Source organism: Pseudorca crassidens, chromosome 19 (assembly GCF_039906515.1).
Source record: "Pseudorca crassidens isolate mPseCra1 chromosome 19, mPseCra1.hap1, whole genome shotgun sequence".
Classification (NCBI taxonomy): domain Eukaryota; kingdom Metazoa; phylum Chordata; class Mammalia; order Artiodactyla; family Delphinidae; genus Pseudorca; species Pseudorca crassidens.
Window position 1 is genome coordinate 47,413,435 of NC_090314.1, and position 286,956 is coordinate 47,700,390.

General features: G+C 45.3%; 8 protein-coding genes, 1 long non-coding RNA gene and 1 pseudogene across 24 annotated transcripts; 3 read left to right on the top strand and 7 right to left on the bottom strand.

Moving 5' to 3' along the window:
* Window positions 1-717: 717 nt before the first annotated feature.
* PLEKHM1 (pleckstrin homology and RUN domain containing M1) lies at window positions 718-50,541 on the bottom strand. Of its 3 annotated transcripts, XM_067716692.1 has the most exons (14): window positions 50,403-50,541; window positions 47,544-47,705; window positions 43,421-43,509; window positions 40,322-40,569; window positions 37,927-38,553; window positions 29,329-29,734; window positions 19,070-19,331; window positions 14,781-15,704; window positions 12,426-12,571; window positions 8,926-9,119; window positions 4,370-4,433; window positions 3,683-3,840; window positions 3,233-3,343; window positions 718-2,924 (listed from the first exon to the last, which is right to left on the bottom strand). In XM_067716692.1, the coding sequence occupies exons 3-14, from the start codon at window positions 43,466-43,468 to the stop codon at window positions 2,813-2,815; spliced, it is 3,300 nt and encodes a 1,099-aa protein (XP_067572793.1). In that variant the 5' UTR covers window positions 43,469-43,509; window positions 47,544-47,705; window positions 50,403-50,541; the 3' UTR covers window positions 718-2,812. The 3 variants fall into 3 exon arrangements, with proteins under 3 accessions (XP_067572793.1, XP_067572792.1, XP_067572791.1); XM_067716691.1 differs by lacking the exon at window positions 3,233-3,343; XM_067716690.1 differs by lacking the exons at window positions 718-2,924; window positions 47,544-47,705; window positions 50,403-50,541 and adding an exon at window positions 47,756-47,905 and having other exon boundaries at window positions 2,937-3,343.
* A 14,811-nt stretch (window positions 50,542-65,352) lies between these two features.
* On the top strand, window positions 65,353-85,861 carry LOC137211956 (RAD52 motif-containing protein 1-like). 4 transcript variants are annotated; one of them, XR_010937290.1, is made up of 8 exons: window positions 65,353-65,455; window positions 65,836-66,015; window positions 68,834-68,956; window positions 69,332-69,500; window positions 70,455-70,553; window positions 75,502-75,573; window positions 82,476-82,547; window positions 85,798-85,861. XR_010937290.1 is itself a non-coding variant. In XM_067714757.1 (8 exons), the coding sequence occupies exons 1-8, from the start codon at window positions 65,360-65,362 to the stop codon at window positions 73,844-73,846; spliced, it is 852 nt and encodes a 283-aa protein (XP_067570858.1). In that variant the 5' UTR covers window positions 65,353-65,359; the 3' UTR covers window positions 73,847-74,201. The 4 variants fall into 4 exon arrangements, 3 of the variants coding, with proteins under 3 accessions (XP_067570858.1, XP_067570859.1, XP_067570857.1); XM_067714757.1 differs by lacking the exons at window positions 75,502-75,573; window positions 82,476-82,547; window positions 85,798-85,861 and adding exons at window positions 72,204-72,293; window positions 73,478-73,491; window positions 73,766-74,201; XM_067714758.1 differs by lacking the exons at window positions 75,502-75,573; window positions 82,476-82,547; window positions 85,798-85,861 and adding exons at window positions 72,204-72,289; window positions 73,478-73,482; window positions 73,750-74,201.
* On the bottom strand, window positions 81,047-194,980 carry LOC137211954 (leucine-rich repeat-containing protein 37A3-like). Of its 9 annotated transcripts, XM_067714747.1 has the most exons (15): window positions 184,559-185,934; window positions 181,876-181,947; window positions 175,201-175,272; window positions 171,643-171,714; window positions 170,933-171,013; window positions 164,683-164,754; window positions 164,066-164,140; window positions 155,049-155,167; window positions 151,252-153,062; window positions 150,724-150,828; window positions 146,254-146,303; window positions 144,825-144,879; window positions 102,087-102,221; window positions 101,879-101,977; window positions 87,317-87,588 (listed from the first exon to the last, which is right to left on the bottom strand). In XM_067714747.1, the coding sequence occupies exons 1-14, from the start codon at window positions 185,932-185,934 to the stop codon at window positions 101,927-101,929; spliced, it is 4,146 nt and encodes a 1,381-aa protein (XP_067570848.1). In that variant the 3' UTR covers window positions 87,317-87,588; window positions 101,879-101,926. The 9 variants fall into 9 exon arrangements, 7 of the variants coding, with proteins under 7 accessions (XP_067570848.1, XP_067570853.1, XP_067570855.1 ...); XM_067714750.1 differs by lacking the exons at window positions 87,317-87,588; window positions 101,879-101,977; window positions 102,087-102,221 and adding exons at window positions 138,085-138,564; window positions 144,656-144,743; XR_010937289.1 differs by lacking the exons at window positions 87,317-87,588; window positions 101,879-101,977; window positions 102,087-102,221; window positions 146,254-146,303 and adding exons at window positions 143,611-143,748; window positions 144,656-144,743; window positions 194,852-194,980 and having other exon boundaries at window positions 184,559-185,516.
* On the bottom strand, window positions 122,178-130,922 carry LOC137211955 (RAD52 motif-containing protein 1-like). The gene is given in 7 exon segments (XM_067714755.1): window positions 122,178-123,604; window positions 125,473-125,571; window positions 126,531-126,617; window positions 126,620-126,698; window positions 127,074-127,196; window positions 130,236-130,415; window positions 130,796-130,922. Coding segments are annotated over 7 exon segments (792 nt in total). The 5' UTR covers window positions 130,892-130,922; the 3' UTR covers window positions 122,178-123,476.
* Window positions 185,846-186,763, top strand: LOC137211959 (uncharacterized). Its single transcript, XR_010937291.1, has 2 exons — window positions 185,846-185,982; window positions 186,381-186,763. It is a non-coding gene; the product is annotated as an uncharacterized lncRNA (long non-coding RNA).
* LOC137211958 (RAD52 motif-containing protein 1-like) lies at window positions 190,194-195,539 on the bottom strand. Its single transcript, XM_067714759.1, has 4 exons — window positions 195,412-195,539; window positions 194,852-195,031; window positions 191,694-191,816; window positions 190,194-191,319 (listed from the first exon to the last, which is right to left on the bottom strand). The coding sequence occupies exons 1-4, from the start codon at window positions 195,505-195,507 to the stop codon at window positions 191,080-191,082; spliced, it is 639 nt and encodes a 212-aa protein (XP_067570860.1). The 5' UTR covers window positions 195,508-195,539; the 3' UTR covers window positions 190,194-191,079.
* A 916-nt stretch (window positions 195,540-196,455) lies between these two features.
* On the bottom strand, window positions 196,456-214,001 carry LYZL6 (lysozyme like 6). Its single transcript, XM_067717327.1, has 5 exons — window positions 212,815-214,001; window positions 200,146-200,373; window positions 198,763-198,921; window positions 197,774-197,852; window positions 196,456-196,803 (listed from the first exon to the last, which is right to left on the bottom strand). Exons 1-5 carry the CDS (start codon window positions 212,867-212,869, stop codon window positions 196,734-196,736), a joined length of 591 nt encoding a protein of 196 aa, XP_067573428.1. The 5' UTR covers window positions 212,870-214,001; the 3' UTR covers window positions 196,456-196,733.
* Window positions 208,795-209,068, bottom strand: LOC137213024 (NADH dehydrogenase [ubiquinone] 1 beta subcomplex subunit 1 pseudogene; annotated as a pseudogene).
* An 11,073-nt stretch (window positions 214,002-225,074) lies between the features above and the next one.
* RPRML (reprimo like) lies at window positions 225,075-226,217 on the top strand. The gene has a single exon (XM_067715989.1). It carries the CDS (start codon window positions 225,344-225,346, stop codon window positions 225,707-225,709), a length of 366 nt encoding a protein of 121 aa, XP_067572090.1. The 5' UTR covers window positions 225,075-225,343; the 3' UTR covers window positions 225,710-226,217.
* Window positions 226,218-249,327: 23,110 nt separating this feature from the next.
* GOSR2 (golgi SNAP receptor complex member 2) lies at window positions 249,328-269,506 on the bottom strand. 3 transcript variants are annotated; one of them, XM_067715987.1, is made up of 6 exons: window positions 269,399-269,506; window positions 260,985-261,049; window positions 259,260-259,365; window positions 258,121-258,253; window positions 255,513-255,653; window positions 249,328-252,396 (listed from the first exon to the last, which is right to left on the bottom strand). In XM_067715987.1, exons 1-6 carry the CDS (start codon window positions 269,425-269,427, stop codon window positions 252,235-252,237), a joined length of 636 nt encoding a protein of 211 aa, XP_067572088.1. In that variant the 5' UTR covers window positions 269,428-269,506; the 3' UTR covers window positions 249,328-252,234. The 3 variants fall into 3 exon arrangements, with proteins under 3 accessions (XP_067572088.1, XP_067572087.1, XP_067572089.1); XM_067715986.1 differs by having other exon boundaries at window positions 259,260-259,368; XM_067715988.1 differs by lacking the exon at window positions 269,399-269,506 and adding an exon at window positions 268,350-269,260 and having other exon boundaries at window positions 259,260-259,368.
* Between the last annotated feature and the right edge of the window lie 17,450 nt (window positions 269,507-286,956).

Below are 286,956 nucleotides of genomic sequence, written 5' to 3' on the forward strand. Positions count from 1 at the left end.
GAACTTCAGAGGAAAGTTGGCAGCCAAGTAAAGGCCACATTGAGCCCTAAAACCATGAGCCCTGAATCGGGCCCTGCTCACAAACCTTTCCTTCCTGAGCCCCTTCTCTTGCCTTGGATAACCCTGTGGAAAATGGTTTCACATGTTCCAGTGTCAGGAGTCTGTGCTTTGACATTTAAGGAACAGGAAAGAAGCCATCACGGTGGGATTTCAGGCATCAGCTTCATTAGTTATATGAGTGTATGTAAGTAAAGCTCCCCAAAGGCCCTGAAATCCTACCCCACGGTGGGGGAGGGGGGCTGACTCCGGGGAGAGGCAAGGGTCGGGGGTAGACTGAAGAATTACTTCCCCTCTTCTCCATGCCCACTCCTGGCACACAAGCCCCCTGCTTGCAAATGTTTACCAATAACCACCCTCCTCCTGCCCTCCATTGCCTACGGTTTGACTGACAAGAGAGCAGAGGCGGCTATCAGATGGTAACTGAGGGCCTGTGGTCTCCCCCAGTCAGTGGCAGCATTAAGATTCAGAAACCAGGGACTTCCCTGGCGGTCCAGTGGTTAATACTCTGCGCTTCCACTGCAGGGGACCTGGGTTCGATCCCTGGTCTGGGGAACTAAGATCCTGCATGCCAGGTGGCACGGCCTAAATAAACAAACAAATAAATAAAATAACCGAATTACATATTAAAAAAAAAAGATTCAGAAACCAGACCACAGGTTAGAAAGATCAGGTCTTTACTGCAAAATCATTCAAAAAATCACACGCAGCAGTTCCTTCGGTACATTGCAAAGCACTTCTCAGGGCCAGGGCCCCTCACTAGAAACAGTTTATTGCATAAAATGAAATTTTAAAAATAGTGTGGGCACGACCGAGGTTCACATCAGCTTCCCATTGGAGGTGAGGGTGTTAAAAGTCAACTCATCTGAAAGCATCAGCAGCTTTTTGGTATGGGGGAGGGTCAGCTCTAATGCTACTGATCTCGGGGAGGGCGGGGAGCGGGGCGTGCCAGGCCCCGCCAGACCAAAGTGAGCGCCTCCAGGGCCTCCTGCTGCCTCCTAGGGACCTTCTGGAATACAGGATATACTCACAGGCCCGAGGAAACAGGGCTGGGCTCAGGCGGCGCTGCCCACCCCAGGCCCACTCAGCGATCTGGACCAATTACGGCTCTGATCAGGCTGTGTCTGTGGTGGAGCATTAATGCTGGCTATGGGGGGTGGGGATGGGGGTAAGGATCCACCTTCTTTGGTGCGCTGGGCACAGGTGTGCACCATCTTCCGTGATGGGGACAGAGCAGCTGTGTGACAGCCCCCTCCCCCATCCGCCTGCCACCTCCTCGATTCTATTGCACAATTTATCCAGCTCCACAGGGCCGGGCAGGTGACTCAGCAGTCAGATCAGCCCAAGGGAGAGGTGGGAGTAGGTTCGTATCTTGACAGTGAAGGCGGATCTCCACCTGAGGCCCCCAATCCAAGCTGAGTGCAGATAGGATGGCCAGAAGACCCCAGGGCTGAGGATCCAGGAGAGGTGGGGGGAGGCAACAGAGAAATCATGCCCAGATTTCACCCCCCAACCCCAAGGGTCTAAATATCACTTTGAAAACAGTTCCAGGCTCCACCCCAAGACCCCTTCAAAAGGCAGTCGTGCTCCAGCGAAATTTTCCAGTCTCTCGGCAGCGCCCCTCCTGGGCCAGTCCAGCAAAGCTCTGTGAACTCTCATGGCTTTGTAAACTGAGGCTGAGCATCCTTCCACGGGGGTGGCTTCTCCTGCGTGTCCCTACACATCTCAGCAGCAGGGCTGACACTCTTCGTGGAAGGACGAGGGTTCTGAGGGTTCCACAGTGGGGACCCAGCCTACCTCTGTCCTGGTGGGAGTCAGTCAGGCGGGGATGCATTCCTGCGTCTGCAGCAGTCCCCCGCCCGTCTGGCTGCTTGTCCGTGGTAGGAGTGAGGAGGGTAGGGGGCTGAGGGATGGGCTAGATGACGACCCTTCCCTGGACCAAGGAAGGCTCAAAGTGCTGACAGTGCTGGTTCCGAGTCATTCCCCTCCTCCTGCGGGACCAAGATCCCAGGCTATTGGAGAGCCAGGGGCTCCGACACGGAGGAAGTGAAGGGCTTTTCAGGTGAGGAGGGGGCGGGGAGCAGAGAGGAAACACATGGTCCTCAGGACTGAGCCTGCCTGGCCCCCCGGGGGTTTGGCACGTTGTACAGGAGCTGTCGGCAGCGAGCGCGCGGTAAGGGGGAAGGAAAGGCGCCCACCAGCTTGCAGGCTCTGTCCTAGGGGGCCTGTCCACCCAGCCGCCACCCGCCTACAGGCCTGGCCTGAGCGGTTCCTGCACATTTGCTCAGGGTGAGAGTGGCTGGATTTCTTGGGTGACTTGTGGAGGGTCAAGAATAAAAAAATATTTTCTGTTGAAATATGAAGGGAAAAAACCCACCTTAAAAAAACTAGGCCTTTTAATCAGGAATGTGGAATTGAAAATGCTTCCCAAGTCTTATTTCCACAGTGTGTGAACAGCCCTAATGGAGACGGTGCGTCAGTGAGGCGATCCAGGCCAATTAGTGCAAAGCCCCCTCTCCTCCCGCATCCTCGGACAGGGGCATTTGCTGGTGTCCTGGCCTCCAGACGGGTGGGGGGCAGGAGGTGTCATCAAGAGTTCCCAAGGCTCCCTCTCATAGGCTCATGCTCTGGTCACATCTGAGAGTCTTCCTGACAAGGGAGACATCTGTGACACCTTGAAAGTGTGACCCAGGCTGATGGCCAACCCAGCTGGGATGGCTGAGCCCTGGGTCCCGGGTGGGGACAGGAAATGGGGTTAGGCGAGAGTGCTCTGTTGCTGGTACTTGAGCCGGCGGGCACAGCGGGGGCAGCCCTTCTTCATCACGGCCTGACAGCTCTGGTGGAAGACGGTCTTGCATTCGCCACACCTGGGAGAGAGCAGCAAGCACTGCTGGGACCGACGGGCCTCCCGGGGCTCGAGGCTGGTCAGTGTTCCTGACGGGGGCCTGCCACCCACGGCACATGGCGCTGCCCCTCCGCTCCGGGACAAAAGGTTCTTGCCACAGTGCTGACTAAGCCCCGCAATGCACACTGATACTCTCTATTCTATTTCCCTTTTATAAATACTGCTGAGACTCACAAAACGATTTCTTGCCTATGTTTCAAACACTCTGCAGTTTAAAAAACTCAGCCCCAGGTCTGTTCAGAGGTCAAATGCGGGTCCGGGGACACCTACTGAAAATGAATGAATGCTCCCACCAGTTCCGTTTTCCACTCCCACATGGACTGGAATGGAGGTTTGGTGGATGAATTTTTCCATTTAGAGGCTTCTGATAATGAGCAATAACTGGGGACAAGAACAATTGTTACGGGGGCAGAGGCGGTGGCAGGTACCACCCACCAGGTGCCCGCTTTATGCCCGGCCTGTGCCAACACTCCAGGCCAGAAACTCATCCAGTTCCTCCTCCACCTGCTCATAGAGGACGAAACTGAGGTCCTCCCACCGCAATTCAAAGAGGCAGCAGCCACCTCTTCTCCAGAAACATGGATGGCTCGGTGGAGGCAGGGAGTCCTGTGAGGGCTTGTCTTGTCCCCCTCCCTGGGTACCGGGCCTGCCGCCCGGGGACGCCGTGGGGCCGGGTGGGAATGGGGGTGGGGCGGGGTGGCTGGCTGAGGGTCCGCATACCTGACTGTGGTGTCAAACTCAAAGGGGAAGATGATGTCATGGTGGTGGCAGATCTGGCAGATGAAGCCGCGCTGGGTGCACAGGTCGCAGTGGTAGACGTGCTGGGAGGCAAACTCGATCAGGGACTTGAGGAATCCTTCATACAGCCCGTCCGCGATCTGTGGAGGGCAAGCGTGGGCCACCAGGCCTTTTAAGCAGCTGTGCTGAGCCTGAGGCTGCCTGCAAGACGTGGTCTGCTGCTGCTCCTGGCACCCTGCCTGAAGAACTCCTACCCCAAGAGGAGTTTCCTTCCACTTGGGCAAGAAAACCTCCCGGAATCAGGCCGAGCACGTGCAGCCCTTGTGCACGGAGGAATCCACTGTACCCTCCCTTGAGGAAAGGAACGTCCCAAACCCTCACCCCTCCCCCTGCCCTCCCTGCTGGGGAGGAGTCCAGACGCAGGGAAGGGGCTGAGCCCTGTGAGCCTGGGCTTTGCTGCAGTGCCTGCTGGTCCCAGGGGCGCTGGGGGCTCAGTCACTGCCCAGGAAGCGTGGATGGCGGGACGCCCGTTCCGAGCTACCAAAGAGCTGAAGACGGCTGTCTTGCCTCAGTAAACTGCAGGCACTCTCCCCGCACCCCATCATCTCCCTTTCTGATTTCTCCAGGAATAAGGTCCCTCTAGAGAGGTCTGGGGGGTGGCATTCTCACCTGCTGGAGGTCCGCGACACTGTACTTGTGAGGAGACTCCAAGAGATAATTCCTGTGGTTGAGTCTTCAAAGAAAACACAAGAGATTCCTTAGAAGGAACCCGGGCCAACCTGGGTTTGGTTTCATTCCCTCAGCGCTGCTGACCAGGCATAAACAGCTCCCGCCTGGGCGGAGCAGTCAGCCGCCTGGGCTTGGGACCTGGGCTTCCAGGTGAAAAGCTGTTGGGACCTTGGGTAAGTTACTTAACCTCTCTGAACCTTAGGTTTCCTCACCTGAGAAAGAGCGCTGTTCTGAGGATGAAATAATTTATTTAAAGCATCCGGTACAGTGCCTCGTACATAGTAAACAAGGAATAATTGTTAACCGCAGTTGATAACACTGCACTGCATAATTGAAATTTGCTAAGAGTAGAACTCAAATGTTCTCTGTCTCTGTCTCTCTCTCTCAGACACACACACACACACACACACACACACACACAAACACCATGTATATATATATAAAAATATATAAAATATGTGAGGATGATGGATATGCTAATTGACCAGATGGGAGGAATCCTTTCACAATGTAATCATATGTCAAATCATCACAACATACACTTTAAATGTCTTACAATTTTGTCAAGTATACTCAATAAAGCTGCAAAAATTTTAATTTGAAGATATAAAAAATAAACATCTATTTAAAAACTAATAATGATGAGGATGATGAGGAAAGCGAACGCTTGGTACCGGGAACGGGACTAAGCTTTATATATATTAACTCACTTAATTTTCACAAGACTCCTGTGAGGTTGACACTATTATAACCCCCATTTTGCAAGAGGAAATGGAGGCCCAGAGAGGTTAAATAACTTGCCTGTGGTCACACAGCTAGTAAGTGGCGGAGCTGGAGTCTGAACAAACGCAGGAGTCTGGCTCCAGAACCTGCATCCTTTCCACCCAGTGAATGCCTGTAGGTGTTAACTGTTGTCATTATTGCCACTATTACATACCAGGGACAGGGCTGGGGACAGAAATGCACAGGACGTGGCCTCTGCCTTCCTGTAGCCCCTGGTCTAGTGGAGGGACAGACATTTAAGCATCTGGTTTCAGTGCTATGGGAGAGGAGCTGAGACACGTCCTGAGTGCAGCAGATCCCATTTCAGAGATGGGGGAGGGCGGGGGGTGGGGGAGGCAGAGGACGAGAGCTCAGCTGCCAACCCAGCTCTAGTTTCCACCTCACCAATGGCACAGATCCCAAGGGTCACATCCTGAGAGATGGAGAGGAAACACCTGCAGAAATTCCCCTGGTACAAAAACTTGTCTAGCCTTGCTGTGTGTCTGTGTTGGTACTGGGGTTGGGGGGAGAATTCTCCCAGTCTGAGGAAGCGTGGGAACCTGCCCCAGGATGCTCTGGACACCTGGAGGCGGGAAGGTGCCAGGCCCTGCGGCATCTGGAGTGGGTGCTTGCCTTTGCCCACCCCGTGGCCTCAGCTGTGGTCCAGGGGGGACCCCACCCGGGGCCGAGATGGCAAGTTCCACCAGGCAGGCAGGCAGGCCAGGCTGTGCTGCGTGGGGTGAGGATGCGGCCACTCAGCTCAACGTGCTGGTCTCCCCAGTAAACTTCCAGCTTTCTGGGAACAGGACGCTGCCGTTTATCACCAGGAAAATGCAGGCGGTGCGGGGTGCACAGGCTGCTGCTGCGCCAGCAGGAAGGGTGGGGCTGATTTGGATGGAGAGTCCCCTGCCCACAGTCGTGGAAGCCCAGGGGGCCAGCCAGGCCCAGGGCCTTCCCTACGAGCCACCTATCCTGGGTCTGTCATACCCTCAAGTGAGGCCGTACAACTGTTGGGGGAGATGAGGTCAGGGAGGAGACCCTTTGCCAGGGCAGCCCCCTGAGAGAAAGGGGATCCCACATCTAAAACCTGCCTGTTTCTCCTCAGCCCTTCCCGTCCTCTCACCCTTCACTCTGGCTGACTCAGTCCAGGCCTCCTCACCTCCTGGGCCAATTCCTACACCAGCACCCACGCTCCACTGCTGCTAAACTGGTCTTTCCTAAACTCCTGACTGAACGTGACCATCCCTTGCTCAAAACCCCTCAACAGCTCCCCAAGGCCAGCAGCATAAAATCCAGACGCCTTTGCTGTGGCACAGGGGACCTTCGAGGTCTGGCCCCTGACCCACCACCTGGCTGCCCTGAGTCCCCCGAAGGCCCTGGCGAGCCGTGCTCCTGTCCCGCCTCCATGCCGTGGGTTCCCTTAGCCAGGAAAGCGGGCCCTCCCTTCTGCTTTCTTCTCTGCTTCTTTTGCTGAACCCCAGTTCACTACACACGTGATGCCGTTTGTGTGGTGGCAACTCTGTTCTCCTGTGTGAGGACCAAGAGGGGTCTGGAGCATCTAACAGAACTGATGGTGGCCAGACTAGAGAAGGGGGATCCCAACTTTCTACTTGACTCTCTTTCATACTATTTGAATACTATCTTTGTAAAGAAGAAAAAGAAAAGCACTTTTTCTTTTTAAAAGAACAAAAGAAATGAACTTCACAAACCCTCAACTGATGCCACCTCCTCCGGGAGCTCCCCTGGCCCTTCCTTCCTTCTTCATGGCACACGCCGCCCTGACCCAGGGCCATTTGTCCACCTGTCCCTGTCCCACCCCAGACACTGATCCCCTCATGTGGCCCTCACCACAACTCTGGGAAGCCACGTCAACACAGGGATCACTGGCCCATTTTACAGACAAGAAAGCTGGAGCTCAGAGAAGTGAAGCAACTTCCCTGAGTCACACAGTGGATCTGGGGCCAGGCGGAGGCTGCGCCTGGACTCTTTCCCCCGCCCCACGCTGCTTCTGAAATGGGACTTCCACAGGCCTGGCCCTGGGCACCGTGTGCAGCGCTGCCGCCCAAGGATGGGAACAGCAGGGCCACAGAGAAAGAGGCAGGACTGTCCCCAGTGCCCAGGCAGGGCAGCCCGGACAGGCCAGTAAGGCTGCTGACCAAACAATCTCAGCACGGCAGGGATGGGTGAATGAGGCCGGCACCCAGGACCCACCCTACGGGCACCTGGTCTTCTCAGTCTGCAGAGAACCCTGGACCGGGGAGGGTGACAGGGTCCCACTTGACCTGGACAGAGGGGCAGGAGGGCAGACTCTGGAGCCCTGGGTCCTGGAATCTCAGGAAGGATGGGAGTGAGTAGGGACCCAGGCACTCAGCTGATTATGGAGACAGAAAGAGCCTTCCCAGAAGCAGCCTTTCAGGTCCCTCACGGTGGCCCCCAAAGGGCTTTCTGTCCTTCTGGGCCCTGTGGAGGAGACCAGGGCTCAGCCGGCTGCTCTGGGAGCCTGGGAGGGGCCAGCCTCTGCTCTCTGCCTAGGAGAGGGGCTCCCCGCAGCAGTCTCTCCCTGCGCCGCCCCGACGGGCACCAGGACTGAGCAGGGAGCCCGTCAGACAGGCGGTCTCTGGGCCAGCGCTGTCGGGAGGGGTGGCTGCAGGGGGAAAGTGGAGGGACTTGTGAGCCGCTCCAAGACCTCAGAAACCTAGCGGCGAAGCCCAACTGGGCACCCGGCAGCAGCTCATCGCCTGAGCTCTGCCCTCCTAGGGCCCCACAGAAGGTGTCACCCCTCAGCCCCGACTGAGCACTGAATGTCCCCTTCAGGCCCTGGGTACCAAGAAGCTTCTTGAAGGGCATCTTAAGGGTCCCACACAACCCTGTCCTCTTGCGAGGATTTGGGGACGGATGCTGCCACAGCAGCAAAGCCAAGCCGCATGGGGTGAACGGCTGGCGGCAACCAGAGGAGCCAGGGCGACACAGCCCTTCTCACCTCTCCAGCCTCCTCTCACCACATCCCTACTTCCCTCCTCACCCCCCGAAAGTTCTGCCTTCCACGCATGGGGCCTTCATTCACAGCCTGAGCACACCACTCCTTCTATCTGGAACAGTCTTTCCTGCGTCTCCTCGCTTTCCCACTCGTTTGGCAGGTCTCACCTTGGATGTCAGTTCCTCCAGGGAGCCTTCTCCACTCCGCCCTCCTCCAGTCTGGGTTAGATCCCCCGCCCCTCCAGTAGGACTTCCAGGGCGTCCGACTCCCTCCTCCAGCCCTCACTCAGCAGTAAGGTGCTGCCTTACTCACCTGCCATGCAGGACCCAGGTCCACCTTGCTCAGCACTGGGGCCCATGCCCCAAGCCCAGTGATGGACCCTGAGCACGTTCTCAGTAAATTTGTCAAACGAATGAATGAACAAATACAAGCACAAATAAAAGCCACTCCTAAATGCAAAGGGAAAGCGTTCTCCACCCAGCCCTGGCATTTCTTCCGAGAAGCTGCTTTTGCACTGACCCCGTGTGTATGTGTATTTGTGTGTGTGTGTGTGCGTGCGTGCGTGTGTATTTGTGTGTGCGTGTGTATGTGCATTTGTGTGTGCGCACGTGTGCGTGCGTGCGTGTGCGTATTTGTGTGCGTGCATATGTGCATTTGTGTGTGTGCGTGTGTATGTGCATGTGTGTGCGCGCGTATTTGTGTGTGTGCGCGTGTGTGTGCGTGCGTGTGCGCATCCATGCACGCCCAGGGTGCTCACCTCTTGCTCAACTCCTTCAGGGCTCCGCTTCGGCACAGGCCCAGGTAATCCCCCAGGAGCTTCAGCTGCTCCCGGCTCCTACCGATGAGGTGCATCCGCTCCACGTGCTCGTACAGAGACGCGTTCACCAGCTGCAGGTTGATGAGGGGCTGGGCCCGGATCCGCGTCAGGAACTTCAGGGCCTGCCTGCAGACCTGGGGACACCACCAGGCAGCGAGGGTGAGATAGGAGGGCCATCTGGTGAGCACCTGAGGGCCAGGCACTGTGTTACCTACTCACTCGCTCACGCCTCCCACCACCTGCCGAGGGAAGTGGTACCATCTTCATTTTACGGATGAGGAAACTGAGGTTCAGAGAGAGGAAGTGACTTGGCCAAGGTCCACAGCTCACACAAGTCATGATGTGAACCCAGTTTATCTGACTTCCAAACCCACTCTTCCCCCTTGACACCAGCTGCTGCCCCTCCTGACGGTGCTGGGACGGAGGAGGGGCTGCTCCGGTCAACACGCCTCTCCTCCTGGGCCTCACAGATCCTTCCCACTATTTCCTGTCGTCCCTGCCCCCACCTTCCTGCCGAAAGGAAACAGGCACTACCCCGGGCCGACTCAGGAACCAGGTGACGGGTGTGAGTCAGGCTCCAACCACAGTAAGCTACGGATCAGACACAGCTTAACTAGAGGTTTCCTGAGCTCCCTCCACCCCTGCCAGCAGCACCAACCAGGGCCCCCCAAGGCTCCATGTGGATTTGAGTGATCAATCTGGGCCTCTCCCACGTGATAGGACTTTGAAGGTTCTACCCTCAGCCCTGACCCTGATGCCAAAGCCAACTACTGAGCACCTACTATCTGCCAGACGCTGGGCTAAGGACCTCGACCACATCCTCACAACAACCCAGAAGGGAAGGTGTCATCATCCCCATTTTACACATGAGGAAACTGAGACTCAGAGAAGGTAGAGTGGCTTACCCAAGCCACCGGAAGAAAGCAGAGCCCGCGTCTAAACCGAGGTGTTGTCTCTGCATACTTGGCTGCCTCACGTGCTGAAGAGGAGCCCCTCTCCCCTGCAGTCTCCTCCTTGCCGTGATAAGGATGGAGGAGCTGAGATGTTCTCCACCGTCAACCACCCTGCAGTGCTCAGGAGTCGGGCTTTGGCTCCTGGTTCGCCCCTTCCCAGCTGTATGACCTTATGAAACTTACCTAACCTCTCTGTGACTCAGTTTCCTCATCTGTAAAATGGGGAAAATAAAAGCACCTAGCTCATGGGATAATTTTGAGCTTAGATGAAAAGAAAATCCATGTAAGCGTATCCTCTGTAAAGGGGAGCTGCCATCAGACTCTGTGAGTGCCTGTGGGTCCCGGTGTCTGTCCCCTGGCTCAGGGGGACGTAACAGGGCCCTCAGGAGACCGTTAGGCTGGGGGCTGCTCCACCAGCTTCACCAGCATCTCTCGCCTCCCGCAGCAGCTGACAACTCCATCTTTTCCCATTTCCCAGAGCCCTGAGGAACCAGCCCCCAGCCAATAGGCAGCCCACTGGCAAAAGCCTGGTGAGTCCGTGACTCGGGTCAAACTGCTGCTCCCCAGCCCTTCCCACGACTCAGCCCCAGGCTTCTGGCGAGGCTCAGATGAAATACCACGCAGGAATGTGCGCTGAAAACTGCCAAGTTCTGCCGACAGGCATGGGCTTCGAGCTCCCCAGGGACTGTCCCTTCCCCGTGGGTGTGGAGGAGACAGACAAAGAGAGAAGCCCCAGGCCTGGGCTGACATCCTGCCAAGTAGTGCCAGCCGGACCTTGCACAAGTGGGTCAGCCAGAGTGGTAACAGTGGACAAAGGGCCCTTAACCCGCTGATCAGCCACTTTCTAGTGTGAATTTTCATGTCCTTCCCAGGCCCGGGATCTTTGAGAGAGCTGGATATTTCCTGACCTCAGGCATGCCAAGGGAAGTGTTAGAATTCTCCAGTTGGAAAAAGGAAGTGGTACCAAAATTACAGCAGTGAAAAGAAGGTGGCTCAACAGAGGCACCTGGGTGTTGTAAGCAGGGAGGGTGTTTTATGGGCAGAGGGTTCTTCGCATCTGCGGTGATCTTGAGGCTTAGTTTTCTCCATGTAGTTAGTTAAATACTTAACATTGAGGGCAGGGGTGGGGATGAGGTAACCAATAAAAAAGCCAAAGTGAAGCTAATGTCTTTGGAAGGTTCTCACCCCCAGCGGGGTGGGGGTCAGAGAGGTACGGGCTCTGAGAACCATGTTCCCTGGACTCTGATGGGGACATGTGAAGACACCTCCACATAATGAGACAGCACGGCCGGCAGGCCTGGGTCTTGAGAGAAGCACCCAACCTCTTCCCGGTGTTTCTGTGTCTTGTCTTAGCAGAAATCTGTGCCTTTGGAAGAAAGCCAAGTTTGCGCCCCTTGAGGCAGACCCTCAAGCAAATTAGGGGCAGAAGGTGAGGCCTCAGGGCACTAATGTAAGGCACCAGCTAAGTGACTGTCTCTTTTGGTCCTCACACAGCCTGGGGACAGACGCTGTTATTAATCCCCCTTTACAGACGAGGGAAGTGAAGTTAAATAGTCTGCTCATGGTAACACAGCTACGTAAGTGGGTAAGCTCAGCTGAAGAGGAAAATCTGAAAGATCAGAGAATACATCTTATGCGGAAGCATTTGGTGAACATAAAAAAGTACCCAAGATGTAATACTAACTAAACAAAGCACGTTATAAAGCAGTATGAGTCCAGCATGATCCCAAACTTTACAAAAAGTAGATGCAGGAGCTTGTAATCTTGGGGGTGGGGAAGAAAGGCTAAACAACCGAATAAAGATGATTTTGAACGGTGAAAAAAAAAAGTAGATGTAAATGTAAAAAACAAAAATGCATGGAAAAATGCTCCCAGGGAAAGTGCAGCCAGCTGGCTAGCCCACCCATCCATCCACCCACCCACCCACCCACCCATCCACCCATCCATCCATCCATCCATCCACCCACCCACCCACCCATCCACCCACCCATCCATCCACCCACCCACCCACCCATCCATCCACCCACCCACCCACCCATCCATCCATCCACCCACTCATCCTTCCATCCACTCATCCACATCTATCCACCGATCTACCCATCCATCCATGCACGCATCTACCCACCTAACCCATCCACCCAACCATCTATATCTAATCTATCCTATCTGTCATTTCCATCTATGTATCTAGTTGTTGGTGCTTTAAACAGTTTTATCTGTAACCATGGGGAGCTGCAGCAAACCATCCTCAGATTCCCACCTGAGGACCAAGGTAGGCACTGACAGAGCTGTGTCCAGGGGCTGGAGACCAGCACCCAGTTACTTTCTTGGTCAACTCCCCCACATCATGGGGCCTGAACTAGTGACCCGGGCTTCCCTAGAGCCAAACTCCCCCAAACATACGAACAGCAGCCACAGAGAGGAGCGACCCCCGCTCTGTCGCTCGGCAGCCCCGCGCGGCCGTGGCAGGCTGGGCTGCAGACTCACCGGGCGCTTGGTGAGGTCCCAGTTGTGGATGATCCTGGCCGGGATCACTGAGGCATCGTCTTGATGGCAGATGTCACAGTAGTAGAGGCCAGAGAAGGCACAGAGCTTGGGCCGTACAAATGAGAAGCCGATTTGCCGGGAGCAGCCTGGGGAGAAGAACAGGGAGAGGGTGAGCAGCGGTGGGGACGGAGTCAGCTCCTGAGTGACCCGGAAGCGGCCAAGGCAGAAAGGGCCCGCTATCTAAGGAAAGTATCCATAGAAAGATTAAAAAGGAGAGTACGAAGATGAAAACCACCACCGCTCCTATGCCCACCAGTCAGAACCAACCCTATTAATTAATCTTTACGACAAAACACTGTTAAGGATTATCAGCGGCATTTCACAGCTGAAGAAGCTGATGCACAGAGGTCAGGAAACCTGCCCAGTCACACAACGATGGAGTGGCACAGCGGGAGTCAGATTTGGGTGGGGCTGGTGTAGAGCCCTCATTCTCTTATTCCCAGCTGCCTCTCTTCACTGCTTGCACAACAGTGCCAACCTCCTCTAGGTCCACTCCTCCATGGCGGCCCAGAAATGGAAGCCACGGAGTCAGGGTCTCGCCAAGCAGGGCGGGAGCTGGGGACATGGGGCTGGCCACAGGGAGTGGGTGGGGAAGCCAGCCAGAGGCAGGGCTGTCTGGACATGGCCTGGGGCCAGCTGGAAGCCACAGCTGCCTGATACCTCGGGACAGTGGTTCAGGGCCAGCTTCAGTCCCTCTGCTGGAGGACCCTCCACAGGGGGGCGGGGGAAGGTGGGGGGACCAGGAGTGGGGTGTACCCAGAGCACAACAAAGGCCTGGCTCGAATCCTGACACAGGCCCTGCCTCCTACAGGGCCAGGGAAAGAGTCCCTTCCACCTCCCGGGGACTAGAAGGACTGGTTCTTCTGCATGCTAGCTGTCTCATCCTGACCGAAGTTTTGCAAGGTTCCAATTCCCTGCTACTTGCTCTTCTGTGGGGTTATTACAAAGTTTAAATGGAGTTTTGAAAGCGCCCTGTAAACTATGAAATACAAGCCAGATGTCAGAGGTTGACGTCTGCCCGGCCACCGAGCTGCGCTCGCAGGCAGAGAGGAGGCCCGAGCTCCCCAGTTTCAGTTTGGCCGGCAGGCTGGCGGGCGGCAGGCGTCGGGAGAGCCACCCACCAGCACCCAAGTCCCCAGCGAGGGAGCCCTCCTCCCAGCCCCGGAGGCCTGGCCTCCTCCCTGAGACTGGCGCCCACGTGCTGAAGGGCAAAGTGTGAGTGCTAGGGTCTGGCTGGTGGGGGGCGAGGGGTGAGCAGCAGCTTGAAGATATTTTCTGCGGGAAGCTCTGCTCTGCTTAGCTACTCCATCCTCCAGGGGCACCAGCTGCAGACCACTCCTTTCTAGATGCCTGAAGCAGGCTTTTGCCTCCCGTCCCACAGGCTCCTCACACTTCACCCGGAGGGCCCAGGGTGATGGATGTGGGTGTCTGGGTTGGGGAGAAGAGCTAGAAATGGAACGTGAGCAGCAGAAGATCACGAAGCCTTGAAAGCAAGGGAGCGGAGAGGCCCTGTGAGGGCCTGGAAAAGAGCACAGGTTCTGGGACCATCAGGTCCTCTGCGGGCTCCACCATCACTCGCTGTGTGAGCGTGGGACAGGTACTTACCAGCCCTGTGACCCAGTTTCCTCAGTTACAAATAGAGACAAACCCCCACAGGGTTGTTGTGAGGATTAAACAAGGTTATCCAAATAAAGCCTCTGGCCCAGGGCCCAGCACAGGATTTGACGATGCTAATGACAGAGCAGACGTACTGACGTAGAAGAATACGCATAATATACTCCTAAGCAGAAAAAAGCCAAGTTGCAGAACAATAGTTATAGCTGCGCCGTCTAAAACGGTGGCCACGAGCCACAGGGGCCCATTTACGTTTAAATATATTTACATTAAAGCAAATTGAAAATTCAGTTCCTTCCACACTAGGAAGCCACATTTTAAGTACTCAGTAGGCACATGTGGCTTGTAGCAACCGTACTGGACAGCACAGATCTAGAACATTTTCATCATCACAGAAAGTTCTGTTGGACAGCTCTGAGTAATACGAGCCCATCTTTGTAATTTAAAAAAAAAAACTGTGTCCACTTGCAAAAGCATGCAAAAATGTTTTGGAAGGGTACCACGCCCCTGCTCCAAAAGAATACAATGTGATCATGGAACGGCCTCATTTGCTACAACTTCCCCGGGGCAGGATGGGGGCACTCGTGGGGAGCAGGAAGGGGTGCAGAGCCTAGAGTGGGAACCCCACCGCGGGCAGAGCGAGGCTAGCAGGCTGGGGGCAGCAGGACAGCGAGTCGGCACCTGCACAGAAGCAGCCCTGGGAGTCGAGGCCTTTCTCCGTGGGGATGGCCACCAGGTACTGCAGCAGGAAGCCGTTCTCCCGCGTGGCGAACTTCAGCACCTCCTGACAGTTTTCATCCAGACTCCCACCGAGTGTCACCGCCTCCTCAGCTGTCTCCAGGTAGGACGCCAGGACCTTGCGCACCAGGTCCCTCCACAGGGCGGCCTCCTCAGCGTTCCCGGCCTGCAGCTTCAGGACGGCCTTGGCCGTGATGATTTTGAAGAAGGATGGGCCCCCAAGGCTCGTGTCCGGCAGGATATCTCGGATGGTCTCGACTCCATGGCTGTCACTTAACATCTTCTCGTTGTTTCTCACGCGGAAGCACTTCAGAGACTCCAAGGACAGGGAGAAGATACAGGGCATCCAGGTCCGGTCTGTGTACAGGTACAGAAGGGATTCCTTAATAGCGTCTGGCTCGGGAACCTGGGAAGAAGACCAGTCAAACTGCGGGCCCTGGGGGGTTTCAGGCTCCGAGAGCAGGTCCGAGTGGGAGGGGCGGCCACCCTGGGGGGCCTCTGGAGGGTCCTCGGGCTGGTCTGGGTACTGGATGGTCACCCACTCCTCCTCCTGCTGGGGCCGCCGGCACTTCTGCAGCGCCTCGCGCACACGGTCCAGCCAGTCCTCGGCTTCATCGCGGCATGAGGAGCGCAGGGTCAGCTTCTTGCCCGAGAAGACCAGCTCGAAGCGGCCGTCGCTGTGGGCCGGGCCCACGGACTCACAGCGCAGCAGAGAGCAGTTCTCCACGCAGGTGCGCTCCTCGCCGCTCAGGTAGAGGCGCAACTCCAGCGGGGAGAGCTCGCAGAAGAGTTCCTTCCAGATGCCCATGGCCCCCCGCCGCTCCACCGTGCCCAGCTTCAGAAGCCCCCGGAATGGGTTAGACAGCCCTGGAGGCAGAAAGAGGTGCTTTAGACGACGGGCCTGACCCTTCACCACCCAGGAGAACGTCCGGGGCCTGAGTCCTGTCCTGCGTGCAGACGACGTGACCACCAGGAGAACACAGGCCCACCATGGGCCGGATGGGAACACTTTTTGAGAGCCTCCATTGCATCCTCACCCCAGCTGTTGACCTTGTTCTTGAATTTCACCGAGAGAATAAAAGCGCTCAATCACCTCCACATGCCCCCCACTACCCCTCTCCCTTCCAGCATCTGCACCCACACTCTGACTGCCCCCGTCGCCAGGGATGAGCTGACTACGCTTATGTCTGAGGCCAACCCTCCCATTTGTGCATCTGTGCAGGGGGTCCCACCGCCCCCCACATACTCAAGGACAAGGACGTCCCTCCAGCAATCCTCCCTCCCTCTCCTGCGCTGCCGTTTCCTCCCTTCTCTACTGGATCATTCCCACCAGCCCACAAACACGCTGTTATTTCTCCCAGCTTTAAAAATAACCTCTTGACTCCACTCGCATCTCTAATTACCACCCTGTGTCTCTGTCCCCTTTTCAGAAACCTCCCTGGGGAGGTGTGGGAACTGTCTCTAGTCCCCCTGCTCCCATTCCTGCTTGAAGCTGCTCCAGGCAGCCTTCTGTCCCCTCATTCCACAGAACCTGCCCTTGGGAAGGCTACCAGGCCCTCCTTGTCGCCAAGTCCAAAGGCCAATCCTTGGTCCCCATCTGGCCTAGCCCATCAGCATCACTGGACACAGCTGAGCCCCCCTTCCCTTGGCTCTTCTCAGCCGTCACTGTCCCCCCTCCTGTGTCCCAGGCTCCCCCTCCTCTTGCTGGCCTCGCAATGCTGGAGGCCCCGGGCTCAGCCCTGGATTCTCTTCTCTACTGACACCAGCTTCCTAGCTGATCTCCCCTGGTCTTGGGGTTTTATGTCAACCACTCCCCAGTTTTTATCTCCAGCCTGGACCTTGCCCTTGAACTTTAGATTCTGATCTTCAACTGCTCTGTGTATGTCTAATAGGCTTCTCCAAGTTGACATGTCCAAAAATGAATTCCTGATTCTCCCACTCCAAACCCGCTTCTCTCCTGAAGTTCCTCATCTCATAAAATGACTAACTTCATCCTTCCAGCTACTTGGGCTAAAAACCTTGGAGTTATCCTTGATTTTCCTTCTTTCACACTCCACATCTAATCCATCAGCCCATCCTCTTGGCATATCCAGAATCTTCCTCCACACCGCCTGCACCACTACCTCAGGGCTTCAATCCGCCGTCATCCCTGGCCTGTTATGGCCGTGGCCTCCTAACTGGTCTATGTCCCCTTGTAGCCCTTCAACAAATGAGCCAGTATGACTCCCCCTTTCAAGAGACAAGTCAGATCACGTCTCTCCGCCCCAAACCCTGCAAAGCTGCTGTCTCCCTCAGAGCAAAAGCCGACGTCCTTTCTGTGGCCCACGAGACCCTCCATCACTCTGACCTCATCTCTAACCACCCCCCTCCCCATCTCCTCTATTCCAGCTACTCTGGTCTCCACTCTTTTCCTGGACACGCCAAGTACGTTCCCATCGCAGGGCCTTTGCACATGTTCTCCCCGCTCGAAACACAAAGATCGTCTCGTGCTTTCCTCCTTCCCTCCCCGATTTACTATTCCCCACAGATTATTATTACCTGCCCACACTGTACGTTTACTTGTTTATTTGCTTATTTCCTGCCTCTCACACTAGAGTATAAGTCTCGTGAAGATAAGGACTTTGCTTTGTTTCCTGCTGTGTCCCCAGCACCTAGAACAGTGCCTGGCACATCACAGATGCTCAGTAAGTATCTGCTGAGTGAGTGAGTGCGTGTCTATGTACCACACACAGCCCAATGCTCCCTGCTCCCTGGGGGTCAACCATCCCCTGAACCAGGGGGTCCAAAGGACACACACGTCTCTCTCCCAGCCTGGACTAGCCTTAGAGATTTCAAACCATTGTGTAGGGTCTTCCCACCCTTCAGGGTACCTGATGATGCAGGCATAAAACACACCTTCTCTGGTACGGTTGCAACCATCACATGCGCTGGAAGAAAAACCTAAAAGGAGGCAGCATGGAGACCAGGGCTCTGCCCAGACTCCCCGAGCCAGGGCCCCAGGAACCTGGCCAGAATTCTCTGCTGGGTCATTGCAAACAGAAAATGAGGAGAGAAAGAAACTGACTCTAGAGCACATGTGTTTGTTTGTTTCTGAGGGTTACAGAAAAATTAGGTTATGGTTATTTAATGCTTTCTGGAATTTCACAGGGTGTGGAGATCAAGGTGGCCTCACTGTAAACTGCACATAGAGGACACTGAACAAACAGCAGATCTAATAAACCCCATCAGAGCTGTTAAATAAACTAAGAGAAAGGCCTTGGGAAGGAGCAGTTGAAACACCTGGGCCTTTAAGAGGCGGGGGTTTGCTCTGGGCTACAGACAGAATCACGATGTCTATATACTCATAAGATTATCTTATGTATCTTATGTATAATCATAAGATTTATAGGAGAGTTTCAGGGAAGATATTTTCCATTTCAATATATGAAACAGTATTTGTGTACTCTGTAGGCAGTCTTGAGCATTACTTTATTAACATTTTATGAGAGGGACTTCCTTGGTGGTCCAGTGGGTAAGACTCTGCACTCCCAATACAGGGGGCCCAGGTTTGATCCCTGGTCGGGGAACTAGATCCTGCACACATGCCGCAACTAAGAGTCTGTGTGCCACAACTAAGTGTCCCCATGCTGCAACTAAGAGTCCACGTGCCGCAACTAAGACCTGGCCCAGCATGCACGCATGCATGCACGCATGCATGCATGCATGCATGCATGAATGAATAAATAAATAAATAGGGCTTCCCTGGTGGTGCAGTCGTTAAGAATCTGCCTGCTAATGCAGGGGACACGGGTTCGAGCCCTGGTCCAAGAAGATCTCACATGCTGCGGAGCAACTAAGCCCGTGTGCCACAACTACTGAGCCTGCGTTCTAGAGCCTGCCAGCCACAACTACTGAAGCCCATGTGCCTAGAGCCCATGCTCCGCAACAAGAGAAGCCACCACAATGAGAAGCCCGCATGCAGCAACGAAGAACCAGTGCAGCCATAAATGAATGAATGAATGAATGAATGAATAAATAAATAAATAAAAGATTTTATGAGAAAATATAGTACTCTTCCTGAAATGCTTTTCTGAATTACTCAGCAAGGGTGCTCCTTATTACATTTTGGGACGAGGTTTTTCTTGGGAGAAGACACTGCCCAGTTGGTAACGGAAAAGGGGACTTTTGAACTGCTTTCTGAAAGGCACTGCCCGCGCGCAGTGCAGCGCCCGGAAGCCTGCAGAGTCGCTTACCCATCTGCCTGCGGTGCACCACCCTGAAGTTCTTATGCTCCGGCATCGGGGCGGCCTTGCTTCTCCTGCTTCCTAGGGAAGGCACACAAGCTTTGTCTAAGGTCTCCATGGAACAGCTTCTTCTTGGTCCTTGCGTGAGGAGACCAGGCCTCGGCTCTGGAGTCCCTCTGGGAGAAGCCACGGAAGCATGGGAAGGACTCTCTGCGGGCTGTTCCCGGGGAGGCCGGTAGAAGTCATCTTCTGAGATCCAGCTCGTGCTTTTCTATTGGGAAAGAAGTAAAGACAGGTTGTTTTTAAAAACATCTTTATTGAGACATGATTCACATACCATAAACTCAATGCATCGAAAGCATGTAATCCAGTTTTCGTGTCTTCACGGAGTTGTGCAACCATCACTACAATCTGAGTGTAGAACATTTTCACTGCTTCATAAGGAAACCTCGTCCTCATCAGCAGTCACTCCCTGTTTCCGCTCAACCCCCCCAGTTCTCGGCAACCAATAACCTACTTTCTGTTTCCAGAGGTTTGGCCATTTTGGACATGCATAAACGAAATTTTATAACATGCGGTCTTTTGAAACTGGCTTCTTTTCCTTAGCGTAATGTTTTCAGGGTTGATCTATGGTGTGGCATGTATCAGTACTTCATTCCTTTTTATTACCAAATAGTATTCCAACATATGGATGTACCACATTTTGCATATCCACTCATCAGCTGACGGATGTTTGGGTTGTTTCCACTTTTTGGCAATTATGAATAATGCTGCAGGGAACCTTGACATACAAGTTTTTCTGTGGACACTCGTCTTCTGTTCCCTTGGTACATACCTAGGAGTGGAACTGATGGGTCATATGATAACTATGTTGAACTTCTGAAGAATTTCCAAACTGTTTTCCTAAGTGGCTGCACCATTTTACATTCCCACCAGCAACATATGAGGGTTCCAATTTCTCCACCACCTCTCCATCATTTGTTATTATCTGTATTTTTGATTATAGCCATCCCATATGGCTGTAATAAGAAATGCAATCTTATGGTTTTGATTTGCATTTCTCTAACATCTAATGACACTGAGCATCTTTCCATGTGCTTATTGGTCATTTGTATATTTTCTTTGGAGAAAAGTCTATTCAAATCCTTTACCCATTTTTAAATTGGTTTACTTGTCCTTTTGTTCTTGTGTTATGGGTTGAACTGTGCTCCACCCCCAAAAAAAGATATGTTGAAATCCTAACCCTCAGTACCTCAGAATGTGACGTTAGGTGACAGAATGTGAAAACAGGGTTGCTGCAAATGCAGTTAGTTAAGATGAGGTCATACTGGGGTAGGGTGGGCCCTTCATCCAGCGTGACTGATGTCCTTATAAGAGGAGAAAAGACACACAGAGAGAGAACACCACGCGAAGACAGAGACACAGAGGGAGGCCACCATGGGATGACGGAGGGAGGGCCTGGAGTGATGCGTCTACAAGCCAGAGAATGCCCAAGATTGCTGGAGACACGACACGTTAAGAGAAAGGCGTGGAACAGATTGTGCTTCAGAATCTCCAGAAGGAACCAATCCTGCCTCCATTTGGATTTGGACTTCTAGCCTTCAGGATATCAGATACAGTAGTTCCCCTTTATCTGTGGTCTCACTTTCTGCGGTTTCAGTTACCCACAGTCAACTGTGGTCCAAAAATATTACGTGGAAAATTCCAGAAATAAACAATTCGCACTGCGTGCGAATTTCACACTGCGTGCATTCCGGGTAGTGTGATGAAGTCTTGCACCGTCCTTCTCCATCCCGCCTGGGCCGTGAATCATCCCTTTGTCCAGTGTATCTCACCCATTTGTCACTTACTTAGTAGCCCTCTTGGTTATCAGATCTCCTGTCGTGGTATCACAGTGCTTGTGTTCACGGAACCCTTATTTTACTTAATAATGACCCCAAAGCACAAGACTAGTGATGCTGGCAATTCGGATCTGCCAGACAAGCCGTAAAGTGCTTTCTTTAAGTGAAAAGGTGAAAGTTCTCAACTTAATAAGGAAAGAAAGAAATTATATTCTGAGGTTGCTAAGATCTACGGTAAGAATGAATCTTCTGTGAGACTGTGAAGAAGGAAAAGGAAATTTGTGCCAGCTTTGCTGTTGCACCGCAAACTGCAAAAGTTATGGCCACAGCATGTGATAAGTGCTTAAAGGCATTAAATTTGTACAATAAGATATTTTTTGGAGGGGGGCAGGCCACATTCACATAACTCTCATTACAGTATACTGTTATACTTGTTCTATTTTATTATTTGTTATTGTTGTTAATCTTTTACTGTGCCTAATTTATAAATTAAACTTTATCATTGGTATGTATGTATAGGAAAAAATACACTATATGTAGGGCTAGGTACTATCCATGGTTTCAGGCGTTTACTGGGGGTCTTGGAACGTATCCACTCAGATAAAGGGGAATTATTATAATACATTTCTGTAGTCTCAAGCCATCCATTTTATGGTCTTTTGTTATAGAAGCCCTAGGAAACAAACACAAGTTACAATGTTTTTTTTTTGTACTCTGGACACTAGGCCCTTGCCAGATACATGATTTGCAAATAACTTCTCCAATTCTGTGAGCTGTCTTTTTACTTTCTTGATGTTGTCCTTTAAGGCACAAAATTTTTAAATTTTGATGAAGTCCAATTTATCTATTTTTCCTTTTGTCTCTGTGCTTTTGGTATTGCACTTAAGAAACCATTGCCTAAGCCAAGGTTACAAAGACTTACTCCTATGTTTTCTGCAAAGAGGTTTACAGTTTTAGCTCTTACATTTAGGTCTACAATCAATTTTGAGTCAATTCGTTTTTAAAAAGAATTAATGAATTTTTGGCTGCGTTGGGTCTTCATTGCTGTGCACGGGCGTTCTCTAGTTGCGGCGAGCGGGGGCTACTCTTTGTTGTGGTGCGAGGGCTTCTCTTGCTGCAGAGCACGGGCTCTAGGCGCATGGGCTTCAGTAGTTGTGGCACGCAGGCTCAGCAGTTGTGGCTCGCGGGCTCTAGAGCGCAGGCTCAGTAGTTGTGGCGCACAGGCTTAGTTGCTCCGCGGCATGTGGAATCTTCCTGGACCAGGGCTCAAATCCATGTCCCCCGCATTGGCAGGCGGATTCTTAACCATTGCGCCACCAGGGAAGTCCTGAGTTAATTTTTGTGTAGGGCGTGAGGAAGGGATCCACCTTTATTCTTTTGCATGTGGATATCCAGTTGTCCCAGCACCATTTGTTGAAGGGATGTAGGGTTTTTCAGCACTGCTTGTAGGGTTTGAGATGAGGGAGGCGTGGGTGAGCAGGACCCAGAGACCTCACTAGCTCCCTCTGCCTCTGCTCCCCACTTCTGAACAGGCCCCTGCGGCTCCAGGCAGCCAGGCCCTAGCCCTTCCCTTCTGTTGCTGTCTCTCCGAGTCTGAAGTTGCTCACTGGCTGAGGAAAGTGGGTGGCTCTGGGGTCAGGAGGCTTGTAGGAATGGACTCTGCCTCCTTTTCTTCACTATTTCAAGTGCTCCCTGCCTTTCCGTGCCTAAGTGTGGAAGAGCAGAGGTGAGGAAGCTGGCTGGGCGCCTAAGTGGCTGTCTACACAGAGGAAATGAGTCACCTGAGGGGTGGGACAGCCCAGCTGTTTTGTTAAGTGCCACCGACCTCATCCTGATGTTGCTATTTCCACCCCCTAAATTAAGACTGCCCTCCCTGCTCCCGCAGACAGGGAATGGGGGAGCAGGGCTTGGAGCTACCCAGAATGCCCGGAAGGATTGGTTTGGACAGTTTAATCCATTAAGATGCTGCCAAATTTTCTGAGTCAGGAGCTTGGAGGTGGGCGGGGGGCGGGGGGGGGGGCTCACAGAGCTGGGCCTCCAGAGCTTCCTCCCCAAACCCTCAGATTGGCAGGTGCTTCCTTCTGCCAGTGACAGGACAACGTGTCAATCAGGGTGACTGCTAGGGACTATTTACAGCTCTGAACAAAGCCTGTCTAAGTCATCATGACCCAGGGGAACTCCCCAGGGAAAATGGGCTGGAGGAGCAATCACATGGCTGTCCAGGCCACCTCCTGGTGCCTGGCACACACACCTGGGAAACCCTGCAACGCTGCAGCCCCGGATAATGGCCCTAACGGGAGAGACCACTCTCCCTTGAGGCTCAGCTCAGGGGTCATCCATCGCCTTCTCCTGGAAGCTGTCCTTACTCACTCACCCCCAGCTGGGTTTGGGACCCCTTCTGGGCTCCCATGGCATTCTGTGTTCACCCCCATCCTAGCACCTACAAAGCTGTTTGGAATGGTCATCCTTCTTTGTGCCGGGCACAGAGCTATAAAAGATGAGGGGATACACCTTGACTATCCAACTATCTTTAACATAAAGTAACACGGATGGGGTGAGGAAACAAGGCAGGAGACAGATGTGGATTTTGAGATGGTGTAGGCTCACTGGTGAGGGCCTCTCTCTCCTTGGAGATGTTCACATCTGGTCCAGTGGCCCCAGGCCGGCCACCAGGAAGTGATACTCTAGGGAAAACCTTTTGTTCTCTTAAGCAATAGAGAAAAATAGCAGGAAAACTGGGTCCTTGGAGCTTCTGCACGTGGGCCTGGACTGAGCTCTGCGGCTGTGCCCCCCTCCAGGACCCCCAGTTATTACACGGAGCGGGGGAGAGGGCAGCACACCACTGTTTCCCCTCCCCCACTAAACCTTCCTGCCTCCTGCTCATTCAGGGCCCCATATCTGGCCCGTTCGCTGCCCCTTTAACAGTGGGGGGAAATCACCAATGACCAAGGATCTAAGCCAGAGCAGCACCTGCCACCAGGACCCAAGACAGAAGAATGCCCCTTGGAGTTACTACAGGGACCGGGACACTGTGTACAACAGCTAAATCCCAGAGAGGGGACTGGCAGAGGAGTGGGACGTCAGGTCTCCGGACCACTTTCAAAAAATCCCTTTAAAAAAAAAAAAATCCCTTTTGTTCAGTCTGTCCTCATTATGTCAGGCCAAGGGACTGCCTGTTCCCCCTCCTGGGGGAGGGGACCACATGCCAGAGGCCAGTGGTCCATGAGGGCAGTGATTAGGGCCAAGTCTTAGAATTCAGACTGTCCTCTGGGAGTTAAACTGAGAAACCAACTCACGACCTTCCGGATGCCACAGAGTCACCCTAGTTTCCCCACTTCTGTCCTTCCCAGCACTTATCACCAGTGTAATTATGATGCAGATAGTTATTTGTCTAACATAGTGTCTGTCCCCAAGGAGCAGAGCCTTTGTCCTGTTCCATCGCTGTACCAAGTGTAGTGCTTGGCCCATAGCTGGGGCTTTTAATTAAATTCATTAAAAACAAATTTTTAAAGAAAGACTGAATGGCTCTCAGGATTATAAAACTTGATAGTGACTCCCTCCCCCCCATAAAGTGTCAGATAAATAGCAGTGACTAAATGACAGAAGCATAGAAAGATGAGAATCGCAGGGGCAGCACAGTGACTATCTCCTGAGAAGGGAATGGACGGACCCACAGCTCCCCTCTAGAGACAGACTCTGGGAGGGGCGAGCATCCGAGGTTCTCACGCTGAACTCGGCACCCGGTGCTTCGATTCCACGGTCCCCAAGCAACCCTGCAGCAACCAGACTCCCCTGATGCCGGCCAGGAGGCGGAGGGTGACCTGGTCAGACCAACCTGCCCGCCGCAGGCACCTGGTGGAGCACTTCTCAGTGTAAACTTACAAGCTGGCATCTCGGGAGTCTCTGAACAATTTGAGAACTATTCACTGATACCTATGCTTTCCCAGGTACAGTGCTCAGACTGACAATATAGAAGTGGACGTGGGACTTCCCTGGTGGCGCAGTGGTTAAGACTCCACGCTCCCAATGTAGGGGCCCCGGGTTCGATCCCTGGTCGGGGAACTAGATCCCACATGCATGCCGCAACTAAGAGTTTGCATGCCACAACTAAGGATCTGGCAAGCCACAACTAAGGAGCCCGCCTGCCGCAACTAAGACCCGGTGCAACCAAATAAGTAAATAAAATAAATATTTAAAAAAACAAGTGAACAGACGTGGTCTTTCGTATCATGGAGCTAATATCCTGGACAGAAATACAGGAAATAAACACGTAAACAATGAAAGCGATAACAGAATCTAACCTAGTGATGAGTGTCATAAAATGAAGCAGGTAAATGGGAAAGACAGTCATCGGGGATGGTGCTTTTGAAACAGGGTGGTCAGGGAAGGCTGAAACGACAGTGAGGAAAAGCAGTGAGTTGGGAAAGGGTCCAGGCAGAGGGAACAGCAAATGTAGAAGCTGGGGCTGGAAGGAGCGGGCTCTGGAAGCAGGTGCACGGAGGCAGTGCGGGGGTGGAGGCGGTGGGGACCGTCAAAGCTTGGTGAGCAGAGGAGGAGCTTTGCTGACGAGGTAAGCTGTTCTGTCCATCAGCTCTAGGACCCTGGCAAGATAGGATGTCGGAGCCAGCAAAGCAGAAGCCAGACCCTCGACAGGAGTGAACTCACCACAGTCAAGGCCACGCTGGGGAGCCCTGTTGCGGCCCACAGCCACTGTCCACAAGGGACATCCCTTTCCTCTAGCTCGAGTGGGGGCTTCAGAGCCTTTCTCTTCAACCTTCGGTGTGTGCTGCTGGTTTTATAGTCACAACCTTCAGGGTCTTGCGACATTCTGGGCCTAAAGCCACCTTCAAGACAGCAAAAACTGGGGAACTCCCTGGTGGTCCAGTGGTTAGGACTCGGCGCTTTCACTACGGTGGCCCGGGTTCAATCCCTGGTCAGGGAACTAAGATCCCCTAAGCTGCAAGGCCCGGCCCCCCCCCCAAAAAAAAGAGAGCAAAAACTGAGAGTTTGACCCACACGTACACAGTTCCATGATTTACACAGTCATACTCGATAAATGGAACTAAGTCAATCAGATATCCATTTGGAAAACACCTACCTCACACCATATACAAAAACTAATCCCAGATGAACCATAAACCTAATTGTAAAAGGTAAAATATGAAAGCTTCTAGAAGAAAATACAGGGATTTCCACAGCCTTCATAGCCTTGGGGTAGACACAGATTTGAAAAATAGACACAAAACACATTGATCCAAAACAAAAAGACTGATAAATTGAAGTTCATTAAAATTAAGAACTTCTGGGACTTCCCTGGTGGTCCAGTGGGTAAGACTTTGAGCTCCCAATGCAGGAGGCCTGGGTTTGATCCCTGGTTGGGGAACTAGATCCTGCATGCATGCCACAACTAAAAAGTCCACATGCTGCAACTAAAAACCCCACATGCCACACTGAAGACCCCGCGTGCTGCAATTAAGACCCGGCGCAGCCAAAGTAAATAAATAAATAAATAAATTTTAAAAATTAAGAACTTCTGTTCAACAAAAGATATCATTAAGATATTTAAAAGGCCGGCCATAGACTGTAAGAAGATATTTGCTATAAACATATATTTCTCTCCAGTAAAAGACACGTCCACAGTATATAAAGAGCCCCTACAAATCAATAAGGAAAACACATACAACTCAATTTAAGAATGAGACAATTGTAGTGAGGTGGATGGACCTAGAGTCTGTCATACAGAGTGAAGTAAGTCAGAAAGAGAAAAAGAAATACCATATGCTAACACGTATATATGGAATCTTAAAAAAAAAGTGGTTCTGAAGAATCTAGGGGCAGGACAGGAACAAAGATGCAGACGTAGAGAATGGACTTGAGGACACGGGGAGGGGGAAGGGTAAGCTGGGACGAAGTGAGAGTGTCATGGACTTATAAATACTACCAAATGTAAAATAGATAGCTAGTGGGAAGCAGCCGCATAGCACAGGGAGATCAGCTCGGTGCTTTGTGACCACCTAGAGGGGTGGGATAGGGAGGGTGGGAGGGAGATGCAAGAGGGAGGAGATATGGGGATATATGTATATATATAGCTGATTCACTTTGTTATAAAGCAGAAACTAACACACCACTGTAAAGCAATTATACTCCAATAAAGATGTTAAAAAAAAAAAAAAGAATGAGACAATGACTTTAAAGGATGCTTCCACAAAGCATCCTTTGCTTTGTGGAAAGCGTGGATAAGACTCCACGCTCCCAGTGCAGGGGGCCCGGGTTTGATCCCTGGTGGGGGAACTAGATCCCACATGCACGCCGCAGCTAAGAGTTTGCATGCCACAACTAAGACCCAGCGCAACCAAATAAATAAATATAAAAAAAAAAAAGTCTGTGACAACTGTAATCTGTTAAAAAAAAAAAAGAATGGGCAGATGTTTTGAATGGACATTTCTCCAAAGAAAACACACAAGTGGCAATAAGCATTTAGATAAAAAGATGCTCACTATCATTAGTCATCAGGGAAATGCAAATCAAAACCATAATGAGATACCACTTGTCACCCACTAGGATGGCTATAATAAAAGCAAAACCAAGAAAAACAGACAGTAAGAACTGCTGGTGAGGATGTAGAGGAACGCACTGCTGGTTGAAATATAAAACAAGGCAGCTGCTCTTGGCAGTTCCTCAAAAGGTTATATATAGCTACCATATGAGCCCAAAATTCTGCTTCAAGGTATGCATTCAAAAAGGTTAAAAACATATGTCCAAGCAAAAAATTATACATGAATGTTCACAGTAGCATTATTCATAATAGCCAAAGGGTAGGAAAAACGCCAATGTTCATGAACTTATTAATGGATAAATAAAATGTGATACATCCATCTAATGAAATCTACAATGGGATACTGCTCAGCAATGAGAAGGAATGAAGCACTGATACAGGCCACAACATGGATGAAACATTTTGCAAACTGAAAGAAGCCAATCACAAGTGTCACATATTACATGATTCCATTTATGTAAAATGTCCAGAACAGGCAAATCTATAGACAAAGGAGATGAGTGGTTACCAGGGGTTGAGCGGGGTGAGGTAGGAGGGGAAAGGGACAGGAGTGATTGCTAATGGGTAGGGGGTTTCTTTTATGGGAGACGAAAATGTTTTAAAATTAGACTGTGGTGATGGTTGTACAAATCTGTGAATATACTAAAACAAATTGAATTATACACTTTAATTAGGTGAATTGTATGGTATGTGAATTATATCCCAATAAAGCTGTTAAAAAAAGAGAGTGGACATGCCTCTTCTATAGTCTATTTCATGGCGCTGGCCCATCCTGAGTTATAGGATCTGAAAGCTACAGGCCAAAGGAGAGATGTGTGTGGATGGAACTGAAAGAGCAAGGTTATATCCCCAACACAAGCCCCAGACAGCGGCTAGGATGAGCTCTGGGTTTTATGTGTCTGGGTCCACGTGCACTCCCATTCCTACTTCTGCTTTTCATGACCCAAGAACAAATGTGAAATGGCACAAGAGCTTGGGTTCACAGCTTGACGACTGCTTCCCGGGGCCCACAGTTCCAGCCTCTACCCTCGGGGCTCTCTCCAGGACAGTCCCAGAGCTGGCTTCCTCAGGTCATCAACACACTGGATTGGCTTATTCTAGAACAGCGCTGTCCCACAGAAATACAATGCAAGCCACACAGGTCACCTTAAACGTTCTAGTGGCCACATTTTTAAAAGTTTAAAAAAACAGGTGAAATTAATTTTAATAATATATTTTATTTAAAATACATATTTTAAATGTTTTCATTTTAACATGATCAATAATCAAATTACGAATGACACATTTTACATTCTTTTTTTTCCTACTAAGTCCTCAGAATCTAGTGTGTATCTTACTCAGCTTATCTCAGTTCGGACGAGCCACGTTTTAAGTGCTCCAGAGCCACACGTGGCTAGTGGCTGCCCAAGTGGACAGTGCAGCCCGACATCTGCTTCGTGTTGCAAAATGAGTATTTTCAAAGCCTGGTGCTTTACGAAAATGTTAATAATAACAAGTACTGAGGAGGAAACCAAAGCTCAGTGAGGTGAAGGGCCTCGCCTAAGGCATAAGGGCATAACCCCTGAGTGGCAGGGGTTAAGGGAAGAGAGTCTGAGGTTGGGTGAGAATTCCCTGCTCCACAGGGTCCATGTGCAGATGACAGGAGACACCCATGGGAAGAGATGGGCGCACAGCCCGGCTCACATCCACCACTCACACCCCAAGGAACATGAGCTCCATCACCACAATGCTGTTAATACCAAACCATGCAGGGCGAGAGGCTCAGGGGGAAAAGGCAGAGACCACTCGGGGTCACTAGCTGGAGAAACCCCGCACCGCCTCTGAGACATTCACCAGCCCCCCCCCCCCCAAACCCAGCTTGTACCACTCACCGGACTGGTGGGCGAGGGGACCACAAGGCTCAGTCGAGGTCCATCCTCCTCCGGAGGCTTCCGCTGGCCACTTCCTTGGCCGACTACTCTGGTCGCCTCCCTCACCGGACTAGGAGGCTGCTGGCCTGAAGTGCTCCCCCAAGGGACAGCTTGGGCACTGCCCGGCTGTGGCCAGCCCAGGGCGCCAGGTGCCTGGGAAAGCGGCTCCTGCTTGCGGTCCCCATCTCGAGTCCCCGGGGATGCTTGGGCGGGGCGGGGCTCTGCAGGTACCTCAAGGCGCAGGGGTGTGATGGTGTCCAGGCCGCGGAGGGCGAGCAAGGCCTGCAGCGTGGGAACCTCCGCTTCGTGGCTCAGTCTGTCGGTTGGCACAGAGTTCACCTGGGCTTTGCTGAATTCCGACAACACCCTGGAAGTTTTTAAACAAAGAAACCTGTGTGACGGGCTTGTCAGCTAGAATGCCCAAGGCTAAGTGGAGAACTGCTGTTTTGTGATTGAACAAAAAACAAAACAAAACAACCCCCAACCCCTTAATCATCGCTGCGCTCCCAGCTCACACACACAGACGCTCCCACCAAAGTTGCTCCCCGGCTGGGACTTGGGCAGGTTGGGTAGCCAGGTGAGTTGTGCGGCCCAGGATCTCAGCTGACAGAGCCCACAAAGCAGAGGACAGGACTAGAGGTGAATGGGAACTGACCGCCTTTCAGCCTCTGAACAGGCTAACGGTGGGCCTGAAGAGCCGGCTCAGCCAGACAGCTGTGTGGCCGGTCCCTGCCCCAAGGCGACCTCAGCAGTGCCTCGGTGAACAGCATGTCTCAGAGCTGGGCTCCAAGACTCCGCTCCCTGGGACACGGGCTTGGGCGAAGTGAGGACCCGCTTTGCTCCTGGAACAGTAACTGGGCAGCAGGGTCGGGGTGAGGGGCTGGGTGTGGATCCACAGAAGCCTCAAATCCCCAGACGCTGCTGCTGGAGCACAGTGCATACAAGCTGTGCAGTGCGTGTGCCCGTGTACACGGGGATGTGTTCCTGATGGGACTGGCACGTTCTGCCCCTCAGTGGTATGTCTGGGGCCGGGGGAGCCAATGTCACTGACTTTGTGTACACACACACACACACACACGCACACACACACACACAGTTCTGGGACTTCTGGAATGTGCACTGGCTAGTGGCTGCTTCTCCCTCCCTCTCCTGAGGCTTCTGAGAATCCAAGTTCTGTTTCTGAAGTAAACCTATTTGCTGTCTCCACCTCTGCTTATGAATCCAGTGAGGACATCATGGGCAAATACAGGTTCTGGTGGCAAGAAAGCTGTCTGGAGCCCAAGAGATCTCACCATCGCACGTATCTGCCCTAATGGCTTAGACTGGGTGCAGAAGACACATCAAACTCCCCTTAATGCGGTTACGGAAAAGAGGATTTTAGAACTCAAGTTTTCATCTGATTGTCTTCTAGGTGAGCTCTGCTCTTATTTACACCATCATAACCCCAAACAACATAGACATTTTGGACAAGAAGAGGTGACCAACCCATGCATTTCTGGGCAACTGATTTTCAACAGAGGTACTGAGACATTTCAGTGGGGAAAGAACAGTCTTTCAACAAATGGTGCTGGGCTAAGTGAATAGTTCCATGCAAAAGAATAAAGTTGGACTCATCTCACACCATATAAAAAAATTAACCCCAAATGGATCAAAGACCTAAAGGTAAGAGCTAAAACTATAAAACTCTTAGAAGGAAAGAGGTGTAAAGCTTCATATCTTTGGATCAGGCAATGGTTTCTTAGATATGACATATAAAATGTGCAAATATTATTATATATCTGATAAGAGTCTAGTACCCAGAATATACAGAGCTCTTACAACTCAACAATAAATAACCCAATTTAAAAACAGGCAAAGGACGGGACTTGCCTGCTGGTCCAGTGGTTAAGAATCCGCCTTAAAATGCAGGGGACGCGGGTTTGATCCCTGGTCAGGGAACTAAGATCCCACATGGCACAGGGCAACTAAGCCCACGTGCTGCAAGTAGAGAGAAACCCGTGGGCCGCAACGAAGAGCCCATGTGCCACAACTAAGACCCGATGCAGCCAAAAATAAATAAATAGTACAGATGAACTGGTGTGCAGGGCAGAAATAGAGACACAGATGTAGAGAACAAACGTATGGACACCAAGGGGGGAAAGTGGTGGTGGTGGTGGTGGTGGGGTGGTGGGATGATTTGGGAGATTGGGATTGACATGTATACACTGATATGTATAAAATGGATAACTAATAACCTGCTGTATAAAAAAAAAATAAAATTCAAACAAAAATAAATATTTTTAAAAAGAAAAAAAGCACAATGCTTTCAAAGAATAAATAAATTAAAAATAGGCAAAGGAAAAAAAATAGGCAAAGGATTTGAATAGACATTACTCCAAAGAAGATATATAAATGGCCAATGAAGACATGAAAAAGTGCTCAGAATCATTAGACAATAGTGAAATACAAATCAAAACCACAGGATGGCTATAATAAAAGAGACAGAGAGGGCTTCCCTGGTGGCGCACTGGTTGAGAGTCCGCCTGCTGATGCAAGGGACACGGGTTCGTGCCCCGGTCCGGGAAGATCCCACATGCCGCGGAGCAGCTGGGCCTGTGAGCCATGGCTGCTGAGGGTACGCGTCCGGAGCCTGTGCTCCGCAACGGGAGAGGCCACAACAGTGAGAGGCCCGTGTGGAGAAATTGGAACACATGTATACTATCAGTGGAAATGTGAAATGGTGCAGCCCCTGTGGAAAACATTTGGTAGCTGCTCAGAAACTTAAATAAAGAGTTATCATGGGACTCAGTAATTCTACTCTTAGGTACTTACCCAAAAGAATTCAAAACATATGTCCACACAAAATACTTGTAAATGAATGTTCACAGCAACATTATTCATAATAGCCAAAAAGTGGGAAAAAAATGTTCATTAATTGATGAATAAATAAATTGTAATATATCCATACAATGGAATATTATTTGCCCATGATATGTGCTATATAACGTGGTTGAACCTTGAAAACATTGCACTAAGTGAAAGAAGGCAGTCACAAAAGGCCACATATTGTATGACTCGACTGATATTAAATGTCCAGAAAAGGTAAATTCATAGCTAATGGGTAAGGGACTTCCTTACGGGTAATGAAAATGCTCTTGAAGTAGACAGCAGTAGATGTTGAATTCACAACCTTGTGAATATACTGAAAACCACTGAACAGTACCCTTTACAATGGTGAATGTTATGATATGTGAATCATATCTTGATAAACAAACAGATGACCTCTCAGAGAAAGCTGTAAATGTGTTTGTGGAATAGTTACAGAGGGGACGCAGGTGGGGACTCGCTCTTGCTCTAAAAGCCACACTCTAAAAACAGACCCACAAAAAATCCAAGAGTGCAATTTGCAGTGAGTAGGCAATGATGAGTTCTGGAAAGAAAGGGGTAGTTTCCATAGGCAGAGGAGGAGGGGCATTTGCTAACCACTTATATGTGTCCAAACCACGAGGCGCCCTTCTGAAATGAACTAGGGTGTCAGACTTTTTACAAGGTCCTCTGTGAGGTCCCGGCTCCTCATGGGCTCCCAGGAGGTGGTGTGGTGAGTGATTAAAAGCAGGGGCTCCCGAGTCCACCTGGCCTTGCTTAACACACGGCTGTGGGCCCCACAATGTGAACATTATGTTCATGGACTTAATTCCCTTACCTGGAAAATGGATGTGGTATCAGCACCCATCTTTTATGACTGTGACAAAGATTAAATGACATAATACAGGTAAAGTGCTTAGCACAGTGTCTGGCACAAAGTGATCAATAAATGTTAACCTCATTATCATTGATAAGACTGCTTAGCCTCTGTATACACAAACATAAACGTGTAAGGAAAGGAACAGATTTACTGAAATACTCACTAGCATTACCAAAACAGTTACCAATTAGAAGTGAATCCTAACCTATAAGAAAGATTTTAATGACAAGCGTAGACTGGGTGTTAGAATAAGTCAGTGACTTAATGCTTAGAGAAATGTCACCAAACAGCAGGAAGCTTGTGTGATCAATTAGAGCTTCTGTCAAATCAAAACCAAGATCAAGGGGAATTCCTTGGCAGTCCAGTGGTTAGGACTCTGCACTTCCATTGAAGGGGGCACGGGTTCAATCCCTGGTCAGGGAACTAAGATCCTTCAAGCTGCAGGGCACGGTCAAAAAACCCCCCAAAAACAAAAAACCCAGGTCAAGGTGAAATGAAGCTCACAGAGCTTCATCAGAATTGGTGAAGGATCCAGTGAGAATAAGAGAGACACGTACATCAAGTGGAAAAAAGGGCTAGAGATGAGATTTTGAAGGAAAGGCAAAAGAAAGAACATTTTTAAAAATTTTGAGGAAAATGAAACATAGAAATGAAACTGGGGGGAAAAAAAAAGGAAAAGAAATGAAACTGAAACCACTACAGTCCTTCCACTTTGGTCTGGTTCAGGGCCGTGTTTCCCAAAACCTTTCTGTTCGAAAATTGTTTTTTTTTTTTTTGGCTGCGCCGCCCGGCATGTGAGATCTTAGTTCCCCAACCAGGGACTGAACCCAGGCACCCCCTGCATTGGAAGCGCAGAGTCTTAACCACCGGACTGCCAGGGAAGTCCACTATTCGAAAATTTTTAAACTTTGTGCTTTCATTTAGAGAACATCTGGAAAAAAGGTATATGTATTATAAATACTTATGTATGAAGTAAATTAAAAGCATGGCCTGGAGAATCTAAATGGCCACCTTATAAAGTACCCCTGAGAAGTGATCCTGAGCCTGCGGTTTTCCTGAACATGCGGACTATTGTGTTGGTGATACACAGTATTATTTGGCAGTCAAGAGCCACTAATAAAAGCAAAGAGGGCTTCCCTGGTGGCGCAGTGGTTGAGAGTCTGCCTGCCGATGCAGGGGACACAGGTTCATGCCCCGGTCCGGGAAGATACCACGTGCTGCAGAGCGGCTGGGCCCGTGAGCCATGGCCGCTGAGCCTGCGCGTCCAGAGCCTGTGCTCTGCAACGGGAGAGGCCACAACAGTGAGAGGCCCGCGTACCGCAAAAAAAAAAAAAAAAAAGCAAAGAGGTAGGTTGCACATGCTAAGAATCATTTCCCCCAAGGGAAGGCCTCATGACAATAACCTCTGACAAATATTACTAACCAAGGTTTTGCAGCAGTGTATGTGAGGGCAAGCAGCAGGAGAACGGATGTCACAGGTACACCAGTAAAATGACACCACCACCCAGTGAGCATGCATGCTGTGTCAGACACTGCTCTAAGCATTTGACAGACCTAAATTCATTTCATCTCCCCAGCATTCCTTTGAAGCATTCTTATCCCCATTTTACAGATGAGGACATCAAGGTCAGAAAGGTTGAGTAACTTGCCCGAGATGGCAAAGCTGGTTGATGGAGGGCTCAGGCAGTCCGGCTCCTGAGTCCACACTTTTTACCATTAGACTGTACCTATGCATGATATAATTATAATTATAATTCAGGATATAATTATAATTCAGACCCAATGAGCACAAAAGAAGCTATGTGGGACAGTCGATCCTCTCTTCACAAGGCAAACTGTAATTTGGCTTCTGCAAAACATTAATAAGTTTCATTTGGAATGTTATGGGTTTTGCGCTTCATGTTTAATTTGTAGATTTTTTCTTTTTTTTTTTTGGCCACACAGAGAGGCTTGTGGGATCTTAGTTCTCCGACCAGGGATTGAACCTGGGCCCTGGCAGTGAAAGCGCAGAGTTCTAACCACTGGACCACCAGGGAATTCCCAGTTTGTAGATGTTTTGACTTTATAGCTGTAAGAGTTTTAAGCACAACGTGTTTATGCCTAATTTTAAGTTATATACATTTAAGCAAACTCTTACGTGTTGGTGAGCATCTTTACCATTAAAACATATACTCTAAGAAATGCTGGTCTCTGTGAATGCTCCAAGACAAACTTCCAGCCCAGCTCTAAGAATGATGGCGCTGGCTGCGTGCTTGTGTGTGTGTGTGTGTGTACGTGTGTGTGTGTGTGTGTGTGTGTGTGTGTGTGTGTGTGTGTGTGGTGTCTGCCGCTTCCTCACATCACTGTCCAGTGTTGGTCTGTACATCCTGACCCTCTTCCCTTGAGTTCCCCTGGAATACCCAGGACAACACTTCCCATGCAGGGTGGATGGTCACTGATTCAGTGGCCTTAAGCTGGAATTTTCCAATCACAAGACTCATGAAAGATAAAGGCGAGGCACATGACAAAGAGAAGGCTGGCTGGTCTGCGGGAGGAGGGAGAGACAACCAAGGGCTAAGACAGGTGACTGAGCCCCAGTCACGCCACGGGCCCAGCATCTCTGGGGTGGGGGCTGCTCCTTCCCAGCACGTTATATCCAATCCTTCCGTTTGACATGTGAAAATTCTATCTGATGTGCTCAATGTTCGGAGGCCATTTCTGGGACCTACCAGACATTCTTATGTGTGCATCTCACTCATGGGTATCTCACTTGATTCTCAAACAGCCCTATGAGGGAATTTCCATTTTAAAGATGAAGAAACAATAAAATAGGTAACTAATAAGGACCTACTGTATAGCACAGGGAACTCTACTCAATATTCTGTAATGACCTATATGGGAAAAGAATCTAAAAAAGAGTGGATATAAGCATATGTATAACTGAATCACTTTGCTGTACAGCAGAAACTGAAACAACATTGTAAATCAACTCTACTCCAATAAAAATTAAAAAAAAAAAAAAAGAAAAAGATGAAGAAACAGAACCTCAAAAAGAGTTAGCCGTGTACGAGACATTACTGGGCTTGTAGGTGGTGGAACGGGGCTTGAAACTAGATCTGCTCCAGGGCCAGTCCCTGACACCCAATCCTGGCGTGATTCCCACACCGGGTGGGAGCCCTGTGAAGACCTGAACCAAGGTGGGGGGAAGGGTGGGAACAGCAGGAGTGGAAAGGTCCTAAACACAGCTGATGTAACACAGGTCCTACTAGAGGAAATGCTTCAGAGACGGCTACCATGTTTCACCTATGAGACGAGCAAATTTTCAAAAGTTTGATGATACCTTCTGTTGACAAGCCTGAGAGGACACAAGCACAACCCTGATGGAGTGCAAATAGGCAACATCTGTGAAAATTACAAATTAATTTATTCCTTGGCTCAGCAATTTTGCTTCTGGGAATTTACTGAACAGAGCTAGCTTGCGTAGGCCTAAAGGACCACATACACAGGTTATTGATAGAAACACTGAACTCCAATGTCCATTAAACTCAGGGCTGATTCAATAAACTAAGGTACATTCATACAATGGAAAAATCTGTAACAGGAAAAAAAAAAAAAAAAAAGAAGCTCTGATATGAAAAGATCTCCCAAACAAGGTATAGAATAATTTATACTAGCTTTCGTGGAAAGAAAGGAATAAGAAATAAGAAAGATAATAACCTATAAGGGAAAAGAATCTGAAAAACAATATATTTTATATATATATATAACAATGTTATATATATTATATATATATAACATATTTATATATATGTATAAATAACTGAATTACTGTGCTGTACACCTGAAACTAACACAACATTGTAAATCAACTATACTTCAATTTAAAAAAAAAAGAAAGGGCTCCCCTGGTGGCACAGTGGTTGAGAGTCCGCCTGCCGATGCAGGGGACGTGGGTTCGTGCCCCAGTCCGGGAAGATCCCACATGCCGCGGAGCAGCTGGGCCCGTGAGCCATGGCCGCTGGGCCTGCGCATCCGGAGCCTGTGCTCCGCAACGGGAGAGGCCATGGCAGTGAGAGGCCCGCGTACCGCAAAAAAAAAAAAAGAAAGAAAAGAAAAATTTAAAATTTGTACATTCATATTTGTTATAGATGCATTTAGAAATTGGAAAAATATGCAAGAAATTAATAATTATGGTTACATAAATACAGTGGGAAAGTCTTTTCACTGTATATATTTTAGATTTTTTTAAACTATAAAAATATATTATCTATTCAAAAATTAATGTTGAAAAGCCTGAAGGAAGGAAGGCTCTGGCCAGGCTCCCTTCTCCAGTCCAGTTCGTCATTGCATGTCCTCCTCCTCCACACACTTGCTCGTCCCCACTTGTCTGCCACCCCCGTCCTGGCATCACTCAGGTTTTCTGTCCCCCAGAAGGTCTTCTGTGAGGTCCCAGAAGATCACCCTTATGCACTGTGCTTCACTGCACTTTTTTGGAAGTTGTACATAGAGCTCTGAACTATAAGTTTCCTTCTCTCTAGATGAAGACGACAATAATATTTCACACTAAATCTCAGAGATTAAATAACTTGTTACAGGTCACCAGGACAGAGATGGGGCTGGAACCAACTCTGAGCCCCATCTAAATGCATTCTCCCCACTGGCCCCAGTCTGCCTGAAGGTACAGCTCCCAGCAATTCCAGTCTCTGGGGGAGAGTCCCTGCCCCCTTCGTCTGTCTTTACGCCCTAACAGAGTTCCGTGCTCAGTGACAGGCAATCACATGCCCCAGGGAGGGAGGGCAAGAGGAAGAGAAGAAGGAAGGAGAAAGAGAGGGAAGGGGTGGGGGAGGGGTACTCACTCTTGCAGAGACAGGTCCGAATCGTCAGCATTTGCCATCCCCAGGTCTGAGTCGCAGGACATGGGCTCCTCGGAACGGTCTGGACTCTTGGAGCCATTCTCTTGGAGCAGGCAGCTGTCAGAGTTGAGGCTGCAAGAGAGCTGGGATGAACTGGCCGTGTCCAGACTGAGGGAGGAGGCCGTGAGCCCCCTGTTCCGTCGGATCTTATGGCCCGAGTGCTGGACCTCGATGTCCTCCGAGCCTGAGGAATGGGAGATGGAATCCAGAGACTCCTTCCGCTGTAGTTCCGCTCCGGAGGTAGTGAGGGGGTCGAGCTCCGAGAGCGGGCAGAGCCCGGAGAGGGCCAGCGGGGTGAGCGTCCACTCGTTTAGGATGGCAGACTTGTAGGAGAGCTCAAAGGACAGGGACGTCAGGCCCTGCAGGAAGCTCAGGAGGAACTCGCCCTCCTCGGCGTCACGGAGCAGGGCCGTGGGCTGGTAGTACTCGCACAGGCGGGCCTGCTCCTGCAGCAGCAGCTTCAGGTAGCACTCCATCAGGCCGTCATTGAGGGCCAGCCGCAGCCAGGCCCGGCAGCGGCCCACGTCCGTGCTCACGAAGATCAGGTGCTCCAATTCCGAGATGATGTGTCTGGGAAGGTGGAGAACACACGTGTTTTCAAGAAACAACTCCAAATCATGAACATGTCATTTTATCCACTGGTTAGCAAGAGCCAGTAACAACGACCACAAATATACATAGGCATGAAAAGCTCCTGGATAGCAGTGTTCAAAGGGGAATTTAGAAAGGTTCAGCTCTAAACCCCCAACTTTTTTACATTTAGTGTCATGAAGGATTGTTGCCATTTTCATGACAACTACCCGTCTGGCCCCTGACATCATCTGCTCATCCAGGACATGTCTGCTAAGCCCCTAAATTTTAGGTTGAGGTCCTTGGAGCTGCGAAGACACAGGGTAAAGTCATGGTCCCTACCCTCGGTCCAGGAAACCGCCTTTCAAGGGCATATTGAGGTGAGCCCTGTTGTTAGCAGAGCTGGGGTGAGGGCTGGGTAATCACCTCTGGGTTGGAGTAAGAAAAACACCACAGAAGAGGGTAGTATCTGAGCTGGGCCTTGAGAGACTACAAGAGGCAAAGATGGATGGAGAAACTTTGAGGCACAAGGGACTGACGGAGAAAAAAGCATAAAGGGTAGGAAAGCAACAGACTGTAACAAGAGTGGGGAGCGCTCCAGTTACAGCACACGGACGAAGAGTGGGTGATTGGGTTGCAAAGTCAGGTAATGCAGGGCCTTGAGTATCAAACGGGGGAGGCAAAGCGGGGCGATGCTCCCCACACCTGGCTGTGCACCCGAATCACCTGGGGAACTAGGTTAGGATACAGGTTCCGGGGCCCCAGCCAAGTGAAGCAGACCCCAGGCTGGCGTTTGGGAGCCTGTGGGCTACGGGTTTTTGCTCAGGAAAGTGACGTGCTCGCAGCTACGCAGACTTCAGGGTGGGGTGTTCCTACCCAACCCGACCCCACGTGTACCAAACTCAGCTCCTGAATGCCTCGGTCTGATGTAAATGCCCCTCCTCTGACTACCGCCAACCCCTGTGCACGTCTCCTCCACGGGAGTGCGGACCATACTCTGCAGAACCCAGTGATGGAGCTCCAGTCAGCTTAAGCTCAGTAAATGTTGGCTGACTGACCAAAGGAAAGACAGAATGAGATAAGGGGGACAATTAGAAAGGCACTGCCACCCAGGAGTCAGGTAAGAGCCTGAGATAGGGCAGCGGCAGTAGCACGGGAAGGAAGATTAGAGACTGACAAAGGCACCTTCGGGCAGGAGGTGGCATTTAATAGCCCCGAGAGGCACAGTGTCAGCTGCCTGCTCTGAAGCCCAGGCGGTTCAGGGCAGGGCCAGCAAGACAAGTGTCTCAGAGCACACATTCAGAGGCTCTAGCTGGATGCCACTCTTCTTAAGAAAAAAGAAGCAAACCCTACCTTGTTACAAGTATGATACGTAGCACACAGATGTGCAAACATCCTAAGGCAGGGTCAGCAAACTTCTGGAAAGGGCCAGACAGTAAAGATTTCAGGCTCTGCAGGCCGCACAACCTCTGTTGCAACTACCGAATTTGCCAGAGGGTGGTACAAAGAAGGCTCCTGCTCTTGCTTAGGGCACCCAGCCCAGGGGCTCGACGCTGCCCCAGGCCATGGCCTGAGGGGCTCACTGAGCCCTGGTCTAACATCCCCCCACCCCCACCCCACTTAGTCCACCATCTCCTCTCCGGGACACAGGGCTCTCTGTGCCTCTCCCGCATGGCTGGAGGAAAGAGCCCAGCATCCCACACTCTGAAGCTCTTCGCCGACGTGAACCGCCTCCACCCCCCGCCCCGCCGCCCCCAGCAGCTCTCACTTGTGGGTGACAGCTTTCAGGAGGGGCCAGAAGACGGGCTGAGGCAGAGGCTTCTGGTGGGCACTTTTCTTCCTTTTCCCTCCGGCCTCGGCTCGGATGTGCTTGGTGTGCAGGCCGTGGATGAAGACAGCTTCCAGGGCACTGCACATGCTGTTGGCATCTCCGTCTTCACTTGTGACTGCTGTGTCCAAGGACACGTACTGCTTCTGCAGTGCCTTCACGGAGCCCACTAGCTTCTTCTTGATGACCTGGGTAGCGCCAGACATAACACAGGCCTTTAGAGGCTCCTGTGGCGACCCCTGCAATGTGACTCTTCCTGTGGCCAAACACATGGGTCCACATGCATGCACAAATCTACATACCTGTGTAGCACAACGAGTGCAGGCTAACAGTAGAAAATAAAGAGAAAGCAGAGAGAAGTAAAGGAAAATCGCCCCAAGATGTGTTAGTTTTTGCAAAGATACGTGTGTTTTTAAAATTTCTTTGTTTTCTATTTTTTATTTACTTATTTATTGGCCGCACGGAGAGGCTTGCGGGATCTTAGTTCCCCGACCAGGGACTGAACCCGGCCCACGGCAGTGACAGCGCTGGGTCCTAAGCACTGGACTGCCAGGGAAATCCCTGTTTGTTTTTTAAACCAAACTTCAGTGAGCTGAGAGCCATATACACCTTGTGTTTAAATACTGGCTCCATCAGAGTTACAGCTATGGGAGCTTGGGTAATCCATTTAGGGCAGGGGTGAGGCTTTCCACCTTAATCACATGACCAACATTCCACTGAGAGTCAACAGGTTAAGAGTCAAAAAGTGCTGCTTTAGAACAATAAAAACACCCAGAAACAGGAGCATGGTTTACATGAAGAAAGATCCTAGACCTGGCAGTCAGAGCCTGGGTTTAGTCTCAGCTCTGTCAGTCACCAGTTGGGTCAGATATTTCACTTAACCTCTCTAAGCCTCAACTTTCTCATCTGTTAAATGGAAATAATACTTGGTGATTTGCAGCTGGGGGTATTACTCTTTGAAAGTAGGACTAGTTTTTTGGGTTTTTTTGCGGTACATGGGCCTTTCACTGTTGTGGCCTCTCCTGTTGCGGAGCACAGGCTCCGGATGCGCAGGCTCAGAGGCCATGGCTCACGGGCCCAGCCGCTCCGCGGCATGTGCGATCCTCCTGGACCAGGGCACGAACCTGTGTCCCCTGCATCGGCAGGCGGACTCTCAACCACTGCGCCACCAGGGAAGCCCAGGACTAGTTTTTTATTCATCCTCGTGCCCTCAACAATGGGCCTGGTTCTTGGCACATGTACTCAGTAAATGTTTGCTAAATGAATAAATTATAAAATATACCTAAAGTCCTTTGAAAATACATAGTTAAGATCGTTCTATCATAATATAAGTACATATGTCAAAATTACCTAAGGGTTTGGAAAAGGACTGGAAGGGATTGCAGAAAAACTGGTTTGAATTATTAGGTGATAGGATTATGGACAAATATTTCACTGTTTCACTTTTATTTTAGCCAACACAATTAATGTTAATGTTCTTTGAAAAGTTAAATGTTCCTTTTTTAGAACAGCTTTAATGGGACATAATTTACATATCATAAAATTCACTCATTGAAATACACAGCTCAGTGGTTTTTAGTACATTCACAGAATTGTGCAACCATTTCCGCTATCTAATTCTGGAACATTTTTATGACCCCCAGAAGAAACCCTGTACCTATCAGCAGTCACTCACTATTCCCTCTCCCCCAACCCCTGGCAACCACTGATCTACTTTCTGTCTCTATGGATTTGCCTATTCTGGACATTTCTTATACATGGAATCACATGATATGCAGCCTTTTGTGTCTGACTTCACTTAGCGCGTTTTCAAGTTTGTCTGTGTGGTAGCATATATCAGTCCTTCATTCCTTTTTATTGCCAAATAATATTCCATTGCATGGATATATCACATTATATTTATCCATTCATCAATTAATAGATATTTGGGTTGTTTCCACTTTTTGGCTACAACACTGCTATGAACATTCATGTTCATAGTTTTTTGTGTAAATATATATTTTCAATTCTCTTGGGTGTATACCTAGGAGTGGAATTGCTGAGTCACATGCAACTCTATGTTTCACTTTTTGAGGAACTATCAAACTGTTTTCCACAATGGCTGTACCATTTTACACTCCCACCAGGAAGGTATGAGAGTTCCACCTTCTCCACAACCCCACCAATACTTATTATTGTCTGCCATTTCGATTACAGTCATCCTAGTGGATATGAAGAAGTATCTCATTATGTTGTTTTTTTTTTTTCTGGCCACGCCGCACGGCGTGTGGGATCTTAGTTCCCCAACCAGGGGCTGAACCCATACCTCCCCACCCTGGAAGCACGGAGTCTTAACCACTGAACCACTGGGTAAGTCCCTCATTATGATTATTTTTTCTTACTATTTTACTTTTAAAATAAAATTTGTATTGGAGTATAGTTGCCGTACAATGTTGTGTTAGTTTCAGGTGTAGAGCAAAGTCAATCAGTTATACATAGACATATATCCACCTTTTTTTTTTTTAGATTCTTTTCCTATACAGGCCATTACAGAGTACTGAGTGGAGTCCCTGTGCTATACAGCAGGTTCTTATTGGTTATCTATTTTATATATAGTAGTGTGTATACGTCAGTCCCAATCTCCCAATTTATCCCTCCCACACCTTGTCCCCGGTAACCATGAGTTTGTTTTCTAGGTCCGTAGTGACTCTATTTCTGTTTTCCTCATTATGGTTTTGATTTGCCGTTGTCTAATGTCTAATGATGTGGAGCGTATTTTTATGTACTTATTGGTCATTTGTATATCTTCTTTGGAAAAATCCTTGGTCCTCAGGTAACCTACATGCAATCTCCATTGTTTTTTGTAAATCTCCATTTTATCACCAATAAGATGATCTAGAAAGGGCAGGCTCTCCTCGGAGCCTGCTTCTGCTATCACTTTTTCTTAACTCCAGGCCTCTCTTTCTGAACAGTGCAAATGCATTTCAAAGTGAGAAAAAACAATGAAATGGCTGTCCCAGGCACCCCTTCCCCCACCCTTGATTCTCCCTTGTTGCCTACCGGGATGGCAGCCCGGGGGTCCAGTCCATTCTCCACCGCTGAGAGCATTTCCACTCAAGCAGCAGCTCCCCAGAAGAATCACATGACACCTACAGGGACAGACACGGCCGGATGAACAATCACTGTGCCCAAACGATCTCCTCCCCACGCCCCACCCCCATCTTACTCAACCTGCAACTGCAAGGACTTTCAATACAAAAGTAAAAACTGAGAGTGGATTTTAAGGATGGAAACAAGGAAGGAAAAAAGATTTCGTCGGGTGTGCCATGGGCGGGTCTATCCCAAAGGGTGGGTAGAAAGGGCTCTTGACGCCACTCCAAATGCTGGCACAAAAAAGCAGGGAATAAAAGGCTAATTTAGGGACCTCCCTGGTGGCGCAGTGGTTAAGAATCCGCCTGCCAATGCAGGGTACATGGGTTCAAGCCCTGGTCTGGGAAGATCCCACATGCCGCGAAGCAACTAAGCCCGTGTGCCACAACTACTGAGCCCGTGTGCCACAACTACTGAAGCCCGCGCGCCTAGAGCCCGTGCTCCGCAACAAGAGAAGCCACAGCAATGAGAAGCCCGCACACCGCAACGAGGAGTAGCCCCTGCCTGCTGCAAATAGAGAAAGCCCGCGTGCAGCAATGAAGACCAAACACAGACAAAAATAAATAAATAAATAAATTTATTTAAAAAAAAAAAAAGGCTAACTTAGATACAGATCTGAGGCTGCAAGGGGGGATGCTGCAGCTGAAGGTGCCAAGAACCCACAGGGGCCGGGAAGCAGGGGCTCACAATTCACATTCAGGGCCTGGGCTCTGCAACTGTCCCGACTCCCGTCCCATCCCAGGGTCGGCCAGCTCAGTGGGGAAAAGTACAACTGAAACGCCTTCAAAAGGAAGGGCTCTCTCGCCACACAGCTGCTTCTCCTTTGGGCTGCAAAGGTCTAGCTTGAGCAGCACAGGGACATGTCTGAAGGGGAACAACACGGGTTCTGATCTCAATTTGCCACTAACCAGCTAGGCACACTGGGGCATGTATCAGACCTCTTAAGGGGAGACTATGAGTATGGAAAACGCTGAGCGCAGGGCCTGATATTTACCGAGGATAAATGGTATCTCTAACCCCAGTGGATGCGGCCGCCCAAATCTACAGGCGAAGAATGCCACTACCTAACTAAGCGTGTGCTAGCAGCTGAAGTCAGTACGCAGAGAAATCTCTCGGGGCAGCTGGCTCTCTCCCGGGGTGGCTGAGGCCAAGGGTGGGGTGGGGGCGAGGACTGCGGCCTGAGCATGAAGGGGCTGCTGCCTGGCCTGCCCCACCCCGGGAACTTGCACAGGGCAGGACTGGACAGGCACACTCACATCTAAACAAATCTCTAGTGGCCACACAGCTAAGCATGAGGGGACACCACCACCACCAACAAAAAATAATAAAGAGAGAGAAAATCAGGTTACTGCTTTCTCTGCTCTCAAGAACCCATGGCCCAAAGAAGTTAGTAAAACCAAGACCTGTTAAATGGGTTTTGTGCCCTTTACGTGTGTTACCCCATTCATTCCTGATAACCATCCTAGGAGTGTCTTATCATCTCAGTCTGACAGATAAGAAGTAGAAGCTGGGCTTCCCTGGTGGCGCAGTGGTTGAGAGTCTGCCTGCCAATGCAGGGGACACGGGTTCGGGCCCTGGTCTGGGAAGATCCCACATGCCGCGGAGCAACTAAGCCCGTGAGCCACAATTACTGAGCCTGCGCGTCTGGAGCCTGTGCTCTGCAACAAGAGAGGCCGCGACAGTGAGAGGCCCACACACCGCGATGAAGAGTGGCCCCCACTAGCCGCAACTAGAGAAAGCCCTCGCACAGAAACGAAGACCCAACACATCCAAAATTAAATAAATAACTAAATTTTTAAAAAAAGAAATAGAAGCTTGGGAAATTCCCAAGATCCCAGGGCTGGTAAGTGGCCAACTCTACCAGCCGCCGCCAGGACAACAGCAACCCAAGCCCAAGAGAAACCCCCAGATTCCAGGAGGAGTGCGACCACCTCCCTTCTGGAAGAGGCGGGTGTGGGCTGGGGCTAAGGGGGCGACTGGCGAGGGGGCAGGGGAGGCCTGGGAGGAGGGCTCTTCAGCCGGGGGCCCCGGTGAGAGGCCACAGTGGAACACTGAGGTCAGTCTGGCAGGAGAGGTTTACAGGGGGACACGAACATGATGCTTGGAGATGAGAGAGGCAGAGTGGCCCTAAATGGTAGGAGCTGCTCTGATTCAATCCCTGGCCTGTGGAGTGGGCAGTGGGTAAACAGGACCCAGAACCAACCTCTCCAAGTAAGGACATGCAGAGGGAGGGAGGTGTGTGGAGGGTGGCCCCCGCAGAGCCAACTCTGGTCAGGGTGTGAGAGACCCCAGAACACGGGCCCCCGGCCTCAGGCCTTGTCTGACTTACCTCACCCTCACCTCACCCCCCTCCCACCTACCAGGGATTCTTCAGGGCTCTCCTCCACACTCCAGCCACCAGCGCCCCAGACAAGGGGACATGTGCTGCAGACAGTCCCTCTGGACAATGTTCCTTCCAGGCCACCCTTGTGCAGCCCAGGAGGCCAAATCCAGGTTCTCTGGCTCCAAGACCCTGGGTTCCAATCGCCTTCAGCAATTCCAGCAGCCGAAGGCCTCCCCTCCGGCCTGCCCTTCTAGAGCCTCAAGCTGCGAAACTGCCCTTCCCTCAGCCAGCCACGGGCCAGGCCAGGAAGGGCTCAGGCCTCAACAATCTGAAGAACAGCCCGGATCCGTTAAAGCCTCATTGACTAATTAACTGAAAATAGTATTCATGGGACGGAGGGAGGCCTGTTAGTAAGTGGGTCCTCCAGCCCAGTAAGGGTCTGCTAAAAACCCAAAGCAAACTGATGCTGAGAGGTCAGAGCAGGGGAAGACATGTAATCACCCCCTAAAACCAAGAGTCAGAAAAGCCACAAAATGACTGACGACGGTGCAGAGGAGTCCAGAAGGAGAATGGCCACTTGACAATTCACAAAACAGGACTGAGGCTTTGGGGTTCGGGCCACAATCCAGGGCACAACTTCCTTTGCAAGAAGCCAAAGCACCCCACCTATGTGGGTCTGCTCCATCATGCCTCAGGGCGCAGGAGACACGAGAACTTGCTGACGGAACCATAAGGGGGCTTTGGGTCTCCTGACTGCTGGGTCAGCACTCCATCATTCTCCAGACCCCCAGTCCACCTTCCTATGGGACTGGTTTCACTTCCTGTCCCCAGAACAGTCTTCATTGACACCAAAAGCCAAAGCAAAGAGAGGCGTGGCTGCAAGGAGACCTAGGCTAAAAATAGTTAAGGAGAGAACGTGGGCAACATTACCAAAGAGCTCTTCAAACATTACTGGTGGAGTTTAGCAGAAAAGGTGACTTCTGTCTGCCTTTTAGGCAACTCCTAACCACAAGAAGTCTACCTCTCCCCGTAAGTATTGATTCATCCTGACATGGCTCTCCTAGCTTCTCTAATCTCATTTAATTCTTAAAACAATCCTGGGGACTTCCCTGGTGGTGCAGTGGTTAAGAATCTGCCTGCCAATGCAGGGGACACGGGTTCGAGCCCTGGTCTGGGAATATCCCACATGCCACGGAGCAACTAAGCCCGTGTGCCACAACTACTGAGCCTGCACTCTAGAGCCCGAGAGCCACAACTACTGAAGCCCATGTGCCTAGAGCCCATGGTTTGCAACAAGAGAAGCCACCACAACAAGAAGCCCATGCACCACAACAAAGAGTAGCCCCTGCTCTCTGCAACTAAAGAAAGCCTGCGCACAGCAATGAAGACCCAACGCAGCCAAAAATAAATAAATAAATTAATTAATTAAAAAAAACAAAAAACAATCCTGTGAGAGAAGGATGATTATCCCCGTTTTACAGAGGAGAAGACTAAGGCTCAGCAGAAAAGAGCCCCAGGTAAGGGACAAAACTGTCTGGTTTCCTCATTCTAAGTCTTGTGTCAGACTTCACCAGACCAAACTGTCTCAGGTCTCTGGTTCCAAGAGTTTCAGGCAAACTGATTACTTATAGACTAGGTAATAATTAACTTAGTACTCAGAAAGCTCCATTTTTATCAAATAAGGCTAAAATCAACAAGAAACAATCTTACCCATCAGGTCTGTAGTCCCAACCAGCTGAGGCCACATCCTTTCCATGGTACACAGGTTTCACAGCTGTCCTTTCTTAAATGTTCCAACACACAGGAAGGAATTGTTCTGGTTGCTTTTCTTTATTATATTGCCTGGGCTTCTGCAAACATCCAATTTCACTTCTTTCAGAGACCAAGGAAGAAAGAAAAAAAATGGCTTATATGAGACTTACATTAAAAGAAGAAATGGATGGCTTGGCTTCCCCGCTTCTGAAACACTCCATCCATAGGTAAACAGCAACCTCTCCTCCTTAGAGACTTCTCAGCCATTCTCAACAGCCTCCTCTCTACAGCCTGAATCCAATCCTGTACCGGGCTGTTCAGAACAAACAGCCTGACGTTTAAGCCATCCAGCTGCTGTACCAGTTGATGAGTCATGATTTTCAGTTGGAAAAGAATGACAAAGTTATCAGTTGGAAAAGAATGACAAAGTTATCTTCTGATTCAGAAAGGCAGCTGATCTTTCAGACATGTTAGTGCTGAGTAAACTGCACCTCCTCCCACCTGTAAAAGGCTGGATTTCTGGACAAGTGTCCTGGAGGGCGGGGGATGCAGAGAGTGTGCTGGGGAACTGCATCTTTGAAGCAATTGGATACCAGCTGGAGGGCAAGAAACGTCTAGCCTGTGATTCCCAAACCAAAGGCTAGTGAGTGAGCCCAGAAATGTGAATCAGTGAACAGGGGGTAACTTTCTTTCCCCCCTCCTTCCTTCCATTCAATAATACCCATCTCCCCCATATTTCTGTCCCATCCTTAGGATTCCAGCAAGGATCAAACTCTGAATGACTAAAAACAGGAACTTTGCTCAACTCATTCACCATTACATTTCTAGTGCCTAGAACAACACAGAGCACGCAGTGGTGCTCAGAAAATACCTGCTGAATGAACAGAAGAATAAAACAAAAATAAGGCTCAGGGGCAGGTTATCTCCATTTCACAGACCGAGGAAAGCTGAGGTATAGAATTCTCAGCCACGATGCAACTCCTTTCATTAAATCACCCTGCCAGCAGGCTGAGACCACTCTGATATATTGCACCTTAATAGGGGGTGGGGTGGGGGGACACTGAAGGGAGAGCTTCAACTTTCAAAGGAACAAGACTATAAACGGCAAAAGCAAAGACAGCGGGTCCTGTCTGGGGCCCTTTAAAATTGCTGCCAGACGGCCAACCCTCTGAAGCCAGGTCACTAGAATTCGGAGAGAATGTGTGCCCTAAAAGCCCAGGAGATGATAAATGCTGAGCTTGGGGCCCGGGTGCCTCAAGAATGTCCCTCTGCCTCAGCTACTCAGATATCTCAACTCCCCACGTTCATGGGTAACCAAATGGCCAAAACTCAAAGATTCAGCACCTGCAAAAAGAGGAAGTGATTCGACAGCCTCTGTACTCGCCTTCGCCTCCTGGGAACCCTCTCAGCTACACTCTTCACAACGTGTAACATCATCTCTGGCGTCCACTGTGTTCCCTGTGTTAAGCGTTGGGACAGGTCTGCTGTCAGCTCCAGCCGGGAGGAACACTGGGTGAGGAGGGTCCTTTACAAGCGCCAGGACAACACACATGGACGTGGTTCTGTGGCCACAGTCACACAGTGGTGCTCCCTGAGTTTCTCCTGGGCCAGAAAACCAGCCAAAAGGAAGTGATGGCTTCCATTGGCCCAGGCTGTGAGTGAGCTAGGTGAGGGGCCATTCCTCACCTTCCAGGTATGTGGGCGACACCCACCATTCCAGCAGTAGCACAAGTCATTTAATATGAATGCTAGATCCATAATCCCTGGGAGCAGGTACAGGGGACAAGACACCCGGGAAAAAAAATCCCTGACCCTGACCTGAGGGCGGATCTCTACTTCTCCACACTTAGTTACCACCTGAGGCCCTGCATGCACCCATCAAGGTGCTCAGTCTCTAACCGCTGGGCTCCCAGGAAGCACCTAAATTTGGCTGTTGAGGGGCAGCCAGTGGGGTTGGCAGGGGACTCTGCACTAAATTCTCAGATTGAATGGGGACGGGGGTCAAGAGAAAAATGGGTGTAGAGCTGAGGTGGGGACAGCAGAGGTGAAAGGGCAGGAGATCTCATTTTTAATAAGATTGGCTGAGGGTGGTAGTAACTGGGGCACCAAGAGTTGGGGGTGGTTTAGCAAAGACTTAGGGATGGAGGTGTCCTCTGATGGCTGGAGATGGAAAGGAAGTGTATGGTGGGCTAGGAAGTTAGGGTTTGAGTCTGTGAGGACAAGATACGTGTAAGACTTGGGATAGGGCTGAGATCAGAGTTATCAAAAAGAAAAGGGTGTGCTCAACAGGGCATCTACTTTAGTGGTGGGTCTTAAATGAGAGTGGGACAGAGGTGGGGAGCTGACCAGCGGGGTGTGGGAGATTCGGATAAGAAAGCTGATCCCGAAAAGGGCAAACCGGAATGGTGGGTCCCGAGGAGGCCTGTGTGCAGCATTAGCACGGCCAAAGGGGTTGACAGGTGAAGACGAGCTGTGTTAGAGGGAGGCGGAGGGATGTGGCCAAGGTCGGGGTTGGAAGGGGGCTACAGGGCGGCTGCATTTCCGCAAGACCGGCGGTGAGAGGGTGGGGGTAAGGGCTGGGGTCAGGTCACGAGCGGCAAATAGAGGGGAGAGGCCAGCAGCGGCAGTGCGGGCCGAAGGCTAGTTGGAGTGGGGCGCGGGGCTTGGGCTGGGAAGGGTGAGGACTCTGAAGCAGGACAGTCTCAAGGTAACCAGGGGTTTGGGATCACGGAGAGGGCTGCTGTTCCCTGTTTGCCTGTTCCCGTCCCGGCCTCGCCGCCCCTCTGCTGCCCGCCTCGCCCCCGATCCCTAACTCACCAAAAGGAGTGGGGAGGGGGGCGGGGGCACTCCCGGTCGCTGCAGCCCCTAAGACTCCGACCGGACGCTGCGGCCTCCGGACTACTGACAACAGGAAGCGGTTCCCGCGGCGCCTGACGCCGTCCATCACGTCGGCTGGGCGTCCGGCCCCGCCCTGGCCCTCGGAGCCAATCGTGGGGCGCGGAGGAACCGCGGGGCGGGGCCAGCGCGCTTGGACGCCCCAGGGTTCCCAGGCCGGGAGCAGAGACGTGATCTGGGAGACTCGCGATTCTCGCATTCCTGTTGGGCGCAGAGAGGCAACGCCACAGACACCGGGCGGAGTGCGTTCTCACTGCCTGCCTCTCGCAGGGTCTGCGTCAGACGAGATCCTGGCTTCTGGGTTCCTGACCTTATCTGGCCGCAGCACTATCTGCGTAGAATTGGGGCCGACACATGGCCTCCTTCAGCGAAGATTGCCCACTTGTAAAATGGGACCAACGCCTACCCCGTTTTTGCCTCCCCCAGGGCATCAGAGTAGCCCGGTGGGCAGAGCCCAGGCGCAACTTAGAACTTCCCTCCTGCTCTCGGGAAAAACGTAGATGTTTTGAGCACAGCTTATACCAAGTGAGCTCCTTGAGGTCCTCTGGGCATTGTCCTGTAACGCGCGCCATCATCCCCGCGCCGCACATGCTCAAGCAATTCTCATACAGCCTTGTTTGCTTTACATCGTATAAGTGCTATTTCTCTTTCAAATGGAATCAGAGCAAAAGGTCAAAAGTAGCAGGGGTGTCCTGCCATACTTCAGACATTTAACACATGCAGGCTTTGATCGACTGAGAGCCTAGGGTCTGAGCGTGGGCAAGGGGCGGAGAGGTACCACTACATGCAGGTCCAGGGGACCCTGGAGTGGCTTACAGGGCTGGGAGAGGAGGGGACAGGCCAGTTCTTAGGAGCAAGCTCCACTGATCTCTGCTGGATTCCTGTGCTCCATCCGCCTCTCCAGGGAAGGTGTTCCTCATATCTCTGGGAAGACTGAGGTCCCAGTGTAAGCAGTTGTGTGTGTGTGTGTGTGTGTGTGTGTGTGTGTGTGTGTGTGTGGGTGTTCCCAGGAGGAAAAGAACCCGATATAGCTTTTTGACATAAGAGAAGCCATTTTCAGCCTAAGCCATTTTGTGATCTAAGCCTGACCACAATGCTTGCCTTTGAACAGGTCTCAGTAATTAATGATCTTAAAGGAAAAAAGGAATGGAGGAAAGCCATCAAGAAACAATAATTCCGCGATAAAACAGGAGTCCTAGTTCCTCCTTAAGGGATAGACTTAATCTGATACATATCTTTGAGTTGTACTACAGGAACTAAGGACCCCCACCCAGGTGGAGGGTGGTAACTATATGCTAAGACCACAGACTGGTGGAAAATTAAGGAATGATGATGTTGACCTTTTCTGACCCTGGTGACTTCAATCAACTAAAGCTTGGACTCTGTCAACCTTTGCCCCTATTCTATGTTGAATTCCCCTCTGCTCAAGCCCCTTCATGAATGTGCATACACCACCCAAGCCCCTTCATGAAGTATGCATGTGCCCTTAGTTTAAAACTGCCCCAATTTTGCTGTTTGGGGAGATGCTACTTAGGGAAAGATCCTCCATGTTCTCTTGCTGCAAGTAATAAATCCTTCCTTCTGGTCTTTGGCTTGGTTGTGATATTGAATTGGTCGACTGGACCTGTGCCAGGGTCCTGGCCAGCTGAGACCCCTGGTCTCTGCCAAGGAGGTTTTTTCTGCTTGGATTCGCACAGCCAATAATGAAACCGATGCTGAGACTGGAACAGACAAGCTTTATTCAATGGCTAAAGAATGGAGAAGAGGGGCTTCCCTGGTGGCACAGTGGTTAAGAATCTGCCTGCCAATGCAGGGACCCGGGTTCAAGCCCTGGTCCGGGAAGTTCCTACATGCCGCAGAGCAATGAAGCCAGTGCGCCACAACTACTGAGCGCTTGAGAGCCCACAAGCCACAACTACAGAAGCCCGTGTGCCTAGAGCCCATGCTCCGCAACAAGAAAAGCCACTGCAATGAGAAGCCGCGCACCGCAACGAACAGTGGCTTCCGCTCGCCACAACTAGAGAAAGCCCACGTGCAGCAACGTAGACCCAACGCAGCCAAAAATAAATAAATAAAATAAATAAATGAATAAAAAAAGAGAAAGAATGGAGAAGAGGAACTTTTCTCAAATCAACTTCTCAACCCAACTCAGGTGGAGACATCATATATATAGGAGAGGTAAAAGAGAGTGAATTGGAAAGAGAGAATGACTATTCGTGAGTTATCCAACAACAGGGGTGTGGTTTGGACGCGGAATTGATGCAATACTCCTTTTCAGTCCTTGTCCGGGCTCTTCCAGTTGTCATGGCAATTGTCAACTGTCATGGCGCTAGTGGGTGTGTCATTCAGCATGGTAATTCATTACAGTGAGGCTTAAGGTCTACTGGAAGTCAAATCTTCCACCATCTTGGGCCTAGTTGGTTCTAACCACTTCTTGTTTTTCTCTTTGCAGCTTCCTCCTGAAACTTAAATAAGAGACTTAGTTTCCATTCGAGGGAGGGGTAGGTGGATGATTCTGGAGAAACAGCCTTGGTAATAACAGTTGTGTCTTTTAGGGACTTCCCTGGTGGTCCAGTGGTAAAGAATCCGCCTTCCAATGCAGGGGGCACGGGTTCAATCCCTGGTCAGGGAACTAAGATCCCACACGCTGAGGGGCATCTAAGCCCGCATGCCTCAACTAGAGAGCCTGCGTGCTGCAAACTACAGAGCCCCACGTGCCCTGGAGCCTGCACACCACAACTAGAGAAGAGAAAACCCACACGCCACAACTAGAGAGAAGACCGGCACCACAGCGAAGGGCTCGCGCACCACAGCAAAAAACCCCGCGTGCCACAACGAAGATCCCGCGTGCTGCAACTAAGACCCAACGCGGCCAAAAATAAACAAATAATAAATCTTTTAAAAAAAGTTATATCTTTTGGCTTGACAGCCAACAAGAGGTGAACCCAGCTTTCAGGTGACACCAATGACAGTTTCCAGTTATAAAAGCGTCTGCTGGGGCTGTGGTCGGCCCCTCTGTAATTCTCCAGCAGTGAGAACCACCGCATCTTCAGCTTTAGGCTAGATGCATCTGACTGCTGAGCGCCTTCACTGGAGTTAACGGTTGAGCGGAAAGATTAGAAATAAGGACATAGAGGCAAAGTGTTCTCTCAGGGCCGAACTCATTGTAAACAAGGTGGAAAGTAAGAGATTTACTAGGGAAATCCGGTTACCTTGGCAGAAGGACAGTGTTTCTGGTCATGATTGGCACAGCAAGAGCCTCACTGGCTTGGCACAAGCATGCCCTCCCCACAAATGGAACATGCAACGTCCCTCGGTTATTCTTTTTTTTTTTTTAATTTATTTTATTTATTTTTGGCTGCGTTGGGTCTTCGTTGCTGTGTGCCAGCTTTCTCTAGTTGTGGTGAGCGAGGGCTACTGTTCGTTGCGGTGCGCGGGCTTCTCATGGCGGTGGCTTCTCTTGTTGCGGAGCACCGGCTCTAGGCGCATGGGCTTCAGTAGTTGTGGCACGTGGGCTTCCGTAGTTGTGGCTCGCGGGCTCTAGAGTGCAGGCTCAGTAGTTGTGGCGCACGGGCTGAGTTGCTCCGCGGCATGTGGGATCTTCGTGGACCAGGGCTCGAACCTGTGTCCCCTGCATTGGCAGGGGGATTCTTAACCACTGCACCACCAGGAAAGTCCTCCCTCAGTTATTCTGATAGGGGCAGAGTAAAGTAGGTGATTAAATAGTTAATCCCACTAGGGGATTGTAAGCAAAAAAAAAAAAAGTATGGGAAACCCCTGTAAGTTAACGATTACTCAAGAAAGCAGGTTTGCTTAACCACAAAGTCAAGCAGGCTTGCTTAGCAACAAAACCATGCAACAGAAGCAAGAGACATGCCCCCAAACTATAAAACAATGGTGGCATGAGACCCACATCCTGCCCAGTGAGCTCAGTAAGTTAATGACCCCTAGGACATGCTCTCTGTACACATAAAAAACAATAATTTATGGAAAGGTGATATTTCAAAGTGAAAGACCTTCATTGTACTGAGACCTGGAATAATTTTTCCATAGTCCCATGACAGAGAAAACCCCTCCGCCCGACCTAGAGGAGGACTAATGATGGCAGCATGACGTCTACTCAAGAATGAGGAAGACGGTGGTCTTTCCCCCCGCCTCACTTTTCCTTTGATTATACAACTGTAGCCCACTGAGTTCTCAGGGCGGGGCACCCTCTCACCCACCCGCTTGTAAGCCTCACAAGCGTCCTCTTCTAATAAATCACTTCTTATCTAACACTTTGCCTCACTGAATTCTTTCTGTGCTGAGACATAAAGAACCAGAGCTCTTTGGAGCCCCCTGAAACGCCACCTAGCGGTTTCAATTGGGATGAATGTTTGCACAGCTGCCATCTGCAAAAGCTGTGGGAGTCCCCTGGATTAATGCTGTCTGACTTTTCAGCAGCACCCCCATCTCCCGGTCTTCTCTTATTTCCCAGGCTTCTCAGCCTCTGTGAAAAATCTGTGGGCTTGTCTTCCTCCTTCATCTTGCTCTACAAAACTTTGTGAAGCTGAATAAAGCCTTGGATCCTGGCAGGCGGCTGGGGGTGGGACGGCTGGAGAATGAAGGGGCATTCCACGAAAGGTTTTACACATGGACCAAGAGTCCACCAGGTAGACTCCAGCTAGAAAAAGAATCTCACATTACCACACAATTTGAACAATAATAAAAGTACTTGCAAACTGCTAGACAAGAGAGCTTGAAATGCATCCTGGAGGAGGTGACTTTTGATGGATTTAAATTTTAGGGACTTCCCTAGTAGCGTAGTGGTTAAGAATCCGCCTGCCAATGCAGGGGACACGGGTTCAAGCCCTGGTCTGGGAAGATTCCACATGCTGCCGAACAGAGCCTCCTCTGCTCCCTGTGATTCAGTGGGCACTGAAGTACTGGTTTAAGACCCCGCCCAGCATATGCACATGACCATGACTGGCCAATCAGGGTCTCCTCCTCCTGGACACATGGTCCAAAGGTGTGGAGTGGGAATGACTAATGACCATCTTTGCTGTCAGGGTGCAGGAGTCCTCTGGAGGCTGAATCCATGAGAGAGGAAAGCAGAGTCAAGGGACAGATGGGGAGAGGATGATGTTGTTTGAGTCCTGGAAGCAGCCAGCTCTAAGCCCGTAGGCTTCCTGGTTATGTGAGCTGATATACTGTATGCCATTTGTGGTTTAAGCATCTTTTAGTTGGATTGCTTTCACTTGGAACGTAAAGAGCAGTGACTAATATATTATCTTTGTGAACTTGGGTGAGTTATTTACTCCCCCCCACCCCAAGTCTCAGTTTCCTTATCTGTTAATTGGGGAGAATAAGATCTACCTCACAGGTCGCTGTAAGATGAGATAACATACACCCTCAATATGTGATAGCTGTTAGTGATACAATAATTCTATTTGTGGAGACACAGGATTTATTGGCTCTGCAAACAGGGCTTGGTGGACACGTGTGTTACGAGGCCCCCTGCTGTAACTCGTCTTCCCAGGACTTACGGCCACATCTTGGAAACCCACTGCTCCACGTGTTGCCTCTTGAGCAGAGCAACGTCTAATCTCCTGTCCCCTTTTGGTCTATGCTTATTCCTTCTCTAAAAGCATCATGTGGTGTTGCATATTCCCCCTACCCCCGTTGCGGGAAAGAGAGTGGGGCCCGAGTGGATGGTCACGTTCCAGGTCTCAGGCGAGTCCCTGGGATGGCTGCCGAGTGTGGGTTCTTGCCTTCTCGCAGCAAAGAATTCAAGAGTGAGCTATAGTAAAGTGAAAGAAGGTTTATTCAGGGAGATACACACTCCACAGACAGAGTGAGCCATCTCGGAAGGTGAGAGGCCCCAAGGTATGGGGCTGTCAGTTTTCATAGGGGTGGATAATTTCATAGGCTAATGAGTGGGAGGAGTATTCCAGCTATTTTGGGGAAGGGGTGGGGGTGTCCAGGGTTTGGGCTACGCCCACTTTTTGACCATTTATGATCAGCCTTGGAACTGTCATGGCGCCTGTGGGTGTGTCATTAAGCGTGCTGATATGTTACGAGTGTGTACTGAGGTTCAAGGTCTAGTGGAAGTCGACTCGTCCGCCATCTTGGACCTAGTTGGTTCTAACGTTTATGTCGCCTGCTCTGGCTATGTCATTCTTTTTTTTTTTTTCTTTTTTTTTTGCGGTACACGGGCCTCTCACTGTTGTGGCCTCCCCCGTTGCAGAGCACAGGCTCCGGACGCGCAGGCTCAGCGGCCATGGCTCACGAGCCCAGCCGCTCCGCGGCATGTGGGATCTTCCCGGACCGGGGCACGAACCCGTGTCCCCTGCATCAGCAGGCGGACTCTCAACCACTGCGCCACCAGGGAAGCCCCTATGTCATTCTTTAGAGGTTGTGCCTGCCCACTTCCTCTTCTTTCACTTGGAAGGTATGCATTCTGCAGAACACTTCTTTCTGTTACACAACTAGGAATATCCTTACCAACAGGTCCCATGGCTGCTGTTATTGATGCAGAATAAAATCACAGTCATCTGCATACATTTCTCAAGAGAAAAAAAAATGCCGTCAACCAGTGCTTGACAGTAGGTTGTTTTTCCTTTTTTTAAAAAAAAATAGGGCTTCCCTGGTGGCACAGTGGTTGAGAATCTGCCTGCCAGTGCAGGGGACACGGGTTCGAGCCCTGGTCTGGGAGGATCCCACATGCCGCAGAGCAACTGGGCCTGTGAGCCACAAGTACTGAGCCTGGGCGTCTGGAGCCTGTGCTCCGCAACAAGAGAGGCCGCGACAGTGAAAGGCCCACATACCGCGATGAAGAGTGGCCCCCGCTCTCTGCAACTAGAGAAAGCCCTCGTGCAGAAATGAAGACCCAACATAGCCAAAAATAAATTAATTAATTTTAAAAAAAGAATAATGAATTTAAAAAATAAAATAAAAAATAATTTATTTATTTTTGGCTGCATTACGTCTTCGTTACTGCACGTGGGCTTTCTTTAGTTGTGTCGAGCAGGGGCTACTCTTTGTTGCGGTGCGCAGGCTTCTCATTGCGGTGGCTTCTCTTGCTGTGGAGCACGGGCTCTAGGTGTGCAGGCTTCAGTACCTGTGGCTCGCGGGCTCTAGAGTGCAGGCTCAGTAGTTGTGGCGCACGGGTGTAGTTGCTCTGCGGCATGTGGGGTCTTCCCGGACCAGGAATGGAACCAGTGTCCCCTGCATTGGAAGGCAGATTCTTAACCACTGCGCCACCGGGAAAGCCCTGTTTTTCCTTTAACATCCCCTTGCTACTTCACATTGTTGTCTGTGAGCTCACAAGAGCAGAGAGATGGTGGCAGGAGCTAAAAGTTCACACTGTGAAAAAAAATTAAATGTGAAATCATAATATCTATTAACTTATTTTGTTTTAGGCTGATTGCAAAGTCATCTCCTGGGAATCACTGTCCTGGTACAGTGACCCTACATGGAGATTTCTATTTATTTGTTTATTTATTTATGGCCGAACCGGGTCTTAGTTGCGGCATGCAGGATCTTTAGTTGCGGCATGTGGGCTTCTTTAGCTGCAGCATGAGAACTGTTAGTTGTAGCATGCATGCAGGATCTAGTTCCCCGACCAGGGATCGAACCCGGGCTTCCTGCATTGGGAACACGGAGTCTTACCCACTGGACCACCAGGGAAGTCCCCCTATATGGGGATTTCTAATTCCCAGTTTGTTTTTTAAAATTTAATTACTTAATACAAATACATGATATAAAATTCAAAAGGTACAAAACGGAATATGGTGCTGTAGTCTCTCAGTTTTCTTCCCTGAGAGCAACTACCGTTATGAGTTTGTGTGCCCTTCCGGAGATATTCTGTACCAGCATCATCCAATAGAACCATAGTGATGAAACAGTCTATCTGCATATTGTCCAATATGGTAGCCGTTAGCCACATGTGACTACTGAGCACTTGAAATGTGGCTAGTGTGACTTAGGAGCTGACTTTTAAAATTTATTTAATTTGCATTAATTTAAATTGGGATTTACATAGCTACATGCAGTAGTGGCTACTGTATTGGACTGTGCAGTTCTCTACTGTACATCTAACACAAAATGTATAGTAGCATCTTGCTTTGTTCACTTAACAACACACACATCTTGGAGATAGATTGTTCCAGTCTGCCTTATTTTTAAAACCTGCTGTCGTAATCCAGTAAGGCAATCCCTTACCCAGCCTAGAGAATTCATCACTTTTAATAAAAAGCTCTAAAATCTTTTACATGCGTCATAACCAACACATCTCTCAAGAATGCTGCGTTCCCCACCCCTCCACTTATACCGGCCTGGGCCTGAGTAGTTTGACATTGAATAGTCCCTTTTAGGGACTGGAAGCTACGACTTACCATGAGTCACTGCCCTAAAATACGCTTTCCACCCTCATGCCCTGTGCCTGGAATTCAGTGGTGATGGTGGCATTCTTTAGGGTTAATCATGGCTCCCTTTAAGTGGTTCTCCTTTAGGGCAAAAAGTCTGAAGGGCAAGGCAACAATGAACGGAGAGCATCTGGGGCCAGTTTTGCTTCTGCCCCGATGACAGGGACAAAGACATGATGAGAGGGGCCAAGGGGCTTTGTGGAGCCGTGCGGGCTCTGATGGTGAATCTCACTGTTCTTAAAGTTGTCTTTAAGTCCACGTGGATCCCTAACTAGGATTGTGGTTTTATTTAAGATTTATTTTTATTTTTTATTTTTATTTTTGGTCGCACCACACAGCACATGGGATCTTAGTTCTCCGACCAGGGATCGAACCTGGGCCCTAGGTAGTGAAAGTGCCTAGTCCTAACAACTGGACCGCCAGGGAACTCCCTAGGATTGTGCTTTTAGACAGCCTTCCTCTTAGGATATTTCAGGCAATGAGTCTCTTTCCAGTGTCAAATGGAGTCTAGAGAAAGACATTTCACTAACCTGTTTTGATGTTTACCCTGTACAAACCTTTTCTTCTGTGAGGTCCCTACGTGAGGCTGATGTGGGTAAAAAACTCAGCTCCAAATGGCATAGTTCCTTTGCAGCTTATGGGGCCAACACATAGCATCTTGTGCTGACCTCTAGGAGGTCGGTCTGTATTTCACAAGGAATCATATGGGGAGAATGAAGAAATGGTCTAAAATTCACTGAAGAATACTCCTGAGTCATCACTGGGGGCAGGGCCTGCTACTAGACATCGGGGAGAGGAAGGAGATATGATTCTTGCCTTGTCAGCGTTCCTGACCTAATAGAGAACAGTGTCTGGGTCTGCGCACTGATGGACACTGTCTTTCACAATGTTCCATTTAGAGGTGACACCTGAAAGCGTGGAAGGTGTGCATTCTGCGGAACACTTACTTCTGTTACAGAACCAGGAATAGCCGTGCCAACAGGTCCTGTGGCTGCTGTTTATTGATGCGGAATAAAATCCCAGTCATCTGCCCACATCCCCAGCCAAGACTCAGCCACATCCTGGGACAGATAGAATTCTTAGTCCCGATTCCTCATCCCTCCCTGCATCCAGACTCTTTGCCATGTCTCACTGTGGGCAGAGTGTACTGTCCAGTCCCCTGGCTTGGGTCTTGGCCATGTGACGTGCTTTGGCCCATGGAATGGGCAGAAATGAGAGCGTGCCAGTTCCGTGCCCAGCTGGAGGAAGCCTGATGCTGCTTGCCCCCGTGTGCTTCTCTTGGGTAGCTGCTGCCTCTTCAGCCCGGGCCCCTGAATGAACACACATGGAAAAGAGCTACCTTGGCTGATCTGCAGACCAGCAATGAGAAGCAGAGCAGACCCAGCCAGCAGAGCATTAAACCATAGCTGTACCAGCCAAACGGCAGACTGATGGGAATCGTTATTCCAACCCACTGAATTTCTGGATGGGTTTATTACATAGCATTATTGTGGCAGTAATTAACCAGTACATGTACCCACTCTTTTATTAGGTTATAAGTTCAGCTGCTGCAATAGAGACCCTAAACAACAGTGGGTTAACTAAGAAAGACATTTATTGATCTCTCGTGTAAGAATCTGGTTAAGTAGTCCAGGGTTAGTTTGGTGGCTCGTGTGTCAGGGAGCCAGGCTCCACCATTCTCCGTGTGGCCCTCTTCCACCCGAAGCCTTCATATTGTTCACAGATCGAAGTCTTACCGAAATATTACACAGGGTGGCGCCAAACCCTCGTTCCAACATCACCGTCCAGCACCTAAGGCCTCACCTTGAACCATGATTCCGCTTCTCTTTCAGGCCTGGGGACTTGTCCTCTTCTTGAATGGGCTTGCTCCCCCCCACGTCCCCAAACTGGTGCTCTGCTACCATCCTCCAGGTGTCAACGCATCTCACTCTCACCAGGACCCCAGGGGCCAGAACTGGCCAGGGCCTGGTGCTCCCCAGGAGTGAGAGGCCCTCACCTCCATGGGGAGCGGGGGGAGCCGTCCAGTGTCCAAGGCAAGAGTCCAGTCTCCCTCCCAGTCATCCTCGCACCTGGCCTCTCCCACCCTCAAATCCCTGCTCACCTCCGACCCCGAAGAAGCCAGAGAACCTCGGCAGCCCCTACTTCCCTGCCCCCCTTCCTTCCACACCTCAGCAGTTCAGTGAGCGTAACAAGGCTTGTTAAAATGGGTCCCTCTGCTTCTGAGGTTGACTCAGGATGGGTGGGCACGTGGGTTTGGAGGGTGACAGGCTCTCTGCTGGACCAAACTCTAGCCAGACTCCTCTGAGCCTTCCTCTAGATCCAACCTTGGCCACTAAAGACGTCAACAAACACTAACAGAGTTTCTAACAGCTCGAGACCACATGTCTAGGATGACCCTAGCCCTCCTTAAAGTGGCTGCCTGAAAAAAGCTCAAGGCTGCCTAAAGGATTTGCTGTTTGTCCTAGCCAACACCTAAAGATAGGGCCCTTGTCTCCCAGCTTCTGGGACAGGGTAGGAGCCTAACTTTGAGAAGCGTCAGTTAGCCAGCACAGATGGGTTTCATGTGACCACCCCCCCCTCCCCTTCTCACTTCTCTGACTAGACAGACCCTCCCCCCTCCTCATCCCCTCATCCTCCCTTTAAAAGCCCTGTACCAGTCGCAGTTGAGTTCAGTTCATGATGGTCTCTTTCCCTCTACCACTGCAATTGTACATTATTGATTGAACTCTGATTTTACCACTTTAAGTAGCACGTGGCTTTGTTTATTTTTGATAAGGGGGGGCGTGTGTGTGTCCAGGACTAGACTTTTATTTTTATTTACTTATTTAGGATCAGCGTTTTATTTTTAAATTTTTATTTATTTATTTTCTTTACTTTTTGGCTGCGTCAGGTCTTAGTTGCAGCATGCGGGATCCTTTTGTTGCAGCGCGCAGGATCTTCATTGTAGGGCTCGGGCTTCTCTCTAGTTGTGGCGAGTAGGTTCTCTCTCTCTAGTTGTGGCACGGGTTCCAGAACGCGTGGGCTCTGTAGTTTGTGACGCGCGGGCTCTCTCGTTGAGGCGTGCGAACTCAGTAGTTGTGACGCGCGGGCTTAGTTGCCCTGTGGCATGTGGGATCCTAGTTCCCCGAACAGGGATTGAACCCACATCCTCTGCATTGGAAGGCAGATTATTTATTTATTTATATTATTATTATTTTTTAAATTTATTTTTGTCTGCGCTGTGTCTTCATTGCTGCACGCAGGCTTTCTCTAGTTGCAGTGAGATGGAGCTACTCTTTGTTGTGATGCGTGGGCTTCTCATTGCGGTGGCTTTTCTTGTTGTGGAGCACGGGCTCTACGCAAGTGAGCTTCAGTAGTTGCGGCACGTGGGCTCAATAGTTGTGGCTCGCGGGCTCTAGAGCACAGGCTCAGTAGTTGTGGCACACAGCCTTAGCTGCTCCGTGGCAGGTGGGATCTTCCCGGACCAGGGCTCGAACTCATGTCTCCTGCATTGGCAGGTGGATTCTTAACTACTGCGCCACCAGGGAAGTCTGGAAGGCAGATTCTTTACCACTGGACCATCAGGGAAGTCCCAGGATCAGCCTTTTAAAGAAGCATCCCAGAGATGTTTGAGTGCAGAGCTCCAGAGACCATATTTTGAGAAATGATATTTCCCTATGGACACCTTTCCTCTGGCAGCCCTTTTGAATGGCAGCTATGTTCTCTCCAGTGCTGCACTGCCTGCAGTCTACCCAGCTTTCATCCCAGTGAGAACATTCCAGAGACCAACTAAGGATCAACTCCAGGTGTTTCTCCAGTCACCTCTGGGGCTGACTGCATGTCACCAGCAACCAGTACCTCACCTGCTGCCCAACTACAGTGACAGCTTCCAGATTTGTGACTCAGCTAGCTCTCCACCATGTTATTCTATGTAGACACCACCCGCCTTTTACAAAGCCTTGGACACCCATAAGCCTATAAAAATAAAAGAAAAAAGGAGTAGGTTTCCAGGACTTCTCCAAGTACAGGTGGTGCCTCCTCACCATACCTGTATATGGACGCATGTTGGTTAGTGTTGGCTTACAGGGAGAGCCAGTCTTCGGGACTGTCCCCTGTGCTCTGACGGGTATTCTCTTTCTCCCTTTCAGAATTGCTGAGCCTCAATCTTCTTTCAAACATCAACTGTGTGAAAAAAATTGTGTCCGGAACAGGGGGGATGAAGAACTGGTAAGGAGGCCATGGTGGGATGAAGTTAGTGGGCGGAGCCTTAAGAAAGACATAGTGACAGAGAAAGGGACAGTAGGCCAGGACCTGACCTTTTCTACAGCCTAGAAAAATGTGGGATGTGGCAGGGCTTGGAACTCCGGCTTAGAAGACCTGGGATCTGGCTCTTCCTCTGACACCGTATTAAACAAAACTCTTTTGGTTGCAGGAACAGAGCAACTTGAGCTAGCTGGGGGAGATTTATTCTGAGAGGACAAGGTGTCTTGCTGAGCCCACACGAGGGGTGCAGCTGGGCCTCAGGAAGAGGGTGGAAGCAGGGCTGGAAACTTTCCTTTGCAGGTTTCTGCTTCTCTTTGTGCATTGGCTTCACTACTCCCTCTGCAGACCAGCATTCTCTGCTCTACAGTCCACCAGACAGACTATGTCCGCCCTGAATCTATGGGCTAATGTCCTAAGCGACCATAGAGACTAGCTAGGCTCAGTCCCAGTCCAAGTGCCTGGCAGGGAGGATCTGATGGGTTCAGGTTGGACCCTGTGTCCCAGCTCCATTCATTCAGCTACAGGCATGGAAGAAATTAAGCAACATAAACATGGCTGCCACGGGCCCTCTCTACATAATTGGCAGCAACATTTTCTATAAAAAGTGTTGCTGGGCTTCCCTGGTGGCTCATTGGTTAAGAATCCGCCTGCTAATGCAGGGGACACGGGTTCGAACCCTGGTCCGGGAAGATCCCACATGCCGTGGAGCAACAAAGCCCATGTGCCACAACTACTGAGCGCACACGCCTGGAGCCCGTGCTCTGCAACAAGAGAAGCCACCGCAATAAGAAGCCCGCGCACCGCAACAAAGAGTAGTCCCCGCTCGTCGCAACTAGAGAAAGCCCGTGTGCAGCAACGAAGACCCAACGCAACCAAAAATAAATAAAATTGATTCTTAATTAAAACAAAAGAACCAATCTTCCTTCTCTCCACAGGGTAAAATAGAGGTTGCACTGTGCAGGCCGGCCACTGTCCTACTGGATGACAGGATGCCACCTGGCATGAGACAGGGAGCAGGCCTGTGGTGGAGTCATTCCAGAACTCCTCTCCTCACTTGGGAATTCTTCATTTCTTCTTCCTCTTGCCTCCACCTCATGTTATTTTCTTCCTTTCCCATTTACAAATAAAACTGACCAGAGCCCCAGGAGTAAATGGTTTTCTAGGACTTACTCCTTGTTCCTATCCAGGCCCAGGCCCCTGGTTCCTGACTGTCATTTGCAAACCAAGAAGACCACGATGAAGAATTTTCTATATTTTTGGAATTATTAAAGCATTCCTTGTGCAAAGAGTCTGTTAATTTAGTCATGATTAATCCCAAGTGTATTTGAGTACCTAATAGAGTATGAGTGTGCTAAGTACTAGAAAAAGGGTAATAAATCTGTAAATATTGTTCATGAGGTGTTCATAATCTATCTGGAGAAGATTATGGGGATCTTCTCCATGCACAGATAATGGATACAATGAATAAATGGATACATACAATGAACGCAATGGATAATGATATGGATAATAAATCTATAGTTATTGGTTTGAAACAGTATCAAGATCTAAGTAATTCCTCCAAAGTCACCAATTCTTGAAGTAAAAGAGCTCAGAAGTAGGTAATGGGTGGGGCTAAGTGTCTGCTATATTGAGGTGGAGAAAGTCGTGGTGGGGATGCAGAAATGTGCTGGATGATTTGGCGGTACTTTAGGAAAATGGGCTAGAAACCAGCTTTTTAAGAATTTCATACTAGACTGTTGATGGCTTTAATGTTATGCCTTGATTTGCCTATTTAAGACTCATGCAAACACTCAAGTCGAAGGATTGCATCTTTGGTGGTCATTTCTCACACAGAGTCGGGAAATCTAAGTTTTTAAAGTTCAGTGGATAGTTAGCGCTAACTACTTAGTACTCTAGTCTTCTCTGGGAGCTTGGAGATGAAGCCAGCTGCTATAAACATGTCCGCACCATTCGATCCTGTAAACTCACACTTTGGACTCTACGCTAAAAATACACTTGAATAGAAACGCTAAACTTCAAAACTTCTGGGCGCGCGGGTTGCGGAAGGGGAACTAGAGGCAGAGGCAAGCCCGGAGTGGGGGGGTCGAGGGAGAAGTTCGAGCACCGCCCCCGTCCCACTCCCACCGAGCTGGCTCCGCCCCTCAGGCTCCATTTTTTAAAAAGCGCGGGCGCGCGTGCGCAGGCGCAGTCCGCTTGCGCCACGAGCCGCGCACGCGCGGTAACGGTAGAATGATAGAGTTGGTACCTTTTGCGGTTCCCGTCGCGGGTGACAAAACCTTGCTGGTGTGGGAGCTGAGCTCTGGACCCACGGCCGAGGCCTTGCAAGTGAGCCGAGCCGGGGCGGAGGGAGGGGTGGAGGAAGCCGCCCCGCGCCCCAGTAACTGGGCGCCCCGGGGTACTGCTTCAGCACCTCATCTGCCTGTGGTCTCCGCTGAGAGGAATCTTAGTTCTAGAGCCGACCTGAGCAGTCAGCTCGCTCCCAGAGATTTTTGAGAGATAGTTCCCAACAGACGGCATTGCCTCCTAATGCTTCTCGAAGCTTAGGATTTCAGAGGGAAACTTGTTCATAAAATGAGAAGTGTTTGGAGTTGCCGGCTCACCACAGTTGCCTGTGGCGAAGGGCTGGGGGAATATAAGGGAATGGGCGGTTTGTTTTCCTGGGCGTGAAATTTCCTGCACTTACTTAGCATGGGACCACCCTACAGCATTCTGTGTTCACAGTCTTCTCCCAGATTGGCCTTCTGTATTCGGTCCGAGTCTTCCCAAACGCAGCAGTGGCCGGTCCTGGGTTCTATGGCATCATCAAGTTTTATTCAGCAAGGGATGCCCACAGAGCCCAAAAGGCATGCGACCAGAAGCAGCTTTTCCGGACATCTCCAGTGAAGGTGGGTCCAAATGTGGAATTCCTCGCTCTACCGGGATGAAGTGCTGAATTTAAAACTAATGGGCCATCGGGAATTCCCTGGCGGTCCAGTGTTAGGACTCTGCACTTTCACTGCTGAGGGCCCGGGTTCAACCCCTGGTCGGGGAACTAAGATCCCAGCGGCGGGGGCGGGGTGGGGGGGGGGAAGGCCAACGTTTGTACAGCACTGTGGTGTACAGAATGCTCTCAGATTCACTGCTCCAGTGATCCCCCAGTTCCCCAGATCTTTCTTTCTTTTTTTTAGATGAAGAAACTCGAACTCAGGATGGTTAAGTGACTTACTTAAGGTTCATGACAGTAAAGGTGGAAACTAGAGGCCAAACCCAACTTAACTGATGTTAAACTCCATGTCATTTTATGCTGCCCCTTAATTTAAGAAATCTTCACAAGAGTCTTCCTTATATATACTTTTATGTGATTTTCAAATGTGTGAGGTTGACAAACTTTTTCATGAATTAATTAATTAATTAATTTATTTTTGGCTGCGTTCGGTCTTGTTGCTGCGCGCTGGCTTTCTCTAGTTGTGGCGAGCGGGGATTCCTCTTCCTTGTGGTGTGTGGGCTTCTCATCGCGAGGGCTTCTCTTGTTGCGGAGCACGGGTTCTAGGCACGCAGGCTTTAGTAGTTGTGGCTTACGGGCTTAGTTGCTCTGCGGCATGTGGGATCTTCCCGCACGAGGGATCGAACCCGTGTCCTCTGCATTGGCAGGTGGACTCTTAACCACTGTGCCACCAGGGAAGTCCGGAGCTTGAGGAACTTTTGTCAGATGTAACATAAAGGAGGCTTCATCACCACTCTCAAACTGTGTGTCTTCTCTGATTGGCTTCTCGCTCTGGCTACTTCCTACTGACCTTGCTGCCTATTCTCACCCATATTTCTTTACTCACTGAGTTCACCTTTATTGAATCTGAGAACTCTCCTCAGATGTGACTCCAGGTACACTACCTCCCACTTCTGTACCCTGTTTAACACCCTCTTCAATCCTGTACTCCCTGGGATTGAAATGATTTTGTGCCAGGCATTCTTTTGTTTGCACACCCTGCGACCATTTCACATAACCACTCAGATATTACAGATGGTCCTGGAAAGATTATGAAACAGTTACTTGGTGTCAGTTGTGAGTAATGAGTTCTTTTCTTATATTGGACATTAAGACCATTCCATAAGGTTAGGTTCTGAGATTTTCACAGCATAAAGCTCGGCACTGATAGAATGTTCTACAAGTCACTATACAGTTGAGAGGAAAGGGCATTCGTATTAGATTTCCTTATTTAATGCAGAGCCTTAGTTTACTGCTCACACGCCCGAAATTGTTACCCACTTTAATTATGCGTTCTTTTAAAATTTTATTTATTTATTTATTTGGTTGCACCGGGTCTTAGTTGCAGCAGGCAGGCTCCTTAGTTGTGGCTCGCAGGCTCCTTAACTGTGGTGTGTGAACTCTTAGTTGCAGCATGCATGTGAGAGACATAATTCACTGACCAGGGATCGAACCAAGGCCCCCTGCATTGCGAGCATGGAGTCTTAACCACTACACCAGCAGGGAAGTTCCAATTATGTGTTCTTTTATTCATTGGCAGGTATACATACTTCTTATCTTTTTTCCCCTGTATTTTTTATAAATACAGAAAAGATAATAACATCTTAAAATGCAGGAAAGGCCTAATGTATCTGAGTTTTTCTCAGTAGCATGAAGGGATATGTTTGCCAACAAGAACTGTGGCAAGGTTATCCCAGATGTCAACTGTCTCTACTACCCAGGGGCTCAGAGCCCTTCTGAAGGTTCCTAATTGTCCAGGACAGCTCCATTATGACTCATCGTACAGGGCCTAGCCTCCCATGTGACACTCAACATTTAAAAATTAGTCTTCATTTCTCCTTCCCAGCAGGCAGCTTCAGTTGGAGAAAATAATTTCATTTCCTTATGTACTCATTCATTCACTCAGTCAACAGACCATCACTCCCCTATTATATGCCAAGACCTATGCTTGTTTCTGGTAACAAGGAAAGAATAATATACGGTTCCTTCAAGCACTTAAGGAGCTCGTAAACTAGTGACGGGGAAGATGCACAAACAAATCAAAGAATTAACAATGCTTTGACTTTCTTTGTATTATTTGAATTTTTATGACTGTATTTATATACTACACGCTGTTCAAAATGGAAATAGACATTTAAGAAAGAACTAGTGATGTAAAAACTCCACAGTAATATGTAAGTTATTGAGAGAGTTAAGACTGGAAATATTTGCACTCTCAAAGAAGCTTGTTAATGCAGATGAACCTCTAATTCTTTTGGTTGCTTTATTTACATTTAGAGAGGTATATGTATTCCCTCTTCTAACAGGGGTTAGTAACTTGGGGAGGGGGTGCTACAGATTAAGGTCCTAATTCAGTGGCAGGTCCATCTTATCTCCTCTTCAGCTCGTATTCTCGAGCAGGAGCTACAGGATGAGACGACTGAAACAGTTCACTTCCTTTGCTTACCCCCAGCCCCATAATAGGCTTCTGCTGGGCTTCCTTGGTTGCTTTCATCATCACTTTCACCACCAGAGGTCAGGGAACCTTCCGGTTAATCAGGGGCCCTGGAAATGATGCAGAAAAGTACTGACCTAAAAATAATAAATAACATTTATTTAGGGCTCACTGTGAACTCATTGCTTAAAATGTGCTACTTAATCTGCACAGCCCCTCTATGAAATTGGTATTGATAAATCTCAGGTATATCCAAAATAAGCCTCTATGTAGGGTTGTGATATTTTTAGGTCTTTTATGTCTTTAGGTTCGTCTCGGCACCAGTCATAAGGCGGTTCAACATAATACGCCTGCCCTAAACAGCTCCAGATGCCAAGAATTGGCAAATTACTACATTGGTTTCAATGGGTGGTCAAAAAGGATCATCAAGGTAAACTCTGTAGACTTTGTTTTACTAACCAGACTCCTTTCAACACTGAACTCCTAGACTTTAGAGAGAAGAATAGAACAGGGCTATGGGGAGGAGATGTGAGAGGCTTCCACATGGAAGTATCTGAGCATTGGCCTGCCACCTAGAATTAGTGATAATCTCAATGACATAGATGGTGGTGTCCATAATTTTCTCCAGTATTTGCATGCTGTATAATAAAAAATAGTTGACCATATCTAATCATTCATTTGCAAGTCTCACTTGATTTTGAAGCTATAGCATACCTAAACTATTACCTGGGGTTGCTGGAGTTTAGTTTTTATTTCTAACAACAGAATATTTTGAAGTCTAGCCTTTAATTCAAAATCCTAACAGCTTCAGGATCTTTCTAACCTTGAAGAAAGGGAAAAGGAAGATATTGTGACACCACTTCAGAAGCAAAGCCTCAAGTTCTTCTGTGCTTTAGAGGTGGTGTTGCCCTCCCACGAGTGCAGGAGTCCTGGAGTTTGCATGGCTGAGGAACCTTTGGATAAGTTGGAGGAAGGTCTGTTTTCCAATATGTGTGTGTATGGGGAGGTGAGGGAGTGGGATTTCTCTTTTTTCCTTTCTTTCTGAAACTCAACTTTTCAGATACATCATCACCATAGCTAAGCAACTAAAGCCCTGGGCAGAATTTTTCTGCCTGACAATGTAGGTTTTTATCTTAGGCAATACCTGACAGGACCTTAAACTTTAGAATTTTAGAACTGACTGCCTGCCAGGAAGCTTAGGAGGAGGGAAAATTAGTTAGTTTTTGTGGTTTTTTTGGTTAATAATTTGTTATGTGCTAAAATAGTCCTTCAAATACAGATGTCTTCTGGCCTCCAGTTATCCCAACAAAACCATTGTCTAAAGATTGAAATAAACTCTTGTGTAAATGTTCAGTCCTTTGCCTCCTATAGAAGGGCCTACGCGGAAAACGTAAATATAGATCCCTAGAAAGGGGATTCCGATTGGTGCTGAGTTTTTTCCTAGAGTCCATGGCACTTGGGCTTAGGGTTTTAAGTCAGAGGCAGGGCTGTTAGTGAACGGAGTGGAGGAGGCTCCACCATCCACCTGAGTGGGTGATGGTTGAGGAGAGGCCAGATCATCTGCACTACCACCAAATCTATCTCACTGTATGAATCCAGCCCTTCACGCACAGGAGAGCAGCGTCTGTAGCAGTGTAGCCTCAGCTTGTCCACTTGAAATCTGTGTGTCATATGCGATTAGTGCCACGTTCTTGGTTTGCATTTCCCATCGAGTATTTTAGGAACTTCCAGAATAGATCTGAGCAGTAAAAATGTGCCAAGCCAGGGTATACCTACAGCAGAGTCATTCAACCGCACCCCACTGTAGTGCCTGCCCTTGATCACTAAGGTAATGATCTAAGAATCACAGATGCATTTTTAGTTTTAAACACATTACCTAGAAATCAGTTATTCAGCATTTTAAATTCATCTGTTTTGGTTGGATTTAGGGTCATTATCATTCCTTATGAAAAGGAAGGTAACCCAGAAGCTTGCTATTCAGAAGGCTATGACAGATGCATTCCAGAAACTGCTGATTGTGGTTTTAGGTAAGACCTTTTTGACTGTCCTTGAAGTACTTCTGTTTCAGTGAGCAAATAAACTTAATTGAAAAGTTAATTGGATGAAAATAATGGTTATCTAAAACATTACCTATTCTTTCATTCACCAGATGCTTTCACAGCAGCAGTCTTAAATTTGTTCTTTGTGGCATTTATGAGAAAAACGACAGGAAATATTATTATCCCCAGTGTTTAGATGTAGAATGACTTGCCTCAGTTCATACAAAAAGTGTTTGATCCAGTTCTTCCTCAATTGCTTGCTTATTGTACAGAATAGTGTAGTGATTATAAGCCTTGGACACCTGTGTTTGAGTCCTAACTTTGTCTCTTAGATTTTGTTGTTGTTGTTGTTGTTGCAATTTTAGGTTTTTCTAGCCAGAGACATTTGAAGGTATTTAATATCTCTAAGGTGCAATTTCTTTATCTGCAAATAGGGTTAGTAATTCAGCTTACCACCTAATGGGGGATATTGTAAGAGTAAATGAGATGATGAATGTAAAAAGCTTAGAACTATGCCTGAAACATAGTAAGCAGACAAAATATATGGACTATTTTGAGTATCGTTGTTTTCTTGTTGAAAAGTTTATTAGATTATGTTTTTGGAATCAGTTTAATTTCAGTTTTCATTTCTGATATATTGGGTGAATATGATTCTTATATAATAATCGGCTACGTTTTTGTGAGCCTTGAAAGTGGTCATGGTATTGAATAGCGTTGATTGTGTTCCCTATCGAGTTATACAACGGTGAGAATGTCGCAGGCTATGCCCGAAGGAAACTTTATGATTAGTAGATTCCCGGAACAGAATTGCTCCCCTGCTTCACAGCCCTGCAGGCTTAGAGACTGAGAAATCCTAGCTAAGTTGTCAGAGAGCTTATTTGCTTGTAAGAGTTGACCCTGCATTGGTCTTGGCCTTTCCGCCTGGGCAGTCCTTCCAGTGAAGTTTAACTTCCCTGGTCATCAGGCTGAATCTCCACCAGCTGTCAACTCTGGGTAACAACCTTTAAGAACCAAACTAAATGTCTGGGTTGTTTGTCCCTAATTTGCCAAGGTATTCCTTATATGTACTCAAAACTCCTTAGACCAAAAAGCCTGGTGGCTCTAGCTTGCCTTGAGGAAAGCAGTATTGTCCAAAGGGTACATGGGCCAGTTTCCGCCAGTAGAGTGTTCAAATGCTCTCTGTCTCTGTCTCCAAAGCTTTGTTCACTGTATCTGGTAGAATTTTGGTCCCAAGGAGTAGGCACTTGCCTTGCTTCTAACATGAAGTATCTATTATAGTCCAGTGGTATCTATCCCAGGTTTGAACTCACTTTGACCCCCACCTAATGCCTTCCTATTTCGTTGTATTGTGATTGAACATTTTTGTTTCCACAGCTTTTAATTCCTATGTCATTATTCCTTAGTTCTTATTTCTAAGATCATAAAGGTTTTTGAACCAAAGTTGATACTTGTTATATATTTTTTCACAAGTAATTATGATAAAAACGGAAGTGTCAGATGAGGGAACTTCTAGGAAAAAGCTCTTATTTTCTGCTTTTAGAAATCAAAAGAATGTCTAATTATTGGGTGCTACCATTGCATACAGGAAGTTTTAGAACAAGAAACCTTGTGAATTGATCCTTGTTAGCTTTATGTCAGAAAGTGGTAAAGTAGCTGTGGCATATAGACCCTGTGAAGAGGCCACAGATGCTAGAACCGAAGAGGAGCTACAGGATTTCATTCAAGTATGTGGAGATAAAAACTCAAGGGGTACACAGCCAGTGTAGCCGTAATTCAAAGCACCCAGCAGGATTTGGAAGACTTTGGCATGTCTACTCAGCTCTGTCATCCTCAGGAAAAGGTGAAACTCTGAAACTGCTTTAGAGGCAGGGAATTTCTAGGACTTTTCCAAGTCCCGAGCCTTGTCTCTGGCCCCTTATTTGAAGTTTGGAGAGCAGGATTGAGGGCCATCAGTGTATGTCTATAGTTGTGGACACAGGAGAAGACACAGGCCTTTTAGAACTCCCCTCAAATAGAATTGCAAGGATATGGGAACAAAGTAACTATGGCCTTCAGTGTGATTATGCTACAGTGTTTTAAAACTATTCATGCCTTTCAAGTAAGGTATATTACCCAGATCTCAGCATCTCATATATATCTTGTGTTAAATATTTTGCCAAAGAACCTTTTTGTAAACCAATTATATGGATGCCTCGAATTAGGGATTAAGTTGTCAACGTAATTTCTAAAAGAAAACATTAATGTACTGCATATAGGATTTTTATTAAAAAGGAGCAAAAAATGTGTTTCATGTCATTGAGAGCTGAATTTGGGGCTAGATTTCTGATGATTTAACTCACCCCAATGTTGCAAAGTTTGTTCTGAAGGGAAGAAAGTAGAGAAAGAAAAGGTGGTTATGTTCTGAAAAATGTAAAAATTTTGAAAGTTTTTCCTGTACAAAACAATTATTTTAATTCAATTTAAATCAGTCAAGGAAACTTCAGACGTATCCATGTTTGGGCTTTAAGAAGTCTAGCTTCCTGTGAAATGTGAGAGGAAAGGATTCCGTATTGATACTAAAGATTTCGGAAACCTGATTATAACAACAGATCCATTCCTAAATGAGGCCAATCTTGGAATCAGTTCCATTTAGAAACCATTATGTGCTAGGCACTGGAAATAAGATGAAGCTCCTTCTCTCTTGGAGTTTAGGTGTTAAAGGTGTACCAGACAATTAAAAAGGACTAAAATTAAATAGATTATGAAAAGGACTGTGAAGAAAGTAAATAGGGTGCTAGTTACAGTAGTTCAAGAAAATTACTTAACATGCTGACTTTAACATTCTAAGTGTCTTCTCCATGTGTGCACACAGGGTAGACCTCTGAAAAGTGACACTGTAGTTTTTTCTAGATTAATGGCTCTGTTGAGACAAGGTGGGGTGTGGGAAGTTTGCCCATTCTAATGTAAAGGGCCATTCACTTGGTTTTAGACTCTCTTTCCCAGAATGAATTGCTCACCTGCCCCAAACCCCTCCTACAGAAGTTCTGGAGTCATCACTGATTCAGTGGTAACCCCTAATAACAGAGTGGTGAATGAATAATGAGACGTGAATACTGAGAGTTTGGAGGAAATGGCAACATTGTAGAATAATTGTAAGGAGTGTTCGCCTCCCGACACCGGAACTGGTGCTCATTTTGAAAATCAGCTACTTTTGTTCTCAGCCGTGTGGCCAAAGGGAGGAAGAATGTCTCTCAGACTTCAGCTCTGAGGAGGAAGAGTTCAGATTGCCAGAATTGGATTAGCACTTTTGAATTTCCTAGAATGCCACGTCCTGTGGTTTCCTCGGGAAGCTCTGCATCCTTTCCAATCCCCCTCGGCCCCTGGGCTGCTGGAGTTTGGGGCCACTGGGGACTGCAGCCCAAATCCCGCCTCATTGTTTGGGGCCAGGGAGGGCAGGGAGGGGTTGGGAAGAGGGCCCGGCAGGAGGTAACTGTCGCCTTTGCAAGGGGAAGGATGGCTTGCGCCCTGGGGACTCTGGGAAAAGGCCCACTCTGGTGGCGGGGATTGAATCTCCGCACGAGCCTAATAAAGGTGGCGTAACTGCAGGTGTCGTAAATAACGGGTGGGCCGTTAGGCGGGGGAGGGACGCGCGGTTGTTAACGGTGAGCCCTCGCGTCGCGGCGCTGGCATAACGGTTCGGTTCGGCTCTGAAGGAGGTTGTGGCTCCGGCTCCTCCCTGGCCTGGGCCGCTGCGTCTTGAGCCGCCGCATGTCATGTCGTGGCTGCGCCTCTGTGTCACGGCTGCGCCCCACGGCTCCTCCTCACATGGCAACGACTGTGGCTTCTAATCTAGGCAGTTCAGCCTCCGGAGTGGGCCCTGGGCCCCGTCCAGGTGACCCCCAACCCCCCGCGGCTGACAGAGGCTTGGGCAGAATGATGGTGGTATAACATGTGGAAATACAGCAGTTGGGAAGCAGAGTCAGTTTGAGGGAGATGAGTTCAGTCTTAGGCATCTTTTATTGGTGAGCATAAAGCAACCAGAAGGCTCTGTTTGAGTGGAAATGTCCCTCAGGCAGATGGGCAGGCAGGTATCCGTTTTGACTTATTTCTGACTCCCGTGAAAAATGTGCATATAAACTGAATAGTTCCATTGTTGCTGAGGGAAGAGGGCAAAGCTAAAGCTAAAGATTCAGTCACCCACTGAGTTAGTGGTGCAAACCGAACCTCAGGCATTTAACAGCTTCTTTTAAACACGTCTAATTCATGGATACATTCTCACTGTTTAAAAAAAGAAATGCCACAGAAGTATATAGGGTAAAATGTGAAAATTCCACCCCACCTTCCCTACCACCAATAAGGTAACTCCTGTTACTGTTTTGATGTGTGTCCTTCCTTCCGATCTCTTTCCTTTGCATTTTGTTCCCCTAATGAGGTAATAACTTTACTCCTTGTTCAGTGACTTGTGCTTTTCCCTAGGCAATATGTTTAAGAGATATTTTCGTATTAGTCCCTCTGATTTCTAATTGCCTTGCCCGTATCCTTCTAACACCTGGAGAGGTTCTGAGGGCACTGAGCCAAAGCTTTGGTGTTGCCTGCCATAGGATTTCTTAATATTTATTTGCTGATATTGATAAATGTTTGCCATTTTTCTCATTGATTTGTAGGAGTCATTTTAGACACATAAGTGATTTTGGAAAAAAAGTAATTGGCATTATGTATCCAAGAATTTGGACAGATAGGAAGTTCAGGTTCTGAGGAGATGCCTCATTGTTTGTGCCAGTGGCCTCACAGTATGTTTTTATTAATTGTGCACACTGGGAAGCTGGGAAGCTGTGGGAATTAAAAAGCTGGTCTTTTCTGCATTTGAATATTCCCTACATGGTGGCCATGATTCTTTTCCTTATTCTCTACATTCTTTTTCTACCTATTCAAGCATATGAACTGTGTTTCTTCACAGAAATTTCCAAGGAAACTCTATTTCTTACCTTGATGAAAGTATATGGAAGGCATACCGCTGGGCTGAGAAGCTGTGAGTTACTCTCCCCAAATATGAATACAAAAAGCTAACTGCATTGTAAGATCCTTCTTGGTCCAGAATTTTGAGGTCAATACCTGTGAGCAAAGGTACTTCCCCTTCCATATCCCAAAGCAACCTAATGATTGAAATTCTATGTTTATTTAAAAAATTAAATTTGGCAGGACCTCTTGAAAATCAGTAAGAGACAACTTAAACTTATTTTCCATTGTACAAGTAATACATGATTATATTCTCAATATATAACAATGAAATAACAGGGATAGTGAAAACCCTTCTTGTGCCCTAGTCCCACACCCACTACTTTGAGTTTAGTATTAATCCTTCCAGACTCTTTTCCATACGTTTGAGTACATACATATTTACAGATAGCAAAATAGGTTTGTGTGTTTTTCTTATCTTTTATTACATAAGTAACATCCTGCAACTTGATTCCTTCATTTCCTGATATGTCTTAGATTTCTTTCCTTCCCAGTTCATAGAGGGTTACCCCATTCCTTTAAACTCCTGCATAGTATTCCGTAGTATGAATGTATCACAGTCTACTAATGCCCCTATTGAAGTATGTTTAGATTATGACCAGTTTTCTTGTTACTTGCATTGCTGCAATGAATATCCTTGTACGTGCATTTTTGTGAGCCTGGTCATTTATTTCTATAGAATAGTTATCTAGAAATGGGATTGTTGGGGTGAAGACTATTTAGATATAAAATTTTAATTGCCCTCAAAAAAGTTGTGCCAGCTTACCCTCCAGTCATCATGCTGTGATGACATTCATTTCCCCACACCCTTCCACCACTGATATTCTCCCTTTTTTTTTTTTTTTTGCTAATCTGATGGGTGAATAAAAGGGGTCCCATCTGAATTTGAATTTTTCTTATTACTTGTAAACTTAAATATCTTTATATGTTTACTGAACATTTATATTTTATCTCTGAATTGTCTGTCCTTTGCCCATTTTTCTGTTACTATATTTTTTATTGATTTGTAGAAAAAGTCAGTTTAGATATATAAGTGATTTTGGAAAAAAACATTCACAGTAAGTTTTCATGACAGTCTGTGGTCATATCCTTAGTTCAGCTTGAATAGACAAGTCATAAATGACTTCTGGATTAATAATAAAAGACATAACAGTCAATCTAAAAATAGGTATTATGACCACCTTAAAGAGATGTCCCCTTAGTCTGATATCTTATTGGTATGGAAAAAAATGCTAGAACCAGGTAATTTTTTTAATTTACATATTTCCTAAATACTATATGTAGTTTATATTTTCTGTGATAGTATCTAACTTGGAGATTTTATTTCCCAATCTTGTAAGAAAAATGAAAGTCATTTGGCACAAGAAATAGATAACTTAATTTCCTCTGGGAGTGGAGGGGGGTGGTAGACTGAGGGACAGAGGTAAGAGAAAAAGTTTGAATTGTGTGCTACATATTTTTGGAATTTTGAGATGTGAATATATATTACATATTTTTTAAAAATAAATTGAAATTAAAAATTAATTTTTGAAAAGCATGTGTTTGGGAGGCAGTATACTATAACATGAGTCTGGTAAGGTTTGAAGATTTCTAAGTCAGCTTGAGGTTTATACCTTATAAGCAGAGGTTCCTAACTTGAGGTCAGTGGTTCCCCAAAGCAGAATTTCTTAACCTCCCTCCTGCTTCCCCGTGTATAACTCTTTGGCAAGCTGCAGAAGCTTATGTCCTTGGGATAATGTTTTAAAATGTATAGTAAGTCAAAATATATAGAAAAACAAAGGAAACCAACTATATTGAAATAGTTTTCAGAATATTTTTAAAATTAGTGAAATAGTAATAAATATGCTTCTCTTAACACATTAAATAAGAAGGTATAGTGGTAGGTCTAATAAATGTTATAACTCCAGGGTAGTGATGAGAATAAATGATATTTCGAGGCATCTGCAGCATATACGTGATATGGAGTGACCTGTGATTTCTATTGGGGACCGAATTAACTATACTGCTGATCTACTGTGGTTTGTTGCCTACATTCATAATGGAAGGAAGTGCTGGTTTTAGTTAGAGATTTGTGAAAACTGAGGTATAATTTTATTTCCCATCCAAGTTTGGCACTCTGGATTCAGTCCTCTCTATTCACAGACCTCTGCCCTAAAAGGAAGATCCACAAGTCGAAATTGTGTGCACACTTTTGCGTGTGTTCAAGAAAGTACAGATTTTTAGGGAAAAGAACCATTGCTTTTATGAAATTCTCAAAGGATTCTTGTCTCAAAAGATTGAGTCACAAATGTAGGGGAGAAAAAAGACATTTCTTTTCCTATACTTATCTTCCTGAGTGACAATAAATGGATAATTTATTTTAAATAAAAGTATCTGATAGTTGATAATTTGTCACTTTCTGAATTCACTCAATAAATATTTTTCGAGTATGTACTATATGCCACGAACTGTTTTACATGCTAGGGTTTCAGGCCCAAGAATGAAACAGCCCAAGTATCCCAGTTCTCAGGGGGTTTACAAATAAATAGAAATAAGTATATAAGTGTAATAAATAGATAGGTATAATTTCAAGCATTGCTAAGTACTTTGGAGAGAAAGAAAGCAGGGGAACGAGAGTAAATCAGTTCCAGAAAGGCCTATTGTTTGCATTATATATATAGTTAAATCAATCAAACCAACCAACCCTGAGCCCTCTCAATTTCCTAGAAGTTTCAGAGGTGGAGGGAAGGGTAATTGTCAGTATTACAGAATCAAGAATGAATGTGAAGTTCAGAAGATTGCCTTAGACCTGAACCCTGGTCTTTCTTAAATGTTACTTCATGCCTAGTTTTGATATTTTCATGGTGTGAGAAAGTTTTAGATCTGGCTTTAACTCTGATTCCCCATAGTTTTAAAATTTCTTCTGCAGTCAAAATGAATATTTGAAGTTCTACAGATTAATGTATTTTATTTCAGTTATTGCTTATTGGAAGCTCCTTTTTGGGTAATTTTCTGGTGACTGACTCATTCTCAGTCTAAACTTTACTTCTAGGCTGAATTTAGCGTTGTTATTTTTAAAATTTCTACTCTCCTGTCATCCAAACAACTTCACAGAAAGAAGCCCCATTAATTTGAAATACACACTGTTTGGTTACCCGCTGTTCGACCATGATATTCAAACTCTAACCAGTCTGAGATGGGCATCAGCCAATCAGAGAAGACAGTGTCATAAAGAGTTGAGGATCGGCCCCATCTCTTTGCTGTACTTACTGAATCCTTGTCAACTTTCAAAGTTATAATTAGTATATATGAGTTCCACTTTTGTGTAGCTTTTTTTCATATACCATCATTTCCTGTGACATTTGTATATCATTTATGATATATATATGTATATCATTTATGATATATACGATATATATAACAAAACATACAGTTTTGTTATGTGATATGGGGAGGTAGAGTTTTTTCCTACCTTTGATGGTATGAAAAGTGTTACCGTACATGTCGTTGGACAAATTGATTTGGTTTTCCTCTTTTTGGATCATTTCCATGGAAATATGAAACCACTACTTAGAGGTGAGAAAACAATCAATCTTAGCACCATCTGTTGACCATTCCCCCTAACATGTATTCTGACAATCACTGCGATTCCTCCTAAAATGGTGAATTTCAAATTGAGGTCAGGGTCTTTGAATCATGCTCAGGGCTCCAAGAGTTCTTTGTGGGAATTGAAATCTTTTGTGTTTTTGTTTTAGTGATCTTTTAAAAATGTGTGTGACTATATTCTGTATAATATGAACCACCTTAATAACTGAGTTGCAGAGTTTCCAGGTAGTAATATTTTAATTCTCATAAGCTATGAGTAAAGAATTAACTTATGAGCTGGAATTAAGCTATGAGATGGAATTAATATAAATATGTGACCAAGAGACACTGTGAGTGAAAAGCAGAACGTTTTAAATGCAGAATTCAGTGGAAATAGTTTCACAAGGCAACATAGCCTGTGCTCAGATCCCCAAGGCTCCTGAAGGATGTACCACTGTTAATATTACCTGCAAGGAAGGGGATTCTTCCAGGCAAGAGAAACCTACCTTTGACATCTTATAGAGTTTCTTCTATACTGGCTCTCTCTACCACTCCTTCACTCCACTCTTGGGATACAGGCTATGTGCCTTCCTGCTTATCAGATATAAGAAACTGGTGCAAAACACCACCCCCTCCTCCCCGCAGCATGTTCCTAGTCTTTAGTGTGAGACCAGCGGAAGCAAAGGGCTTAACATTCCTCGGGCAGACCCAGGGGTCAGGCCTGACAGTGAATCGTTCCTGCTCCCTTCATTCTGCATTCTGGAGCAGTCATTGGCCGGATCTCTCAGTTTCCTGATTTATTCTTTAACTTTCATTTCTGCTGCTCATATACTGAGTTTTTTTTTTTATTATTGCTAACACTTTTCATTTGTATATATACATTTTTTTTTTTTTCCGGTATGCGGGCTTCTCACTGTTGTGACCTCTCCCGTTGCGGAGCACAGGCTCCGAACGCGCAGGCACAGCGGCCATGGCTTACGGGCCCAGCCGCTCCGCGGCATGTGGGATCTTCCCAGACCGGGGCACGAACCCGTGTCCGCTGCATCGGCAGGCGGACTCTCAACCACTGCGCCACCAGGGAAGCCCATTCGTATATCCTGAGTTGATTAATGGATGCACTATCTGCTTACATCTGTCTGAGGGTAATAATTGTGCTGTCCTATGGTCCTCTTGTGCTTTGTTAACTCTGATTCATTGGCTATAAGCTCTTTTGTTTGTTTTTGTTTTCTGTCCTTAATGGAGTTGGCTTTGTCACATTGTTTGGTCATTCCTGAGTGTAATTCATCTTTGTAGTTGAGATTCTACTGCGTTTGTTTCCCAGCTTTAGGGGAGAAGTGAAATGAGCTCTTGGGGCTTATTACTCCCAATGGGTTCCCCTGAGAATAAGGCAGAGGTGGAAGGTGCCTTCTAGTGGCTAGTCAGGGAGTGCATACCTTTCTTCCAGGGTTCTGGGACCTTGCCCCCTTGCTAACACCAATTGCTCCTGCCTAGAGGAAGACACTTTTTCTGCCTGGATCAAGGAGGGAAGATGTGGGGTTGATGTGTGCTGTAGGCTGCTCCTACCACACTATTCCAATGGATCACCCTGTAGGTAGCTCCGGGACGTTTCTGGTAGGGGAGCATTTGTGCAGCTGCTCCCACACATTGAGCTAAGCTTGTGAATTTTAAGTTATATCTTTTCTATCATTCTTAGGGATTTTGTTGGAAGTTGAAGGGGTGGAGACTTGACATGTTTCAATCTGCCAACTTGAAATAGCACAACTTCTTAGGAAACAATTTTGTATCCCTATTACATCCGAGAGAAACTCAGTCAAATATGTATCAGGATACAAATACAAGAATGTTCAAAGCAGTATTGCTCTTAATAAATAAAAACTAGAAAAATCTCAGTCTACACCAACAGTTGAATGAATAATGTATAATCATACTTAGAAGTCATATACTTCATCAGAAACATAATGCAAGCCACATAAGTAATCTTAAATTTTCTGGTAGCCACTTAAAAATAAAAGTAAAATGAAACAGATGAAATAAATGTTAATATCTTTTACTTAACCCTTATATCCAAAATACTATGATTTTAACATGTAATCATTATATGCATTATTAATAAGATATTCTACGTTTTTTTCATACTAAGTATTTTAAAATATCCAGAGTATTATCATACCTACATGTAATCAATATAAAAATTAATGAGAGAATCTACATTTTTTTCCCATACTAACTCTTTGAAATCACAATTTGGTTGCTAAATTTTATTACAAATACTTGATCGGTATTTAGATTTCATAAAATTTACACTCGAAAAAGTAGTATCACATATGCAAATTGTTGCTAACATAAACATTTTCCAATAATTACATTGAGTATCAGTTTTTTTAATTTTGAAATAATTGAAAGTAATTAAATTAAAAATTCAACTCCTTAGTCACATTAGCCACTTTCAAATACTCAGAAGCCTCATGTAGTTGGACATGCAACACTACATACTACAGGCAAAAATAAAATAATTTTACAAAATAATGTTGAATGAAAGAAGCAATGTGGAAAATAATACATATAATATGATTCCACTTATATAAAGTTCAAGAACAAGCAAGACGAAACTGTGTTGTTTATGGCTGATAGAGAAAAGGCAAAACTACATTTAAAAAGCAAGGAAATTATTCTTAAAGTCAGGATAGTGGTTCCCTCTAGGAAGTCAGAGAGAGGGTTGTGATTGGAAAAGGGCACACGGGGGGCTTCTGGAATGCTGGCAGGATTCTTTCTTGACATGAATCGTGTTACGTGGGGATCTGTTTTGTAATTATTAAACAGTTGAACAGTTGTTCAATTGAATTATTAACAGTTAGGTATATTTTATGCACATTTTAGTTTTCCAAACAATTTTAATGGGGGAAAAAATCAGATGGCTTCATTTGCCCTGATACAGTTCTGGGTGGGGCTTCCCAATAAGGTTTGGGGCAAGAGAGGAGGGAAGGGCAGCTCTGCAACGTTGCTGCCACCCAGAGCTGGGTTCTAACAGAGACTTCGTGATCTAGACAGTAGGCATTAACTATATGATTCGGTGGGAAGAGTGGGTGGGGTGTGTGTGTGTGTGTGTGTGTGTGTGTGTGTGTGTGCGCGCGCGCACATGCGTGATGGAGAGAGATGGACACAAAAGACGACATGTAAAGAAGGTGTAAATGAAAACAGAGCAGAAATCACCATCCCTAAATTAAATAAGAATTCGGTTGTTTAGGAGGCACCATTACCCAGCTTTCCTGCACATATAGGACTTAGTCCTATGTAGTATATAGTTGTAGTTATTTTGCATTTTGATCCAGAAATAACCTTTTCATTTTTCAGAAATCTCAGTGAAAATGATTTGACTGAATTACATAAGGACTCATTTGAAGGCTTGCTATCCCTCCGATATTTGTAAGTTAATCATATTTATTTATGAGTTCTTATCTATAAAGTAGATTATCTATAAAGTAAGTAAGGGGTTCAAGTTAGGTAATCTCTTCAATTTCTTCTAGCAATAAACTTCTACAGCTCTGTAAGTCTGTGTAGGGCCCCAGCCCATCACTAGCCCTAAATATCTCCTATTCATTTTTAATTTTTTAATTATATAGGCAAGGTATAGATAGAAAAATACCCTTTAGTTGTAGAGGAAAAGTGGTAATGAGGTCTGAGCAATTATAGACTCCCATATGAACATTGTTATATAAGTGTTCATATACTTTCCCTCTGTATTTATATTTTGTTTATGACCTATGGATCAAATCTGACCCACAGTCCGTTTTTATACAGCCCATAAGTTAAAAGTGATTTTTAACGGGCTGTAAATGAGAAGAAAAGAAACGAAGAAAAATAAGTGACACACACTGTATGTGGCCTGCAAAGCCTAAAATATTGACTTATCTGGCCTTTACAGAAAAGGTTGAAAATGTTGGTTGAGTGAAATGAGAGGAATTAATGTTAACCTCAAATTGTAACCTACAGGACAAAAAAGTATAGAACACTTACATTAATATGAATGCCATTAACTCATAACTTTGATAATTTAATCTAAATTAAATTCACATTTAAATATTAAATATTTAAGCAGATGAATTATGTAAACAGTATTGTCAAGGGACTTCCCTGGTGGTCTAGTGGTTAAGACTTTGCCTTCCAATGCAGGGTGTGTGGGTTCGATCCCTGGTCTGGGAGCTAAGATCCCACATGCCTCATGGATAAAAACCAAAACATAAAAAAAAAGAAGCAGTATTGTAACAAATTCAATAAAGACTTTAAAAACGGTGCACATAAAAAAAAAAATCTTAAAAAAAAATCAGTATTGTCAAGAACACATTAAGTTACCAAAAGAACAAACTGTTGTTAAGGATTTCAATGCAGGAATTGTGATACCAATATTAAGAATGTTTAAGATGATGGTTAAGTGGTATATTTAGAAATGTTTACACTAAATCAGCATATCAGAAATGCCCCTAACAAAAATCTCTACAGCCTTTTTTTTTCTGGTTCTTTTGTTTGTTTGTTTTGGTTTTGGGGCCACACCACAGGACTTCTGGGATCTTAGTTCCCTGACCAGGGATTGAACCCAGGTCCCCAGCAGTCGAAGCGCCGAGTCCTAACCCCTGGACAGCCAGGGAATTCCCTCTCCAGCTTCTTTATCAAAGAGGAACTGCTTGCCTAGTATTTCTTTTTATTTAGGGATAAGGAGATAACAGTGTTTTTCGCTATAAAAGCTCAGTTTTTGTCCTTTGTCCATGGCATCCAAAGCTGTGTATGTCATTAATCCTTATTAAGCCAATTAATGATCCTCTTTAGCAAATAGATTCTTCTTGCAAACATAAAAGGCTTAAGGGAAGTGGGTATAAAGAGACTCACATGACCCTAAAAATAGTTGTTTTAATTATCAAACCTTCCAAGCCTTAAGGGGCCAACACCTTTATATTAGTCCCTTCCATGCCTTCTGGGCTCCAAACCTTACCAACACAGTTTGGAGAAAAACCAATAAGATAAGTGCTCAGTGGACTAGGCCCTTCATTACTTCTACTATGAAATACTTTATAATCTGATTATTTCATGTTAGCATAAGTATTCTGATTCTTAAAAAAAATGCCAATCAATAAAAAAGCGAAAAAAGAGTATGCTAACAAGCACTATGCCTGGTGTTGTAACACGACGGCGGGTAAGACAGGTTTCCTTTTAGCAGCTCATGATCTCACAGGGAAAATAAACATATAACTCAAACCATACTGACAAAGTGCTGTGGAGGCACCATGAAGTAATAAAATCACATTTCTTTTAAAACAGTCATTTCCTCCTTCTATCCACTCCCCAGCTACTTGTTGATTTTATAAATATTTGAGTTTGCTTTATGTCCACACGTAGGCTTTAAACATGATAGATGGTGCACATAAGCAGTATCTAGTCCATAATTTGAAGGAGTTTATGCTCAGAGGAAATGGGTTGCAAAAATAGCTATATTTAAAGAAATAAATGAATATGGGCAATGAGAGCTATAAGTTGGTATTGGAGCACAAAAGAGGGAAAGAAGACTTCAAATTGGATCAGGGAAGATGTTACCAGAGCAATGCTGTTTAAATGGGACCTCGAAGGGCCATTGGGTATCAATGACAGACATCCTGGGAAGAATAAGCTTGCAAAAGGCAAGTGGGAGAAAGGCAGAACACAGGAAAAATACTCTGAGTACCTGTAGAGTACAAGTGGGAAGAGTAGGAGATGAGAGCCAGATCATCTAGGGCTTTGGAGGCCAAGCCAAGGATAACACGCCAAGTTACCATGTTACCACAGCAGGGCTTTAGGACAAGCTTTAGTCTGCAATGGAACCAACCACTGGGAGGGCTTGTGAAAACACAAGCTCCACCCTCATAGTTACTGATTCAAGAGGTCCCCAGTAGGGCTGAGTATTTGTATCTTCAATAAGTTCACAAGTGATGCTGGTATTTCAGAAGCACTTCCGGAGATTTAATCTGGTGACTGCGTGGAGCATGGCTTAGAAAGGCAGAGGGTAGAGATGGAAACACCAGTCAGAAGACAGTTATACCAATCCAGGTGAAACGAGAGACTAACCTGGGATCAATGGAAATAAGACAGTCAGCTATAGTCAAGAGTAGGTATTTTCGAATAAAAGTCAATATGATAGAAAGTGTAATACTGAATTAAAGTTACATATTAATGAGAGGAGTAACTTCCTTTCAAGTTGTGTGAAAGGGTCTTTTATTTCTTCTGGTAATGAATTGGCCTAGAAAAACAGAACTATACTGGGAAGTGTGTAAATATAAGAATATTCCTTTGAATATTAGAAATTATAATGATATATAGAGATAAAAACTTTGAGCTCATAATCTAGAATTTGGTAAGACCACAAAAGGTGGAATCTAATCAATGCTTCTGCTCTCAGGAAAGATTACCTCCAAAATCTATCAAGATCTATAGTTGTATATTTAATTTATGAAGATCCTGAAGGTGAGACTCTTAAGAGAGGTGAAGGCAGGGTTAGGGGCTCTGGAAGGTTCAAATAATAATTCCTAAGGTTTGGAGTTTAGACCAAAACTTCTTATTTATTATTATCATGCTAACCTCTACTAGTTATTCCTACTAATTAGATATCTAAAAGCTAATTGAGGCAATATTTTCCTTTTCCTTTTCGTAGAGATTTATCCTGCAATAAAATACAGTCTATCGAAAGACGTACATTTGAACCACTACCTTTTTTGCAGTTTATGTAAGTTACAAATATAATTTCATTATATTTGGAATCTTTATAAAGCTTAATTTTTTCTAAAATTAATTTGTTACTCATTTTGAAATATGATTAAAATTACTACTAAAATTTAGTAGCAAATCCCTTTAGTCTCTGGCAAAGATTAGTGTGAGAATTATTAAACGGATCAGAGTGAATCATTGTAGAGCAGTGGTTCTCAACCAGGGTGATTTTGCACGCAGGTGACATTTGATAGTGTCTGGAGACATTTTTGTTTGTCAGAACTGTATATGCTCCTGGCATCTAGTGGACAGAGGCCACAGATGCTACTAAACACCCAACAGTACAGGAGAGCCTCCCACAGCAAAGAATTATCCAGCCCAAAATGTCAATAGTGCTGCCTTTCTAGAGAAATAAAGATCACTTAACACACGTATTTAATGAGCATTTACTGTTTTGTATTTAATGCACCACATAAAATCATGAAAGTATAAATCATAATATCTTCCCCAGTGAGATTTCTTTAGTGTATGGAGGGAGTTAGTGATGTTATGTTTCATCATATATAAATTAGAATTATTGCCAAACGATAACTGTTCTGAAAGAATATATATTTTTCTTCTTCTTTTGCTTGTGTCTTGTTTTGTAGAAATCTTGGTTGCAGTTTACTCACAGAACTGAGCTTTGGAACGTTTCAGGCCTGGCATGGAATACAGTTTTTACACAAGTCGTAAGTGAAACAGAAAATGAATGCATGTAAAAAACTGTGTGTAAAAACATCATTCAGTTATTGGTTAGCTGGGTGTAAGTAAGCCCAGTATGAATTCTGGAAAGTATGTCTTGAGAGCCATTTATTTCTTTTACAAATGAGGAAACTAAGGTACAAAGAGGCCAAGAGACTTGTTTAACTCACATATATATGAAACGCTCTGCTTTCCATAGTTCTGATCTTTGTCACGGCAATAAAAGGCACCAAGCAAAAACGCTCAGATAAACACTGTCATGGAATCCCACTGATGCCTCTCCACTATGCGAGTGGTCCATGAAGTTCCGCTTTTGAATTTAACTTTGATTCCTGCTCATGTGCAAAGTTCCTAACTGCTTAAAATGTATGCAACACAGAGCTGCAAAGAACTAAGTTTAGCACTGAATTCTTCAGGAGCATAAGGTGTGGGTGCTGCCCCAACCATTATTAGCTCTTTTAAATGGCAAAGCAGAAAGAATTCCTGAACACCGATCACAGGGCTCTCCCCAGCCACCCAGAACATTATTTTTCAAAAAGCATATATCTCTGAAGTGAATTATCTGTGGCCAGTAGGAACCTTTGCGGTATGGAAAAAGACGTTTGTGTTCAGCTGTAGTGTGAAAAACATAAAGAAAATACATTGCTGTAGCCTAATTCAATATACTTTCTTTGCTGACTACTCTTCAATAAGAAGTGTGGGTTTTACACCCCTTCAGCTCAAAAATTCTGTGATTTCTCATGACACAAGGAAATGATAGTGGGTACGTTCAGTGGCCCGAAGGCGATTTTAGACTCAAGGTAAAGAGCTCTTCTACACCTGGCTTTGGAAAAGACTGTCTTACCTGTCTTGTGGTTCAGAAATCCAGTTTCACACAGTTCACACACTTTGGTTAATGAAGGTGTTGAGGCTGTGTCTGGACCTGGATTAGCAATTCCTGCACATGCCTATCTTTAGCGGCCTCCTTCCTTTCCCTTGTTAGTTTGCTGATGCCTGTCTTGGGGAGAGAGCACCAGGGTCAGTTTTTCTTTTGCCAGCACAAGGGAGAGCAGGCTCATGACATCCCTTCACCAGGAGGTTTTAGTAGCATCAATACAATGTCTTAAACTCACTTAAACTTGCTACATATAGTAAGTCTTTGCTTTGGGCTAAGTCTTTCTAATAGACAAAGCTAATTTGCTTCAGGAAACATTTGCCATGGTGAGATATAAACTTTATTGCATCTCTTTCCAAAGGGAAGCCACCAAGGGAAGATGCCACCCTCGAGTTAGGTCATTTTACTACCTATAATGACATATTACTGGGGTGTTTATAAGTTGCCTGCATTAAATAAGTTTGGAAAAGGGCCCCAGCTGAGGTCAATTTATCATGAATTCAATGAAGCTTAGGTTTCAGGGCTCCTCACTTGCATAGCTCCCTTGCAAGGTCTTGAGAGGGGTCCTGGCGATTTTTGTATTCATAACTTTGCATGTTTTTATTAGATATGATTTCCCAAAGTAGATGAGGTTCAGGCCCCACAAAACCTTGATTCATCACTGGGTTTCAGGTAATTATAAGACAGTGGGTTTCTTGAATGACGCCTCGATGTTATTGACAAGCATAAGGTGAAGTAGTTAGCAGTGTGGTAGTCTATTTTAAATCTGAAATCTACCTCAAAGATGAGCCAAGAGCTTATTAATTAATAAAGTACCACTCTTTGAATGGTGGTAGTAATCATATCTCTTTCAGATAAAATCAGGAATGAAATATATTATGGAAAACCAGCAGTGGTTGATAATCCTAAATGTTAAGTATACTTTTTTTTTCTGACTTTAAAGTGTTTCTCCTTCATTCACCTATGCAGGTGCAGACTGATGGCTTATTTTTAAAAATTCTTTTAGTCACTTCATTGGTTCTAACAATACAAGCTCCATGATTTTAGGAACTGAAGAACTCTACAATGTGGAAAGTCGATGTAACTTAACCAGTCAGAGCACATTCACATGCTGGCTTGTCTGTGGTACATCAATATTGTACCAAGAACATAAGCCCTAAGAGAGAATAAGAGGAAAATCAAAGCCTTATCCCTATTGAATTATTTACCCCATTGTTGAGAATATCAATGAGGGAGGTGAGGCCACACTATGAAGGCAAATTGAGCTGCGGACACAGAGCCGCCCTAATGCTCCCCCATTCAGCTAGCATTGTTTCCTTTAGATAGCTATGTACACACCAAAGCTTACACACTTCAGGGTGCTGTCATCACTATTTGCTATGTACTAGAATCCTGGCTGTTTCTCAGATTTACAAAGGCATAAACATTAAAACAAAAATAACTTGGGTCTGCCCTTTGGGGTGATTCAGGATGGCTGTTTTATTTGTAATACTTCAAAATTTTGAGATTGTCACACCTAGCAAGTAGTATACTTTTCTTCTCCCAACTGCATCTTATTCTTCCCACCTGTAGTATTTTCTCCCATGCTATATGTTTTCTCACTTTCTTGATAGTGTCCTTGGAAGCACAACGTTTTTAATTTTTATGGAGTCCAACTCATCTATTTTTCCTTTGGTTGTTTCTGCTTCTGGTGTCATATCTAACAACTGTTGTCTAATGCAAGGTCATAAAGATTTACTCCTGTGTTTTCTTCTAGGAGTTTTATAGCCTTAGCTCTTACATTTGGATATTTGATCCATTTGGAGTTAATTTTCATATACGGTGTGAAGTGTAGGAGTCCAGCTTCATTATTTTGTGTGTGGATGTACAGCTGTCCCAGCATCATTTGAAAAGACTGTTCTTTCCACATTGAATTGTTTTGGCACCCTTGCTGAAAATCAACAGACCATAAATAGGAGGGTTTATTTCTATACTGTCACTTCTGTTCCATTGATTTACATGTCTGTTCTTATTCCAGTACCACACTGTGATTGCAGTAGCTTTGAACTGAGTTTTGAAACCAGGATGTGTGAGTGCTCCCACTTTGTACTTTACCAGCACTGTTTTGGTTTATTCTGTTTCCTTAAATTGCTATATGAATTTTAGAATTAGCTTGGCAATTTCTGGAAAGAAGTCAGCTGGGATTTTGATAGGAATTGCAATGGAACCATAGGTCGATTTGGGAAGTAGTGAAATTTTAATAAGATTATCTTCCAGTCCATGAATCCAGCATGTCTTTATATTTAGATCTTCTTCAATTTCTTTCAACAGTTTTGTACTTTTCACTGTGAATCTTGCACTTACTTGGTTAAATTTTTCCATAAGCATTTTATTTGTTTTGATGCTGTTACACGTGGAATTGTTTTCTTAATTTCATTTTTGGATTACTCATTGCTGGTGTGTAGAAATAATATTGATCTTATATCCTACAACCTTGCTGAACTCATTTATTAATGCTAACAGTTATCTTCCTAGATTCCCAGGAATATGTCTTGTGGTCTTCCAGTTTCCCAGGAATACATTGGAACATTTCAAAGTCTCTGTGGACATCTTATTCCTCAGCTTTTCTTTTTAAGCTTTTCGGTTGGGCTGTTTTTTGCCCCCAACTGTTATCCATTGCCTCATGCAGCCGCCATGTTAAAATATTTGCTTGAAAATGTTTTCCAGAAATGCCACCTGAGGAGAGTCTTTTCTCACTAGACAGCTCTGAGTCAGCTCAATGGCAAGCCTTTCAAGTGAGGTCTTCCAGGGGACCACCAGACATGTAAAACAATGACAGTTCTTTGGGGTTGAGGCTTTGAAGGCCCTCCCAGTCCATGCTGCTCCTTCTGGTACCAGGGATGTGGGCTGTTTTGCAAGGCTACCACTGGCATGGAGAGCAAAGTTCAAGGACAGGTTAAAGCAACACAGATCTCATTGTTCTTACAGAAGTTAATTTGTTTTCCTTGAATAAATTGCTCCCCAATTTGCTTCAAGCCTGTTGGTTAAATTTCCAGAGTTCAGAAAAAGTTGATTCTGACCATTTTTGCCAGTTTTGTTGTTGTAGTTATTGTTATTGTTGCTTCTATGGAGGGATGAATTTTCAGATGTCCTTCCTCCATCATTTTTACTGATTTTCCTGCAATATTTTTTAAAAATCTCTAAAGTCTCAATGACCATAGGCTACTTAAATATTTATCATGGGAGATGATTAAGGAAAAAATAAATTAAAAGAGAAATAAATAAATAAAAGAGAAAATATAATTCTTATAGAGGCTTTCCCAGATGGGTAGATAAAGTTTGAAAAGTTATTTCTATATTTAGTGCTCTCAAAATTAAGGTTAAAGTAACAGATGTTTTAACCCCCCCACCCTTTTTTTTTCATTCAGGTTAAACACAGGCTTTAGAGTCAGAACTGAGTTCGAATTCCAGCTCTGCTTCCTGCTAGCTTGATGACTTAGGACAAGTTATAGAACTTCTCCGTGCCTCAATTTCCTCATTTGTACAATGGGGTAATATATCTATCACACAAGGTTACTGTGAGGATTAAATGTTAAATGCTGATCACAGATGCCTGACAACCCAAAAGATATTAGTTTTGATAATTATCTTTCAATATTCTGCAAAAATACGCCAATAATTCTTGAGTACAGTTAACCTAAAGTCATATATTCTTTTCTCTCTTCCTGTTTCTTTTGGGGTTTTTTTTCCCCTTATTTGTTTTAAAGAACTAATGAAAAGAAAGAAATAACTAAGAAGAAAATCTATTCTAGCATTTTGGAATAAAATTTTGTTCCCCAAAATTTATTTGTTTATTTTATAGATATATATACAAAATGTTTTTTATTTATTCAGCCAACATTTATTAAATACCTAGTAAATATTAGGCACTATGTCAGGCACAGGTATAATAATGACAATAAAGTGTGGTCCCTGCTCTCAAGTTGCTGACATTCTAGGAGACTGACAAGTAAACAGGTGATTACATACACAGTAACAAAGGCTATGATACAAGAATACACATGGGACTATGTGATGGGAGTATGGCTTTCACCAGTTCCTCTTGGATTTATCTCTTCTTTGGCTCCAGAACCAAGGAATTAGCCCTATTTTTGTCTTTAGCTGGGTAGTGTAAATCATGAAATTTTAAAAAATTGGTAGAGATGAAAGACAAACACCTTGAATTATGGAGGACACTAGAAATAGTACTTTTTTACAGAGCAAGGGCTTCCTATCAGCATAGTCACTTCGAGGGTTTTTAACCTGAAGAGTCCTTTGGCATATTTTTTCTTTGCTAGCCACTTTTTTTCTATTTTATTGTTTGTTTGTTTGTTTCTCTTCTCCACTTTATCATCTAGAGACCTGGGTAGTTCCCAGTGAAAGAGTGTTTTACAGATTCTAAGGGTGATTTATACGTAAAGGCAGAAAATGACTTTTTTTTTTAACCTTCCAGTTCCATACCAAAAAAAAATGAATATAAGCTTTCATGGAAGTAATTGAAAATGCAGATAATTTTAATTCCATTCCATTTTTCAGAATTCTCAGTCATAATCCTTCGACAACAGTTGAAGATTCTCATCTTTTTAAATTGCCAGCATTAAAATATTTGTAAGTATTGTAACAGTTTCATGGCTCATGAAATAATTTCTGCTCTTTTTTACTTTCGTCAAAGATTGAGTACTTTGGCTAAAAAGTAATAATTTAGATTTTAACTGGGTTATTGAAAGTAAGTGTTATTGGCAAAGAAACGGATTAAGAAAGAATATATTTGGGTAAGACAGCCAGCAGAGAATGAGAACAGTGTTGAAGAACACATATAGATATGGAACATGTAGATGCATGTAGGAATATTATTTATCCCAGAAAGAAAAAAGGAATAAGGGATACATTATTTTTTTTAAAAAAGAGTGATCAAAAGAGGTAGATGCAAATGAAAATGAGAAGTAAGGATAATAAAAAATGATTGTACTGTTCAGCACCAAGGTCATTAATTTGATGATGCAAATTTAAATTTCTTCAATAAGAGCTCTTTGGAATTATCATCTATGGCAAGTAAGAAGCCAGAATTGAAGTAATCACATGTTAAGTATCTTTTTAAGTTTAGAACTTTTGTCTTTGGGTTTTCTATCACGCATGTTTGGGCTTCTCCTTCAGAGACATGGGAACAACACAAGTGTCACTTACAACAGTTGAAAGCATCCTCATGATGACCCTTGAATTGGAAAAACTGTAAGTTGATTTTCCTTACGTTTATTTTCACTCAATTGTTTTTTTAGGTTTACTATTTTCTTAAGTCAGGTTTATTTATATATAATTTTCATTTAACAAAATTCACTATTTTTAAATATACAGTGTGATGTGTTTTGACAAACGTATAGTTCTGTAGCCACCACCACATCTGAAGTAAAGAAAACGTCTGCACTCCCAAAAGACCCCTCGTGTCCCTCTGTAGTCAATCCATACTCCTCCCACTACCAGTCCCTGGCAACCACCAATCTGATTTTTATCCGTATAATGTTGCCTTTTCCAGAATACCTTATAAATGAAATCATGTGGTATGTAGCCTTTGTTTTTGGCTTCTTTCACTTAGCCAGTCTCTTTGGAGATTCATCTGTTTTGTTGCCCCTGTCAGTAGTTCATTCCTTTTTATTGCTGAGCAGTATTCTAGTTGACTGGATATACAATTTGTTTACGGATTCATCGTTTGATGAACATTTGAGTTTTTTCTCGTTTTTTGCCATTATGAACAAAGCCCCTGAAAACAGTCACATGAGTGTCTGAACATATGTTTTGTGCGAGCATATGTTTTCATTTCTTTGGGGTAGCTTCATCATATGCTAAGTGCATATTTAACTTTTTAAGAAACTGCTCAACTGTTTTCTAAAGTGCCTGTGCCAGTTTGCTTCCCCACGGGCAGTCTATGAGAGTTGCGGTTGCTCCACATCTTCACCTGATCCTTATATTTGTTTTTAAGAATACTTTAGCCTTTCTAGTAGGTGTGTAGTTGCACCTCGTGGTTTTTGCCACATTTTGCATTTCTGTAATAGCTGATGATGTTGAGTGTCTATTCATGTGCAAATATCTTTTTAAATGAAGTGTCTGTTCAAATCCATTTTTCATTGGATACTGATATTGTGTTTTAAGAGTGCTTTATATAAAAAGCAGTGGAAAAAGTCCTTTCTCTCAGATATGTGTTTAGTAAATATCTTCTCACAGATTGTGACTTTTCTTCATTGTATTAAAGTGTCTCTGAAGACCAGAAGTTTTAAATTTTTGATGAACTCTAATTTAGCAATTTTTCTTTTTTTTCATATTTATTTATTTATTTTGTTGTGTGGGTCTTCGTGGCGGCTCATGGGCTTCTTAGTTGTGGCATGCGAACTCTTAGTTGTGGCATGCATGTGGGATCTACTTCCCTGACCAGGGATCGAACCCGGGCCCCCTGCATTGGGAACTCGGAGTCTTAACCACAAGGGAATCCCTTAGCAATTTTTCTTAGATGGTTTGTGCTTTTTTGTGTCTTACCTAAGAAGTCTTTGTCTGAGACCCCATTGTTTAACCCAAAATCACAAACATTTTCTCCTCTGTTTTCTTCCAGAAGTTGTATAGTTACATTTAGGTCTATGATTCATTTTGAGTTAATTTTCATATATGTTGTGAGAGAAGGTTCAAGTTTCATTTTTTTGCAGTTTCAAAAACTATTTCTGTAGGACCCTATTGTGACAGTTTATTACACAACTCACTGCACCTTAAACTGTGCCATCCCCCCACCAATATGGGAAGCTAATAGAAACCTTCTGTTATGCCAAGGCTAGTTGAGGGGATTGCATGAGATTAGTATGCGGAAAGTGCCCTGCATTTAGCAGTCTGTTCCAACCGTCTTTGTCAGGTCAGCTGACAAATGACCGTCTTCACCATGCCGTCACACATTGGTCACTGCTGTAGCCTCATCTTCCTCAGCTCCCCAAAGCATCTGCCACAATTGCGATCCCTGTCTTGTCAGCTAGATGCCCTCCTCTCTGGATATTAAAAATTATTTCCCTATGTAACTATAATACTGTTAACACACAGTATTTAAGAAATTGAATTCCTACACAATAATATTACCTAATAAATAGTTGCTATTCAAATTTCCTCAATTGTCTCTCTTATATAATATCGTTTCTTTTAACAGCTTTTTGAGGTCCAATTGACATACAGTAATCTTTGTTCACCCACACACATACATACGCACCATGAAGACATCACCAAAATCAAAATGTCCATCACCTCAGAAAGTTTCTTAATGTCTCTTTGTAATTCTTCCTTCCCATCTTTCCTCGCCCTTCCCAGTTGCCATGCAACCATTGATCTGCTTTCTGTCTGCATTTTCTAGAATTTTATGTAAATGGAATCATACAGGGTATACTTTTTTCTAACTGGCTTCTAACTCAGCATGATTATTTTAATCTTCATCCATATTGTTCAATATATCAGTAATTCATTTCTGTTTATTGCTGAATAGTATTCCATTATATGGATGTACCACAATTTATCTACTCACCAATGATGGACATTTGAGTTGTTTCAGTCTTTGTCTATTACAGATAAAGTTGCAATATAATAGTTGTACACAGTATAATAGTTGTGTACAAGTCTTTGTGTGGATGTGTACTTCCATTTCTCTTGGGTAAATACCTGCAAGTAGAATGGCTGGATCATTGGTAAGTGTATGTTTAAGTTTTTTAAAAATACCTATTTTCCATAGTGGTTTGATCATTTTCATCTCTACCAGCAGTATATGAGAGTTGCATCTTCTTCACGTTGCGGCCAACACTTGCTATGCTTAGTATTTTTAATTTTAGATAGTTTAATAGGTGTGTAGTTGTATCTCACTGTAGCATCCCTAATGATTAATCATGTCAAACATCTTTTCATATGCTTATTTTCCATCCATATATCTTTGAATCTCTTATCTAAGTATAAGAGATTGCTAAGTATTTTCTCCCATTCTGTGACTCATCTTTTCATTCTCTCAGGAGTGTCTTATGCAGGGCAGAAATTCTTAATTTTGATGGTGTCTAATTTATCTATATTTTTCTTTTATGGATTATGCTTTTGGTGTTGTATCTAAGAAATCTTGCTGAACTCACGGTCATAAAATTTTTCACCTGCTTTCTTCTAGAAGTTTTATAGTTTTATGTTTTACATTTAGATCTTTGAACCAATTTGAGTTCATTTCTGTATATGGTTTGGATGGAACTTCTTTCTGTTTTTTTTTTTTGCAGCTGGATATTCAATTGCTCCAGCATCATTTGTTGCAAAGACTATCGTTTCTCCACTTAAATGCCTTTGAACCTGAAAGTCAGTTGTCCACATCTCTCTCCTTCTGAACTTTCTATTCTGTTCCTTTGATCTTTTTCTCTGTCCTTACACTACTATCACAGTGTCTTGAAGGTGTAGCTTCATAAGCCTTGAAATCAGTTACTGTTAATTCTCCAACTCTGTTCTTTTTCAAAGTTGTTTTAGTTATTCTAAATCTTATTTCCATATGAATTTTAGAATTAGCTTGTCAATTTCTATAGAAAAGCCTACTGGGATTTTGATCTATAAATCGATTCGGGGAGAATTGATGTCTCAACAATACTGAATCTTCTGATCCATGAATACTTTATATCTCTCCATTTATTTAGGTCTTCCTTAATTTCTCCCAGCAATATTTTACAGTTTTCAGTGTGTAAGTCTTTTACATCTTTTGTCAGATTTATTCTAAGTATTTTATCTGTTTGATCCTATTATAAGTAGTGTTTTAAAACTTTGATCTCTGATTGTTTGTTGAGATAAATTAATCTTTTTGTATGTTGATCTCGTATCCTGCAAACTTGATAAACTCATTTATTAGTTCCAGTAGCATTTTTGTAGATTCTGTCAGGTTTTCTACATAATCATGTTATCTGTAAATAAAGATAGATTTACTTCTTCCTTTCCATTCTGAATATCTCTTTTCTTTTTGTTGCTCTATTGCACTGGCTAGAACCTTCAGTGCAATGTCAAATAGAAGTAATGAGAACAGACATCCTTGCCTTTGTCCTGATCCTGGAGAGAAAGTACTTTGTCCTTCACCATTAAATATGATGTTAGGTATTTTGTAGAAGTCATTTATCAAGTTGAGGAAGTCTCCTTCCATTCCTAGTCTACTGAGGGCTGTGTTTTTCTTTAATCAGGAATGGATGTTAGATTCTCTCATTCTTTTCCTCCATCTATTGCAATGACTATGTGATTTTTCCCTTTTTTTCTTTTCTTAATTTGTTTATTTATTTTTGGCCGCATTGGGTCTTCATTGTTGCACACAGGCTTTCTCTAGTTGTGGCGAGCCGGGACTACTCTTCATTGCAGTATGCAGGCTTCTCATTGCGGTGGCTTCTCTTGTTGCAGAGCACGGGCTCTATGGTCACGGGTTTCACTAGTTGCGGCACATGGTCTCAGTAGTTGTGGCTCACAGGCTCTAGAGTGCAGACTCAGTAGTTGTGGTTCACGGGCCTAGTTGCTCCGTGGCATGTGGGATCCTCCCAGACCAGGGCTCGAACCTGTGTCCCCTTCATTAGCAGGCAGATTCTCAACCACTCTGCCACCAGGGAAGCACTTAAGTATTTTTTTTAATGTATTTTTTTGCTGCGTTGTGTCTTTGCTGCTTTGCCTGGGGTTTCTCCAGTTGTGGCTAGCAGAGGCTACTCTTTGTTGTGGTGCACCGGCTACTCATTGGATGGCTTCTGTTGTTGCAGAGCACAGGCTCTAGGTGCATGGGCTTCAGTAGTTGTGGCACACAGGCTCTAGAGTGCAGGCTCAGTAGTTGTGGCATACGGGCTTAGTTGCTCCACGGCATGTGGGATCTTCCTGGACCAGGGATCGAACCCGTGTCACCTGCATTGACAAGCAGATTTTTAACCAATGAACCACCAGGGAACTCCCAATTCCAGTATTTTTAATCTTTTTTGTAGATCATTATTCCAATCTGGTGTCATTTTCCTTCTACTTAAAAATACTTCTTTTAACATTTCTTATAGGGAAAGTCTATTAGTAATGAATTCTTTCAGCTTTTGTATGTCTGAGATAGTCTTTATTTTGCTTTTGTTTTGACAGATCTGGGTATAGAATTCTAGGTTGATAGAATTCAATTCACTACTTTAAAGATGTTATTCCACTGAGTTCTCGTTTACATTGTTTCCAACAAGAATTCTGCTGTCATTGTTATCTTTGTTCCTCTGTATGTAGTGTATAGTTTTTTCCTCTGGCTGCTTTTAAATTTTTCCCTTTATTGCTGGTTTTGAGCAATTTGATTACTTTTTGTGCCTTGGTGTAGTTTAGTCCATGTTTCTTATGCTTAAAGTTTATTGATCTTCTTGACTTTGTGGGTTTACAGTGTTTACCAGTTTGGAAACATTTTGGCAATTATTTCTTCAATGTATTTCTCCTCTCCTTCATGGACTCTAAGTACACATGGAATAGGCCACTTGAAGTTGTTGCACAACTCACTGATGCTCTATTCATTTTTGTTGTTGTTTTGTTTTGTTACTCTTTTTGTTTAATCTTGGATAGTTTCTATTACTATGGTTTAATGTTCACTGACCCTGTCTTCTGCGGTGTCTCTTCTGCCATTAACCTCGTTCAATGTCTTTTTCATTTAGACATTGTTTTTAATCTCTAGAAGCTCAGTTTGGGTCTGTTTTGCATTTTCCATGCCTCTACTTAAGATTTTCAGTATTTAGTCTGGGTTTTTTTTTTTTTTTTTTTTTTTTTTTTGCGGTACATGGGCCTCTCACTGTTGTGGCCTCTCCCATTGCGGAGCACAGGCTCTGAACGCGCAGGCTCAGTGGCCATGTCGCACGGGCCAAACCGCTCCGCGGCATGTGGGATCTTCCCGGACTGGGGCACGAACCCGTGTCCCGTGCATCGGCAGGCGGACTCTCAACCCCTGCGCCACCAGGGAAGCCCTAGTCCGGGTTTTTTAACATATGAAATAGTTATAATAACTTTTCTTCGTGTATAATAACTTTTTAAATATTCTTTTCTGCCAGTTCTAACATCTGCATAGATTATGGGTTAGTTTTGATTGGTTGCCTTTTCTCCTCAGTATGGGTCATATTTTCCTAATTCTTTGCATGTTTGGCAATTTTTCATATGATAACAGATGTTGTGAGTTTAGTTTATTGTGTGCTATATATATTTATATTCCTGTAAAATCCTTGGGCTTTGCTTTTGTGAAATTAAGTTACTCAAAACAGTTTTATTCTTTTAAGTCTAGCTGTTAAGATTCGTTGGGTAGGAGTCCACGTAGCCTTTAGTCTGGAGCTCATTATTTGCAACTACTGAGACAAGTCCTTTCTGAGTATCATGAGGTTTTCCAGTCTGACTTGTAGGAACAGGTACTATTCCTACAACCCTGTGTGATATCCAGTTATTCTTCTTATTAATCCTTTCTTGTGGTTCTTTTCCTGGCATCAGGTAATTCCTCACACAAATGTACTGACCAATACTGTGTTGAATTCTCAAGAGATCCCTCTGCATATCCCCAGAGTTCGTTGTCTGTGCACTTCTTTTCTCTCTCATACTCTGCTTTGTGAACTCTAGTTACCTTGGTTTTCCCAGACTCTCAGCTCCATTTCCTCAGTCAGGGAGTCCACCAGTCTCAGCCTGGACATCTCTTCCCCATACCATGACCTGGAAACTCTCTCAGAGAAGTAAGTTAGGGCTATTATAGGTATCACTTCATTTATTTTCCATCTCCTAGGGATCACTGAACTGTATTGCCTGAGGTGCAGTTTCTTGAAAACTGTTGTTTCATATGTTCTGCCTGATGCTTTCATTGTTTCAGGTGGGAGGTTAAATTGGTCCTTGTTACTTCATCTTGGCCAGTAGCCAATAACATTCTTTAAGTCTGTTTTATTTTCATACAGGGTCCAGTTAAAGATTAGTCATTGCATGTCATATCTTTGTTTCCTTTAATCTAGAATATTTCCCTACTATTTTTTTTTTGGGTCTTTTATGACATTGGCATTTTTGAAGAGTCTAAGCCAGTTGTCTTGTAAATTGCCCCACAGTCTGGATTTGTCTGTTTCCTCATTTGATTCAAAGTAAATATTTTGGGGAAGAATACTATATAGGTGATGTATTCTTCATACTTCATCACTTCAGGTGGCCCAGTGCTAAGTCTGATCCCTTGATTAAGGTGGTTTCTTCCATATCTCTCCATTGTGAAGTTATTTTTCCCCTTGGTAATTGATAAATAATATGAGGTCCCATACTTTGGGATCAGTGCAGATCCTACTTTCAAACAACTCTTCACCCAACTGTGCATCAATGATAAGCCTTGTCTGAATCGATTATTACATTGATAGTTGTAAAATGACACTTTCCTGATCTATCATTCCTTTTGCATTTATTAGCTGACATGATTCTATAAAGAAGAGCTCCGCCACTTTTCATTTTGAGTATCATTATGAACTCATGTGCTTTTTTTCTGAATTAACTATGTTATACCTTATAATGATCATGTTATTCTTTGGAATGTTCCATTTGTCCAGATTTGGCCAATGCGATCTCTATTATTGTTTAACCACATGATGCTTTTTTATTACCAGAATAATTTCTAATATATTACTACTGACATATAGGAACTGAGAAAGGGACTCCAGAAGGTGAGGTCTTATTCAGACTCTTCTTAGAAGTCTGCCTTCTTCCTGTGTACTCTCAACCCAAAGTGAGGCTTTGGAGTTGGTACGAGATACTTCTGAATTAAATTACAGATCAATGTCCCCCAATTCTAATCCCTATTCCCTTTTTTCTAGGCATACCATACCTACTGCCATCCTAATCCTTCTGTTGGGCACCTCTCTCCTCCACTATATTTATTTACAACAGTCAAGAGCAGCAATTGGCCAACCGGCCCCTATCCTGTTCTCCAGCCCATGAGCCCCAAGAACTCCTTTTTGCACTGGTCTGTGGGGGCCTTGGACTCCCCCTTCTACCTACTCAAGTAACTGTTTTATCACAACTTTAATGACCAGTGTTTCCATTTATAGGATCTTACCTAGCCGTATGGGCTGCTGCTTCTGCCAATTTAAAGATAGTATTGAGGTTGCCTGTAAGACAGTCAAGCTGCGTTGTGACAGTGAATGCCTGACAGACGTGACACCTTGTGGTGAGTCTCAATGGCGGGATAATAAATTGTTAATTTAATTTTTTAATGTTTATTTTTAATCAATGATGATAAATTTTAAAATTAGTGGTGTAATTGCATTGTTTTAATTCATTCATTCAGAGTTCCAGCTCCCTAAGATTCTAAGAGCTACCCCCTTGCTAAAAATCAGATGCTTGGTTACATTATTAAGCTATATAACTGATGCATACATAATGGAACAAGATAAAGGAATGGAAGGGGGAAGGGAATTAACATTAATGGCCACTTTTCCTATGCTGTGCTCTCTGCAAATGAGAACTTATTCACATAGTGAATCACTTGGAATCATGCAGCCCGGGTCCTGTGCTGGCTGAGGCAGGAGGTGGCTAGGTTTGGTGCTGGGCTGAGCTGGAGGGAGCCGAGCGGCACACAGCTGACCCGCAGCGGGGTCAGGAGAGGCCAGGGCCTGAGGAGGGCCGTCTTTGGCAATGGCTGCTCTCGCATGTTCTTCTTTACCCTGTCTTTCTGGCACCTCCCTGCTAGTTATCCAAGGGTTGGGATCTTTTTTTAAAGAAAAAAAAACAACCCAATGGGAATTTCCACCAGCTTGAAATGGTGGAGAAGCCCCTACCAAGACAGGGTACACATTTGTCATGAGTTTGAGAACCTGGAAGAAAAGTCAGGCCTTGGCTCCACAGTGGAGGGAGGCCCAGTGATGCAAGCATTCTCGCAACCCCAATGACCGTACGTGACGGGCCAGAGGTAGATGATCCTCTATGGGCAGGAGGTCGAGCATGTTGTAAATAACTGGTACTTGATGAACCAGGAGAGAGGGCACCAGGATGAATTGTTATTTGATTGAATGACCTACGCCCCTTGCGGATGGTATGTTTTCCAGTTCCCAGGGACGGATGATGCTGGGGAAGCAAGGGAGGGAAGCCCCTCTTCATCCTTCTACTCATCCTCCTTTGCCCACATTTCCCCTTGTGGAAGTACTGGCTGCATGAGGGATTCTAGTTTCAGCCCTGCTTCTTCTTGCAGGCCCTTGATATTGGTATATAAATATTCAACTATTTACATTTTAATTCCTTACCACATGGTTAGACTTGGTTATGAATTTATACATTTTAATATCAGAAAAATAAGTATTTTTACAGGCTATGCTGAGAAGCCAATATGAGAAGCCATTTTAAGAAGAAAATAACATTTGCAGGTGGCTTGAGGCAGAACAGGGCTCACTCTGTGGCAGTCTCGTGTGCTGTCTCACTTTCCTCACCCGCCTCTTCATCAATCCAATAGGCAGCCAGAAGCTTCTCTGCTGGGGCTTTGATGACTTCCCTGGGGTAAGAAGAGTAATGCCAAGGCTTTTAATTTTGAAAAGAACAATTATAATTTTCATTATTTCCTCATTTTAGATGAGAATTTTAAATTGTCCCCTATCATTTACCTTATAGAATATCTCATCCTCATCAGAAGACTCCCTGTCGTGTAGCTTTTGTGCCATGTTTTCCATGCATGTGGCGTTGAGGGGCCTATAGGTATCCTTAAGCCAAAGTGGCCGCCTTCTCCCGAAATCGCCCTCCTAGAACACAGAAAGGGAAGTATTAATTCTGCATCTCCCCTGCTTTCTCTGGCCACAGTACTTTACCCTCCTCAAATTTACCTGACTCTCACTTTCCCCTGAGCTTCTCTTACGCCGCAGAAATCTAAAAAAGCCCCTCGGAGGAAAACACACACAGTTAGTGTTACACGTCATTTTTCATCTCTCGCACAATGTGTTATCTCTGGTCTTATTAGGACTAAACGGGTACCTCAGTCCATAATCACAATGAGCAAAAATCACCACAGACCCGGGATCTTGAAATTCATTCCATGCACGCTGGCCTTCCAGAAGTTCTCTGTGTCTGTCCAAAGTGGACCCCCAGTGTCTCTGGGGAGACCACTTCACCACAGACCCGGGATCTTGAAATTCATTCCATGCACGCTGGCCTTCCAGAAGTTCTCTGTGTCTGTCCAAAGTGGACCCCCAGTGTCTCCGGGGAGACCACTGCATGTGGCTTAGCATGGAGTATAGGCAGGATTTTCAGCCCCGTTCACCTTTCCTGGCCCTTGGCCAAGTGCCCTCGTGCGGTGAAAACACTGCACGACGGCGCTGGGCAGAAACACGTTACTCTCTAGATGCGCTTCACACCAGTCCGCTTCGCACTTAGTCGCACATGCAGCATTTGCTGGGGGTGTGGGTGTGGGGAGAAGGTGCTTTTATTTTCCTGGCTGCCCTATCCTATAAGTTGAATCACACCAAGTAAACACGTGAACCCAACAAGCAAAGTTATCTATAGCTCTCTGACTTTCATACTGCAGGGTAGCACTGAGGTGTCAGTGAATTGTGAAATCGGTTTAAAGGCCATGACCAGCAGGGAAACACAAAATACTCTTTCTGAATACAAATAGAACAGAAAAAAAAATCTGAGTGCACAGTAAGTTTGTTTCAGAAACTACTTTTGTCCATATAGTATGTGTCTACTGAATTGTGACAGAAAACCTAGCTCACAAAACAAACAAACAAACAAACAAAAAAACCTAGCTCACAGCCCAAGCACAGTGTGATCAGTAGAGAAGTCCTCAGTGGACAGGGACCATCTTCTTTTTCATAATCACTAGCAGTATGACCATGGGGCAAGATATTTTCCCTTTCTTTTTCTCCAGTTCCTTATTCTAAAAGGATGAGACAAACTACAGTCTAAAGTTTCTCCCGGTTAAAATTCTATGAGGTTGGGATAAAGGGAATAGAGAGTAGGGGCCTGAAAAACAGTAGGATGAGAAGGGAAGTTTTCTTGCCACTTTACAGAAGGGGCTCATATGTTCTACCTTTCGTCAGCTTTGAGTGAGGCCAGCCCCTAAATCCCCAACCATGTGGCTCTCCCGACCCCAGAGCCTCCTAGAAGGCGTCTGGTCTGGCCTGATGCCTAGGAACCAGGCGTCAGGCCAGCAGGAACAGGTACAACCAAAACCCCTCCCCGTCCACCCTCTTTCCTTAAAGGCTAATGAAAGCAGATGAATCTGTGCCAGTCCTGTTCTAACTCAGCTTGGGCTGGGGAGCTAATTCTGCTGATTTCTAAATTAGGTTAAACCATTAGGGTAATTAAACATTCTTCCTGCCTTTGGTGAGGAAATTGAAATAGATGAGTTCTATGTTTTCCTCTAGTTGTAAAATTCTGCTTTCAGAGACCAATATTTACCTTCTGCTTCTTTTTTTATCCTCCTCATTTGCAATTCTATGAGAATAAATCTGTTTTGAAAGAAAACATGATCATGATTAGCCATTACAACTATTTCCAAATCCTTATTCATTCCTTTTTACTTTAAATCTTATCTACCCAGTGAGAATGATAACTTTTTTAAGGAAAGGAATTCTACCCTGTTTAAAATTCCTTTGACTCTTCCACAGTACCTAACTTAGGGTCTTGCATGCAGCCAGCGATATATTTCATTGACTGTTTTAGATAACGTTCAACAGATAATTCCTAATAAAAACTCTTAGAAGTAGGAAAAGAAAATAAAAGTATCTGGCAGAAACCTAAGCATTGTTTTAAAGTCAAGAACAAGAGTAGGATGCCCAATAATTACTGCTACTATTGATCATTGTGGAGGAGGTCTTAATCAGTACGATAAGAAAAACCAAGTATTGGAAATGAAGTATTGGAAAGCAAGAAACAAACGTATTTGCATATGAAACGAGGGACCTAAAAAGACCAAAAGAATCAACAGAAATTTTATTGGAAGTAACATGAGTAAGATAACTCCATACAAAATCAAGAGATCAACATATAAGCCTCAATAGCTTTCCCATATAACACAAATAACTAACGAAACAACAGAAGAAACATCCCATTTACTATATCCATAAAAATGCATAAAGTACCTAGGAATAAACTTAACCACAAATTTGTAAGACCTATGTGATGAAAATATTAAAACTTCTCAGAAGGACATGAAGAAGAAGTACTTACATGGCATGAGATACCATCCTCCTAGAATGTTGTAAAGAGGTCAGTTCTCCTCAAATGAAACTACAAATTCAATGCAATCCACTTATAGCCAAAATAATTTTTAAATGAAACCTGGCCAGCTGACATTTGGGAGAGAATATATGTAAGAATAGTTATGAAATGTATGCAAAAGAAGGTCAAAGAGTAGGACCTTGCCCTACCAGATATAAAATATGTTATAGAGCAACTAGAATTAAGCAGTGTGATACTGGTACTGGTACAGGACAAGATAACTGGATCACAGAATACAGTCCAGATGAAGAGAGTATATTACGCCAGGGAAGAAAGAATAAACCATTCAGTGAAAGATTTGAAGAGAATTAGATCTTCATGTAGGGGGAAAAAGTTACATCCCCTACCTCAACCACACTAAAAAACAAATACAACAAATTCTAGACAGATTATAAAAGTACTTGAAGAAAATATTAGAGATGATTTTTTTTTTTTCGGTACGCGCGCCTCTCACTGTTGTGGCCTCTCCCGTTGCAGAGCACAGGCTCCGGACACCCAGGCTCAGGGGCCATGGCTCACAGGCCCAGCCGCTCCTCGGCATGTGGGATCCTCGGGGCACGAACCCGTGTCCCCTGCATCGGCAGGCGGACTCTCAACCAGTGCGCCACCAGGGAAGCCCTAGAGATGATTTTTACGTCATGAGGTGACAAAGGCCTGGCTAACAAAACCCACCCCACCTGAGCCATGAGGAGAGGACGGGCAGATACGGTGGCAGACTGTCAACACACCTCCTACTCTTCACAGCCCTTGCCCCACTTTCCCCTGGACTGTTTGTCTTCTTCTTGTTGACTCATGAAACTCTTGGGAGTTCCCTGGTGGTCCAGTGGTTAGGGCTTGGCTCTTTCACTGCTGTGGCCCGAGGTTCAATCCCTGGTCAGGGAACTAAGATCCCGCAAGCTGCACAGCATGGCCAAACCCCACCACCTCCAAACAAACAAACAAACAAACAACTCTTCATAGTAAAGAAATACTGGCTTTCATTGAATTTCAGGGTTTCGAATCTTTCCAGTGTTTTTGTCTCTAAGGAGACACGACAAAAGAGTGGAGTAGGGAGCACAAGCTTTGCAGTCGGGTGAAACTGGCTTCTGCTTTTGGTTTGGCCCCTGGGCCCTCACACTGATCTCCTTCATCGATGAAGGAGGGATAGTAATATCATCCTCACAGGACTGTGGGCATTAAATCAGACAATATATGGAAAACTCTTCATCTTACGCTTGGCATGAATCAGTGCTAAGCTGGTGTCACAGACAAGATGGTGGAATGTATCAAAGGCTCTGCTTGTGGCATCAGGCTCTGAAGGCTCTTTCCCACCATAAGATTATAAAAATATTGCTTTTATTTTCCTCTAATACCTTTATGTGGTCTTTCTTCACATTTATGGAAATACGTTTATTTAAGATGAAAAATGGGGATCTGCTATTATTTACCCCCAAGGAGTTAGGCAGCTATTCTATCACCATTTATTCATTTTCTTCCACTGATTGGAATATTGAAACATGACATTTCAAAAGTCTTAACAACACATGGGTCTACTGCTGGACTCTATGCTACTTCAAATAAATATTCGGCTGCATTATTCCTCACTGTGGAATTGACATAATGCCTCATCTCTGTTCCGTTGAACCCCATTATTGTCTACCATAGGAAGAACACTGCATGGCCCCTGTCCTCAAAAAGCTTATCACATAAGTGGGGAGAGGAAATAATGGTTAGGACTCCTCGCTTTCACTGCCGAGGGTACAGGTTCAATTCCTACTTGGGGAACGAAGATCCTGCAGGCCAAAACAAAACAAAACAAAACAAATGTAAGGTTAAACTACCTAGAAGTTAAAAACAATAAAAAGGGGACTTTCCAGAAATTCTAAAAAGGCAAGAGGCCATATGCCACCTGGAGATATAGAGGGTACAGTCTGGGCAATGGCCAATGACTAGCAAGCTGACCCCATGCCAGTCCCCAGCCTCCTGGCTCAGAAATCATACTCTTCCTCACCAAGAGAGAACTCACGTCTTCCTGTTGTGGCGGTCGCACTTTATCAATATCACAGGATTGATCAAAAATCAGAATGCCAAATTATTACTTGACAATGAGAAATACATCTCTTCTACACACAGGGCATCCGTGTCTGCACAATGAGAGAATTGCCTTCTGTGGAGACAGGCCTCCGCGGCACACTAAAGCACAATCACACGATCGGAGGCTACTTGGTGAGAACAGAATTAGAAAAGGAATCAGCTGAATCGAGAATTTAATGGGAAGGCCTGAGGTAGCTGGATCCGTTCATCTCCTCCACAGGCACAGCCTGGCTAGGGGGCCTGACTCGTCAGTTATGCTGCCTAAGGTGCCATCTCTACTCTCGGGCAATGTGAGGATGGGCACTGCCCATGCTGGTCTCTCCTCACCTTTTCTATGCTTTCACTACTGACCAACCCTCCTGCAGATAGACACATTTCTCGTTAGAAGTTAGTACATCATGCCAGGTTGTATTCAAGTCTGATAGGCCCGCAAGCCATTGGTCCTTACGCATCTCTGCTCAGCTCCATGATGTGCTAACTTTGGTGTTTCTCTCTTGGGGGGCTGCCTTTTAAAAAACTGCTTACCACTTTTGTGAGTTCTGAGGGGAGGGACCGCTTTGCTATGGGCCCTAAGAAATGGTGACAAACCTCACAGGACTAGGATCAGGAGGGCTGCAGTATTCAGGGAAGGCTTTACGAGGACAGATATCTGAACTTGAGTTGGCTTTTCAGAGATTCATAGGACTTCCACAGGCAAAGCAAAATAAAGGAATTTTAGATGGGCAAAGGCACAGACCAAAGTAGGAATGGGTATGGTGTAACGAGCGTATAGTGAGGAGCCGCTTTGGCTGGAATGGAGGGAGGCCATTACAAGAGAAAAGGTAAATAAAGTAGGTTGGATTCGAAGGGTAGAATCAAGATTCTCAGCTTATTAAAACCACTCTTTTAATGTTAGCAACTGCCTGTGGGGAAAAGTAATAAACCATTGTGTAACCGAACAAAAGGTAAACAGGCTACCTCCAGGAATAGGCTACTATAAATATGACATACTTTAGGGTAGCCTGCTGCAGGATTTTACTTGCAGTGGTTTAATGGAACCTATCTACACAATTCCTAATACACCGGAGAAGAAAGATGCTAAGTAAACCTAAGGAATTGAAAAGATCACACTTTTATCGTTTAGGCATGTCCTTTTACCTCTCCCAGGGTGACTGATAGCTCCATGACTTTGGAGATCGTATATCTCTCATCATTTCAGCCAACAAGGAAAGAAATCAAAAGTAGAATGAGAGTGACTGCTGAGTACATCAAATCAGCATCGTTTTCTGAGTTGAAGGAATTTTACTATCATGTCAGCTCTGGCCTTCCTATAAACTTAACTTGTCAAAATAGTCCAGTGGCTTGTTATCATGGATCCAATTCCATAGAGATTTCCTGGGAGTGGAGTTCCTTTAAAAATCCTGTGGGGACTTACCTGGTGGCGCAGTGATTAAGAATCCGCCTGCCATGGGGCTTCCCTGGTGGCGCAGTGGTTGAGAGTCCGCCTGCCGATGCAGGGGACGCGGGTTCGTGCCCCGGTCCGGGAGGATCCCGCATGCCGCGGAGCGGCTGGGCCCGTGGGCCATGGCCGCTGAGCCTGCGCGTCCGGAGCCTGTGCTCCGCGGCGGGAGGGGCCACGGCAGTGAGAGGCCCGCGTACCGCAAAAAAAAAAAAAAAAAAAAATCCACCTGCCAGTGCAGGGGACACGGGTTCGATCCTTGGTCTGGGAAGGTCCCACATGCTACGGAGCAACTAAGTCCGTGCGCCACAACTCCTGAGCCTACGTGCCAAGAGCCCATACTCGACAACAAGAGAAGCCACCTCAGTGAGAAGCCCATGAACTGCAATGAAGCCCCAACGCAGCCCCCCAGAGAAAAAACAAAAACAAAACAAAAATACAAAAAATCATCCTAGGAATATACTTTTCAAGAAAAGAACAAAGTGTATGTCAGTCCTTATGACTAAAGAGAAGAATCAAGTAGTAGTAGGTGGAAAGGTGGATTTCATTCTCAGCTTGTGAGTTCTGAATCTGAATTAAGTATTGTCCTTACCTCAACGAGACAGAGAATTGTAACCCAAGTAGTCACTACTGCAGATATGGATATTGCCAAGATGAGTCTGTTGTTATAGCCATATGCTGGAACTTCTTTTGTGAGCTAAAAAAACAAGTAACAACTTTTTAAAAACAAGGAGATAAAAGGGATGAAAACTGACTATTCTTAAACCTATTCTAAACGCTAGCTAACTATTCTTAAACTACTATAAAACCCAATCCTTTCAGGCGAGTAGCTTCTATAAGAACAAGCCAATTGTAATGTTAATCTTATCATTAGCATTTTCTTCTACAATTTATTTATCTACACCTTATTTATCTTGTGTTATGCATTTTCTCGTCTTCCTTAGGAAGAGTGGCACACTGTTTAAATGAGCAAAGTGGGAGATCACTGTCTTAGCCCGTTTCATGGCTGAAGATAAGATAGAGACTAGGAGCCCGTGGCATTCCTGCTTGGGCACGTTAATGGCGTGTCCTAAACTGAGTAAAAGTCCAGGTCCCATGTGTCAGGGGTTACCATCACCTCACTTGACTCCTGCCCTTTCTGCTCACTCTGGGCTTCTGTGCTCTCACTGATATAGTTGTCAGCTTTCCACTGGTCCGTATCCCCCTCCGCTTCGGACACATTTACTTCTTGCTGCTTGCTGAGAAGCTTCATCAGGAGGCCTGTTCTAGAGATGAGGTTGGCACAGGCCAGCTGCACGTGGGTCTCCAAGCAGTTCATTTTTAAAGTCTGGATAACACGAGAAATGAGCCTTCGCACGTCATTGTTGGGGATGAGGGACCGTAGCTGCTGGTTTAGCTGAGTTTCAACTTGATCACCCGGGGATGTGAGCCCTGGGAAAGCGAAGCCTGTGGGCTTAGAGGATAATTCAGTGCCCGTGTTGTGGTACTCCCATCGTGTTTGGTTGGTGTGTTGAACAGTTGGCATACTGTTGTCTGCAGCAACAGTAGAATGTGCAGTGGACACGTTCCTATGGGTAGTGTTTCCAGGGCCGTTTCCTCCTGGCAGAGTAGAGTTTCCTGTAGAAATAATTTCTTCAGAAACATTTTGTGCAGTATTGTTTCCTGAAGTAGTATTTTCTGTAGAAGGGTCTGAAGGAGAAAATAATTCTGGAAAAGGCTTTTCCTGAGAAGTCACTTCTCCTGAAGATGAAACAGCCTCTCGTGGAGGGGAATTTATGAGACTCCTCAGTACAGAGAACGGAGGGCTTGCAAGCATCATTCTAGTGAGTGAACTTTTCTTTCTGAACTTTCCACTCCTTTTGGCTTTGGGTTTTCTGTGGACCCGATGAGACCTAATTTTATGGAAGATGTATTTTTTTCCAGAATGTGAGATTAGTTCGAAGTCCTTAATGTTTCTAGTTCTAGCCTTTGCATCCTCTAAAACATGAAGAGTGTTGGATAAGTCTTTTGATGTGCTTTTAACGTCAGATGGGGATTTTGGAGGGATGGAGGCAGAAGGCCTGCCCTTGAAGTACTGTTTCCGGGAAGAGGAGCCTGCTGCCTTGTGTTCCTTTATGAATGCAGACTCTGCGTTGGAGGACTTTCCCACCAGCTTCCTGGGACTCTGAACCATGAGAAGCTGTTTCAGCTTTCTTGGGGATGGCCTCCTGAGCCTTCTTTCTTCAGCAGTGTTCGCCTCAGATGGCTGGGCATTCTGTTTCCCCCTGACGCTCTCATCTCCCACTGCTTTGAGGTGCATTTTCTGTATGCCCCTTGGGCCCTTGAGGACCCTGTTCACTCTCAGCAGCCTTTCCTCTGTACTCTCAGTGTTTGCGAGGCTGTCTTTCTGTGGTTGGGCAGTTTGCAATTTCTTTTGAAAGATGTAGCTTTTAAACGTGGCACTTGAAATGTTGGAACGCGTACGCGTGGCAGGTTTTTCTTCCTTTTTAACCTCATCAATTTTTTCTTGAGTTTCTGCATCTAACAAATTTTCCGCAAAACGGAGTTTCCTCAATTTGTTTTTATTAGTTGAAGTGTTGGGTACAGGTGTAACAGAAGGGCTCCTTGTACTGTTTTTCAAAAGGCCCTGCGGCATATCTCCATCTTTTGTATTCGAAAACAGAAGCTGAATGAATGGTAATAATGTTGCTTCCACATCTCCGAGATTTCCCTCTGAGGTATAAGGCAGTATGTCATTTAGTGTACTGATAATATCACTTTTATTATTAAAGTCCAGCTGCTCATTCATGAAGCCTGACAAGGTGACAGCACTTTTATCTGATGACGCCCTCTCTGACTCAATAGTCAGCTCAGTGGTGGTGTTCTTCTTGCGGGCTTGTAACACCTTCATCAACGATCCTTCTGCATTCTGTATAGATGTTTCTTCATCTGTCAAAAAAGAAGGGACTGTTTTTGATCATTGAACACTGATGGGACAGCTTTTTGTCAGTCCACAGCCAAATAAATTAGGAATCAGTCAAAGTTTGAGTGCCACTGAGGAGTAAAAGAAACCCACACTTAAGCCTATGACTGGCAACAACAAAATGTGAAAAAGATATCTCTTGAAAAAGTGGCTATCTACTCAGAAAATTCTGTAGCGTGAAATATAGTAACTATGTTCAGGATTACTCCACTGGTTCCCAGGGGCCAGTACTCAAGAAAAGGCAAGGCTGGAAGACAAATACTCCCCTACTCAGCTGGACTCTCTGCAGGTCTACTGTGACTCCTCACATTCATATACCCCATCCTGTCCTGCCTCAGAGGCAGAGGAGTGTGAGGCTTCCTCTCTCCACCTCTTCAGTGTGCTTGTGTTCTTGCTGCTATCACATGACCACGACAACAACCGCCGCTAACAGGTCGTCATCTGGACATGTCCTTCTCCACCCGCCCACCGAGTCCTTTGCTCAGTCCCTGCTTCCATATATCCCAGCGCCCATAACACAAGGATCTATACAGAAAAAACCACTATGTCCACCCTGGCTCTTTGCTAAAATTTGGGCAGGGATCTGGGGTATAAATTCAGAGATTTGCCAGATTATATGCCAATGTGGAATGTTCAACAAATCAATGGAATAATACTTGAGGTCTTCAACTGCAGAAGGGAACAAGCAACTTCTGTCAGATGGCTACTTTGCTTTCATTTCATTTTACTTCTAATATTTCCAGCTTTACTTGGGGAACCGTCCAAAGCTTCTGACTGTGTGAAGGCAATGTGTACCATTGTGCAGGTGGGCTTCTCTTCCAAAAGGATTAAAAGTAGTTTTGGTGAGGGTCAGAGGAGGAGGGGAGGGTCATGAGAAAGGAGGAGCATGGGCTTGCAGAGAGCCCCAAACTGGGGACAGGAGATCGGGGCACTAGGGTCATAGCACTTAACACCTCTGATCTTGTTTTTTCTCACCTGTAAAAGGAGAGTAAAAATGCCTTTTCTGCCCACATCTGGGGGAGAAGGGAGTAATATAATTAGTAAAGTGTCTGGGGGAGTTCCCTGGTGGTCTGGTGGTTAGGACCCGGCACTTTCCCTGCTGTGGCCCGGGTTCAATCCCTGGTTGGGGAACTAAGATCCCACAAGCTGTGTGGCACGGCCAGAAAAAAAAAAACCGTGTTGAAAAATCAGCAATATTGCCTTTATATAAGGTGCAAAGTGTTGTTTGTAGGATGTGCTCTAGATCACTGAAAGAGGCTTGTATTCAAGCTACCTGGGCATGAAAGTACATTTTGGAAGTCATCAACTTAGTACCAATAAAGCTAATATATAGAAAAATAGTTGAAACCCCCTGAGTGTTTTGTGGATAGAAAAGCTTGAGATTCAGAGCAAGCTCAGAGCTAGACAGTCTAAGAATAAACTAGCTCTCCCGTCCATTAGAAGGGCTAGGTAGCAGCTTCTGGTTATGGAACCAGAAAATCTCAGGCTCCAAATAGGACATAAAACAGCATCACTTGTACTGTTTAAAAAATTGCAGAAACACACAAAATAAACAAAAATATATTTACACCTCTCCTATGAGACAAAGAGTACCTGAGACTTAATGTATATAAAATCAGTTTACAAAATGTGATGCGCTATATGAATAAGTTCTCATTTGCAGAGAGCACAGCATAGGATATGTGGTCATTAATGTGAATTCCCTTCCCCCTTCCATTCCTTTCTCTTGTTCCTTTATGTATGCGGATCAGCTACATTACTAAGCTAACAATGTACCTGAGCTATTATTAGCTTAATAATGTAACCAAGAATCTGATTTTTAGCAAGGGGGTAGCTCTTAGAATCTTAGGGAGCTGGAACTCTGAATGAATGAATTAAAACAATGCAATTACACCACTAATTTTAAAATTTATCATCATTGATTAAAAATAAACATTAAAAAATTAAATTAACAATTTATTATCCCACCATTGAGACTCACCACAAGGTGTCACATCTGTCAGGCATTCACTGTCACAACGCAGCTTGAGTGTCTTACAGACAACCTCAATACTATCTTTAAATTGGCAGAGGCAGCAGCCCATACGGCTAGGTAAGATCCTATAAATGGAAACACTGGTCATTAAAGTTGTGATAAAAGAGTTACTTGAGTAGGTAGAAGGGGGAGTCCAAGGCCCCCACAGACCACTGCAAAAAGGAGTTCTTGGGGCTCATGGGCTGGAGAACAGGATAGGGGCCAGTTGGCCAATTGCTGCTCTTGACTGTTGTAAATAAATATAGTGGAGGAGAGAGGTGCCCAACAGAAGGATTAGGATGGCAGTAGGTATGGTATGCCTAGAAAAAAGGGAATAGGGATTAGAATTGGGGGACATTGATCTGTAATTTAATTCAGAAGTATCTCGTACCAACTCCAAAGCCTCACTTTGGGTTGAGAGTACACAGGAAGAAGGCAGACTTCTAAGAAGAGTCTGAATAAGGCCGCACTTTCTGGAGTCCCTTTCTCAGTTCCTACTTGTCAGTAGTAATATATCAGAAGTTATTCTAGTAATAAAAAAGCATCGTGTGGTTAAACAATAACAGATATCACATTGGCCAAATCTAGACAAATGGAACATTCCAAAGAATAACATGATCATTATAATAAGGTATAACATAGTTAATTTAGAAAAAAGCACATGAGTTCATAATGATACTCAAAATGAAAAGTGGGGAGCTCTTCTCTATAGAATCATGTCAGCTAATAAATGCAAAAGGAATGATAGATTAGGAAAGTGTCATTTTGCAAGTATCAATGTAATAATCGATTCAGACAAGGCTTATCATTGATGCACAGTTGGGTGAAGAGTTGTTTGAAAGTAGGATCTCCACTGATCCCAAAGTATGGGACCTCATATTATTTATCAATTACCAAGGGGAAAAATAACTTCACAATGGAGAGATATGGAAGAAACCACCTTAATCAAGGGATCAGACTTAGCACTGGGCCACCTGAAGTGATGAAGTATGAAGAATACATCACCTATATAGTATTCTTCCCCAAAATATTTACTTTGAATCAAATGAGGAAACAGACAAATCCAGATTGTGGGGCAGTTTACAAGACAACTGGCTTAGACTCTTCAAAAATGCCAATGTCATAAAAGACCAAAAAAAAAAAAAAATAGAATAGCAGGGAAATATTCTAGATTAAAGAAAACAAAGACATGACATGCAATGCCTAATCTTTAATTGGATCCTGTATAAAAATAAAACAGACTTAAAAAACATTATTGGCTACTGGCCAAGATGAAGTAACAAGGACCAATTTAACCTCCCACCTGAAACAATGAAAGCATCAGGCAGAACATATGAAACAACAGTTTTCAAGAAACTGGACCTCAGGCAATACAGTTCAGTGATCCCCAGGAGATGGAAAATAAATGAAGTGATACCTATAATAGCCCTAACTTACTTCTCTGAGAGTTTCCAGGTCATGGTACAGGGAAGAGAAGTCCAGGCTGAGACTGGTGGACTCTCTGACTGAGGAAATGGAGCTGAGAGTCTGGGAAAACCAAGGTAACTAGAGTTCACAAAGCAGAGTATGAGAGAGAAAAGAAGTGCACAGACAACGAACTCTGGGGATATGCAGAGGGATCTCTTGAGAATTCAACACAGTATTGGTCAGTACATTTGTGTGAGGAATTACTTGATGCCAGGAAAAGAACCACATGAAAGCATTAATAATAAGAATAACTGGTTATCACACAGGGTTGTAGGAATAGTACCTGTTCCTACAAGTCAGACTGGAAAACCTCATGATACTCAGAAAGGACTTGTCTCAGTAGTTGCAAATAATGAGCTCCAGACTAAAGGCTACGTGAACTGCTACCCAACGAATCTTAACAGCTAGACTTAAAAGAATAAAATTGTTCTGAGTAACTTAATTTCAGACAAAACAAAGCCCAAGCATTTTACAGGAATATAAATATATATAGCACACAATAAACTAAACTCACAACATCTGTTATCATATGAAAAATTGCCAAGCATGCAAAGAAGTAGGAAAATATGACCCATACTGAGGAGAAAAGGCAACCAATCAAAACTAACCCATAGCCTATACAGATGTTAGAATTGGTAGAAAAGAACATTTAAAAAGGTGTTATACATGGGGCTCTCTTGAGCCTGCGCATCCGGAGTCTGTGGTCCGCCACGAGAAAGGCCACAACAGTGAGCGGCCCGCGTACCAGAAAAAAAAAAAAAAGTTATTATACATGAAGAAAAGTTATTAGAACTGTATTTCAGTTGTTAAGAAACCCAGACTAAACACTGAAAATGTTAAGTAGAGGCATGGAAAATGTAAAACAGACCCAAATTGAGCTTCTAGAGATTACAAACAAAGTCTAAATGAAAAAGACATTGAATGAGGTTAATGGCAGATTAGACACTGCAGAAGAAAGGGTCAGTGAACATTAAGGCACAGTAATAGAAACTATCCAAAATGAAACAAAACGTGTAACAAAACAAAACAACAACAAAAATGAATAGAGCATCAGCGAATTGTGCAACAACTTCAAGTGGTCTAATACATGTGTACTTAGAGTCCATGAAGGAGAGGAGAAATACAAAAAATTGAAGAAATAATACCCCAAATTTTTCTACATTGGTAAACACTATAAACCCACAAAGTCAAGAAGATCAATGAACGTTAAGCATAAGAAACATGGACAAAACTACACCAAGGCACAAAAAATAATCAAATTGCTCAAAACCAGCAATAAAGAAAAAAGTTAAAAGCAGCCAGAGGAAAAACCTATACAGTACATACAGAGGAACAAAGATAACAATGACAGGAGAATTCTTTTTGGAAACAATGTAAACGAGAACTCAGTGGAATAACATCTTTAAAATAGTGAATTGAATTCTGTCAAGCTAGAATTTGTACCCACATCTGTCAAAACAAAAGCAAAATAAAGACTATCTCAGACATACAAAAGCTGAAAGAATTCATTACTAGTAGACTTTCCCTATAAGAAATGTTAAAAGAAGTATTTTTAAGCAGAAGGAAAATGTCACCAGATTGCAATATGTATCTACACAAAAGATTAAGAATACTGGAATTGGGACTTCCCTGGTGGTTCAGTGGTTAAGAATCTGCCTGCCAATGCAGGGGACACGGCTTCGATTCCTTGTCAGGGAAGATCCCACATGCCGCAGAGCAGCTAAGCCCGTACACCACAACTACTGAGCCTGCACTCTAGAGCCTGTGTGCCACAACTGCTGAACTAAGGATATGACCACAGACTGTCATGAAAATTACTTGGAATGTTTTTTTTCCAAAATAACTTACGTATCTAAACTGACTTTTTCTACAAATCAATAAAAAAAAATAGTAACAGAAAAATGGGCAAAGGACAGACAATTCAGGGATAAAATACAAATGTTCAGTAAACTTATAAAGATATTTAATTTCACAAATAATAAGAAAAATTCAAATTCAGACGGGACCCCTTGTATTCATCTGTCAGATTAGCAAAAAAAAAAGTGAGAATCTCCAGTGGTGGAAGGGTGTGGGGAAATGAATGTCATCACAGCATGGTGACTGGAGGATAAGCTGGTACAACAATTTTTTTTTTTCTAGCACAACTCTTTTGAGGGCAAATAAAATTTTATATCTAAATAGTCTTCACCCCAACAATCCCATTTCTAGATAACTATTCTATAGAAATAAACGACCAGGCTCACAAAAATGCATGTACGAGGATATTCATTGCAGCAATGCAAGTAACAAGAAAACTGGACATAATCTAAACATCCTTCAATAGGGGCATTATTAAACTGTAACACATTCATACTATGGAATATTATGCAGGAGTTTAAAGGAATGGGGTAACCCTCTATGTACTGGGAAGGAAAGAAATCTAAGACATATCAGGAAATGAAGGAATCAAGTTTCAGGATGTTAATTATGTAAAAAATGATAAGAAAAACACACAAACCTCTTTTGCTATCTGTAAATATGTATGTACTCAAACGTATGGAAAAGAGTCTGGAAGGATTAATACTAAACTCAAAGTAGTGGGTGTGGGATTAGGGCAAAAGGAGGGTTTTCACTATACCTGTTATTTCATTGTTATATATTGAGAATATAATCATGTATTACTTGTACAATGGAAAATAAGTTTAAATTGTCTCTTACTGATTTTCAAGAGGTCCTGCCAAATTTAATTTTTTAAATAAACATAGAATTTCAATCATTAGGTTGCTTTGGGATATGGAAGGGGAAATACCTTTGCTCACAGGTATTGACCTCAAAATTCTGGACCAAGAAGGATCTTGTAATGCAGTTAGCTTTTTGTATTCATATTTGGGGAGAGTAACTCACAGCTCCTCAGCCCAGTGGTATGCCTTCCATATACTTTCATCAATGTAAGAAATAGAGTTTCCTTGGAAATTTCTGTGAAGAAACACAGTTCATATGCTTGAATAGGTAGGAAAAGAATGTAGAGAATAAGGAAAAGAATCATGGCCGCCATGTAGGGAATATTCAAATGCAGAAAAGACCAGCTTTTTAATTCCCACAGCTTCCCAGCTTCCCAGTGTGCACAATTAATAAAAACATACTGTGAGGCCACTGGCACAAACAATGAGGCATCCCCTGAGAACCTGACTTCCTATCTGTCCAAATTCTTGGATACATAATGCCAATTACTTTTTTCCCAAAATCACTTATGTGTCTAAAATGACTCCTACAAATCAATGAGAAAAATGGCAAACATTTATCAATATCAGCAAATAAATATTAAGAAATCCTATGGCAGGCAACACCAAAGCTTTGGCTTAGTGCCCTCAGAACCTCTCCAGGTGTTAGAAGGATATGGCAAGGCAATTAGAAATTAGAGGGACTAATACGAAAATATCTCTTAAACATATTGCCTAGGGAAAAGCACAAGTCACTGAACAAGGAGTAAAGTTATTACCTCATTAGGGGAACAAAATGCAAAGGAAAGAGATCGGAAGGAAGGACACACATCAAAACAGTAACAGGAGTTACCTTATTGGTGGTAGGGAAGGTGGGGTGGAATTTTCACATTTTATCCTATATACTTCTGTGGCATTTCTTTTTTTAAACAGTGAGAATGTATCCATGAATTAGACGTGTTTAAAAGAAGCTGTTAAATGCCTGAGGTTCGGTTTGCACCACTAACTCAGTGGGTGACTGAATCTTTAGCTTTAGCTTTGCCCTCTTCCCTCAGCAACAATGGAACTATTCAGTTTATATGCACATTTTTCACGGGAGTCAGAAATAAGTCAAAACGGATACCTGCCTGCCCATCTGCCTGAGGGACATTTCCACTCAAACAGAGCCTTCTGGTTGCTTTATGCTCACCAATAAAAGATGCCTAAGACTGAACTCATCTCCCTCAAACTGACTCTGCTTCCCAACTGCTGTATTTCCACCTATTATACCACCATCATTCTGCCCCTCAACACATGTGATTTTTCTCTTTCCTGTACTACAATCCCCCAACTCTAGTCAATTACTACGTCTTGTCAGGTTTTCCTCTGTAGTACTCTCAGGATTTTCTTTCTACTTCCATCACAACCACTCTAATTCGGCCCCTTCTCACTTTACTCCTAGATTTTGCTAAAGCATTCTATTTGGTCTCCCGGAACCAAGCTTTCCTCTCTAGGTCGCTCTACATATGAAATCTAAAATCAGCCTCTTGCTTTAATCATTTGTCTCTCTTGCTTGAATACTTGCAGCGGCTCCCCATATCTCACAGCATAACTTTCAAACCCCCGTTGCCGATAGTCAAGATATTTTATAATCTTATCTTTCATTGTTGCCTAACCCAATTCTTCACAGCCAGACTAATCTAATACATTCTGATCATCCCTGCAGTCACACCTTTGCCTAGACTGTACTGCCTGTTATTTTTCTGACAAATCACAGCCAATCTTGAAGTCGCAGCTAAAGATTTAGCGTATCCATGCAGCCTTCTGTCACCTCCACACCCCTGTGATTACAGGTTCTGGTGAATTACAGCACGTATCTGTATTTCTCTTAATACTTAATTATATATTACCTCCCTTTTAAGGCATGTCCCCTTTCTTCCCACTTGTCATTGTCATGTTCTGGAGACAATGACATGTACTTCTGTGGCTCCCACAGTACTTAGCCCTGGGTTGGGCACAAAATGGGTGCTACACATAGAAAGCCAGGGGACAAAGATGAGTTCTAGATATAACTGAGGGACTGAATAATAATAATAGCTAACACTAAAATATATGCTAGGCACTGATAGAAGAGCTTTACCAATATTAACTCATCTAAATCTCCCAATGAGATTGGAGTCATTGGGAGATTTAGCAGCCATAGGAGTCATCCTGTGAGACGATGACTACCATAATCCCCATTTTACAGATGAGGAAGTTGAGTCATAAAGCTAATAAATGACAGACCTGGGTTCAAACCCAGGTAGTCTGGCTCCGGAATCTCTACTCTTAACCACATTGTTGTATTACCACCAAAGAGATGGGGAGAGGGACATGTTGCTGTAAAGAGGATGGAGTAAAGATGGGAGAAGAGTAGATGTTAAGGAATTAAATAATGGGGTAAAAAACGGAGACGGAAAAAATAAGGGCAATTACAAGACTGGAGGAGAGGGAAAAATAGTAAGAAGAATGAAGATAAGGAATCATTGACAAACAAAAGGTGGAAACACAAAGTCAGTCAATGTGGATTGGGGAGATAAGGAGGGCCCAGGAAGACCTGAAGAAAGGCTGCATTGTCAGGCAGGATGCAGAGAACAAATGAGGAAAGGCCGATTCTTACAGGATGGTGAAGGTGCCGTTGTAGGCGTCAGGCTCTGGCTCAGGCACTCTGTGGAGCTTCTGCTTTGGGCTGAGACCAACACACGACAGCGTCTCATTTTTGCAGGTACAGAGCTCACATATGCTGATGTTTGTGGTGGCATTCTGCCCTGGCTGCTTCTTTTCTGGGGTATATCTTACACCAGGAAGACCTGTGGATACTGAATACTGAGTCGAAGGAAAAAGAACCGTCTCAGATGGCCTTGGTTGCTGAGATACGTTAACTCCCAGGTCCACAGGTGAAACTGTGACTTGAGACAGGTTTGGTTGTGCAAGCGTCACCTCAGGGTGTTTTGGAGGGGGAGCTGTAGTCTGCTGCCGGGCTGTAGAATGTTCAGACTCTGTAGTAGGTTCTGGAGTTGTGGTCAGCTCCAGGTTCAAAGGTTTAACTGTGATACTGGGTGATGTTGGAGGCTCAGTGTGATCCTGATGCGGTGTTGGAACTATTGGATTGTGATATACTGGAGGCTGAGCTACAAAAACCTCCTTAGGTGGTTCTGCAGGCTGGGTTAAGGTCTCCTGCATGACTGGAGAAGGTTCACCCTCCTTAGTGGGTTCTGGCCTTCTGGTCAGTCCAAGGTCCAATGGTTGAATTGTGACCTCAATCAAAGTTGGGTGGCGAGCCTGAACTTGCTCTGGATTTGGAAATGTCACCTCGGGGTACGGTGGTTGAATTGGGGCTCCTTGGTGAACTGGAAAAAGTTCAACATTTTCAGAGGGGATTGGATGCTGCTCTGAAAATTCCTGCCAGACTGACAAAGGTTCCAACTGCTCAGAGGACACTGTAGACTGAGCCGAGGTTTCTTGTTGGGGTGGAGGAGTTTCAAGCTCATTAGTGAACGCTGCAGTTACGATAAGTGCAAGACCCACAGGTTTAACAGAGACATCGGGCCGCTGCAGAAGCTGAGCTTGATCCTGACCTAGAGGAGAAACTGTCGGCACAGGATGCTCTGGAGAGAAAACTACACTCGCGGAATCCGTGTCAGGGTATGGAGCCTCAGTCTCAGTCAACTCCCGATGAGGCGGGGCCAACATCTCGAATGGAGACCAGGACGTCAAGTAATTAAAGCCCCCGGCTTCTGCCAGGGGTGTAAGGGCATGGGGCAATTTGGGAGGGGGGTCTGAGGCGTATGAAGACCAAGCCTCTGTCAGCCGCGGGGGGTTGGGGGTCACCTGGACGGGGCCCAGGGCCCACTCCGGAGGCTGAACTGCCTGGACTTGAAGCCACAGTTGTAGCCACGTGAGGAAGAGCCGTGGCAACCAAAGGCGTAGCCGGGACATAACGTGCAGCGGGTCGCAGGCACAGTGACCCAGGCCAGTGAGGAGCCGGAGCCACATCCTGTGTCCGAGCTGAACCGCTATGCCAGCGCCGACGCGAGCGCTCAGGTTAGCAACCGCGCGCCCCTCCCCCGCCTAACGTTCCACCCGTTATTTATGACATCTTTAGTTACGCCACCTTTATTAGGTTAGTGCGGAGATCCAATCCGCGCCACCAGAGTGGGCCTTTTGCCCAGAGTCCCCAGGGCCCAAGCCATCCTTCCCCTTGCAAAGGCGACACTTACCTCCTGCCGGGCCCTCTTCCCAACCCCCTCCCTGCCCTCCCTGGCCGCAAACAATGAGGCGGGATTTGGGCTGCAGACCCGAGTGGCCCCAAACTCCAGCAGCCCAGGGGTGGAGAGAGGTTGGGAAGGATGCAGAGCTTCCCAAGGAAACCACAGGACGTAGCATTCTGGGAAATTCAAAAGTGCTAATCCAATTCTGGCAATCTGAACTCTTCCTCCTCAGAGCTGAAGTCTGAGACACATTCTTCCTCCCTTTGGCCACAAGGCTGACAAGAAGAGTTGCTGACCAGGAAATGAGCACCAGTTGGGTGGCGGGAGGGGAACACACCTTACAATTATTCGAAAATGTTGCGTATATATGTCCATGCCACTCTCTCACTTTGTCACAGCAGCTCGGTGGTTTGTGACCACCTAGAGGGGTTGGATAGGGAGGATGCGAGGGAGGGAGACGCAAGAGGGAAGGGATAGGGGAACATATGTATAACTGATCTAACACACCATTGTAAAGCAAATGTATTCCAATAAAGATGCTAAAAAAATAAAAAACAATAAAATAAAATGTTTGCCATTTCCTCCAAACTCTCAGTATTCACTCACCTCTCTGTTATTAGGGGTTACCACTGAATCAGTGATGACTCCAGAACTTCTGTAGGAGGGGTTTGGGGCAGGTGGGAAAGAGAGTCTAAAACCAAGTGAGTGGCCCTTTACATTAGCATGGGGAAACTTCCCACATCCCACCTTGTCTCAACAGAGCCATTAATCTAGAAAAAAACTACAGTGTCACTTTTCAGACGTCTACCCTGTGTGCACACATGGAGAAGACACTTCGAATGTTAAAGTCAGCATGTTAAGTAATTTTCTTGAACTACTGTAACTAGCACCCTATTTACTTTCTTCACAGTCCTTTTCATAATCTATTTGATTTTAGTCCTTTTTAATTGTCTGGTACACCTTTAACACCTAAACTCCAAGAGAGAAGGAGCTTCATCTTATTTCCAGTGCCTAGCACATAATGGTTTCTAAATGGAACTGATTCCAAGATTGGCCTCATTTAGGAATGGATCTGTTGTTATAATCAGGTTTCCGAAATCTTTAGTATCAATATGGAATCCTTTCCTCTCACATTTCACTGGAAGCTAGACTTCTTAAAGCCCAAACATGGATACGTCTGAAGTTTCCTTGACTGATTTAAATCGAATTAAAATAATTATATTGTACAGGAAAAACTTTCAATATTTTTACATTTTTCAGAACATAACCACCTTTTCTTTCTCTACTTTCTTCCCTTCAGAACAAACTTGGCAACATTGAGGTGAGTTAAATCATCAGAAATCTAGCCCCAAATTCAGCTCTCAATGACATGAAACACATTTTTTGCTCCTTTTTAATAAAAATCCTATATGCAGTACATTAATGTTTTCTTTTAGAAATTACGTTGACAACTTAATCCCTAATTCGAGGCATCCATATAATTGGTTTACAAAAAGGTTCTTTGGCAAAATATTTAACACAAGATATATATGAGATGCTGAGAGCTGGGTAATATACCTTACTTGAAAGGCATGAATAGTTTTAAAACACTGTAGCATAATCACACTTAAGGCCATAGTTACTTTGTTCCCATATCCTTGCAATTCTATTTGAGGGGAGTTCTAAAAGGCCTGTGTCTTCTCCTGTGTCCACAACTGTAGACGTACACTGATGGCCCTCAATCCTGCTCTCCAAACTTCAAATAAGGGGCCAGAGACAAGGCTCGGGACTTGGAAAAGTCCTAGAAATTCCCTGCCTCTAAAGCAGTTTCAGAGTTTCACCTTTTCCTGAGGATGACAGAGCTGAGTAGACATGCCAAAGCCTTCCAAATCCTGCTGGGTGTTTTGAATTACGGCTACACTGGCTGTGTACCCCTTGAGTTTTTATCTCCACATACTTGAATGAAATCCTGTAGTTCCTCTTCGGTTCTAGCATCTGTGGCCTCTTCACAGGGTCTATATGCCACAGCTACTTTACCACTTTCTGACATAAAGTTAACAAGGATCAATTCACAAGGTTTCTTGTTCTAAAACTTCCTGTATACAATGGTAGCACCCAATAATTAGACATTCTTTTGACTTCCAAAAGCAGAAAATAAGAGCATTTTCCTAGAAGTTCCCTCATCTGACACTTCCGTTTTTATCATAATTACTTGTGAAAAAATATATAACAAGTATCAACTTTGGTTCAAAAACCTTTATGATCTTAGAAATAAGAACTAAGGAATAATGACATAGGAATTAAAAGCTGTGGAAACAAAAATGTTCAATCACAATACAACGAAATAGGAAGGCATTAGGTGGGGGTCAAAGTGAGTTCAAACCTGGGATAGATACCACTGGACTATAATAGATACTTCATGTTAGAAGCAAGGCAAGTGCCTACTCCTTGGGACCAAAATACTACCAGATACAGTGAACAAAGCTTTGGAGACAGAGACAGAGAGCATTTGAACACTCTACTGGCAGAAACTGGCCCATGTACCCTTTGGACAACACCGCTTTCCTCAAGGCAAGCTAGAGCCACCAGGCTTTTTGGTCTAAGGAGTTTTGAGTACATATAAGGAATACCTTGGCAAATTAGGGACAAACAACCCAGACATTTAGTTTGGTTCTTAAAGGTTGTTACCCAGAGTTGACAGCTGGTGGAGATTCTGCCTGATGACCAGGGAAGTCAAACTTCACTGGAAGGACTGCCCAGGCTGGAAGGCCAAGACCAATGCAGGGTCAACTCTTACAAGCAAATAAGGTCTCTGAAACTTAGCTAGGATTTCTCAGTCTCTAAGCCTGCAGCGCTGTGAAGCAGGGGAGCAATTCTGTTCCGGGAATCTACTAATCATAAAGTTTCCTTTGGGCACAGCCTGTGACATTCTCACCGCTGTATAACTCGATAGGGAACACAATCAACGGTATTTAGTAGCATGACCACTTTTAAGGCTCACACAAACGTATCCGATAATTATATAAGAGACATATTCACCCAATATATCAGAAATGAAAACTGAAATTAAACTGATTCCAAAAGCATAATCTAATAAACTCTTCAACAAGAAAACAACAATGATAATAGTCCATATATTTTGTCTGCTTACTATGTTTCAGGCATAGTTCTAAGCTTTTTACATTCATCATCTCATTTACTCTTACAATATCCCCCATTAGGTGGTAAGCTGAATTACTAACCCTATTTGCAGATAAAGAAATTGCAGCTTAGAGATATTAAACACCTTCAAATGTCTCTGGCTAGAAAAACCTAAAATTGCAACAACAACAACAAATAAATCTAAGAGACAAAGTTAGGACTCAAACACAGGTGTCCAAGGCTTATAATCACTACACTATTCTGTATGATAAGCAACCAGTTGAGGAAGAACTGGATCAAACACTTTCTGTATGAACTGAGGCAAGTCATTCTACATCTAAACACTGGGGACAATAATATTCACTGTCATTTTTCTCATAAATGCCACAAAGAACAAATTTAAGACTGCTGCTGTGAAAGCATCTGGTGAATGAAAGAATAGGTAATGTTTTAGAGAACCATTATTTTCATCCAATTCACTTTTTTTTTTTTTTTTTTTTTGCAGTATGCGGGCCTCTCACTGTTCTGGCCTCTCCCATTGCGGAGCACAGGCTCCGGACGCACAGGCTCAGCAGCCATGGCTCATGGGCCCAGCCGCTCCACGGCATGTGGGATCTTCCCGGACCGGGGCACGAACCCGCGTCCCCTACATCGGCAGGCGGACTCTCAACCACTGCGCCACCAGGGAAGCCCCATCTAACTAACTTTTCAAATAAGTTTATTTGCTCACTGAAATTGAAGTACTTCAAGGACAATCAGAAAGGTCTTACCTAAAACCACAATCAGCAGTTTCTGGAATGCATCTGTCATAGCCTTCTGAATAGCAAGCTTCTGGGTTACCTTCCTTTTCATAAGGAATGATAATGACCCTAAATCCAACCAAAACAGATGAATTTAAAATGCCTGTCTGAATAACTGATGTCTAGGTTATGTGTTTAAAACTAAAAATGCATCTGTGATTCTTAGATCATTACCTTAGTGATCAAGGGCAGGCACTACAGTGGGGTGCGGTTGAATGACTCTGCTGTAGGTGTACCCTGGCTTGGCACATTTTTACTGCTCAGATCTATTCTGGAAGTTCCTAAAATACTCGATGGGAAATGAAAACCAAGAACGTGGCACAAATTGCATATGACACACAGATTTCAAGTGGACAAGCTGAGGCTACACTGCTACAGACGCTGCTCTCCTGTGCGTGAAGGGCTGGATTCATACAGTGAGATAGATTTGGTGGTAGTGCAGATGATCTGGCCTCTCCTCAACCATCACCCACTCAGGTGGAGGGTGGAGCCTCCTCCACTCCGTTCGCTAACAGCCCTGCCTCTGACTTAAAACCCTAAGCCCAAGTGCCATGGACTCTAGGAAGAAACTCAGCACCAATCGGAATCCCCTTTCTAGGGATCTATATTTACGTTTTCCGCGCAGGCCCTTCTATAGGAGGCAAAGGACTGAACATTTACACAAGAGTTTATTTCAATCTTTAGACAATGGTTTTGTTGGGATAACTGGAGGCCAGAAGACATCTGTATTTGAAGGACTATTTTAGCACATAACAAATTATTAACCAAAAAAACCACAAAAACTAACTAATTTTCCCTCCTCCTAAGCTTCCTGGCAGGCAGTCAGTTCTAAAATTCTAAAGTTTAAGGTGCTGTCAGGTATTGCCTAAGATAAAAACCTACATTGTCAGGCAGAAAAATTCTGCCCAGGGCTTTAGTTGCTTAGAAAAGGTGATGATGTATCTGAAAAGTTGAGTTTCAGAAAGAAAGGAAAAAAGAGAAATCCCACTCCCTCACCTCCCCATACACACACATATTGGAAAACAGACCTTCCTCCAAGTTATCCAAAGGTTCCTCAGCCATGCAAACTCCAGGACTCCTGCACTCGTGGGAGGGCAACACCACCTCTAAAGCCAGAAGAACTTGAGGCTTTGCTTCTGAAGTGGTGTCACAATATCTTCCTTTTCCCTTTCTTCAAGGTTAGAAAGATCCTGAAGCTGTTAGGATTTTGAATTAAAGGCTAGACTTCAAAATATCCTGTTGTTAGAAATAAAAACTAAACTCCAGCAACCCCAGGTAATAGTTTAGGCATGCTATAGCTTCATAATCAAGTGAGACTTGCAAATGAATGATTAGATATGGTCAACTATTTTTTATTATACACCATGCAAATACTGGAGAAAATTATGGACACCACCATCCAAGTCATTGAGATTATCACTAATTCTAGGTGGCAGGCCAATGCTCAGATACTTCCATGTGGAAGCCTCTCACATCTCCTCCCCATAGCCCTGTTCTATTCTTCCCTCTAAAGTCTAGGAGTTCAGTGTTGAAAGGAGTCTGGTTAGTCAAAGAAAATCTACAGAGTTTACCCTGATGATCCTTTTTGACCACCCATGGAAACCAAAGTAGTAATTTGCCAATTCTTGGCATCTGGAGCTGTTTAGGGCAGGCGTATTATGTTGAGCCGCCTTATGACTGGTGCCGAGACGAACCTAAAGACATAAAAGACCTAAAAATATCACAACCCTACATAGAGGCTTATTTTGGATATACCTGAGATTTATCAATACCAATTTCATAGAGGGGCTGTGCAGATTAAGTAGCACATTTTAAGCAATGAGTTCACAGTGAGCCCTAGATAAATGTTATTTATTATTTTTAGGTCAGTACTTTTCTGCATCATTTCCAGGGCCCCCGATTAACCGGGAAGGTTCCCTGACCGCTGGTGGTGAAAGTGATGATGAAAGCAACCAAGGAAGCCCAGCAGAAGCCTATTATGGGGCTGGGGGTAAGCAAAGGAAGTGAACTGTTTCAGTCGTCTCATCCTGTAGCTCCTGCTCGAGAATACGAGCTGAAGAGGAGATAAGATGGACCTGCCACTGAATTAGGACCTTAATCTGTAGCACCCCCTCCCCAAGTTACTAACCCGTTAGAAGAGGGAATACGTATACCTCTCTAAATGTAAATAAAGCAACCAAAAGAATTAGAGGTTCATCTGCATTAACAAGCTTCTTTGAGAGTGCAAATATTTCCAGTCTTAACTCTCTCAATAACTTACATATTACTGTGGAGTTTTTACATCACTAGTTCTTTCTTAAATGTCTATTTCCATTTTGAACAGCGTGTAGTATATAAATACAGTCATAAAAATTCAAATAATACAAAGAAAGTCAAAGCATTGTTAATTCTTTGATTTGTTTGTGCATCTTCCCCGTCACTAGTTTACGAGCTCCTTAAGTGCTTGAAGGAACCGTATATTATTCTTTCCTTGTTACCAGAAACAAGCATAGGTCTTGGCATATAATAGGGGAGTGATGGTCTGTTGACTGAGTGAATGAATGAGTACATAAGGAAATGAAATTATTTCCTCCAACTGAAGCTGCCTGCTGGGAAGGAGAAATGAAGACTAATTTTTAAATGTTGAGTGTCGCATGGGCGGCTAGGCCCTGTACGGTGAGTCATAATGGAGCTGTCCTGGACAATTAGGAACCTTCAGAAGGGCTCTGAGCCCCTGGGTAGTAGAGACAGCTGACATCTGGGATAACCTTGCCACAGTTCTTGTTGGCAAACATATCCCTTCGTGCTACTGAGAAAAACTCAGATACATTAGGCCTTTCCTTCATTTTATTTTAAGATGTTATTATCTTTTCTGTATTTATAAAAACTACAGGGGAAAAAAGATAAGATGTATACCTGCCAATGAATAAAAGAACACATAATTGGAACTTCCCTGCTGGTGCAGCGGTTAAGACTCCATGCTCCCAATGCAGGGGGCCTTGGTTCGATCCCTGGTCAGTGAATTATGTCTCACATGCATGCTGCAACTAAGAGTTCGCACACCACAGTTAAGGAGACTGCGAGACACAACTAAGGAGCCTGCCTGCTGCAACTAAGACCCGGTGCAACCAAGTAAATAAATAAATAAAATTTTAAAGGAACGCATAATTAAAGTAGGTAACAATTTCGGGCGTGTGGGCAGTAAACTAAGGCTCTGCATTAAATAAGGAAATCTAATACGAATGCCCTTTCCTCTCAACTCTATAGTGACTTGTAGAACATTCTATCAGTGCCTAGCTTTATGCTGTGAAAATCTCAGAACCTAAGCTTATGCAATAGTCTTAATGTCCAATATAAGAAAAGAACACATTACACATTACTCACAACTGACACCAAGTAACCGTTTCATAATCTTTCCAGGACCATCTGTAATATCTGAGTGGTTATGTGAAATGGTCGCAGGGTGTGCAAACAAAAGAATGCCTGACACAAAATCATTTCAATCCCAGGGAGTACAGGATTGAAGAGGGTGTTAAACAGGGTACAGAAGTGGGAGGTAGTGTACCTGGAGTCACATCTGAGGAGAGTTCTCAGATTCAATAAAGGTGAACTCAGTGAGTAAAGAAATATGGGTGAGAATAGGCAGCAAGATCAGTAGGAAGTGGCCAGAGCAAGAAGCCAATCAGAGAAGACACACAATTATAAAGGGAAAGGTCTGGAAATCTAAGCCTCACTCACTTATTCAGAGGAATTGAAAAGGTCCTTGAAAAAGGAATGGTGGCTGAATGGAGGCACATAATGAAATGTTAATTCTGGGCAAGTAAGATTGGATGGCATGTTAATATGGAATAAGGTTTCTACAATGCAGGAAAGAATATTTTAACCATTTTCTGGAATGTGAAGGGAGTTCGGAATAGGCAGTTTGAGAGTGATGATGAAGCCTCCTTTATGTTACATCTGACAAAAGTTCCTCAAGCTCCCTGGTGGCACAGTGGTTAAGAGTCCGCCTGCCACTGCAGGGGACACGGGTTCGATCCCTAGTCTGGGAAGATCCCACATGCTGCAGAGCAACTGAGCCCGTAAGCCACAACTACTAAAGCCTGCGTGCCTAGAACCCATGCTCCGCAACAAGAGAAGCCATCGCGATGAGAAGCCCACACACCACAAGGAAGAGGAATCCCCGCTCGCCGCAACTAGAGAAAGCCAGCGCGCAGCAACAAGACCGAACGCAGCCAAAAATAAATAAATTAATTAATTAATTCATGAAAAACGTTTGTCAACCTCATACATTTGAAATCCACGTAAAAGTAAATATAAGGAAGACTCTTGTGAAGATTTCTTAAATTAAGGGGCAGCATAAAATGACATGGGGTTTAACATCAGTTAAGTTTGGGTTTGGCCTCTAGTTTCCACCTTTACTGTCATGAACCTTAAGTAAGTCACTTAACCATCCTGAGTTCGAGTTTCTTCATCTAAAAAAAAGAAAGAAAGATCTGGGGAACTGGGGGATCACTGGAGCAGTGAATCTGAGAGCATTCTGTACACCACAGTGCTGTACAAACGTTGGCCTTCCCCCCCCCCACCCCGCCCCCGCCGCTGGGATCTTAGTTCCCCGACCAGGGGTTGAACCCGGGCCCTCAGCAGTGAAAGTGCAGAGTCCTAACACTGGACCGCCAGGGAATTCCCGATGGCCTATTACTTTTAAATTCAGCACTTCATCCCGGTAGAGCGAGGAATTCCACATTTGGACCCACCTTCACTGGAGATGTCTGGAAAAGCTGCTTCTGGTCGCATGCCTTTTGGGCTCTGTGGGCATCCCTTGCTGAATAAAACTTGATGATGCCATAGAATCCAGGACCGGCCACTGCTGCGTTTGGGAAGACTCGGACCGAATACAGAAGGCCAAACTGGGAGAAGACTGTGAACACAGAATGCTGTAGGGTGGTCCCATGCTAAGTAAGTGCAGGAAATTTCACGCCCAGGAAAACAAACCGCCCATTCCCTTATATTCCCCCAGCCCTTCGCCACAGGCAACTGTGGTGAGCCGGCAACTCCAAACACTTCTCATTTTATGAACAAGTTTCCCTCTGAAATCCTAAGCTTCGAGAAGCATTAGGAGGCAATGCCGTCTGTTGGGAACTATCTCTCAAAAATCTCTGGGAGCGAGCTGACTGCTCAGGTCGGCTCTAGAACTAAGATTCCTCTCAGCGGAGACCACAGGCAGATGAGGTGCTGAAGCAGTACCCCGGGGCGCCCAGTTACTGGGGCGCGGGGCGGCTTCCTCCACCCCTCCCTCCGCCCCGGCTCGGCTCACTTGCAAGGCCTCGGCCGTGGGTCCAGAGCTCAGCTCCCACACCAGCAAGGTTTTGTCACCCGCGACGGGAACCGCAAAAGGTACCAACTCTACCATTCTACCGTTACCGCGCGTGCGCGGCTCATGGCGCAAGCGGACTGCGCCTGCGCCCGCGCGCCCGCGCTTTTTTAAAAATGGAGCCTGAGGGGCGGAGCCAGCTCGGTGGGAGTGGGACGGGGGCGGTGCTCGGACCTCTCCCTCGCCCCTCCCACTCCGGGCTTGCCTCTGCCTCTAGTTCCCCTTCTGCAACCCGCGCGCCCAGAAGTTTTGAAGTTTAGCGTTTCTATTCAAGTGTATTTTTAGCGTAGAGTCCAAAGTGTGAGTTTACAGGATCGAATGGTGCGGACATGTTTATAGCAGCTGGCTTCATCTTCAAACTCCCAGAGAAGACTAGAGTACTAAGTAGTTAGCGCTAACTATCCACTGAACTTTAAAAATTTAGATTTCCTGACTCTGTGTGAGAAATGACCACCAAAGATGCAATCCTTCGACTTGAGTGTTTTCATGAGTCTTAAATAGGCAAATCAAGGTATAACATTAAAGCCATCAACAGTCTAGTATGAAATTCTTAAAAAGCTGGTTTCTAGCCCATTTTCCTAAAGTACTCCCAAATCACCCAGCACATTTCTCCATCCCCACCATGACTTTCTCCACCTCAATATATCAGACCCTTAGCCCCACCCATTACCTACTTCTGAGCTCTTTTACTTCAAAAATTGTTGACTTTGCAGGAATTACTTGGATCTTGATACTGTTTCAAACCAATAACTATAGATTTATTATCTATATCATTATCCATTGCATTCATTGTATGTATCCATTTATTCATTGTATCCATTATCTGTGTATGGAGAAGATCCCCATAATCTTCTCCAGATAGATTATGAACACCTCATGAACAATATTTACAGATTTATCACCTTTTTTCTAGTACTTAGCACACTCATACTCTATTAGGTACTCAAATATATTTGGATTAATCCGTTTCGGAGCACTGGCTCTAGGCAAGCGGGCTTCAGTAGTTGCACCACAAGGGCTCAGTAGCTGTGGCTCACAGACTCTAGAGCACAGGCTCAGTAGTTGTGGCACACAGGCTTAGTTGTTCGGCGACAGGTGGGATCTTCCCGGACCAGGGCTCGAACTCATGTCTCCTGCATTGGCAGGTGGATTCTTAACTACTGCGCCACCAGGGAAGTCTGGAAGGCAGATTCTTTACCACTGGACCATCAGGGAAGTCCCAGAATCAGCCTTTTAAAGAAGCATCCCAGAGATGTTTGAGTGCAGAGCTCCAGAGACCATATTTTGAGAAATGATATTTCCCTATGGACACCTTTCCTCTGGCAGCCCTTTTGAATGGCAGCTATGTTCTCTCCAGTGCTGCACTGCCTGCAGTCTACCCAGCTTTCATCCCAGTGAGAACATTCCAGAGACCAACTAAGGATCAACTCCAGGTGTTTCTCCAGTCACCTCTGGGGCTGACTGCATGTCACCAGCAACCAGTATCTCACCTGCTGCCCAACTACAGTGACAGCTTCCAGATTTGTGACTCAGCTAGCTCTCCACCATGTTATTCTATGTAGACACCACCCGCCTTTTACAAAGCCTTGGACACCCATAAGCCTATAAAAATAAAAGAAAAAAAGGAGTAGGTCTCCAGGACTTCTCCAAGTACAGGTGGTGCCTCCTCACCATACCTGTATATGGACGCATGTTGGATAGTGTTGGTTGGCTCTTGACACCCATTTCTACCCCCTTCTCCGCAGGTGCTAGAAGCCTGGGAACCATATTTCACAAATCCCCTCGACAGCAGGGTTCTGCCAATAAAATGTACTTGTGTGAAATCTGGAAGGTGGAAAGCAGATTGAAATCTTTCTTTCCTCCTCTGCAGCAGACTCCATATACCCCATCTAGTCACCACCCGTGGGGCTTTGGGGCTTAAACGATCTCATCAGTGGTTTCCCAAAGTTTCCTGACTTCTGAGTGGCAGCAGCAGTTTTGAGTCTATGGAAAGCAGCTGTGGTGGAGTAACCTGAAGGCTAGTGCTACAATGCCCCCATCCCCAACTTTCACCACCATTAGCCCCCTCAATGATAAGCACCAACTGTTTGGATATAATCTTTCTCCCTTTCTGGCTTTTTTTTTTTTTTTTTTTTTGCTTGAAGTATCTAGAGTGCCTTCTATTTTCTGGTCTATGTTAGTTTTAAAATATATCCGCAGATTCTTTGACTCTTCTTTCCTCAAAAGGTGGAGTCTAAATCCCCTCCTCTTGAATGTGAGCTGGAACGAGTGACTGACTTCTAACCACGCTACGTGGCAGAAGTGGTGCTATGTGCCTCCTGAGGCCAGGCCATAAGAGGAATAACCTCTGTCTCTCTCTTGGACAGCTCCCTCTGGAGGAAGCCAGCCATCATGTAGTGAGGATATTCAATCAAGTAGCAGGTGGACACACAGGCTCATGCAGGGAGGAAATGAGGCCTCCCTCTAACAACCAGTGAGCCATCTTGGAAGTGGACCCTGCAGCCTCAGTTTAGCCGTCAGATGACTGCAGCCCTGGCCGACATCTTGAGGACCTCACGAGAGACCCAGAGCCGGAACTGCCCAAGATATTCCTAAAGGCTTGACTCAGAAATTGTGAGCAATAAATGTTGATTGTTGTTTTCAGCCACTACTTTGGAGTGATGTGTTACATACCACCAGATAATCAATACACTGTCTGATTCAGGGTTTGAACCAGACAGACTTGAGACCCTCAATATATTGAACTGGCATATTAATGAATGATGCCCTCGTAACCGTTGGGGACTTCGGTCCTGGGCTCCAAGACTTTTCCTCTACCACAATACTTGCCATGCCAACAACCCACAGATTTTCCTGGGCACGAAATTCTTCAAATCCCTACTGTGAAAATACACATTAGGGTTTTATTGTTCGGGGGGAACTTATAAGCAGAACAATAACAGAGTGCACTCAATCCCCCACGCTTTCAGAGAAGGGGATTAGACCAGATTCAGCTGCATTGTGTGTCCCATGAACTGTAGAGTGTCCGTAAATGAGGAACCAGCCTGGAGTGCGTCACAGTTACAGGGATGGTGAGGCAGGGAACGTCTATACTACTAACAGTGGCAACTGCTTGGTGACAGAAATGGTCGCAGTAGGAGGGGGAGCCTATTTTTTCCATTGAGCTCGCTGGTACCTGCTGAGCTAGCTTTTTGCTGAGCTACTGAAAGGGGAAAGGAATGAGTGTCCAGGACTATCTGAATTATTTCTCATCACCTCCTGGATTCCCATCACCTCACTGATCTCCATTCCCAGGTTACATTTGGACTTTATCACCATCTGGAACTTGTCATAAAAAATCTTAAAAGTACCATCTTTCATTCTCTGAACATAAGCTCTTGTCCTTTCAGTTCTCACTCATGTGTATCCACTGTACATGCTCTTCAGTTGCAACAAAACCTCTGGTCTGGTGCCCCATTTTCTCCCAGTTCCTACTTGGTCTAAACACCCAAGTTGACCTCTCAGCCTCTCCACTTTTAGGCCACCATCAAAGTACTCTTTGTAAAACTCGAACTTGGTCATGTCTTTTCTCTGTTTAAAACGTTGTAGTTTGTGCTCTGTTCGCTCGAGGCCATGTGCCTTGACCAGGCCCTTTGGGATCGGTTCTCTGCTCGCCTGCTCAGCCTCACCTGCTGCCCTTTCCTCCTTGTGCTTCATGCTTGGGAACACCAGACTGCACAGGCTTCAAGCCCACCCAAGGTTTCATGCCTCTTGCCTCTGTACTGTCCTCCGTCTAGAATCCTGTCCTTCATCTCGTCCTCCCAAGAAACTTCTCTTTGGCTTTCTTCTTCTTCCCCTCCTCTAAGCCATCCCTCACATTGACTCCTTTCCAGCCAACCAAGAGCTGAACCACTTCTTGGTACACTGCCATTGTCATGTCAACACACTGTCTTCTATGTATAATATGTCTTCAGGTTCTGTGCCTCCTCTCAGTCTTAGGGCCCCGCAAGAGCAGGGACTTTGTCCTGATCATCTCTTTCCCCAGCACCAGGCACAGTGTCTGGCATATAATCCAGGCCCAGATCAACTTCTACCTTTTTCATGGACCCTCCCTAGTTTCCTAACCTTCCTTCCTCTGAACCTACAATTTTCTTCTCTGTATCACTTTTGCCCTAATCATATATTGTGTCATTTCATTATCTTTTAAAAAGTGGCTCATTTCTCTGACAGATTTCATTGGAATCAGAATTTTCATTCATTTAGTAGCTGTTGGCTTTGTATCTCCCTCTCCCCTTCTATCTCTCAGGTCTCAGCAAGGAGTTGGGCTCTGAGCTAGTTTGTCCATCATAAGATGGTGACAGAGGCAGCCCCAGGCGGCCATGTTTTGTACCACCTGACCCTGGGCACCCCTCCTGCTTCTGGGCCACAGCCAGGGATGAGTCCCTGATCCAAGGAGAGACAGCTCACTCACAGGCTGGCCACGTGAAGTCTCTGGCTCTGGCAAAAACACTGCCCAATCCAGGTCAAGCTGGGCAAAGCAGAATCTTACTCTTGGGAATTTTAATTTAGAAATATGGTAGGGTAGCATTTGAGACTAATAAAAAATTGTGCAAATCTGAGGTAGTAAGATACCCAAAATATTATCTAAGCCTCATTTATGTACCAACTTTGAAATAATGGAAATCTCCTAAAATAGGAACCTGGAGCTACCTGGAATGCTGGTCCACACTTTGGTAAGCCCAGCAGTACAAGGATCTCTACCCCTGGCTTCTCGTCAGCTCCCTGTCTTTGTGACCACCTCTCTTATTGAAATCAGACCCCCACTCATTACAGAGTTTGAGCGGGCAGGGGGACCTTCCGCTCTTGTGACCTAATAGTGTAACCAAAGTGCCTAGTACTGTACCTGGCCCATAGCAGGTGCTCGATACACAGCAGCTGCCTCCTTCTCCTCATTATTACCGTTGTTATCAACTCTTTGGTGGCAAACACAGCTTATACTTCTCTGCATTCCTGTTGGAGTCTAACAGTTCTGGGCTCCAACCTTAACTGACACTTTTGGACGTGGGGCCTTGGGCCCTTGAGCACGTTACCTACATTCTTTAAACCCTGTTTCCTATCTGTCAAACGAGGATAACAAGATATGCTTCCACGGACTGTTGGCGTAAATTAGACCATAAGATGCCTAACCCAGGGCTTGGCACCAAGCAAGCAAGTGGGAAATGTTAGCTGCTGCTGCTTCCTATTGTTACTAGTATGAGTCATGCGCCTTAAACACAATAAATACTTGTTGCCTCACTAAAGTCACCGCCTAGAGAAAAACACTTGTATTTCATTCTCAGTAAGAAACTTTGGGAGGTGACTTGGGCAGGCACTGAGAGAACAGATGTCTCTCATGCAGCATCAGCAAACTAATAAATCAGAAGAACCGATGGGCCGTTCACTTTGCTTGGAACCCCACCCAACCGGCAGAACCTTCTGGGCTGTCTCCCAGGCCCACTGATCCTCTGGGGACCGTGTGCTATCACCCCATGGCTTGCACCGTTCTTCACCTCACATTACTAAACCGCCAGCACTCTCTGTGGTCATTTAGGTACATTATCATATCTTGTTCATCCAGAATTTCTTTTACTCATTACCGTATTTAACTCTCACTGACTTAATAAATGTGATTAATGACTTAATAAATGTGATTAATGACTTTCTTGGCAGGAGTGGAAGAGCCTTTGCACCTTCTGCAGGTGGCACTGTCATTATAGAATCACTTGGAATCGTGCAGCCCGGGGCCTGTGCTGGCTGAGGCAGGAGGTGGCTAGGTTTGGTGCTGGGCTGAGCTGCAGGGAGCCGAGCGGCACACAGCTGACCCGCAGCGGGGTCAGGAGAGGCCAGGGCCTGAGGAGGGCCGTCTTTGGCAATGGCTGCTCTCGCACGTTCTTCTTTACCCTGTCTTTCTGGCACCTCCCTGCTAGTTACCCAAGGGTTGGGATCTTTTTTTAAAGAAAAAAAACAACCCAATGGGAATTTCCACCAGCTTGAAATGGTGGAGAAGCCCCTACCAAGACAGGGTACACATTTGTCATGAGTTTGAGAACCTGGAAGAAAAGTCAGGCCTTGGCTCCACAGTGGAGGGAGGCCCAGTGATGCAAGCATTCTCGCAACCCCAATGACCGTACGTGACGGGCCAGAGGTAGATGATCCTCTATGGGCAGGAGGTCGAGCATGTTGTAAATAACTGGTACTTGATGAACCAGGAGAGAGGGCACCAGGATGAATTGTTATTTGATTGAATGACCTACGCCCCTTGCGGATGGTATGTTTTCCAGTTCCCAGGGACGGATGATGCTGGGGAAGCAAGGGAGGGAAGCCCCTCTTCATCCTTCTACTCATCCTCCTTTGCCCACATTTCCCCTTGTGGAAGTACTGGCTGCATGAGGGATTCTAGTTTCAGCCCTGCTTCTTCTTGCAGGCCCTTGATATTGGTATATAAATATTCAACTATTTACATTTTAATTCCTTACCACATGGTTAGACTTGGTTATGAATTTATATATTTTAATATCAGAAAAATAAGTATTTTACAAGCAATGCTGAGAAGCCAATATTAGAAAATAACATTTGCAGGTGGCTTGAGGCAGAACAGGGCTCACTCTGTGGCAGTCTCGTGTGCTGTCTCACTTTCCTCACCCGCCTCTGCATCAATCCAATAGGCAGCCAGAAGCTTCTCTGCTGGGGCTTTGATGACTTCCCTGGGGTAAGAAGACTAATGCCAAGGCTTTTACTTTTGAAAGGAACAATTATAGTTTCATTATTTCCTCATTTTAGATGAGAATTTTAAATTGTACCCTATCATTTACGTTGCATCCTTATAGAATATCTCATCCTCATCAGAAGACTCCCTGTCCTGTAGCTTTTGTGCCATGCTTTCCTTGCGTGTGGCGTTGAGAGGCCTATACATAACCCTAAGCCAAAGTTGTGGGAAACGTTCAGCCTTGAGAGCCAGCTGCGGACATGCCAGGCATGCCGCCGCTGCTCGAAGGGACCGTGCCTACTTGTTCCCCTCCTTGTTCCGTTCCACGGGAGATAAACCACCAGGGCCCAGGGATCAGAAAGAATGGAAACTGAGACGAGCAAAGCTGTCTCCCCCCTGCACACGCAGGTTATTCTGCATGATTCTGGGCTTATGGGTTTCCTCCCAGGGAAGTTAACCTTGAAGCCGAGACAGTCTCTAGATGATGTAAACCACCATCTCACAACCAACCTCCTTTTTCTAGCCTATATAATCTGCAACTGTAGCGCAATAAAATTTGCCTTGCCACCATCAGTTGTCTTGGTCCTTCTGACCCCATTCGTCGGTGCTACTTCAGTTCCTTACCCCTTCCCTTCTGACCCTGGGCGGTGAAACCCTCTTTCTCCAGCTGGTCCGTGGCAAGCGGCGCCTGAACAGGGACCTGAAGCATGAAGGCAATTAAAAGAAAGTGCAGGTAAGAGAATCCTTATGCAAAGTATGTGTGGCCACGAGTAAAAGTGAAACTAATAGAGGCGTAAGGCAATAGTCAGAAGTAAAAGAAGATGGGACAAAAGTGCTCAAAGGAGCGTGAATTATTTGCTCAGGTTTTACTTTCGATGCTTAAAGCTCGGGGTAGTAAGGTTTCTACCTCACAGTTGACTGAAGTTTTGCAGCATATCCATGATGTATCTCCCTGGTTTCCTGATGGCGGCTCTGTTGTTATAGAAATCTGGCAGAAAGTTGAAGAAGATTTAAAAAATTATTATGAGTCTCAAGGGCCTACTCATACTCCTGTTGTTACATTTAGTTTGTGGAATCTGATAAAAGAATGTTTAAATTCTGCTCATGATAGTGGTGATTTGAATGTAAAGTCAGAAGAGCCAAAGCCTTCTTCAGGAGATAAAACTGCCTTAATGGCTTCTACACCACCACTTCCTAAATCTAGGGAACTTATTAATTTTGACCTATCAGATGAAGAGGAACATTTCGATTTAACAGATGAGGCTTTTAAACACGAAAGAGAAAAATACCTTGAGGATGATTTTCTAATGGCTGTGATAGGTAAGTCAGCGAAAAAGCTGCAGGTTAATAAGAACTGTCTTCCTCAAAAATCTGCATCTGTGAAAACGCTCAGTCCCTTGCAGCGCGCTGTACAAGGAGCAATAAAGCGAGGAGAAAGATCCTATTTTCTGTTGTCCCGTCATAGAAAGACCTGATCCTAATAATCCTCAACAGGCTATTAGGGAGCATCGGGCTCTTCCTTTTAAAGTTTTGAAAGATTGAAAATCTGCCTGTGCTCGATATGGGCCCACTGCTCCTTTTACTACTGTTACGGTTGACACTATTGCAGGAGAAGCTCTTTCCCCCGCTGACTGGAAGTCTATTGCACGAGCTTGTTTAAATGGTAGCGATTATTTGATATGGAAGTCTGATTTTTATGAACGGGCTGCTGAACAAGCAGAAAAGAATGCTGCCCATAATATTCCAGTTGATTATCATATGCTGGTTGGGGAAGGAAAATATATTTATTTACAAGATCAATTAACTTCTCCCTTTGTTGCTTATCCTCAAATAAATCATTTGGCATTACAAGCCTGGAGGAAATGACCTTCTACACACACAACTGAGGATCTTTCAACAATTAGACACGGACCTGATGAACCATATGCTGATTTTGTAGATGGACTGTTACAGGCGGTGGGGAGACTCATTGTGGACGGACCCACTGGTACAGTTGTAGTTAAGCAACTTGCTTTTGAAAACGCTAATAATGCGTGTCAGGCTGCGATTCGACCTTGGAGAAAACGGGGAACATTGGAGGACCATATTCGCCTTTGTGCAGACATTGGACCTGCTTATATACAGGGTGCTGCTATGGCTGCAGCATTAACTAAAGTGGGATTTAGAAGCAATCAAAAGAAACAAAGACTTGTTTTAAATGAGGAAAGGCAGGTCATTTTGCTAGAGAATGTAGATCTTTTAATCCTAACCCTAGTCCTTCCTTCCCTACTCAAAAACCTCCAGATGGTCGAAAAATCCCTGGTTTATGCCCTAGATGCAATAGGGGAAAACATTGGGCACGAGACTGTCGCTCACTGGCCCACAAGGATGGGATACCACTGTCGGGAAACTCCTCCCGGGGCCTTCCCCGGCCCCAACAAACAACAGGGGCAATGTTTGTGTATCCTCCTCAAATTATCAATCAGACATTAACCAAAAACAAAAACATACAATATCCTTGCTCTCCAGAGCAACACCAGGAAGCGCAGGACTGGAGCTCAGTACCTCCGCCCGATATGTATTACCTCCTGAAATGGGTCCTCAGGCCCTCTCTACGGGCATCTGTGGATCTTTACCCAAGGGTTTGATGGGACTATTATTGGGAAAAAGTAGTGTCACCATGAAGGGTTTAACTATTATGCCAGGAGTCATAGATTCTGACTACGAAAGAGAAATAAAAATCATGGCACAAACTATTAAAAATGTAATAACTATTTCTCCTGATGATAAAATTGCATAATTGCTACTTTTGCCCTTTGTACCTCGTGGACAAATTTTACAACATCAAAAGAGAGGAACAAAGGCTTTTGGATCATCTAATGCTGCCTACTGGATTCAGAAGATAGGGAAAGAACATCCAGAAATGAAATTAACCATTAATGAAAAGGTTTTTTCAGGTTTGTTAGACACTGGAGCTGATGTCTCTGTTATGATGCAGATGCACTGGCCTAAACATTGGCCCGTTAGTCCTACTATTACAGAACTTCAAGGAATAGGACAAAGTTCTTCTCCTGTGCAAAGTAGTCAGTTATTATTATGGCAAAATAGTGAGGGCCATTCAGGATACTTCCAGCCTTATGTTTTGCCTGGGCTGCCTTTAAACCTCTGGGGCCGAGATAAATTAAAAGAAATCGGAGTACTGCTTTATAGTCCAAATTCTCAAGTCTCTGATATGATGTTGGATCAAGGATTTCTTCCCACAAAAGGGCTGGGAACAAATCAACAAGGAACTGTCTATCCTATTGATGTGAAAATAAAAAATGATAGACAAGGTTTGGGTTTTTCTTAGGGGCCTTGGATTCTCCTCCACTCACTGCTGATCCAATTACTTGGCTGACTGATGACCCTGTATGGGTGGACCAATGGCCCCTCACTAAGGACAAATTAGAGGCTGCAGAGTAGGTAGTTATAGAACAATTAAAGTTAGGACACTTAGAGTCTTCCAACAGTCCTTGGAATACTCCTATTTTTATTATCAAGAAAAAATCTGGAAAATATAGGTTATTACAGGATCTAAGAGCTGTTAATAAAACTATGCTAATAATGGGAGCTCTTCAACCAGGCCTACCCTCTCCAACAGCCATACCACACAATTACCATCTTTTAACTGTAGATTTAAAAGATTGTCTTTTCACTATTCCTTTGTTTCCTGAAGATAGAAAACATTTTGCTTTTAGCTTGCCTTCCTTACATTTTAAGGAATGCATGAGGAGATTTCAATGGAAAGTATTGCCTCAGGGCATGGCAAACAGTCCTACATTATGCCAAAAATATGTGGCTCAGGCCTTGACTCCTGTGAGAAAAAGGTTTCCAACGTTATATCTCATACATTATATGGATGATATACTTTTAGCCACTGATAATATTTCTTTATTAGAGACTGCTTTTCAATTTTTACAACAATCCTTACAATCATTTGGCTTGGTCATTGCCTCAGAAAAAATTCAAAGACAATCTCCAGTTTTATATTTGCGAAAATATATTGATACCACTACTATTAGGCCTCAAAAACTGCAAATTCGAGTTGATAATTTAAAAACATTAAATGATTTTCAAAAACGACTTGGAGATATTAATTGGCTAAGGCCTTCCTTAAAACTTACTACTGCTCAATTACAGCCTTTGTTAGATATTCTTTCTTTCTTTATTTATTCATTCATTTATTTGGCTGTGCCAGGTCTTAGTGGCTGCATGTGGGCTCCTTAATTGTGGCATGTGAACTGTTAGTTGCAGCATGCATATGGGATCTAGTTCCCTGGCCAGGGATCGAACCCGGGCCCCCGGCGTTGGGGGCACGGAGTCTTAGCCACTGCGCCACCAGGGAAGTCCTGTTAGATATTCTTAAAGGTGACTCAGATCCTTCTTCTTCACGCTCTATGACTCCAGAAGGATTTCAAGCTTTACAAATAGTTAATAGAGCTATCAGCTCTGTACAATTAACTCGAATACATACTCACCTGCCAATTTCTTTAATTGTTTGTCCAACACCTCATGTACCTACAGCTGTTTTATGACAAACTGTTGGGATTATTGAATGGATTCATATGAAAACTACACCCTCTAAAGTTATTAACCCTTATTATGAACTTATTAGTAATTTAATAATGCAAGGGAGAACTAGATGCTTACAACATATAGGAATAGAACCTTCTCAAATTATTATCCCTTATTCAGTTAGTCAGCAAAATTGGCGTTTTCAACATAGTAATGAATGGGGACTTGCTCTTGCAGGATTTCCAGGAAACCTAGAATGTCATTATCCTGCTGATAATTCAATTTAGTAAAAATAATCTTTACATTTTTCCTTCTATAATCCAACGACACCCTATTCCACATGTACCTTTGGTTTTTCCCAGCGGGTCCTCCTCAGGAATGGCTATTGTACTCATTGACGACGGGACAAAATTGATTGAACAAATTCCATTGACTTCAGCTCAGCGTGTTGAACTACATGCTGTTATTATGGCTTTTGAGCATTTTCCTTCTGTGTCTCTTAATCTGTTTTCTGATAGTAAATACCTTATTGATCTATTACTTCTTTTGGAAACTGCTACCGTAGGACATACTAATGACCCTGAATTATCATCCTCTTTTCATTTGCTTCAACAGCTTACTCGTTCCCACGATGGTCCTGTCGCAGCTCTACCTATCCGTGCTCATTCTAACTTGCCTGGTCCATTGTCTAAACTTAATGCGACTGCAGGTGTTTTAACTTGATCTAAACGTAATCTTTATCCTGTGCATTTTCCTCCCAAAAATAAAGTTAAAGTTACTCTTCCTCCTCAATCTCTTTTCCCTAAAGCAGGACATATCCCAATTTACCGTACGCCTCCTTTCCGTTCGTCAGGCTATCAAGCATGGCTAATGTATTGCATTCGCTACTTGCGTACTGTAAATAAACATGGTTTATATCCAGGACGCCCTTGCGTTATGGTGAGTTATGATCAAACTCCTTTACAAGCAGCACAACACTCACACGCTTTACATCATCAATCAGCTGCCACCTTACGCAAACAATTTTCCCTTACTCGTGAAGCCGTCCGACAAATTGTGAAGCAATGCCCACAATGCTTACCTCACCTTCCTGTTCCACATTATGGTGTTAATCCTCGTGGATTATTACCTAGTCATTTATGGCAAATGGATGTTACTCACATCCCCTCTTTTGGAAATCACAGTTTGTTCATGTCACTATTGATACTTATTCTGGTTTTCTCTGTGCTACAGCACAGACCGGAGAGGCTACCAAACATGTTATTACTCGTTTATTACATTGTTTTGCATTTATGAATATTCCTAAAATTATTAAAACAGATAATGGGCCCGCTTACACTAGTGCTGCTTTTGCAACATTTTGTAGTTCATTACAAATTACCCATATTACAGGCATTCCATATAACCCTCAAGGACAAGGTATTATAGAACGTGCAAATAGATCTTTAAAGCTAACTATTGAAAAAATAAAAAAGGGGGAATCATACAGAACACCACCACATAACCTTAAAAATCATGCTTTGTTTATTTTAAATTTTCTCACTGTTGATAAATTTGGCCATTCTGCAGGGGAGAGGTTGATGGCTAGCAAATAGATGGCTCGCCACAGCTCACAACAAGTGTAGAAGTTGAAGAAGCTCTGCAACTCTCACGAAAATTTGACAGTGTTGATTCAGAAAAAGAAGAAGAAGGAGAGGAGATCAGATGGCAGCGTTAAAATTGAGGATGCGTTTAGCTTGTCATGCAAAGTATACATGGATTTGTGTTACTCCTTATAAGTATAATGACTCTATTTGGGAATGAGAGAAAGTAACAATGCATCTGCTGAGTGTTTGGTCAGATAATAATATTAGTCTTGATCTTAAAAAGTTAAATGCTGAAATTCAGGATATGCAAAATGCACATCTTGACATTTCGCCAGAAGATGTAATTCAAACTTTACTGGATCATTTAAAGTGGTTAAACCCTCAGTCTTGGATTACTGGAGGGTTGTCAGGATTTATTACCCTGGCCATAATTTGCCTATTATTGATAATAATCTTCTCATGTCTGTTTCGTATCCTCATGCAACAATATACTACTCTCGGCACTAAGCTTCATGGAATTATTTTGCAACAAAAATTAAAAAATAAAAAAGGGGGACCTGTGGGAAACGTTCAGCCTTGAGAGCCAGCTGCGGACATGCCAGGCATGCCGCCGCTGCTCGAAGGGACCGTGCCTACTTGTTCCCCTCCTTGTTCCGTTCCACGGGAGATAAACCACCAGGGCCCAGGGATCAGAAAGAATGGAAACTGAGACGAGCAAAGCTGTCTCCCCCCTGCACACGCAGGTTATTCTGCATGATTCTGGGCTTATGGGTTTCCTCCCAGGGAAGTTAACCTTGAAGCCAAGACAGTCCCTAGATGATGTAAACCACCATCTGGCAACCAACCTCCCTTTTTCTAGCCTATATAATCTGCAACTGTAGCATAATAAAATTTGTCTTGCCACCATCAGTTGTCTTGGTCCTTCTGACCCCATTCGTCGGTGCTACTTCAGTTCCTTACCCCGTCCCTTCTGACCCTTGGCGGTGAAATCCTCTTTCTACGGCAGGTCCGTGGCATAAAGTGGCCCCCTTGTCGCGAAAACGCCCTCCTAGAACACAGAAAGGGAAATATTAATTCTGCATCTCCCCTGCTTTCTCTGGCCACAGTACTTTACCCTCCTCAAATTTACCTGACTCTCACTTTCCCCTGAGCTTCTCTTACGCCGCAGAAATCGAAAAAAGCCCCTCGGAGGAAAACACACACAGTTAGTGTTACACGTCATTTTTCATCTCTCGCACAATGTGTTATCTCTGGTCTTATCAGGACTAAACGGGTACCTCAGTCCATAATCACAATGAGCAAAATCACCAAAGCCCCGGGATCTTGAAATTCATTCCATGCACGCTGGCCTTCCAGAAGTTCTCTGTGTCCGTCCAAAATGGACCCCCAGTGTCTCCGGGGAGACCACTGCATGTGGCTTAGCATGGAGTATAGGCAGGATTTTCAGCCCTGTTCACCTTTCCTGGCCCTTGGCCAAGTGCCCTCGTGCGGTGAAAACACTGCACAACGGCCCTGGGCAGAAACACGTTACTCTCTAGATGCGCTTCACACCAGTCCGCTTCGCACTTAGTCGCACATGCAGCATTTGCTGGGGGTGTGGGTGTGGGGAGAAGGTGCTTTTATTTTCCTGGCTGCTCTATCCTATAAGTTGAATCACACCAAGTAAACACGTGAACCCAACAAGCAAAGTTATCTATAGCTCTCTGACTTTCATACTGCAGGGTAGCATTGAGGTGTCAGTGTAAAGTGGAATCAGTTTAAAGGCCATGACCAGCAGGGAAGCACAAAATACTCTTTTTGAATACAAATAGAATAGATCAAAAATCAGTGCACAATAAGTGTGTTTCAGAAACTACTTCTGTCCATATAGTATGTGTCTACTGAATTGTGACATAAAACCTAGCTCACAGCCCAAGCACAGTGTGATCAGTAGAGAAGTCCTCAGTGGAAAGGGACCATCTTCTTTTTGATAATCACTAGCAGTATGACCATGGGACAAGATATTTTCCCTTTCTCTTTCTCCAGTTCCTTATTATAAAAGGAAGAGACAAACTACTGTCTAAAGTTTCTCCCAGTTAAAATTCCATGAGGTTGGGATAAAGGGAATAGAGAGTAGGGGCCTGAAAAACAGTAGGATGAGAAGGGAAGTTTTCTTGCCACTTTACAGAAGGGGCTCATATGTTCTACCTTTCGTCAGCTTTGAGTGAGGCCAGCCCCTAAATCCCCAACCATGTGGCTCTCCCGACCCCAGAGCCTCCTAGAAGGCGTCTGGTCTGGCCTGATGCCTAGGAACCAGGCGTCAGGCCAGCAGGAACAGGTACAACCAAAACCCCTCCCCGTCCACCCTCTTTCCTTAAAGGCTAATGAAAGCAGATGAATCTGTGCCAGTCCTGTTCTAACTCAGCTTGGGCTGGGGAGCTAATTCTGCTGATACATAAATTAGGGTAAACCATTAGGGTAATTAAACTTTCTTGCGGCTTTTGGTGAGGAAATGGAAACAGATGAGTTCTAAGTTCTCCTCTAGTTGAAAAATTCTGCTTTCAGAGACCAATATTTACCTTCTGCTGCTTTTTCTATCTTCGTCTTTTGCGATTCTGTGAGAATAAGTCTGTTTTGAAAGAAAACATGATCATGATTAGCCATTACAACTATTTCCAAATCCTTATTCAATCCTTTTTACTTTATATCTTATCTACCCAGTGAGATGATAACTTTTTAAGGCAAGGAATTCTACCCTGTTTCAAAATCCTTTGACTCTTCCACAGTACCTAACTTAGGGTCTTGCATGCAGCCGGCGATATATTTTATTGACTGTTTTAGATAACGTTCAACAGATAATTCCTAATACAAACTCTTAGAAGTAGGAAAAGAAAATAAAAGTATCTAGCAGAAACCTAAGCTTTGTTTTAAAGTCAAGAACAAGAGTAGGATGCCCATGATCACTGCTACTATTGATCATTGTGGAGGAGGTCTTAATCAGTACGGTAAGAAAAACAAAGTATTGGAAAGGAAGAGACAAACATATTTGCATATGAAACGAGGGACCTAAAAAGACCAAAAGAATCAACCAAAATTCTACTGGAAGTAACATGAGGAAGATGGCTCCATACAAAATCAAGAGATCAACATATAAGCCTCAATAGCTTTCCCATATAACACAAATAACTAACGAAACAACAGAAGAAACATCCCATTTACTATATCCATAAAAATGCATAAAGTACCTAGGAATAAACTTAACCACAAATTTGTAAGACCTATGTGATGAAAATATTAAAACTTTTCTGAAGGACATTAAGAAGAAGTACTTACATGGCATGAGATACCATCCTCCTAGAATGCTGTAAAGAGGTCAATTCTCCGCAAATTAACCTACAAATTCAATGCAATCCATTTATATCTAAAATAATTTTTAAATAAAACCTAGCCAGCTGACACTTGGTAGAGAATATATGTAAGAATAGTTATGAAATGTATGAAAAAGAAGGTCAAAGATTAGGACTTTGCCCTACCAGATATAAAATATGTTATAGAGCAACTAGAATTAAGCAGTGTGATATTGGTACTGGTGGTACAGGACAAGATAACTGGATCACAGAATAGAGTCCAGATGAAGAGAAAATATTAGACCAGGGAAGAAAGAATAAACTATTCAGTGAAAGATTTGAAAACAACTAGATCTTCATGTAGGGGGAAAAAGTTACATCCCTTACCTCAACCACACTAAAAAAGAAATACAACAAATTCTAGACAGATTATAAAAGTACTTGAAGAAAATATTAGAGATGATTTTTACGTCATGAGGTGACAAAGACCTCGCTAACAAAACCCACCCCACCTGAGCCATGAGGAGAGGACGGGCAGATACGGTGGCAGACTGTCAACACACCTCCTACTCTTCACAGCCCTTGCCCCACTTTCCCCTGGACTGTTTGTCTTCTTCTTGTTGACTCATGAAACTCTTGGGAGTTCCCTGGTGGTCCAGTGGTTAGGGCTTGGCTCTTTCACTGCTGTGGCCCGAGGTTCAATCCCTGGTCAGGGAACTAAGATCCCGCAAGCTGCACAGCATGGCCAAACCCCACCACCTCCAAACAAACAAACAAACAAACAACTCTTCATAGTAAAGAAATACTGGCTTTCATTGAATTTCAGGGTTTCGAATCTTTCCAGTGTTTTTGTCTCTAAGGAGACACGACAAAAGAGTGGAGTAGGGAGCACAAGCTTTGCAGTCGGGTGAAACTGGCTTCTGCTTTTGGTTTGGCCCCTGGGCCCTCACACTGATCTCCTTCATCGATGAAGGAGGGATAGTAATATCATCCTCACAGGACTGTGGGCATTAAATCAGACAATATATGGAAAACTCTTCATCTTACACTTGGCATGAATCAGTGCTAAGCTGGTGTCACAGACAAGATGGTGGAATGTATCAAAGGCTCTGCTTGTGGCATCAGGCTCTGAAGGCTCTTTCCCACCATAAGATTATAAAAATATTGCTTTTATTCTCCTCTAATACCTTTATGTGGTCTTTCTTCACATTTATGGAAATACGTTTATTTAAGATGAAAAATGGGGATCTGCTATTATTTACCCCCAAGGAGTTAGGCAGCTATTCTATCACCATTTATTCATTTTCTTCCACTGATTGGAATATTGAAACATGACATTTCAAAAGTCTTAACAACACATGGGTCTACTGCTGGACTCTATGCTACTTCAAGTAAATATTCGGCTGCATTATTCCTCACTGTGGAATTGACATAATGCCTCATCTCTGTTCCGTTGAACCCCATTATTGTCTACCATAGGAAGAACACTGCATGGCCCCTGTCCTCAAAAAGCTTATCACATAAGTGGGGAGAGGAAATAACGGTTAGGACTCCTCGCTTTCACTGCCGAGGGTACAGGTTCAATTCCTACTTGGGGAACGAAGATCCTGCAGGCCAAAACAAAACAAAACAAAACAAATGTAAGGTTAAACTACCTAGAAGTTAAAAACAATAAAAAGGGGACTTTCCCGAAATTCTAAAAAGGCAAAAGGCCATATGCCACCTGGAGATATAGAGGGTACAGTCTGGGCAATGGCCAATGACTAGCAAGCTGACCCCATGCCAGTCCCCAGCCTCTTGGCTCAGAAATCATACTCTTCCTCACCAAGAGAGAACTCACGTCTTCCTGTTGTGGCGGTCGCACTTTATCAATATCACAGGATTGATCAAAAATCAGAATGCCAAATTATTACTTGACAATGAGAAATACATCTCTTCTACACACAGGGCATCCGTGTCTGCACAATGAGAGAATTGCCTTCTGTGGAGACAGGCCTCCGTGGCACACTAAAGCACAATCACACGATCGGAGGCTACTTGGTGAGAACAGAATTAGAAAAGGAATCAGCTGAATCGAGAATTTAATGGGAAGGCCTGAGGTAGCTGGATCCGTCCATCTCCTCCACAGGCACAGCCTGGCTAGGGGCCCTGACTCGTCAGTTATGCTGCCTAAGGTGCCATCTCTACTCTCGGGCAATGTGAGGATGGGCACTGCCCATGCTGGTCTCTCCTCACCTTTTCTATGCTTTCACTACTGACCAACCCTCCTGCAGATAGACACATTTCTCGTTAGAAGTTAGTACATCATGTCAGGTTGTATTCAAGTCTGATAGGGCTGCAAGCCATTGGTCCTTACGGACTTCTGCTCAGCTCCATGATGTGCTAACTTTGGTGTTTCTCTCTTGGGGGGCTGCCTTTTAAAAAACTGCTTACCACTTTTGTGAGTTCTGAGGGGAGGGACCGCTTTGCTATGGCCCCTAAGAAATGGTGACAAACCTCACAGGACTAGGATCAGGAGGGCTGCAGTATTCAGGGAAGGCTTTACGAAGACAGATATCTGAACTTGAGTTGGCTTTTCAGAGATTCATAGGACTTCCACAGGCAAAGCAAAATAAAGGAAGTTTAGATGGGCAAAGGCACAGACCAAAGTAGGAATGGGTATGGTGTAACGAGCGTATAGTGAGGAGCCGCTTTGGCTGGAATGGAGGGAGGCCATTACAAGAGAAAAGGTAAATAAAGTAGGTTGGATTCGAAGGGTAGAATCAAGATTCTCAGCTTATTAAAACCACTCTTTTAATGTTAGCAACTGCCTGTGGGGAAAAGTAATAAACCATTGTGTAACCGAACAAAAGGTAAACAGGCTACCTCCAGGAATAGGCTACTATAAATATGACATACTTTAGGGTAGCCTGCTGCAGGATTTTACTTGCAGTGGTTTAATGGAACCTATCTACACAATTCCTAACACACCGGAGAAGAAAGATGCTAAGTAAACCTAAGGAATTGAAAAGATCACACTTTTATCGTTTAGGCATGTCCTTTTACCTCTCCCAGGGTGACTGATAGCTCCATGACTTTGGAGATCGTATATCTCTCATCATTTCAGCCAACAAGGAAAGAAATCAAAAGTAGAATGAGAGTGACTGCTGAGTACATCAAATCAGCATCGTTTTCTGAGTTGAAGGAATTTTACTATCATGTCAACTCTGGCCTTCCTATAAACTTAACTTGTCAAAATAGTCCAATGGCTTGTTATCATGGATCCAATTCCATAGAGATTTCCTGGGAGTGGAGTTCCTTTAAAAATCCTGTGGGGACTTCCCTGGTGGCGCAGTGATTAAGAATCCGCCTGTCAGTACAGGGGGCACGGGTTCGATCCCTGGTCTCGGAAGGTCCCACATGCTGCAGAGCAACTAAGTCCCTGCGCCACAACTCCTGAGCCTACACGCCAAGAGCCCGTACTCCATAACAAGAGAAGCCACCTCAGTGAGAAGCGCGTGCACCACAATGAAGCCCCAACGCAGCCAAAACAAACAAAAAAAGAAAACACAAGAAAACATCCTAGGAATATACTTTTCAGTAAAAGAACAAAGTGTATGTCAGTCCTTATGACTAAAGAGAAGAATCAAGTAGTAGTAGGTGGAAAGGTGGATTTCATTCTCAGCTTGTGAGTTCTGAATCTGAATTAAGTATTGTCCTTACCTCAATGAGACAGAGAATTGTAACCCAAATCGTCACTACTGCAGATATGGATATTGCCAAGATGAGTCTGTTCTTATAGCCATATGCTGGAACTTCTTTTGTGAGCTAAAAAAACAAATAACAACTTTTTAAAAACAAGGAGATAGAAGGGATAAAAACTGACTATTCTTAAACCTATTCTAAACGCTAGCTAACTATTCTTAAACTACTATAAAACCCAATCCTTTCAGGCGAGTAGCTTCTATAAGAACAAGCCAAATTTAATGTTGTTAATCTTATCATTAGCATTTTCTTCTACAATTTATTTATCTACAATTTATTTATCTTGTGTTATGTCCTTTTCTCGTCTGCCCCAGGAATAGTGCCACCTGTCTAAATGAGCAAAGTGAGAGATCACTGTCCTAGCCCGTTTCATGGCTGAAGATAAGATAGAGACTAGGAGCCCGTGGCATTCCTGCTTGGGCACGTTAATGGCGTGTCCTAAACTGAGTAAAAGTCCAGCTCCCGTGTGTCAGGGGTTACCCTCACCTCACTTGACTCCTGCCCTTTCTGCTCACTCTGGGCTTCTGTGCTCTCACTGATATAGTTGTCAGCGTTCCACTGGTCCGTATCCCCCTCCGCTTCGGACACATTTACTTCTTGCTGCTTGCTGAGAAGCTTCATCAGGAGGCCTGTTCTAGAGATGAGGTTGGCACAGGCCAGCTGCACGTGGGTCTCCGAGCAGTTCATTTTTAAAGTCTGGATAACATGAGAAATGAGCCTTCGCATGTCATTGTTGGGGATGAGGGACCGTAGCTGCTGGTTTAGCTGAGTTTCAACTTGATCACCCGGGGATGTGAGCCCTGGGAAAGTGAAGCCTGTGGGCTTAGAGGATAATTCAGTGCCCGTGTTGTGGTACTCCCATCGTGTTTGGTTGGTGTGTTGAACAGTTGGCATACTGTTGTCTGCAGCAACAGTAGAATGTGCAGTGGACACGTTCCTATGGGTAGTGTTTCCAGGGCCGTTTCCTCCTGGCAGAGTAGAGTTTCCTGTAGAAATAATTTCTTCAGAAACATTTTGTGCAGTATTGTTTCCTGAAGTAGTGTTTTCTGTAGAAGGGTCTGAAGGAGAAAATAATTCTGGAAAAGGCTTTTCCTGAGAAGTCACTTCTCCTGAAGATGAAACAGCCTCTCGTGGAGGGGAATTTATGAGACTCCTCAGTACAGAGAACGGAGGGCTTGCAAGCATCATTCTAGTGAGTGAACTTTTCTTTCTGAACTTTCCACTCCTTTTGCCTTTGGGTTTTCTGTGGACCCGATGAGACCTAATTTTATGGAAGATGTATTTTTTTCCAGAATGTGAGATTAGTTCGAAGTCCTTAATGTTTCTAGTTCTAGCCTTTGCATCCTCTAAAACATGAAGAGTGTTGGATAAGTCTTTTGATGTGCTTTTAACGTCAGATGGGGATTTTGGAGGGATGGAGGCAGAAGGCCTGCCCTTGAAGTACTGTTTCCGGGAAGAGGAGCCTGCTGCCTTGTGTTCCTTTATGAATGAAGACTCTGCATTGGAGGACTTTCCCACCAGCTTCCTGGGACTCTGAACCATGAGAAGCTGTTTCAGCTTTCTTGGGGATGGCCTCCTGAGCCTTCTTTCTTCAGCAGTGTTCGCCTCAGATGGCTGGGCATTCTGTTTCCCCCTGACGCTCTCATCTCCCACTGCTTTGAGGTGCATTTTCTGTATGCCCCTTGGGCCCTTGAGGACCCTGTTCACTCTCAGCAGCCTTTCCTCTGTACTCTCAGTGTTTGCGAGGCTGTCTTTCTGTGGTTGGGCAGTTTGCAATTTCTTTTGAAAGATGTAGCTTTTAAACGTGGCACTTGAAATGTTGGAACGCGTACGCGTGGCAGGTTTTTCTTCCTTTTTAACCTCATCAATTTTTTCTTGAGTTTCTGCATCTAACAAATGTTCCACAAAATGGAGTTTCCTCAATTTGTTTTTATGAGTTGAATTCTTGGGTACAGGTGTAACAGAAGGGCTCCTTGTATTGCCTTTCAAAAGGCCCTGCGGCATATCTCCATCTGGTGTATTTGAGAAAAGAAGTTGAATGAATGGGAATAATGTTGATTCCACATCTCCTAGATTTCCCTCTGAGGTATAAGGCAGTATGTCATTTAGTGTACTGATAATATCACTTTTATTCTTAAAGTCCAGCTGCTCATTCATGAAGCCTGACAAGCTGACAGCACTTTTATCTGACGACGCCCTCTCGGACTCAATAGTCAGCTCAGTGGTGGTGTTCTTTTTCCGGGCTTGTAACACCTTCATCAACGATCCTTCTGCATTCCCTATAGATGTTTCTTCATCTGTCAAAAAAGAAGGGACTGTTTTTGATCATTGAACACTGATGGGACAGCTTTTTGTCAGTCCACAGCCAAATAAATTAGGAATCAGTCAAAGTTTGAGTGCCACTGAGGAGTAAAAGAAACCCACACTTAAGCCTATGACTGGCAACAACAAAATGTGAAAAAGATATCTCTTGAAAAAGTGGCTATCTACTCAGAAAATTCTGTAGCGTGAAATATAGTAACTATGTTCAGGATTACTCCACTGGTTCCCAGGGGCCAGTACTCAAGAAAATGCAAGGCTGGAAGACAAATATTCCCCTACTCAGCTGGACTCTCTGCAGATCTACTGTGACTCCTCCCATTCATATACACCATCCTGTCCTGCCTCAGAGGCAGAGGAGTGTGAGGCTTCCTCTCTCCACCTCTTCAGTGTGCTTGTGTTCTTGCTGCTATCACAGATGACCACGACAACAACCGCCGCTAACAGGTCGTCATCTGGACATGTCCTTCTCCACCCGCCCACCGAGTCCTTTGCTCAGTCCCTGCTTCCATATATCCCAGAGCCCATAACACAAGGATCTATACAGAAAAAAACACTATGTCCACCCTGGCTCTTTGCTAAAATTTGGGCAGGGATCTGGGGTATAAATTCAGAGATTTGCCAGATTATATGCCAATGTGGAATGTTCAACAAATCAATGGAATAATACTTGAGGTCTTCAACTGCAGAAGGGAACAAGCAACTTCTGTCAGATGGCTACTTTGCTTTCATTTCATTTTACTTCTAATATTTCCAGCTTTACTTGGGGAACCATCCAAAGCTTCTGACTGTGTGAAGGCAATGTGTACCATTGTGCAGGTGGGCTTCTCTTCCAAAAGGATTAAAAGTAGTTTTGGTGAGGGTCAGAGGAGGAGGGGAGGGTCATGAGAAAGGAGGAGCATGGGCTTGCAGAGAGCCCCAAACTTGGGACAGGAGATCGGGGCACTAGGGTCACAGCACTTAACACCTCTGATCTTGTTTTTTCTCACCTGTAAAAGGAGAGTAAAAATGCCTTTTCTGCCCACATCTGGGGGAGAAGGGAGTAATAATAATTAGTAAAGTGTCTGGGGGAGTTCCCTGGTGGTCTGTTGGTTAGGACCCGGCACTTTCCCTGCTGTGGCCCGGGTTCAATCCCTGGTTGGGGAACTAAGATCCCACAAGCTGTGTGGCACGGCCAGAAAAAAAAAACCGTGTTGAAAAATCAGCAATATTGCCTTTATATAAGGTGCAAAGTGTTGTTTGTAGGATGTGCTCTAGATCACTGAAAGAGGCTTGTATTCAAGCTACCTGGGCATGAAAGTACATTTTGGAAGTCATCAAGTTAGTACCAATAAATCTAATATATAGAAAAATAGTTGAAACCCCCTGAGTGTTTTGTGGATAGAAAAGCTTGAGATTCAGAGCAAGCTCAGAGCTAGACAGTCTAAGAATAAACTAGCTCTCCCGTCCATTAGAAGGGCTAGGTAGCAGCTTCTGGTTATGGAACCAGAAAATCTCAGGCTCCAAATAGGACATAAAACAGCATCACTTGTACTGTTTAAAAAATTGCAGAAACACACAAAATAAACAAAAATATATTTACACCTCTCCTATGAGACAAAGAGTACCTGAGACTTAATGTATATAAAATCAGTTTACAAAATGTGATGCGCTATATGAATAAGTTCTCATTTGCAGAGAGCACAGCATAGGATATGTGGTCATTAATGTGAATTCCCTTCCCCCTTCCATTCCTTTCTCTTGTTCCATTATGTATGCAGATCAGTTATATTAGCTTAATAATGTAACCAAGCATCTGATTTTTAGCAAGGGGGTAGTTCTTAGAAACTTAGGGAGCTGGAACTCTGAATGAATGAATTAAAACAATGCAATTACACCACTAATTTTAAAATTTATCATCATTGATTAAAAATAAACATTAAAAAATTAAATTAACAATTTATTATCCCGCAACTGAGACTCACCACAAGGTGTCACGTCTGTCAGGCATTCACTGTCACAACGCAGCTTGACTGTCTTACAGGCAACCTCAATACTATCTTTAAATTGGCAGAGGCAGCAGCCCATACGGCTAGGTAAGATCCTATAAATGGAAACACTGGTCATTAAAGTTGTGATAAAACAGTTACTTGAGTAGGTAGAAGGGGGAGTCCAAGGCCCCCACAGACCAGTGCAAAAAGGAGTTCTTGGGGCTCATGGGCTGGAGAACAGGATAGGGGCCGGTTGGCCAATTGCTGCTCTTGACTGTTGTAAATAAATATAGAGGAGGAGAGAGGTGCCCAACAGAAGGATTAGGATGGCAGTAGGTATGGTATGCCTAGAAAAAAGGGAATAGGGATTAGAATTGGGGGACATTGATCTGTAATTTGATTCAGAAATATCTCCTTCCAACCCGAAAGCCTTTGGGTTGAGAGTACACAGGAAGAAGGCAGACTTCTAAGAAGAGTCTGAATAAGGCCGCACTTTCTGGAGTCCCTTTCTCAGTTCCTACTTGTCAGTAGTAATATATCAGAAGTTATTCTAGTAATAAAAAAGCATCGTGTGGTTAAACAATAACAGATATCACATTGGCCAAATCTAGACAAATGGAACATTCCAAAGAATAACATGATCATTATAATAAGGTATAACATAGTTAATTTAGAAAAAAGCACATGAGTTCATAATGATACTCAAAATGAAAAGTGGGGAGCTCTTCTCTATAGAATCATGTCAGCTAATAAATGCAAAAGGAATGATAGATTAGGAAAGTGTCATTTTGCAAGTATCAATGTAATAATCGATTCAGACAAGGATTATCATTGATGCACAGTTGGGTGAAGAGTTATTTGAAAGTAGGATCTCCACTGATCCCAAAGTATGGGACCTCATATTATTTATCAATTACCAAGGGGAAAAATAACTTCACAATGGAGAGATATGGAAGAAACCACCTTAATCAAGGGATCAGACTTAGCACTGGGCCACCTGAAGTGATGAAGTATGAAGAATACATCACCTATATAGTATTCTTCCCCAAAATATTTACTTTGAATCAAATGAGGAAACAGACAAATCCAGATTGTGGGGCAGTTTACAAGACAACTGGCTTAGACTCTTCAAAAATGCCAATGTCATAAAAGACAAAAAAAAAAAAAAAAAGAATAGCAGGGAAATATTCTAGATTAAAGGAAACAAAGACATGACATGCAATGCCTAATCTTTAATTGGACCCTGTATAAAAATAAAACAGACTTAAAGAACATTATTGGCTACTGGCCAAGATGAAGTAACAAGGACCAATTTAACCTCCCACCTGAAACAATGAAAGCATCAGGCAGAACATATGAAACAAAACAGTTTTCAAGAAACTGCACGTCAGGCAATACAGTTCAGTGATCCCCAGAAGATGGAAAATAAATGAACTGATACCTATAATAGCCCTAACTTACTTCTCTGAGTGAGTTTCCAGGTCATGGTACAGGGAAGAGAAGTCCAGGCTGAGACTGGTGGACTCCCTGACTGAGGAAATGGAGCTGAGAGTCTGGGAAAACCAAGGTAACTAGAGTTCACAAAGCAGAGTATGAGAGAGAAAAGAAGTGCACAGACAACGAACTCTGGGGATATGCAGAGGGATCTCTTGAGAATTCAACACAGTATTGGTCAGTACATTTGTGTGAGGAATTACTTGATGCCAGGAAAAGAACCACATTAATAATAAGAATAACTGGTTATCACACAGGGTTGTAGGAATAGTACCTGTTCCTACAAGTCAGACTGGAAAACCTCATGATACTCAGAAAGGACTTGTCTCAGTAGTTGCAAATAATGAGCTCCAGACTAAAGGCTACGTGGACTCCTACCCAACGAATCTTAACAGCTAGATGTAAAAGAATAAAACTGTTTTGAGTAACTTAATTTCACAAAAGCAAAGCCCAAGCATTTTACAGGAATATAAATATATATAGCACACAATAAACTAAACTCACAACATCTGTTATCATATGAAAAATTGCCAAGCATGCAAAGAAGTAGGAAAATATGACCCATACTGAGGAGAAAAGGCAACCAATCAAAACTAACCCATAATCTACACAGATGTTAGACTTGGTAGAAAAGAACATTTAAAAAGGTATTACACATGGGGCTCTCCTGAGCCTGCGCATCCGGACTCTGTGGTCTGCCACGAGAAAGGCCACAACAGTGAGAGGCCCGCGTACCAGAAAAAAAAAAAAAAGTTATTATACATGAAGAAAAGTTATTAGAACTGTATTTCAGTTGTTAAGAAACCCAGGCTAAACACTGAAAATGTTAAGTAGAGGCATGGAAAATGCAAAACAGACCCAAATTGAGCTTCTAGAGATTACAAACAAAGTCTAAATGAAAAAGACATTGAATGAGGTTAATGGGAGATTAGACACTGCAGAAGAAAGGGTCAGTGAACATTAAGGCACAGTAATAGAAACTATCCAAAATGAAACAAAACGTGTAACAAAACAAAACAACAACAAAAATGAATAGAGCATCAGCGAATTGTGCAACAACTTCAAGTGGTCTAATACATGTGTACTTAGAGTCCATGAAGGAGAGGAGAAATACAAAAAATTGAAGAAATAATACCCAAAATTTGTCCACACTGGTGAACACTATAAACCCACAAAGTCAAGAAGATCAATAAACGTTAAGCATAAGAAACATGGACAAAACTACACCAAGGCACAAAAAATAATCAAATTGCTCAAAACCAGCAATAAAGAAAAAAGTTAAAAGCAGCCAGAGGAAAAACCTATACAGTACATACAGAGGAACAAAGATAACAATGACAGGAGAATTCTTGTTGGAAACAATGTAAACGAGAACTCAGTGGAATAACATCTTTAAAGTAGTGAATTGAATTCTATCAACCTAGAATTCTACACCCACAACTGTCAAAACAAAAGCAAAATAAAGACTATCTCAGACATACAAAACCTGAAAGAATTCATTACTAGTAGACTTTCCCTATAAGAAATGTTAAAAGAAGTATTTTTAAGCAGAAGGAAAATGTCACCAGATTGCAATATGTATCTACACAAAAGATTAAGAATACTGGAATTGGGACTTCCCTGGTGGTTCAGTGGTTAAGAATCTGCCTGCCAATGCAGGGGACACGGGTTCGATCCCTGGTCAGGGAAGATCCCACATGCCGCAGAACAACTAAGCCCGTACGCCACAACTACTGAGCCTGTGCTCTAGAGCCTGTGTGCCACAACTACTGAAGCCCATGCACCTAGAGACTGTGCTCTGCAACAAGAGAAGCCATCCAATGAGAAGCCGGTACACCACAATGAAGGGTAGCCCCTGCTCGCCGCAACTAGAGAAAGCCCAGGCAAAGCAAAAAAGACCCAACAGAGCAAAGAAATAAATTTAAAAAATACTTTAAAAATTTTTTTAAAGGATTTTAGGCAATCAATATATGTCTCTGACCACAATGGAATTAAATTAGAAATTTAAAATGCTGAAAAAGCTCCAAATATTTGGAAACTAAACAACACACTTCTGAGTAACTTTGTGGTCAAAGAAGAAATCAAAAGGGAAATCAAAAACTATTTTGAACTCACTGAAACTGAAAACATATTATGTCAACATGTGGGATATTGCTAATGCTGTACTCAGCTTCCTCAACTTCCACCTTAAACTGGAAAAACGAGAGCAAATTAAGCACAGAGTAAGAGAAGAAAGAACACAATAAAGGTCAAAGTAGAAATAAATAAACTGCAAAATAGAAAAGTACTATAGATATTAAAAGGATAATAAGAGAATATTATAGAATACTTTATACCAATAAATTCAATATGAAATGGACAAATTCTTTGAAAGACATGCACTACTAAAGTTTATTCAAGAATAAGGATATTAAAGAAATTGGATGTGCAGTTTAAAACCTTCCAACAAAGAAAGCTTCAAGTCCAAATGGCTTAACTGATAAATTCTATGGAACATTTAAGGAATAAAATAATGCCAATTCTACACAAACTCTACCAGAAAGTTGAAGAGAAGGGAATACTTCCCAACTTATTTATAAGGCCAACTTTCACTATACCAAGATTAGACAATGACATTACAAAAAAACTATAGACCAATCTCTCTCATGAACTCAGAGGCAAAAATTCTTAACAAAATTTTAGCATATCAAATCCAATAATATATAAAAAGATGATACATCATGACCAAGTGGGGTTTATCTCAAGAATGAAAGGTTGCTTTAATATTTGAAAATCAACTTACCCAACTTACTACACTAAAAAAGAAAAATCAGGACATCTCTGGTGGGGCAGTGGTTAAGAATCCACCTGCCGGTGCAGGGGACATGGGTTTGAGCCCTGGTCTGGGAAGATCCCACATGCCATGGAGCAACTAAGCCTGTGCACCACAACTACTGAGCCTGCGCTCTAGAGCACGTGACCCACAACTACTGAGCCCATGTGCCACAACTAGTGAAGCCCGTGCACCTAGAGCCCGTGCTCTGCAACAAGAGAAGCCACCGCAATGACAAGCCTGCATACTGCAATGAAGAGTAGTCCCTGCTCGCCACAACTAGAGAAAGCCTGCGTGCAGCAAAGAAGACCCAATGCAGCCAAAAAATAAATAAACAAATTAAGAAGAAAAGAAGGGGAAAATCACATAGTCATTGCAATAGATGCAGGAAAAGAATGAAAGAATCTAACACCCATTCCACATTAAAGAAAAGAACAGCCCTCAGTAGACTAGGAATGGAAGGAGACTTCCTCAACTTGATAAATGACTTCTACAAAATACCTAACATCATATTTAATGGTGAAGGACAAAGTACTTTCTCTCCAGGATCAGGACAAAGGCAAGGCTGTCTGCTCCCATTACTTCTATTTGACATTGCACTGAAGGTTCTAGCCAGTGCCATAGGGCAAAAGAAAGAAAAGAGATATTCAGAATGGAAAGGAAGAAGTAAATCTATCTTTATTTGCAGATAACATGATTATGTAGAAAACCTGATAGAATCTACAAAAATGCTACTGGAACTAATAAATGAGTTTATCAAGTTTGCAGGGTACACGATCAACATACAAAAAGATTAATTGATCTCAACAAACAATCAGAGATCAAAGTTTTAAAATACTACTTATAATAGAATCAAACATATAAAATACTTAGAATGAATCTGACAAAAGATGTAAAAGACTGGCACACTGAAAACTGTAAAATGTTGCAGGGGGAAATTAAGGAAGACCTAAATAAATGGAGAGATATAAAGTATTCATGGATCAGAAGATTCAATATTGTTGAGACATCAATTGTCCCCAAATCGATTTATAGATCAAAATTCCAGTAGGCTTTTCTATAGAAATTGACAAGCTAATTCTAAAATTCATATGGAAATAAAGTTTAGAATAACTAAAACAACTTTGAGAAAGAACAAAGTTGAAGAACTAACAGTAACTGATTTCAAGGCTTATGAAACTACACCTTCAAGACACTGTGATAGTAGTGTAAAGATAGACAAAAAGGTCAAAGGAACAGAATAGAAAGTTCTGAAGAAGAAAGATGTGGAGAACTGACTTTCAGGTTCAAAAGTTTTTAAGTGGAGAAACGATAGTCTTTTCAACAAATGATGCTGGAAAAATTGAATATCCAGGTGCAAAAAGAAAAAAAAAAAAGAAGTTCCATCCAAACCATATACAGAAATGAACTCAAATTGGTTCAAAGATCTAAATGTAAAACATAAAACTATAAAACTTCTAGAACAAAACAGGTGAGGGCTTCCCTGTTGGTGCAGTGGTTGAGAGTCGGCCTGCTGATGCATGGCACACAGGTTCGTGCCCCGGTCCGGGAAGATCCCACATGTCGCGGAGCGGCTGGGCCCGTGAGCCATGGTCGCTGAGCCTGCGCGTCCGGAGCCTGTGCTCCGCGGCGGGAGAGGCCAAAACAGTGAGAGGCTGGCGTACCGCAAAAAAAAAAAAAAAAAAAAAAAAACAGGTGAAAAATTTTATGACCTTGCGTTAGACAAGATTTCTTAGATACAACACCAAAAGCATAATCCATAAAAGAATAAAATAGATAAATTAAACAGCATCAAAATTAAGAACTTCTGCCCTGCAAAAGACACTCCTGAGAGAACAAAAAGATGAGTCACAGAATGGGAGAAAATACTTAGCAACTTACATATTGGATAAAGGACCAATTTCCAGAATATATAAAGAACTCTCAAAACTCGAGAAAAATATAGATAAAAGATTCAAAGATATACAGATGGAAAATAAGCATATGAAAAGATGTTTGACATGATTAATCATTAGGGATGCCACAGTGAGATACAGCTACACACCTATTAAAATATGTAAAATTAAAAATATTGAGCATAGCAAATGTTGGCCGCAACGTGAAGAAAATGCACCTCTCATACACTGCTGGTAGAGATGTAAAATGATCAAACCACTATGGAAAATAGGTATTTTTTAAAAACTTAAACATACACTTACCAATGATCCAGCCATTCTACTTGCAGGTATTTACCCAAGAGAAATGGAAGTACACATCCACACAAAGACTTGTACACAAATATTCATAGCAACTTTATCTGTAATAGACAAAGACTGAAACAACTCAAATGTCCATCAATGGTGAATAGATAAATGGTGGTACATACATATAATGGAATACTATTCAGCAATAAACAGAAATGAATTACTGATATATGCAACAATATGGATGAAGATTAAAATAATCATGCTGAGTTAGAAGCCAGTTAGAAAAAAGTATACCCTGTATGATTCCATTTCCATAAAATTCTAGAAAATGCAGACAGAAAGCAGATCAATGGTTGCATAGCAACTGGGAAGGGCGAGGAAAGATGGGAAGGAAGAATTACAAAGAGACATTAAGAAACTTTCTGAGGTGATGGACATTTTGATTTTGGTGATGTCTTCATGGTGTGTGAATGTGTGTGTGTGAACACAGATTACTGTATGTCAGTTATACCTCAAAAAGCTTAAAAGAAATGATATTATATGAGAGAGCCAATTGGGGAAATTTGAATAGCAAATCTTTATTAAGTAATATTATTGTGTAGGAATTTAATTTATTTAGTACTGTGTGTTAGCAGTATTGTCGTTACATAGGGAAATACTTTTTAATATCGAGAGAGAAGGGCATCTAGCTTACAAAAGGGGGATCGCAATTGTGGCAGATGCTGTGGGAGGCTGAGGAAGATGAGGCTAGAGCAGTGACCAATGTGTGACGGCATGGTGAAGACAGTCATTGGTCAGCTGACCTGACAAAGACGGTTGGAACAGACTGCTAAATGCAGGGCCCTTTCCACATACTAATTCATGCAATCCCCTCAACTAGCCTTGGCATAACAGAAGGTTTCTATTAGCTTCCCATGTTGTAAGGGGGATGGCACAATTTAAGGTGCAGTAAGTTGTGTAATAAACTGTCGCAATAGGGTCCTACAGAAATAGTTATTTAAACTGCAAAAAAAAAAAAGAAACTTGACCCTTCCCTCACAACATATATGAAAATTAACACAGAATGAATCATAGACCTAAATGTAACTATACAACTTCTGGAAGGAAACACAGGAGAAAACCTTTGTCATTATGGGTTAGACAATGGGGTCTCAGAGAAAGATTTCTTAGATAAGACAGAAAAAAGCACAAACCATCTAAGAAAAGTTGCTAAGGGACTTCCCTGGTGGTTAAGACTCTGAGTTCCCAATGCAGAGGGCCCAGGTTAGATCCCTGGTCAGGGAGCTAGATCCCACATGCATGCCACAACTAAGAGTTCGCGTGCCACAACTAAGAAGCCCATGAGCCACAACTAAGGAGCCCATCTGCCGCAACTAAGACCCAGCACAACCAAATAAATAAATTAAATAAATATGAAAAAAAAGAAAAATTGCTAAATTAGAGTTCATCAAAAATTTAACACTTCTAGTCTTCAGAGACACTTTAATATAATGAAGATAAGTCACAATCTGGGAGAAGATATTTACTAAACACTTATTTGAGAGAAAGGACTTTTTCCATTGCTTTTTATATAAAGCACTCCTAAATCTCAATAACAATATCCAATTAAAAATGAATTTGAACAGACACTTCATTTTAAAAGATATTTGCACATGAATAGACACTCAACATCACTCACCTATTACAGAAATGCAAAATGTGGCAAAACCACGAGATGCAGCTACACACCTACTAGAAAGGTTGAAATTTTTTTTTTTTTTTTAATATAAGAATCAGGTGAAGATGTGGAGCAACTGCAACACTCATAGACTGCCAGTGGGGAAGCAAAATGGCACAGGCACTTTAGAAAACAGTCTAGCAGTTTCTTAAAAAGTTAAATATGCAGTTAGCATATGATAAAGCAATCCCACCCTTAGGGATTTTACCCCAAAGAAATGAAAACATATGCTCGCACAAAACATATGTTCAGACACACATGTGACTGTTTTCAGAGGCTTTGTTCATAATAGCCAAAAAATGAGAAAAAACGCAAATGTTCATCAAACGATGAATGCGTAAACAAACTGTGTATCCACACAACTAGAATACTGCTCAGCAATAAAAAGGAATGAACTACTGACAGGTGCAACAAAACAGATGAATCTCCAAAGAGACTGGCTAAGTGAAAGAAGCCAAAAACAAAAAGCTACATACCACATGATTTCATTTATAAAATATTCTGGAAAAGGCAACGTTATACGGACAAAACTCAGATTGGTGGTTGCCAGGGGCTGGTAGAGAGAGGAGGATGGATTGACTACAGAGGGACACGAGGGGTCTTTTGGGAGTGCAGACGTTTTCTTTACTTCAGATGTGGTGGTGGCTACAGAACTATACGTTTGTCAAAACACATCACACTGTATATTTAAAAATAGTGAATTTTGTTAAATGAAAATTATACATAAATAAACCTGACTTAAGAAAATAGTAAACCTAAAAAAACAATTGAGTGAAAATAAACGTAAGGAAAATCAACTTACAGTTTTTCCAATTCAAGGGTCATCATGAGGATGCTTTTAACTGTTGTAAGTGACACTTGTGTTGTTCCCATGTCTCTGAAGGAGAAGCCCAAACATGCGTGATAGAAAACCCAAAGACAAAAGTTCTAAACTTAAAAAGATACTTAACATGTGATTACTTCAATGCTGGCTTCTTACTTGCCATAGATGATAATCCAAAACAGCTCTTACTGAAGAAATTTAAATTTGCATCATCAAATTAATGACCTTGGTGCTGAACAGTACAATCATTTTCTATTATCCTGATTTCTCATTTTCAATTGCATCTACCTCTTTTGATCACTCTTTTTTAAAAAAATAATGTACCCCTTATTCCTTTTTTCTTTCTGGGATAAATAATATTCCTACATGCATCTACATGTTCCATATCTATATGTGTTCTTCAACACTGTTCTCATTCTCTGCTGGCTGTCTTATCCATATATATTCTTTCTTAATCCTTTTCTTTGCCAATAACGCTTATTTTCAATAACCCAGTTAAAATCTAAATTATGTCTTTTTAGCTAAAGTACTCAATCTTTGACGAAAGTAAAAAGGAGAAATTATCTCATGAGCCATGAAACTGTTGCAATACTTACAAATATTTTAATGCTGGCAATTTAAAAAGATGAGAATCTTCAACTGTTGTCAAAGGATTACGATTGAGAATTCTGAAAAATGGAATGGAATTAAAATTATCTGCATTTTCAATTACTTCCATGAAAGCTTATATTCATTTTTTTTTGGTATGGAACTGGAAGGTTAAAAAAAAAAGTCATTTTCTGCCTTTACGTATAAATCACCCTTAGAATCTGTAAAACACTCTTTCACTGGGAACTACCCAGGTCTCTAGATGATAAAGTGGAGAAGAGAAACAAACAAACAAACAATAAAATAGAAAAAAAGTGGCTAGCAAAGAAAAAATATGCCAAAGGACTCTTCAGGTTAAAAACCCTCGAAGTGACTATGCTGGTAGGAAGCCCTTGCTCTGTAAAAAAGTACTATTTCTAGTGTCTTCCATAATTCAAGGTGTTTTTCTTTCATCTCTACCAATTTTTAAAAATTTCATGATTTAAACTACCCAGCTAAAGACAAAAATAGGGCTAATTCCTTGGTTCTGGAGCCAAAGAAGAAGAGATAAATCCAAGAGGAACTGGTGAAAGCCATACTCCCATCACATAGTCCCATGTGTATTCTTGTATCATAGCCTTTGTTACTGTGTATGTAATCACCTGTTTACTTGTCAGTCTCCTAGATTGTCAGCAACTTGAGAGCAGAGACCACACTTATTGTCATTATTATTCCTGTGCCTGACATAGTGCCTAATATTTGCTAGGTATTTAATAAATGTTTGCTGAATAAATAAATAACATTTTGTTTATATATCAATAAAACAAACAAATTAATTTTGGGGAACAAAATTTTATTCCAAAATCCTGGAATAGATTTTCTTATTAGTTCTTTCTTCCTTTCTTTCTTTCTTTTTTCTTAGTTCTTTAAAACAAATAAGGGGGGCTTCCCTGGTGGCGCAGTGGTTGAGAGTCCGCCTGCCGATGCAGGGGACGCGGGTTCATGCCCCGGTCTGGGAAGATCCCACATGCCGCGGAGCGGGTGGGCCCGTGAGCCATGGCTGCTGGGCCTGCGTGTCCGGAGCCTGTGCTCCGCAAGGGGAGAGGCCACAACAGTCAGAGGCCCGCGTACCACACACACACACAAAAAAAAAACAAATAAGGGGGGGAAAAACCCAAAAAGAAACAGGAAGAAAGAAAAGAATACCTGACTTTAAGTTAACTCTACTCAAGAATTATTAGCTTATTTTTGCAAAATATTATAAAGATAATCATCAAAAGTAATATCTTTTGGGTTGCCAGGCATCTGTGATCAGCATTTAACATTTAATCCTCACAGTAACCTTATATGATATATATATTACACCATTGTACAAATGAGGAAACTGAGGCACAGAGAAGTTACATAACTTGTCGTAAGTCATCAAGCTAGTAAGAAGCAGAGCTAGAATTTGAACTTAGTTCTGACTCTAAAGCCTGTGTTTAACCTGAATGAAAAAAAAGGGGTGTGTGTGTTAAAACATCTGTTACTTTAACCTTAATTTGCAGAGCACTAAATATAGAAATACCTTTTCAAACTTCATCTACCCATCTGGGAAAGCCTCTATGAGAATTATATTTTCTCTATTTATTTATTTATTTCTCTTTTTATTTATTTTTTCCTTAATCATCTCTCATGATATTTAATTAGCGTATGGACGTTGAGACTTTATAGATTTTTTTAAAAATTGCAGGAAAATCAGTAAAAATGATGGAGGAAGGACATCTGAAAATTCATCCCTCCATAGAAGCAAAAATAACAATAACTACAACAACAAAACTGGCAAAAATGGTCAGAATCAACTTCTGACCAATCACTTTAACCAACATGCTGGCAGGAAATTGGGGAGCAATTTCTTCAAGGAAAACAAATTAATTTTTGTAAGAAAAATGAGATCTGTGTTGCTTTAATTTGTCCTTGAACTTTGCTCTCCATGCCAGTGGTAGCCTTGAAAAACAGCCCACATCACTGGTACCAGAAGGAGCAGCATGGACTGGGAGGGCCTTCAAAGCCTCATTCCCAAAGAACTGTCATTGTTTTACATGTCTGGTGGTCCCCTGGAAGACCTCACTTGAAAGGTTTGCCTTTGACCTGACTCAGAGCTGTCTAGTGAGAAAAGCCTCTCCTCAGCTGGCATTTCTGGAAAACATTTTCAAGCAAATATTTTAACATGGCGGCTGCATGAGGCAATGGGTAACAGTTGGATGCAAAAAACAGCCCAACCGAAAAGCTTAAAAAGAAAAGCTGAGGAATGAGATGTCCACAGAGACTTTGAAATGTTCCACTGTATTCCTGGGAAACTGGAAGACCACAAGACATATTCCTGGGAATCTAGGAAGATAACTGTTAGCATTAATAAATGAGTTCAGCAAGGTTGTAGGATATAAGATCAATATTATTTCTACACACCAGCAGTGAGTAATCCAAAAATGAAATTAAGAAAACAATTCCACGTGTAACAGCATCAAAACAAATATAACACTTATGGAAAAATTTACCCGAGTGCAAGATTCACACTGAAAAGTACAAAACTGTTGAAAGAAATTGAAGAAGATCTAAATAAATATAAAGACATGCTGGATTCATGGACTGGAAGATAATCTTATTAAAATTTCACTACTTCCCAAATCGACCTATGGTTCCATTGCAATTCCTATCAAAATCCCAGCTGACTTCTTTCCAGAAATTGCCAAGCTAATTCTAAAATTCATATAGCAATTTAAGGAAACAGAATAAACCAAAACAGTGTTGGTAAAGTACAAAGTGGGAGGACTCAACACATCCTGGTTTCAAAACTCAGTTCAAAGCTACTGCAATCACAGTGTGGTACTGGAATAAGAACAGACATGTAAATTAATGGAACAGAATAAACCCTCATGTATATGGTCTATTGATTTTCAACAAGCATGCCAAAACAATTCCATGTGGAAAGAACAGTCTTTTCAAATGATGCTGGGACAACTGTACATCCACACACAAAATAATGAAGCTGGACTCCTACACTTCACACCGTATATGAAAATTAACTCCAAATGGATCAAATATCCAAATGTAAGAGCTAAGGCTATAAAACTCCTAGAAGAAAACACAGGAGTAAATCTTTATGACCTTGCATTAGACAACAGTTGTTAGATATGACACCAGAAGCAGAAACAACCAAAGGAAAAATAGATGAGTTGGACTCCATAAAAATTAAAAACGTTGTGCTTCCAAGGACACTATCAAGAAAGTGAGAAAACATATAGCATGGGAGAAAATACTACAGGTGGGAAGAATAAGATGCAGTTGGGAGAAGAAAAGTATACTACTTGCTAGGTGTGACAATCTCAAAATTTTGAACTATTACAAATAAAACAGCCACCCTGAATCACACCAAAGGGCAGACCCAAGTTATTTTTGTTTTTAGCGTTTATGCCTTTGTAAATCTGAGAAGCAGCCAGGATTCTAGTACATAGCAAAAAGTGATGACAGCACCCTGACGTGTGTAAGCTTTGGTGTGTACATAGCTATCTAAAGGAAACCAATGCTAGCTGAATGGGGGAGCATTAGGGCGGCTCTGTGACCGCAGCTCAATTTGCCTTCATAGTGTGGCCTCACCTCCCTCATTGATATTCTCAACAATGGGGTAAATAATTCAATAGGGATAAGGCTTTGATTTTCCTCTTATTCTCTCTTAGGGCTTATGTTCTTGGTACAATATTGATGTACCACAGACAAGCCAGAATGTGAATGTGCTCTGACTGGTTAAGTTACATAGACTTTCTACATTGTAGAGTTCTTCAGTTCCTAAAATCATGGAGCTTGTATTGTTAGAACCAATGAAGTGACTAAAAGAATTTTTAAAAATAAGCCATCAGTCTGCACCTGCGTAGGTGAGTGAACGAGAAACACTTTAAAGCCAGAAAAAAAAAGTATACTTAACATTTAGGATTATCAACCACTGCTGGTTTTCCATAATATATTTCATTCCTGATTTTATCTGAAAGAGATATGATTACTACCACCATTCAAAGAGTGGTACTTTATTAATTAATAAGCTCTTGGCTCATCTTTGAGGTAGATTTCGGATTTAAAATAGACTACCACACTGCTAACTACTTCACCTTATGATTGTCAATAACATCGAGGCGTCATTCAAGAAACCCACTGTCTTATAATCACCTGAAACCTAGTGATGAATCAAGGTTTTGTGGGGCCTGAACCTCATCTACTTTGGGAAATCATATCTAATAAAAACATGCAAAGTTATGAATACAAAAATCGCTAGGACCCCTCTCAAGACCTTGCAAGGGACCTATGCAAGTGAGGAGCCCTGAAACCTAAGCTTCACTGAATTCATAAATCCACCTCAGCTGGGGCCCTTTTCCAAACTTATTTAATGCAGGCAACTTATAAACACCCCAGTAATATGTCATTATAGGTAGTAAAATGACCTAACTCGAGGGTGGCATCTTCCCTTGGTGGCTTCCCTTTGGAAAGAGATGCAATAAAGTTTATATCTCACCATGGCAAATGTTTCCTGAAGCAAATTAGCTTTTCCTATTAGAAAGACTTAGCCCAAAACAAAGACTTACTATACTGTGACAATCTTTTGAAAGTAACTGTGAACGAGTTTTAGGAGTACAGTACTAATTTATTTCCAACACCAGATAGTTCTGATTCTTTCACTACCTTTTTCTGTCATTTAAGAGGCACACAAATTCCAAAGGAACAAGTTGGTGCCTCTTCCATCACAAATCTTTTCTAACCTACCACCCATTTTCTACTTCATCACCCCCCTCCCTCACCTTGTTACCCTGCTGCATAGATGCTACAATGGCTCTCATATATGTTTTCCCATCAACATCCATCTTTCTCCTTCCAGTATGAAAGTTTCTTGGGGACAAAGTCCCTGCCCTACGCGTGTTTGTATCCCCAGCAGTTAGTACAGTGCTGACACAGAGTGGCATGGCACTCAGGGAATGTTTTTGAATGAATTCATTAATTTTTAAACTGTGATTTATTTATTTATTTGTTTATTTCCACAATGTATTTTCCTGTGTTGCCTACATAACTATAGTGAAACGCAGATTCTTATAAGGAACTCTTGGTGTTATAGGATGTTTAGGAAAGGTGGTGAGTTTAAGAGGTTGTATTGATGCTACTAAAACCTCCTGGTGAAGGGATGTCATGAGCCTGCTCTCCCTTGTGCTGGCAAAAGAAAAACTGACCCTTGGTGCTCTCTCCCCAAGACAGGCATCAGCAAACTAACAAGGGAAAGGAAGGAGGCCGCCGAAGATACGCATCTGCAGGAATTGCTAATCCAGCTCCAGACACAGCCTCAACACCTTCATTAACCAAAATGTGTGAACTGTGTGAAACTGGATTTCTGAACCACAAGACAGGTAAGAGAGTCTTTTCCAAAGCCAGGTGTAGAAGAGCTCTTTACCTTGAGTCTAAAATAGGCTTCGGGCCACTGAACGTACCCACTATCATTTCCTTGTGTCATGAGAAATCGCAGAATTTTTGAGCTGAAGGGGTGTAAAACCCACACTTCTTATTGAAGAGTAGTCAGCAAAGGAAGTATATTGAATTAGGCTGCAACAATGTATTTTCCTTCTATTTTTCACACTACAGCTGAACACAAACAACGTCTTTTTCCATACCGCAAAGGTTCCTACTGGCCACAGATAATTCACTTCAGAGATATATGCTTTTTGAAAAATAATGTTCTGGGTGGCTAGGGAGAGCCCTGTGGTGGGTGTTCAGAAATTCTTTCTGCTTAACCATTTAAAAGAGCTAATAATGCTTGGGGAAGCACCCACACCTTTTGCTCCCTGAAGAACTGGGTGCTAAACTTAGTTCTTTGCAGCTCTGGGTTGCATACATTTTAAGCAGTTAGGAACTTTGCACATGAGCAGGAATCAAAGTTAAATTCAAAAGCGGAACTTCATGGACCACTCACATAGTGGAGAGGCATCAGTGGGATTCCATGACAACGCTAATCTGAGCGTTTTTGCTTGGTGCCTTTTATTGCCCGTGCCAAAGATCAGTACTATGGAAAGCAGAGCGTTTCATATATATGAGTTAAACAAGTCTCTTGGCCTCTTTGTACCTTAGTTTCCTCATTTGAAAAAATAATAAATGGCTCTCAAGACATACTTTCCAGAATTCAAACTGGGCTTACACCCAGCTAACCAATAACTGCATGGTGTTTTTACACACAGTTTTTTACATGCATTCATCTTCTATTTCACTTACAACGTGTGTAAAAAGCGCATTCCATGCCAGGCCTGAAACGTTCCAAAGCTCAGTTCTGTGAGTAAATTGCAACCAAGATTTCTACAAAGAAAGACACATGCAAAAGAAGAAGAAAAATATATATTCTTTCAGAGCAGTTATCGTTTGGCAATAATTCTAATTTATGTATGATGAAACATAACATCACTACTCCCTCCATACACTAATGAAATCTCACTGTGGAAGATATTATGATTTATACTTTCAGGATTATATATGTGGTGCATTAGATACAAAATAGTAAATGCTCATTAAATACTTGTGTTAAGTGATCTTTATTTCTCTAGAAAGGCAGCACTATTGACATTTTGGGCTGGATAATTCTTTGCTGTGGGAGGCTCTCCTGTACTGTTGGGTGTTTAGTAGCATCTGTGGCCTCTGTCCACTAGATGCCAGGAGCATATACAGTTCTGACAAGCAAAAATGTCTCCAGACACTATCAAATGTCACCTGCGTGCAAAATCACCCTGGTTGAGAACCACTGCTCTACAATGATTCACTCTGATCTGTGTAATAACTCTCACACTAATCTTTGCTAGAGACAAAAAGGATTTGCTACAAAATTTTAGCAGGAATTTTAATCATATTTCAAAATGAGTAACAAATTAATTTTAGAAAAAATTAAGCTTTATAAAAATTCCAAATATAATGAAGTTATAGTTGTAACTTACATAAACTGCAAAAAAGGTAGTGGTTCAAATGTACGTCTTTCGATAGACTGTATTTTATTGCAGGATAAATCTCTACGAAAAGGAAAAGGAAAATATTGCCTCAATTAGCTTTTAGATATCTAATTAGTAGGAATAACTAGTAGAGGTTAGAATGATAATAATAAATAAGAAGCTTTGGTCTAAACTCCAAACCTTAGGAATTATTATTTGAACCTTCCAGAGCCCCTAACCCTGCCTTCACCTCTCTTAAGAGTCTCACCTTCAGGATCTTCATAAATTAAATATACAACTATAGATCTTGATAGATTTTGGAGGTAATCTTTCCTGAGAGCAGAAGCATTGATTAGATTCCACCTTTTATGGTCACATCAAATTCTAGATTATGAGCTCAAAGTTTTTATCTCTATATATCATTATAATTTCTAATATTCAAAGGAATATTCTTATATTTACACACTTCCCAGTATAGTTCTGTTTTTCTAGGCCAATTCATTACCAGAAGAAATAAAAGATACCCTTTCACACAACTTGAAAGGAAGTTACTCCTCTCATTAATATGTAACTTTAATTCAGTATTACACTTTCTATCATATTGACTTTTATTCGAAAATACCTAGTCTTGACTATAGCTGACTATGTTATTTCCATTGATTCCAGCTTAGTCTCTCATTTCACCTGGATGGCTATAACTGTCTTCTGACTGGTGTTTCCATCTCTTCGCTCTCCGTTTCTAAGCCATCCTCCACGCGATCACCAGATTAACTCTCCGGAAGTTGTTCTCAAATACCAGCATCACTTGTGAACTTATTGAAGATACAAATACTCAGCCCTACTGGGGACCTCTGGAATCAGTAACTACGGGGGTGGAGCTTGTGTTTTCACATGCCCTCCCAGTGGTCGGTTCTGTTGCAGGCTAAAGCTTGTCCTAAAGCCCTGCTGTGGTAACATGGTAGCTTGGCGTGTTATCCTTGGCTTGGCCTCCAAAGCCCTAGATGATCTGGCTCTCATCTCCTACTCTTCCCACTTGTACTCTACAGGTACTCAGAGTATTTTTCCTATGTTTTGCCTTTCTCCCACTTTCCTTTTGCAAGCTTATTCTTCCCAAGATGTCTGTCATTGATACCCAATGGCCCTTCGAGGTCCCATTTAAACAGCATTGCTCTAGTAACATCTTCCCTGATCCAATTTGAAGTCTTCTTTCCCTCTTTTGTGCTCCAATACCAACTTATAGCTCTCATTGCCCATATTCATTTCTTTCTTTAAATATAGCTATTTTTGCAACCCATTTCCTCTGAGCATAAACTCCTTCAAAGTATGGACTAGATACTGCTTACGTGCATCGTCTATCACGTTTAAAGCCAACACGTGGACATAAAGCAAACTCAAATATTTATGAAATCAAAAAATAGCTGGAGGGCTTCCCTGGTGGCGCAGTGGTTGAGAGTCCGCCTGCCGATGCAGGGGACATGGGTTCGTGCCCCGGTCCGGGAAGATCCCACATGCCGCGGAGCGGCTGGGCCCGTGAGCCATAGCCGCTGAGCCTGCGCGTCCGGAGCTTGTGCTCCGCAACGGGAGAGGCCACAACAGTGAGAGGCCCAAGTACAGCAAAAAAAAAAAAAAAAAAAAAAAAAAAAAAAAAAAAAATAGCTGGAGAGTGGATAGAAGGAGGAAATGACTGTTTTAAAAGAAATGTAATTTCTTTTGTGGAGGCACTTCATGGTGCCTCCACAGCACTTTGTCAGTATGGTTTGAGTTATATGTTTATTTTCCCTGTGAGATCATGAGTTGCTAAAAGGAAACCTGTCTTACCCGTCGGCGTGTTTACAACACTAGGCATAGTGCTTGTTAGCATATTCTTTTTTCGCTTTTTTATTGATTGGCATTTTTTTTTTAAGAATGAGAATACTTACGCGAACATGAAATAATCAGATTATAAAGTATTTCATAGTAGAAATAATGAAGGGCCTAGTCCACTGAGCATTTATCTTATTTGTTTTTCTCCAAACTGTGTTGGTAAGGTTTTGAGCCCAGAAGGCAGAGAAGAGATTAATATAAAGGTGTTGGCCCCTTAAGGCTTGGAAGGTTTGATAATAAAAAGAACTATTTTTAGGGTCATGTGAGTCTCTTTATACCCACTTCCCTTAAGCCTTTTATGTTTGCAAGAAGAACCTATTTGCTAAAGAGGATCATTAATTGGCTTAATAAGGATTAATGACATACACAGCTTTGGATGCCATGGACAAAGGACAAAAACTGAGCTTTTATAGCAAAAAACACTGTTATCTCCTTAGCCCTAAATAAAAAGAAATACTAGGCAAGCATTTCCTCTTTGATAAAGAAGCTGGAGAGGGAATTCCCTGGCTGTCCAGGGGTTAGGACGCGCTTCCACTGCTGGGGACCTGGGTTCAATCCCTGGTCAGGGAACTAAGATCCCACAAGTCCTGTGGTGTGGCCCCAAAACAAACAAACAAAAAACAAGAAAACAAAAGCCTGGAGAGATTTTTGTTAGGGGCATTATTGATATGATTATTTAGTGTAAACATTTCTAAATATACCACTTAACCATCATCTTAAACATTCTTAATATTGGTATCACAATTCCTGCCTTGAAATCCTCAACAACAGCTTGTTCTTTTGGTAACTTAATGTGTTCTTAACAATACTGATTTTTTTTTTTTTTTGATGTGGACCATTTTTAAAGTCTTTATTGAATTTGTTACACTATTGCTTCTTTTTTTTTATGTTTTGGTTTTGTGGCCATGAGGCATGTGGGATCTTAGCTCCCTGATCAGGGATCGAACCCGCAGCCCCTGCATTGGAAGGCAAAGTCTTAACCACTGGACCACCAGGGAAGTCCCTTGACAATACTGTTTACATAATTCATCTGCATAAATATTTAACATTTAAATGTTAATTCAATTTAGATTAAATTATCAGAGTTATGAGTTAATGGCATTCATATTAATGTGAGGGGTCTGTATTTTCTTGTACTGTAGGTGACAATTTGAGGTTAACTTTAATTTCTCTCATTTCACTAAACCAATTTTTTCAAATCTTTGCTGTAAAGGCCAGATAAGTCAATATTTTAGGCTTTGCAGGCCACATACAGTGTGTGTCACTTATTTTTCTTCGTTTCTTTTTTTTCTCATTTACAGCCCTTTCAAAATCACTTTTAACTTATGGGCTGTATAAAAACGGACTGTGGGCCAGATTTGATCCATAGGTCATAAACAAGATATAAATACAGATGGAAAGTATATGAACACTTATATAACAATGTTCATATGGGAGTCTATAATTGCTCAGACCTCATTACCACTTTTCCTCTACAACTAAAGGGTATTTTTCTATCTATACCTTGTCTATATATTTAAAAATTAAAAATGAATAGGAGATATTTAGGGCTAGTGATGGGCTGGGGCCCTACACAGACTTACAGAGCTGTAGAAGTTTATTGCTAGAAGAAATTGAAGAGATTACCTAACTTGAACCCCTTAATTACTTTATAGATAATCTACTTTATAGATAAGAACTCATAAATAAATATGATTAACTTACAAATATCGGAGGGATAGCAAGCCTTCAAATGAGTCCTTATGTAATTCAGTCAAATCATTTTCACTGAGATTTCTGAAAAATGAAAAGGTTATTTCTGGATCAAAATGCAAAATAACTACAACTATATACTACATAGGACTAAGTCCTATATGTGCAGGAAAGCTGGGTAATGGTGCCTCCTAAACAACCGAATTCTTATTTAATTTAGGGATGGTGATTTCTGCTCTGTTTTCACGTCCTCCTTTGTGTCCATCTCTCTCCATCACGCATGTGTGCACGCGCGCACGCACACACACACACACACACACCACCCACTCTTCCCACCGAATCATATAGTTAATGTCTACTCTCTAGATCACGAAGTCTCTGTTAGAACCCAGCTCTGGGTGGCACCAACGTTGCAGAGCTGCCCTTCCCTCCTCTCTTTCCCCAAACCTTATTGGGAAGCCCCACGCAGAACTGTATCAGGGCAAATGAAGCCATCTGAGTTTTTCCCCCATTAAAATTGTTTTGAAAACTAAAATGTGCATAAAATATACATAACTGTTCAATAATTCAATTGAACAACTGTTCAACTGTTTAAGAATTACAAAACAGAACCCCACGTAACACCATTCATGTCAAGAAAGAATCCTGACAGCATCCCAGAAGCCCCCCGTGTGCCCTTTTCCAATCACAACCCTCTCTCTGACTTCCTAGAGGGAACCACTATCCTGACTTTAAGAATAATTTCCTTGCTTTTTAAATGTAGTTTTGCCTTTTCTCTATCAGCCATAAGCAACACAGTTTCGTCTTGCTTGTTCTTGAACTTTATATAAGTGGAATCATATTATATGTATTATTTGCCACATTGCTTCTTTCATTCAACATTATTTTGTAAAATTATTTCATTTTTGCCTGTACTATGTGGTGTTGCATGTCCAACCACCTGAGGCTTCTGAGTATTTGAAAGTGGCTAATGTGACTAAGGAGTTGAATTTTTAATTTAATTAACTTTAATTATTCTAAAATTAAAATGTAAAAAACTGACAGTGTAATTATTGGAAAATGTTTATGTTAGCAACAATTTGCATATGTGATAATACTTTTTCGACTGTAAATTTTATAAAATCTAAATGCCGATCAAGTATTTGTAATAAAATTTAGCAACCAAATTGTGATTTCAAGGAGTTAGTATGGGAAAGAAATGTAAACTCTTTCATTAATTTTTATATCGAGACATGTAGATACAATATTACTTAGGATATTTTTAAGTACTTAGTATGAAAACAATGTAAATATCTTATTAATAATGTATATGATGATTACATGTTAAAATGATAATATTTTGGATATAAGGGTTAAGTAAAAGATATTCACATTTACTTCATCTGTTTCATTTTACTTTTATTTTTAAGTGGCTACCAGAAAATTTAAGATTACTTATGTGGCTTGCGTTATGTTTCTGATGAAGTGTATGACTTCTAAGTATGATCATACCACACTTTATTCATTCAACTGTCGGTGTATACTGAGATTTTTCTAGTTTTTATTTATTAAAAAGAATACTGCTTTGAACATTCTTTTTATTTGTATCCTGATACATATTTGCCTGAGTTTGTCTAGGATGTAATAGGAATACAAAATTGTTTCCTAAGAAGTTGTGCTATTTCAAGCTGGCAGGTTGAAACATGTCAGGTCTCCACCCCTTCAACTTCCACCAAAATCGCTAAGAATGATACAAAAGATATAACATAAAATTCACAACCTTAGCTCAATGTGTGGGAGCAGCTGCACAAATGCCCCCCTACCAGAAACGGCCCGGAGCTACCTACAGGGTGATCAGTTGGAATAGTGTGGTAGGAGCAGCCTACAGCACACATCAACCCCACATCTTCCCTCCTTGATCCAGGAAGCAAAAATGTCTTCCTCTAGGCAGGAGCAATTGGTGTTAGCAAGGGGGCAAGGTCCCAGAACCCTGGAAGAAAGGTATGCACTCCCTGACTAGCCACTAGAAGGCACCTTCCACCTCTGCCTTATTCTCAGGGGAACCCATTGGGAGTAATAAGCCCCAACAGCTCATTTCACTTCTCCCCTAAAGCTGGGAAACAAACGCAGTAGAATCTCAACTACAAAGATGAATTACACTCAGGAATGACCAAACAATGTGACAAAGCCAACTCCATTAAGGACAGAAAACAAAAACAAACAAAAGAGCTTATAGCCAATGAATCAGAGTTAACAAAGCACAAGAGGACCATAGGACAGCACAATTATTACCCTCAGACAGATGTAAGCAGATAATGCATCCATTAATCAACTCAGGAATATACGAATGAAAAGTGTTAGCAATAATTAAAGAAAACTCAGTATATGAGCAGCAGAAATGACAGTTAAAGAATAAATTAGGAAACTGAGAGATCCAGCCAATTACTTCTCAAGAATGCAGAATGAAGGGAGCAGGAAGGATTCACAGTCAAGCCTGACCCCTGGGTCTGCCTGAGGAATGTTAAGCACTTTGCTTCCCCTGGTCTCACACTAAAGACTAGGAACATGCTGTGGGGAGGAGGGGGTGGTGTTTTGCACCAGTCTCTTATATCTGATAAGCAGGAAGACACATAGCCTGTATCCCAAGAGTGGAGTGAGGGAGTGGTGGAGAGAGCCAGTATAGAAGGAACTCTATAAGACGTCAAAGGTAGGTTTCTCTTGCCTGGAAGAATTCCCTTCCTTGCGGGTGATATTAACAGTGGTATATCCTTCAGGAGCCTTGGGGATCTGAGCACAGGCTATGTTGCCTTGTGAAACTATTTCCACTGAATTCTGCATTTAAAACGTTCTGCTTTTCACTCACAGTGTCTCTTGGTCACATATTTATATTAATTCCAGCTCATAGCTTAATTCTAGCTCATAAATTAATTCTTTACTCATAGCTTATGTGAATTAAAATATTACTACCTGGAAACTCTGCAACTCAGTTATTAAGGTGGTTCATATTATAGAGAATATAGTCACACACATTTTTAAAAGATCACTAAAACAAAATCACAAAAGGCTTCAATTCCCACAGAGAACTCTTGGATCCCTGAGCGTGATTCAAAGACCCTGACCTCAATTTGAAATTCACCATTTTAGGAGGAATCGCAGTGATTGTCAGAATACATGATAGGGGGAATGTTCAACAGATGGTGTTAAGATTGTTTTCTCACCTGTAAGTCGTGGTTTCGTATTTCCATGGAAATGATTCAAAAAGAAAAACACCAAATCAATATGTCCAACAACATGTATGGTAACCCTTTTCATACCATCAAAGGTAGGAAAAAACAAATCTGTATGTATATACCATAAATGATATACAAACGTCACAGGAAATGATGGTCTATGAAAAACAGCTGCACAAAAGTGGAACTCATATATACTAATTATAACTTTGAAAGTTGACAAGGATTCAGTAAGTACAGCAAAGAGATGGGGTCGATCCTCAACTCTTTATGACACTGTCTTCTGTGATTGGCTGATGCCCATATCAGACTGGTTGGAGTTTGAATATCATGGTTGGACAGGGGGTAACCAAACAGTATGTATTTCAAATTAATTGGGTTTCTTTCTGTGAAGATGTTTGCATGACAGGACAGTAGAAATTTTAAATAACAATGGTAAATTCAGCCTGGAAGTAAAATTTAGACTGAGAATGAGTCAGTCACCAAAAAATTACCCCAAAAGTGGCTTCAAATAAGCAATAACTGAAATAAAATACATTAATCTGTAGAACTTCAAATATTCATCTTGACTGAAGAAAAAATTTTAAAACTATGGGGAATCAGAGTTACAGCCAGATCTAAAACTTTCTCACACCATGAAATATCAAAACTAGGCATGAAGTAACATTTAAGAAAGACCAGGGTTCAGGTCTAAGGCAACCTTCTGAACTTCACATTCATTCTTGATTCTGTAATACTGACAATTACCCTTCCCTCCACCTCTGAAACTTCTAGGAAATTGAGAGGGCTCAGGGTTGGTTGGTTTGATTGATTTAACTATATATATAATGCAAACAATAGGCCTTTCTGGAACTGATTTACTCTCGTTCCCCTGCTTTCTTTCTCTCCAAAGTACTTAGCAATGCTTGAAATTATACCTATCTATTTATTACACTTATATACTTATTTCTATTTATTTGTAAACCCCCTAAGAACTGGGATACTTGGGCTGTTTCATTCTTGGACCTGTAACCCTAGCATGTAAAACAGTTCGTGGCATATAGTACATACTCGAAAAATATTTATTGAATGAATTCAGAAAGTGACAAATTATCAACTATCAGATACTTTTATTTAAAACAAATTATCCATTTATCGTCACTCATGAGGATAATTACAGGAAAAGAAATGTCTTTTTTCTCCCCTACATTTGTGACTCAATCTTTTGAGACAAGAATCCTTTGAGAATTTCATAAAAGCAATGATGCTTTTCCCTAAAAAACTGCACTTTCTTGAACACAAGCAAAAGTGTGCACGCAATTTCGACTTGTGGATCATCCTTTTAGGGCAGAGGTCTGTGAATAGAGAGGACTGAATCCAGAGTGCCAAACTTGGATGGGAAATAAAATTACATCTCAGTTTTCACAAATCTCTAAAATCTCTAAAATCAGCACTTCCTTCCATTATGAATGTAGGCAACAAACCACAGTAGATCAGCAGTATAGTTAATTTGGTCCCCAATAGAAATCACAGGTCATTTCATATCACGTATATGCTGCAGATACCTCGAAATATCATTTATTCTCATCACTACCCTGGAGTTATAACATTTATTAGACCTACCACTATATCTTCTTATTTAAAGCGTTAAGAGAAGCATATTTATTACTATTTCACTAATTTTAAAAATATTCTGAAAACTATTTCAATATAGTTGGTTTCCTTTGTTTTTCTGTATATTTTGACTTACTATACATTTTAAAACATTATCCCCAGAACATAAGCTTCTGCAGCTTGCCAAAGAGTTATACACGGGGAAGCAGGAGGGAGGTTAAGAAATTCTGCTTTGGGGAACCACTGACCTCAAGTCAGGAACCTCTGCTTATAAGGTATAAACCTCAAGCTGACTTAGAAATCTTCAAACCTTACCAGACTCATGTTATAGTGTACCGCCTCCCAAACACATGCTTTTCAAAAATTAATTTTTAATTTCAATTTATTTTTAAAAAATATGTAATATATATTCACATCTCAAAATTCCAAAAATATGTAGCACACAATTCAAACTTTTTCTCTTACCTCTGTCCCTCAGTCTACCACCCCCCTCCACTCCCAGAGGAAATTATCTGTTTCTTGTGCCAAATGACTTTCATTTTTCTTACAAGATTGGGACATAAAATCTCCAAGTTAGGTACTATCACGGGAAATATAAACTACATATAGTATTTAGGAAATCTGTAAATTAAAAAAAGTGCTTGGTTCTAGCATTTTTTTCATTTCCAATAAGATATCAGACTAAGGGGGCATATCTTTAAGGGTGGTCATAATACCAGTTTTTAGATTGACTGTTATGTCTTTTATTATTAATTCAGAAGTCATTTATGACGTCTATTCAAGTTGAACTAAGGATATGACCACAGACTGTCATGAAAATTACTTGGAATGTTTTTTTTCCAAAATAACTTATGTATCTAAACTGACTTTTACTACAAATCAATAAAAAAATAGTAACAGAAAAATGGGGAAAGGACAGACAATTCAGGGATAAAATACAAATGTTCAGTAAACATATAAAGATATTTAATTTCACAAATAATAAGAAAATTCAAATTCAGACGGGACCCCTTTTATTCATCTGTCAGATTAGCAAAAAAAAAAAAAAAAGTGAGAATCTCCAGTGGTGGAGGGTGTGGGGAAATGAATGTCATCACAGCATGGTGACTGGAGGGTAAGCTGGCACAATTTTTTTTTTTTTCTGGCATAACTTTTTGAGGGCAAATAAAATTTTATATATAAATAGTCTTCACCCCAACAATCCCATTTCTAGATAAATATTCTATAGAAATAAATGACCAGGCTCACAAAAATGCACGTACAAGGATATTCATTGCAGCAATGCAAGTAACAAGAAAACTGGTCATAATCTAAACATCCTTCAATAGGGGCATTATTAAACTGTAACACATTCATACTATGGAATATTATGCAGGAGTTTAAAGGAATGGGGTAACCCTCTATGAACTGGGAAGGAAAGAAATCTAAGACATATCAGGAAATGAAGGAATCAAGTTTCAGGATGTTAATTATGTAAAAAATGATAAGAAAAACACACAAACCTCTTTTGCTATCTGTAAATATGTATGTACTCAAACGTATGGAAAAGAGTCTGGAAGGATTAATACTAAACTCAAAGTAGTGGGTGTGGGATTAGGGCAAAAGGAGGGTTTTCACTATACCTCTTATTTCACTGTTATATATTGAGAATACAATCATGTATTACTTGTATAATGGAAAATAAGTTTAAATTGTCTCTTACTGGTTTTCAAGAGGTCCTGCCAAATTTAATTTAAATAAACATAGAATTTCAATCATTAGGTTGCTTTGGGCTATGGAAGGGGAAGTACCTTTGCTCACAGGTATTGACCTCAAATTCTGGACCAAGAAGGATCTTACAATGCAGTTAGCTTTTTGTATTCATATTTGGGGAGAGTATACTCACAGCTTCTCAGCCCAGCGGTATGCCTTCCATATACTTTCATCAAGGTAAGAAATAGAGTTTCCTTGGAAATTTCTGTGAAGAAACACAGTTCATATGCTTGAATAGGTAGAAAAAGAATGTAGAGAATAAGGAAAAGAATCATGGCCACCATGTAGGGAATATTCAAATGCAGAAAAGACCAGCTTTTTAATTCCCACAGCTTCCCAGCTTCCCAGTGTGCACAATTAATAAAAGCATACTGTGAGGCCACTGGCACAAACAATGAGGCATCTCCTCAGAACCTGAACTTCCTATCTGTCCAAATTCTTGGATACATAATGCCAGTTACTTTTTTTCCAAAATCATTTATGTGTCTAAAATGACTCCTACAAATCAATGAGAAAAATGGCAAACATTTATCAATATCAGCAAATAAATATTAAGAAATCCTATGGCAGGCAACAAAGCTTTGGCTCAGTGCCCTCAGAATCTCTCCAGGTGTTAGAAGGATACGGGCAAGGCAATTAGAAATTAGAGGGACTAATACGAAAATATCTCTTAAACATATTGCCTAGGGAAAAGCACAAGTCACTGAACAAGGAGTAAAGTTATTACCTCATTAGGGGAACAAAATGCAAAGGAAAGAGATCGGAAGGAAGGACACACATCAAAACAGTAACAGGAGTTACCTTATTGGTGGTAGGGAAGGTGGGGTGGAATTTTCACATTTTACCCTATATACTTCTGTGGCATTTCTTTTTTTAAACAGTGAGAATGTATCCATGAATTAGACGTGTTTAAAAGAAGCTGTTAAATGCCTGAGGTTCGGTTTGCACCACTAACTCAGTGGGTGACTGAATCTTTAGCTTTAGCTTTGCCCTCTTCCCTCAGCAACAATGGAACTATTCAGTTTATATGCACATTTTTCACGGGAGTCAGAAATAAGTCAAAACGGATACCTGCCTGCCCATCTGCCTGAGGGACATTTCCACTCAAACAGAGCCTTCTGGTTGCTTTATGCTCACCAATAAAAGATGCCTAAGACTGAACTCATCTCCCTCAAACTGACTCTGCTTCCCAACTGCTGTATTTCCACCTATTATACCACCATCATTCTGCCCCTCAACACATGTGATTTTTCTCTTTCCTGTACTACAATCCCCCAACTCTAGTCAATTACTACGTCTTGTCAGGTTTTCCTCTGTAGTACTCTCAGGATTTTCTTTCTACTTCCATCACAACCACTCTAATTCGGCCCCTTCTCACTTTACTCCTAGATTTTGCTAAAGCATTCTATTTGGTCTCCCTGAACCAAGCTTTCCTCTCTAGGTCGCTCTACATATGAAATCTAAAATCAGCCTCTTGCTTTAATCATTTGTCTCTCTTGCTTGAATACTTGCAGCGGCTCCCCATATCTCACAGCATAACTTTCAAACCCCCGTTGCCGATAGTCAAGATATTTTATAATCTTATCTTTCATTGTTGCCTAACCCAATTCTTCACAGCCAGACTAATCTAATACATTCTGATCATCCCTGCAGTCACACCTTTGCCTAGACTGTACTGCCTGTTATTTTTCTGACAAATCACAGCCAATCTTGAAGTCGCAGCTAAAGATTTAGCGTATCCATGCAGCCTTCTGTCACCTCCACACCCCTGTGATTACAGGTTCTGGTGAATTACAGCACGTATCTGTATTTCTCTTAATACTTAATTATATATTACCTCCCTTTTAAGGCATGTCCCCTTTCTTCCCACTTGTCATTGTCATGTTCTGGAGACAATGACATGTACTTCTGTGGCTCCCACAGTACTTAGCCCTGGGTTGGGCACAAAATGGGTGCTACATATAGAAAGCCAGGGGACAAAGATGAGTTCTAGATATAACTGAGGGACTGAATAATAATAATAGCTAACACTAAAATATATGCTAGGCACTGATAGAAGAGCTTTACCAATATTAACTCATCTAAATCTCCCAATGAGATTGGAGTCATTGGGAGATTTAGCAGCCATAGGAGTCATCCTGTGAGACGATGACTACCATAATCCCCATTTTACAGATGAGGAAGTTGAGTCATAAAGCTAATAAATGACAGACCTGGGTTCAAACCCAGGTAGTCTGGCTCCGGAATCTCTACTCTTTTTTTTTTTTTTTTTTGTGGTACGCGGGCCTCTCACTGCTGTGGCCTCTCCCGTTGCGGAGCACAGGCTCCGGACGCGCAGGCTCAGCGGCCATGGCTCACGGGCCCAGCCGCTCCGCGGCATGTGGGATCCTCCCGGATCGGGGCACAAACCCGCGTCCCCTGCATCGGCAGGCGGACTCCCAACCCCTGCGCCACCAGGGAAGCCCCGGAATCTCTACTCTTAACCACATTGTCGTATTACCACCAATGAGATGGGGAGAGGGACATGTTGCTGTAAAGAGGATGGAGTAAAGATGGGAGAAGAGTAGATGTTAAGGAATTAAATAATGGGGTAAAAAATGGAGACGGAAAAAATAAGGGCAATTAAAAGTAAAAGACTGGAGAAGAGGGAAAAATAGTTAAGGAGAATGAAGATAAGGAATCATTGACAAACAAAAGGTGGAAACAGAAAGTCAGTCAATGTGGATTGGGGAGATAAGGAGGGCCCAGGAAGACCTGAAGAAAGGCTGCCATGTCAGGCAGGATGCAGAGAACAAATGAGGAGAGGCGATTCTTACAGGATGGTGAAGGTGCCGTTGTAGGCGTCAGGCTCTGGCTCAGGCACTCTGTGGAGCTTCTGCTTTGGGCTGAGACCAACACACGACAGCGTCTCATTTTTACAGGTACAGAGCTCACATATGCTGATGTTTGTGGTGGCATTCTGCCCTGGCTGCTTCTTTTCTGGGGTATATCTTACACCAGGAAGACCTGTGGATACTGAATACTGAGTCGAAGGAAAAGGAATCGTCTCAGATGGCCTTGGTTGCTGAGATACGTTAACTCCCAGGTCCACAGGTGAAACTGTGACTTGAGACAGGTTTGGTTGTTCAAGTGTCACCTCAGGGTGTTTTGGAGGGGGAGCTGTAGTCTGCTGCCGGGCTGTAGAATGTTCAGACTCTGTAGTAGGTTCTGGAGTTGTGGTCAGCTCCAGGTTCAAAGGTTTAACTGTGATACTGGGTGATGTTGGAGGCTCAGTGTGATCCTGATGCGGTGTTGGAACTATTGGATTGTGATATACTGGAGGCTGAGCTACAAAAACCTCCTGAGGTGGTTCTGCAGGCTGGGTTAAGGTCTCCTGCATGACTGGAGAAGGTTCACCCTCCTTAGTGGGTTCTGGCCTTCTGGTCAGTCCAAGGTCCAATGGTTGAATCGTGACCTCAATCAAGGTTGGGTGGTGAGCCTGAACTTGCTCTGGATTTGGAAATGTCACCTCGGGGTATGGTGGTTGAATTGGGGCTCCTTGGTGAACTGGAAAAAGTTCAACATTTTCAGAGGGGACTGGATGCTGCTCTGAAAATTCCTGCCAGACTGACAAAGGTTCCAACTGCTCAGAGGACACTGTAGACTGAGCCGAGGTTTCTTGTTGGGGTGGAGGAGTTTCAAGCTCATTAGTGAACGCTGCAGTTACGATAAGTGCAAGACCCACAGGTTTAACAGTGACATCGGGCCGCTGCAGAAGCTGAGCTTGATCCTGACCTGGAGGAGAAACTGTTGGCACAGGATCCTCTAGAGAGAAAACTACACTCACGGAATCCGTGTCCGGGTATGGAGCCTCAGTCTCAGTCAACTCCCGATGAGGCGGGGCCCACATCTCGAATGGAGACCAGGACGTCAAGTAATTAAAGCCCCCGGCTTCTGCCAGGGGTGTGAGGGCATGGGGCAATTTGGGAGGGGGGTCTGAGGCGTATGAAGACCAAGCCTCTGTCAGCCGCGGGGGGTTGGGGGTCACCTGGACGGGGCCCAGAGCCCACTCCTGAGGCTGAACTGCCTGGACTTGAAGCCACAGTTGTAGCCACGTGAGGAAGAGCCGTGGCAACCAAAGGCGTAGCCGGGACATAACGTGCGGCGGGTCGCAGGCACAGTGACCCAGGCCAGTGAGGAGCCGGAGCCACATCCTGTGTCCGAGCTGAACCGCTATGCCAGCGCCGACGCGAGCGCTCAGGTTAGCAACCGCGCGCCCCTCCCCCGCCTAACGTTCCACCCGTTATTTATGACATCTTTAGTTACGCCACCTTTATTAGGTTAGTGCGGAGATCCAATCCGCGCCACCAGAGTGGGCCTTTTGCCCAGAGTCCCCAGGGCCCAAGCCATCCTTCCCCTTGCAAAGGCGACACTTACCTCCTGCCGGGCCCTCTTCCCAACCCCTCCCTGCCCTCCCTGGCCCCAAACAATGAGGCGGGATTTGGGCTGCAGTCCCCAGTGGCCCCAAACTCCAGCAGCCCAGGGGTGGAGAGGGGTTGGGAAGGATGCAGAGCTTCCCAAGGAAACCACAGGACGTAGCATTCTGGGAAATTCAAAAGTGCTAATCCAGTTCTGGCAATCTGAACTCTTCCTCCTCAGAGCTGAAGTCTGAGACACATTCTTCCTCCCTTTGGCCACAAGGCTGACAAGAAGAGTTGCTGACCAGGAAATGAGCACCAGTTGGGTGGCGGGAGGGGAACACACCTTACAATTATTCGAAAATGTTGCGTATATATGTCCATGCCATTCTCTCACTTTGTCACAGCAGCTCGGTGGTTTGTGACCACCTAGAGGGGTGGGATAGGGAGGGTGCGAGGGAGGGAGACGCAAGAGGGAAGAGATATGGGAACATATGTATATGTATAACTGATTTACTTTGTTATAAAACAGAAACTAACACACCATTGTAAAGCAAATATATTCCAATAAAGATGTTAAAAAATAAAAAACAATAAAATAAAATGTTTGCCATTTCCTCCAAACTCTCAGTATTCACGTCTCATTATTCATTCACCACTCTGTTATTAGGGGTTACCACTGAATCAGTGATGACTCCAGAACTTCTGTAGGAGGGGTTTGGGGCAGGTGAGCAATTCATTCTGGGAAAGAGAGTCTAAAACCAAGTGAATGGCCCTTTACATTAGCATGGGGAAACTTCCCACACCCCACCTTGTCTCAACAGAGCCATTAATCTAGAAAAAACTACAGTGTCACTTTTCAGACGTCTACCCTGTGTGCACACATGGAGAAGACACTTAGAATGTTAAAGTCAGCATGTTAAGTAATTTTCTTGAACTACTGTAACTAGCACCCTATTTACTTTCTTCACAGTCCTTTTCATAATCTATTTAATTTTAGTCCTTTTTAATTGTCTGGTACACCTTTAACACCTAAACTCCAAGAGAGAAGGAGCTTCATCTTATTTCCAGTGCCTAGCACATAATGGTTTCTAAATGGAACTGATTCCAAGATTGGCCTCATTTAGGAATGGATCTGTTGTTATAATCAGGTTTCCGAAATCTTTAGTATCAATACGGAATCCTTTCCTCTCACATTTCACAGGAAGCTAGACTTCTTAAAGCCCAAACATGGATACGTCTGAAGTTTCCTTGACTGATTTAAATCGAATTAAAATAATTATACTGTACAGGAAAAACTTTCAAAATTTTTACATTTTTCAGAACATAACCACCTTTTCTTTCTCTACTTTCTTCCCTTCAGAACAAACTTTGCAACATTGGGGTGAGTTAAATCATCAGAAATCTAGCCCCAAATTCAGCTCTCAATGACATGAAACACATTTTTTGCTCCTTTTTAATAAAAATCCTATATGCAGTACATTAATGTTTTCTTTTAGAAATTACGTTGACAACTTAATCCCTAATTTGAGGCATTCATATAATTGGTTTACAGTAAGGTTCTTCGGCAAAATATTTAACACAGGATATAAATGAGATGCTGAGATCTGGGTAATATACCTTACTTGAAAGGCATGAATAGTTTTTAAACACTGTAGCATAATCACACTTAAGGCCATAGTTACTTTGTTCCCATATCCTTGCAATTCTATTTGAGGGGAGTTCTAAAAGGCCTGTGTCTTCTCCTGTGTCCACAACTGTAGACGTACACTGATGGCCCTCAATCCTGCTCTCCAAACTTCAAATAAGGGGCCAGAGACAAGGCTCGGGACTTGGAAAAGTCCTAGAAATTCCCTGCCTCTAAAGCAGTTTCAGAGTTTCACCTTTTCCTGAGGATGACAGAGCTGAGTAGACATGCCAAAGTCTTCCAAATCCTGCTGGGTGCTTTGAATTACGGCTACACTGGCTGTGTACCCCTTGAGTTTTTATCTCCACATACTTGAATGAAATCCTGTAGTTCCTCTTAGGTTCTAGCATCTGTGACCTGTTCACAGGGTCTATATGCCACAGCTACTTTACCACTTTCTGAAATAAAGCTAACAAGGATCAATTCACAAGGTTTCTTGTTCTAAAACTTCCTGTATACAATGGTAGCACCCAATAATTAGACATTCTTTTGATTTCCAAAAGCAGAAAATAAGAGCTTTTTCCTAGAAGTTCCCTCATCTGACACTTCCGTTTTTATCATAATTACTTGTGAAAAAGTATATAACAAGTATCAACTTTGGTTCAAAAACCTTTATGATCTTAGAAATAAGAACTAAGGAATAATGACATAGGAATTAAAAGCTGTGGAAACAAAAATGTTCAATCACAATACAACGAAATAGGAAGGCATTAGGTGGGGGTCAAAGTGAGTTCAAACCTGGGATAGATACCACTGGACTATAATAGATACTTCATGTTAGAAGCAAGGCAAGTGCCTACTCCTTGGGACCAAAATTCTACCAGATACAATGAACAAAGCTTTGGAGACAGAGACAGAGAGCATTTGAACACTCTACTGGCAGAAACTGGCCCATGTACCCTTTGGACAACACCGCTTTCCTCAAGGCAAGCTAGAGCCACCAGGCTTTTTGGTCTAAGGAGTTTTGAGTACATATAAGGAATACCTTGGCAAATTAGGGACAAACAACCCAGACATTTAGTTTGGTTCTTAAAGGTTGTTACCCAGAGTTGACAGCTGGTGGAGATTCAGCCTGATGACCAGGGAAGTCAAACTTCACTGGAAGGACTGCCCAGGCTGGAAGGCCAAGACCAATGCAGGGTCAACTCTTACAAGCAAATAAGGTCTCTGAAACTTAGCTAGGATTTCTCAGTCTCTAAGCCTGCAGCGCTGTGAAGCAGGGGAGCAATTCTGTTCCGGGAATCTACTAATCATAAAGTTTCCTTTGGGCACAGCCTGTGACATTCTCACCGCTGTATAACTCGATAGGGAACACAATCAACGGTATTTAGTAGCATGACCACTTTTAAGGCTCACACAAACGTATCCGATAATTATATAAGAATCATATTCACCCAATATATCAGAAATGAAAACTGAAATTAAACTGATTCCAAAAACATAATCTAATAAACTCTTCAACAAGAAAACAACAATGATAATAGTCCATATATTTTGTCTGCTTACTATGTTTCAGGCATAGTTCTAAGCTTTTTACATTCATCATCTCATTTACTCTTACAATATCCCCCATTAGGTGGTAAGCTGAATTACTAACCCTATTTGCAGATAAAGAAATTGCAGCTTAGAGATATTAAACACCTTCAAATGTCTCTGGCTAGAAAAACCTAAAATTGCAACAACAACAACAAATAAATCTAAGAGACAAAGTTAGGACTCAAACACAGGTGTCCAAGGCTTATAATCACTACACTATTCTGTATGATAAGCAACCAGTTGAGGAAGAACTGGATCAAACACTTTCTGTATGAACTGAGGCAAGTCATTCTACATCTAAACACTGGGGACAATAATATTCACTGTCATTTTTCTCATAAATGCCACAAAGAACAAATTTAAGACTGCTGCTGTGAAAGCATCTGGTGAATGAAAGAATAGGTAATGTTTTAGAGAACCATTATTTTCATCCAATTCACTTTTTTTTTTTTTTTTTTTTTGCAGTATGCGGGCCTCTCACTGTTCTGGCCTCTCCCATTGCGGAGCACAGGCTCCGGACGCACAGGCTCAGCAGCCATGGCTCATGGGCCCAGCCGCTCCACGGCATGTGGGATCTTCCCGGACCGGGGCACGAACCCGCGTCCCCTACATCGGCAGGCGGACTCTCAACCACTGCGCCACCAGGGAAGCCCCATCTAACTAACTTTTCAAATAAGTTTATTTGCTCACTGAAATTGAAGTACTTCAAGGACAATCAGAAAGGTCTTACCTAAAACCACAATCAGCAGTTTCTGGAATGCATCTGTCATAGCCTTCTGAATAGCAAGCTTCTGGGTTACCTTCCTTTTCATAAGGAATGATAATGACCCTAAATCCAACCAAAACAGATGAATTTAAAATGCCTGTCTGAATAACTGATGTCTAGGTTATGTGTTTAAAACTAAAAATGCATCTGTGATTCTTAGATCATTACCTTAGTGATCAAGGGCAGGCACTACAGTGGGGTGTGGTTGAATGACTCTGCTGTAGGTATACCCTGGCTTGGCACATTTTTACTGCTCAGATCTATTCTGGAAGTTCCTAAAATACTCGATGGGAAATGCAAACCAAGAACGTGGCACTAATCGCATATGACGCACAGATTTCAAGTGGACAAGCTGAGGCTACACTGCTACAGACGCTGCTCTCCTGTGCGTGAAGGGCTGGATTCATACAGTGAGATAGATTTGGTGGTAGTGCAGATGATCTGGCCTCTCCTCAACCATCACCCACTCAGGTGGAGGGTGGAGCCTCCTCCACTCCGTTCGCTAACAGCCCTGCCTCTGACTTAAAACCCTAAGCCCAAGTGCCATGGATTCTAGGAAAAAACTCAGCACCAATCGGAATCCCCTTTCTAGGGATCTATATTTACTTTTTCCGCTCAGGCCCTTCTATGGGAGCAAAGGACTGAACATTTACACAAGAGTTTATTTCAATCTTTAGACAATGGTTTTGTTGGGATAACTGGAGGCCAGAAGACATCTGTATTTGAAGGACTATTTTAGCACATAACAAATTATTAACCAAAAAAAACCACAAAAACTAACTAATTTTCCCTCCTCCTAAGCTTCCTGGCAGGCAGTCAGTTCTAAAATTCTAAAGTTTAAGGTGCTGTCAGGTATTGCCTAAGATAAAAACCTATATTGTCAGGCAGAAAAATTCTGCCCAGGGCTTTAGTTGCTTAGAAAAGGTGATGATGTATCTGAAAAGTTGAGTTTCAGAAAGAAAGGAAAAAAGAGAAATCCCACTCCCTCACCTCCCCATACACACACATACTGGAAAACAGAGCTTCCTCCAAGTTATCCAAAGGTTCCTCAGCCATGCCAACTCCAGGACTCCTGCACTCGTGGGAGGGCAACACCACCTCTAAAGCACAGAAGAACTTGAGGCTTTGCTTCTGAAGTGGTGTCACAATATCTTCCTTTTCCCTTTCTTCAAGGTTAGAAAGATCCTGAAGCTGTTAGGATTTTGAATTAAAGGCTAGACTTCAAAATATCCTCTTGTTAGAAATAAAAACTAAACTCCAGCAACCCCAGGTAATAGTTTAGGTATGCTATAGCTTCAAAATCAAGTGAGACTTGCAAATGAATGATTAGATATGGTCAACTATTTTTTATTATATACCATGAAAATACTGGAAAAATTATGGACACCACCATCTATGTCATTGAGATTATCACTAATTCTAGGTGGCAGGCCAATGCTCAGATACTTCCATGTGGAAGCCTCTCACATCTCCTCCCCATAGCCCTGTTCTATTCTTCCCTCTAAAGTCTAGGAGTTCAGTGTTGAAAGGAGTCTGGTTAGTCAAAGAAAGTCTACAGAGTTTACCTTGATGATCCTTTTTGACCACCCATTGAAACCAATGTAGTAATTTGCCAATTCTTGGCATCTGGAGCTGTTTAGGGCAGGCGTATTATGTTGAACCGCCTTATGACTGGTGCCGAGACGAACCTAAAGACAATAAAAGACGTAAAAATATCACAACCCTACATAGAGGCTTATTTTGGATATACCTGAGATTTATCAATACCAATTTCATAGAGGGGCTGTGCAGATTAAGTAGCACATTTTAAGCAATGAGTTCACAGTGAGCCCTAAATAAATGTTATTTATTATTTTTAGGTCAGTACTTTTCTGCATCATTTCCAGGGCCCCTGATTAACCGGGAAGGTTCCCTGACCTCTGGTGGTGAAAGTGATGATGAAAGCAACCAAGGAAGCCCAGCAGAAGCCTATTATGGGGCTGGGGTTAAGCAAAGGAAGTGAACTGTTTTAGTCGTCTCATCCTGTAGCTCCTGCTTGAGAATATGAGCTGAAGAGGAGATAAGATGGACCTGCCACTGAATTAGGACCTTAATCTGTAGCACCCCCTCCCCAAGTTACTAACCCCTGTTAGAAGAGGGAATACGTATACCTCTCTAAATGTAAATAAAGCAACCAAAAGAATTAGAGGTTCATCTGCATTAACAAGCTTCTTTGAGAGTGCAAATATTTCCAGTCTTAACTCTCTCAATAGCTTACATATCACTGTGGAGTTTTTACATCACTAGTTCTTTCTTAAATGTCTATTTCCATTTTGAACAGCGTGTAGTATATAAATACAGTCATAAAAATTCAAATAATACAAAGAAAGTCAAAGCATTGTTAATTCTTTGATTTGTTTGTGCATCTTCCCCGTCACTAGTTTACGAGCTCCTTAAGTGCTTGAAGGAACCGTATATTATTCTTTCCTTGTTACCAGAAACAAGCATAGGTCTTGGCATATAATAGGGGAGTGATGGTCTGTTGACTGAGTGAATGAATGAGTACATAAGGAAATGAAATTATTTCCTCCAACTGAAGCTGCCTGCTGGGAAGGAGAAATGAAGACTAATTTTTAAATGTTGAGTGTTGCATGGGAGGATAGGCCCTGTACGGTGAGTCATAATGGAGCTGTCCTGGACAATTAGGAAGCTTCAGAAGGGCTCTGAGCCCCTGGGTAGTAGAGACAGTTGACATCTGGGATAACCTTGCCACAGTTCTTGCTGGCAAACATATCCCTTCGTGCTACTGAGAAAAACTCAGATACATTAGGCCTTTCCTTCATTTTATTTTAAGATGTTATTATCTTTTCTGTATTTATAAAAACTACAGGGGAAAAAAGATAAGATGTATACCTGCCAATGAATAAAAGAACACATAATTGGAACTTCCCTGCTGGTGCAGTGGTTAAGACTCCATGCTCCCAATGCAGGGGGCCTTGGTTCGATCCCTGGTCAGTGAATTATGTCTCACATGCATGCTGCAACTAAGAGTTCACACACCACAGTTAAGGAGCCTGCGAGCCACAACTAAGGAGCCTGCCTGCTGCAACTAAGACCCGGTGCAACCAAGTAAATAAATAAATAAAATTTTAAAAGAACGCATAATTAAAGTGGGTAACAATTTCGGGCGTGTGGGCAGTAAACTAAGGCTCTGCATTAAATAAGGAAATCTAATACGAATGCCCTTTCCTCTCAACTCTATAGTGACTTGTAGAACATTCTATCAGTGCCGAGCTTTATGCTGTGAAAATCTCAGAACCTAAGCTTATGCAATAGTCTTAATGTCCAATATGAGAAAACAACTCATTACTCACAACTGACACCAAGTAACTGTTTCATAATCTTTCCAGGACCATCTGTAATATGAGTGGTTATGTGAAATGGTCGCAGGGTGTGCAAACAAAAGAATGCCTGGCACAAAATCATTTCAATCCCAGGGAGTACAGGATTGAAGAGGGTGTTAAACAGGGTACAGAAGTGGGAGGTAGTGTACCTGGAGTCACATCTGAGGAGAGTTCTCAGATTCAATAAAGGTGAACTCAGTGAGTAAAGAAATATGGGTAAGAACAGGCAGCAAGGTCAGTAGAAAGTAGCCAGAGCGAGAAACCAATCAGAGAAGACACACAATTATAAAGGGAAAGGTCTGGAAATCTAAGCCTCACTCACTTATTCAGAGGAATTGAAAAGGTCCTTGAAAAAGGAATGGTGGCTGAATGGAGGCACATAATGAAATGTTAATTCTGGGCAAGTAAGATTGGATGGCATGTTAATATGGAATAAGGTTTCTACAATGCATGAGAGAATATTTTAACCATTTTCTGGAATGTGAAGGGAGTTCTGAATAGGCAGTTTGAGAGTGATGATGAAGCCTCCTTTATGTTACATCTGACAAAAGTTCCTCAAGCTCCGGACTTCCCTGGTGGCACAGTGGTTAAGAGTCCGCCTGCCAATGCAGGGGACACGGGTTCGATCCCTCGTGCGGGAAGATCCCACATGCCGCAGAGCAACTAAGCCCGTAAGCCACAACTACCAAGGCCTGCGTGCCTAGAACCCATGCTCCGCAACAAGAGAAGCCATCGCGATGAGAAGCCCACACACCACAAGGAAGAGGAATCCCCGCTCGCCGCAACTAGAGAAAGCCAGCGCGCAGCAACAAGACCCAACGCAGCCAAAAATAAATAAATTAATTAATTAATTCATGAAAAACGTTTGTCAACCTCATACATTTGAAATCCACGTAAAAGTAAATATAAGGAAGACTCTTGTGAAGATTTCTTAAATTAAGGGGCAGCATAAAATGACATGGGGTTTAACATCAGTTAAGTTTGGGTTTGGCCTCTAGTTTCCACCTTTACTGTCATGAACCTTAAGTAAGTCACTTAACCATCCTGAGTTCGAGTTTCTTCATCTAAAAAAAAGAAAGAAAGATCTGGGGAACTGGGGGATCACTGGAGCAGTGAATCTGAGAGCATTCTGTACACCACAGTGCTGTATAAACGTTGGCCTTTCCCCCCCCGCCCCCGCCGCTGGCATCTTAGTTCCCCGACCAGGGGTTGAACCCGGGCCCTCAGCAGTGAAAGTGCAGAGTCCTAACACTGGACCGCCAGGGAATTCCCGATGGCCCATTAGTTTTAAATTCAGCACTTCATCCCGGTAGAGCGAGGAATTCCACATTTGGACCCACCTTCACTGGAGATGTCTGGAAAAGCTGCTTCTGGTCGCATGCCTTTTGGGCTCTGTGGGCATCCCTTGCTGAATAAAACTTGATGATGCCATAGAACCCAGGACCGGCCACTGCTGCGTTTGGGAAGACTCGGACCGAATACAGAAGGCCAAACTGGGAGAAGACTGTGAACACAGAATGCTGTAGGGTGGTCCCATGCTAAGTAAGTGCAGGAAATTTCACGCCCAGGAAAACAAACCGCCCATTCCCTTATATTCCCCCAGCCCTTCGCCACAGGCAACTGTGGTGAGCCGGCAACTCCAAACACTTCTCATTTTATGAACAAGTTTCCCTCTGAAATCCTAAGCTTCGAGAAGCATTAGGAGGCAATGCCGTCTGTTGGGAACTATCTCTCAAAAATCTCTGGGAGCGAGCTGACTGCTCAGGTCGGCTCTAGAACTAAGATTCCTCTCAGCGGAGACCACAGGCAGATGAGGTGCTGAAGCAGTACCCCGGGGCGCCCAGTTACTGGGGCGCGGGGCGGCTTCCTCCACCCCTCCCTCCGCCCCGGCTCGGCTCACTTGCAAGGCCTCGGCCGTGGGTCCAGAGCTCAGCTCCCACACCAGCAAGGTTTTGTCACCCGCGACGGGAACCGCAAAAGGTACCAACTCTACCATTCTACCGTTACCGCGCGTGCGCGGCTCGGGGCGCAAGCGGACTGCGCCTGCGCACGCGCGCACGCGCCTTTTAAAGCGGGAGCCTGAGGGGCGGAGCCAGCTCGGTGGGAGTGGGACGGGGGCGGTGCTCGGACCTCTCCCTCGCCCCTCCCACTCCGGGCTTGCCTCTGCCTCTAGTTCCCCTTCTGCAACCCGCGCGCCCAGAAGTTTTGAAGTTTAGCGTTTCTATTCAAGTGTATTTTTAGCGTAGAGTCCAAAGTGTGAGTTTACAGGATCGAATGGTGCGGACATGTTTATAGCAGCTGGCTTCATCTTCAAACTCCCAGAGAAGACTAGAGTACTAAGTAGTTAGCGCTAACTATCCACTGAACTTTAAAAATTTAGATTTCCTGACTCTGTGTGAGAAATGACCACCAAAGATGCAATCCTTCGACTTGAGTGTTTTCATGAGTCTTAAATATGCAAATCAAGGTATAACATTAAAGCCATCAACAGTCTAGTATGAAATTCTTAAAAAGCTGGTTTCTAGCCCATTTTCCTAAAGTACTCCCAAATCACCCAGCACATTTCTCCATCCCCACCATGACTTTCTCCACCTCAATATATCAGACCCTTAGCCCCACCCATTACCTACTTCTGAGCTCTTTTACTTCAAAAATTGTTGACTTTGGAGGAATTACTTGGATCTTGATACTGTTTCAAACCAATAACTATAGATTTATTATCCATATCATTATCCATTGCGTTCATTGTATGTATCCATTTATTCATTGTATCCATTATCTGTGTATGGAGAAGATCCCCATAATCTTCTCCAGATAGATTATGAACACCTCATGAACAATATTTACAGATTTATCACCCTTTTTCTAGTACCTAGCACACTCATACTCTATTAGGTACTCAAATATACCTGGGATTAATCATGACTAAATTAACACATTCTTTGCACAAGGAATGCTTTAATAATTCCAAAAATATAGAAAATTCTTCATCGTGGTCTTCTTGGTTTGCAAATGACAGTCAGGAACCAGGGGCCTGGGCCTGGATAGGAACAAGGAGGAAGCCCTAGAAAACCATTTATTCCTGGGGCTCTGGTCAGTTTTATTTGTAAATGGGAAAGGAAGAAAATAACATGAGGTGGAGGCAAGAGGAAGAAGAAATGAAGAATTCCCAAGTGAGGAGAGGAGTTCTGGAATGACTCCACCACAGGCCTGTTCCCTGTCTCATGCCAGGTGGCATCCTGTCATCCAGTAGGACAGTGGCCGGTCTGCACAGTGCAACCTCCATTTTACCCTGTGGAGAGAAAGAAGATTGGTTCTTTTTTTTTATTAAGAATCAATTTTATTTATTTTTGGTTGCGTTGGGTCTTCGTTGCCGCACACGGGCTTTCTCTAGTTGCGACGAGCGGGGACTACTCTTTGTTGCGGTGCGCGGGCTTCTTATTGCGGTGGCTTCTCTTGTTGCGGACCACGGGCTCCAGGCATGTGGGCTCAATAGTTGTGGCACATGGGCTTTGTTGCTCCACGGCATGTGGGATCTTCCCGGACCAGGGTTCGAACCCGTGTCCCCTGCATTAGCAGGCGAATTCTTAACCAATGAGCCACCAGGGAAGCCCAGCAACACTTTTTATAGAAAATGTTGCTGCCAATTATGTAGAGAGGGCCCGTGGCAGCCATGTTTATGTTGCTTAATTTCTTCCATGCCTGTAGCTGAATGAATGGAGCTGGGACACAGGGTCCAAGCTGAACCCATCAGATCCTCCCTGCCAGGCACTTGGACTGGGACTGAGCCTAGCTAGTCTCTATGGTTGCTTAGGACATTAGCCCATAGATTCAGGGCGGACATAGTCTGTCTGGTGGACTGTAGAGCAGAGAAAGCTGGTCTGCAGAGGGAGTAGTGAAGCCAATGCACAAAGAGAAGCAGAAACCTGCAAAGGAAAGTTTCCAGCCCTGCTTCCACCCTCTTCCTGAGGCCCAGCTGCACCCCTCGTGTGGGCTCAGCAAGACACCTTGTCCTCTCAGAATAAATCTCCCCCAGCTAGCTCAAGTTGCTCTGTTCCTGCAACCAAAAGAGTTTTGTTTAATACGGTGTCAGAGGAAGAGCCAGATCCCAGGTCTTCTAAGCCGGAGTTCCAAGCCCTGCCACATCCCACATTTTTCTAGGCTGTAGAAAAGGTCAGGTCCTGGCCTACTGTCCCTTTCTCTGTCACTATGTCTTTCTTAAGGCTCCGCCCACTAACTTCATCCCACCATGGCCTCCTTACCAGTTCTTCATCCCCCCTGTTCCGGACACAATTTTTTTCACACAGTTGATGTTTGAAAGAAGATTGAGGCTCAGCAATTCTGAAAGGGAGAAAGAGAATACCCGTCAGAGCACAGGGGACAGTCCCGAAGACTGGTCTCCCTGCAAGGCATGTGCCACCCAGTGGCTGAGAACTTCCGGACGAGGCAAGTCTTCCCCCTCAGAGGCCCATTTGGACATCCGTACAATGGCTGCTGGAGGTTGGGGATGGTTGGGGGGTGGGGGCAGGAGGGGCAGGAGGGCTGAGATTTGAGCCTGTTTACTGCCATACTTCCTAATGGATGGTAGTTCACCCCAAGTGTGGAGGATGCTAGGGAAAGGAAATGCCAAAAGAGGCAGCACAGAGACGAAGGAAAAGTCCTGCCTGAGGAGGGAGGCTCTTCAGGTGAAGAGCCCAGGGCCATTAATCAGAATACAAAGGAGGAGATGGGGGACACAATCACGGACCTGTGGAGCCTCCTGGATTAGCCCTGAGGTGGGAGTTTGCACTTGGCCTTCGGTCAGACCATTAGCCAAAGGCAGCTCTACTTGGTGGTGAGAGCTGAGCCTTCAGGGCCACCAGTTTGGCATTCAGCACTGGTTCTATGAGCCTCAGTTTGCTCACCAATAAAGCGGGGATCATACTAGTTTCTACTGCACGGCAAGTTGGATGAAATGAGCTACGTATGTAAAGTACTGAGTATATAATGCGCTCTCAGTAAATGCTGGCTGCTGCACTGCTCTACTGCCACTGCCTGTGCAGAGCTTCTCTGGACGCTGCTAGCACACTGCAGAACCTCCTATAGGCATTTAGGGACACGAGTCAACCCTCTGCTCAGTAAAGGGATTCCCTGATTCCTTGAACCAATCCTCTGGGGTTGTTTCCAGGCTGTGTGTGGGAAGGTTAGTCCCACACTAACCCAGAGCCTGGTCATCTCTCTCACCTCTCCCACCCTGGGGCCCTGGCCAGACCTTGACAGTCCACTTGGCAAATGTTTTCCGTGTGACTCTTGTCATCATTGCACCAGTAGTGGCTGTTGATCTGGAAGATGCCATAGTCAAAGCTGCCATCTGTATTTTCATTTACCTTTGTTATGTTGAAGTGACTTTCCACGAAAGCCAGGCACAGCCCTTAGAACAGGGAGAAGAGGGTTTTTAGACGGGGGGCCAAGCTGACGGACAAGGAAGACGGAGGAGAAAGGGAGACGAGGAATCAGAAGAAAGGAACAGGCTTCCCTGGTGGTGCAGTGGTTAAGGCAACTAAGCCCGTGCGCCACAACTACAGAGCCTGCGCTCTAGAGCCAGCGAGCCACAAGTACTGAAGCCCACGCACTCTAGGGCCCGTGCTCCACAACAAGAGAAGCCACCGCAATGAGAAGCCTGCACAACTCAACGAAGAGTAACTCCCGCTCGCCACAACTAGAGAAAGCCTGTGCGCAGCAACAAAGACCCAACGCAGCCAATAATTAATTAATTAATTTTTTTAAAAAAAAAAAGAAGAAAGGAACAAAGCCTAAGAGGCTAGATGGGGCTAGTGGGCCAGAAACACCCATTAGCTTCTCCTCTCATTCTTCAGTCCATCCACCCATCAGTACAACCACTCATCCGTCCATCTGTCCATGCATGATTTCTGCACTTAATGATCACCTACTGCATGCCAGAAACTGTGCAAAACCCAGTGAGGGACCTTTAGCTGGCTCAAATGCAGAGGCTGCCTTCAAGGTGCCTATAGAATAAGAATGAAGATATGTACCTAAAAAAACCACAAAGCAAGATGAAAGGAGAGAGTGTTATAAGGCAGTCGTGCCTTACAATTCTGGGCAAGAGGGAGCTATCTCTACCATGGAGTAGGACGAAACCTTTGCACTGGCTGTTCCCTCCACCTGGAATGCTCTTCCGCCAGATGTTTGGGGGACTAGGGCCTTTATTCCATTCAGCACTGCTCAATGTCACCTCCTCAGAGAGGCCTTCCTTGACTTCCCCCTCTACAACAGTGTCACCCATCACTCCCCACTGCTTTACTCTTCTGCATAGCATTTATCACCACCAGGAAGCACTTCATATATTTGTGTGTCTCTTTCTTGCCGTCTCTTCCCCTAGAATGTGAACACTATGAGAGAAGGAGCTGTGTTGATATCTGTATCCCCAGCGCCTAAAGTAGTTCCTGGGACATAATAAGTGCTCAGTTAAGAATCGTGGAACAAATATCGAATGTTGGGAAAGGCTTCTTGGAGAGGGCTACTTTTTGAACTTGACTTTGAAAAACAAATGAGAGAAAAAGAAAGATGGCCACGGAGGGCATGACCGGGAGAGGAGGAGAAAAGGGGTGTGAGGGTGTGAGGAAACGGCACTCACAGTCGCTCAGGGAGTAGCCCTCAAAGCCATCCAAGTCCTCCTGGTGCAGCACATTGGCCAAGTCACATCGGTTGATGAGGCTGGCTTGATTCACGGCAACGAGACAGCTGACCAAGGAGATGAGTAGCAGGGTCGTCATCCTCAGAGGGGAGGAGACGCAGTGGAGGGTGAGCAGAGGAAGGCCTGCGGGTCCTAGGGTCTCCCAGGAGAGAGAGTCTTCTGGGGAATCTGGAGAGAGCAACCACATGTCCTCGCTTACTCACTGCCCCCCTCCTGGCTGTTTCTCTTTCCTCTCATGTATTATTTTATAAATACATTTTTTTTGGGGGGGTCTCCTGTTGTTTTGTTTCTGTTTTTGTTTTTCCTAGTCTAAAATTAACGATGCTGGGGCATGTCAAATAGAAATGAGAGCCAGCTCAAAGGGGTACCCACTGGCCAAATCTGGGACAGCATTTTTCGGGTAACAGCTTTACTGAGATATAATTCACAATATATAATTCACATACCATACACTTAATTCATTTAAAGTATACAATTCAATCATTTTTCACAGAACTGTGCAACCAATCCCACAGTCAACTTTAGAATATTTTCATCAACCCAAAAAGAAACCCCATATCCGTTAGCACTCACTGTCTGTTCCACTTCCGTCCAGCCTCTGGCAACCAATAATCTACTTTCTATCTCTATAGATTTGCATATTCTGAACATTTCATATAAATGAAGTCATACAATATCTGGTCTTTTGTGTTTGACTTCTTTCACTTCACAATGTTTTCAAGGTTTCATCCATCTTGTAGCATGTACCAATATTTCATGCCCTGTCACGGCTGAATAATATGCCATTGTACGGCTATATCACAATATGGCTATGCATTCATCGGTTTGTGGACATTTGAGTTGTTTCTATTTTTTGGCTATTATGAATAATGCTGCTATGAACATCCGTGTACAAGTTTTTGTGTGGACAAATGTTTCCATTCCTTTGGATACATACCAAAGAGTGGAATTGCTGAGTCATATGGTGACCTAAAGTTTAAACTTTTGAGGAATTGCTGACTTCCAAAGCGGCTGTACCATTTTACATTCCCATCAGCAATGTATGGAGGTTCCAATTTCTCCACATCCTCACCAACAGAGTTATTAACTGTCTTTTTGATCAAGGCTATCCTAATGGGTGTGAAGTGGTATCACGTTATGATTTTGATTTACATTTGCCTCATGGCTAATAATGTTGATCATCTTTTCACATGCTCATTGGCTATTTGTGTAACTTTGGTAAAATGTCTTGTCAGAACCTCTGCCCACTTTTTCAGTTGGGTTGTTTGTCTTTTCATTATTGAGTTGTAAGTGCTCTTTATATATTCTGGGTATTAGAACCTTATCAGATACTTGTTTTGCAAATACTTCCTCACATTCTGTGGGTTGCCTTTCACTTTCTTTTCTTTTTCTTTTTTAATAAATTTATTTATGTATTTATTTTTGGCTGCATTGGGTGTTTGTTGCTGTGCGTGGGCTTTCTCTAGTTGTGGCAAGTGGGGGCTACTGTTGGTTGCAGTGCGTGGGCTTCTCATTGAGGTGGCTTCTCTTGTTGCGGAGCATGGACTCCAGGCACGTGCGCTTCAGTAGTTGTGGCATGTGGGCTCAGTAGTTGTGGCTTACGGGCTCTAGAGCACAGGCTCAGTAGTTGTGGCATACAGGCTTTGTTTCTCCGTGGCATGTGGGATCTTCCCGGACCAGGGCTCAAGCCCGTGTCCCCTGCACTGGCAGGCAGTTTCTTAGCCACTGCACCACCAGGGAAGTCCCGCCTTTCACTTTCTTGATGGTGTTGTTTGAAACACAAAATTTGTAAATTTTGATGAAGACTGATTTATGTATTTTTTTCTTTTGTTGCATATGCTTTTGGTATCATATATGTGAAACCAATGCATAATGGTTTCCAAGGTAATCTGGAACAATTTGACCATCAAAATAAATGATGATAGTGACAGATTATAACCCACTGAATGAGATAGGAATCCATGAGTTCATAACAGTAATAGATAAATAGATACATAATGGGGATTAAAGGGGAGCTCTTCTTGACAAGAAAATGCTGACTGATAAAAGTGTTGGTAGTCATGAAGTTCGAAAATCACCATCTTGAAACCATCCTAAACTGGTTTGAGCAAGAAATAATCATCAATAGATGCTAAATATGAGGGGGTGGGAAGCTTGGTGAAGAACTGAGTATGTTCATGGTCTTAAAGTATCTCCCCTTGATTGCATGAGAAAAACAGTAACAATACAGTGGAGAAACCAGACAGTGTTTTGACCTGGTAATCAAAATTAACACCACCAGTGAGGGACAGAGAGAGATTATGTGCCCCCAGATGTGATACCCTGAGAAGGACACACATCACTTACACAGCATTCTGGCCAGAGATGCATAACCTGTAGCTAATCTTGAGGAAACAGCAGACAAAGCCAAATGGAGGGAAAATCTATAAGATAACTGGCCTACGTTCTTCAAAATGATCAATGCCATGAAAGCAAAGAATGAGGCTATTTCTATCACTAGGGGTGTGAGTGTGTGTGTGTGTGTGTGTGTGTGTGTGTGTGTGTATCTTTCCATTAAACTAGGTGTATGTTCCCGAGGATTCCTCCATCCACTAGCTTCATGAGTCAGGCAGCTTCTTAGACAACATGGCTACCCTGATGCCTGTCTCCTCACGGATGTTTTATTCTGTCTCCTAAGACTCACTCCATTGCAGCCTGAGCTTGCGACCATTCTTTTGCCTCTCTCTTCCACCCTACAGTTGCCAGATTTAGCAAATAAAATTACAGGATGCCCTGTTACATTAGAATTTCAGACAAACAACAAATAAGTTTTTAGTATAAGTGTGTCTCATGCAACCTTACTCTGCCCTGACTCAGTAGGGTCCTACAGAGACAGGTATCACTGAACCTCGGAAAGCAGGGAGCTCCATCTCTGCCCATGAAGGCCCCTCTTGGGGTTCCCTGGGGAAAAAGTGGTTCGGGCAGGTGTACCCCCAACTTCCCCTCCCGAGCTTACCGCTCTCCTATCCCTCTCTGACCCCAGGTCCCAGCCGGCCTAGGGCTTTCTGGGAGAATCTGTAGAACAAAGTCGTTTGGGTAGGAGCCTCCTCTTCCTCATGGACTACCCTGTGGCCCCGCCCAGCTCACCACTCTCCATATTCTAAAGAAGACGGGAGTGCTCAGCCATCCCCAACTTCTGGAACCCCAGTTCTGTGATGTCATCACTCTCCTGGAAATACTCTGGTCTTACATGCAAATTGGCTCAGTCTTGAGGCCAAACTTCAGGCAGAAATGGTAGATGGGCCTGGAGGGATTGGTGACAACTGTGGGATAGGGTAGAGGGGGCTGGTTGTTCTGTCTGCGCATCTCCCTTCCCTTCTGGGAACAGTACCACCTTTAAGGGAACTCCTTCCCCCATGGGGCTTTAGTGCCACAGTCACACAGGGCCCTGCACTCCAGGTGACAGGGTGTGCCCGTGCCCCAACCAGTGTATCTTGAACTGAAATTAGGCAGAGCAGCTCAGCTTCTCCCAGGTAGACTTTGGGTGTGGGGCCAGAGGCAGACAGTTTGGAATCACGTGGATACGGCCCATCCGAGAGAATAAGCCTCCTTGAACAGGGATCAGAGTCCAGACAGGATTCCAGCCCCAGGGTCCACCCTTTCTGCAACCTAAACACCCTTTTGCCCTTACTACTACCCTATGATTCAATAAATGTCCTTTCTTGTGTAAACATGTTTGAGTTGAGTTTCTGTCACTTACAACCAAAAGAGACCTGCCAGGAGAGAAAGCATGGGGTTAACCATCCACGGAGTGGTGACCTGACAACCTTCACCTCCCCATGAAGGCCACGTATCATTTGTCAGCAAAGTCTGGGAGACATTTCCACCAACTATAGCAAAAAGGAAGCAAGAGAAAATTCTGTTACTGATGTTCACTCCACCCTCTGAAACAGGGTGATAAGGTCTGACAGAAGGGAAGTAGGAAGAGCTTTCTAAGTGGGCAGTGATGCCCCATACCCTCTGGCTTTGGACTTCCCTCCCCAGTGGGACAGCAGCACATTGCATCTTGGGATGTGAAGGCAGCCGGAGCTCTGGTGGAGGTTGAACTCTGGGAGGAGGGTATTCTCTGGGTACCACTTTATGAAGTATCGTTTGGGGCCAAAAATATGCAGGTGCCTCAGATGACCCAAACTACCATGTCTGTGTAGAATTAGAGACCTGGGTAGGAGGAGAGGCTTCCATAGCCCAGGACCACACACTGGAAATTGGGCCAGGGGAGGGTCTCCCTGCAGCTTAAAGTCTTAGAGGGGATGATGGCAGCACTCAAAGGGGGACCAGAGGGACCCTCGACCCCCACCTCCCAACTGTGACAGACATGAGCCCTGAATGGATTCCTACCCATTCAAGGACCTGGGACCCAACCTGGGACCCAACTTGGGACCCAAGGATAAATTCGGAATGTTGCAACCTGGGACAAGAAGACATGGAAGCCACAGATCATTGGTCTAAATAAATATTTACAAGTTATAAATCAAACTAACAAGCTGTTAACTAAAATATTTTCTATCCTCATATTCTGACAAACATTCCTTTAAAAGGATAAAATTTTAAAATGTGTATGAAGCTATGGTTTATATATGACTGAAGGTTAGCAAAATGTCAAAGATGAATGAATTTAGTTTTTATTCCACATGTCTAGATGCTCTGTTAATGGGCTGGCAATGTTGGGATGAATAATAAACAGATACATAATTCATAAAGGATTATAACTATTCCATGAAATTTATCTTTCTTATCTCCCTTTCAATACAATCACTAATTATATTACTATTATCAAGATTTTTCAATATATTTAAGAATTTAAAACATAATTATATTCAAAGTACAAAATTTTAAATATATTTTCATCAAAAATATAAATTTATGTGAAAAATGTATTAATTTTCTGTTTTCCAAAAATTAGTTTTAAAATATTGAAAGGTATCTAATAATTCAAAAGGCAAAATACAAATTAAAATGAATGAATATTAAATTTTTATATCAAATTATTTATATAAATCCAAACACTTTCTTTTACTCTCTGAAAGCTTAATTAAATTTTATTAACTTTTAATTTTAAAATTTAACTTAAATTTTATTTAAATTATAAATTAATTTTAAAACTTCTTTTAATTTAAAACTTTTAAAATGAAAATGTTACAATTCATAAGTCTAGCATTCAATGTCCATCTTGTTGCTAATGTAAAGAATTAGTATCATGGGGCTTCCCTGGTGGCGCAGTGGTTGAGAGTCCGCCTGCCGATGCAGGGGACACGAGTTCGTGCCCCGGTCCGGGAAGATCCCACATGCTGTGGAGCGGCTGGGCCCGTGAGCCATGGACGCTGAGCCTGAGCGTCCGGAGCCTGTGCTCCACAGCGGGAGAGGCCACAACAGTGAGAGGCCCACGTACCACAAAAAATAAAAAAATAAAAAAAATAAAGAATTAGTATCATGTTATGTCTGAAGTCTAAACATATATAAAAATTTAAGAGTAATATGTAATGTGATTTATGCAATATTACAAAAATTTCCTCAGCTTTTTACAACTGAGGCAAATACTGTACTAATTCCTGTGTACTTCCAGAACCATGAGTAGAAACATGAAAATAAGAATGGTACCACTCAGCACTACTAGAAAATGATATTTCATTGTGTTCAAATCTATTGCGTTCAAGCTACCTGAGAGGAAAGCTCTGACAAGTTAGTCTTTTCTCTTTCCTAAGTTCTTTTCTGCTCAAAGCGTCTCTGGACTCTGAAATTGTACCAAGCAGGAGTCATTAAGCTTTCATCAAACCTTTAGATGCAGTTGCATTTTTCCCCATGAACATAGGGTAAGATGTAAAGAAGCATCTCCCCAGGGCCTAAACATTGTTAGTCAAGAGAGTGGATGTTTCGGGTTAAGTCGTGCTGTGCCAGTGCTGAGTGCCAGATCTGGAGTAACAGAGGCATCCTGTGGTTTAATTTAATTATCTTGTCTGCAGGTGCACTAAGCACAGGCCCAGCTAGGGGCTCCACTTGTCAGTTTTAATGGCAATACTGGAAAAGTATGCTCTGGCAATAAATTGCTATAGAAACCAGAGGAAAAGTTAAGGAAGTGTCTGCTTTGAGTTTTCAATAAAATATGAGAAAACCCCCAAATGATACCGCTGGCTGAAATGCAGAATACAAGGAACTAAAATCCAGTGACAGAAATGAAATCTGTATTGAAGGCAGGAAGAGCAGAATCCACAGGTCAGAAGAGTCAATCAAGGCTGGAATCACACACTTGGGAAGTTCTTCAAATGCAGAGCAGAAAGACGTGTGGAAAACAATGGGACAAAAAAAGGATGGCTATGGATGATAAAGATTAGAGCCTTAGACTGGGACAAAGACACCAGAGCTGAAAAAGGTGAGTTTGCAGATCTGACAGGTAACCTGTGTTCCAGGAAAAATACATGAAAAGACAGTCACTCCTGAGACATATTCAAACCATATATTCATAAGACTGAATTTTTGACTTTACTTTTAGGCCTGTACTTTACCCCACAGAACACATACCTTCTCAAATACTTCAGGAATAGTGACGAAATTGATTATAAACTAGGCTACAAATAATACCGCAATTTGTCCCCAAAGGAGGAATTACGTAAGCTCCGTACTCTGGCTATAATTTAAAAACCTCAGTTTCTTATAACTTTAACAGAAACACACACACACACACACACTCACACACACACACACACACTTTTTCCCCTCTGAATAATTACTGAGTCGAAGGCAAAATTAAAATCTGGAATAACAGGTTTGCAAAACAATGAAAATGACATTAATATATTAAGTGTCGGAAATTTATTTAGAAGTAAATTCATAATCTTAACTGCTTTCATTCAAATAAAACAAGCAAACTGAGCATTCAACTCAAGAAGTTAGAAAAAGTAGAAGAAAAACATTCCCAAGGGAAAACAGAAGGAAGCAAAACATAAGAATGAAAGTGTAACGTATTTAATTGGCTTCAGGGGGAAATATTGGGTGACGAGTTAAAAACAAAGTTAAGAAGCAAAGACTAGAGAACCTGAATATTACATGTCCCACTATGGACTTTGGATCCTTCTCTGTAGCATTAGTGTTGTGTAAACTAAATATTTCAAAGTTTCTGGAGTGAATTCCTTGCAAGGACTGGCCACTCGGAAGCCAAGGGTTACCAGCAAACAACAGATTTCTTTAATAAAAACACAGTGGGTAGATTATCCAAGAAAGTAAATATAACTGAAGGTTCTAAAGCCTTGACACCCCAAAAGCATTGCCAAATACTTTCTCCCATAAAATCATATTTTGTCCCAAGGGGGGACCCCCAGCAGGACTGAGAAGTACCACTGCCTGCTGCTGGACCTGGGAGCATGTGGCAAGGAGAGAGACATGTCTCTGCTCAGGAAAGTGCAATGGAAGCTCCTAGATTGTGCTGTGAAATGCAAGATGAGTGAAATACACACCTGCCTTTGAAAAATCAAATATGGACCTTAGCAGGGCCATAAGTCTGAGTAATTAATAGACTGGAGAAATTCCACGGTGGTCCAGTCCAGACACATCATTCACATAGTTCAAAAAGAAGCATGCCACCCTGATGGTCAGCCCTTCGAGAAATGAATCTTTCCACTGAGCTAAAATTTGCCTGTGTCCACTTTCTCTGCTTAAACTCAGTCCCCACACGTCATCCACCCAGCTTCGGACCCTCTTGCATGAGGTGGCCAACTGCTGGCCTTTGGAGTCAAACCAAAATTCCTGGCAAAGAACTGGGCTCATATAACTGCATGTATAGGTAAAGCATGTGATTACATCATTATATGTTTTAGTGTAATCATACCTGTGCATCTTCATAGAACTTACCTATTATTTTATTACTTTCCCCCAGTTTCTCTTTTATATTATAGTTAAAGCATTATGCTGATTTTTAAATTTACCGTCATTATGAATGGATTAAACAAATCAATAAAAAGGAATGAATGGGGCTTCCCTGGTGGCGCAGTGGTTGAGAGTCCGCCTGCCGATGCAGGGGACACGGGTTCGTGCCCCGGTCCGGGAAGATCCCACATGCCACAGAGCGGCTGGGCCCGTGAGTCATGGCCGCTGAGCCTGCGCGTCCAGACGGAGCCTGTGCTCCGCAACGGGAGAGGCCACAGCAGTGAGAGGCCGGCGTACGGCAAAAGAAAAAAAAAAAAGAAAAAGGAATGAATGACTGGTACACACAACAACGTGGATAAATTTCAAAATAATTATGCTGAGTGAAAGAAGCCAGACCAAAAAAAGAGTATATACTGTATGAGTCCATTTATAGAAAACTCTAGAAAGTGTAAACTCATCTATAATGACAAAACAGATCAGTAGTTTTTTGGGGGATTAGGGAGTAGAAAGGGGCACAAGGAAATTTTGGGGGGTGATTGAGATGTTCACTATCTTGATGTGATGATGGCTTCAGGAGAATTTACATAAATCAAAAATTAGCAAATTGTACACTATAAATATGTCATTTATTATATGTCAATAAAGTGCTTAAAATCTTTAAAAATTACTATCATTACACTATATATATATATTTAAGTAATGAATGTGTTTTTCTCTTATATTTTAAAAAATGTGAACATTCTGTAATTCAGCAGCAACTTTTACTTCCTGGTGACTTCTTCACTGGGTCTTAATTCCCTTTTATATAACAGACTCTTGTTCCGGAAGGCAATTAGGTTTTCATCATTCTTTCTGTCTAGATAGCATCCAACGACAAATCCCACAGGGACAAGTATATGTACCCAGTGGTCACACACAATCTGAAGTAAGTTCATCATGAATGCTGAAGCCTCCGAAGTAACAACGACACTACCCACAAAATATATTTTGTGGAAAGGGAGTTATGGGTCTGTCATGGCTGAGAATCCCAGTATTAGGAAAATTCAGAAGTTGGAGCAAAGTTTCTCCCACATGCCGGTTTTCAGGCCAACTCTCTGTGCAATTTATCCAAGTGGCCACTAGAGGCCAGCAGAGGTCCAGGTACAGGAAGGCACGGGCTGCGGGGACACCAACACGTAAAAGTATTCCCTCCTCTATGCTCGCCAGCCTGGGAGCTGGGCATTAATATCCCCGATTTATGCAGTGGTAGAGCCGGGATTTGGGTTGTGGTCTCTCTGGCTCCTGATTCCACTTTGTTGGTCCCTCAACATCAAGAGCCCTCCCTGTGCTACCATATGTCCTATGTCCAGTGAGGCAGCAGCCAGAGCTCCAGGTCTGTCATCCACAGAAGTGACATGGAGTAGTTGGAGGTGGCATCAAAGAGTTGTGATTCTCAAGGTGCCTTTAGAAGGCCGCTCAGGCTCAAGGTACCCTCTGTATTGGCCTTCCACCTTGCCTGAAACCCTCCTACTATGAAACAAGGCGGACTTCCCTGGTGGCGCAGTAGTTAAGAATCTGCCTGCCAATGCAGGGGGCACGGGTTCGAGCCCTGGTCCGGGAAGATCCCACATGCCGCGGAGCAACTAAGCCCGTGCACCACAACTACTGAGCCTGCGCTCTAGAGCCTGCCAGCCACAACTACTGAGTCCACATGCCGCAACTACTGCAGCCCGCGCGCCTAGAGCCCGTGCTCCGCAACAAGAGAAGCCACTGCAATTAGAAGCCCGCGCACCGCAACGAAGAGTAGCCCCGCTCGCCGCAACTAGAGAAAGCTTGCGCGCAGCGACGAAGACCCAATGCAGCCAAAAAAAAAAAAAAGTCAGCGTTCCATTATCAGACACTGCAACATCACAGGCTTAGCTAACCAGGCTGAAGAGTGAAGCACTGGTGGAAAGGTCATTTTTTATAAGGGACAGGGAAAGGAGACAGGGTTTAATTGGGGGTGGGGAGGTGATGGTGGAGCACCCATGGGATGCTACAATGGAGGCCCCCCAATAAAAACTATTGTTAATACATACTGAGCCCTCCCAGTGTGTGAGGCACGAAGCGTGTATGCAGTGAATCATTTCACCTTCACAGCACTCTTGTGAAATTAGATGCAGAGAAGTTAAGTAATTCACCCATAATCACAGAGCTTGCAGGAGGTAGAGCAAGGATTTGAATTCAGGTTTGACACCAACATGGTGGGTTTAGCTGCTACTCTGTACTGCTCACTTTCATGGAATTGTCTTTCTTACTCTTTGGGGCTGGGGTATTATTTAGTTCCTGTGTTAAATTGGTTGGTGTTGGTAGCAGGTGGTGGGTATTTTATTTCAAACTTCTGGAGATAAAGCTCCTGATGATTCAAGAGAATTTTAATCCCCTGTGATGGTCCAGGAGGGAAGTCCTCTCTATTTATTGAACATTTTCAATGTGTGAGGTTCTGTGCTAAGGTTGATACTTTCTTAGTGATGCTATTGGAAGGGCAGGTGGGCAGAGACCAGCAACAAGGAATCGAGGGGCAGGTGATATGGAATGACCCAGTGACATTGTTCATTTCTGCCCACAGATGTGTGTCAAAGGCAGCGGGGCCCCACCTCAGCTGGAGTCCCGAGCAGGTGCCTAGACCAGGATGTACGTCCAGGGAGCTCACCAAAAGGCCCCAGTCGTCAGGAAAAGCCAAACCGTCCCAGTGAGCAGATAACTCATGTGTGTGGTTTGTGGGTGATGAAGTATTCCAGCGGTTTCTTTTGTAATTTTTTTTTATTTTTATTTTTGGCTGCGTTGGGTCTTTGTTGCTGTGTGCAAGCTTTCTCTAGTTGTGGCGAGCGGGGGCTACTCTTTGTTGCAGTGCGTGGGCTTCTCATTGCGGTGGCCTCTCTTGTGGCTTACAGGCCCTAGAACACAGGCTCAGTAGTTGTGGCGCACAGGCTTAGATGCTCCATGGAATGTGAGATCTTTCCGGACCAGGGATCGAACCCGTGTCCCCTGTGTTGGCAGGCAGATTCTTAACCACTGCACAACCAGTGAAGTCCCTCTCTAGAGGTTTCTTTCCTGGACATCCTCCCCCTTGGGCTTGGACCGGTCCGCCTGGGATCATGCAGCTTGATCCTCCAGGCAAGGTGCCTCAGGGAGGTGGCCTCTTCTGTTCTGCAGGGCCCATCAGCTATGGGCTTCTGCCCATCCTGCTGCTTTTATGCTCTTATGGACACATGGTAGGGGTGATACAGGCACCAAGTAAAGGCTCCAGGGCTGCACAGGTGAGGACAAAGCAAAAGGAGGCCAGAGATAAACAAGTCCTCACAGACCCATTGGATCCACTTGCTTCATTTCATAGATGGGAAAACTGAGGACTGGGGAGGGGAAAAGACTCGACCAAGGCTACACGCAGGGTGAGCTAATGGCCAAGTTGGGGGTAGGACTCCCAGCACAGTCTCTTTCTCCCACACGCCCCAGACTTAGTTAATGATAGGTCCTTGCTTCTGGACACTTCTTTGTACTTTGTCTATTACTATTTACTCATTATCTTGTGTCTTTCTGAAAACAATAATTCTTTAATATCATTACATATTCAGTCAGTGTTCAAATTTCTAATTGTTCTATGCCAAAAAGCATTTTTTTTAACAATTGGATTAAATCAAGATCCAAATAAGATGCGCTTAGTTGTGATTGGTTGATGTCTCCTAAATCTCTTTTAATCCATAGGTTTCTCTCCCCTCTTTCGCTTTTTCTTTGTAATTTATTATTGAAGAAGGCAGAGCATATACCTTGTAGATTGTCCACAGTCTGTGTTTTGATGATTACAAGCCCATGATGTAGTTTAACATATTGCTCTGTCTTCTATAATTCCTGTAAATTGACAGTTGAGTCTAAAGGTTTGATCAGATTAAGATCAAAGCAGGTGTTGTGTTCTTCCATCAAAGGGACATAATGTCTAGTTGGCTTCCTTTTTGTGACATTAGCAGCTGTTGATGCCCAATGCCTGGATCCATTAATTCTCTGGGAGTTAAACATGGTGACATCCTAATTCTATAATTCCTTCTTCATTTAGTAACTGGTTTATTTCAATAAAGAGAAACTTCCCCTCCTCTACTATCGGTTACCCTGGCTATTATCTCATGAATTCTGTGAGAATTCTGGGTCGGTACAAGTGTACTCCATTTCTATATGAGCACAGAGGTCAGAGGGGTAAAGGAAACTGTTACCAGAAGAACTGTCCAGCTGAGCCCCCATCAACCCACAGAATTATAATAAATAATTAAATAGGAGTTGTCTTAAGGCCCTAAATCAGGCAGCAGCCCATGGGTGGCAAACCTGGGCTTAAGGACTCCTAGGCCTTTTTCTCCCTTCATAGGAGGACAGATCTGCACAGAATCTTAAACATCACCCAGTTCAGCCTTGTCATGTTCAGATGGGGAAGGTGAGGAGGCTGAAGGCCGGAGAGGTGTAGTGACATACGCAGACTTGCACACGTAACCAAGGTCCTGGGAATAACCTTAAAGGAAACCCCTAAAAATTCCTGTGATCAGTTCCAGGGTCTTTGATGCCTGTGTCTGCCGTTCCTGCTCCACAGCCTGTGCTTGTACCCAGTGCACCATCTCTCGACCTGGTCCTACTGTTGTGTCCCCAGTGCCCAAGATCGACACTTGATAAATAGTTGAATGAATACATGAATGAAGGTTCCATTGTTTTTACCTCTCCAGAACTGGCTGCTCATGGACCTGCCCACTGGGAAAGGTCCTGCAGGCATCGGTCCTGCTGTAGATGTCCAGAGAGCTGCCAGCCTGTCAGGCACAGGGCAGGAGCCACGGTAAGAGGATGAGAGAGAAGCGGGAAGCAGCAGGGTTCACTCTAAGAAAGCAACTGGAGCGGCAGACTATACTCCACCCTGGCAAGAGGCAAATGCAGCAACACACAATCCTGCAGGGAGCATGGATGGGGGCACCAGTAGGTGGCACTGAGATGGGGCGGGGACAGAACTCCAGGGCACAGGAGGGGCAAGGCAGGGCCCTCAGCCTCATACTGGGCAGGTGACCAAGGCAGGAACTCAAGCCAAGGACCAAATCAGAAGCCATGAGGATTAGTTAGGATTAAGCTGAGTGGAGAGGAATGGAAAACCCCAGCTCTCACTGGCGCAAACAGGGTAGAAGCTCATTTTCTTCTCACGTTAAGACACCCCAAGGGAGTCAGTCTACCACCAACAGGGTGCTCCATGGTACAAAGGAGATGAAAGAGAGAGAGGACCCAGGCTCCCCTGTCATCTTCAATCATAACTTTGCTCCTTGGACCAAAAAGGCTGCTGGGACTCAGCCTTTCCTTGCCATATTCCAGGTATCAAGAAAGAGTAGGGGAAGGAGAAGAGCAGTCTCCTTTTTTAGGGCATTTTCTAGAATTGTGCAGACTACTTCACTTAGATTCTATTGGCCAAAACTGAGTCACATAACTAGACCTAGCCACAAATGACAATGGGAAATACCGTCTTCATTTCACACATTCATGGGCCCAGCTAAAAATCAGAGAGTCAGTAAGTGAAGGTCAGAGAACACGTATCCAGTGACTCAAATTATGATACAAGGCAGAAGTCAGCAGGGGACTCACAGCTTAGGCCCAGGTGCTGGGCTGTAGCTGTTTCCATCCCTGCTGCCCTAGGTCCCAGGGCTTGGGCAGAGTGAGGTCATATGAGTGCAGTTGTGGGGAGGGAGGGGGTGTTGAGCCCAGCCACAGGGCCTGATGGTCCCTGAGTACCAGAGCAGCAGCAGTGGACCTTTTACAGCTAAGCGTAGCATGAGCCCTGGAAGAAGTGTCTGCTCACTGTCAAGGACAGGCACAGACTCAAAGGCCAACAACTGCCTGATGCCGTGAAAAGCATCCTTAAGATGATGAATCCGGGGCCACAGACCGCCTTTTTCCCAGGAGGCAGTGATGTGGCTGAGGACAACTGCCTTTCGTTCTTTACTTAAAAAAATAATTAAAACAATTTTACCATAGAATAACATGTATGTAGAAAAGCACACAAATCATAAGTGTACAGCTCAATGACTTTCACAAATAAATGAACAACCCAAGTACCCAGCACCCAGATCAAGAAGTAGAACATTACCACAACCGCAGAAGGCCCTGAGTGTCCCCTTCTGGTGGCTACCCACCCACTCGCCCTCCTCCCACCTCCACCCTTCCCACCCCACACCCTCCAATGCCCACCCTACCACCAGCATTTAAAAATCTTTCTAGGCAATTCCATAGTCAATGTTGAGAATCACTGCTTTTGTAAAAACAGTTATCTAACTTGGCCGCACATGAGAATCCACTGGGATAGAAAAGGGAACAGAGGCAGCTAGAAGGCAGTGTGGTAGAGTGGAGAAACCTGGGGGCCAGACAGGCCTGCCAGTTATCAGCTGTGTGACCATGACTGAGTCCCTTCACCTCTCTGAGCCTCACCTGTGAAAAGGGAATAGTATCATCCCATGCCCAGCAGAGTCAAGGCTGAGAGATAGAGGGTGTTAAGCCCAGGCACACGTAGGGTCCATATATGGCAGCTACAATTGTCATTTTTATTAAAGGTGAGCAACCCCAGGAAGACTGAAAGCCCTTCTTTCTTTATGCAGATGGGACCCAATCTGGGGATGGTGGATACAGACTATGTTGATAAGAGGGTCAACAGGTTGTGCTGATGAGAAGCTGGGGTCTTTCTAGGGAGCCCAGGAAAATTCCACGGGCAGCAGAGATTCCCAGCCAAAGCCAGTGAGAGGTGGCCACTGGCTAGCACAGCTGCAGCAGCACTGGGGACCAGCAGCTGTGGATGAACTTGGGCAAAACCAATCCTTCTCCTTCAGCAAGACAAGCAAGGAGCTGACGGGCTGCAGGCTCTGACTCTGAGATTTACCGATGGAGGAAGAAGCAGCCTGCATCCAGCGCCTACTTTGTGACGGACGCTGCACATTCATGCCGTTAATCTTGTGAGGCCGGCAAACCCATCCCATCCTCCCCTGGAGGAGCCTGAGGCTTACAGGCAGGAGCACCTGCCTAACTCACAGAACCCAGGTGTCGCCAGGAGGCTGGGACCTGCCTCTCGGTGGGGCTGCAGTGGCAGCACCCCTAGGGATGTTCTGTGTTTGCAAATGACCTGCAGACACCTTGTTTGATTAGATGCTCATTTCTGTCTTTTTTCCTGAAATGAAAAGTATATGACTTTTTAAGATGATGACTTTATCTTTTTTTGTACTTATTACAAGACATAATGTTTACTTTAGAACATAGAGGAAATACAGATAATCAAAAGAAAAATATCAAAGTCTCTCATAGCCCCATCCTACAGAGATGAGCACATCAATGTTTCACACCTATTGTTCATCTATGTGAGTCTGTGTGTATGTGTGTGTGCGTGTGTGTGTGTGTGCACACACAGGTAGAAATTTACCAGAAAGGAGTCATAGGGTATACTCTGTTAGATTATTAGCTTCTCTTCACTTAACAATAAAGTTGACCTTGAACCACACAGGTTTCAACTGCGCGGGTCCCCTTATAGCAGACTTTTTCCAATACAAGGCAGGTTCCATATTCGCAGATATGGAGGACCAACTCTGGGACTTTAGCATCTGTGGATTTTGGTATCCAAGGCAGGTCCTGGAACCAATTCCCTTTGGATATCAAGGAATGACTGCATATAGTGGCCATATTTCTATGTTCTCCAACAGTGGCTCTCATTAGAACCCCCCAGGAAAGCTTAACAAATATTCACGTCTGGGTTCCACCCCCAGGCCGATATAATGGGCCTGGGATGGGGTTGGTCTATGGGACTTTTAAGACTCCCCAGGTGGTTCCAATGTGTGGCCAAGCTGGAGGGCTCCTGTGCCACAGAATCATTTTCCCATGGTGGCCTTGCATTCTTTTTGCTGAAGGGATGCACTGTAATTTGACCAACCCCCCCCCCCCCTTTTTCTTTTTTTTTTTCCGGTCCGCGGGCCTCTCCCGTTGCGGAGCACAGGCTCCGGACGCGCAGGCTCAGCGGCCATGGCTCACGGGCCCAGCCGCTCCGCGGCACGTGGGATCCTCCCAGACCGGGGCACGAACCCGCGTCCCCTGCCTCGGCAGGCGGACTCTCAACCACTGCGCCACCAGGGAAGCCCGATCAACCCCCTTTTCTTGGACATTTAATTTGGTTCCATTTTTTCATCATTAGAAACCTTGTAGAAGGTTCTTCAAGTTCCTCCCATTGCACATGTTCATCATGGCTTTCAGAAACATTGATAGTATGATCATTTTCTTCTTTTTTTTTTCTTCCAGCCTTCCTGAGATATAATTGACATACAGCACTGCATAAGTTTAAGGTGTACAGCATAAAGATTTGACTTACATACATCATGAAATGATTACCACAATAAGTTTAGTGAACATACATTATCTCATATAGATACAAAATAAAAGAAAAAAAATATTTTTCCCTGTGATGAGAACTCTTGGACTCTACCCTCTTAACAACTTTCATGTATAACATACAGTAGTGTTAATTATATTTATCATGTTGTACATTACATCCTTAGTACTTTTTTATCTCGTAACTGGAAGTTTGCACCTTTTCACCACCTTCATCCGATTCCCTCTCCCCCCACCCATGGGTGATTTTATTCTTTTCTCATGTATATATATATTTATTTATTTGGCCGCGCCGGGTCTTAGTTGCGGCACGCAGCATCTTCATTGCCATGTATGGGATCTTTATTGCGGCGTGCAAACTCTTAGTTGCCAGCGTGTGGATCTAGTTCCCTGACCAGGGATGGAACCCGGGCCCCCTGCGTTGGTAGCGCGGAGTCTTAGCCACTGGACCACCAGGGAAGTCCCTGGTGACTTTATTCTTCATTTAAGAACTTTGGCAAAGAGGCTTATGGAATGGTATCAGGTGAATTAGATACGACTCTTCTGTATAAGTGAAAGTCAGCTCGAGGTAGCTTAAGCTATAGAGAGGGCTTATGACCAAACTATGGGAGATTTCAGCGTTCTGAATGCTGCGACTTTCTCTCACACCCTTTAAGCTGTTGCCAGCTCCTGGCAACCACTAATCTGCATTTTTGTTTCTATGGATTTACCGACTCTGGATGTTTCATATAAATGAAATCATACAGTAGGTGACCTTTTGTGTCCAGCTGCTTGTACTTAGCCTAAAGTTTTTGAGGTGCATCCACGTGGCAGCGTGTATCAGTCCTTCGTTCCTTTTTATGAGTAATATCCCATTTGAATGGCTAGACCACGTTTTGTTTGTCCATTCATCTGTGGATGGACATTTGGCCGTTTCCACCTTTCAGCTACTATGCATAGTGCTGCTGTGAACACGCATGTATGTGTATTTGTACATTTCCAACTCTTTGGGAATGTACACCTGCGAGTGGAATTGCTCACCTTTACCTTTTGTCTGGTCAATTGCAGTAGCATCCAGAGTGATCTCTACATGGTTGCAAGGGTGATCATTTTCCTTTCTCAAAAACATTATTTCTCTTCTTATAAGAGCTATACACGTTCATTGTCAAATTTTTTAAAAATACAGAGGAGAGTTTGTTTTCTTTTTTAATCCAGGGGAATGTAAATGCTTCCCCGCTGACTTCCCCGCCCACCCTGTAGCCTTCTCTTTTGTCACTCCTCCGCACTGCCGCCCCACCCCTGGGTCCCTGTGACTACAGCCCTATGCTTCCCCAGGCTTCAGAGCCACAGCAGATGCTGCTTCCTCTGCGGATTGCTCTTCCTGCCCTTGTCTGCATTTTCCTGTTTACCTTTTCTGACTCAGCACTCCTGTCACTGTTCCCCCAGCACATCACACAGACCTGTAAATGGCCGAGATCACTGTGCCCGGACAGTGAGAAAGGGAGGCTGACCCACTTGGGATGCTGTGGGGTTCTTCTGCTTGACCCCAAAGCAGCGCTGGTCCTAGCCCTCTCCTCTCCGCAGTTCCCGATACTCCCCACAGCGTGAGCTAAGCAGGGAACCACCAGCTGCCCTGAGCCTAGTCATCAGGGGTTGGCATTTTGCTACATCCCCTGTTGTGGCGACTGGCAGTGAGGTTGGTGCCAAATGGGCAACCCAGAAGGATACTTCTCTTCCTTTTTCCTTCCTCCAGCCTTGTTCTTTCGGCTCGGGGAGCCAGATGCTTCGGGGTCTCATTACACGCTGCCGTTGGAAGTGCATGTCAGAGCTGGAAGGGAAGAACCTCATTATAAATAATCACCGCCAGCATTTATTGAACACTTACTCTGTGCCAGGCCCTGTGCCAGGCCCGCTTCCAGGCATTACCTCACTTACCCTTCCCAACAATTCTAGGAGGCGGAAACCATTTATCACCCTGTTCTGCAGGGAAGGAAGCAGAGGCTTTGGGCAGGTTACGGGGCATTTCCCTAACTGTGCTGAGTGGTGCACAGTGGCAAAAAATATGAGTAGGTGGGTAGGGAAAAAGAATCCCATTGTTACACACCGCATCCTGCAACCCCGCCCCCTCGGGAAATTCACAATGCACATCAACATACTAAAGGCCCTGAGAAGTCCTGTAGTAAAGAAATCTGTTAAGGTCAGTGCCACTTCTGTACAGACCTCACAGAACTGCTGATCCAGAAAGCACAGTTTGGGGAATGAAGATATTAACCATGCTTCTCATCTTATATATGGGGTAAGGGAGGCCCAAGTAGTGGTTTAGGTGCAGACCAGGCACAGATCTTGGGCCCAATGCTCTCTGCACATCCCCTCCCCCACCTTCCAGGAAACAGAGGGTGGAGGAAGGCAAACCATGATCCAAATGGCCCACTCCCTGTTTTATAAATAAAGTTTTATTGAAGATGATCTGTTTCAGCTCCCTTGATTTATGGATGAGCCAATCAAGGCCCAGAGAGGATGGGTGACTTGTCAAAGGGCACATAGCCAATTAGGGGCAGAGGCAGAAATAGATTCCAGATCTCCAAAATCCAGGTATTCTCTGAAACACAAATCAGACAGGTAGTAGGAGGTGGCGTGTGAAGTTCCTGATACCTGTGATACCTGCTCTCAAGGTCTCCACTGCGCAGTACTTACACAGGTACTGCCCCCTTTCTGCTACGGCACAGACATCCCTGAGGCATTTCCCCTGATGCTTTGGGCAAAGGCACCCTGGTGTGAAGAGTGGCGCTCCTCTGCTCTCCACCTTGGACGGGTGAACAGAGCAGGGGCCAGCCTCGAAGTCTCTCGAGGAGGGGCAAAAGCTAAACAGGGCAATCTGTGTTTATTTAAATTCTGTACCAGATGCAGGAAATCATTAACTTCCCCTCTGCCAATGTAAAACGTGAGATCATTTGGACAGGACCTGGGCCGAAGGCAACCTTTGCCTGCTCCAGGAAGAGTTTGCCAAACAAACTAAGGGCATAAACAGGAGGCTCAGGGCAGCTGTTTGAAACCACTTCAGAAAATGAATTCCTTTCAAGGGCTTTTGGGCTTCCCTGAAGTGCACTGTTGTACAATGGTCATCTATTGACATTTTGTGTGTGTGTGTTTGTGTGTGTACAGTTGAATACGCAAGTAAAATCATTCTTACCTCTTGATTAAAATGGTTCATGCGTAGAACACTTTGTTAACCTTTTTAGAAATGTGAACAATTTAAAATACCTTCAGATGTAAATATTTCGGTTCAGATAGGTCCATCCGGCAACTGATACTAATTGGGGATGTTTTATTAGTCTCTGAATCTAGGGGTGGAATCGTCTTACCAATCCCGGATGGCCAAGGCATGGTGGACAGCTAGAGGTTCATCTAGAAACAGCTGCGGGGACAACGGTGGCCTCTGGGTGGAGGTTCTTCCTGGGGCAGCCAGACTGCCCAGACGGCCTTTCCAGAGCTGGGAGATGCAGGCTTGTCACTGAGGTGGAGGGTAAAAATAGTCCTGTGTGGGTGGCCGCTGGGCCCAGAGGCTCTGGCTTCCTCATTCTAGAGCGGGAAGGCAGCCCAGTTGACAGGCACCTTCTTAGGCTCCTGAGGCCCCTCCCAAGCCCTGGGGCCTGGGGGGAGGGTGGTCTTTCTCTAACAGCGAAACACTCCCCTCCCCCCCCACCCTCCCCCCCCCCAAGCACAAAGAACGTGCTGGAACAAACTTGGGCTGGGTTATAAGGTAGCTAAGGGCTGAAATTCTGGCTGTGCCAGGTACCAGCTCTGTGACCTCAGGCAAGATTTTTCTCCTTTCGGAGCCTCCATTTTCTCATCTGTCAAATGGGGCTTCTGACTTCTCTCTGCAAGGCTCGCTGTGAAGATTAAGTAACAATGACAGCTGACGTGTTCTACTCTGCAACCTCACTCTTCTGCCCCTCCCCCTTCCACCGGTTGCTCATCTTCCAGCACATTCTTCAAGAGTTGCTCTAAGGCAAGCCAGCTGCATGTCATGAGGACTTCAAGCAGCCCTACGGGAAGGTCTCCAGGGCCAGGAACTGAGGCTTCCAGACAATAGCTCTGCTGGGGAGTCACGTTAGAAGCCGATCCCCTACCCCCAGTGGAGGCTTCATGTGACTGTGGCCCTGGCCAACCCCTTGACTGCAGCCTCATGAGAGACCCTGAGCCAGAACAACCCAGCTAAGCTGCTTCCAGTTTCCTGGCCCTCAGAAGCTATATGAGCTAATAAATATTTGCTAAATTTGGGGGTGATTTGTGATGCAGAGATAAGTAATGTACTTCTCTTTCAGGGATATTATACGAATTAAGAGTTAATGCAGGGACTTCCCTGGTAGTCCTGTGGTTAGGACTCTGCACTTTCACTGCCGAGGGCAAGGGTTCAAATCCCTGGTCAGGAAACTAAGATCCCACAAGCCACTCAGGTGGCCCCCTCAAAAAAAAAAAAAAAAAAAAAAAAAGCAGTTAATGCAATCAAATAGCAACCGGACTTGCTGGGACCAGTGACTCCAGAAAGGGCAGAAGGGAAAAGCAGAAGGAGGGAGCACCTGGCTGAATCCAGGCCAGGCAGGTCTCCCACTCCTGAACTCTGGGAAGGAGTCTGAGAGACTGAATATACAATGGCCAGACCGTATATAAAAATAGTGCTCTGGGGCTTCCCTGGTGGCGCAGTGGTTGAGAGTCCGCCTGCCGATGCAGGGGACACGGGTTCGTGCCCCGGTCCGGGAAGATCCCACATGCCGTGGAGCGGCTGGGCCCGTGAGCCATGGCCGCTGAGCCTGCGCGTCCGGAGCCGGTGCTCTGCAACGGGAGAGGCCACAACAGTGAGAAGCCCGCGTACCGAAGGGAAAAAAAAAAAAAATAGTGCTCTGACCCACTACCTATAGCAACAGCCCAGGAAGCCGAACCACAACCCCCGTAGCAACCAGCCCCAAACATCCAGGCCTTGATCAATAACAAGCTTCCCTAATTTTGCCCCCACTTTCAACACAGTACAAACTGGAGAAAGTTAAATATGCTCCCCTAACCAATCACATGGGCTGCCCCTCGTCTAGTCATCCCACCTATAGCTTTTCTATGCCAGCAGCCTCCAATCGGGGCACACCTGAAGCCGGCCCTTTTTGCTGCTACAAAGCTTTCCCACTCCTCTATCTGCCTTTGTGTCTCTGCCAAACTCAAGTAATGGTGGCTGACTCCCCTACTGTAGTAAGCTGTGAATGAATAGCCTTTGCTCGTTCATTTGGGTGGTCTTTGTTTACTTCCACAAGCCCAAGTTTCTCTCTCTCCCTTCCTGCTCCCAGGTCACAGACAACATCTTCCTCTCCTGCCACGTAACCAGAGAAAGCTGCTCAGGGATGATGGAAGAAAGGGGACAGTTATAATTAAGAGTGTAGCTTTGGACGTAGTATTTATATATCTATATCTATACCTATATCTATCTCTATACACACACACACACACACACACACACACACACACACACACACACTGGAATATTACCCAACCATCAAAAAGAATAAAATAATGACATTAGCAGCAACATGGATGGACCTAGAGATTACCATACTAAGCAAAGTAAGTCAGAAAGAGAAAGAAAAATACCTCGTGATATCACTTATATGTGGAATCTAAAATACGATACAAACCAACATATCTACAAAACAAAAACAGACTCACAGACATAGAGACCAGAATTGTGGTTGCCAAGGGAGGAGTTGGTAGGGGAGGGAAGGACTGGGAGTGTGGGATTAGCAGATGTAAACTATTATATACAGGATGGATAAACAACAAGGTCCTACCGTATAGCACAGGGAACTACATTCAATATTCTGTGACAAACTATAATGGAAAAGAATATGAAAAAATATATATGTATAACTGAGTCACTTTGCAGTACAGCAGAAATTAACACAACATTGTAAATCAACCATATGTCAATAAATTTTTTTAAAAAGAGTAGCTTTGGAACAGGACAGATCTCGGCTCAAATTCTTGGCTCTGATGCTTAACTAGCTGTGTGGTCTTAAGTAAGTCAAATAACCACTCTGAGTCTCTGTTTCCTCATGTCAAGGGGACATCCACTGTAAGAATTCAGTGAGGTAATATATTTAATGCACTGAGCATATAATAGGTGCTTAATAAAGGAAAGGCCAACCATGAGCCTCCTCACAGCCTCTTGCTGGAGTAGGCAGGCCCCTGTACCCCACCTTTACTCACCCCTCCCCAACCTTTCTGTGCAGCAGACAGCTTGACTGACCTCAGCTGGATGGGGTCAAAGCCATGGGCTCCAAGTCCAGGGTATATCAAAGGTCAGGGGTTGGTCTCAGGAAAAGGATGGACAAAAGACAAAAGCATTTCTCTAAAGAAACCCAGCTGGTCAAAAGCAGAGGACAAAATGTCTAGGCCAGATACCTGTTCTCATCCTGTGTTATCATGGCTCTGAGGGGTGGTCAGGAAAGGGAGACTCCTGCCCAGAAAACTCTGAGTGCCCTTGTATCAGGCTGCTTTCTTAAGACTGAGGAGGTGAGCTGGGTCTTTCCCTAATCTCTCCTGTGTGTGTGTGTGTGTGTGTGTGTGCGCATACATGTTAGTTTCTTCATCTTTAAAATGAGAAATTTAATAGCTTCGCAGGACACACACACACACACACACACAAATTAGTGTTCTACTAATAGTGAAGGGGTGGCTTTGGGATGCTCATGTGCTGGAGGCATCCTGAATCCTCTTCCTCCAATTTGCCAAGCCCTTTCTTTCCATCCACTTATCTCTCCTTCCACTGCCACCACTGGAATCCAAGTCTCCAGCCAGCCATCTTTTGCCTGGACTATTGCAAAAAGTCCTGAATGCTTTCCTTCTTTCCTTTGATTCAACAATCAAAGAATACAAGGGTGAGAAACCATCCACTAGCCCCTAAATTCACACGATGATTTTTTAAATATTGACAATAAACAGGACTGGGGGCAGTATGCTCTTTCTCCACAGGGCTGGTGTGTAAACTGGTACATTTCTCGAGGGCAATTTGGTTAGATGTGATTTACTGATTCTGCAGGTCCATTTTTCAAAATATAATAGAAATAAAAAATGACAGTTTCTGGACTTCCCTGGTGGCGCAGTGGTTGAGAGTCCGCCTGACGATGCAGGGGACGCGGGTTCGTGACCCGGTCCGGGAAGATCCCACATGCCGCAGAGTAGCTGGGCCCGTGAGCCATGGTCGCTGAGCCTGCGCGTCTGGACGGAGCCTGTGCTCCGCAATGGGAGAGGTCACAACAGTGAGAGGACCGCGTACCGCAAAAAAATAAATAAATAAATAAATAACATTACAGTTTCTGTACCAAGATTTCATTACAAGGTTCTTTATGGTAATCTTGTTTCTGACGAAAGAAAGAAAGAAAGAAAGGAAGGAAGGAAGGAAGGAAGGAAGGAAGGAAGGGAAGGAATGGAAGGAAGGAAGGGAGGGAGAAAGAGAAAGAAAGGGAGAGAAACAAGTCAAATATCCAAAAATAGAGAATTTGGCTAAATAAATTGTAACAGTCTGTACTTTGACTACAATATACAATTCCTTCACTAAAAATGATGCTGCAGACCAGTAATTCTCAAAGTGCATCTAGGAGGCGCAGCAAGAGCATTTATTTGAAATGCACAGGCTTACTGATTCAGAAATTCTGGGCTGAGCCCGGGAATCTGGGTTTTAACAAGCCCCCTGGGCAATTCAGAACCACTGTTGTAGGTGAATATTTATCATTACCAAAGGATAAACTGTTAAATGACAAAGGGTTACAAAACGGCATGTACAAAACAGCATGTATGAACAATGCGTCCCTATTCTGAATACATATATAAAGACACACATAGAAAAAGGACAGGAAGATTTTGTACCAAGGCGGTGACATGGACACTCTCTGGGTAGTAGGATTACGAGCTTTTAGATTTTTTTGTGTTTTGCTAATCGGTAATTTCTAACAAGTTTACAATGACGTGTATTTGTGAAAAGGAATGGAGAAGGGAAAAATGCAATAACATTTTTAAATTAAGAAAATGTCAAACGGGGAGGGCTGGGGGCGAGGTGGGAAGGAGGCAGAGAGTACTCCTCACCTTGATGGTGGGAGCGAGGCTGGGAGGACCTGGGTGGGAGCGGCGGGGCACGGCCGGCCACCCAGGGCCATTGCCCAGTGACGAGGGGAGAGAGGAGAGGGAAGGCAACGCTGGGGCGAGGGGAGGGGTCTCTGCGACTCCTCTGACATCTGGGAAGGCTTGCTGCGACTTCAGTAAAGAGCGGAGAAGAGACTTAGGGCAGACTTCAAGAAGAGCTTAACTGCTAAGAGCAGCAAATCCCAGAAGAGGTTCCTTGGGAGATTTTTCCCGGCTGGAACCAAGGCTGCCCCGAGGGTGTCGAGCTTCGCCGACCGAGGGCGGGGCTGCCCTGATCTCCCGACCCCTTCCAGCCTTGGGACACTAGGGGAGCTGCGATCGCTGCGGGATTCCCGCCCCCCAAGGACGCTGCAGGGCCTGGGGCGGAGGGGGGGATGGGGAAGGAAGTAGGGGGCGGGGCCGTTGCTAGGGGAGGGGCGGCGGGGAGTGCGAGGAGCGCAGTCGGTGCCGCGAGGCGCGCTCGGCTCTGCCGCTCCAGCTCCCGCGAAGCCTGTTGCTGCCTTCTCCCGGCCGCCGCTTCCCGCCAGGTGCCCAGGGGCCGGCGGCCCGAGGGGTGCGGCGCGCGGGCAGCCCCCCGCCCTCTTGCTCTCCACGCACACAGGTGGACCCGAGCGTCTCCGAGAGCGCGGACGCCGGAGAGCCTCCCGGTGTGCCCCGGACCGCGCGCCAAGACCCCGGGCGCCGAGCGGCGATGAACGCGACCTTCCTGAACCACAGCGGCCTGGAAGCGGCGGGTGGCTTGGGCGGCGGCGGCGGCGGAGCCGCCGTGGGAAATCGCAGCCACGGGCTGGGCACGTGGCTGGGCTGCTGCCCCGGGGGCGCGCCGCTGTCCGCCAGTGACGGGGTCCCCGCGGGGCTGGCTCCGGATGAGCGCAGCCTGTGGGTGTCACGCGTGGCGCAGATTGCCGTGCTCTGCGTGTTGTCGCTCACCGTGGTCTTCGGCGTTTTCTTCCTGGGCTGCAACCTGCTCATCAAGTCGGAGAGCATGATTAACTTTCTGATGCAGGAGCGCCGGCCTTCCAAGGACGTGGGCGCTGCCATTCTGGGGCTGTACTGAGCGCCGCCTCGGCCCGCCCTCGGCAGCTTGGCTGGAAGAAGACGGAGAAGGGAGCCCAGGACCCTGGTTCCCCCTCCCCGGGCTCTGCCGCCGCCTCTCGGTGGGCAGCGCGAGGGGCAGCGACGTGCCTCCGGGCGCCCGGGCCCGGGCCACTGCGGGACCTTAGGCGGCGGCGCGGGAAGGGACTTCCACACCCGACTCGGTCCTGCGTGCGGTCCAGCGTTGGGGGGTGGGAGGGTAGAGGATGGGGGTTCTTAACTGTTACTTTGAAAGGAAGTTCTGGGCAGGGTGGGAGAGGTTGTGGGATGCACTTGGGGCTGAGGTCACCGGCGTGGGAACTTTGTGTGTACGTAGGTGGGGTGGAGTGGGCGCGAGTTCCGAGCAGCGTGCGGGGGGACGCCGCTGTTGACGAATCCGAGTCACTGAGCTTGTTGGCTTGATTTCGCATTTGAGAAGAAATCTTGCAATAAAGCTACAGCCGTCGGGCTTCCCGCGGCTTCCGCCCGCACTCCTGTGGGATGTGTGTGTATGGTGGGGGTGGGGGTGGGCGGGGGTGGGCGGTGTGTAGCCTACTAGCAAGTACTTTAGGCAGGTCACAGGACGCCAGGCCTCAGGACTGGGCAGCTGTCGGGGCTGGTCGCGGGCTCTTGAGACCCACTCGGAAGCTGCAGCCGGGGAGGAAAAAAGGTCCTGTTTTCTACGCGGACAGCCAGGGAGGCAGGTCCTGCAGGCTGGCGGGATAGCTGGTGAGATCAATTAAATCCCTGGAAAATTTGAATCTATTCCGTGAGATGGAAAAAAAAAAATCAGTTACTTGAGTCCAAAACGGAGAAAATAGCAAAAATAATACATCAGGACAGTGGGCAAATAAAATTCAATTAATGTGTGGGCAGCAGTCTAGATCGAGGGAAATTTTAATTATAGGGCCCAAAGCCCCATGTAAGGGCTTGCTTGACGCTACCCTTGTAGAGGGTAGGTGAGCAGATTCTGAAGATGTGCCCTTGCAGCATGGGGAGGAGAGTTTGGGTGGGTGGAATGTATGCTTGGGAGAGGGCTTTGTGGTTTGAAGGACCCAGGATGTTTAAAATGAGCAAATGACCTCCAATGTAGCTGTGTTCAGGGAATTTGGAAGCTCCCATTATGAGATGCCCCCTGCTTCCCAGAACCCTGGCACCTCTTATAGGTGCAGAATTTCCTTAAAGCCGTGTTAAGGAGTTAGAACCTTGGCACTCACAGCCAAGGGGGAGTGTGAGTGGCTCTGCTCTCTGCAAGTGTCTGGTCTGGGGAAGAACTGAAACTGGGGGGTGGGGGACAGGAGGAGAGAAAGCTGGTCTTTGTAGCTTGTGTATATCCCCCTTAGCCCTAGTGCCAACCCCACTCAGGCACCCTGGTGCTGGGAAGATTTGGGGGGAGGGCTCTAGTGGATTTCTCCCCCTCTTCTCTCTTTTGCCATGGGTGGAAGTGAAGGTGAATGAGAAGGAAGGTGGCTGAAGCCTTACTTGGCTTTGGGAAGAGAAGTATACTTCTCTTGTATGAGCGCCATCTCATGTCTCCAACACTAGTTCCCTACGAGGGAACAGCATCTCAACAAAAGCATAGATGGTCACTGACTATGTTTTTGTTTTTGTTTTTGCGATACGCGGGCCTCTCACTGTTGTGGCCTCTCCTGTTGTGGAGCACAGGCTCCGGACGCGCAGGCTCAGCGGCCATGGCTCACGGGCCCAGCCACTCCGCGGCCTGTGGGATCTTCCCGGACCGGGGCACGAACCCGTGTCCCCTGCATCGGCAGGCGGACTCTCAACCACTGCGCCACCAGGGAAGCCCATGATGGTCACTGATTATGAAGGATTCAGAATCCTCCTGGCTCCTGAGCCCTCCTGTGTAACCAGGATCATCATCATTAGGGACTTCCCTGGTGATCCAGTGGTTAAGACTCCGTGCTGCCAATGCAGGGGGGGCCCGGGTTCCATCCCTGGTTGGGGAACTAGATCCCACATGCATGCCGCAACTAAAAGAGCCCGCGTGCGGCAACTAAGACCCGGTGGAACCAAATAAATTAATAAATAAATATTAAAAAAAAAATCATCATCATTAGGATGTGTCATCTTCCTACCCACACCCACCCCACCACCCCAATCTCAGACCTGGGAGAGTTCATCCAGTTAGGCCAGTCCAGTAAAGGATAGGGGCCAGAAACTACTGCAGAGTTAAACCCACAATGTGAAGAATGCTCTGTTGATGGTTTGGGTAAGTAGCCCAGCTTGATCTGGTGAGAGCAGCCTTGAACAACTGGGGCAACCTGGGGATCTGGCTCTGTGTAGCACAGCTGTCTGGAGCCCGGCTGACCCGATGGCCTGAAGAATGGAGGTCAGAGAGCCGCGGGTGTTCATGTAAAACCCAAATGACAGGAAAAATGGGAGTTTTGGCAGGGACACAGCTTAGACACTGTTTTCTGGCTGACCAAGTTGGAGCAAACACTACGAGAACTTCCCTCTAATAAAATGGATCTGCAACTGGGGCAAGAGAAGGGAATTCAAGAGTTAAGTTTCCTGAATTTGCTGAAAAAGGAAAAGCCTTAATGGGGAAGCTTTGCAGGATTTTCTCACTGTAAAGAAGAAAAAGGACAATGAAGACATGTACTAACATGTGTGTTTGTGCACCCCATCCCATGACTGGCACACCCATGTGGACAAGTATGCACACACAGGCAGGTGCACACAAAGCCAGGCTCAAGCCCCAAACAGGAAACTAGCAAGTGTGAGTGGGGTCCAGGGAAGGGTGGAGGGTGACATCTCTTCTGCAGTCCATCTTAGTTCTTTCGAAGCCCTGATGTCCTGCAATGTGTTTACAGAGCTCTCTTATATAAACCTCAGGGGTGGGCACACTTAGTTACCAAAGAGCGAGCGCACGAAGCATAGTGCTTCAGGGGAAAGGCAGGACTAGATCAGAGTCCTGAGCCTGGGGCATCGGGCACTGGACCAAGAAAGAGCCTGGTTCTCCAGTGCCCTCTCCTCACTCCCCACCCCTGTGCAGGGAGAGATCTTCCAACAAGGGCTGCCCAAGATTCAGGGGCCAAATCTCTGGAGGTCCTGGGTTCAGAAGAGAAGTCTTGGACGCTGGTCTTTGAAATCCTAGCCGCCCTGCTTCCTGGCTCTGTGACTGGGGAAGTAACTCAATCTCTCTGAGCCTTAGTTTCCTCATCTATAGAATGGAAGCCATAGTAGCCATAGCTCCCATGAGACGATGAGTATAAAGTAGCTGACACAGTGCCTGGCATGTGATAAACAGCCAATAAAGACAATGATTATGATTATCATTATTTTTGTTTAAGGTGTGAACTCTTCCCCAGCAAGATATATTTGGTTCTCTGAAAAGGGATCTTGGACAGAAAAATAGTAACTCGTATTTGCAAAGCATTTTGTAGGTTTCAAAGCACTCTCATAATCAGGACAAAAATAATGTATCGCGTGTCTAATGAGCGGAGCACTGAGCTCCCACCTTGCTGAGGAAGGTTTCATTAGTGCTCCCATTTTACAGGTGAGGTAACTGAGGCTCTAAGAGGTTGTCTGAGGTCACCCAGCCAAGAAGGGGCAGAGCTAGGATTCAGCCCTGCCTGTGACTCCAGCCTTCCCTCCACATGCTCTTGTTTGCTGTCCACAACAGCTCGGTGAGTAAGAGCACACACTCTCCCATAAGCCTGTTTATAGGAGAGGAAACTAAGTTTCCATTTAACGGACTTGCCCCTGTTCATCCTTTCAATGAGTGTCTACTGGGAATCTCCTGTGGGCCAGGTACCGTGCAGGCACTGGGGTGAGCAAGGCGATAGCAGAACTGGAGTCTAGCCTGGCCTGCAGCCGCGGGTACTTGCACTGCTCCTCAGGACCACTAGCCCTCGGGTATTGAGGGTCTCAGGGACTAGGTCAAACCCTCTGCTTCCCTTCCTCTGAGTCAGGGATGGAATATCTGGGGTCAGTTGTGCTCTCACTAGCAAGAGGTCCTCTGGAATGGGGGACACTAGGAAGGGCTTACATCACAACATCCACTTACTTTCCCACTTGTTTGTCTGAATCCAGTTCACACAGAGCCATGCTGGTCTGGCTTCTGGGAGTCGCTCTGCCCAAACTCTCCCCAGACCCCAACTCAGCAGCAGACCAAGAGCAGCCTGGAGTGTTAGGGGAGGTTTAGAAGGGACAGTGAAGCCTGACAAATGGTGGGCACAGACAAAAAATGGCCACATCCAGCATTCCAATGTTGGGGGAAGGGGGTGTGTGTGGGAGGGTGGGGGGGGTGGGTATGTGTGTGTCACACTTTTTTTTTTTTTTTTGGCGGTACGTGGGCCTCTCACTGTTGTGGCCTCTCACAGGCTCCGGACGCGCAGGCTCAGCGGCCATGGCTCACGGGCCCAACCGCTCCGCGGCATGTGGGATCCTCCGGGACCGGGGCACGAACCCATGTCCCCCGCATCGGCAGGTGGACTCTCAACCACTGCGCCACCAGGGAAGCCCTGGGTCACACATTTTATACCAGGGAATTTGGTGGGATCTCTGAGTAGCATTCCTTGAGTGCCGCCCACGATCCTCTCTTGCCAATCAAGATCTTACCAGGTACATAGGATGTCCAGATCCCCGAACCCAGCTCAGGGCAGGCCAAACCAGGCAAGTGTCCAGGTCTCTGAGATGGCAGCTGGGGCGGGGGTGTGGGGTCTCTACCCTGAGGCAGCATCGCTTACCCCTGCAGCTCTATGGTGTGACAGAGCCCCATCACTACACTGCCCTCGAGGACCAGAACTGTCTCCTCTGTGTGTGTATTTTCTGTGGTGCCGAGCATGATGCTTTATTCTGTTTAGGAACATCACAAAACTTGGTTGAATTGAAGACACAGCCTCTGCTTTCAAGGGGCGTCATGCATCATAGGGATCAAAGACGTGTCATGAAGTAAACAAAACACAAGGAGGGTAAGTGTTCACTTCAGTCAGATGCAAATACAATTCCATGGTAATGACTCCCTTTTTAGGTGCTAATACTGCCATTTAGAGAAGATCTTCCACATGCCAGGAATGGTGTGAAGCACTTTTCATATTTTGTCTCATAATCCTTTCTATTTTTTTCATAACCCAGATCTAATAATTCCTGCAAGGCAGAGACTGTTCTCATCTCCACTGAAGAGAACAAGGCTCAGACTGTTAGGTCATTCCTCTGAAACCACAGTTAAGGATCAATGGAACCAGAGTCCACATTCAAGTCTACCTGAGTTCAAAAGATATTTGGAAAGTGAAGAGCTGGCACATTTTATGATTTTGATTGAAATTTTGAAATTACACCATGCCTTGATTTTTCTGTTTCATTGTTCAGGATGTGGGGATATTTGGGGGAGCACTTCTCACTTTTCTTTGTTGCAGAATGTGATGGTGACTCCTTAGTCATGAAATAGTACCACTACTGATGATGAAGATGTTCGTGATGATGCAGAGAAATTAACGACTCACCACCATCATTAAACAGACTATAAGTTGACAAGAAAAGTTACCCAAAACACTAGAAGTAGAGAGGGAAAGAGAGGGTTATGTCGAGATGGTTGACTATATACTCACTCCATCCAGCCCTGAGTCATTATAAACACTGGGACAGATACTAAAGAAAATCTATAGCATTGCAGGAAAACATAAGGGGTGCCCTCAGTGGACTAGAAACCATGAAGATATCCTGGAAAATAGGTGTCAGATTAGGTCAGGTCGGAAGGGGTACTCACAGCTCACAGATCAGGAAAGCAAGGTCTGCCACAAAAGGTGGGAACTGTTCCAGCGTGCGCCAAACTGGGGTGCATGGGCAAGGGAAGCAGGTGGAGTCACTCCCGGGGTACTGCAGAGGTTGTAGTCAGAAGAATCAGCTTCCTCTCTCCTTGTCCCAGCACTTCTTGCCATCAGAGGCAACTCTGAGGCTTTGTCATGAGCAGGGCACGAGGGATGATACAGAAAAGGAGAAATTATTTATGGCCATGGTGACCTTAAGATACACTGATCCGTAAAGATTAGAAGAGGTTTACAATGGCAGTCAGAGGGCATACCTGCCCCAAAGACTGCTCTGGGTCCTTGATGCCATGGGCCCTGTCTCCCCTGGAACCTGCCTTGTTATGCTCCGGACTGCAGACTTAGATAATGAGATGCTCCACTTCTAAAAATGTGGCTTTATATTAACTTTTCTGCAATGTATGTATCGGCAGTCACATGTGTACTTACCAAAAGGGTGAAAAACTCCAATGAATTGCCATGGAGATGAAACCTGGAATGAGGTTGCCATGGAAACAAAACTGTTTCTAAAATGCCACATCACCTTGGGGAAGTAGGAAGCTCCTGTCAAAGACTTGAAGCTAGGTCTTCCCTGGTGGCACAGTGGTTGACAGTCCGCCTGCCGATGCAGGGGACACGAGTTCGTGCCCCGGTCCGGGAAGATCCCACGTGCCACGGAGCGGCTAGGCCCGTGAGCCATGGCCGCTGAGCCTGCGCGTCCGGAGCCTGTGCTCCGCAATGGGAGAGGCCACAACAGTGAGAGGCCACAACGGTGAGAGGCCTGCGTACCGCAAAAAAAAAAAAAAAAAAACACTTGAAGTTAGAGGCCAAATCACAGACCTTCCCATCAGGGCTGGGTGCTCTTTCAGTTTCTTTTTACTTCTTTTTTTCTTTTCTTTTCTTTTCTTGCCATCCCCAAAGGCAAGGGATTTAAATTTTGAAGACTTTGATTCAAGCTCTGGCTGTGCCATTAATAAGTCATGGGAATCAGGTATCTGAGGGCCCTGAAGAGGTGTGAGGAAGAGGGCTGCTGGCCCTCCTCTCTGGCTCTGTATTGACCTGCCGTGTGACCTTGGACAAGTCATTCTATCTGTTCCTGGGTTTCCTCCCATACGAAGCAAGGAGCTGGACTAGGTGGTCTCTAAGATCATTCCAGTACTTTTCTCTCTCCCATGACACTCTGCCTCGAGGGGCAACCAGCCTCTCAAGTAAATTAGGCCAGCGGAGCTGTCTGTGGTGCTGAACATCTGTCTGTTGAGCTCCTGGGCCACATCCTTTTTTCAATAGATCATGGCTATTCTCAGCACTCCCAGAGACTGGCGGACTCAGGCCGCCTCCATCAGGAGCCTAGGGACCTGCTTGCAGCTGGAGAGGAGACTCCAGAGGGTCTTGGAGTTCAGAGAGCACTGGAGGAGGAATCTAGAGGTGTGGTCCCAGCCTGACTCTGACATTTGCTGTCAATGGGTTTTTGATGAAGCCACACTTTCCCTGTGGACCTTTGTTTTCTCATCAATGAGACTAAGATGGGGACTAAGATGATCCCTAATGCCCGATGGGCCAGAATAGTCCTGGGAAGCTTGCCTGGGCTACAGGGGACAGGAGAGCCCATACACATTCAGCCAATCCCCACCTGTCCCAAGGCTCAGGCTTCTCTAGTAGGACCGACAATGATGAACAAAGCACACGCCCTTGTTAGGAACATATGTTCTTTTGTCTGGAAGAAAAGACAGGCCGTGAGCAGATGTAGCATTTACATTTTCTCAAGTGACAACTGAACACTGAGGATGATTACTGCTTGTCATGAAACGTGTCAAAACTATAATAAAATCTCCAACTTATATCATCCGCCTACTTATCTGATTATCTTTCCAGAATCTGCTTCACTCCTCAGTATCACAGGATGAAAAAGACAAAGAAAGGAAAGCTCAAAGGGAGTTCACACTAGGAGGGACACAGACACCACAATTCGCTCTGAAACATGTTTTTCACCCTTCAACTCCCCCATTTGTTGACATAATGGGATGTTTGGGAGTGTGGAGTCCATAATCAAGAAGGGCCCCTTGGGTTTCCCTGGTGGCGCAGTGGTTGAGAGTCCGCCTGCCGATGCAGGGGACACGGGTTCGTGCCCCGGTCCGGGAAGATCCCACATGCCGCGGAGCAGTTGGGCCCGCGAGCCATGGCCGCTGAGCCTGCGCGTCCGGAGCCTGTGCTCCGCAACGGGAGAGGCCACAACAGTGAGAGGCCCGCATACCGCAAAAAAAAAAAAAAAAAAAAAAAGAAGGGCCCTTGATTCAAGTCCTGCTTCTGCTCCTTATCAGCTATAAGACATGCTTTCCAAGCTTCAGTTTCTTCGTTTGTAAAATGGGGGTTAATGACACATACCTCTTTTTTAAAATTTTTTTTATTTTTTGCGGTACGCGGGCCTCTCACTGTTGTGGCCTCTCCCGTTGCGGAGCACAGGCTCCGGACGCGCAGGCTCAGCGGCCATGGCTCACGGGCCCAGCCACTCCGCGGCATGTGGGATCTTCCCGGACCGGGACACGAACTCGTGTCCCCTGCATCGGCAGGCGGACTCTCAACCACTGCGCCACCAGGGAAGCCCTCTTGTCTGGTATTTTATTTCCACCTTTTTTTTTTAAACTCTCCCCAAAATAGTCATTATAAGTGTCTTTTTATTTTTAAAATTACATACAGTGAAATTCATTTTTTTCTGGTGTATGGTACTAGGTGTTTTGACAAATGCTTCGAGTTGTGTAATCGCCAACACAATCAAGATACAGAACAGTTCTACCAGACAAACACAGTTCCTCATGCTGCCACTTTGTAGTCAAATCCTCCCTCCTTCCTTTAACCCCTGACAATCACTGACTTGTTCTCTGTCCTTATGGTTTTTCTTTTCCAGAATGTCAAATCAATGGAACCATAAGATATATAGCCTTTCCAGTTTGGCTTCTTACACTTAGCTTAATGCATCCACATTGCTGCACGTACCAATAGTTCGTTCTTTTTTATCGTTGAGTAGTAGTCCATCATATGAATGCATCACAGATGTTTTAAATTAATTTTTGATTTTTATCTATCTCCAGTTGAAGGGCATTTGGGTTGTATCAGTTTTTGGTGATTATGAAAAATCCATCACAGTCATGTACAGTTTTGTATGTATGTGTACAAAAATTTTTCATTTCTCTTGGGTAAATACCTAGAAGGGGGACTGTTGCGTCATATAGAAAGTATATACTTAACTCTACAAGAAACTGCCGAAGTGTCTTCCACGGTGGACGTCACACTTTGCATTCCCATCAGCAATGTGCAAACGCTTTAGTTGCTCTGCATCCTCACCAGCACTTGGTAATGTCAGGGTTATTATAATTTTTGTATTTTGTTTATTTGTACATGTGTCTTTCTAGTATGTGTGTAGCAATATCTCACTGAGTTAAATTTCTATTTTCTAATGAATGGTGGTGTTGAAAATCTTTTCATGGGCTCATCTGTCATCTGCATGTCTTCTTGAGTGAAGTGTCTTTTGCTCAGTTTTAAAGTTGGGTTGTTAGTTTCTGATTGTTGACTTCTGTGTAGTTTGGATACAGCCTTTTGGCCGATTGTGATTTGTGAATATTTTTTCCCAGCCTATGCCTTGTCTTTTCATTCTCTTAACAGAGTCTCTCACAGAGTTCCATACCTCCCCCAACCACTGCCACCCCCACCACCGCTACTGTGTCCCCAGTACCTAGCTAGCACCTGCATGGCAGGGACGCCACAGATGTCTGTTGAGTGGATGATAATAGTGAATGAAGAGGTGACTCACTCAGGTCTATTGCCTTCTTGCGCTGGTTCTCTGTTCTCCAAGTGGCTTTCCGATCTTTATTTTGGCTTCCCTGGTCTCCTGACTCCAAGAAAGGAGTCCCCAGAACAGTGAGCATGGGTAGTCCAGTGACTGAAAAGGCAGCCTCCATCCCTTCCATCCTGAGTTTAGGAAGTGGTGCTCTGGTTGCTCATCACTGAGTCTGGTCAGTCCAGAGAGGCTGTGGCCACTGTTGAGGGTCCTGGCCCACCGTCTGGACCCTCCTGAAGCCTGGACCATGATGGTCACTCTGAAGTCCGCCCTGTGAGGTCCTGCCTGAGGGCCCAGCCAGCCTTCCTCAGATGGCACCTCTCTTGCATCTCTCTCTTCCCTGCTCAGTCCAGAAGGTGAGGGAGGGAAGTCAGCTCCAGGGTGGGAGGATTGGCTTCTGGGGACCCCCAGGGATGGAAGGACTTCCCGTGGTTAGAGAGATAAAAAGGGAGGAGAAAAGTTTTGGGGGTGGAGAGTGGGAGGGCAAAGGAGAGAGCCTGGAACAAAAAAAGTGTTCAGGAAATACTCTAGCTTAATCCCTTCTCACCATAATTCAGTGTAAAGGGATTGCTATCTGTGGGGGTTGGTAGAGAAGTTTTATTTCCAAATGCAGCAGAGCCTTCTTTGCTCTAGAGATAGTCAACTTGCCTTTTTTCTTAGTTCCCCAAAGAAAGATGGAGAACTTCTCCTTTCTCCAGGGTTTTGAATGCAGTGTCAGGAATGCAATGGGGGACCTAAGTGTGGTCGTGATCTACAGGACCTGAAAAACAGTCAGCGGTTCTTGAGCACTGCCAGACCAAGAGAAGTAAACTTAGGAGTCGGGGTGGGGTAGTGGCAGATTTAGGCTTTTCCAAAAAAGAAAGCAGGATACTTTTCCTTTTGAGCCAAACCTCTTCTGAAAAATTTAAAGACTGGAGGTCATGCACTTTGCTGACTGCTCTCAGTCAGTCTGTCCATCTGTCTGCTGGTAGGAAGCAGATGATGCTTCTGCTGCTAAGGCACCCTCTGCCCCCGCCTTCTCACCAGCTCCCTGGTACTGCTCTCTGGCCACACTTAGGTCTCCCCTTGCATTCCTGACACTGACTCACTTGTCCTAGGATGCTCTGCCTGTGGAGGAGAGCCTTGGGCACACCTAATTTTGTCAAGCTGTCCTGCCTGGACACATGGAGACCTTGTCTTTGCACTGGAATTTACTTTGGTAAAGCATTTCCCATCTCACACTACTCATTCAGCCTTGTACTAGGTTCTTCAAGGTAGGTTGTACATTTCACTGTTGGGGAAACTGAGGGGTCATACAGCAAGTTGGGGGATGGAGTGGGCTAGAGCCCATGTTCTCCCAACCCGCATCCACGTGGGGGGTTTTCATGGACTGGACTCAGTCTTCAGGTAGACTCAAACTCCCCAGAGCCCCTGACTCCCCAGGAAGTTGCGTCCACCCCTTGTCCCCATCCCACGACCTCTGGAGGCAGGGAGAACTCCTGTGCACCGAAGTGGGTGGTGGGAGGGACGATGCCCTGATGGCCCAGTCCTCACCCCTGAGCTGGCACATCCTCCTGGAGTGTTCTGCAGCTAGGTCTCAGAGTAGCTCATCTTTAAGTCTCCTTCCAGCTCCCCCTTCCCATGGTTCTTGGCTTAGTCAGGCTCTGAGACGCCTTGGCTCCTGCCATCAGCACTTCCTTCAGTTTAAGAATAAAAGGAAGCCATCCTCTGAGCCCCCACGCGCATCTCCCACCCCCAGAGTCTTCTTTGCTAGCTCCTGCTGTTGCGGCTGTCAGGAGTAGATTTTTGGGTAATTGTTGCCATGGAGACCCTGTCTTGAACTATTGTGCAAATGTGTCCCATCTTTCTCCTTATTTGGTGTGTGATATGAATGCGGGTAAAATGGGGAGGCTGAAGGCGCGCCCTTGCCATGCAAGTCGGTTTACCTGGGCCCGAGCTTCTTGGTAGCCTGCACCCCATTCCTGTCTTCATCAAGGTCTCTGGCCAGTTGCTGCCAATGGAAAGAAAGTCCTGGACAAGTTCAGAGACACCTATTTCTATAAATTACAAAATGCTTGACAGGGGAGGGCCCATGTCAGTCTTACTCATAGCTACATATACAGTATTTAGCAATGTGCCTGTATATAACAGACGCTTAATCACTATTTCTTGCATGAATGTTGAATAAGCATAGATCCGCAAGAGTAGTCTTATTGATCCTTAAGTACATACTTCAGTGGCTTCAGTAAGAATGATTCCTCTTGTTCTATGTGTTTATCCCTCGTGGGAATGGAAACACTTTCAGGATGCTTCGTGACTTCTAAGGTTACACACACCTCTGGCAGAGCTCAGCCAGGTGCAGCTGAGGACAAGGAGACCTGCTCTCCATGGGTTGAACGGGATCACCCAGATCCATTGACTTTTGGCAGCAACAGATCCCCAAAGCAGTAGCCCCCATTCCTGGAACCATCATCCCCTTGGGGAATTAAGCCAGAGCTCCCAGCACCTTCCTCCAAGAGATGACGCCTGTCTAAAAGATGAGGACTCACTCACCTAGACCCCAGCTCCAACCCACTTCCATAATCACCAACAGGCACACCAATCCTGCCGCAGAATCCAGGCTTAGCACCTCGCCTCCGTTTCCCCGAGCACTCAGCCTCCCACATGCAGATGACTGGATCACTCGCACTATTTTTATCACGTCTCTTTCCTATCCAAGATCTGTCCTCATCTCCCCACTGCTTTTTCTACCAGATACAGACTCAACTTGCATTCAAGGGCTTTCAATTCCTTCCTCTCCCACCAAACAAGCCAGCCCTTCATGCCCTCTCCACCTTGCCCCTCCTCACCTTGGCTCCCTGCCCTCTGTACTTCCAGGTCAGCTCTCCGAGAGCAGCCTCACCCACCGTGCTCAGACTGGCTTTACTCAGGCTCTGTCCTCCCCGAATGACTTTCTCTGACCCTTGTTGGGAATCCATCACCTTCTCCGAGAACTTACGTTAGCATCCTTCCTCCACAATGGCTCACGGCACAGCTGCTGCTGAAAAGCCTTGAGTGTTGGAATGGGGGCAGGAGGTACAAAGACAGGGTAGCGTGTTGAAGAGAGCAGGAGGGTGGTATTGTGTCCCACCAGCACTGTCAGCTACACAGGCTACTCCAGGGCTGCCATCCAACAGGAGCCACGAGACAGAAAACATATGGCCACCCCCTCGGTGTCTACGTGGATTTGACAAGCTTCCCAATAAAGGATTCATTGTTACCCAACAGACAAGGAACAAGGGAAGCAAGAAGGCTTATAAGGCAGAATTCTGGCCTCGTGTGGGGAGGTTTCTGTTTACGCTGCTACACAGGAGGGAACAGGAGCTGAGTTAGAATATTTCTGGAGTTGCTGAATAGCATTCTGATCCAGGACTAACCTTATGGGCTCTTCATCAGTTTTCCCCTGAAGGTTAAGATGGACCCTCCTGTGAGTGAGGAGGGCTACTCTTACCCCTCTTCCTCCCACTCTCCATTTCTACAGGGCTGTAGGTCAGACCGTATTTTCTTGCCTTGCTGATGAGGCTTCGTGAGGCATGGAGAGATGATTCTAGCTTGCGCAGTGCCTAGTCTGATGTGAGGAGAGGCAGCAACTGGATCCCCGATCTAAGAGGGGAGTTAGAGTCCCCGCCCCCAGAAGGTTCCTAGACTGATGGTGGAGACACTGCCCCTGTTCTAAAAAGCTCTTTAGTCAGTTGGCCAGGGGTGAGGTGAGAGGGATGACATACACACAGCTACGCTCAAATAACACATCTGACCAAGTACAGCTGGACCAAAGTGTTAGCAAAAGCAAGGAATCACAAAGCGAGGAATGGTGACGAAGTTAAGACCTGGTTTGGAAGGCTACCTGGAGGAGGTGAGCGCTGAAGGAATGGTTTGGTGAAGAGAAGGGATTCCAAGCCATGCACTGCATGGGAGGTGTGCTTGGCCTGAGACGTCCACAGAGAATTGATGAGTGTGTTCCTTAATGAGTCTGGTTCAGAAATCAAGTCCTTCCAAGCTTTACTTGGACTCCTGTCAAGACAAAAATTGGGGGGGCTCAAGGTCTATTTGAGTTAATATTTACTGTGTGCCAGCTTTGCATCTAGCATCTTATAATGTAAATAACTTGGGAGGAGAGAACAGAGACAGACAAAGGCATGGCTTTGGTCTTGTAGAGGGTTTCCTTCTGAGCCTTCAATGAAAGACACAGAAACCCAGCTTAAGTAGGAGAGGGATTTACTGGCTCCCTAAATCGGTAAGTTCTGAGGGCATGGCTCAATCCAGGGGCTTACCTGACACTGTTCCCTCTCTCTCTCCCTCCCTCCCTCCCCCCTCTCTCTTCTCCTCTCTCTCTCCCTCCCTCCCCGCGCTCTTTTCTCCTCTCTCTCTCCCTCCCTCTCTCTCCATCTCTTGGCTGTGCTTTCCTCTTGGAGGGCTTCATTCTCAGGCAGCCTCTCCACACGGCTGGAACAAAAGCTCCAGGTTAAGATGTCTTGCTCTCACGGAGGCAGTGATCAGTCAGAATTAGTACTAAAGGGGCCATGCCAGTCTGAGTCTGTTCCTTTTGAAACTTTCCCGGAAGTCCCTTCCAGCAACTTCTCCCCACATCCTGTTGACCAGAACTGGGTGACATAACTTCTCCCACTGCAAGAAAGCCTGCAGAGGCAAGTATTTTCAACTGGGCTTCCAATAAAATTAGGGTTTTGTTATTGAGAACCAAAGGGAGAAAGGACATTGGTGGGGCAGCCAGCACTGTCTATAGGAATACCAAGGAAGATTCTTACTGGCTCTGCATGGTCATGTGGTCATCCCTGAACCAACCACTAGGGCCTACTGATAGAGTCCTCTGATCGGCCAGGCTTGCTTCAGGGGCTTCCCCCTGTTGAAGAAGGCAGCCCTAGCTGAATCCCATGGAACAGATTTTTCCATAGGAAGGAGAGATTATGTTACCAGCAGAAGGGGATAACGGCTTGTAGTCCAAAGAGGGGATGCTGGGCAGATAAACAACATACGCCCACGACAAGAATTCTCCAGTACAGAAAGAAAATATACCGGAAAAAAAAAAAAGCTTTAAAAAGAAAAATAGCTTCAGGAATCTCCTCCTCTCCCTGACACAATATATACAAAGTTATACTGCAGGAATCAAATAGAGCTGCACTGAGAAAAATGGTTTAGAAAGGAAGACATCCTGGTGGGAGTGAACTTGGAGTTGGGGTGTGAAGGAGGTGATGGCTAGAGAGGAGGAGCAGGGAGGCAAAAGCCCAGAGGGAGAAGCGCTACACAGAGGCCAGGAACAGGGCTGGCTGGGAAAGAGAGGGGAGGAGGAGTGGACAGCCCACCCTCCCACAGAGGCTGTGAGGGTGGAGTCCTCCCTGAGTGTACCTGGTCCCCAGAAAACTGGAGGCTTCCCTTTCCCACCTGGGTCACTGTCTGGCTTTGGTGCAGCAGTGGTTGAGAATCAGTCTGCCAATGCAGGGGACACGGGTTTGATCCCTGGTCCAGGAAGATCCCACATGCCGCGGAGCAACTAAGCCTGTGCGCCACAACTATTAAGCCTGCGCTCTAGAGCCCGCGAGCCACAACTACTGAAGCCTGCGCGCTACAACTACTGAGCTCACGTGCCCCAACTACTGAAGCCGTGCGCTCTAGGCCCGTGTACCACAACTACTGAAGCCCGCGCACCTACAGCCCATGCTCTGCAACAAGAGAAGCCACCGCAATGAAAAGCCCGGGCACCGCAACGAAGAGTAGCTCCCGCTCGCCACAACTAGAGAAAGCCCGCACGCAGCAACGAAGGCCTAACGCAGCCAAAAATAAATTAAAAAAGAATTATCTTGGCCTGGGAGGTGGGGCAGAGGGGTACGGGGAAGACTTCCAATGCCAAATTGCAGGGGAGAGGAGGGAGGTGGCTCTGACATGGGAGCAAGAGGGAGCCACTGAGAGCAAGTTCCTAACCCAATAAGGGCTATGCCAGTTATCGGACACATCCCAGGCGGCTCTACCTGGCAGCGTGACAATTCACCATTAAACCTGGGATCTGGTGCCGGCTGATGCAGCAGCTGGGCGAGGAGCCCAGGCACAGACAGCTCTGGTGGGAATCTTTAAGGATGAAAATGATGGGAAAGGAACTTGCTGTTTCCATGGAAACTGACTCTGGGAGGATGAAAAATGGTCCAATGGGTAACCCGAGGGGAGAATGCCACCCACCACCAGGCTTTCACTGTGGGCGGCAAGCGGGCACCTCTGGAAGCGCCGTTTCAGCCACGTTCGTGGGCTCTGTCCACCTCTGTCTGCATTCTCTTAGGGACATCACAATCTGGCAATGTGCGTGCCAGATCACGTCAATATCTGAGGGGCCTGGGGAGATACCCCCTAATCAGAGAAGACTTGGCATGGCTCCTGCCACCCCGAGTTAGCTGTGCCTGGCAAGAGTATGGTACAGTGCCAGGCAATGGGACTGTAGCTCGGGCGAGGGCCACAGGCTAGGATTAGGACAAGCTGGCAAGGTGAGAATGCCCATGGCAGGGGTGAAATGGCAGAAGCACTGGACTGGGAGTAGGGGACCTCCATTCTGACTTCAGATCTGTTATTACAACTGACTGAGTGATCCCTAGCAAGTCACTCTCCCAGAAGGTCCCTAAGACCCTTCCAGCTCCACTTTTCCTCTCTTCTGGGATTTGGAACCTGACAGTTTTGATCTCATCAGCCCCACGTCTCAGCCCACTGCACTACCCCACCACGGCACAGGGTGTCCCCCACAGAGACCAGTTCTGGCTCTTCTCAGGCTGCTGAGCAGGTTCTGAGACAGGTAAGATGCTGCGGCAGCCCCCAATCCCGCTGCCCTTCGCTGCTCGGGGCCATCTTGCTCCTGAGCTTGAGGGTGTCTGAGCATGCAGACAGACGCTCCTGAAGCTCCCAGCTGCCCCCCGCATGCTCCCATGACTGACATTCTTCCCTCCGAAAGGGAGTGGGGGGCTTGTGACTGCCATAGACCAAGGAGTATGGCAGAACTGATGCCGTGTGACTTCTGAGGCTTGGTCATAAATAGGATACAGCTCCCCCCAGGCTCTTACCCTTGGGGTGCTCACTCTTGGAACCTCGCCATCATGCTGTGGGGAAGCCCTGGCTGCATGGAGATGCCTCGTGCAGGTGTTCTAGTGGACAGGTCCAGCCAAGGAGCTCAGCGGACATCCAAGCACCTCTGTGAGTGAACCTTCAGATGATTCCCATCCCCAGCCCTGGAATCTTCCAGGTGAAGCTCCAGACGTTATGGAGCAGAGATGAGCTGTCCCAGCCCTGTCCTAGTTCCAGATCTTTAGAAACGGTGAGATACAACAGTGGAGTACTGCTATCTTAAGCCCCTATGTTTTGTGGTGACATGTTATGCAAACGTAATGCAGGTGGGACCTCGTGAATCACGTTTGTACTACAAGGCCCAGCCCCATGATGATACACAGTGGGTGCCCAATTAGTATTTACTGAATGACTGAATGAATGAACTTCAGCAGGTGACAATTCTAGTCTAACCTTCCAATCATCACTCTCACCTCTCCTACATCCTCTCCCCAGAGTTCCCCTGCTCTCAGGGAACCTAGGCAGTCCCAAGCCTGCCCTGGATGACATCACTGAGCCCTGAATCAACCAACCCTGCAGCCTACTTCAGCTCCATCGGTTCTTTAAGCTACTTGGAGTTGCCTGTGTTTGCAGCCCAGAGCATCCTCACTGGTCCACGCAATTGATCGTTTTGTCCTCACCACAGTTCTGTGAAGTAGGTCATTATTACCATCCCCATTTCATACCTGAGGACACTGAGGTTGAGAGAGAGACAGTAAGCAAGTGATAATAAGTAATAAAGCAGGGATTTGAATTCAGATCTTCCGATGCCAAATGCAATATTATATCCACGACATCATACCTGTTCACAAATAAAGTCTAACTGTGAATGTCTGCTGTACTTTCTTTAGGGATATCGGGTCCTTGACTAACAGCCACGTCAGCTGAACGAGAATGGACCAGACCTAGGTCTTATACAATGCTAATTAACAATTAAAAAAAAACCTTCGGCTACCATCTTCTTATGTCCCAGGCTGTGCAGAAGCACTTTATATACACTGCAGTGTTCACTGGCTCCCAGCCTCCCATTGGGATGGGCATAATTTATCCCTATAAGAGAGCAGAGTCTTGGGATAGGTGATATGACTTGCTTGAGGTAACACAATAATGACAAGAGATGGGCTGCATACCCAAGCCTGCTTGATTCCAACCACTTAAACTTTTCTGCCTCTTAACCAAATCACTTCCATTGACTGCCAAGACCTCAAATATGGGCACATAAGCCACCCTTATGAGGTAGCTAGTATTATTCCCATCACACAGATGAGGAAACAGGTTTGGACAATGAAGCCCAAGGTTATCTTGCTAAGAAGTGGCTAAGCCATGTCTGCCAACCCCATCACAAATGCCATCCCATCACCCTCGTCGTGCTAGCTGCATCTCACAAGATCACGTCAAGGTCCTTGGTGGCCAGGTCCTCCCAGGAGAGCTGAACTTGTCCACACCACACGTTAGGCTAACAGCTTCTCCACCAAGTCTCATCAGCATGTCACAAATGAGCTGTGGTGAGCTCTCAGGGTATGTGGCAGTGCCAGCCGCTGCCTCCACAACCTGTGCCCGTTTGGTGATTGCTCCATGTCTGAGGAGTTCAGACCCAGGTGCTCCTGAGAAAGACTGGCTACCCGGAGCCCCAGTAAACCCTCCCTCCTGTACACTTACACCAGAGAGCAGGCTCTAACCCAGACCCTCATGGTGAGGCTGGCTTAGGAGCGTCCCCCCTCCTCCTTCCTGAGTCCACAGAGCTCAGGGCGTGCGCAGGGATCCTTCCCACTGCTCCGGTTTCAGGACAACAACTAAGGATCCTTACAGCTGCGTTCACAGCAGGGCTTTCCTCCACCCCCAGCTCCAGCTTCCTACCCAATACTTTCCCACTCTTTCCACAGGCTGCTCTGAAACCCGGCCAGCTGAGAACTGAGCTCACATTCCTCCCCTTCAAAGCAGCACCCCTCCCCAGGGAGGGATGTCCTGCGAGGACGTCAGTCAGTACCATCCTCGGCCACTGACCTATTCTCCACCTGGCCCCTGTCCTCCCTCCTCCAGGAAGCACTCCAACACCACTCCACCCCCATCTCGATAAGCTCTCGTCTTGGGTATCTACCCTGCCCTGTGACACCTCCTGTAATTACTAAATCGACTTCTTATGTTAAAAGGGTACAATACTAGGGGTGAGCTTTTTTTTCCCTTAAGTGAATATCCCAGCCCTTCTACATCTTTAATTGAGCGCTGATCCCTCCAAATGGATGATCTCAGAAAATTTGTTTCAAGATGCTTTCTCATTCGAGGAGGTGACCAAGGTTCCCAATCTGGAATTCTGCCCCGGGGGCTGCCTGCCAAGGGGCTCCCAAGGCCTGTGGGCCGCGGTAAGAGAAGCTGCTCCCTGCCACAGCGGTGAAGGAGGGAGAAGAAAGAAATGGTTTCCTGGACACTGACTTTTGCGCCCACACGTGCATGCAGCAAGAACTCACACAACACCCAGAAGCGTTCAGAATTTTATCTTTTGATATTCACAACAACATGGAGAGGTCCAGGGGACAGCGATGATTATTCTCTGCTCCTACAGAGGTCCCAGCTCTCCGACCCCTTGCCCCTGTCCCTGCACAGGCCCTAGCATGAGGAACTCTTAGCAGAGCATGCCGACAGGTGCCAGGAGGTGAGCAGAGCCAGAGGCTAGGCCTTGCCCCAGATGTCTTGGTTGAAAGAAGGGGGGGCAGTGGCCCAGGCTGGAAAGGGGAAGGGGGAGTGGAACCGTCTCCTGCACAGCCCACACCTGCTCGCCCCTGATGAGCAACAGCCCACCAAGGCTTCAGCTCCATTTCAGGCTTCTTGAGACTCTGAGCATCAACCATTTCTCCGATGGGCTGTGAGCCAAGCAGACGATGGCAGTCAGCCCTCCCAGCGGCTCTCCCTCGCCGCCTCTGACACTTAGAGGCTGATTAGAGCTTGTTAACTCCCCCATGCCAGCCGCCTCCCCTTCAACTTCTCCCACGACTCTTCCTCTCCTTCAAGCATCCCGCAGCCATCACCGCGCTCTCTCCCAGAAAGCCCATCCTAGCTAATGCCCCACTGAGACAGCCACTCCAAACTGCTGTCCCTCCACCCTGGGAGATTCTGCGTGCTACTCTGTCCTCTGCTTGGTTCATGCGACTAGTTCTTGCCTTTCCAGTTAAACAGGAATAACCTATCACACCTGGAAGGCATTTAGAGCAGAGGTTCTCAACCTTGGCTGCACGTGAGAATCTCTTGGAAGGTTAAAAAAAAAAATCCTGAAATCCAGGCCAAACCCCTGATCAAGTAGCTCAGATCCTCTGGGGGCAAGATCCAGAATCAAGACTCTTTAAAGCTCCCCCGTAAGTGGCCTAGGCTGAGAAGCACTTCTTCAGACCTCTGGAGTCTGCTACAAACGCTAGGTTATTTGGGCCCCATGTCCACCCTGGGAAGGGACAAAGACAGGTGTTACTCCCATTCTAAGAGGAGCGAGCTTAGGTTCAGAGAGGTGCCTGCCATGCGGCTGCTGCCAGCAGGGCTGCGACTTGAGACCAGGCGTCCGCATCCTAGATTCAGGGCTTCTACCGCTGCGTCGTGCCTCTTTAATTACTGCTAGCCGCAGAGGGCAGAGGCTGCTCCCGACCCCTCTGTCTGCCCTGAAACAGCTAACACGGTGCTGGGCATATGCCGGGGCTCTGGTAGCTGGGTACCCAAGGCTGAGGAGGTGGAAGGCTTCCCTGCTGGGCCTGGGCAAGTCTATGTCAGCTCTCCAGGAGGAGGGGCTGGGGAGACGCCACCAACAGAACTGCTAGGCCAGGGAGACAGCCTCCACAGCCACAGTCCCCTCTTCCTGGGTGCCCTGAGTCAGTCACAGGCTTTAGTGTCCACAGGATGACCAACCACCCTGGTTTACTCCAGCCTGAGGAGGTCACCAGGATTCAGGACTTTCAGCTTTAGAGCCGGAACGAATTAGCTGCCCCCTCGTCTCTCCCCAAACAGTGCTGGTTGGCGCGTTTTCCCTCCCGTGCCTCGCCTGCTTTCACAGTGACCATCGCTGCTGTTGAGGGCCTACAGGCACAAGGCCAGTGCCACCAGTGGCCCTCACCCTTCCGGCTTCCTCCTGGCCTAGCCACAGCAACGCAGCTGGGCCATGGCCTCCATTCTCAGAAGTCTGTCAGCTGCCTGGGCCGGGCTCAAGTGCCCTCCTACAGGCCATGACCCAATACCTGTGGGGCGCCTACTGTGCACAGGATGCACAAGAAAGGTCCCTGCAGTGAGGACACCCCAACAACTACCACTCCCCAGGGACTATGTGGTGCTAGAGGTATGCTGGGGGTGGAAACAAAGATGCAGATGTACAAAAGGGCATGGCATGCTCCCAGAAGGCCAAGCAGTCCAGGGAGGATGGAGAACCGGGCAGGGCTGGTAGGGAGGGCCAACAGGTGCACTGGAGGGGTCAGTGACAGGCTGGCCTGTCACACTAAGGTACTGTCCTCAGCAGACACAGAGGCATCAGTCAATGAGGGGGTCCACAGGCCAGGAAGGATCTGGCCCCTTCCCAAACCACATGGGAAAAGTAAGCTTCTACCCCATTCCCAGCTGGTCTGGGGAAGTGGTCCCCCGCCTTGCCTTGGGTAGAACCCTCCTGTGCTAGTCCAGTCTCTCTCACCCTTGTCTACACATTACAAATGCCTGGGCAACCCTTAAAACTCCCCATATCCAGGCTGCAACCCAAGCCAATTATATCAGAGTGGATCAGGGTAAACCCCACACACAGGTATCTTTAAAAGCTCTGGAGGGAATCCCGATGTGGAGCCAAGGTTGGGAGCCCTCTGCTAGTGGGACGTGGGGATGAGGGGGGGCCTGCTCGTCAAGGAGGTTCTATGGTGGGGGGGCTTGCCAACCGCACCTGAGCGGGCCAAGGACCTGCAGAGTCCCCTCACCGCCATGCCACTTCCCTCCTCTCCCATGTGTCACATGACACGAAAGGACACAAAAAGGGGAGAAGGAACTGACATCACACCGGGGAACACCTTCCACCCTTGTTTGCAATATGCCCGTGTGCTGAGGGAAAGACTGAAAGGGGAGGGGAGCCCTAGAAACCACAATGAACTAGGATTTCAGAAGGCATTTGGGGCCATACCCTGAGAGCTCCAGGGAGCTCGAAGGCAGCCCAAAGCCGCTACTCGGCAGGGAGTTTCTGGATCTGAAGCAAACTAAATCTGCAGGTGTTTCCTCCTCTTCCAAGTACACCAGCCCTAAGGCAGAGCCGAGTTCTGGGCAGACCAGCCAGAAAGGGTTATGTCGCCCCCTAGTGGCAAGATCTGAGTACACCTTCCATTCTCCACTCCAGAAGCTCCTCCTCAAATTCTCTCTCCCCCTTCAAATAAGGAAAATACTTCAGAGCAGAGAACCTGCCATATAAGGTGCACCAAATGCGTTACAGCCCTTTACCCAATCCCAGAAAGCTGCCTTGGTCTCCTGCAACTCGTCCCGAGCACGGGTGCAGTGTTTTATCAGCCTGGGCTATGAAGCCGGACAGAAGAGGGGTTGGTTCCTCCAGGACTCCCTGTGGGGCCTTGAGAAAAGTCACTAAAGCTCCATCCCTTCATCTGCACAAAGGAAATGACACATAGCCTAACTCAGAGGCTTTGTGACGATTAGAGGGACGACCCGGGAAACTAACCATGCCTGACTTCCAGTAAGGGCCACAGGCAAGCTAGCAGTAGTCAAGGTCTGGGCTCTCCTCTGAGCAAATATGACATCCTACCCTTCAACAGACAGTAACAGATCATGCTTCTCTCTTTGCTTTGGCTCCAGGCCTAATCAGGGATTCCCCAGAGTGTTTTTGTGGGGCTTCATGACTTGCATGTGTCTTTTTCTTGGCACTGACATTCTACTGACTTGTTCTTGGTTCTCACTTCTTTATATTTCACTGTCTCAGTTATTTCCTCTAAGTCTCCTTAAATCTTTCCTGGAATAAGTTATAAACAAATTAAGACTTTATTTTGGACTTGGTAAGTTTTGCTCTTCACTCATATATGCTTAGTTCGCATGTTTTCAAATGCTATAGTCTTTGATTAAAACAAAAGCCTCTGGGGCTTCCCTGGTGGCGCAGTGGTTGGGAGTCCGCCTGCCGATGCAGGGGACACGGGTTCGTGCCCTGGTCTGGGAAGATCCCACACACCGCGGAGTGGCTAGGCCCGTGAGCCATGGCCGCTGAGCCTGCACGTCCGGAGCCTGTGCTCCGCAACGGGAGAGGCCACAATAGTGAGAGGCCCGCGTACCGCAAAAAAAAACAAAAAAGCAAAAAAACAAAAGCCTCTGTCTACCGCTTCTCTGGTGGCACAGTGGTTAAGAATCTGCCTGCCAATGCAGGGGACAAGGGTTTGAGCCCTGGTCCAGGAAGATCCCACATGCTGCAGAGCAACTAAGCCTGCGTGCTACAACTACTAAGCCTGTGCTCTAGAGCCCGCAAGCAACAACTATAGAACCCTCGTGCCGCAACTACTGAAGCCCACGCACCTAGAGCCTGTGCTCCGCAACGAGAAGCCACTGCAATGAGAAGCCCGTGCACCGCAACAAAGAGTAGCCCTCGCTCGCTGCAACTAGAGAAAGCCCGCGGGCAGCAACAAAGACCCAACACAGCCAAATATAAAATACCTAAATAAATGTGGAAAATAAATAAAAGACACACATCAGAATTACCTTAGAGACTTAAAAAATATTCTAATGCAGAAGGTCTGGGGTAGGCCGGAGGAATCCATAATTTTTAAAAAGTTTCCCAGCTACTGCTGAGGCAGCCAACCCACCCCTCATCTCGGAACAGTGTTTCAGAATCTCTGGCCTGAGAGAAAAAAAGGGTCATTGGTTATGACGATGAATGTCAAATTCCTTTACAAAATGTAATTTTCTAAATAAAATAAACAGCAACTTTATTCAACTGACGTGTTTCAAAAACAATGAGTGTAAAGCCAAATTTGCAAATCAAACCCATTTAAACTCATCAGGGCAAAGGACAGGAAAAATCCCAGCAGCGAAGCTTTCTATAAAATGAAGACTCTCCTACTTACTTGGTCGTGGAGTTCGGCTTTTCTTAAGGTTATCACACCTGGAGTACACATCCACGGAATGAAGATTCTCCAAGTTCCTTGACAACCCACCTGTCTTAAACCACAATAGGTACACCAAAATCCTGTACAAGGTCGCAGAGGCGGCTCCTGGAGATTCTTGCACCTGAGAATTCACCCCAACTCCACTAGAGGGTGCTCCTTCCCTGGCCTGGAGACCCTGCCCTACACTCTGAGGACTGTGGAGACAAAAAAGGGTGTTGCTCACAGAGCACTGAAAGCCAATGTGTGACAGGGAAGGGCAAGCACACGATGACACGAGTTGCCCCAGGGTCTCCAGACATACTGTGGCTGCTGTTCCTTAGCTCCGGGTGGTGAAGACCCACGAACTGCCCCCTCTATTTTTATTACAAAGTAGGGAGAATGGCTCTGAAGGTGCAGCACGAAGGAAGGCCTTACTTCTGGTTCGTCGAGGCCAACAATCACTAGACAGGCAAGTGTGGAAACAGACTGGTGTACATTACAAATAGGTGTCACATCAGCCAACAGAGGGCAGAGGGTGGGAGGAGTTTCTGCCTCCCCAGAGTTCAAGTCCAAATGGCTTAGCTGCTCCTTGTACATCTTCTTCTTCCAAAGTGCACTGTCTGGTAGGATCCTCAGGTGCCCAGGCTCAGAGCCAAGTCTGTGCAGTTTAAAAACCCATTTCATGCACTGCTAAGAGACCTGTGCTGGGTCCCTGGGATGGCAGGGGTGCTGGGTATGATGGAAATTTCCAACTGGGCCTCCCCAAAGTCAGAGCTAGGTCTGAAGATGCTTCCACCCCTCTGTCCATCCACCAGGCCAATGTTTTCACTCTGGCAGAGCCTTCAATCCTTTTATGAAGGGATCAAAGATTCCCCTTTCCTTGGAAACCCAGGGCCCCTGTTTAGCCCAGACAAGTAAGAGCAACAGAGATCCTACCAAAAGTGTGAAATCAGTACCCAGGAAACTCATGTTAAAAATCTGTGACAGGGCTTCCCTGGTGGCGCAGTGGTTGGGAGTCCGCCTGCCGATGCAGGGGACATGGGTTCGTGCCCCGGTCCGGGAGGATCCCACATGCCACGGAGCGGCTGGGCCCGTGAGCCATGGCCGCTGAGCCTGCGTGTCCGGAGCCTGTGCTCCGCAGCGGGAGAGGCCACAACAGTGAGAGGCCCGCGTACAGCAAAAAACCCCAAAAAAACAAAACCTGTGACAATTAAGAATCATTCCCCCAAAAGGGATCTAGGCCACAGATGTGCCTACAAAGATCAATACTGCTACAGAAACAGGTGGGGGGGGGGGTGGTAAAGAAGGAAGGTGGAAGAGAAAACACACAGAAAAGAGAAAGATGACAGAAGATAGTCCAAATGACAAGAAACAAAGACGGGAAGTAGGTAGGGCAAGACAGTCAAAGGTGGGGTTAATACTGACCAGGTTTACAGTTCCTCTGGGAAACTGTGAGTGTTATTTATGTCTTGCCATACTGAGCCTAGGGCTGGTAGGGCCTGTGACAGATGAAAAAATAGGCTAACCAGGTCTTTCTGGTACTTTCAGTGATTAGTCTCCTTGAACAGACTGGCTTTACAATAAATTCCATAATACGCCGGGTACCGGTACAGCCTTAATCTAGGGTTGGTCCGAGAAGGAAAAAGGTCCTGGTCCCTGAAAACAGAGTCTTACAAGGACATACACACCAGAGACGTCTCCAGGGAGGCATGTGCCCACACTGGCTGGGCAGAATGGAGGCTTGGCTGGCAGTTGCTAATATATTTCAAGGAAGGGAAGAGAGCCAATTATTAATTAGAGACACTAAAACTAGAGATGAGACTGTAAAAGACAAATCACTAACCTTTGCTCACAGCTACCTGATAAGGGGCAAACAACCACCAAAGCCTGGGCACGGGTGCCAGGCTGCAGTCTTAAAAGCCAACCATTAACTACTGGGAAAAATATCGGTGACTAGGGTCTTCAGTTTCAAGACTGACCATTCCCAGGGAGTTAACAGTGGCCTTACTTTAGAAAGGAGAAACACCCAACATCCATGATGTGGAAAATCTTGCTTTCAGCAACAGCGCCAATGCCTCTGTTTCCTCTAGGTAGCTGCTTCCGGGGAAGGACGACGAGTATTAGCAGTCAGTCATTGGCATGTCATTATTTTTTGTAAGGGTGTGGGGGAAGGTGGCTAGTAGCAAGAGCATGTGAACCCACCTACTGTAGTGGGTGCAGGAAAAGAAGGCCTCTTTCCCCTCCTCTCTTTGCTTCTGCTCTAGACTATCTACTAGGAGCCAGAAAGGCCAGTGGATGGCAAAGAGTGGACAGTCCTGTCTGCAAGCTCACCGTGAAAGCCTTCCTGGGTGCACATCAGCTATGAGGACAAAAACCACCAAGGCCATTCTCTTCCTCCCCTCTCCCTGGTCCTCCCTTACCCTTGCATCACTTCCTCCCCCAGTGAGAGTGACAGTGAGCATGAGAGAGAACAGACACTTCGTTCATTTCCTAAGCACCACATCTTGGTAGCACGAGTTTCCCCTCCAAGATGTCACAAAAAACAGAGGTTTGAAACTCCCACCAGGTTGCAGGTCACAATTACTTCTGAGTGGTCTTCACAGTTAAGATGGGCACACATTTCAGAAGGCAGCCTCCGGGCCTCCCTCTCTTTGCACACTCACACTCACACACACTCTCACGCCGTGGGACCGTTGTTCAGCCACGGGGCCTGGCTGGCTCAGGTCAGGTACTGCACCACAAGGAACATGACCACACAGGTGACCAGCATCCCACCGATCATGAAGTACTTGTCCTGGAAAGCTCGCTTCTCGATGAGCCGCATCACTGTGTTGGACAAGCCGAGCATATTGGCAATGTCGAGGATCTTCTTCTGGGTCCCCTGGGACAGACGAGAAGAGGAAGAAAAACAAAGATCAACTCCTTCTACCAAGGATGGGTGAATGTCATCACGAGATGGGGCTTTACCAACAGACAGTCTCCTGGTCATGCCTAAAGCATACAAGCAGCAGCGGCCACCAGAAACAGATCACGCTCCTATCGCCAAATGACTTTTGGTCAAGGTTGTAGAGCAAAGCAAGGGGGAAAGGAAAGTCTTCCACAAATGTGCTGGAACAGATGGTGTATAATGAGTATCACATACACACACGTACATATATGTCTGTATGTAATATATTAGTGTTAAAAAAGACCTTTGATTCATATTATACATAAAAATTAATTCGTTCGTAGAATTAAACAAAAACGCTAAAACTATAATAAAGCTTCTAGAAGAAAACAGAAGAATGTCCCCAAACTGGAAACAATCCAGGTGTATATCAACCAGAGGATGGATTAACAATGTGTGTTCTGTGCACAACGGGATACTGCTGGGCAATAAAAAGGACCTGATTACACCATGTAACAATGCGAATGAGCCTGGAAAACATTCCTGAGAGGAAGAAGTCACACACAAAACCGTAATGTGAATACATTTACATTAAGTTCAACAACAGTCAAAACTAATAAATGGTGAAATCAATTAGAACAGTGGTTGCCTGGGGCAGGCGGAGGGAACAGGGGTAGACTGACTGGGAAAGGGCACAAGGGATCTTTCAGGGGTGGTGAAAACGGTCTCTGCCTTGACAGCAGTGTGAGTTACAAAGACGGATGGATGTATTTGTCAAAATTCAATGAGCTGTACAAATAAGATCTGTATACCTCACCGTATGCACATTATACCTCCATAAAAAAAGTTTTAAACTAGAATATTTTGAAATATTGAAAAAAGGCAACATCAAAAAAACTTCTCTCTGCTCCCTGGCTCTAAAATGCTTGCGCTCAGCCTGTGTACTCTGTAGAGGAGAAACCGCAAGGATTCTGCTGAGTACAACGTATGGGTCTGTGTCCACGTTTATAAGAGAGTTTGAAGGGGGCAAGATGGAACCACAGAAACACAACTGGCAGACACCAACCCAAGGACCTACAACTCCTTATAGGAATGTCATCACCCACCACCCAAAACAAAAGGGTATTTTATTCCTAAACCAACAGCCCAAACCACCCAGGCCACCCTTCCTCTCTGCTTTCTAATTTTCATTTTTAAGCACATTCAATTTCGTATGAAGTAACAAATATAAATGAAAGCTGGGCAGACCCCAACTTAACTTACACACATCACCAACTGCATCTGTATGACGGCACCTAACCTAATGTCCTGCAACCATTTTTTAAGTGAACACAGTAACGAGCAACTGAGAGAAGATGCAAGAGAGGTGAGAACACAGGCATCACGGACAGGAGTTCAAGACCCACGCTCTGCCCAGACAATGATATACAAGCCTCACGGAGAGAGATCTCTCAGGTCAAACTTTATCTCTGCCAGAGACCAGAGACGTGTTTTTCCCATAACAATGATGGTATAAACTAGACTGTCACTAAAGACTCCGCTTAGCTCTGAAAGAGCAGATTATTTCATCACTCTGTGAAGTTCAAGTACCAAGCTTCGAAAATCACTTGAAAATTAACATAAATTTCAAAAATGTTATTCATTTTCCACCCCAAATCAAGGCCCGGTTCCTTCACGCTCCCTCCTATGTTCCTTTCAAATGGTTTGGGCAGAAACTTCCCTGACAGAAGTGGGGTAGGAGGCAGGTGGAGGGAACCAAGAGGCAAAAGACAGGTATAGTAGGCGTGCAGAGGAAACGGAATTAGAAGCCTCTCATTCCAGCCCCTGACTGCCCACCAGACTTCCCGGCGCTTCACCTCTGGGGGCAGTGTCGGGGCAGAAGTTGCTTGGACTCCTCAGTGACACCAGACTTCGGGAAGAAGCTGACATGTGCTTTAACAATAAGCTCTGACCCCCAGCAGGTCAACTTGAGTGTGACATGGTGAGTCTCGTCCTAAAAGGGTTTTACTGTTTTTCTGAGATATGGGAAGGAGGCCAGCAGTTTTCTAAAGAAAGGGAGGATTAACCATCATGTATCAGTTTAGATTACTGCAGGTGGCTGTTCTGAAAGGGGGGCACCCATGGAGCTGTCAGAGACCACGCTTCCAGACCATTTGAAGCGCTGCGGCCATCAGCAAGAGATAAGTGTCACTCGCAGCTCGCCTGACCTTCTCCTGGGTAAAGGTGGCAGGCGCTGCTCAGAAATGTACAGAAGTCCCATGGAGCTGACAGGCTCAACACGGTCCAACAAAAACTAAGATAAAGCTCACGCTTCCGAGTGACTGCTTCTCACAGCTCAGTGGCTGGGAGGGCTTCGTCCACTGGGGACCACACCCTGATAACAGACACAGCCCACACCCCATTATCCATCAGGGTTGACACAGGAAAAGGGCTGAGGCTGAAACATCATGACTGACATCAGAGGCTGTGTAATGTTTCTGTAAACCACTCCCAGGGGTTTTGAGTCTCAGCCAATGGGGCAGGGCTTCTAGGAATACCTGTTGCTAAAGAGAGAGTGAAGAGTCACTGGGGATCACCAGCCTGTGCTCTAGAAGGCACCCGCTGCTAGTCAACCAAGGCAGCCCTAAGACCCCCTTCAGTTGCTGCAGTACAGAGGTCTCGGCTATAAGGCCGTCCACCGGTGGGCGCGGGGTGGGTGGGGGGCGCCACACAGGAAAACCGAAAGAGAGCGAGAGGCCAAGTACAGCTGCGTCTTCCCTCTTGAGAGAGCGGATTCTGTAACAGAATTTCCCAGTCCATTACTGCTTCCTCTCATAGCAGCAGTCACTTTACATTAAGTTCAGGAAATGGAAAAAGACCTGGATACCAAGAGATGCCACATTATGGTTCATTGCAAACACAAGAAACACCTACTGGCAAAGGGAATCTGGCTCCTTTTGGACTCATAATAATTCAATTCCAACAGAAAGGAACCCAAACTCAAAGGCTCTGTCTCACTATCACAGTATCACAATTTAGGGGTATGCGATCAAAAGGTAAACGCAGGTCCCACACTTTTGGATAAAGCCAAAACAAAAGGCCTTCTCCCTGTCCCCCAAGAGGGCCCCCACCTTCATGGTCAGTCTCTGGGCCCTCAGTCCCTCCAGAATACTGTGCCCGCCTCCAATGAGGTCATCCATGCCGTGGTGAATTTTCTGGAGGGAGGAGTTGAACTGCAGTGATTCATCCATTGGTATGGTGGTGTCGGAGTCCTGTGAAAGAAACGCAGGCGCTTGGTTACTCTGCTTGCTGGTCAGCTCCAGGGGCCCCACCACATCTGACCGCTGTGCCTCCTGGCCAAGGTCACGCCGGAAAAACAGCCAGAGGGAATGGTGCGAGAATCAGAGGAACTTAACAGAGAAGAAAAAGCAAAGATCTGGGGTGGCCTCTGTTCACTCAGAGGAAAAGGAATTCTCAGACCTATCACTCTGCAAGTGGGTTCCACCACACAAGTCTTGTTCATCCCTGCCTCCATTATCATTCCCCCAACTTAGGAAAAACTCTATTCTTCTAAGACCTTGCTGGGCTTCTCCTAAAGGCTTTCTCTGACTCCTTGCTAACTAGCTTATTCCAAATGTTCCTTTACTTGGCTTTCCCTCAGTGCAGTGTTAAAGGTTTGCTTTTGTCCTCCGGCTATTTTATCTACAGCTTATCCCTCCAATTAGACAGACTGACTAAGGAGAGAAGAGACTGTTTTCTATTAAAGGCCTAACGGTGTTGAGGATGGGTCTATCCACCTGAGCGGGGAAGAAAGTCTATAAAGAAACGAAGGGAGAAAAAACTAATACTGATCAAGTGCTTTCCACTCTGCATGCTCTTTACCCTAAGCTCACTTAATCCTCACTCTACCCTTACGCAGTAGTTATGATATTATCCCTGTTTTAGATGAAGAAACGGAAACCCAGAGAGGTGGAATGACTTGTTCAAGAGTACGCAGAGCTGGTAAGACGTCCAGCGGGGCACGAATCCCAGTGCTGGGTGCAGAGCCTGCCCTCTTAACCATCCTGTAGGGAGAAAAGCAAGACCAATCCCAGGGCTCCACTTTTACACGGCAAGTGGGAAGGACACAGAAGCAGGGCACGACCAGCCACAGCACTGTCTTCTCTCCCGCCTCCTGACCATTACAAACTCTTCTGCCAAGCGGTGCCACTTTTACCACTTTCCATCATCATGAAGAGGTTAAAGCACCTTTTCTTGGCTGCTCAAGTTCACAATCATTTTTCATTCAGGTATACGTCCCCCCACCCTAATACGGGAGTTTCTCAGAGGTAGGAGTCATGGTTTCTAATTTACACACGCTTTACTCTCGGTACCTTAAATAGCATTCTGCATAAGCTGATGCTCTGTGGGTCAAGACTCCAGTGTTTGAATCAATTAGAGACTTCTTTTCATTTATCTGACAAGTATTTATTGAATGCCTTTTATATACAAATCTTTCTTACCCTCCCATCTGAAAAGGTATAGCTGATGGGCTGTTATCTCTCAGAAAAATGTATTATACCTCCCGATCGTAGAAAGACCAGGAAGAAGTTCATTCGGCCAATCAGTTTTTATTAAGGGCCCAGTGTATGCACAGCATCACACTAGGCTGGTAAGAAACAAAATAATTCTGAGCCATCATCCATGGCCTAAAAAGGCTGGAATAACCAATGCCACCACCTTTTCGTGTGTTATACAGTTCTCTACTCTTCTGAAAGGCAGCTCTGCTTACCATTATACCACCAACACATGTTCATTGAACTTCTGAAGTGTTAATCACAGTTACCTGACTGCTTGCGCTAGAGAAACCAAACTACACAGGCACATTCTGAAGCACCTGGGGACATTATTCCAAGTGTGGACACAGCAAAGAGAGTTAAACATCTGCAAAGTGGGAGCTGATCTGAATTCTGATGATAGGCTTAGAAAGCTAAGATCTTTTTAGAAAATGAAACTCTCTGTAAAAACAAACAAAACAAACAAGCAACTCTCCCCCCGCCACACACCAAGACCCACCTAATTTGGTGGAATACATATGCAGGACACGACAAAGGCCAGTACGTTCTACAGCCATGTGTGGGAAATGATCCTCTTGAGACCAAAGGACACGGACAAGGGCGTCCTAAGAAATCCAACGTGCAAACCAAGAGGCCACTTTCAAACAGGCTCGAGTCAAGCAATCCCACTAAAATGAAATATTTGTTAACAAATCCCTCCAAACTGCCGCTCAGACTAGGGGCAAAAACATTTTAATGCATCTGACACTGGAACCACACACACACACACCCCCCACAACCGCCCCCCCCCAATGGCAACTGCCTGAAGGCAGCTTTGAAACGCTGCCCTCACTGCAAACAGCCTAAGTTCTAATCATCTGTCTCGATCTGATCAGGAAAACATTTCCACCATGTGAATGTCCACCTCTCTGCATCGGACCAGTCAAACCAGGTAATTTTCACCTCTGCTCGTTCCCTCAATTTAACTGCTTCCTCTTCAGGTTTTTGTGACAGAGAAAGAGATTCCCTGCTTAGGTCTAGTCTCTGTGGCAATGCACAAAGTCTGCCGTCATTTCCGGTTGCTCTCCTCCTGTCCGATCAGTCTGCTTCAGACACCCCCTAAAAGACCGCCGCTCAGAGCCCTGAGCTGCAGCTCCCACAAGCTGTCGAGTTCCCGCAGATCCCACCCAGGAGCCTGGCTTACATTAGTGGTGAAGCTGCGGGACAGAAGCTCTTCTCGCTGTCTTTCCTGCTGCTCCTTTGCGTATCGCTGATGCTGGAAGTTTCGGAGAGCAGTCTGCAGGTGCTGGACATCATACTTTAACTGGTCGACACGACTAGAATTGACAGAGAGATTAAATTCCAGGAGTCCAGAGCAGCAATGATTGGAGGTAGCCAGGCTTTGTCTTCAGGAAAAAAGACATTTCCTCACTTCCCCCTACACCACTCCATGCCATCCATCCCCCACAAATAATCTGATTTTGATCAATGATGTTGAAAGTAAAGAAGGAGCTTGTGGTTAGAGCAGGGTGGTAGCACATGAGATTCCAGCAGCTTTACTTAAATATCTGCTGGTCTCTGATTCTGGATGCATGACAAGGAACAGGTGACAGGAAGCAGGTTTGATGACCTCTTCCTGACCTTCTAGGGGTTATATCACTCTCCTGGAAGAAGCCCAAGGGCATCTTTGGAGTAAAGCATCTATGAAGTTTCATAAAACTTTTGGGAGCAGGGGCTGGGGTAGAGATGGTGAGGGTGATTTCATTTTAATTTCATGGGGGTGTATCAAACATTAGATCAGTATTTCATTATAAATACACCGACTGGAGTGATTAAGAGCAAGATATTTCCACCCAAGAATGTAGTGGGAACCAAAAAGCAGACTGAAACTCCCCGGTAGCATTAGGTTTCAAGTGGCCATGGGTCTGGTCAGAAAAACAGTACTGGGGGCAAAATTTCTCAATGACACCAACGAGAAAAGGAGACATGAGGCTTCTGAGCCACTAACCTGACAGGCTTTTTATTCCTTTTTTTTTTTAAATTGAAGTATAGTTGATATACAATATGATATAAGTTACAGGTATACAATATGGTGATTCACAACTTTTAAAGGTTATACTCCATTCACAGTTATCACAAAACATTGGCTCTATTCCCCGTGTTATACAACACAGGCTTTTTACTCCGAGGGGGTACCACTCAAAACAGAATTGTGCTCTTTATGGGACTTTATCTTTTCATAGTCTCAGTTTTTCAATGTATAAATGGGATTTTCAGAATATGTGATGGCCTCCCCTGGGAGAAAGGCCTGCTGTGATAGGCCTGGGGTGTCAGAGTACTCACAGTTTGGCATTCTGTCTTTTGTTAGGAGGCTCCTTGCTGGACAAGATCTCCAGACGCTCTAGATGGCTGAATACCTGGTCTATGCTTGCTTGGATTTCGTTTTCTACTACTGCACAAAAGAGAAAAAAGAATAATTACTGGAAAAATAATAAATACAGTCATTTACCTTATCCCTTTCGATACACAGTCAAAATGACCTCTTTTCCATTTCTAATCATGTACCAACGAGATTGCTGGGAAGGCAAACAGAGTCAAAGAATAACTGCTGGAAGAATAATAATAACAGTGAACTTAAATTGGAAGAAATCAAACGTATCTTTTTTCTATATCAAATGAACTCAAAAATATGTATTTCAAAAGGAGAAAAATGCATACACTAATGATGATGGGGAAAAAATTCAAATTATAGTAAGTGACTGTAAACGTTTCAAAAAAAAAAAATATATATATATATAGCTGTTAACGCCATAACAACGCCAATTTTTTAAAAAGCTGAAGATACATCTGTAGAAATAAATTTCCTGCCTTTAGAAAATAAAATGAACATTTAAAGATTGTCCAAATAAATATTTTAAGCAAAATGTAATATTTTCTGATACAAAGTGAGGCCTCTTTTCATTTGAGATTATTTTCAGATATGGGTTATAAATATCTCGTAGAAAGACTGCCAACTGAACTCCCCACAGAACATAATGAGGTTAAAAAAAAAAAAAGCGCAAAGGGAAAGATTTAGTATGTGAAACATAGAGAAGAGTTCCCTTAAGAATGGGCAGACTGATGTTGGAGTCCCCAGAATAGACCGAATATCAACAGGAAAGAATCCACAGAGGTAACGATATGATAAATACAGTCATTTACCTTATCCCTTTCGATAAACAGTCAAAATGACCACTTTTCCATTTCTAATCATGTACCAACGAGATTGATGGGAAGGCAAACAAAGTGAACGGACAGAAGCAGCTGAACTGCGCAGAAGGCGTCCAGACTGCCTCCTGCCCGAAACAGAAACGACAGCAGAGACAGAAATGTCACCTTCCTAGGAGAGCCCACAGCTAACGAGCACGGCTCAGAACAAGGTGCGGCACAGGACGAAGAGACCAGGTGCTTCTGGAGCTGCAGAAAGCGGACGTGAGAAAACAGGAGAAATGGGCACAGCGCCAGCCGAGGAGTGAGAGGAGGGGACCGCATCTGCAGTGGGTGGGGGATCAGCAATGCCTGTGTGACCGACTCAGAAAAATGACCTTTTCTTACAACAGAGAAGAAACGAAAACACAGAAAGCAGCACTCTTCTAAAAGGAAATCACGGTGTGGGAACTAAACCAATTAATATTGCTCATCGTTTCTGAATAATCCGCCTAAAAAGCCACAGTTCTCAGCTCAGAAGAAATGGCCAATTCCAGTTAAACATCTCTGAATTTTTATGGACCACATTCCTCTACAGACTAGGTAATGAGATTAAGACAGATGGAGGAAAGGACTTCCATTCCCATAGGGCCATGTCAGGTTGAGTGGAGGGGTAATGGGGGATAAGACTTGTGGGATTCCAAAGGGCACAATCAGGAAAATCAGCGACTTTGCCATAGGGTTTTTCTGTCCACCCTAACAACAGAACTCATTCCACGCTGAATCATTAAGCCCCTGAGGCAGAAACGCAGTCAGGAAACCCAGCCCATTAGCACCGTGTCATCAGAGAAAGGACTCTGGTCTCCATAGTTAATTACTCACAGTGCAGAGACTGCTTGTCGGCCGTCTCCAGGCGTCCCATGTGAGACTGGATCTCGTGGACCTGCCTATCAAAGGAAGAGGGAGGAAATGAGTGAGACAGGAGTAATCAACAGCGCTTTGGTCAGGAAAGACAAATTTTCTAATGCCAACATCTAGCTGATTTAAATTGACAGTATCGCTGAACTGTAAAATTTGTATGTGGCGCTTCAGGTCACATGTTTTGGCACGGTTTCTAATATTTTAACATTAATATTAATAATAATACTGACAGGCAGCATTTAGTGAGTGCTTACCACATCTGAGACATTCTGCAAAGTCAATAACCCTATGAGGAAAGTACTATTATCATCCTCATTTTGTAAATAAGAAAACCGAAGACCAGAAAGGTTATGTAACTTGTTCAAGGTCACACACCAAGTGATAAACCTCGATCTGGACCCAGCCAATCCTACTCTCTGTTCTTTGACCCAATGTGCTGAGCACTGGTCTGTACTAGGGAGAGTCAAAGGGCAAGAGAGATATAATCCTTGTCCTTGAGAAACAGTGTAATTAGGAAGGACAGGCCAGATAGACTTGTAAAGTCCCAAGAAGATTTAAGAGAACACTAACACATAGAAGTGTAAACAAAAAGAAAGCTGAGGAGCTAGGCGCAGCAGTGTTAAGCAAAGGCAATGAACAGAAGAGTGAGCTGGGGAAAGCTTTGTGGGTGAAGGGAGTTCTCAACATCATTTTGAAGACGACAGACGTGATTTGGTGAAGGAAGATGTGGAGAAAATGACATGTAAAAAGGCCTGCAAGGCACATCACGTGCGTTACCAGCAGGCTGGCCTGCCTGAGGGTTGGGGTCAGAGGGAAGAAGGGGATGAGGGATTAGCTGGAGGAAACCATTAGAGGAAGGCCCTGAAAGATACGGATCTCCTGTTTGGTCAACATCTTTCCCTGGCAATATGAGGAGACTGCCATCTCACTTGGAAACGCCGACACTGCACCCAGAACCTCTGGCACGGTCCCGGACGTCAGGCCCCAGAGCATCTTTTGGAGGCTCCCCGGGGACTGGGCAAGGTCACCTACCCACTGAGCCCTTCCGAGCCGTCCTCTGTGATCAGTCCTGGGGATACTGTTTATCCTACTCCAACAACCGCCTCCTGGTGCCTCTGGTCTCTCCACGTGAGAGCCACATGAGAGGGACCTGTGAGCTCTTCCATCATCACCAACCCTTGAGGGAAAGGTCAGCAACCATCCTCCACCGTGAGCACCACAAACTGTGACCCCAAATTTACCAATGTGAGTCAGGAGCCCAAATTTCATTTGAACTTGCCTCTAGTCTTTTCCAGGGTGTCCCTGTGGCCTCTAAACAGGACCCACGGCCCCAGAAGCAAGAGCAGCTCTCTAACGACTCTCAGAGCGCTCCTGGGCAAGACCCATGGTCCTGAGAGGCACCAGGAAATCATTCCTAGAACCTGCTACTTCAGGAAGGCAAGTCTGGATGCTTCAGAATGGAGGCACGTGGACATATGGAGGCAGATGTAGAAAGGCAGCTTGAAGAAACCAACATCTGGATCAGGGCAACCGTGAAAACAGCCAGAGAGGACTGGATGGCAATGCTGAGATGGAAAAGAGAACTAGGACTTCCCTGAAGGCCTGGATGTGGGCAGTGAGGTAAACTTCTAATGGCAGTGGGAAAAGAATGGACTACAATAAGTGCTGATGGCTCAGCTCGTTATCCACATGGAAAAAAGACACCTCATGTCATAGTACACAAAGATAAACTCAAGATGGTTTAAAGCCTAAATGTAAAAAGTGAGGCTTTAGAACTTTCCGAAGAAAATATAGGCGTGCATATTATGACTTCAGGTTAAAGAAGGATTTCTTAAACAAGACAAAAACCAAAACTACCCCCAAAACCCCACAAACCACAGAAGAAAAGACTGATAGATCTGGCTACATTAAAACAAAACCCTTTTTACCCCAAAGGCACAATTTACAAAAAAAAAGACAGGCAGAGACTGGAAGATACCTGCAGCAGGTAACAAGGGAATAGTATTCAGAATGTATAAGGAACTGCTACAAATCAATAGGAAAAGTCAAACAAAGCAATTTTTTAAATGGGCAAAGGGCAACTGACAGAAAAGGAAACCCAAATGGCCAATAAATATATGAAGAGACTCTCTTCTAGTAATCAGGAAAATGCAAATTAAAAACAATGACATCATGGTGGTGCAGTGGTTAAGAATCCGCCTGTCAATGCGGGGGACACGGGTTCGAGCCCTGGTCCAGGAAGATCCCACATGCCACAGAGCAACTAAGCCCGTGTGCCACAACTACTGAAGCCCGCACTCTGCAACAAGAAAAGCCACTGCAATGAGAAACCCGTGCACGGCAACGAAGAGTAGCTCTCGCGCAACTAGAGAAAAGCCCGCGCGCAGCAACAAAGACCCAACACCATCAAAAATAAACAAAATAAATAAATTTATTCTAAAAAATAATAAACAATGAAAACATATTTCTCCCATTAGATTGACAAATATTTTAAACTTTAAGGATGAGGGACTCATAGCAGGCAAAACCATGGTCCCCAAGGGATCCTGGGAAGACTTCCAGGTTCCACCAAAGGACTGCCTTTGGCGCTGTGTTTTGCTCAGTGTTTTTTAAAAATCAACGTTTGAGGGCTTCCCTGGTGGCGCAGTAGTTGAGAGTCTGCCTGCCAATGCAGGGGACACGGGTTCGGGCCCTGGTCTGGGAGGATCCCACATGCCGCGGAGCAGCTGGGTCCGTGAGCCACAGCTACTGAGCCTGCGCGTCTGGAGCCTGTGCTCCGCAACGGGAGAGGCCATTGACAGTGAGAGGCCCGCGCACCACGATGAAGAGTGGCCCCTGCACGCCGCAACTAGAGAAAGCCCTCGCACAGAAACGAAGACCCAACACAGCCAAAAATAAGTAATTAATTAATTTTTAAAAATCAACGTTTGATTATGAAATTTGCACATGATTCTGTGCTCTAGTGAGCGCTTAGGATATTGTACCACAAAACAAATATTAACATTTTTCATTTAGGCTAAAGTAGTAAGATGAATTTGTCAGGGATAAAACACATTTTGTGTAAAACAGATAGCTAGTGGGAAGCAGCCGCATAGCACGGGGAGATCAGCTCCGTGCTTTGCGACCACCTAGAGGGGTGGGATAGGGAGGGTGGGAGGGAGACGCAAGAGGGAGGAGATATGGGGATATATGTATATGTATAGCTGATTCACTTTGTTATAAAGCAGAAACTAACACATCACTGTAAAGCAATTATACTCCAATAAAGATGTTAAAGGAAAAAAACCACACATTTTGACTTGAGGTTAAAAAAAAAAGTCAAATGCACAATATAGACTGGATTCAACTTTGGGAGCCATCTGCTAAAGGAACCCTACCAATTAAAGGTTTCTCCCAATGGAAGATGAACAGGACGGCTGGAAAAGAGTTTAGAAGTCAAGTTATGAAGAGGAATGGTCAAAAGAGCTAGTGATAATGATCCTCTGAGAAAAGAAAAGAAAAAACTAAACTAAAATGGGGCAGCTGGGGCTCTTCAAGTATCTGGAGATGACATACAGAAAGAGGAGTGGGCTTGTTCTCTGTGGCTGCTCCTTAAGGGAGACCCAGAACCAAAAGGTACAAATTTCAAGATGACAGATTTCAGCTCAACCCCGGGAAAAATGAGAACAATTACAAACTCTCTCTTCAAGAAGAGGGAAAAAAAAAGAGCTCTGGCATGTTTAAACACAGAGTACATGAACTACCTTGAGTTTTATAAAGGGTCTTCCCGACCAAAGTGAGTTGGAATGGAAGATCTTGCCAGTCACTTTCAATTCCGAAATTCTACGATGACAGCAGGAGATAATGCCCATACCCACAAAACCCTATAAGCACTCTTCAGCTGGCTTTTACTGTTTTCTAAGCTACAATGGATAAACTTTAAATTGCAGGGAAATGTTACTGACTTTTTCCATCCAATCTCTATTTGCTTTGAATGAACTGAAAAAGTTAGAGCCAATAAAGCGATACAATCTCTACGTGTCATGCCCGAGAGGAAATAAATGCAAAACAACAAAGTAAGCATGAATGGCATGGTGGGAACTGCCGTGCCGAGTGGCAGATCTGTTTTATACTGAACTGGGAATTCGGACACACATTTGAAGCCAATACGAAACAGCTGCTACACAAGCATGACTTGGGAGTGTGGACACTAGAAATCAGAAGTCCTAGCCCTGCCTAGCATGGGGTCCATGGTGGGCATGGGTGAAAACATAACCAAGCAGAGACCTAGTAGCAAATAAGCAAGGGTCACTGTTGCTGATTAAAAAAAAAAAAAAAAAAAGTCTGTAGAAGATCTAGGAAGAATTTAAAAACATAATTGTTTTTTAAAAGTCCATGGAACTACCCCACCCCCATCATATACACCCACTTTGCACCCATGCTGCCTCTGACCAACTTGACCAACAGGAAACAGGGTTTTGGAGTAAAAAGATCTGAGCTGACGTTCTAGTGCCACTGTGCAGTAGCTGAGGGACACTGAACAAGTCATTTAATTCCCTGGTGCCTCGGTGTTCTCAACTGTAAAACGGGGTACTGATAATCATAATTACTTAAAGCGTAGATCCAAATGCAATATGGAACTGCTGTGTAACCCATACAGCACCATACAGAAGTTTGTTGTTTTTACTCAGCTTTGCTTAAAAGTAGTGGGAACCATCTGGGCATTTTCACTCACCCACTTTGCCTCTACTATATTTAGCCTCTCATCAGAAGGGAAAATCAAAAAAAGGAAAAGCTGTTTTTGAGATAAGGTAGCAGTCTTTAAACCCAGCTGTTCATCAAAATCACCTGGAGAGCTTGTTAAAAATAGAGCTTCTTGTGCTCCAAACCTATTGAATCAGAATCTCTAGTGATAATAAGGTCCAGGGCACTGAATGATCCTGGACAAATATGGGCACCTTTCCAAGCACTGGGATCTCAAAAATAGAAGCCTGGCTATTAGCTCCTCTACAAAGTTCATCCTAACACAGTATTATTTAAGTGCAAAATGTTTAACCTGTTTTTCATCTTTTTTCTCTTCATTCATTGTTCAGGTAGTTCAGGCGTTTTCAAGATACACACTTTAAAATGTTGATCTAATTTCAATGTACTTTCAGGGACGTGGCAAGAGATAACTATAAATTGGGTTCAAAGTTCCAGTAAAATTAATACTTTCAGTTACTGCTGTGTCAATTCAGCTGCAATCACTAATTTCTGCAACTGCAAAAGTTAACTGCTGATGCACACAGGATTCTGTGTGTTTCCTTTTAAAGACACTCAATCACCAGTATTATGGAGCTGAAAGGAGCCTTACAGTTTAATCAGCCCCAAACCTTCATTTTACAGATGAGGAAAACAAGGTGAAGAGGTCTAGAGCCAGAATCCCCAGTCCTGGTTCAGTCCTTGAGGGGAAAGGAGGCAGATCAGAATATACTGCAGCGTGAAACAAGGTAAACTCCCTAAGGGCAGGGCTGTACAGTTAGCACTGGGAATGGTGCCTGACACAAAGCAGGTGCTAAATAAATGAATGAATGAACGACTGCATAGTAGAAGGCCTAGCAGTGGTTGGCCAGATCTTGCCCCTTGTCTGTTTTTGTAATAAAGTTTTATTGGAATACAGTCACATCCATTTGTTTACATATTGTCTTACAGCTGCTTGCCCACTATAATAGCAGAGTTGAACAGCGGCTACAGAGACCGGACGGTCTGTAAGGCCTGAAATATTTACGGTCTGGCTCTTGACAGAAAAAGCTGGCAAGCTCTGCTATAGACTCCAAGGGTCTCCAGAGTTTGAGGGTAAATCACTGGAGGCCTGCAGAGGTAAGTAGTTCATCTACACTCCACAAATCTTGTTTGGGACACCGTTGAGTATTGCTCCTCTAAGTTTACATAGAATTGAGCTTCCTAGTTTACTATGTGATCAGCTACCTGCTGCAATGATAACAGGTAGTCTGAGACTCTGTGAACAAAATTATTCTTAAAAATAAACTGGGTCGCGGCCTCCTTAGCAACATCCTTCAACCAAATTAACTAACCAGATGAGACTGTACATCACAGATCAACTTCAAAGCACCTCAGTCCATTGAGCCTTATTATTGTAAAAGATCTGCCCTTTCTTAGTAACATGAGCATAATTTCCTGTTTCATTCCTTTTCCAACTGACTCTCAGATCTAGTTTTTAAAGTTCCTTCCTATAATTTTTATATGAGAATAAAAGTGTAAGACCAATTCTGTCATTTCAATACTATTACAAAGTAGGCTCTACATTTTCACCCACCCAAACCAAACACTTAATCAACAAAGTAAAAAGAAAGAAAAGTAGAAAATGAAACAGCAACTTAATGAAACATAAACTTAGAAAATGAAACAATAACTGGATCATCTTCCTCTTATTCTAATGCTCCAAAGTATTGCTTTTGTTGTGAATTCATTAGAGAGGTGGGTCCCCATTTTCTTTCTTTCCCAGGCCCTGGAGGTGTGATTTTAAGTGTTTTCATCAGCACAAAACTACAGCATATATTTGAAAGTTGTTAGAATAGGATAGGTATAGGCATACACTCCAAAAAAATGGAAAACAGAGACTCAAACAGATATTTGTACACCAATGTTCTCAGCAGTATTATTCACAACAGCCAGAAGGTGGAAACAACCCAAGTGTCCATCAATAGATGAACGGATAATGAAACGTGGGGGGTGTGTGTGTGTGTGTGTGTGTGTGTGCGCGCGCGCGCGCATGTGTGTATCCACAAAAGAATATTATTCAGCCATAAAAAGGAACAATGTTCTGATACACGCTGTGACATACGTGAACCTTGGAAACATTATGCTAAGTAAAATAAGCCAAATATTATATTATTCAACTTATATGAGATATATAGAATTGGCAAATTCAGAAACAGAAAGCAGAACAGGTTACCAGGGGCTTGGGGAAGAATGGGGAGGTACTGCTTAACGGGTACATGAGTTTCTGATTGGGATAATGAAAAAGTTCTTGAAATGGATAATGTTGATGGTTACACGACACTGTGAATGTACTTGATGTCACTGAACTGTACACTTAGAAATGATTATAGGGACTTCCCTGGTGGCGCAGTGGTTAAGAATCCGCCTGCCAATGCAGGGGACACGGGTTTGAGCCTTGGTTGGGGAAGATCCCACATGCTGCGGAACAACTAAGCCCATGTGCCACAACTACTGAGCCCGTGTGCCACAACTACTGAAGCCCACATGCCTAAAGCCCAAGCTCTGCAACAAGAAGCCACCGCAAGGAGAAGCCCACACACCACAACGAAGAGTAGCCCCACTCACCACAACTAGAGAAAGCCCGTGTGCAGCAACGAGGACCCAATGCAGCCATACATACATACATAAATAAATAAAATATAAAAAAAGAAATGATTATAATTTTAAATGGCAAACTAAATGATACTGGTAACAATTAAAAATTAAATGGTTAACTTTAAAATGGTAAATTTTTACGTTAATGCATGTCTGACCACAATGAAAGATAAATCATCCCCCCAAATACGACAGGTATGATCTTATTTCCATATTCAATTACACATTTCAGCAAGTTCCAAAAATGCAGGACAATATGAATAAAGGACACTACCAAGGAATTTAAGTTATGAGAAGCTAAACCAAAATTCAATTTCCTTAAAGGTAACCTGTAACCAGATATGAATAACAAGTACCGCATAATACTGAATGCTATCTGAGCAATTTCTTTGTATTATAAAAATAGTCTTTAGTATAAACCAAAATCAGAATAAAAGAAAAAAAATCACAGTGTAGAAGCAACAAGTTTTGAGTCAATAAAGAGTAGGGACTAACATCATTTAGGAGCTGTGAGCTATTTAAACTTTTTCTGACGACCTCATCCCAGTGATGGATCCTTCTAAATTACTTAAGGAGATCCTGCTGGTACTGCTCATTTACCTTCCACCTCATTGTGCCACACATTAGACCTTTTTTCGTACACGTCCTGACTCTCCAACTAGTAAACTCCTCTGTGCCGGGGCCCTGAGTCCGCACCAGCTCTACCAAATCGGACCATAGAGTTGGCAGGTGCTGGACAAAGTGCGACTTCCCCTTCACCTAGTTTACCCAGCGGGCAGTCATGGCCTCCAAGGTCCCCGGAGGCATTCGGCCCAATGTCCTCGGGCACCAGGTCGGACCCTCCGGCCTCCGCTACCTGGGCATTCCGCCAAAGACTGAGCACTTCCGAGCTGCTCCCCCCTGCAGCGCCCGGACGGAAGGACTCGGCCTCCATACCGGCGGACGCCCGAGGCCCCAGACAGGGGGCAGGCCTCGCCCAGCCTGGCTTTGCCCCAGCCCGTGCCCGACTCATCCCTCACTTGTGCGTTTGCTGGTACAGCGGCTCCATGTTGCCGGCCCCACCGGGTACCGCGCTACCTTCCACAGAACACGTACTCACAGCCCCACTTCCGGCTTCCGGCTTCCGGTCTCAGGACCCTCCCTTCCCTGCCGGCTAGGGCTGCCCCAACGCGCGCCCTACTGGTGGTGACTGCGAGAAAGGGGAAGGGAAACGAGTAAAGGGGCCTGGAGAAGAAGGCTAAGTGTAGTCAGAGGTTCTGTCTCAGATGGGAGACGAGGAAGCCTAGGTTTTGGCCGGAGGCCGTCTCCAGCATTGAGTCAGGCATTGGTAAGGGCAGTCGTAAGGTACCGACGTGGGGTCCTCAGAGCAAGTTTGGAGACCAGAGGACAGCAGTTCGTATTTGCGGGAGGAAGTGCGGGAAGATTCCTGCTTGGCTTCGCTTCAAACTGTTTGTTGTGGGTCTGAAGATTTCACTCTTCGCTGGAGTCTCTGGTGCAAGCATCTCCTGTCTCGTCCCCCACCCCATTTATCCGTCTAATAAACCCAGAGTGAATGAGTGGTTACCATGTATCACATGTTCTGTGGAGGAAACCGGTTCTTCTTGCCCTCAAAGAGGTCTTGGTATAGGAAAGAAAATAAGATGTGTGTACAAATAAACATCTACAAGGTAGAAAGTCTGAAGAGGTTGAGTGAGCTGGAGTTGGCTCCAGTGAGAGATTCAGGAAAGACAATGTAGGAGGTGGCATTTGAGTTAGGACTTGAAGGATTTGGACACTTGGCTCTCCATGTAGACCTAATCCGTTTCCATCCTCCCAGGCTTATCTACCATTCCTCCCAAGGGAGGAGATGTTCCTCTTCCTTTGACAAGTTGATGCTTCTATTTTCCTGTATCCTGGATCCCACCCAGTTTTGTGCCCCAAGGGACTGTCCACCCATGTACCTTCTTTCCCTAACATTATTTTTTCACTTATTCTAATATTTATTAATGAGTACCTGCTATTACCAGGCACAGATACTCGGGGGCGGGGAGGAATAGAAGTAAGACACAGCCCTAGAGAAACAGACTAGAATGATCCCAGCCACTTAAGGAGGACTTAGAAAAAATTTAAAATAGCACTCCAAAGCGTGGGACACCCTGAGGCCCGGGACCTGGGCCAGGGACTTGGCTTGCCTAGGTCTTAGGACAATCTTGTGTGGTAGAATAAAGATGGTTTTGTATTCTTTGCTACTGTTCCGATTAAAAGGTGGAGTCTAATTCCATTCTTTTTTAATCTGAGCTGGCCTTAGTGACTTGCTTGAGCAACGGAATGTAGCAAGAGTGAAATATTAGGGTTTCCAAGGCCAAGTCATAAGGAGCCTTGCAGCTTCTACTCAGCCCTCCAAAGGAGCACTCACTCAGGTGATCCTGAGTCACCTTGGAAGAAGTTTGACTACCTTGAAGCCGTCATGCTGGAAAGGCCATGTCTATATGTGTTCTAGTCAACATGCCTAGCTGAGCCCACTCTTCCAGCCAAGGCACCAGACTTGTAAGTGAAGCCATCTTGTACCCTCAATACCAGTCTGTCCGTCAGCTGACTCCCACCAAGTGACCTCTGTAGACTCCACGTGGAACAAAAGAAATGCCCAACTGAGCCTGTGCCTGAATTCCTGTCCAGGAAATCAAGAGATACAGTAAAGCGGGTGATATTTTAAGCCACTAAATTTTGGGGTAGTTCATTTTGCAGCAATAGATACCCGACCTCAAAAAGCTTATCAGCTAGTTAGAGAGACAGGGTACAGGGATTATGAAAAGGTAACAGTGCAAGACAATGTATGAATGTGTAATGAGTAGTAAAGACAATTAGTTTCTGTCATAACATAGGGAAGGAAGAGATCCCTTTCAATTTGGTGATGAAGGAAGGCTTTCCAGAAGAGATGAGATTTCAGCTAAACCTTGAAGTACAAGAAAGATTAAGATGTATGGAGATGCAGGGCACAGGGAATTCTTGGCAAGCAGAGAGAGAAATTTTCAGAAGCTGTAGGTAGTCCCAGGCAGTCTGTGTGGTTCCTCTTGGCTAGAGCAGAGTGTTTCTGCAGTAGAGGAATATACACAAACAGGAAAGATGCTTTGCCTCCACCTTGTGGAACATCTGGAGGGCTTTGAGCCTTGGGTAATGGAATCAAGTTTCCACTGATTTCAGGAAAATCAATATGATGACTTTATGCCCTCTCCTTTTATCTGAACTTTAAGAGGTGTCCCAAAGTTCTACTGTTCCAGGATTTGGTAAACTAATCCATATTCTGCCTGTTTCTTCCCTTTGTGGTATGATAAACTTCAATACTCTGAAGAGCATTTTTTAAAATTTATTTATTTTTATTTTTGGCTGCGTTGGGTCTTCGCTGCTGCACACAGGCTTTCTCTAGTTGTGGCGAGCGGGCGCTACTCCTCGCTGCGGTGCACGGGCCTCTCATTGCGTTGGCCTCTCCTGCTGCGGAGCATGGGCTCCAGGCACGCAGGCTTCAGCAGCCGTGGCACGTGGGCTCAGCAGCTGTGGCTCGCGGGCTCCAGAGCACAGGCTCAGTAGCCGTGGCACATGGGCCCAGCCACTCTGCGGCATGTGGGATCCTCCCGGACCAGGGCTCAAACCCATGTCCCCCACATTGGCAGGTAGACTCTCAACCACTGCACCACCAGGGAAGTCCCTGAAGAGTATTTTTGATGTGTCTGATTTGAGGAACTTAATTGTTCTCTCTGAAGCCATTAATCTGTTGTGTCTCTCTGGTCAACTCAATCAGATGGAATAGAACAATTCTGTTATCCCTCCTACCAAACCATCACTGCTCCCTATACTGCCCCTGCCCTGGTGTCTACCGCCCTCCCAGTGCACCTTCTGATTCTGTTGCCTCCTAAGCCCCCCTCGCCCTATTGTCTATCCCACCTGTGTCAATGCTCATGCAGCACCTTGCACAATTGGTGCCAGTTGTGAATATGTCCCCCTTCCCCTACCAAACCTGAGAGAGAGGCCCTCATCATTCCTCAACCACTCCCTCCCCTTTCCAATCATTCTCTTCAATATTGAGCCTTTTGATAGCTCCCTGGTGCCTAAAGAACACAGTAACAAATTCTTATCTTGGCAGACAGAGCTCTCCTTACTGGCCACATCTCTGGCCACTTCCCCCATCCTAACTAGAGTAATTGGAGTTCTTATCTCAAGGGCCTTTGTGTCCTCTGGCCTTTGCATGCACTGTTCCCTGTGCTTCAAACACCCTTCCCTCTGCCTCAAGCCTGATGAACTCATTCAAGTCTCAGCTCTGGTTTCACCTCCCTTGGGGAGGGCCTCTGACACAGGCTGGATCTGAGCTCCTCCCCTGTGCTCCTCTGGCACCTGGTGCCCCTTCTCAGCACTTATCACAAGTATCCCAATTCTCTGTCCACAAGCCCAAGGGCAGGAGGTGTGTCTTTCATCCCTGTATCTTCCTAGCATCCAGCTCAGTGACTGGTATAAGGTAGGTGCTTGTTAAATATCTTGTTGCTTTGAAATGGACTCCATTTAATCAACTCACTCTCCTAAGTATTCCACCTGCCTGCCATTTTAGAAGCCCAGAATTATTTGAAAGTTGACTTTTAGGCAATTAAAAACTGCCTGCATCAGAAGAGCCATTCTTGTTGAAAGCCTTGTCACTTGAAATCAGTGCAGAGCGTTAAACAAAATGTCTCCTCTTTAAGCGATTTCACAACAGTTTCTCATCCTGTGCTCATAACCACCCGGTCAGAGGCAGGACAGGCATCACCATCCTGGTTTCCTAGACAAGCATCCTGAGCTTCAGAGATTAACTTGCTTGCCTAAGCTGACTGTGGGTGAGGGGAACAAGGTCCAGGCTGCAGTCACACACCGCCCTCCAGGTAGCTGCTCTGTCATCCTGCATTTTTGACTCTGAGGTCCTTGCACAGATAAATAAAACACCTCTGATGGTTTCTGCTTTGGACAGCAACAAAACCCTAGTCACCCCCGCCCCCAAAGCCGGAGAAACATAATCTCACCGCCTCTGGGTTTTCTCCCTAACCCCTTCGATTAAAGCTGAGCAGACAGAAAGGATGACATTTCTGAATTCAGAGGCTGCAATGAGCTGAGCACAACAAGCATCTGGGGCCCCTTCCAGGACCCACCAGGTGGAGGAGATGTTGCCCCGGGTGCTGTGGGAGGTGGGGAGAGGTCTCCAGGGAAGCTGCCCTCCACAGAGAGTCCATCAGCAAATTGTCTCATGTAGCCATAACAGCCAGGAGCAAGGTCGGGGGAGCAGGGTTTGGTCCGAGGAGAGCCAGTGTATTGTAAACAGGATAAAAGGGGCTGGAAAGCCCCACTTATCACTGACTAATGTGTCCCCAGGTCATCGGGGAGCTGGACCCCCACCAGCAGCCCTGAGGGAGGGAAAGAGAATTCCCGATTAACCCCATCACCTGTGAGCGGAGCCAGGGCAGAGGTCTGCCTTCCCCCTTGCTAAGTGATTTCCATGGTCATTAGGCATTTGTGGGGCTCAGCACAGTTTCTAGGAAGCCCTCTGCCAGGCTGGAGAAATGCCTTCTGAGGCCCCTGCTCTTTGGGGCCACCTGGAGCCGGGCATATGTGGAGGCATCTGTGGAAAGAGAGGTAGTCTGAGGAAGGCAGAGGTAGCAGGAGGCTGGTAGTTGGAGGGGAGAAGGAGGCTTGGGCGTCAGCACATGGAGCCATGGGTTGGCTTAGTTTAGACTTGAGGGACTGACCGGGAGCTCCGTCTCTCTGGGCTCTAATGATCTCATTCATTCCTTACAACCCCCTGTGTGGCAGGTGTCTTAATCTATAGACGACAAAACTGAGGTTCAGAGAGGTTAAGTGTCCACAGTAAAGAGTGGGTGAGTGACCAGCTGAGACCTGAACTCAGGCCTTGCTGACTCCCAGTCTGGGCACTTCAGTGTCAGTTGGACCAGATGCACCACATCAGCGTTTAAGTGTGAAGACTTCCAAGGGATGCTTAGATCAAGTGAGTTCAGCTTTTCTCTGAATATACTTCACCCCTCCAGGGAGCCTTCCTTGGTCATCTCTGTCTCCTCCTTTCGGGCCCCCATTTTCCTGGACCCCTGAGCATGGGATAGAAAGAGTTCAGAGTTTGATACAGGGGGCCTGAGTTTGATTTTCCAATTTGGTCCCTTTGGCCAAATCAATCAGTTCCTCTGAGCCTAAGTTTCTTTTTCTGTCAGATGGGGACACTAATATCCACTCCCGGTATTTCACCAGGTTGAAGGAGGATTAAATGTGAAAGGATTTGCAAGTGATTTGAGTGTTAATTTCACAGTGATTGTCATGGGACCTCCTGAGTGAATTTTTGCCTCTAGTTTTCACCTCCTCACCCACCTGCCTCTCCAGGAATATTGCCTTCAGATTCACATGCATAACATACCACCTTATGCATGTCTCCTGCTCAGGAACCATCAGTGTCTCCCTGCTACTGCTTCCTTGGCCTGAAACTCACCTTTCCAGAACTGGCTCACTTCTCACTCCCAAAGCTGGAGCCTCTGCTCCCCTGCCCGACCATGGCCTTGAGTCACGGATCCTACCTGAGGTGTCTAAACACACTGTGTGTTCTCATACCTGTGGACCTGGGCTGGCTCCTTGTAGAGATTTGTCCCCTCTTCCAAGTTGGCTCAGATCCCAACCCCTCGTCCAGCTGGCTTCCTTACCACCCATCCTGTCACACCCTCTCCACCCTCTTGTCTTTATCATTCTCTGTTCCTTAGCCTTCACTTCCTAGGCATGTTGGCTTTCCATGTACAACCAGCCTTCATATTAGATCATCAGCTTCTTGAGGACAAAGACCTGTCTGCGTCTTTCAAAGAATCTGCTCAACAAATCTAGGCTAGGGAGGCAGTGAGCTTAAGGGGAGGTCCTCAGGACTCCATCCATCTACAAGTCAGGAGAGAGTGTTGACCTGCCACGTGAGCCCCTTGAGCAGTGCTGCTCTGAGGATCCGGCTCACTGGAGGGATCATTGTACATCCATGAGTTGATGTGAGCCATGGCAGGCCAATATAGAGGCGGGGATTGTTTTTGGCTGGTGGCAATTTTGTGGGACCCGGCCAAGAGTACCAACCTAGAAGCCCTCTATTCTACAGCCCATAGGGCTTGCCCTGAGCATACAGGAGCCTCTGTGTCATCCCCTTTCATCTCCGCCATTCAATAAGTCCTCAGGGATTCTGGTGGCAAGCAGGAGTATTGAGGAATTTTCCTCCCATGCCCTTGATAACCAATGAACTGATGACCATTCAGCCTGCTCATCTACCTAGAGAGAAACGGAGGCCCCAAGAGGGGTGTGACCTATCCATATCACACAGAGTTCAAAGCCCAGCTGGGGTTGGAACCTGCATGTCCTGACTCCAGTGCAGGGCCCAGCTCCCTACCTCACACTATCTCTTGGGTGACACACACAGGTCAAGGTCCGCAGGCAAGGATTCCGGAAGTACAGGCCTGGGAACCAGCCTCCCCCATTGAAATAGCCTTTAATCTGCCAGGAGGTGGAGTAGGCCCACCCAGACTGAAAAGTTTCCAAGAAGGAATCTCTAAGCCCCTCTCCAAAGCCCCTAAACCTGCCATACCTTGGTGCAGCCTGTATTTTTCTTCCCTTGAAATGAAGGTGCTGTCACCATAGCCTAAGCCACCTGGTCTAGGGCTGCCCTGTCCAATACGCTCACTAGCTGTTAGCCACATGTGGCTATTGGGCACTTGAAGTGTGGCCAGTGCAAATCGGCTTGTGTTGTAAGTGTAAGATACCCACCGGCTTTCAAAAGCTTAGTACAAAATAACGTCAAATACCTCAATACTTTTTTACATTGATTCATGTTGAAACGATACATTTTTGGATGTCTTGGGTTAAATAAAATATATTATTCCTTTTTTTTTTTTTTTTTTTAGCTGCGCCACACCACGCAGCATGCGGGATCTTAGTTCCCTGACCAGGGATCAAACCCGCATCCCCTGCAGTGGAAACATCCCAGGCCTGGCACATGCTGAAGCACAGATTGTGTCCCCAGTTCTCCAGACTGAAGAGCCCCTCTGTGTGTGCTCCTCTGAGGTCCACTTAGATCCAAAGAGTCTCAGAGTTAGGGTATGAAGGCAGTCAAGGCAGGCTTCCTGTTGGAGGCAAAGGGGGCTTCAGGGCGGGATGAGGCAAGCCAGGTACCCAGGTCACAAAATTTCAGAAGGAACTCGCTCTCAGGGTGGCACAGGGGCTGAGCCCAGGTGCTTTGCTTGCTGCTCGCCCTGTTCCCAGCCCTGTCAGGCTCCAATACGGTCCCTTCAGTGGGGCCCGGGCAGGAGCCACATCGCCACAGAGGTCCACAGCTGAGCTCACCGCCGTCCCAGGGTGGTCCTAATAGCCCACACCTCGCATGGGCAAAAACCCCACCCAACAGCCACCACGCCGGCCCCAAAGAGCCAGATCAAGCCCAGATCTTCAGTAGCCAGGGCCTCCTCGCCCTACTTTCAGGGCGCTCCAGGAGACAAGCTGCATTAATGGCGATAATTTTGCAGCTTTGAAAGGGAAGCACCCAAAACCCCGAGGCCTGGGGCTAGAGGAGCCCTCTGAGGCGAGGGCCAGACAGCAGGCATCTCTCAGAGGCCTCCGTCCTGCTGCAGGCCATGCGGCCAACGTGTCCCAACACTGACAGGCTTCCTTGCACAAGCCAGACCTCACAGAGTGAGGGGGGCACGTGAGGAGGGGGGGCGAGGAGGCTCGACAGGAGGGTCGTGGGCTCATCCATCAGGAACCGTCAAACAGTAGGGCCACAGGCCTGCCTGAACATTTGGCTTCTTAAAGGGGCCTTCTGCAGCACCCCCAACCCCCCAAACCTTAGCCTCCCGGAATCAAGCACATTCCATTGGTGGGGGATTAGGGGGTCGGCAACCCAGGCTGGGCCGCCCCCCTGGCCCTGCCCCGTCCTGCTTACTCACGGTGCAGGGACAAATCTCCTATACGCCACCCAGCAGCTGGAGCTGTGGTTAGGGGCCCAGGGCAAAATAGAAATTGGTGGGGCCTTTTTGTCTGCTCCTGCTTTTAAGAAAATAGCACACAAATTGAGAGGCAATCTTGACTATCTTTTCTTTTTCTAAAATCAGGAGAGTTGGCTTGCACTGGGGGGGTCTCCAAAAGCTTGTTTAGGCCAAGAGCTGGGGCTGGAGAGGGGGGCTGGAGAGTGGGAAGGGTCCCTCAGATAAGAGCAGAGGGCCGCTTATCCTCCCCACCCGGTCTAACACCTGCACCTGGTTCGCCCTCCTGAAGCACCAGGGGTCAGCCGGCCTCAGATGTGCTGAGTGCTTACGTCCACGGCCAGGCCCTCCCTGCCAGGTAGGACAAGAGCATGGACTTCCCATCTCTCCTTCCCTCCCAAGGGAGCCCCGACTGGGGGACGGCAGTCCTGACTACAGCAGGGCCAAGAAGAGCCCCAAGCCTTGGGAGTTGCTCATTGAGGCATCAGAAAGACCTGTGTTTGAATCCTGACTCAGCCCCTTGCTGCCCTTTGACCTTGGCATGCTACTTGAATTCTCTGAGGTCCCTTTCCTTAATTGGTGTGCTCCTAGTATACTCCTAGTAGAGTGGAAAGACATCTGGCCTTGCTATCAGAGAGATGTGGCTTGGGTCAGTGGCTAGCTCTACATCTTTGAATAAGTCACTTGACTGCTCTGACCATTTTCCTTGTGAGATTTTTGCAAGGATTCAATGAAATCACGTATTTGAAAGTACCTGGCACAATACATAGTGGGTGCTGCCATCAGGTGGAATTCATGCTTCTGTCTCCCGCCCTCCTACTTCCCTAGATACCTTCACAATATAGCTCCAATCACACTAATTGCCCTAACTTCAGTGTGACTGTGGCATAGTTATATGCTGGGCTCCTGAGTGGTGGGCTCCAGGCAGGACCCCGTGATAGCGCCCAGTACACACATGGTGTTCAGGCAGTGCTCTTATTTTATTTTATTTATTTATTTATTTTTTTGCGGTACGTGGGCCTCTCACTGTTGTGGCCTCTCCCGTTGCAGAGCACAGGCTCCGGACGCGCAGGCTCAGCGGCCATGGCTCACGGGCCCAGCCGCTCCGCGGCACGTGGGATCTTCCCAGACCGGGGCACGAACCCGTGTCCCGGGCATCGGCAGGCGGACTCTCAGCCACTGCGCCACCAGGGAAGCCCAGTGCTCTTATTTTTATACCTTTGGGAAGTAGGGTTGCATATCAGTTTAGAACATAACTCTGCAGCCTGAGTTCAAATGCGGTCTCTGCCACTTACTAGCTGGGCAGTCTCAGGCCAGTTGCTTAACTTCTCTGTGCCTCAGCCTCCTCATTTGTAAAATGGGCATAATGATGGCACCTTCTTCCTAGGGTTGTTGTGGGATTGAAATAAGGTAAGAATTATAAAGGGCACATGATACAAGCTACAGGAGTGTTTTGTCAAATGAGATTTATTGACCACCTTCCCTGCCCAGAGAAGCTCACCATCCACCTGCTGGCCCCCGTGCAGGCCTTGTGCAGAAACTGTCCTGTTCAGGGAAGTCCCTTCTGACCCTGTATCTGTTTTCTTATAGGATGGGGAGGGAGCTGAGCTCCAGAAGAGGCCGGGTGAACGCCTTGGCTTGGTCACTGGTCCTTGCCTCCCACCCCACCCGTGAGCACTGGTCAGAAGCCAGGGCCTGCAGCTCCTTCCCTGCGCTGGTTTTCTCGCGAGTGGGGGCTGGGCTGGGCTAGACAAACTGCTTCTCATGGCTCAGGAAGAGACCGTCAGGCAGGGGACACACTGGTGACCGCCCAGTGGTCAGCACAAAGGTGGCTGCGGGAGGAGCTTCCTCTCTAGGAGGAAGGGAGAAGGTCAGTGGCCCACATCCGGCCCTGCCCATTCCTCCCAGATGCTGTGGAAAGATGTCCTAGCCACTTCGTCATTGCTGGGCGGGGTCTTTCCTTCACACTGGGGCAGGCCCCTTGGAGGACCCTGGTCTGCAGGGCTGGGCACACACTCACAGGCACACAATGCCCCACTCGCCACACACACACATACGCACAGTCCCGGGGCTGTGGGATGAAGCGACCAGTTGTCGACTTGGCCGTCTGCTTGACATTCCACTGGGCTGTCCCAGGCTGCAAGGCCCCACTGTCCGGATGCAAAATGGGCTGTTGGGAGTGATGGCTTAGCTGTCAGTGTTCATTGCCCAAGAGGTCAAGGTCATGGGTCAATCCTCAGATAGGACCATGGATTTCCTTCTCTCCCATAGTCACAGACGTCACCCTGCACCAGAGCTTGCTCTCTCAAACATGTGTAACATGTCCAAAAGGGATCAGCTCATGACTCAGCAGAAAGAGAAAACTGTGTCTTCTTGCTGCTGCCCACTGGCTGGGGGTGGGCTATTCCAAGCATCATCTTCACAGGGGACCTTTGGATGCTGGGATGCAGGCTATCTAAGAAGGTCATCTCACTAGGACCACTGTGGTTCCCCTTTATCCAATGTAGCAACAGTGGCTTTGGGACACATAGAGACCAGCTCCAAGATTCCAGAGATGGTTCCTTTGTGGTAGGGGTGGGTATTTCCTGCTCTGCACACTGGGAGGGGACCCCCGAGGAGACATGAGTGCCTTATCTCCAGGGGAGAGGCAGTTCTGGGCAAGGGGCTCTTTCTGAGATCTTTGCTGGGAAGATCATGGTTTTCCTGGCAGGCCCAGGCACAGCTCAGCCCTGTGTTCACGTGGAGGCTTCATGCAGGTCTCCTGAGTCTGAGACTTTATGCTTCTTCAGGGCCCTCTGAACTTGATCAAGGAAAAAATGCAAACTAGAAGAGCAAATGCTAGAACAAAGATGCCGTGGGAGATGGTGAGCTCTATCCATCCGTCTGTCTATCCACCCATCCCTCTGCTCAGCACCCACGATAAGCCAGGCTTCGCGATGGGTGCTGGAGATCCAGAAGAGAGGAAGCCATGGTCCTTACTTTCAAATTGTTTTCCAGTGAGGAAGACAACATTGATTAGGATAGAAGTACCTGGGAGCCCTGCCTGAAATGGCTCAAACAACAAGGAAAACTTATCTCACGTGGCAAGAGGGCCAGAGGAAGGAGGCTCTGTGATTGGTCAATTTAGGGACTCAATGGTGTCACTGAGAATTTAGATTTTTTAAAAATTTTCCACCTGCCTACCCTCCAAGTGCCTGCCAGTTCACCTCATGGTGTCAAAGTGGCTGCCACACGTCCATGTACTACAGGCCAATACTGTAAACTACTGAAGTGTAAGAGGAACAGTTTCTTCTTGCATCCCTTTTTAAGAGAGAGGAGACCTTTCCCATAAACCCCAGCAGAAATTGCCTTCAACTCTCATTGGCTGGCATTTCATCACCTGCCCAAACTCAAGTTAATCTCTGAAAAGGGTTGACCACACCAGGCTTAGGTGAATCAGGGTTTACCCCTGAAGTGGAGATCCCTTCCTTAGGGAGGATGGCTATCCCACCAGAACTGGGGTTCTCTTTACCGAGAAGAAGGAGAAGCTGGCTACACATAGTACCTGTTGGTAACCAGAAGAAAAATCCCAGCGTTTTGTGTTTCTTCCCCCACCCCGTGAGCAGCTTGGGAAACCCATCCCTGCCTTTCTCAGCCCCCTGATCTGTTTGTTTTTCCCTCTAGACTGACTGCTTGGCCACAAACTGCTCTTTGTTTGTTGTTAAAACTTGGCCATGTGAAAACTTCCTGCCATGGCGTTCTTTCTCCCCATCTCAGTCTTACAACACACACATGCGCGCGCGCACACACACACACACACACACACACACACACACACACAATCTAGGTGTCCACTGAATTACTCTAAATCCTACATCTACATGAGGAACATGCCTGTTCTGGTGCATTGCCCCCTCCCCAGTACAGACACCACCATTCATTTCTGACAAGGTTTGCACAAGTCGGCATCTTTGAACCTCCATTTCTTCATCAACAACTCACAGCCAAAGACTGGACTTGATCTAATGCAAAGGAGAAACGACATCTAACCTCATGTGCTCTATGGGGCCCATCCAGAAGGAAGATGCTTATGGGACAGCATTCAGGGAGGGAGGCCGCTTATCCAGTTGCGTCCGTAGCAAGCACCGAAAGGAATCTCAGTGGTAAAATATTTTGCTCCATCCAGCCCAGAGACAGTGCATGGCAGCTGGACATTGCGGGGAAAACCCAAAGATTTGTTGTGAATGACTCAACCTTTACCTCATTGCCGTAAGCATAGAGAGACACCATGCTAGATACAGTCCTTGGGAGGCCACTGCTCCCTTTCGGTTCCCTGTCACAGCAAGTCTAAGAGAACCTTCCTGTGGCAGCCAAGCACACTAAATACAAAAATCAAGTCCCTGATGCAGACTTGCTCACTGTGTATAGCAGGACCTATGCCTACTCCGGGACCTCCCCTTGCTCACTCCCACTAGCTGCCTTAGCTACAGCCACCCTGGCCTTCTTGCTGTTCTTTAAATGTGCCAGGCTTGTTCCCTCTCCCTCAAATGCCCTCCTCCTAACTTAGCTCAGAAGCCAGCTTTTCAGAGAAATCTTCCTTGAACACCTAGATAAGGAAGTCCCTTCCTCCTTTGTTTGATTTACTTTAATTGCATTATAGCTGATCAGAAGATACGTTCTTTATAGATTTACTTCTTTATTATCTACCACCACCACCCCCACTAGAATAGAAGTCCTATGAGGGCCAGACCCTGGACTGTCTTGGTCCCAACCCTATCCTGGAACACAGAGCCTGGCCTGTAGATAGTGGTCAACAATGAATTAATTAATGATGTTCCAGCCCAGGCCACTTTTCTGGGATGAAATGAACAACAACAACAACAACAACAAAGAATAAATGTAAACCTCCTTCCAAAGTGCCTGATAGAGATTAGCTACAACGATAGTCTCCTCACCCCGCAATGCTGATCACGCAGGAGTGAGCTGACAGAAAGAAGCAGGTGGAAGACTTTCTCGTAAATGCTTCTCCTTCTCCTCTAAGGGTGATTGCACTTCAGGAGGCTTGAGAAAGAGAAAATGATGGGAGGACGTGTGAAGGAAGCATCTCTAATGATAATGATGCCTACACACTCCAGGCACTATGCTGTGTAACACACAGATCAGTGTGCCCATTTTACAGATGAGAACTCTGAGGCTCATGAAGGTCAAGAGACTTGTTCAAGGTCCTTGAACTAGTAGAAGGTGGAGTTGAGGTTGTACATTAGCAATCATTGCCATTCCCTCCTCTCCCTAGTCCTAGGCAACCACTACTCTATTTTCTGCCTCTATGGATTTTTCTGTTCTATCCATTTCATATAAATGGAATCATTCAATAGATGGTGTTTTGTGATTGGTTTCTTCTATTCAGCAGGATATTTTCAAGGCTCACCATGTTATAGCACGCATTGGTACATTTTTTTTTTAGTAAATTTATTTTTGACTGCATTGGGTCTTCGTTGCAGCGCGCGGGCTTCTCACTGTGGCTTCTCTTGTTGCGGAGCACAGGCTCTAGAGTGCAGGCTCAGTAGTTGTGGCGCACGGGCTTAGTTGCTCCGCAGCACGTGGGATCTTCCCGGACTAGGGATTGAACCCATGTCCCCTGCATTGGTAGGCAGATTCTTTACCACTGCACCACCAGGGAAGTACCACCTGGTACTTCTTTTTCTGATGGCCTAATGACCACATTCATTTATCCATTCACCAGTTGGTGGACTCTGAGTTGTTTCCAGCTTTCCACTCTTATGAATAATGCTGCTTAGAACATTCCTATGTAAGTTTCTGCATAGACATATGTTTCAGTTCTCTTGCATAAACACCCAGGAGTGTAATTGCTGAGTCATATGATAACCCTATGTTTAACATTTTGAGGAATATTCAGAGTGTTTTCCAAAGGAGCTGCACCATTTTATGTTCCCACCAGCAGTGTAGGAGGGTTACAGTGCATGAGGGATGCCAGGTGCTCTCGTATTACTGTTGAAATATATGGTTGACTAGAGCCTCCTGAATTTTGAGGTTCTACAAGGCAAGAACCCCCAGCATGACTTTTATTTTTGTTTGGTTGTCTCTCCACTCCACCTGCCTTCTTACTTTCCTCTTTGCCCTAATCGCTAACTCTCCCCCAATCCTGTTTTCCCCACGGTTCTCACCTGTGCCCTGCTCATACACCACGCGGTGACTGAAGGCCCTGGTGGACCAGAGATGAGGCCAGGTTTCATGAGAACAGCCATGGGCACAGACCATGGCCAGAGTGGGAGGAGAGAAGCTGAGAACCCCACTTCCTGGGGAACCCTTGAACTTGGCAGTGGAAACACTTGGGATAGCAGGCCAAGGCACCACATGGGAATTATTTCAAATGTACAATTTTATTTTTTATATTTTTTAATTAATTTTTATTGGAGTCTAGTTGCTTTACAATGTTGTGTTAGTTTCTGCTGTACAGCAAAGTGAATCAGCTATACGTATACATATATTCACTCTTTTTTTAGATTTCCTTCCCTTTTAGGTCACCACAGATCGTTGAGTAGAGTTCCCTGTGCTGTACAGTAGGGTCTCATTAGTCACCTATTTTATACATAGTCGTGTATATACATCAAGCCCAATCCCCCAATTCATCCCACCTCTCTCTCCCCCCACCTTGGTAACCATAAGTTTGTTCTCTATATCTGTGTCTCTATTTTTGCTTTGCCAATAAGTTCACCTGTACCATTTTTCTAGATTCCACAAACAAACGATATTTGTTTTTCTCTTTCTGACTTACTTCACTCTATATGACAATCTCTAGGTCCATCCACGTCTCTGCAATGGCATTATTTCATTCCTTTTTATGGCTGAGTAATGTTCCATTATATATATGGACCACATCTTCTTTATCCATTCCTCTGTCGATGGACATTTAGGTTGTTTCCGTGGCCTGGCTGTTCTGAATAGTGATGCAATGAACATTGGGGGTGCATGCATCCTTTTGAATTATGGTTTTCTCCGGATATATGCCTAGGAGCGGGATTAAAATGTACATTAAAATCAAAATCACTAAGATTTCAGCTAAGAGCTTGAAACTTTTTCTGTGTACATTTGTGATATTTTGAAGCTGGGTATTTGTTGGCTGGGGGTGGGTGGGGAGGTGGAAAGAGAAAAGTCCTTTCCCACATCTTCCCTGGGGTATCTCAGCAAGGTCACAGCACTGTCCAGGGCTGAAAAGTGTGGAGAAGGGCTGGCCCTGGGGTGGGTGGGATGGAGAGGGTATGATTTAGAGAGGTCCTGGTCCCAGTGACCTGTCCCCAATAATGTTCTGCTCTGTCTCTGGGGCATTAATGCTGCCTCCTCCAGGAAGTCCTTTGATCCTACTCCCCAAAGAACTTTCTGGAAAAAGAGGGGACCACGTTAGGAGGCCATGCACTCTCTCCCTTGCTGAACAGGCCCCACTCAGGGATGGACACTGGGTGTGCAGGATCCACCTATGTGACACAGGCCACCTCTTTTTTCCCCTCTGGAAAGTTCACAGTGAGAATCCAGGACCCAAGTAGGCGAGGAGCCCTTCGGTTCAGGCAGTGGAAGAAGTGGCCCAGGAGTGTCTGGGATATTTCATTGCCGAGCAGAGCCAGTGAAGGGAAATATTCCCAGAGCCTGTCTGAGGAAAACCGTTCACTAAGCACCATCAGGAGCTTACTACGAAGTTCCTCGGTCCAGTATGTGTCCAAGGATGCTGACACATTGCTGACTCAACGTGATGACTCGAAAGGTCTAGTTTACGGCCGCCCTGGGTGAGCCCTTCTGGGGCTCCAGGTGCCTGTGTCCTGTGGGTCTAAGTGGCTCCAGGTGTCAGCAGCACCAAGCAAAGTTAGCCCTGGGTTTCTAGGTGAAGGTGGCCCTGGCTAATGGTAACCTCTGATTCTAGGCATCGGTGGCCCTGTTTATGACCCTAGGAGGTGGTGGCTCTAGATGTTGGTAACCAGGGGCAATCTGGGTGCTGGTGACCCTGTGGCATTAGTGATGGAGACCCCATGGCTCTAGGTGCTGGCAGCCGCTGGCACTAGGTGACCAATGAGTCTGTGGGCATTAACCTGGGCTGGTTGGAGAAGAAGAGAAAAGGAGCTTGGCCAGGATCGCCCCATGCTCCTGGGGTGCAGCTCCTGAGCCTGCATGGTTAAGCCCTCGGCCGGCCGCGGCTGCTTCTGAGCTGAGCGATCTGGAAGCACTTCGTAAGGGACAGGCCCCGCGCACAAGTTAGTTATTATAAGCCACTGATGGGGCGGAGCCGGGGGGATCCCAACCAGCAGTCTCCACACTGACCGGCAGCTGAACCCAGGCTGGGCTCCCTGCCCTGGAAGCAGGGCAATGCCTGGGGACGGACGGTCCCGTGTCCTCTCGGCCTGGCCCCGTGGGAGCCTGAGGCTACCTCCCAGTGGGCTCTGTCAAGGTACAGGAAGGGGCCGCTGCTGAGGAAGGTGGGATCCAGCAGGTCTGGGCAGGTCTGTTCTGCCGAGGCCGGGCCCTCTCCCGGGTGGCTGGGACGCCCCAGAGCGGGCAGGCAAGCACGTCCGAGCGCAGGCCCCTGCCCGGGAGGCCCGGCTAATGACCCCGCGCATTCCGGCCTGCATGGGCCCGAGAATTGGCTGAGGGCAGGCCCATTAGCTGGAATTCTCCCAATGCTCACACATCAGAGTGGAAGGTGGGGGAGAAGTGAAAACTTGAAAAAGAGCTAATTATCGCTTTTATCAGAGCGGGTGGGTTGATGGGTCCTGCCCCAGGGCAGCTGGGGCTGCATTAAAGATTAAACGCCAGGTAGGGGGGAGTGGGGCTCGTCATTCCACAGGAGGGAGGCCGCCCTATGGAGACCTGGTGGCAGGCGGCAGCCTTAGATCTGTCAGCCGAGCCCTCCGTCCCAGCGCCCACCATGGCCACATTCCACCAGGGGACCCCCGCGGCGCCCGGCGCTTCCGCCCCTGCGGGGAGTGCAGCTGAGGTCCACATCTGCTTCCTCAAGGGATGAGGGGTCGGGGCCAGCCTAATTATCCAATTGGTAGGTTTCCTGGCCCCTGTCTTAGGGGGACTTAAATGATTCCTGCACATCACCCAGTGACCTTAAGTGTAGAACCTACATTGGGATTATATGAGCCTGGCAAGGACTCAGGGTCAGGGAGTCTGACCCTCCTCGTTATTACAGAGCAGGAACCCAAGGCCCAGAGAAGTAAAGGGACTCAGCACTCAGGCAGCCGTGTGGTTAGTCCCATGGGGTTGTAAGTCCCTTGAGGATGGGGGCTACATCTTTAATTCTCCTCTTTATACCTAAAGTATTGAGGCTAAGGGAACTGGGGTTATTAACTTAGAGTAATCAAGGCCAGGGTGACTTCATTATGCCACTGAACCCAACAGTGTTTCGAACACCATGGGTGTTCAATGAGCATTTGTTGCTTGTGTGGATGATAAAAAGTTTGCACCTAAGGAGCATAATGATCATTTGGAGAATTCTGCAAATCTTCAGAGCCAATTCACTGGCCATGAAGAATGGATGTAGGTGAGAACCATGGTCTGGAGTCACCAGGACAAACCAAGGCACAGTGGGG

Bases quoted from the DNA above. Each gene is read 5' to 3' on its own strand.
- PLEKHM1 (XM_067716692.1), bottom strand. From the start codon at position 43,468: ATGCTCTCAGCGGTGGAGAATGGACTGGACCCCCGGGCTGCCATCCCG. The intron at 15,705-19,069 runs GTAAGCGACTCT...TTCTGCCTCCAG, and splicing joins GGTGCACCGCAGGCAGATGG to GGCTGTCTAACCCATTCCGG. The intron at 3,841-4,369 runs GTGAGAATGCCA...TGCCCTCCACAG, and splicing joins GTGTCGCGGACCTCCAGCAG to ATCGCGGACGGGCTGTATGA.
- LOC137211956 (XM_067714758.1), top strand. From the start codon at position 65,360: ATGATAGAGTTGGTACCTTTTGCGGTTCCCGTCGCGGGTGACAAAACC. The intron at 65,456-65,835 runs GTGAGCCGAGCC...ACCACCCTACAG, and splicing joins CCACGGCCGAGGCCTTGCAA to CATTCTGTGTTCACAGTCTT. The intron at 70,554-72,203 runs GTAAGACCTTTT...GCTTTATGTCAG, and splicing joins ACTGCTGATTGTGGTTTTAG to AAAGTGGTAAAGTAGCTGTG.
- LOC137211954 (XM_067714747.1), bottom strand. From the start codon at position 185,934: ATGTGGCTCCGGCTCCTCACTGGCCTGGGTCACTGTGCCTGCGACCCG. The intron at 171,014-171,642 runs GTAAGTTACAAC...CTTTCTTTGTAG, and splicing joins CTACCTTTTTTGCAGTTTAT to AAATCTTGGTTGCAATTTAC. The intron at 144,880-146,253 runs GTAAATATTGGT...TTTTCCTCCGAG, and splicing joins GATAGAAAAAGCAGCAGAAG to GGGCTTTTTTCGATTTCTGC.
- LOC137211958 (XM_067714759.1), bottom strand. From the start codon at position 195,507: ATGGTAGAGTTGGTACCTTTTGCGGTTCCCGTCGCGGGTGACAAAACC. The intron at 195,032-195,411 runs GTGAGCCGAGCC...ACCACCCTACAG, and splicing joins CCACGGCCGAGGCCTTGCAA to CATTCTGTGTTCACAGTCTT. The intron at 191,817-194,851 runs GTGGGTCCAAAT...TATTGTCTTTAG, and splicing joins TCCAGACATCTCCAGTGAAG to GTTCGTCTCGGCACCAGTCA.
- LYZL6 (XM_067717327.1), bottom strand. From the start codon at position 212,869: ATGCCTGCAGGACCTTTCCCAGTGGGCAGGTCCATGAGCAGCCAGTTC. The intron at 200,374-212,814 runs GTAAAAACAATG...TGCTCTCTCCAG, and splicing joins GAGCAGCCAGTTCTGGAGAG to ATTCCCCAGAAGACTCTCTC. The intron at 197,853-198,762 runs GTCTGGCCAGGG...TCTCCCTTTCAG, and splicing joins TTGCCAAGTGGACTGTCAAG to AATTGCTGAGCCTCAATCTT.
- RPRML (XM_067715989.1), top strand. From the start codon at position 225,344: ATGAACGCGACCTTCCTGAACCACAGCGGCCTGGAAGCGGCGGGTGGC.
- GOSR2 (XM_067715986.1), bottom strand. From the start codon at position 269,427: ATGGAGCCGCTGTACCAGCAAACGCACAA. The intron at 258,254-259,259 runs GTGAGTACTCTG...TGTCAATTCTAG, and splicing joins AAAAGACAGAATGCCAAACT to TCGTGTCGACCAGTTAAAGT. The intron at 255,654-258,120 runs GTAAGCCAGGCT...TTTCTTTCACAG, and splicing joins CCCGCAGCTTCACCACTAAT to GACTCCGACACCACCATACC.